The sequence below is a fragment of the Erpetoichthys calabaricus genome, chromosome 14 (assembly GCF_900747795.2).
Source record: "Erpetoichthys calabaricus chromosome 14, fErpCal1.3, whole genome shotgun sequence".
NCBI classification, from domain to species: Eukaryota; Metazoa; Chordata; class Cladistia; order Polypteriformes; family Polypteridae; genus Erpetoichthys; species Erpetoichthys calabaricus.
Window position 1 is genome coordinate 90,551,773 of NC_041407.2, and position 288,358 is coordinate 90,840,130.

The 288,358-nt window shown below is 44.7% G+C and overlaps 1 protein-coding gene across 1 annotated transcript in view; it reads left to right on the forward strand.

Annotated features, from left to right (window-relative positions):
- LOC114664491 (forkhead box protein O6-like) overlaps positions 1-7,805 on the forward strand; it is a 133,030-nt gene extending 125,225 nt beyond the window's left edge. The window contains exon 2 of the mRNA XM_028818608.2: positions 2,571-7,805. Within this exon, the coding sequence (XP_028674441.1) occupies positions 2,571-4,166 (1,596 nt within the window). The 3' untranslated portion in view covers positions 4,167-7,805. The remainder of the gene's footprint in view (positions 1-2,570) is intronic.
- Positions 7,806-288,358: the final 280,553 nt, after the last annotated feature.

The window sequence follows — 288,358 nt, forward strand, 5'->3', positions numbered from 1 at the left end:
TCAGGTTGGAGATTGTCCGATAATGGAAGAGGGGGCATTGATAGGTCATATTAATGAAGTAATGACAAGGTGGTGCTTATCACTTGACGTTGCATTGCATGGATCTCAGCTTAGGACTCGACGAGGAACAGAGGATTCTGAATTTGCTCCTTACACTGTAGAAGTGACAGAGGGTTCACTTTCTTTTTCACGTGTCTCTCTCATCTCCGTCGATGCTGAAACGCACCGTGATGACCTGCTGCACTATCTTGTGTTGCTCCTCTGGGCCTCCCAAATTTTGTCAACAAGGGTGACAGCACCAGGCCACTGTCACCTGCTTTCAACTGTTATGTCAAGATGACCGCACAGTTCCCCCAAAGCCCATCATGTTGACAATGCTCAGACTCAATGGTCTGTTCATCGAAATGAGGGATTCCTGAAGTAATGCAATTGCCACTGTGATCCAATTCTATCCATTCATTGTCTGGTGGTCTTGATGTGCAGCCCTCTAGCGTTGGCCAAAAGCGGAATTGATTTATAACTTGTTCCGCTTGTCCTGGACTGCATATCCAGTCAGCAAGCCCCTCTGATTTGTCCTGACACCTGGTCAGCGTCGCAGTTTCTAAAGTCGGACTCGGTCCTCCTAACATGGGGCTGCTTGGTGGGGTGGCTGAGGGGATCTCAGCTGTCATTCGTTTATTCACTGAATGATTTGGTCCAAAAGTGACTTCCAAATCACAGGACAGTTGCTTGAGTTTTTCCACAGTATGACTACCGCCCCGTAAAGGGAGTTACGTGACATGCCAACAGTTTGGTTTACTGCGCATAGGCTTACCCACTAGGGGGCGCACTGCCTCACAGTTCTCAAGCAATGGTTTCCATCTTTCTGTAAAGTAAACACTATTAGGGTCCCAACCTTACTTAGTGATTGATGTCTTGAACCTGCAGCCGTGGGCTGTCCAGTCTGATACTTTAGCTACTGGGGGGAGGCTTACGGTTACCTTGGCACGTACAGGACATTTGTCTTCAGATTTATAAAAGGTGAGAACTAGTAAGTGATGCGATGAGGTCACGCCATGAATCAGCACTCGGGGCTGACCCTGAAACCATGTGGCCTCTTTGCTTTATCCACTAGGGGGGCACACTGCCTACAACATTTATGAGTATGTTGAATCCCACAGACTACGGTGTCTGACATTTAGTCCAGTGCCTTGTCCTCTAGGGGGCAGCCTGCCTGATTTATGATTGCTGTCCTTTGTTTTCTCCACTAGGGGGCGCGACCCACCCACCCATGACACCACCCTGCTCAGCCCTATCCTGTATGGCTGTTTGTTCATGAGGATGGTGAATTGCATAGATTTGAATGTCTGGAATTTAGTCTTGTAGAGTACAGTCCAGTGCCTCGTCCTCTAGCAGGAGTACTGCTTGATTTGCTATTGCGGCCCTTTGCTTGTCCACTAGGGGGCACACTGCCTATATGTTTGTATCTATGATGAAATTCATAGACTTTAATGGCTGATATTTACCCTTGTAAAGTAGTTTAGTACCTTGTCCTCTAGGGGGCACACTATCTGATTTATAATTGCTGTTCTTTACTTTGTCCACTAGGGGCTGCAGTGCCTATATATGTGTAAATATAATGAATTGTATAAACTATAGTGTGTAATATTCAGCCTTGTAGAGTACTGACCAGTGCCTTGTCCTCTATGGGGCACCCTAACTGATTTACATTTGTGGTCCTTTGCTTTGTCCACTAGGGGGCACACTGCCTATATTTCTGTGCATATGTTGAAATTCATAGACTTTAATGTCTGAAATTTACCCTTCTACAGTTTAGTACCTTGTCCTCTAGGGCCCCCACTATCTGATTTACAATTGCTGTTCTGTCCTTTGTCCACTAGGGAGCACACTGCCTGATTTACAATTTCTGCCTTTTGCTTCATCTGCTAGGGGGTGCGCTGTGTAAATATAATGAATTGTATAAACTATAGTGTGTAATATTCAGCCTTGTAGAGTACTGACCAGTGCCTTGTCCTCTATGGGGCACCCTAACTGATTTACAGTACATTTGCTGTCATTAGCTTTGTCCACTAGGGTGCCCACCAACCTAATTTACATTTACTGCCTGTCCATTACTTTGTCCTCTATGGGGCGCACTGCCCAATTTACAATTCCTGTTCTTTGCTCTGTCCTCTAGGGGGCTCCAGCGACTGATTTCTACTGGATATGATTATTAATATGTCTACAGTATGAATATTGGCGGGTGGGGGTTGAACCCGTAGCCTTGTACTTTACACTCTTTGCCACTAGGGGCGCCGAGCCTAATGCTAAAGTGTGTTGTAAATCCAAAGGATGAAGTCGTCTTCACGTTTACGGGCCGAGGGTTTCCTACCAGATGCATGACAGCTCCACAGGAAGTGGACAGGATGGTGCGGCCCACCCTACCTCAGGGAGGCTCAGGGAGTGTTAAGCTTCACTTCACTTTTCTAGAATGTGCTTGTCGTATGGAGTTCTCTGACAGATGTGCTGTAGATTTGTGTCATTCACGCTGCTTTTCTTTCTCTCTCTCTCTGCTTCCTCCTCCACTGCAGAACTCCATTCGACACAACCTCTCCCTTCACACCCGCTTCATCCGGGTCCAGAATGAGGGCACAGGAAAGAGCTCCTGGTGGATGTTGAATCCTGATGGGGGAAAGTCGGGCAAGGCCCCCCGCCGCAGGGCGGTCTCCATGGATAACAACAGCAAGTATCTGAAGAGCAAAGGCCGGGCGAGCAAGAAAAAAGCAGCGGCTGCCGTCGCTGCCATGCAGGCCGCACAAGACCCCTCTGAGGGCAGCTCTCCGGGAAGTAAGTGGAGCCCCAGTGGGAGTGGGAGTGGAGGCGGCGGGGAAGAGTTTGACAACTGGACAGACATCCGCTCGCGGGCCAACTCCTCAGCGTCCACCCTGAGTAACCGGCTGTCCCCCATCATCGCCAACGACGAGCTGGATGAGATGGAACCCGAGGAGGGTCCGTCGTGCTCCACGTCCCCCCGGATGTACCCGAGTCCTTCCAACACCCTGTCGCCGGCCGTTAGCATAGGCGGCCATTGCTCCGTGGAGCTTCCGCAACTCACTGACCTTACGGGGGCCATCAATTTAAATGAGAGCCTCAGCAACGGTCTCCTGGAGGAAATGCAACAGCAGCAGCAGCAGCATCATCAGGATGGCTACCACTCGCCTCATCAGCAGATTCCCCCAATCAAGGCACGAAATGCCGGGTTCTCGTTCAGCTCCAAGTGTTCCGTGGCCCCTCCGGCCTCAGCGGGCAATTACTGCAGCACCATCTACAGCCAGTCCAGCCACGGGAGCCTCCGTCACCACTCGCCCATGCAGACCATCCAAGAGAACAAGCCCACCACCTTCCAAACGACTCCGGCCAGAATCCCCGTCAGCCATTATTCCAACCCTGCTTCCCTGCAGGACCTCCTGACCTCCACCTCCACATACAGGTCGTCCAAAGATCTCCTGTTGAGCCAGGAAGCAGACTCCATGATGGTGCGACCTAACCAGGTGGTGGCGACGTCGCTCTCTCACTCTCACTCTCTGCCCCTTCCGCATCGTCAAAGCTGCAGTAGTGGCGCAAGGGGGGTCAACAGTGTGGGACTCATGCCAGCCTATGGAAATTCTCTCAAGGTGGATAGCTTGTACCATCCCTCTCACCCATCCAGCCACGGACACCTTCCGGCTTCAACCGCTCTGCCACCGAACCCCGCCGGTCTGCTGGGTGCCCCGCCAGACACATGCCATGTGGCCGCCGCACCCCACCCGCGACACCACCCTGCTCAGCCCTATCCTAATCACGGGCATCATCAGGCCTTGCCAGATTCCATGCACGGGCCTTACCACCCGCACCCTCACAATCATCACCTTCACCCGCATCACGGGAGCTACCACTACCACAACCACCTCCACCACCACTACTCGTACGAGCGCCTGCCAGCAGACTTGGACCTCGACATGTTCCACGGCAGCCTGGACTGTGATGTCGAATCCATCATCCTCAACGATTTCATGGACTCCTCAGAGGAACTTGACTTCAATTTTGACTGCGCGCTGCCACAGGGGAATATGGCAGCCGTGCTGGGCATGGGGAGCCTCCCGGGGCCACCACAAACCCACAACAACCAGAGCTGGGTGCCAGGATGAAGAGGTCCAAGAGGCAGTGCCATCCCATCCCCAAACCCCCCGACCACCCCCCTCCCCCATCTCCAACAGCACAACTCGCCAAGGCCACCCGATGACCAGCTCATGCCTAGACGTGGGGTGATTGACCGACTGGGCAGGACGTGCCAGCCTGAACATATTTATTCTGTGTGAAAGACTCATAGGTGGAAATGTCGACTTTTGTTGGGTTTTGTTTCCAGTCCATATCTCGGTCTCGACTGAGACTTTCTCGAACTGTGTTGATCCAGAGTGTGTATCCAAAGTCCTCGGATGTTGATTATTCTTTTTGGTTTTTTCTTATTTTTTTTGTTTTTTTTCTTCTCATGAGTACCCGTATCCTCTTTTTAAAAGCCCACTAGACTGCCATGACTTACCGGGCAGTGTCTTCTGCTGCTAAGGAACAACAGTTTGGGGGGGGGTTCCCCCCATTCCTTCTCTGAAAATACAATGTCTGAATGTGAGACCCCCCACCATGTGCTGATGGGTTTCATCCGATTTTCGTTGTGCTCTTGTGAAACCTAAGGTGTGCCAATGTCTTCTATGGGTTCTGTCTGTTGGTTCTTTGCCCCTGAGCTGAATGCTCCTCTTGCTTAGCGATGCCCACCTTAGGTCATGCTGCCCTAACTACGCATTTGGAGGAAACGATTCGAACGAACGCACAAGTGTGGATTCCAATGCTGGGCATGTGATGCGTTTGAGCTCAAGGTTTTCTATGCGAGGGGCACAAAGCAAAGTGTCGTGAAAGTCCTTCCATGCATCCACAACCTTGCCAGACCATCAGACGGTTTTCAGATTGCTTGGAAGCCAAAGCCCATGTCAGCAGCATCGACCACAACATCCTGAACTCACGATGGCACAAAGACGGGGGTCTTGGGCTGAGTGAGCACAGGTGGGGCTGCTGGCATAGACTCTGGCCACCCGCCACCCTTGAGTGGACCAAGCAGGTTGGAGATGGATGGATGGACAGGCAGAGAGAGATAGGGAGGCAAGTCAAGGAAGAAATGTTGGAGTGTTGCTATCAGAAGTAAACTGAGTGACCCTCCCGCTGCTTTTGTATGCCCTCACTTTGACCCGCTGATGCTCATGGAGTGAATGCCCACCCGGAGCCATCGTCATCACACACACACACATTTATGAGGTCGATGACAATCACGCTGTGCCTACGCTATCCACTACAGTTCAAGTCGATTAGGGGTCTTCACTCAGTGCCCAGATCAGAATGAAGGGTGGGCCAAGGCTCATTCCGAAGTTCTGAGGTGTTGGAGTTTATGCCTGGCACATACATGGGCCACATCCAAGGAGGGTGAGCAATGTGGTGCAATGCACTCCACCCATTGGACCACAGACTTGCTTTGGGATTATATGGCAGGACCCAGCCCTGGACACGGGGGGGTCGGTGGGCACACTTACACTAACACTCACTCACTTACTCATACATGGAGTGACCAGTTACCATGAAGTGCACATCTTTGAGACTTGGGGGGCTACCATAAGTGAAGAAGCTGGCGAGAACACGTCAGCAGCACACAGATGTTGAGTGGAACTTTAATGATAAGAAGGACATTGGGAAATCATTCAGATTGACGCTGTCAACAAACACCCACCCATCTTCAGGTCATGTAGCGCCTTACACAGTGCGCTCCATGGATAGCAACCTTACAAAGCAGAACAAATACAAAAGGCTAAGAGCGCAAGACAGAAAGTCAGTGGGGGTCTAAACACCCCCAAGACTTGGAGGGAGTGAAGTGTTCATAAAGGTAAAGCTGAATAGCCCCCTAGACAGATCAGAAGGGTGAAAATGTCTCATGTGTCAACACTAGGGGGTGCCATTGGCTGCCGTGTATGTTTATAAGGGGAAGTGGACAAATTTATATAAATATCTGAAAAGAAAAGAAAATTATTGAGGGCTCTGTAAAAGAATCTGGCGGCGTGAGCCGTGACATCGGGGGTCTCCCTGACTCAGACAGAGGAGCTCCTTGCTGCCCTCTAGTGGCTGACAATGGCATTTTCTATTACATTGACTTGGGCCCCAGTGGTCACTCAAGATGAGTTTAGAATTCAGCAAGAGAAACAGTGGACACCTAAAGACCCCCCCCCACCCCCAAATCCTGGCAATGTTACCCACAATTAGCCGCTAGCGACGTGGCCCCCCTCCAGAAGGTGTGTGTGTTTCTTCTGGAAGTCAAGCAGGTAGTCTGGTGACCAGCCAAGGTCACAATTCCTGGCCGAAGGGATCAAGTGTGTGGATAGGAGGCCCCCTTAGAGAATCAGCGAGACACTACTTCTGTCCATTTTCACCCCTCGCTCATGTATGGCTGCCTGTCTCTTCCAAATAAACAGGACGTACAGTAGATGTGGCCTGGGCTCGTATTACAGCAGGTTAACGGGCTTCTCACTCATTGGCCTGACGTCGACAGGGGAGAAGGACTCTTTGAAGCTTTCATATTTGAAAGACAAACACCACAAATCACGACTTGAGGAACACATGGATGGCACATTTCATCATTCGACGCTGGCACTTTAGACGACAAGGCAGGACCAACAGCTGCCCTGATAGTGACGCACATCCCCTGCTCTCATAGGTAAAGCTGAGGACATCTGCTTCTGGGTAAAAAGAACATAACCTGCGCATTTGTGCAGCATCTTCCTTGGTGTCTTACAATCAGTGTACACACTGAGCAGGTGAGACCACTGGAGTTGAGCAGCAGGACTCTAGCGTGAGATAAGCCGGTGACGTGGTGACAATTAGGCCTTCTTTATCCTCCTCCTCCTCCTCAGCCAGCTGGTCCCACAGCACAGTTCATGCTATACAAACACGTACGTACAGTATATCACGTCCTCCTGTCGCCGAGACAGAACGTCCTCAGCTTTACTGTTCCAAGTGTGGGAGGGAGTCATGGATGCAGTACTGTGAGAGCGTAACTAACGTCAGAGGCGAGGCAGGCCCAGTGTGGGCCCTCAGAAGGGATGGACAGAACTCCGGATGAAAGGGACTGCATAACGACAGAATTGAAATAATATAACTAAAATACTAGAACTGCAGAGAAACAGACACGGACTCAGGGAGAACACGCAGAGGGCACAGACCTGGCATTTGTACCCAGGGAGCTGCGAGGCAAGAGTGATAAACACAATCAAAGTACCCCTCAAAAAAAGAGAATAATCAGCTTGATTTGAATAATTATATACTAGATACTGTAACTACAGAAAGGGACCTGACTTTGGGAGGGCAGCAGTCAGAAGGGGCTGAAGAAAAACTTAAAGCACCCAACCTTACTGGCCTTACTGAAAAAACGGGGGGATATGGGGGTCTGTGTAAACAATAGAAACAAAATCCTGCTGCAGGACAGACTGTAAATTATGAAGCCTATTAATGTAAGCATTTACAACATCCATAAAAAAAAAAAATACAAAAATGGATATGTATGTCGAAGGCACACGCTGCCAGGCACTGCGGGTAGAGGGCGGGGGGCACACAGGAGCTTGTGCTCAATACTTGAAATGTCATAATGGTGCTCTTAGTGAACAGTAAATTACAGGTTTTTTTACATTTAATTAATCATATTATCTTCCCTGGCATATTTATCTCAATTTATATTATATATACATATATATTTATATATATATATATATATATATATATATATATATATATATATATATATATATATATATATATATATATCTTACTCTGTAGTCATTATTTGCATACATATAGTGCATATACACCATTTACTGTATATATATATTTCAAAATACAGTGCATATATATATACTGTATATATATATACTGTATACGCGTATATATATATGTACTGTATATCAAATTTTTTATATATATATATATATATATATATATATATATATATATATATATATATGTATATACAATATAAATAGGTTAACTTTTCCATTCCAAGAGAGGACCAACCTGTGGCAGGCGCAGTACGTACCTCTGTTCATATGTGTATATACATAGCATGTATCTGAATGTGTAAATATATCTGTATAGGTGTGTACTTTATAAAACTGAACAATCTGCTGGTTAGAGTCAGACTTAAATGTCTATCTATCTATCTATCTATCTATCTATCTATCTATCTATCTATCTATCTATCTATCTATCTATCTATCTATCTATCTATCTATCATAGCACTTTTCAGATCTATCTATCTATCTATCTATCTATCTATCTATCTATCTATCTATCTATCTATCTATCTATCTATCTATCTATCTATCTATCTATCTATCTATCTATCTATCTATTATAGCACGTTTCAGATCTATCTATCTATCTATCTATCTATCTATCTATCTATCTATCTATCTATCTATCTATCTATCTATCTATCTATCTATCTATCTGTATATAGTGTGTGTAAATATGTATATATAGGATGATTATAAAGTAAGATATATAAAAAATATTTAGGTGTACTAGAAAGGTCCAAAAAATAGAATTATGTTGAATAATAAATAAATAAATGTTTTCCTATAATTTGTCAAATGTATAATAACTATAAACATTGAACATTGCTATATTTTATTCTAATTTATCACTATATTTTAAGCATATTTGTCAAACTTTAATAAGAAATTGAATTGTATATTGTTAATAAGAAAGCTTGTTATTATAAAGGACTAGTTAGTTGTAAATTCCTTGTTTAAAAGGAATTCCCGGTCATTCTGGATCAGATTCTATTCTTGTTCAAGCATTTTTTTTTTTTTATCTTTATTGGTTATGAAATCTTAAGACAAGAAGAATCTAACTTTTCAGAGTGGTAGGATTAAAACAAGAAATTAAACAAACACCATATCCATAAATCAAAAACTGGTTAAACAGTCAGTGATGACTGGTCAGCCACCCAAAGCATTTTGTCCAAAGGCAGAGCTGCCAGAAGGCCGATTCACACGTCCCCATCTGGACCCCCATTAACACTCGCTGACTCACGGCCATCAGACTTGTCAAGACCCAGCCGGTCCGGTGGTACTGTGAAGGCAGCCGTCATGCAGAATGCTCTTCTTGAAAAACCTGTGCCCGCTCCTGGGGTTTGCATTCTTATGGCACGGAGGATGCATTGAGGTGACAGTTCAGTTCAACTGCTGGCTGTTCTACGCTTGAGAGCCAAGTTTTGCTTTTTCTTTTCGATGTTCACAAGGCACCTTAAAACTTTAGAAGAAAAATGACCCAATATACATTTTTTTATAGATTTACTATACAATACATCTCATGTTGTTATGTTATAAAATATTGAAAAGACTCGATCATTTTTAATTAATTCAATCAAGCACATTTTGCTTAATCCATAAGGCATAAATCAATATGCTGAATGAGCCTTTTGCATAATTTCAGGAAAGCACATTTAGAAATGCCACTCATTCATCCAAATGCTTAGTTCCATGTCCTGTAGGGTCACAGTGTGACTGGATGCCAACCTAACGCTGGAAACACTCATACTTGGTGCATACTACAGTATAATCAGTCAGCCTAGTGCTTTAAAGTGTAGGCAGTAAGACTTCATGAACGCAGGGAGGGCACGCAAAGCTCACACCCTGGCGAGGGACCGATGTGCACTTCGAGGGCCGTAAGGCCACAAAGGGTGGGAAAAAATGGGTGGATACAAAAAAAAAAAAATGACAGTTCAGACCACACACTCCTCTTCAGTGGAAATTGTAAATAAGATTATTTTTTTCTAAATAAACACATAAATTGTGTGCATTCAGTATGGCATTTATATATATATATATATATATATATATATATATATATATATATATATATATATATAAAATCCCGAAAATATGAACTCTGTGTCAACCAACTATGTAACCATCCATGTCAATTTAAAGGTGAAATATTACAAAATTGCATTCTGTGTTTTGGAAAGAAAGTCTTGATGTCAACATTCAGAAGAAACATTGGCCACCAGTCTACTTTCAAAAGATTAAAAAAATGTTTGTGTCCTTTTTTAATGACCTTTTCATATCATATTTTGTCTGTTACTGGGTTGGACATTTTGTTATTTCTTGTTCTCTTTTGTACAAATTCTATATTATGAAGAATATGTATAATAGTTTAAAAATACACAATGGAAATCCCTGTTTTTCTGTTTTTTAAGAGAATGTATTTAATCACATGGTGACTGTTAAATAAAAAAAAATATCTAAAAAAAAATGTGAAGGCAATCTGTGCAGATTGATTGGGAATGTGCGCCTGTGAGGTGTGTTAGAATTGGACTGAAACGTGAGGGGTCGTGAGTGTGTGTGTATGTGTGTGCGTGTGTAGTGCTCGAGTGAGAAAGAACAGCGACATCAAACAAGCCATGGTCATAGACAGATAGTTAGGGTAGGCACAGTGTAGCGGACTTAAAGACCAGCTAAAATTCACACTGTCAATATGACGGTGATTTATTTATTTTTTCGGTGGGGATCCCAGGAACGCACCCAGCCTTAGCCCAACTCACACACACTCCCTCACAGAGACAAAAATAAAACGGTAATTAAATAGAAATTGAAGAATGTATTAAACAATAATAAGCAAAATATAACTAGGCAAACTACAACAATCCCACCCTAGCTCCCTTTAAGGCGATATCCAATTAACACAAATTCTACAATAACAAACAACTAACAAAACCCACACACAATGAAGTCCATAAAAAACAGTAACTGAGGTAATGAAATGATGGAGATAGAGAGTCCAGAGATCGGCTCGCTGTATGTGAATGTAAAGATCAGTCCTACCGGTATTTCCTGATGAAATGATGACGTGTGATGGGATCAGGAGCACTCCTTTCTTTGCAGGTCGACGACAAATCCTCAGACAGTCCACATGCAGCAGGAAGACACCAGTCGGTCCAAACACCGAACAAGAGATGGTCCGGGACAAAACAAGAATGCACAGGTAGCAAAACGAGAAGACTGCAAACAGACAGGCAACACCAGACACAAAACAACAAAAAACTCTCCTTCTCTGTATAACTGGCCTCCTTTTGAATCTCATGCCGGCCTCCTTGTGCCCAGCAGCCCCTGAACCCTCAGCAGATGACCAATCAGAGCCATTGCAGGGCCTGCTGAGAGTTGAAGTTTTCACTCCCCAGTAGTGCTGCTACAAGTAAATGATAGATTGATAGATTTGAAAGGCACTATATGATAGATAGATAGATATGAAAGGCACTATATAATAGATAGATGGCACCTGTCAAGCGGTGGGATATCTTAGGAAGTAAGTGAACAGTCAGTTCTTGAAGGTGACACGTTAGAGAGGCAGGAGAACTGGGCAAGCGTAAGGATCTGAGTGACTCAGACCTGAGAAGGACCACACTGTGATGGATTGATGACAGGGTCAGAGCTTCTCCAAAATGGCAGCTCTTGTGCAGTGTTCCCAGCATGCATTGGTTACTACCTACCAAAAGTGGTGCCAGGAAGGACGGCTGGTGAACTGGTGACAGGGTCATGGGTGTCCAAGGCTCATTAATATACGTGTAAAGTGCAGGCTGGCCTGTCTGATCCAATCCCACAGAAGAGCACAAATAGATGCAAAATGTAATAATGGCCATGAGAGGAAGGTGTCCGAACACACAGTGCATTGCAGCTTGCTGTAAATGGGGCTGAGTAGCCACAGACTGGTCAGAGTGTCAATGCTGACCCTGGAGCAATGGAAGAAGGTGGCCTGGTCTGGTGAATGACATTTTCTTTTAGACCATGTGGTCGGCCAGGTTGTTTACCTGGGGAAGAGATGGCAGCAGGATGCATTATGGGAAGATGACAAACCAGTGGACGCGGTGTGATGCTCCGGGCATCATTCCTCTGGGAAGCCTTGTGTCCTGGCACTCATGTGGATGCTTATTTGACACGTACCACCTGCCTAAAGTTTGTTGCAGATCACGTACATCCCTTTCATGGCAACGATATTCCCTGATGTTGGTGGCCTCTTTCAGCTGAGTAATGCACCCTGTCACACTGCTTAGATTGTTCGGGAATGATTTGAGGAACGTGAACATGACAAAGTGTTTCAAGGTGTTGACTTAGCCTCCAAATTCCACAGATCTCAATCCAATCAAGCATCTGTGGGATGTGCTGGACATGCCCAGAGTGACGTTGAATATATGCCATCATAAAAAAGCGGTCAAAACGACCTCAAAATAATAAACAATTCCAAATATCAACAGAAAGTATCTGAAAATTACTAGAAGTGAGAATATTCTTATCAGTGTGGAAAAATGTAATAAATCACAAGAGTTGCTCAGCTACAGGTGTGTCTTGATGATAAAGAAAATTTGCCATCAATGGACTCCCATCAGGTCACACTGAGTTACGTCTGTACCCGTCTCTGACTTTCAGTATACCTGACACCGATCAGATATTCCCTCTCAGTAAGCGGCAGAAGGCAAGTCCTTAAATTGAGTTGTGATCCCATCACTTCTCTTACTTATCACTGATGGTGCGATTATTCGTTTTGTCATGTTGTGCCATCTCAAACCTAACAAAAAGGGCGTGAGGCCACTTAAGAGGACCATGAAGTCAGGCCTGTCACCTCACCAGCCTGCCCAGGGAGACTCACTCCAAATCCAGCTACTCCTCAGTATTAACTGCTGACTTCGGCCTAGCAGGCCCAAAACATGGGGAGCTGGCAAAAATCACAGGAAGTGTCACCAAATACAGCAAAAGGCCTACAGGAGAAAGGATGTCCGTAAACCCCTGGCTTATATACAAAATGGCCAAACCAAGAAATCCTTATAAATAAAGGATTTATTGACAAAAATTGAAAAATACAAGTGGAAAAATAGGTTTGGTCAGAATTCACACAAATGTTAGAAAGCTTTTATTCACATAAAGAAAAGCAGACACCTGGAATAAATGACCAAGTAGAGTGGTGGAGAGCAGGCCTTTTGAGGACCTTCAGATCTCAACTTGATGTTAAGCTCATTGGCCTGAATGGCTCCTTGTCGTCACAACTATTCTAATATTTTAATAACGTCATGAAAATCAAAATAGGGTTCAAGTACATAAAACCCCAATTCATGACAACAGGTCAACAGTAGGTGCCCTCTTTGTTGAATCATTCCCCATAAACCTTGTAGAATGTATGGACAACAGCCAGGCCAAATTTTTGGATCCAAAAGAAAAGGAATATTTGATTTATTACTGCGATGCAAACACACACAAAATCAACAACAAGAATGGTGGGCACAAGCTGGTACCCCATTCTGTGTGTTATTACCTGGATGGCCTTTAACTTCCCTAAGGGGGAAGCAAGACCAATGGAAGTAAGTTGACCCTCCCAAGTGTGAAGCAGATTTATTAAGCCCCCACCCCAAAGAGCATTTCTGATCGCTCATTAAGATCCATACCATCTGTACCCAACACTCAAGTCTGGCCTCACCGCTGGGCAGTGCCAACTCCGCCGCACACACGGTCCTTTCAAGGCTCACTCTCGGTGTTTGTCAGATTTTCATGCCCCAGGTCAGACTTCACAAACAAGGCGTGACACGCATCAGCACATTCAGATTCCTGCCTCTGCAGATCGGAATGTGATAAAAAAAATCCTTGAAAAACAAGGAATTCTTGGAATTGGTTGTCAATCAAGAAAAAAAAAAAGGTATCACCACAAACAGCAACAACGACCAGGTGCAGGTACCAGGGCACCTGAGAGGGCAGCTGGAGAGGGGTCTGGCATTGTGTGTGTGTGGATTAAAGGCCACATGTTCATACGGCCCAATGTGCTGTGAACCTGAGAGCTCCTAAAGCACAAAATCCCCCCAAAAACTCCCAATAATGCCCACTAGTGGGCGAAAACCATCAAACCAGGCTAGTGCCAAGGGCAGACACAGAATCTTTATATCTTCACAAAATTGCTCTGAATTAACAAAAGGCTCCGAGAGTACAAAAGGCAAAAAAAGGGAGTGCTCTCCCCTAGACTTCCTCGTGTACTCAGATATGGGGATGGAGTAAACTGCAAGGCAATGATTATAGTACAGTATGTACATTAAGGAACCATCAACAGCAAATCAAATTAATAACATATTGAACAATTATTAAAAAGTAAAGTTGAATAAATCGGACCCTGAAGCTGCATGAATAAAAAAGCATCACTTCCAGTTAACGGAAATAGCTGAAAAGCTGATATTAATCTACGTTTTGTACCTAATACTTGTATGCAAAATTCAGTTGACCGAAGTCAAAGCGTACTCAAGTTATCGTGTTTACACACACACACACACACACACACATAATTCTAAAAATGGTATTTTCGGACTCAGGGAGGTCTAAAACATCGAGATTCATTAAAATCTCGAGGTTGAATTTTTGGACGATTACAATACGTTCCCTATACTTCGCATACAAGAAAGTAAAAAAAGGAAATGCCTGAAAATGTAAAGGCAATCCAAAGTGAACAAGTCCAAATCACAAATCTAAAGAACAGTCAAAAATATAAAACAAAGGGGTCAAACATCCAGTAACTCACAAAGCACAAGAAGCAATCGCAGCAATCGCAGATCCAAAGCACATTCAAATGAACCACAAGGAACTGTGGGTTGTCCCCGCCTTTAGAGCGGGGCTGGGGGCAGTTCCTTACAGTGACTGACAGGTGGCCCCGCCTCTTAGGGAACCACCCACAAAACACAAGCAGTATTAAAATAAACCAAAGAATCACAATTCAAACAGAAAGACCCCCAGCCTGAACCCTGGCTGAAACGTAGCCCAGTGGTGCTGTCAGAAATGGCAAACCACTGCAAAGCACCCAGAGCCTGAATGGAAATAAAAATTCTGACATTTAAATTGATTTTGAATTACACACTTATAGCGCCTTTCGCTGTGAACATGGCACTTTATTAATCCTCCGGGTTTATTTCTTTAGTTAATGCGTCGATCTAAGGGGTCGCACCTCCAGATTAACAGCCTTAGCCAGCACAGAGCTCTCCGCTTCTCACTTCTGGGCCTGCAGCAGCACCAGGTTACGTGACAGGAAACGTACTTTTCATTTGTGGATGAAACATCCTTATGTTATAAAAAACAACAAACACATGCGGAGCCTTCAGGTGGCAGCTGTCACCAGAAATTCTTCACAGTCGCCATGGAGTGGCCACCAAAAGTCAAATGAGAGCTAAGTGACCATCGAATGGCCATCACCCAGGCTGACATGACCGTGTGACAAAGGGGGATGCTGGGAAGCCAGAAACGGTAGGTGAGTGAGTGGGGGGGGGGCGTGATGGTCGCCAGTCTCTCCTTCTGTGAAGTCCGACTGTGAATTTGTCACATCGCGTCCCGCAGTCCCAAAATGACAAATCTAAATTACAGGGACGTGAGGAGGGACGACGTGCAGGGCTGCACCTGCCTGCCGTCACCATACCGAGACCAGGTGGGCAAACACCTGGGGGGGGGGGGTAGTCAGAGGGTTACCATGGCAACACCTGGGGTGGGAGGTATGGAAGCACCTGGGCTGGCTTCTTTCTCATTCATTGATTCCATTTCACTGATGGAGTTTCATTCACTGATCCTCTGTGATCTCCTCATCGGCTTCTTCTCCTCCTCCTCACACACTGATGGAGCAGAAGGTCCACTGTCGTTGGACCCCCAGCCGCTATCTTCAGCGGTCAAGCAGATATGGGACGCTCGTCTCTTTTCTAATTAGCTGTGGTCCTCATGCAGCCTTACACAGTGGATTCAGAGCATGCTGAGAGCCCCCCTCACTTTATGTCCACTTTATTGTAATTCTAATGGGTACATTTGCCATTTTTGCCCATCACTCAATAACTCATCTTGACAAAGTAAAAACAGAAGTCTTCAGAAAAGTTTTCAGATTTTTCCAAAATCAAATCTCTCATTCATAGATGCATTCGGACCCTTCATTCAGTACTTTATGGAGGTCCTGTTGGCAGCGATTACAGCTTTTTGCTTTCCTGGTAAGTCTCTCCAAGCTGGCAGATCCTCTGAAGTTCCAATAAATCAGACGGGCAGCGTCTGCTAACCTTCATCTATTGTTCTATGGGCTTTGAGTTTAGGCTTTATGTTTGCTCCTCAAGGACCCCCAGGGACGTGCCCTGCGACGTTGCCTTGGCTGTGTGCCTTGGGTCACTGTCAACGTACTGAAATGTGGACCAGTCTGAGGTGACGTGCATTCTGGGACAGGTTTTCTTTAAGGACCCCTCTCAGTATTGGGCTGCACTTGTCCATCCCTCAATTCTGACCCTGCCTCTGATGCTGCCCCTGCTGTGCTTCACCACTGGAATGGCATTAGGCGGGTGATGGGCAGTGCCAGGCCTTCACCAGACATCACACTTGTAGTTCTGCTCAAAGAGTTCATCTTTGGTCTCATCAGATTAAAGTCCTTTATTTGCCATTTGGCCAACTCCAATATGTCCTTTGCTCAAGAATGGCTGCCGTTTAGCCACTCGTACCATGAACACTTGACTGCTGCTGAGATGGTCCTCCTTGCCACAGGTTCTCCCATTCAGTAGCAGACTTCCAGAGCTCTGTCAGATTGGCCATTTGGTACTTGGCCACCGTGCTGACTAAGGCCCGTGTTATGCAGTGTGGCCACCAGGGGGTGCACCAGCTCCCCAAACCCAGTCGGGATGCAAGGCACAAGTCCAGTGACACCCACAGATTTTAATCAGTGGGAAATGCTTCAAAAATTGTTTTCCACCAGTGCCCAGTACAAAAGCACCAATCAGCACAGATAATCAAGGGTACAGCTCTTTGCCTTCGGTCTTCTCTCTTCCTCTGACTCTCAGTTTGACCAGACGGCCAACTCCCGGTGATTCTAAATTTCTTCCATTTCACAATTCTGGAGGCTACTGTGCTCGTGGGGGGCACTCAGAGCTTTAGAAATGGTTTCATCCCCTTGCCCTGATCTGTGTCATTTTATCACAGAGGTCTACTGAGAGTTCCTTGGACTTCATGGCTGGGTGTATCATTAAAGAAGTCAAAGGAATGGAAAAGGCCCACATTATGCCACCTCAAATTTTAGATAGTTTGCCAGTCGAGAATGTTATCTGTAATGTAAGGTCATCTCCATTTGCAAGTTATGTGGTTATCACCTTCATGGGAAAAGCTTGTCACATCATGAAAGACAAGATCATGCCAGCCAGTCCAGGCTACTTGAGACTGGCATTACAATGGACACAATTAGTGATTGGTCAACAGGTGGTGTCAGAATGGGCACTTTCAGTAGAGTCACATTTCTGGATTGCGGTACAAGGTATTGGGTGCCACATCTCGGCCCTTGCATGATTCAATGTATGTTCCTTTGAACCTTCCAGATCTTTCTCATTGGTGAGCCATCATTGGCAGTCATGATTCACATGTGCCACACTCTAAGCCGTGCTCATCGCTTGACCTCATGAAGGCAGACCCCTCCTGGCCAATCTGATCTGGCACTGCCTTGATAGTCTATGCCCTCTAGTGGCCATCAGGAGTATTGTGGCAATAGTGATTTGCCACGCTGTCCCCCAAGGCTGCTGATCACACAGATTAACCATCATTGAGAAATGTTTTTTTTTTTTAAGTGCTCTGTGGAAGATGAAATGTGCAAAAATACAATAAATAAAAGATTTCTTACCAAAAAGACAATTAGGTAGTGAGTAGCTCTGGTGCTGATCAAACACGTCGAACTTTCTACTGGCTGAAGACTGGTGAGCAGGGAAAAAAATGGAACTGCTTTGGCATTGTGAGTAAGTAAAGTAGCGTAGTAGGCATGAAACTGGGCACACTGTGAGGCACTCAGCAAGCCACACAAGCAACCCCTGTGCTTATGGGGAGTACATGCTGCCAATTGGAATGGGCAGTGGCATTAGAAAGTTCATTATGAGTGAGAATACCAGGTGGGTGAACCTGCCCACCTAACAAGCGCAGAGCTTGCCCACTTCATAGACCTCCCTCAGCTCCTACCCTTTCTTTTTCTATCATTTTTTATGCTTTTTGTAAAACTACAAGAAGGGTCTTTAGACCCCACCCTACAGTTACCCTCCAATCGATGTCAATCTGTGGTACCACTGCAAAGGTGAAATTCCATGTCTTCCTAACCAGAGGTCCCTCTAGTGGCTCCTGGATAAACTACAACTCTGAAATGGCAGTACAGCTCCCTCTGGTGGGCCTAGATATCCTCACAGCCTTGTTCTTTCTTCTGGAGGGTCAGATGATTCTGTTAGCTGTTGAGCCCCCTTCATTCCATGAGGTCCTAACTGTGCAAGACATGGCTACTCTGCTGCTCTTTAACAGACTGGGGAAATCCCACTGGCTTCCTGCTTGTGCCCCACAATGCCCTCTCTCACTCTAATGCCCTCTCTTTAGAGCCCAGTTATGAAATAGTGCTTAGACCCCTATCAGGTTTCCCTCACTAACCTATCATAGTATTGACAGCAACTTTTTAGTCACTAGTGTGGGCACCTTGTCAGTGCCACTCTCGTGCCATCATCATTAATATGCATAAATTCATATATGGAGGTTACGGTTTGCTCCAGTCTTCAATTTCATTTAGACGTCTAATGCATGTAAATGTGAATTTCATTTAAGACCAACTGGCCACAGAAGAGAAGAAAATGAAACAAAGAGGGTTAAACACCAAGACCCCTCAGCCCAGCTCCAAGTTGGCACCGAATTATTTTATATTCTCTTTTTCCATTTGCCTCCAGACTTTACATTTTATAATCTCTCTGTTCTTCTTCCCAGATTGACTTTTGAGGGGCATTTGACCGCGGACCTGGCCGAGCATCCATCATGCTAGCTGGCCCTTACCTCAGTGCAGACAATGGAGTCACGATTAGGAGCACCTGTCAGAGCGAATCGCGTGCCACTTAGATTTCTCCTTGAGGCCTCTTAATTGAGGGTGCAGGTGCTCTGCTCTCTGGCTGTTTTTTTTTTTTTTTTAATCAGGCGCAGGTGTGAGATCTCAGAGCCTCCGACAGGTGCCCCCAGGTGTGGCACGCAGTCAGCGGGGAGGTGCCACACAATAGCAACCTGTTCTGTCTGCAGCCCCCAGGGCTGGTGCAGCAGCAGCAGCAGCAGTGAGGTGTGTGCCAGCTCCGGCACCAGTCATCCAGTGTGCCACTTCTCAGAATAACAATGCGGCCTTTAAGGAACAAACACTCGCGCTCAATGTGTAAAGCACCATCTGCAGATGACTGCGGCAGAGGAGACGACACCAGCTAAAGGGTCCGTGGACCACCATGGCCATATCTGGATTCAGAAAGCGTTTAGAACCCCCCAAATATCTGTACACTTTATTCTGTTCTATGTATTATATCCATCCATCCATTATCCAACCCGCTATATCCTAACTACTGGGTCACAGGGGTCTGCTGGAGCCAATCCCAGCCAGCACAGGGGGCAAGGCAGGAACAAACCCCGGGCAGGGCGCCAGCCCACCACAGTATCTATTATATAGTGCCTTTAATATCTATCTATCTATCTATCTATCTATCTATCTATCTATCTATCTATCTATCTATCTATCTATCTATCTATCTATCTATCTATCATATAGTGCCTTTCATATCTATCTATCTATCTATCTATCTATCTATCTATCTATCTATCTATCTATCTATCTATCTATCTATCTATCATATAGTGCCTTTCATATCTATCTATCTATCTATCTATCTATCTATCTATCTATCTATCTATCTATCTATCTATCTATCTATCTATCTATCTATCATATAGTGCCTTTCATATCTATCTATCTATCTATCTATCTATCTATCTATCTATCTATCATATAGTGCCTTTCAGATCTATCTATCTATCTATCTATCTATCTATCTATCTATCTATCTATCTATCTATCTATCTATCTATCTATCTATCTATCTATCTATCTATCTATCTATCTATCATGTTCCAAGTTTTAGTCCCTCCATCAGCTCATTTATCCACTACCAAATCATGAAGACTTGCAGCTTATGTAAGCACCAATTCAAGCAAAGCATCTGCTCTGGACACACACGAGACCCCCATAGAGACCACCACATATATGCCTGCACTCTCTGCCAAGTTCAATTGAGTGTTTTCTGGCTGTGTCTTATGTCTAAGTACTTATAATTTCATTCTTTCATTTTCTAACCTGTACATCCAGTTTGGGGTTGAGCAGATGGATGCCGTCAGTAGTCTGCAATCAAACTCTGTATGTGTAACAGTGAGTGTATAAAAGGTTAAAGAAAAGAGGAAACAGAGAAATATTGCAGGACCCCCAGACTGTAGTGAACAGAGACCCTCATTCATCTGAGGAAGGCAAAGCAGCTGCACTTCTCCTGTGTTTTCAATCATTTGTAGCCTTGGCAAAGTGGCCAGAATTAACAGCTCTAAATCAAATGTCACACTCCTGATCCCAATGTCACATGTCATTTCAACAGCTCGTTTCATTCTGTCATCTGCATTGCAAAGTATTGAAAATTCAAAAGTGTAAATAAGAAGAAATCAGCACATTAAAGCCTCAATGATACGTTCGCAAAGGCAAAGCAATTCTTGCTCTGAAGTCCTTCTGCTAGCGCACATCACAGAGGGTCGTCCATTTCTTAATTTCGGCGATAAACAGCACGCCGGGGCGGTTGGCGAGCTCACACACAGCACGTGCCGCAGGACTTGGCGTTAATGACGTCGGGTCGAGAATGTTCTACCCTGTGAAAGGTTTTATTACTCCGTCGGTACGCCAGGTCATCGGGAGTGAAAGCGACGGTGAGCCAGTAAAAACGGCTCGAGCCTCGTTAGTGTGCCCCGCGCTATGTCGGTTTTTGTCCGGCAGGCTAACGCCGTAGGTGACAACAGCAAAGCACACGACGTGACGTAACTCTGAAACTCGAACCTGCAAACGGGTGGGTTAACTGGCAGGAAACTGAGCGCGTCCGCATTACCATGAGGGTCCGCTAGGAGGGGCACAACATCAATGGCATTGCGTGTGGACCCTCCAGCAGTTTGTAACCGGGCGGTCCCGTGTGCGCCTCTGCATGTCGATTGCACGTATGATTGACAAGAGAACATGGCCTCGGTTGAGGAGCCGTTGCGGGAAGTGAATAAGAGCGCACCTCACCACCCTCATGATTGAGCGGGAAGATTTTTCTAATAAAAGACGTGCAAACGCTGGAGCGACTCCTCCACTCTGGTAACTCTCCTCACCTCCATACAGGTAACTCTCCATCCATCCATCCATCCATTATCCAACCCGCTGAACAGGTAACTCTCCGGTCCCTCAATTCACTCACAGGTTTCTTTCCCTCACCTTGACCCTCACAGCTGTGAGACAACACTGGGACAATCAATAGCGTAGTGTGGGTGTCCGCTGCCCCCTTATTTAGGTATGGTTCAAATCTTTACAAGATATTATTATTATTTATTGTGAAATTTTGCCGCCCCCTAAAAGTGCCGCCTGGGGCGGGCTCCCACCCGGCTCCCGCCCGGGCTCCCACCCGGCTCCCACCCTGACCCCCCCGCCGCCCCCACTATGCTACGCCACTGGGGACAATGGCCCCTCCGCTTTCTCCAGGCAGCCACCCGGACCCCCGCTTGAGTTTGTGTTTTCCCAGAATGCACCTTCTTGCCAGTAGCAGTTTTTACTTACAGGCATCTTGCACTGAACCCCCTCATATCATTCAGTTAAGTTCATTTAAATCAAGGAAGGTAAATCTCTATATAGTTTTAAACTGGGCCTCGTGACACAGCCTTTCACAGCGGGTTTACGGCCATCCCTCCTCTTGTGGATTTTGTTTTTTTTTGGGGGAGGGGGCATTTAAGTTTTTCCTTTTGGGGACCTCACACCCCGTTCACTTTGTGGATAGTCTCACTAAGGCTATATGTCTGGAGACCACCAAGAGGGAAACGTGCTTAAAAGTGGGTGGCTCACTGAGCGTCACATTTCTCAACCAATCCAACGCCTCACAAAGAGACTCTCATTCATCTGGTCCGACAGACAGCAAGGTGGTCTCCGTATCATCTGTCTCCACTGTCGCAGCACTCATTACGTCGTGTAAACGAATGATTAAGCTTCAGTTACCTCTGAATGGATGACAGGACTTTTAACCTCTTAAAGCCTTTTGTTTTGTCTCGTTTGCTCTCCCTTTCTGACTGAAACCCCGGCGCTGGTTTAAAACGCACAGACTGGAGGAATTGGGGGGGAGGTGGCGTTTTAGGAAGAAGCCCTGTGGGTGTGGCCTCTGCAGTGCATTTATTGCACACTTCTTTAACGGGTGGCCCCCAGTCATGAAAGGCACATCTGGCCCTGTAGCAGTTAGGAATTCATGGGTATGGGGCCCACTAGGGGGCCACCTCATATAGCAGCACTCACACGAGCCCTAATGAGAGTATTAAACCCACCGTCAGCTGACCTCTGATTTAGCCCCCTCATTATCAATTTTTTGGTTTAATCGCCAGCTTGCCGCTTCCCTTCCTTGCGTGAATATCTTCCATGATATCTGGGGGGCTGACCTAAAGAGTGATGCACCTAAAAACTCTGAAGCAAAATGTCTTCTGCTCCCTCAAGTGACCCCGGCTTAATCCTTTCCAGACGATTTGGGACCACCTGCCACAAACCTCAGGGATCTGCAACTTCCCGAGCCCCCACATTGAATGCGCACTTTATTAAAAGACTCTAATTTCTCGATCAGCCATGACCGGGGTCAGACCATCCATGGGCAGATGGATGGCTGTGAAGCAGACATCTGAATAAGGATGAGCCAAAGGGAACTTCCACTAAAAAGCTCTCCGATGGTGTGACTTCAGCCTCCCGCACATCATATGGAGCACAGAATGTCAGCGGTGACGTGGAGTTCACTTTCCACCACGCTTCAGACGCCGAGGCCCCTGCCAAGACTTCCCACTGAGAGAAACCCTAGATTCTCCGAATCTCTGCAGAGCGGATCACACATTTGAAAAACACGCCAGAAGTGCTGCCATCCGTCACGGCAGACCCGTGGAAGAAGTGGCAGAGGCGTCCGGGCTTGAGGGTCTGCCACTTACAGGGTGACTTGACTATCCTGGTGGAACTCTGCACGGAATAGTCCAGGTGAAGGTGGCATCTGGAAACAAAGACCTCAGGGTGCCATCCATCTGAAGGTCCTCGGGAATCAGACTTGGAATTGAATCTCTCATTGTGTCTCCATGGACTTTCCACGTTTTCCAGGGTCTCAACTTTCTTTCTGTTTTTAAAAGGAATGAGAGTTAAGTTCATTGCTGGGTCCTGGACTGGTATATAAACTGAGCTCCCTGTGGCTGTGAGCTGGCAGGGCTAAGCACTGCGCCATCAACATCTCTTAAGAGGCTGCCAAAAGAGAGAAAATACAAGATCAGGGGGGGGATGTGGGGGGCCCAAAAACGTGGCACATGAGGCAGCTTAGCAGTGACAATGAAAGGCTGCAGCCATTTGTATGCTGGGTGCCCACTCATATAATGGGACTCCAGTTTGCACTGGTGACACGTTGTATTCCTGCCATACCCTACTGCCCTAGGTGGGCCTGGTCAGGGGGTCTTTATGGTGTTCACAAGTTCTCCCTGTGCATTCTGGGTCATCTGGTTTATCTCCTACATAACAAAGACACACAGGTCAGGCGGACCGCCAACTCCAAACTGGTGTGGTATCAGCGAGTGAGTCAGTGTTGCCACTTGGTTGTCCTCCCACATCCCAATGGCGTGTTTTTTAGGTTAACTGGTGGGTGTGTTTGTGTGTCTCATTGGTTAATATCATGAAGCGACCTGATTGGTTCTTAACATACATTTCAGCCCGTTGTGATTGGCTGTTCCTCCTTGCAAGGCTGGGAAGGAAAAGCAGATTTGCAAGACAGATGGATGGATTACAGCTTTGTATTTCTTCTGTGCCCTTGCATTACAGCCAGGGTTGGTTCTTGCTTTGTGTCCAGCACTTTCAGGATTGGATCTGACTTTCCGCAACCCTGGATAAGTATAAAAGATTTAAAAAATAAAAAAATAAGGAGTGATTCAATGAATATTTGGTAAGCTTATCCCAAAAGTAACATTAAATACAATAAGGAGGCCCTGCTTTTCCCCCCAACTGTGCAGCACATTTATGCCCAAAGGGATGCCCCTTTGGATGCCTCTGAATCACTTTAAATTAATTACATTTGGAGTGTTGCAGTTGTTTAATGGGGGCGCATTGGCAGCTGTTTCATGACTCCAGGGATTGGAGTTTATCCTCTATGGTCTGGCCACTGTCTGGATGGAGTCTGCACTTTGTCCCTTTGTCCCGGTGGGTTTCCCTCCCACATTCCAAAGACAACCCTAGTCAGACTGACAGTCTTCTGTGAGGGAGTGTGCCCTGCAATGGCCTGGCATCCTAGCTGGGGTTAGTTCCTGAAGCCAGACCCCCCCAACCACTTGAGACCCTGTAATGGAAAAAGTTAAACGAAACAGTCCACAGTGCATCACTTGGTGGTCGCCGATTTCAATATAAATTCAATAAATCATTTTATTATTTGCATGTGATGGTGTTGTGCCAGGCGGTGAAGCCAGAAACGGTTGACATGGCAAACAAAGAAGACCTCGTGACAGAACTCAATAGGCAACCCAAACTCAAACTCAACACAAAGAGTAAAGTTTGTGCAGTTTTTCAATGAGAAATCCACAACCTTGGACAATCAAGTGACCTTTACAGGGGATTCAGCACATCTTCAGACTCCTTCACGTTTTACTTTCTTGTATACGAAGTTTAGGGAAAATATTAAAATCGTCCATAAATTTGATCTTGAGATCTTGATGAACCTCAACGTCTTAGACCTCCCTGAGTCCGACTTACTTTCTTGTAGGGAAAGTATTGTAATCATCCAAAATTTCAATGTCGAGAATTTGATGAATCTCTGAGTTTTAGACCTCCTTGACTTTCTCATATACAAAGTATAGGGAAATTTTTGGAATCCTCCAAATATTAAATGTTGAGATTTTGATAAATCTCGATGTTTTAGATCTGCCTGACTTTCTTGTATACAGAGTATAGGGAAAGTATTCTAATCATCCATAAATCTGATGTTGAGAATTTGATGAATTTCAGCATTTTAGACCTCCCTCAGTTCGATTTACTCTCTCGTATTGAAAATACTGTAATCATCCAAAAATTCAATGTCGAGATTTTGATGAATCTCGATGTTTTAGACCTGCCTGACTTTCTTGTATGCAGAGCATAGGGAAAGTATTCTAATCATCCATACATCTGATGTTGAGAATTTGATGAATCTTGACATTTTAGACTTCCTTGAGTCTGATGTACTTTCTTATAGGGAAAGTATTGTAATCGTCCAAAAATTCAATTTCGAGATTTTGATGAATTTCGCTGTTTTAGACCTCCCTGCCTTTCTCGTATACAGAGTATAGGAAAATTTTTGGAATCCTCCAAAAATTCTATTTTAAAATTCTGATGAATCTCAATGTTTTAGACCTCCTTGACTTTCTTGTATACAGTGTATAAGGAAAGTATTGTAATCATCCATGAATTTGATGTCAAGATTTTGATGAATCTCAGTGTTTTAGACCTCCTTGAGTCCGATGTACTTTCTTATAGGGAAACTATTGTAATCGTCCAAAAATTCAATATCGTGATTTTGATGAATCTCGATGTTTTAGACCTGCCAGACTTTCTTGTATACGGAATATAGGGAAAGTATTCTAATCATCCATACATTTGATGTTGAGAATTTGATGAATCTCAGTGTTTTAGACTTCCTTGAGTCCGATGTACTTTCTTATAGGGAAAGTATTGTAATCATCCAAAAATTCAATGTTGAGATTTTGATAATCATTGTCTTGCGGTTTACTCCTCAGGTATCCACCCCCATATCTGAGTATATGAGAAAGTCTAGTGGAGAGCACTCCTGATTTTTCACATTTGGTGATGTGGCAGCCTTGTGCTAAAATCCTTTAAATTTATTTTTTCTTTCATCAAGTGACACTCAACACCCAAGAAGACAAAGAAAAAGCAGGAGTTTAGGAATTTTCATAAATGTACTAAAAATTCAAAAGCAGAAATATCACATTTACTCGAGTGTTCAGACCCTCTGCTACAACACTTGAAATCTGGCTCAAGTCATCCCATTCTACTGATCGTCACAGAGATGTTTCTTAGTCTCCTTTGGGGGGTCCCACCTGTGATCAGTTCAGTTGATTGGACTGATTAGGACAGACACACACACACAGAGCTGTCCATAGAAGGGCCCACCGTTGAGCAGACACCAAGCTATGGGGTCCATCTGCAGACAGGATTGTATTGAGACCCAGCTCTGGGAAAGGCTACAAAAAACAATCTGAAGCATCAAAGGGTCTTTAATGCACAGTGGCCTCCATAATTGTGAAATGGAACAACCGTGACTCCTACTAGAGAGAAATGGAGGCAGAAGAGCCGTGGTGAGACAGGTGACCAGGAGCCCAATGGTCACTCTTACAGAGCTCCATGTGGAGACGGGAGAAATAACCAGAAGAGCGACCACCAATGCAACACTCTGCTAATTCTCAGCATTATGGCACAAGAAAGCCCACCTGGAGGCACCTAAAGGACTCTCAGACTGCGAGAAACAAGATGCTGAGGTCTGAGGAAACCAACATTGAACTGTTTGGTGTCAACTCTGTGTGTCACGTCTGAAGGAGACCAGGCGGCGCTCATCATTTGCTCAATTGCATTCCAAGTGTGAAGCCTGGCGGTGGCACCATCAGGCAGTGGGACACCCGTCAGGGTCGAGGGAAAGTGTTGAAGCAGACCAAGCAGCACGGGCACCCTCAGCACCAAAGAAGGCACTCGGAGTCTCAGGACAGGCAGCAGAATCAAGATGTATTGTACGGCACACATACTGACTCAGCCCTGAGCCACAGGCATCTCTTACATTGATTACAATTCTTATCAAACAAGCCGTTATTCATCTTGTCTCTAATTAATTCTACCAATATTTCTTAGCTGAGGGGCTGTCAAACCTCTCTCTGTCCATCATTTCAGAATACAGCAAAATGCGGCAGAGCACTCTGGACCTCCGACTGGGCCAAAGGGGTCCACACCAACATCACGATGCAGAGGCAACACGCAGGGGTCTTAGGGACAATGAATGTGAATGTCTTTGAGTTGGACAGCCAGAGTCTGGACGTGAACCCAGTCGGATGTTTCTGGCAAGACCTGACGTTGCTGTCCAGCAAAGGTCTCCATCCAACCCGACAGATCTTGAGAGGGTCAGCAGAAAAGACGAAGAAGAAGAAGAAGAACGGAAGAACAAATCCCCACATCCAGGTGTGCAAAGGAGCTTCACCGAAGTACTGAGCGAAGGGTCTGAGAGCTTGTGTCACGGGGAGATTTCCGTTGTTCATTTTTAAGCAATTTGCAAACATGTCTACAATCCTGTTTTTGCCTTGTCATTCTGGGGGTTGAGTTTTGCGTGATTAGGGGAAAAACAAATGAAATTAAATGATTTTAGCACCAGGCTGTGTGAAAGAATCAGTCTCAGCACATGAAAAAGGTTTGGGGCAGCCACCCTTATATTGTCCCTGGCTGCAGTTCCAAAACTGAACTGCTTGAATATTGAAAAGATGGTGGCTTTAAAAGCCAAAACTGGAAGGGACGTCAGTCTGGGTGCCGGACCCGGAAGTGACGTCAGTCTGGTCACCGGAACCGGAAGTGACATCAGTCTGGCCGCCGACACCGGAAGTGACATCAGTCTGGCTGCCGACACCGGACATGATGTTGTTGATGTTGAATCAGGCAGGTTTTTCCATATTTGGCCTGCAGAGACAACAGAAGTAGGTTTAGCGCGCCCTGCCACCCCCTGGCCTAGTGGGCAATTACCACCACTTGGTCCATTCAGCTTCCTCCTAATCGAACGTGCGTGACAGCTGCAACTTAACAAAATGGGTAACAAGTGAAGGGGTCTGAAGACTTTCTCAAGGCGCTATATACCCAATGACCCCCTAATGTCACTTTGTTCATACCCCATGGTGTTGCCGTTAGCAACAACCAAGCAACCGATAAACAAAAGGATACAAACATGTCGACTCCTGTGCCAGAACATTCCCAAGAGAATGAAAATAAGAAATGAATACTTAAATAACCGCAAATATCATGAATTAATTAAATTACCTCAGAAACGTGCAATGAGAAAAAGAAAATTCTGTGCACAAATGAAAAAAGGACAGAAACAAACAGGACAGGTGGCCACCTTGGTGAGGCTAACCGATTAGGATGACAGAACGGGGCCATTCAGATAGATGATAGATAGATAGATAGATAGATAGATAGATAGATAGATAGATAGATAGATAGATAGATAGATAGATAGATAGATAGATAGATAGATAGATAGATAGATACTTTATTAATCCCAAGGGGAAATTCACTTACTCCAGCAGCACCTTACTGATACAAAAACAATATTAAATTAAAGAGTGATAACAATGTAGGTAAAAACAGATAATAACTTTGTATAATGTTAACGTTTACCACCCCGGGTGGAATTGAAGAGTCGCATAGTTTGGGGGAGGAACGATCTCCTCAATCTGTCAGTGGAGCAGGACATTGACAGCAGTCTGTCGCTGAAGCTGCTCTTCTGTCTCATTCAGCCCACCAAATGTTTCGTGATGCCCACCCCCACTGTCTGTCCATTTTCTAGAAAACAGACAAGCTTTGAATGTAGCGCCTTTCACCTCTAGCAGGACTACCAGCCTTGGCACTTTTTTTATTTTTTGTTTTAGCCCGTTGTCTCATGACAATTTCTTTTGTGCATCCAGGGATGACCCAACATACTGTAAATGTCGGTTATCTGGGTGGAATTCATAATAACCTGAAACTTACTTAAACTTATTCTGTGGGGAAAATAAATACATCAAAAAATAGGAGCAGACAAGACATAATGAGAAATCCTCTTTAATGCGATGAGGCATGTGGAAGGACTACAGCTGCTGCTGTCATCACCAGCACACACTAACTGGCAAACAAGCAGGCTGGAAACAAAAGGGGTGAGCAGGACCACCTCAAAGTGCAACGTGTGGGAAACGGAGCCTGCAGAACGCCTGCATAGCACTGAGTCACCCAGCAGCGCACCGCGGAGCCCAACTCCAGCTGAAATGCTGCCAGTCTTCTTCATCCTCCTCCTCCTCCTCCCCCTCCTGCTGCAGCTCCTTCTCCAGTTCTGAAGTACTGTGCAGACCTGCCAGGAGCCCCCTGTGTGAGGCCACATGCTGTCAACTGCCTGAGGCATCCCCTTTAAATAGGTGACCTCATATTGCTTGTCACTTCAGTGGCCATGTAGCCTGAAAGTTTGAGCTTGTGGTTATGGCTGATGCCTTCAGTTTGTGAATATCAGCAGTAAATGAAGAGGCCTTCAGGTTTCCAAAGTGCGTCTCCTGCACTTTAACCCGTGTCTGAAACTGGAGCAGAGCAGGGACGGCCATTCCCAGATGCGTCCACTCAGTTCCATTGTGCTCCTTGAACACTCATCTGGTGGACCAGGCATGGACAGTTGGCCTTCAGGATAGATAGATAGATAGATAGATAGATAGATAGATAGATAGATAGATAGATAGATAGATAGATAGATCTGAAAGGTACTATATAATTGAATGCATGGGGCCCCTATGTTTGTGCCTAGCGTGCCAATGTGTTAAGATGGCCCTGACCCTGTTGACTTTCTAGTATGAATCAGAAAGCTGGAGAACGTCAGAAAGTGGTGTGAACAAACTGTCCACGTTCCACACCAAGAATATGAGAAGAATGAGATGAGCTGCCTGTCTGATGCCAACAAGATAGTGTGGGTACAACTCTGGGTTGGATTGGACACGTCATCATAAATGAGGAAACCATCACCAAGACTGAACATCACTAGAGACCCAGAAGGAAAATGCAAATGAGGCCCACCCAGAAAAAGATGGAGCAGAACTGTCAGAGAAGAGCTGAGGACCCTAAACCACAGCTGGGGAACCATAGGGCAGCTAGCCCCAGACAGACAGCAGAGGGGGACCTTTGTTGCTGCCCGATATGAAAGCTGGCATAACAGGCGTAAGAGATCATTTAGAAGAAAAAACAAAAATATTTAGCTTTAAACAATGAGGTTGTGGGGTTCACATCCCACCACTGACACTGTGTGACACTTCACCTGCCTGTGCTCCAAATTGAAAAACAAAAGAAATGTCACCAATTGTATCTCAAATTTGTAAGTTGCTTTGGATAAAAATAAGTAAAAGTATCTATGTACTTTGTGTAATTTTTGGGAGTTGGGATAAAATGTGGCTGTGATGACCCAGGGGTTGTAAGAAGAGAGTTGGTGGGCAGTTTTAGAGAGACTGGTTTCCTTAAATAGTTGAGGACAGCGATGAGATGATTTTTATGGCCATTAGTCTCCAGACTCTTTCTGCTGACCACCATCTTCAAGTCATGCAACCGCTGTGACACACGTCACAGCTAAAGGACTCAAATGATGGTAATCCCATGCTGGACCAGGGGGTGGGAGACCACCCTAGGAAAATTCCGCCTGAGCCTGTCAACATCGCTTCCGGTTCCGAGGCCCGATGATGTCACTTCTGGTTCCGGGTCCAAACTCCATCACTTCTGGTTCTGGACCTGATCACATCACTTCCAGTTCCGGACCCAACTCCACCACTTCCTGTTTCAGGCCCTATGATGTCACTTCCGATTCCAGGCCAGACTCTGTCACTTCCTAGTTTCAGGCCCCAATGACATCACTTCCAGCTTCAGACCCAATGGTGTTACTTCCAGTTCTGGGCCCCCACTATCACTTCCTTTTTTGGGCCCCATGACATCACTTCCGGTTCTGGGCCCCCTCTATCACTTCCTGTTTCAGGCCCGATGATGTCCCTTCTGGTTCCGAGCCCAACTCACAGCCCAGCCTACCTGGAAAGGGGTCTCTCTTTGAGCTGCCTTTCCCAAGGTTTCTTCTATTTTTCCCTACAAGGTTTTTTTGGGAGTTTTTTCTTGTCTTCTTAGAGAGTCAAGGCTGGGGGGCTGTCAAGAGGCAGGGCCTGTTAAAGCCCATTGCGGCACTTCCTGTGTGATTTTGGGCTATACAAAAATAAACTGTATTGTATTGTATTGTAACTCCATCACTTCCAGTTCTGGCCCCAATGACGTCACTTCCTCCACTCGACTTTAAAACCGCCATCTTGTTAGCCATGAATCAGTTCTGTTTTGGAGTCAAGACCGATTGATGATTTTTGCTCTCTTTTTTCGGGCCAAATCTTCAAGTATACAGGGTGGCTCCCCCAAACCAAACCTTTTTCTGTGTTCTTCTCTTTTAATTTCCACCACTTAGGCCCATGCAGGTGCTAAACTGGTGTCTGTCCAGTAACAGAGAGCAGGGTGAGGTGTGATCAGCATGACAGGTCAGCCAGTGGTCAGCCTCTGATGGCTCGGATGGCCAAGCCTTTCTAATTGAGATTATTTAATAAATAAAAATAAAGCAAACTAGCAAGTGGGGCAAAATAGATGAGGGGGGAGTAGTGGGGAGGGGTTCTGAAATGCCTACATGCCCTCCTCAGTTCTAGTTAGAAGACCACCACCACCACCCCCCCCTTCCCCCTTACTGTTTGATGGACAGTCAGAGATCATTTCCACTAATCTGCTCACAGACTATCAAAGGCTGAGATGTGCGGGAAGTGGGAAATAATTAGCCTGCCTTTTAGACCTCCCTGCCTTTGAAAGGAGCGGTGGGAGGGATGAGCCGCACGAGCCGGGGGAAGGAAATGAAGGCAGGCATGGATTTCACGAGCGCTGCCTTGCTTCCTCTGGAATTATTTTTTGGGTTTTGATCTGCACTTGTTTCATTTGCCGGAACTTGAAGCTGAAAATTCAGATGAAGAAAAATAATTAAGGGGTTCAGAGGTTATTACAAAGGGAATGAGACGGCAACTGCTTTGTGCCTTCTCTGAATGACGTCTTTTAATGGTAACAAATGCATGGATATATACAGTCCTTATATAAATATTATACATACAGTACCAGTCAGCCCCAACATTAAAACCCCAGACAGGTGAAGTGAATCACATTGGTGGTCTTGTTACAATGGCACCTGTTAAGCGGTGGGATATCTTAGGCAGTAAGTGAACAGTCAGTTCTTGAAGGTGGCACGTTAGAGAGGCAGGAGAACTGGGCATGCGTAAGGATCTGAGTGACTCTGACGTGACAAGGACCACACTGTGATGGCTTGATGACAGGGTCAGAGCTTCTCCAAAATGGCAGTTCATGTGTGGTGTTCCCAGCATGATGTGGTTACTACCTAGCAAAAATGATCCAAGGATGGACAACTGGTGACAGGGACATGAGCACCCAAGGCTCATTAATGTACATGTAGACTGAAGGCTGGCCTGTCTGGTCCGATCTCACAGAAGAGCACAAATAGATGCAAAACGTAATGTCTGCCATGACAGAAAGGTGTCCGAACACACAGTGCATTGCAGCTTTCACAGACCGGTCAGAGTGCCCATGCTGAAAGCACCTGCAGTGGGCATGTGAGTGTCAGAACTGGACCATGGAGCAATGGAAGAAGGTAACTCGATGTAATATATTAGAGTTTCTTTTAGATTACAGTATGTGGATAGCCGGGTGTATGTGTGTTGTTTACCTGGGGAAGAGAGGACAGTAGGAATGCGTTATGGGAAGAAGGCAAGACAGCAGACCAGACAGAGTGCCCATGGTGACCACTGCCTATCATCAGGGTGCATGTGAGTATCAGAACTGGACCATGGAGTCATGGAAGAAGGTGGCCTAGTCTGATATGTCATAGTTTCTTTTAGATAATGTGGATAGCCGGGTGTATGCATGTTGTTTAGGATGCAGGATGCGAAGAAGACAAGATGGCAGACCAGTCAGAGTGCCCATGCTGACCTCTGCCTATCACCAGGGAGGGGGGCATGTGAGTGTCAGAACTGTACCATGGAGCAATGGAAGAACATGGCCTGTTCTGATGAATCACATTCTCTTTTAGATCACATGGATGGCCAGATGTGTGCAAGTTCCTTACCAGGGGGAAGAATCGACAGCAGGATGCATTATGGGAAGAAGGCGAGCCGGAGGAGGAGGCGGTGTGATGCTCTGGGCGATGTCCTGCTGGGAAATCTTGGGTCCTGGCATTCAGGTGGATGCTACTTTGATACGTACCACCTACCTAAAGATTGTTACAGACCCAGTATACCCCTTCATGGCAATGATTACCTCTTTCAGCTGGATAATACCCCCTGCACAAATTTTTCAGGAATGGTTTGAGGAACACGATGAAGAGTTCAAGGTGTTGACTTAGCCTTCCAATTCCCCAGATCTCAATACAATCAACCATCTGTGGGATGTGCTGGAAAAACAAGTCCAATCCATGGAGGCCTCACCAGGCATCTTCCAGGACTTAAAGGATCTGCAGCTAACATCGTGGTGCAGAAACCACAGGACACCTTCAGAGGTCTTCTGGAGTCCATGCCTCGATGAGTCAGAGCTAATTTGACAGCATAACTACACACTAACAGGCAATTAGTTTTAATGTTGTGACCAATGGGTGTGTATAGATATATATAGTCACACACATGCGCTTGGGAGACGGTTTATGGGCCAAAATAAATGTGATTACCCTCCAGAGCAGGGGCTGGTGCTGTCAGCTAAGAAGACCAGCAGAAGGAAATCCTGCCTGATGACATCACTTCCTGTCCCGGCTCTATATAACGTTCTTCTTGTTTGTTACAATTCAGTTCTGTATTGAGCTTGGTCTGAAAAGATGTTTTCTTATTTTTCATTGAATTTCAAGTATACGGGGGGCTACCTCAACCCTTCATCTTGGTCTTTGATCTTCACTCTCTCTCTTATTATATATATATAGTGAAAGATGCCACAGACAGACAGACATGACACCTGATGTTTACAAACAAACATGTTTACTTACAGTTCTTTTCTTAAGCACAGCACACACAGTACACTAATCACCACAACGATAGCTCAGTCCTTTTCTTCCTCCTTCTGTTACTCTTCTCTTTACTGCTGCCCTCACTCCTCCAGTCGCAAGCTCCTTCCTCTGTCTCCCGACTCCGGCTCTTGAATGCAGTGAGGCGTCCCCTTTTATGGTGCACACCGATGAACCTCCCGCAGCACTTCCTGGTGTCGCCGAAGTGCTGCATGGGTACACAGAAGCACTCCAGGTGCACTCGGTTCCTCTTCCAGCAGCACTTTCTGGTGCTGCCACCCAGGGGTCTGGGATCGTCCAGGCGGCCCATGGCAGTGGCTATGGACCCCGACAGGGTTGAGCTTCCTAACTCTCCATCCGTGACCCTTATGTAATCCAGGGGGGCTGCCCTCTTGTGCCCCTGGGAAGATATTGCCCCTCTCCCGGTCCTTCCCTTCTCCAGTTGTCCCGGTGGTGCAAGGTCCCTGGTAGTCTGCCGTAATATGTATATAGTGTAGTAAGAAAAGTCAGACCCATTTGCCAGCTTATATCCTTTATCTTTCATATCACACAGTTTTAACTGTTTGATGCCATGATATAATGTGGTACAACTGACAGTCAGTATCTCCACAAGCTGGAAAAGACAATGTCACACTAGAATTGTGGAGTCACTTCTTCTTTCGTGCAGAACCTCCCAGATGAAACATTTCTTTTCCATCAAAGAAAACAAAATCATACAATATATTAATATAGAAAGACACTGTTAAATATCACACAAGCGCTCATTGTCATTGAACAGCCAATTTCGATGTTTATTTTCCTTTACTTGTTCCTTGTGTTATTTTTCACATTTCTTTGTGATTTCTGTCATATTAGTTTATTATCCTGTATCTTGAAGTGTTCTCTCAATCCTTGTGTTTTGTGGGTGGGTGGGTGGAGCCCCAAGAGGCGTGGCCACCCTGACATCACTCCCGAAGCCCCGCCCTCCACTTTATATTCTGAGGCTCAGGAGTTGGGGCTTCATGATGTCTGAAGAGTGCGGTTTAGTAAACATTGTGATAATTCTTATAGTTTGCTTTGTCCTTGAATTCTTAGTATTCCACAATGGGTTGGATTTGTTAGATTTGGGTTGCCCTTTAAGAAAAACTTATTGCTTCCTTTTGCCTCTTTCTTGCTATATTTCCAATAAATTCCTTCATTTCTTTTTATGGGTCGTCTCCATGGTGGGTCATTGTGGTGTATATTTTGGAATCTAGTTTGAAACCTGGGCCTGTTTTTTAGACAGGCTAGACAGTGTGATGTGGTGTGGGGTCAGGCTGCCTGGGATGAGGCCTAGTATGTGGCTCTGTTGGAGACCTTCATCATTCTTAACACTAATCACTAAAATCTACTGTTGACATTCACTTAATATCAGTCGTTTTTCAATTTACTCCCACATCCCAAATAAGTATAGTTAGTGTCACTGGTAATTTTAAAATGTGAATGTGCATAGGGGAGGCCCCAGGTTTGGCCCAGGGCTGCTCTTGCTTTGTGTCTAAGTCTGTAGGGACAGGCTCCTAACACTGAAGTAAGTAAATCTGAGAAGGTTATTGTGACCGGCGAAGCTGAGTGTAAAAAAAAAAATCAAAGCGTAACATTAGTTTATGTTTCTGATTGAATAAATCTGGAAATAACAAAACCAACAGCACGACCCTTTGAGTCCATCAAGGAATCATGATGGAGCCAAACAAGAGCTGTGTGCTTCAGCCTTAAACCGCCGGGAATGTCTGGGTGATGTCATCAAAGTCATGACAAAAAGATCATAAAACATAAATAAAACTAAAATAAAATAATAAAATGGAGAACTTGGAAAATATTCCGAAATGACAGGAGATCGTGACAGCAGTTTCTCGGTGTTAGGCGGAGTGCTGTTTGTCACATTATGCCACATTGTGTTACATTCCTTTACATTAGGTTTCTTGAGGGTCACGCAGAGTTCCTAGGATTATTGTGAGACACCCAAAGACCAGAAGATAATTTTTTAGCAAAAAAAATTATAGGCAGAGACAGAAACGGGAGAAAACCGAGAGACTGAAAACCATCAGGCAACTAAGAATCAAAGGGAAAGACGTTAGTCAGAAGGTGAAGGCAACCCGAGGCAACAAACCTAACGCTGAGAAAAATAAGCTGACTGCACTAAGGGCCGAGATGTGGGACATCCACCGAGGGATAACACACTGCAGAGTCATCGCACTTTGATATCCGTGACGTCATTAATGTGGCAGATGAGGTCATGATGATGGGGGCTCCCGATGACATCATGTAAAAGAAGAAAAGTGAATACAAATAAAAAATAAAGCACAAAAATGGAAAACAAAAGGCTGATGAGTGTGAAAGAACGAACGACGGGGGAGCGGGACAGAGTATTAATGCCTTTTCTCTCATCAACAGAAAAACAGAAGAACAACAGCCGTAAAATACCTTGGATCAATGCAACCTCAGTACTTCTGGCTCTCCATGATCTCTTCACTTCCGGGTTCCACTATCAAAGACGTCACCTCCATCCCGTAGCGATCTCCTCAGATCCGGTCCCACGTCGATGACTTCATTTCCGGAATCCTTTGATGACGTCGCCACCCGTCCACCCAAGAAGACGTCACTTCCACCTTTTCACTTCCTGCCAACTCAGTTCTGTTTCCTGTTTATCCAACTTCCTAATTACTTCTGTAAAACGCCTCCTGAAACTCCATGCCTCTGTCGAATGTGTTCTTCTGCCATTTATGACCCGATTACAACATTGACGACCAACAACGGAGCCAGATATTAGATAGATAGATAGATACTTTATTAATCCCAAGGGGAAATTCACAAATTTACATTATATGGGGAATTCCTCAGACCCTTGATGGTGTTCTCTGTGCTATGAGGGTTTGTCAAGAGTTCCCTCCTTGACTTCAGTTTCTTTTAGCATCCTTTATACGTGTTTAGTTCTGTAGTTGTTTTTTTAAGCAATTCAATATCAAAGAAGAAAAATTAATTAAAACATTTATATTACCAAATATTATGTAAGTTGTTTTGGAACATTTTTTTGTCTTTGCTATTGAATCATTTACTTTTCTTTTTCAGTCATTTTCTAATTTTCTTTTGTCTTTTTATATTGTCAATGTTATTAATTAAATGCCATGTCCTTTGTGAGTTAAGCCCAGGGGGGCAGGCCCTCCCGACCCTGCTAACAATGGGCCTGCCTCCACATTCTTAAAAACTGTTTGAAACGGCAACTATTGTCAGCAATGGATTTCTTGTTAGATTGGACTATTTCCTCGTGATTGAGCTCTTTTCAGATTCTTTACGAACGTTTGCTCTGTGATTTGGATTTTGTTCTCAGGATAGTGGACTTGACTTTGTTCACCTTTTTGCTTGCCTATTTTTGTTTTATACACACACGTGTCTCTAACTGAGATCACAGTTAAACCTAAGCTCTTAATTGAGAGGAGACACTTTGGTCCACACCAGGAAAGGATTCATTTACCTCAGGGGTTAAGCTCTTTAGAGGAAAGGCGGCCATTAACTCTTAAACATGATAGCATGTAATGAGAGCCCAACGCTACGCAGCCCTAAATGGTCTCCTCCTGCTGTTGCATCGAAACTGCCAGACACATATCTTGAGGTTCCCTTTAATGCAGGAATGACGAGCTTCAAAATGAAACCAAACTTGTCATCCCGGTGTTTTGTGGGCCCTTCCAGCCTCCGTAAAATAGCAATTGAGACGTGCGTTTCAAGTGTTTCTTTCCATCGTTAAGTGTTGCTAGGGGCGTGGCTTCTGAGGTTGGCACCCATGTGTAACCGAGGCGACGGGATAAAAGGATGGCTGGGACTGCAAATCTTAACCAAATCTCTGAAGTAATCCAAGTTTATCTTTGTGCTCTTTTCTCGCATGTACTTTCGGCTTTGACCCTCTTGTTGTCGTGACCACGATTATGGCGTCTCACATTGGGCTTCAGTTTCATTTCACTTTATATCTGCTTTGTTTTGTTTTTTTACACGCATCTCCTGTTTTTTTATTTTTTTTTTTGCTCAGATGTTTATTTGCCAGTTTCATCCTCATTATTTTTAATCCTTGGTTTTGAATTCTTGTTTAAGAGAACTAGCTGTACCCCGTGGCTCCACCCACATAGAAATGAAACAGGACAAACTTTAAAAATCAATAGACGTTGGCACTGTATCTGATCATGTTCAGCTCTGATGGGAGAGCGTTCCCCACATGGGGAGAAGAGCACATGGCTGTGATCTCTGCCAATCACCAGCCACCCTCTAAAACTCAAGTAGCTCTGATCTCTCTCTCAAAAATGTCAAACGTTACTCCTTCATAATCTGTAGGTGATAATGTCTGCTGATCAAATGGGTATCGCTAACTAAGCAGAGGCCCTCCAACACGTGGCGAGACGTAGAACAACTCGAACAGATGTTGGCGAGGGAGGCCCTGCCCCCCTGCTCTCAGCCCACAGCCACTCTCTTGCATTTGCATGAATAAATTGGTACTGCAAGCGAGCTATGGTACTTAGCGCGATGACAGGAGTCACAAAATCAACCGGAATGTTCAAGAAAATTGTAGAAAACAACCAAATCCGTTAAGTAGTTCTCTCATGAAAAGCGGACAGACATACAGACAGAATGCTCTTGGACCACGAAAATTTTTAAAACCGTTTCTTAGTGAGCACCTATAGGCCAAGGGTAACCAACATCCCAAATTTCAAGTCCCAAGTCCTCGTGGTTCGGGAGATTTCGTGATGAGTGAGTCGGTGGTATTTGGCTTTTATTTATATAGATTATTGTTTCTGTTATTGTGGGCCTGGGGTTTCTTGGTTCCTCTCTTTCAGTTGTGAGTATTTTGATATTAAATTCTTTTCCTCTTTTTTTTTTGGGGGGGGGGGGGCTGCTTTTTGATTTTGGTGCCAGTCTGATGGGTGCAGCTGGGGCCTGCCCAGTGTGTTTATACAGGTCTGACTTCCAGTTCACTGTTCAGAGTTTTTTTTGCGAGACAGCAGTTTATAACATCCATCCATCCATTATCCAACCCGCTGAATCCGAACACAGGGTCACGGGGGTCTGCTGGAGCCAATCCCAGCCAACACAGGGCACAAGGCAGGAACCAATCCCGGGCAGGGTGCCAACCCACTGCAGAGTTCATAACACGAGTTGTGTATTTTTGATAGAATCTGCGCCTTTAAGATCAATTGTTTGTTTTACTTATGAGATGATTTATTTTTATTTTTATGGCTTTAAGGTAGAGTGGTGCCTCTGAAGCTAGGGATCTGCACTGGCAATCAGAAGGTTTGAATCCAGTGTGACACACGTGCGCATGGGAGGCAGCTAAAGGACTCGAAAGAAGGTAATTCCCAGTCAGACCAGGGGGTGGCAGATGTCCACTGACCCTTTCTCTTTTTTCCCCGTTGACCAAATGAGGGAAATTCCGCCTGGACCCTCGAACGTCACTTCTGGTTCCACCCCTGAAGACATCATTTCCTCCCTCCATCTTTTAAACCCACCCTGTCTTTACCAAACCTCAGTTCTGTTTTGGACTCTTGTCTGTAAAGACCATTTTTTTCCTACAACCTTTTCTCTTTAGCAGCCATTCTCAAGAATAAAGGAGGCTGCTCCAAACTTCTTTTGGTGTCAAGGCTCAATTATTTATCACACGTGTAAAATGCCAGAAGTGACTCTACTCCGCTGGACCCTTAGAGCAATGCCCTTCACCTGCAACTGCTCCATCCTGGCCCTGCAAGTGGTCCTCCAACTTACTGGGAAAACTTGGGGGTTGGCAGCAGGTTTGGCACTGTAGCCACTATAAAAAAAATAAAAACAAAACTCACCATGTTCCAGTGTGGTACCGAGGGGTCACTCGCTGCACTCGGGTCATCGTGTGGTGGGCCAGCAATGCCCCCAACCTCTCTCTCTCTTTCTTTAAGACTTTGAATTTGTAATGCTGCCATGCTTCGGTTTTGCTTCTTTATCATCATCACCATTTTGGGCAGATCCTTCTATCTTTGCTATGCCTGATGCCAGTTGCATGACATGTTATGTCATCACTCTTCACCCCCCCATTACTCAACGTCCAAGCAATGAATTCATTTGATTAAAAACAGAATGCCTTTTAGTTGCACTTAGGGACAAATAAAAAAGTTAATTTCATGGTTTTGGCAAGCGGTTCTGGTTTTGGTGGTTTGTTTCTTGCATCCCTCTATGGCTTTTCGGACCCCCAAGGGGCCTGTTTAACAATTATGATCTGGTGTCTCTTTTAGGGAACTCTCGCTTTTGCTTTTTTTTGTTTTTTTTGAGATCACAACAATGTTACGTTTTGTTCAAAATCGTCCCAGTGTGGCCAGGTGCAGGAATGACAAAGAGAAACGTTGGGAAGCCAATCGGGTCGCCACATTTACCGTATATACTCGCATATAAGTCGGGTCTTGAAACCTAAAAAAATCGATCATAAAATCAGACCTGACTTATACGCCCGATCAAAAATATAACACATTTTTTTTCTTTTAATATTTTCTTGACTCAGCGCAGTTACCAATTTCTTTCGCCACTTTTCATATTTTCTTCTGACTGAACGCTCCATCGTAGATAAGGGATGCTCTGATGATAAAGGTGTATGAGGGTGTGAGATACAAAAAACACAAGACAGTGCAAACGTCGCTTCGGAATATTTTGGGTATTACTGTGTGGTCACATAGGCACAATACATAGAAAACAAGGCCGTGTGCTCCGTGGTGACTCTCTCAGGTGGGGGTTAGCATATCATTTCTTCCATTTTTTTCCCTATTAGGGTTGTTTTTGGGAGTTTTTCCTCATCTTCTTTGAGAGTCAAGGCTGGGGAGCTGTCAAAGGCAGGGCCTGTTCAAGCCCATTTCTTGTGTGATTTTGGGCTATGCAAAAATAAATTGTCTTGTATAATATCTTGGGCCAATAGCGTGAGTTTTCCACATGCGACTTATACGACCGACATTATAAAATGCTGGAAATCATACAGTAAAATCAAGCCACTACTTACTGTATATGCAGGACAACTTAAACACGATTATATATAGTAATCAACAAAAAAATAAAGTCCAACAAAAGAAGTGCCTCTCTGTTTTACACTGCCAGCCCTACGGCAAGAAATACAAACCAATAGATTTGTCTCTCGGCCGCAGAATCAACGCTTTCAGGGCGGATGTCAACTTTTGTTGAAATTCGGGGGTAGAGGATGGTAATCAGCTGTAAACTAGGACAAAACTCGCCCTTACGTTTTTTGCTAGAAGAAATGTTAGTTTTGTGGATTTGACCTCGTCTCCATGCACGCGAGTCAGAAACCACTAAAACAATGGTTCTCAATCTGTGGGGAGGGCCCCCCTAGGGGGGCGCGAAGATGTGAAAAAAAGAAAACAAGAATCAAAAATATGAAAAATACATCTACTGAAACCAAAACAAATTAACTTAAACCACATTCTGATACTAGAAAAATAAATATAGAGTTGGATAAATGTCGATAAAAGTTAAGTAGGTATGATAACATATGCATCTATGATATATTATTAATTTAAAAAGAACAAATTGGTATTAGGGGGCGGCACGGTGGCGCAGTGGGTAGCGCTGCTGCCTCACAGTTGGGAGATCTGGGGACCTGGGTTCGATTCCCGGGTCCTCCCTGCGTGGAGTTTGCATGTTCTCCCCGTGTCTGCGTGGGTTTCCTCCGGGCGCTCCGGTTTCCTCCCACATTCCAAAGACATGCAGGTTAGGTGGATTGGCGATTCTCATTTGGCCCTAGTGTGTGCTTGGTGTGTGGGTGTATTTGTGTGTGTCCTGCGGTGGGTTGGCACCCTGCCCAGGATTGTTTCCTGCCTTGTGCCCTGTGTTGGCTGGGATTGGCTCCAGCAGACCCCCGTGACCCTGTGTTCGGATTCAGCGGGTTGGTAAATGGATGGATGGATGGAAATTGGTATTAGTGGGCTCCTTTCAAAAAAACGTTAGGGGGGTGCGATTAAAACTGTTATGAAAACTCAGGTCACAAATACTTAAAGGTTGAGAAATGCTGCACTAAAAAGTCATCGACATCTGGGCTGAGACCAAAGTGAACACACAAAGCGAAATACTCTGTGGAGGACATTTTGCGTATTATCATTGAATCAGACTCGGACTTGTCGGACTCCGATTTTGCTGCAAGTGATCTGGAGATGGAGATTGAAAATGACAGAGTGGTACCAACATCAGCTGATCGATGCCCAGCTGATCGCGGTGCTGAATGCATTCATGTAGCCGATGAGCCTACCGCTTGGGTGGACTGCCACTTACGATGACAACAGGTACAGACCAGATTGTGTCACACTGCAAAAACAGCCAGGCAGCAGGCCCACCATGTATTCCTGCTGGCCATCGAGCTGCCCACACAGCTGCTGCTGCCAGAGACACCAAACAGGTGCCAACAGCAGCAACAGACATTTTATATGTGAAACCATCGCTTTGTGCGCTTTTCAGAAAACTGAGTTTTTTGGCAAAAAATATTCAGCCCTGAAAGAGTTAATAAGGGTCATTCACAGGAGCTCCATCCTGGGGGCTGCTGTGGTCCTAGAAGACGCCTCCTTATGGGCAGCCGGGTTTCTTATAGCGAATGATCTGGAAGGGGTGGGGCTAATTGCCCTCACTGGGTGGTTTCTCAGTGCTGCTGGAGAGTGTTAGTGACACTGCCCCCTCTCGCCCCAGCGGGTTATTACATACCTTGATCAAGGTATCCTCGATCCTGAGATGTGCATGCGTGACACAAGGTACAGTACATTAAAAATGTTGTGGGCTATGAAGTGAATGAAAGAATAACGTCAAACTGCTAAATGCTTCCTTTTAACCACAAAGTGTGTACCTCATGCACACAAGGCGATTAAATTATAAAAAGAAATTATAACGCACAGGCACGTGAGATAATGAGGTAGCAGGGCGTGAAATGAGAGAATAATTTGAGGGGTGAAGAGTGTAATTTGTGGGAAGATGATAACAATACACGGGAATGCGCAGGAAAGAATAACAGCTTGACAAGAAGACAGTGAAGTCATAAATAATGTGAACGAGGTTTCAAAACCGGAACTTGGACGGGTGGAGAGCTGAGGACAAAAGAGCTAATATGTGGCGTCACCCACATGCGCATGGGAGGCGGCTAAAGGCAGGGCCGTCTTAACGCATGGGCACGCTGGGCTGTTGCGGGGGCCCCCATGCTAATCTATGGATGTTGTGACTTGCGGTCAATAAATAAATTGTATACTATACTAAACTATAAATATTTGATATTGTGTTGGACATTGGCATTCACCTCTGATTTAGTATCACGGTCACCTCTGCAACCTCACGTGCATGTATGTGTACGGATCTCACGCACTTGTGATAAGCCAAGTTCAGAGGCCGTAAATAATGCAAATAAAGGGGCAGCCAATCGGCTTATCAGGGACATTTGAAAAAAAAATGTAAAAGAAATAAAGTTTTCATTTACCTGTTTTAGCGCCCCTACACAGATTAACACGGCAGCAGTACAAAGTTTGAGCGCCGGAATATTCGGAGGGCTGCCTGGAGACCTACTGGTGCCGCGGGGCTCAAACTTGCAGACTCCGTGGCACGCGTCTGAGGCCGTATTTTTTCGAGCGCGCTCACGGTTTCTGATGGCCAAGTGCGAAGGCGCGCTTTCGTAACCGCAGGTGAAGAGAGGGCGAAAGTGGTATACTGTATTTAAAATCAAAGGAACAGGTCTGGACGATTGAAAAAAGTATATAAAGTTTTAAAATCGCTGGCAAAAAGGGAATTCACACGTATGGCAAAGTTTAGGAGTGAAGGCGGAAGAAAGTTAAACAGTACTTACTTAACAGAGGCTGAACGTGGAGCGGGCAAGTCACCAAGACAGACGGGTGCGCGCGCACGCAACAGAGAGAACATTTAAATAGAGTGGCGTGTACCCGAGCAGATGTCGTTGAATGGTGCGCGGCCCGACAAGTCCGCGGGAAACGTAAAGGCAGATTGGATGGTCAAAAAGGATCGCGAGATTTTGACGAGGTCTTCAAGCTTTAATATAGATCTGTGCTACTTATATTTAACTCAGTACTGTAGATACGTACTGTTCTATGCGTATATAGTAGGTGCTTAGTTTATTCATTTTGTTTTGATTATTTTTTTTTGCCTGTCCTTCTCGATCCCTTTTATAGCTGGACGAAGGAGGTGGAAGAGTTGTTTTCCGTTTTGTTCTTTTCTTCACTTTTGATTTGCAAACCACTGTAAATATTATAACACCTGCACTGATTTTTCTTTTTGGAAGTGTCTTTGCATTTGACTTTGTAAATATTTTTTGCAAGACATTTCTTTGTAAAATAGTATAAGGCACTGCGAGAATAAAACATTTCCTGATTTTGAATAGCTTTTTTTTTAGTCCGAGTCTCTCTTACTCCATTCATTGGATGTTCGGTCTCGTCTAGCTGACACTTCAAGTCGTGAGTTGTACAACTGGGTCCTAATACCCGGGGTGACACAGCACGACATTACGTAATAGCGTATATGTTAACGTCACTTCAACTCAATTCTCTGCAAAAAAAAGTTTTGTGTTGAACACTTGAGTAATAATAAATAATTCATAGTCATTTTATACTGTGCCATCTCCGTCTGTATGGTTTACCAAATGAGTATCTATCTACAGTGCATCCGGAAAGTATTCACAGCGCATCACTTTTTCCACATTTTGTTGTTACAGCCTTATTCCAAAATGGATTAAATTCATTTTTTTTTCCTCAGAATTCTACACACAACACCCCATAATGACAATGTGCAAAAAGTTTATTTGAGGTTTTTGCAAATTTATTAAAAATAAAAAAACAGAGAAATCACATATACAGAAGTATTCACAGTCTTTGCTCAATACTTTGTCGATGCACCTTTGGCAGCAATTACAGCCTCAAGTCTTTTTGAATATGATGCCACAAGCTTGGCACACCTATCCTTGGCCAGTTTCGCCCATTCCTCTTTGCAGCACCTCTCAAGCTCCTTCAGGTTAGATGGGAAGCATCGCTGCACAGCCATTTTAAGATCTCTCCAGAGATGTTCAATCAGATTCAAGTCTGGGCTCTGGCTGGGCCACTCAAAGACATTCACAGAGTTGTCCTGAAGCCACTCCTTTGATATTTTGGCTGTGTGCTTAGGGTCGTTGTCCTGCTGAAAGATGAACCGTCGCCTCAGTCTGAGGTCAAGAGCGCTCTGGAGCAGGTTTTCATCCAGGATGTCTCTGTACATTGCTGCAGTCATCTTTCCCTTTATCCTGACTAGTCTCCCAGTCCCTGCCGCTGAAAAACATCCCCACAGCATGATGCTGCCACCACCATGCTTCACTGTAGGGATGGCGTTGGCCTGGTGATGAGTGGTGTCTGGTTTCCTCCAAACGTGACGCCTGGCATTCACACCAAAGAGTTCAATCTTTATCTCATCAGACCAGAGAATTTTCTTTCTCATGGTCTGAGAGTCCTTCAGGTGCCTTTTGGCAAACTCCAGGCAGGCTGCCATGTGCCTTTTACTAAGGAGTGGCTTCCGTCTGGCCACTCTACCATATAGGCCTGATTGGGAGATTGCTGCAGAGATGGTTGTCCTTCTGGAAGGTTCTTCTCTCTCCACAGAGGACCTCTGGAGCTTTGACAGAGTGACCATCGGGTTCTTGGTCACCTCCCTGACTAAGGCCCTTTTCCCCTGATCGCTCAGTTTAGATGGCTGGCCAGCTCTAGGAAGAGTCCTGGTGGTTTCAAACTTCTTCCACTTATGGATGATGGAGGTCACTGTGCTCATTGGGACCTTCAAAGCAGCAGAAATTTTTCTGTAACCTTCCCCAGATTTGTGCCTCGAGACAATCCTGTCTCGGAGGTCTACAGACAATTCCTTTGACTTCATGCTTGGTTTGTGCTCTGACATGAACTGTCAACTGTGGGACCTTATATAGACAGGTGTGTGCCTTTCCAAATCATGTCCAGTCAACTGAATTTACCACAGGTGGACTCCAATGAAGCTGCAGAAACATCTCAAGGATGATCAGGGGAAACAAGATGCACCTGAGCTCGATTTTGAGCTTCATGGCAAAGGCTGTGAATACTTATGTACATGTGCTTTCTCAGTTTTTTTATTTTTAATAAATTTGCAAAAACCATAAGTAAACTTTTTTTTCACGTTGTCATTGTGGGGTGTTGTGTGTAGAATTCTGAGGAAAAAAAATGAATTTAATCCATTTTGGAATAAGGCTGTAACATAACAAAATGTGGAAAAAGTGATGCGCTGTGAATACTTTCTGGATGCACTGTAGATATATAAAAGCCAAATACCACTGGCTCACTCGTCACGAAATCTCCATATGGACTTGGGACTTGAAATTTGCAAAGTAGGTTACCCTTGGCCCATAGGTGTTCTCTAAGAAACGGTTTCGTGGTCCAAGCGCGAAATTTCTTATAGTTTTTTAGACACGTTTGTATGTCTGTCCGCTTTTCACAAGAGAACTACTTAACGGATTTAGATCGGGGTTTTTTCTATAACTTGCTGGAACATTCCGGTTGATTTTGCGACTTTCTAATCGCGCTAAGAATCATAGTTCGCTTGCAGTACCGATTTATTAGCGGTAACCCGAGAGAGACCCTTCGGGCTGCGGGGACGGGAGCGGGCCCTCCTCACTCACGTGTCTGCCTCGGGGCGTAATCTTAACTCCTCTTAGTTAGCGAACGAGAGAACTACTTAATGGATTTAAATCTTTTTTTCTATAATTTGCTTGAACATTCCGGTTGATTTTGCGACTTAACTCATGGCGCTAAGAATCATAGTTCGCTTGCAGGCGCGATATATTCAGGCTAATCTGAGATCGAGGCTGGGGGCCGGGTTGAGAGAAGAGTGACGTCAGGAGTAGACAGCTCCTCACTGTCCTGTTTCACTAATACGCGGAGGATGGCTAGTCATTTATATGTTGAAATTTTGGTGTTTTTGTGCCTGTGCGCAGACGCAACGGGACTCACAAATCCCAATTATCAATGGGTCATTTCACAATTTTGATTACAGCTAACTAAGCCCCCGAATGTACCTGAACGTCACACTGTGTACATTTTCAAACGTGTTTTTACTTAAATCTTTAAATGTCCTAATGTGGCTCTATAGGCGAACCGTAACCTGAAAAAAAGATCTTTCCAGAACCCTATTTAAATTTCAGAGCCCACATGATCTAGAAGGGGAACACGCTGGTGAAGCACAGCGCCATCCACTGGGCAGGCAGTGTCAATGCAAGAGAACGGAGAGGTGGGGGAGTCGGAACAGCTTGGGCAAGCAATATGGTGGAGGTAGGGCCACATTATTAGGCACACTGATGGAGCGTCTCCTGTCTTGTCACCCCTTGGTCTAAAATGCGACTCGATCCCTGCGTGTTTTAGCGGGTGCGAAGGTGCAGGTTAGCTGAGAATGACTAAAATGGCACTTCATTAAAAGAGAGAATTCTATTACTCCCGCTTTGCAAAGGAACAGTCAGCCTGCAGCATTCAAGGAGCAGAAGCAGGGCAATTATTCTATTAGCAGCCCCCCTCCGCTCCCGGGACCCCCCGCAGGTGCTGAGTGAGACCTTTCGTGTTGCTAAGCTGACAGAGAGGCATTGAAATGATTTTAAAAGACGTCGAGCCGTTTGGCCGCGTTTATAATTATAGACGAAAAGAAAAATGATTAGTTTCATCACACGCTCGATTCATCCAAAGTGTGAAAAAGAAAGAGTTATGGGGGGATAAAAAAAAGAAAAAAAAGAATGGCGGAGATGCAGAATCAGGCTGCCTTTACAGGGTCAGAGCTGAGTGGCGGAAAGGCACCAACAATTGGGGTGACGGATCTTTTTTTTTTTTGTACGTTAATATTTTTATTAAAACCAAAAGATATTAAAATCCGTCGAATTTCTCCTTTTCAGAAGTTCAGCGTGTTCTCCGCCGACTTTCACAAAGGCAACGTGGCAGCAATCACACTTCCCCACTCCCACACATGTACACTCTCACCTTCCCTGTCTTTATTAGAAGCTCTTTACTTCCAGAAGACGCTGAGCCACCCACGAGGAAATTTTTATCCTGCTCTTCACGGCAGACATCTGTGGGATGAGACTGGTGAGTGCCAACCAGGGTTTTCCGGGTAGGCAGAGATCTGACATGCCAGGGCTCTTCTCAGATCGAGTTTCTAGGTCAGCGTTAAAGTGGCACACTGGTTGGAGATGCCATCTTCCGGCTTTTGGGGACTTGGGTTCGACTCACACTTTATGTGAATGTGGTTATGTGAATGACAGTTTTCCCAGGTGCCCCTTCTGCATGGCACTAAGTGACCTCCCTTAGCTATGGAGTGGCTACAGAGCACATGGCAGGATTGGATTTGTCACACCGGGTCACACTTACTCTGTGGCTGCCATCTTATCTGTTCAGGCAGAGGCAGCTTCTCACCAGGAGTACAACCGTGCCAACATTACCAACTGGCGTAACTCATATTCAGAATCCTGGGGTAAAAACATGTAATAAAATACTGATAACGAATTGCTAAGGCGTGCATGCTGTCAGACACGTGTGTTTAGGAGGCAGTCAACAAACATGGAGGTGAGTGAAATATCATGAGACAGGGGGTTGATCTATGGTACTAACGCCTCTCTCTCTCTTTCATCAGACCCAAGGGAGAAAAATAACGCACCTACCATGCTTCCAAGATGGCCACCAAACATCACATCCGGTACCCTCCGATGACGTCAATTCTGGTCACCAGAAAAAGACGTCACTTCCTCCGCCACATCATTTCCGGGTTCCTTTTGATGACGTCATATCCGTCTGCCAGTTTTGATGTCATTACCTGCCAGCTCATTTCTGTATTGTATAAAAATGCCATCTTTTACATACACATTGTCATCTGCTGTGAAAAGGGTTCTTGACCTGCTATTTTTGACTTAGCGTTTTCTTTTGACCATTGGTTATTATAATCTTTCCAGTTGTGGAAGTGGTTTTTTGCTTATTACAGTGTGAAACATCCATCCATCAGCCAGCATCCCAGCCAGGAATGTCCAAGTCTCTAGTCTTTGTGAAATCGGACCATGAAACAGCAGTGAGTGTAATATTCATGTTTAACGATCCCACCCGCCGTTCAGAAGTTAGCAATGCATTAGTGTTATTATCACTGTGCCCAGGAGGGGGTGGCGCAGTGGTTAGCGCTGCAGCATTAAAGTGCCAGATTCCTGCTTTACACGGTTCTTTGATGGCATTTGACTGGGTCGGGTGGTCTCTGTTTAAACCACCGCTTCACAAAGAATCGTCTCATTTTGGGGAAGGGTTATCTGCGTATGAAACTCGATTCTTTGGAACTTGAATAGGTTTCCCGTTAGGCAGGCACTGTGGTTATGGCTGTGGGTTCACATTGTGCTGCTGACACTGGGTGACCTTGAACAAGTCACTACCTACTCGTGCTCCAACTGGAGAAAGGCGTCAGCAAGATAAGAATAATAAAAAGAAGAAGAATACATTTTTAATGGATAGTGCAGGATACAGCAGGCCATGGGAATCTGAACGTATCCTCTGCTATTCCCATTTTAAAATTGTGATTCCATTTATATTAGACAAATCTATCACCATCTAAAGGTTCCGCTTTACAACAAGGCCAGAGTTGACTAAGGGTGTTGTCACACTAGGCATGTTCATTCTGTACCAAGGTCCCCTCCCTACCCCCCCACTGGCCCCTTACCCTACCCCCCCCACTGGCACCCTCCCTACCCCCCCATTGACCACCCCCATCCCACCCCACTGGCCACCCCCCCCACTGGCCCCTTCCCTAACCCCCCCACGGGCCACCTCCATACCCCCCCACCAGCCATCCCCCCACTGGCCACCTCCCAGTGGCCCCCTCCCTACCCCCCCCCACTGGCTCTCACCCTACCCCCCCATTGGCCCCCTCCCTACCCCCCCCCCCACTGGCCACCTCCCACTGGTCCCCTCCCTACCCCCCACTGGCCTGCACTCACACCACATTCCGTGCCCGGGCACACCTTCGTCATCATCATGCAATTTCATGTAAGGCCAACACAAGATCCAAACACGGAGTGATGGCACGCATGTCAAAGCGATTTTCTTCATTTAGTGTTTTTTGGGAGTCGTGTAGGGCAGGATCACTCGCTGCCCTCTTACACATTTAGCTGTTAATCGCACTGAATGCACGAGAAGACTTTTACGGAGACAAATGATGACAAGGGAGGAATCTGCAGCTTTTCTTGCCAACTACAATTCACGTTTGTCTTTAAGGTGAGAATAAAAACCCGCTCTTATAACTCAAATGGCATCGAATGAAATGACATTGCATCATTGGCATCATGTCTTTGTTCCCGAATCCTACTGAACTGTGCCCGGGCACACCTCTTCCATGCAGGCCTGGGCACAATACGGTTGGCCTGGCATGGAGCGATCACACTAGTCAAACGAACTAGACTTTGGGGGGTTACATGCGGACAAACGTGCTCGGGCACGGAATAGATTGCTAGTGTGAGTGTGCCCCAAAACTCCTCAAGGCTTATGCCCATACATCCATTTTATGAAGCTCAAGGTTGGGCTCACATCTAGCCAGCCAGCAGCAGCTGGCAGAAATGGATTGGAGCCATCTGAATAGGGGATGCCAGCTTACTTAAATCGGTCAATTATACAATTCAGAAGCATTTTTAATTGGCTGGCTGGTAGTGGAGGATAAGTCTTTTCTTTTTATTTGGCCCCTGTAAGCCAGGTTCTAATTTTTGTGCCCATTTTCTGTGGCATGGTATCTTATACTAAGGTTCCTGCTATTGGGTCGCAAGCTACCATCGTATTTAATGGTGATAAGTCACAGAGTGGGTCACGTGGGGTCATCGCTGCACCGACAACAAGCTCTCAATTACACCCACCCACCCGATGATTGTCCATGACACCCCACCCCAACCTCTATGAGAACTGCCCGGGCATTTAAAAAAAGGAAGGGGTCTAAACTCTAAAAAAACAACAAAGGGCACAGTCCATTAAACCCTGATGTACGGAGCATCTCGCTGCCTAATTCAAGTCGTTCTTCTTCTGTTCCTGGTTTGCTTTTCGAGATCGGGTTCTGCACTGGGTGGGGTGCCAGGACACATTCATTCTCACTGGGCCAACTTGAAGTCATCAAAACAACTTTGGAATGTTGCAGGAAAACGCACATTTCCAGGGTCCACCCCAGCCATACCCAGAGTGGGTATACTGGCAACTCCGCCTTATGTCTTGTGGTGGCATAGGGCTGGCATCCTGTCCATGCGTGTTGTCCCATCACTTTGTAAGTCTCTTTGGATAAAAGCATTTGCTAAATAATTAAGTGTAACTGCAAGGTGCACTTATGCTAATGTAATGTGAAGCTGATCCTAATTGTGCTACACACGTACCTCAGTGGGCACTTAAGTGGTTGTCGTCAAATTTATGTTCATTCCCTTTAACTTTTAAGTCACTTTGGATAATAGCATTTGCTAAATAATTAACTGTAATGTAAGAGGCACTTGTAATAATTTATTATGGCACCTTTGGATAACCCTCGCGTGGCTGCCTTGTAATTTGCCATCATACACTTCAGATCTGTAAGTCACTTTGGATATTAAAGTATCTGGAGAATTTTTAAGAGTGAATGTGAATTTTAATTCTAACATACATGTGGAGTCATGTGAAAAAGTAAGTACACCCCATAATGTGTTTTTTCTTTCTTTTTTTGGACACATCAAGATTTGCTCTTTGTTTAAACTGTCTCTTTACTGTATGTAAAGGTGACATCATATAAGAAACGTCAGGACATGTTTACCTGTTGTGGTCCATTGTGGTCCATTGTTTAATTTAAATAAACATAAATGCTAATTTCATATGTAGAAAAAGTAAGCCCACCCCTCCATTTCTCACAACCTGAATGAGGTGCCATTGATCAGAGTCTGAAACCGACTCATTTAGTTTTGTCGTCCAAGTGGGTGTTGCCACCATGTTGAGGCTCTCTGAAGCCTTTCAGAATGAGAGAGAGATGTGTAGAAGGGATTTTAAAAGACTGGAAATGAACTATTCCAATGTCTGGAAGATCATCCACAAGTAGAGAAGATCTGGAACAGCTAGAACAGGCCCTGCAGGCCACTGGAGAAGGTTCAGCCTAAGAGTAGAACACAAGACGCTGAGAGAAGAACTTCACCACAGGATATCCCAGGTAGCTCTGGCCACTGTGGAGGCCAACATTAGGAAGAGGGGTGCACAAATGAGATCAGCACGGGAGGTGTACCAGGAGGAAACCACAAACAACATCAGGACACGACTACCGTCTGCCCATGAACACCTACTGTAACGTAAAGATGCAAACCTTTGGGACAACGTGCTCCAGACAGACAAGGTAAAGACACCACAGTACCAGAAAAACCAAAGACTGGATTGGACCAGAAGAGCCTGATAGCAACGGTAAAGCACGGGGGTCCAAATGTTCTGGAATGGGGCTGTCATAAACTCCACTAGGAATTCTTCATTATACGCCAGGGTGCCAAGGAGTAATGCAAGACCACCTGTCAGAAGACTGAAGTTCATTGTGATGACAATGACTCTAAACATACCACTAAACCCACCAAGTAATGGCTGCAGAGAAAGAAATTGGGGGTTCTGGAATAGCCAAGTCAAAGCCCAGATCTGAATCCCATCGAGGTGCTGTGGTGGGGGGGATTTGGAACGGGTTGTGCTCCCAAGATGCCCCCTCAAACCTCACACACCTCTAAGAATTCTGCACGAAGGACTAATGGGGGAAAACTTTCAACCAGTTGACATCAGAGACTGTAGTTAGTTAGGGGATGACCACAGCTCTTAGAGGAAAGGGGGGCTTACTCTAGATGGAAATGGTATATCTGTTAATTTTTCATTGAATTCAGTATTGCAAAGTCCAATCTTCTCCTTGATCTATTATAATGAAGATCAAATCTTGAAATGTCCCAGGACTTCAGCTCCACAGCTACTACAGACCCAGTCCTTTTATTTACAACAAGCGTGCCTTTCACAGTTTTCTTCCGTACACTGCCATAAGGGTTCCCAACAAACTCTCCATTCCTTCGTTTATTTGCTCTGTTATTCTCCACTCAGCCCAGGCCGCGGTGCTGTCCATCTCCTCTCCTGTCTCCAGCTCCCCGGAGCCAAGTAGAAGGCTCTCTTTGAACTCCGAACCCAGGAATACTTCATCTTGGTTCCACCAGACCAGAGAATCTTGCTTCTTGTAGGCTGAGAGTCCTGTTGGTACCTTTTTATGTTTTTTGGTTGTCTAGCAAACTCTTCTCTAAAGCCCTAATTCGTGTAGTAGTGCAGTGGTGGTTGTCCTTCTAGAAGTTTCTCCCCATCTCCACACAGGATTTCTGGAGCTCAGGCAGAGTGAAAATTGGATTCCTGTTCTCCTCTCCTACCAAGAGGCCCTTCTTCTTGTGATTGCTCAGTTTGGTGTGCAGACAACCCAAGGAAGAATCATGGTTGACTAAACTCCTTCCATTGATGAATTATGGAGGCCACTGTGCTCTTGAGGACCCACAGTGCTGCAGGATTGTGTTCTGTGGTCTCCTCCAGATCTGTGTCCTGTCTCTGAGCTGTGCGGGTGATTCCTTGGACCTCATGGCTTGGATTTTGCTCAACAGTGAGACCTTCTATGGCCAGAAGTGTGTGAGAGTGTCCTAATCAGTCCAATTGTCTGAATTGACCACAGGTCGACTCCAATCAAGGTGTAGAAACATCTCAGTGATGATCAATAGAATGGGATTGACCTGAGCCCCAGTTCAGGTGCCAGAGCGCAGGGTCTGAATGCTTTGTTCATGTTTTATACTTTTTCAAAAATTTAAAAAATCTTCTTGTTTGTCATTCTGGGGTGTTGAGTGTTGCTTGATGAAGGAAAAGATGAATTTAAAGGATTTGAGCAGAAGGCTGCAACACCTGAATGTGTAAAAGGTGAAGGCACGGTAGGCACACCACTGCCCAGCTCTTATGAAGCCGGCTAGCCGATGTGATGGTTTAGCAGAATTCTGACTCGCTCCGTCTCTTCACCGCTGTCCTTGGCTGACTCTTGCAGGTTTAGTCTTGTTTCTCAGGATGAAAAAAAGCTAAAAGAAATGCTTTCGCAATGAAGACAACACCAAATGTTTTCCTCTTTATCAAGCTGAAATAGACGAAGAAGAAGGAAAAAAAAAAGATACCCCACTGTGCAGTGAGGCCTCAATTATCAGCGGGCTTACAGCTGACGTCAAGCCGGAGTGTGCAGTGTGCCGCTTGGTCACCGCCACGTTATTATGGCAACAAAGCAGGCAGGAACACGTGCGCTGGCACATGAGACATAACAAGCACATTACGGGGGGCTTCACAAAAGGAAGGTAATGCAACTCGCACAATGGTGGCGACTCTCAGAATGGAAACAGCAGGATTCCGTGGCTCGGGAGTTCACCGTCTTCTTTTTTTTTTTTCCTCCCCCTGTTGCTGGTACCAACAAAAAGGAAAGAGAAAAACAGGCCCTGTTGGCCATGGTTGGCATGGCTGAAGATATTTGTACAACTATTAGAGAGTCTTGGATTGGCCAGTTTTATTGTGGTGTGTTGGGTTTTAGGACAGAAGCTAGCAGAGAAAGAGAGGAAAAGATAAAAAAATGAGCTTTTGGAAGATCTTGTCTGCAGGTGACACCCAGTGAAGCAGGCTTGTGGCCCGAATGTCATCTGAACCAAAAACATCTAAGTTACTCCTCCATAAAGAGGCACCATAGGCCAGCTTGGCCGTCTCTACACGAATCAAAGTAGCGAGGGGACAAGTCATGAGGTGAGGGGTTGGGGTGGCTGCTTGTAGGGTGAGTGGAACTCACTGAGTTCGTTTTTGGGTTGGTCTACCCAATACACACACACACACACACACACACACACACACACACACACACGCAAACACACCACACTCACACAGACAGACAGACAGACACACACAGAAACACACACACACAGACAGACAGACACACACACACACAGACAGACAGACAGACAGGCAGACAGACAGACACCCACAGACAGACAGACACACACACACACAGACAGACAGACAGGCAGACAGACAGACACCCACAGACAGACAGACAGACACACACACAGACAGACAGACACACACACACAGACAGACAGACACACACACACAGACAGACAGACACAGACAGGTGCACACACACACGCATACAGACAGACAGGGTCACACTCACACACACGCATACAGACAGACAGACAGACACACATAAACACATCACACTCACACAGACACACAGAAACACAGACAGACAGACACAGACTCAGACACAAACATATACACATGCAGACAGACAGACAGACAGACACCCACACAGAGACAGACAGACAGACAGACAGACACAGACAGACACACATGTGCACACGCACACACACATGCATACAGACAGACACACACACACACACGCAAACAGACAGACAGACACTCAGACAGACACAAACACACACACGTGCATACAGACAGACAGACGCACACAGACAGACAGACACTCAGACAGATACAAACACACACACATGCACACAGACAGACAGACACACACACACACGCACACAGACAGACAGACAGACACTCAGACAGACACAAACACACACACATGCAGACAGACACACACACACACACAGACAGACGCACACATGCACACGCACACACACACACATACAGACAGACAGACAGACAGACACCCCATCCAATTAAGCACTCTTTATGAGTGGGAACTCCACCTGGGGACTCACTAGCTGTCATGATCACCTTCTGGGTGACACATTATTGATTACGTTTTCTTTGAACATCTTCGTCGTTAGCGCCACGTCCTGTGTTTTTTTCTAGGGGGTGTGGCTTTCCAGCTTGTGACCTGTGGGATGCAAGGTCAGCTGGAATTTCTCGCCGATCTGCCGAATAAACAAAAACCTTCTAAAAGTAATTCCAATTATTAGTTTTACATTTCATGAGTTTCGTTTGGTTTAACCTCTTCCTCTGTCCCTGACTTCAGTTCTTGTCTCTCTTTTGGAGTTCATTGCTGGTTTTTTTAAATTTTGTTTTGGTTTAATTTTTTTCAGGGCGGCTGATGGAATGGTCCTTATGGATGACACTGCAGTTGTGACCCGCTGGACTGGCTACTTTGAGCAGCTGTTCAAAGCTGATCCTCCGGCTAGGACGTTGGATATCTCTGGTCCACGGTTCTTGAGGCTGATCCTCCAATTAGCTGTGAACCACCCAGTCTCACTGAGATTGCACAGGTGGTGAACCAGCTGAGGGGGGAAAGGCTGGAGGGATCTGTGGTATCTGTGGGGGTGAACTTCTCCAGGCTGGTTGTAAGGCTGTCCTCCTGGCATTTCAAGCAATCTTTGCTTCCATTTGAGAGACTGGCATCATCCCAACTGACTGGAAAACAGGACTTGTCATTCCTATCTGGAAAGGGAAGGGTGATCGCCTGGATTGCAACAACTACAGAGGGATAACACTGCTCTTGGTACCAGGTAAGGTCCTTGCTAGGGTTGTCCTCAATGGGATTCGTGATCACTTGCTCAACTACCAGTGACCGGAACAGTCTGGTTTTACGCCTAAGAAGTCTACCATCGATCGCATCCTGGCACCGAGGGTCCTCATGGAGCGCAAACGTGACTATCGGCAGAGTTTCTTTGCAGCCTTTGTTGATTTTCGCAAAGCGTTCAACTCAGTTGATAGAGCTGCCCTGTGGAACATCCTGAGGGTTTGTGGGATCCCCCCAAAGTTGTTGGATATCATGGTACTGTGAGTGCTGTGCAGAGTGGAGGCAGAACATCTGCATTTTTCCCAGTTGATTCTGGGGTTTGTCAGTGGTGAGTTTTTGCTTCTCCTCTGTTCAGTGCTTGTATGGACGGGGTGTTGGGCAAGGTCGTGTGGTCCAGCGGCTGTGGGGTATCTGTTGGTGAAGAAAGATTAACGGATCTTGAATTTACTGACAATGCTGTGACCTTTGAGGATTCAATGGAGGCTCTGATCGGGGCACTCGAGAGACTGAGCAAGGAGTCTGAGTGTCTGGGCTTGCGAGTGTCCTGGATAAAAACCAAGATCCAGGCCTTTAATGACCTCTTGGGCACAGCCATCAGCAGTGTGTCTGTCTGCGGAGAGAATGTCAACCTCATCGAGAGGTTTATTTACCTCGGCAGTGACATTCATGTCTATGGTGACTCTTCCTATTTCCTCAGGTAAAATGTTACCTCCCCTCGCCTTGGCAGGACACTAGCTTTGGCATGAGTGACACTCAGGTGTCCCCAGATATAACCCGGGCCTGATGGCTGACATACCTTGGTCTGTGAGAATACCTTAGATACCTGGAGGCTGATACACCTTGGTGAACACCTCTTACCATCCCATGATGCCTTAATCCCACTGTGTGGTCCTCTGTTCGGACATCTCCTTCATCCTGCTAAATCTATTGGAAAGAATTTGTCAAATTTCCCCATTTCCCCTACTTTATGACTTCAGTGACTCAAGATATGTAAGGAATCTAACAGCAAAGTAGCCTTTATTAAAAACAGAGTAATGGCAGCAAAAGAAAATATTATTAAAAGACATAAATGGTGTAGGAGACAATCAACAACCCTTTTTGGGGCATTTGGCTGTACCCCTTTTAATGTAGCATCCTCGCTGAGGGCAGGGCCCACAGTGACAACTGACTTCTGGTCACATCTCTTCTTTTATTGGTCCCAAGGTAGAAGATGTGTGGCCAGAGTCACAGGGCTGGAATTTCACTTCACTTTTCGTCATCCACTCTGAAGGAAACCACACGGGGTTCGCTCAGGACGGTGAAACACTCTTATACTTCCCTGGATGTTCCGTTTTAGAGCTTGGCAGCCCATGTGGAATGTGGCCAGCTTGTTCAAGTCACCATCTGTCATCCTCCAGTACGCAGATCCACATAGTAGGGTTGACGAGACACAGTTCTGGCACTGTGAGGATTTCCACACATTATTGAGAGTCCAGAAAGTTGCCCTTGCTTTGCACACTTTCTGCCTGTACCTTCATCTGGGCTCACTTTGCTACCTAAATAGGTGAAGATGACCGTCCTGGGTAGGTCTTCTCCATTTATCTTCACAGACGCTTGGTGCCACGGCCCACCTGCCAAGTTGTTTTGCCTGCCTAAGGTAAAGTCATCCCTGATGGAGGATCGCAGGAATCGTGGGAAAGAGGGGTCCTTTCATCGGATTGGCTGTCCCAACACTGTTTCAGCCGTGGAATGGCCAAATGGGGGAGGCAGCTTGATGGATGAGGTCTCCAGGACTCTAAACAAATCCAAATCTTCTTATCTGATATCATCTACTGTTAAATTTTGCTCTTTACTTCTAAAATTTTTATTTCTATACTGTATTGAGGATTTGTTCTGTTCTGTGTATTGTATTGTATTCACCCCATTCTTTTGACACCCACTGCACACCCAACCTACCTGGAAAGGGGTCTCTTTTTGAACTGGCTTTCCCAAGGTTTCTTCCATTTATTCCCTACAAGGTTTTTTTTTTATTTGGGAGTTTTTCCTTCTCTTCTTAGAGAGTCAAGGCTGGGGGGCTGTCAAGAGGCAGGGCCTGTTAAAGCCAATTGCGGCACTTGTGTGATTTTGGGCTATACAAAAATAAATTGTATTGTATTGTACAGACGTTGGCCTGTCTACATTGAGTGTCATAACCTCTGCCTGTTCTGGGTGATCTGTAATCACACCTTTGCAAATGTGTTGGGATGAATCACTGCCTTCACATGGTCAGATGGCTTGTGTATCTCAGTGACCCCCTGGCTATACTGGCTAAAGCTTCAGCTACTGGTAGGGTCACCCATGCTGGAGACGTCAAAAGGTAGAAGCCAGACATGACTGGTCTTTGGTCCTCCAGGCTGGGGTTTGGGCGCAGAGCTAACATCTCTGTCCTGTAAAAGTACATTATGTTACGGAAAGAGCAACCAAGATGGAGTACTGGCAGGAAGACCCAAGAGGACATAGAAAGAATGGGCAAACTCCACACAGTCAAGGACCAAACGGGCGATTCAGCCCTAGGAGAGGACTAACCACTATGCTGCTCCTCCTGTGTGCTAAGGCTGCAAGTATATTTTGAAAAGTGAATTGGATAATAATGTACCTTCTTTTGTATATTTTTTACTGTTTTCTCGTCATCCTGCTTAACGTTGGGTTTGACAAATCCAAATTTACCACTGGTTTTTGCTTTTGAAAAGAATCTAAAGTGGCAAAAATTATTTTGTGCTGTGTTTGACACCATGGGCATCACCATTCTGTGAGTACTGTAGGTAGGACGTGAGTCCCGGTTGTCAATGGGGCGTGGCCACAGAAGTTCGGCATGTGATGTCAGTAATGTGAAGGGGTCAAAGGTCAGTTATGGCGTCTCGTCCCTGTTCGGAATTGCAGATTGTCAAAACGAATCAAATCTCTATCTCAGTGAACTATTTTCTTTACTCTTCTGCTTATGAATTTTTAGGCACAATGATTTGACTTGGGCTTTCGTTTCATGTATTCGGCTTTGGCATTTCTTGACAAGACGTTTTATTTGCTCAGCAGGCACTTTTATTCAAAACAACTTACTAAAGACTTCAACATAATTGAGTTAGGGAGACTGTTTGGAAACAAGTGTTACAGGACAAGGTGACACAATTGACCATCACAAGTGAAGAGCTTAAAAGAAGATGCAAGCGAGTTACAATTCCTAGGTGACAAAAACCAAACAGTTCAGTTAGACGGCAATCCATCAAACAAGAGAGCCTTCAAATGCTTCTTAAACGCTCTGAGGGAATCAGAATTTCAGATTGAGGTGGGCAGCTTGTTCCACCAGGTGGAAGCCACACATGAAAAGAGTCTGGATGGAGGTTTCATCACACACCTTTCATCAGCAGACCTCAGGAGGCAAGAAGGAGCAGAGGAGCTCCATATACACAGGTCCTGATCCATTGTCTGTTCTGTAAGGAATCATCTAATATGTCCTACTACAGGGAGCCAATGTAGTGCTCCAAAAAGTGGAGTGACATGTGCTCTCCTTGGCTGGTTGAACACCAGACGTGCCCTGCGTTTTGACTCATCTGCAGCAGCTTGGTGATACCCGCCAGGAGTCCAGAAGTGACAGGACCAAAGCCTGAACCATCCGTTTTGTGACATACTCAGTCAGATATGGTCTGATCTTGCAGATGGTGTACAGAGTGACTACCAAGAGACCATTGCAACATGGTCAGTGAAGAAGAGTTGGTCATCATGGTTGGCAGGTGTTAGCAATAGTGGGCAAAACTGAACAGAGGTGGGGTGCTGAAGAGGTGAATGACCTGGGAAAAGAAGAAGATCCATCTTTGCCAGGATGAGCTGGAGACGGTGCTCCTTCATCCAGGTTGCAATATCAGTGAGACAAACAGAGACTCCAGCTGATACCATGTGGTCCTCTGGAAGGAATGGCAGGTACAGCTGACTGTCATCCACATATCACTGATATGAGCACTGGAGGGTGGGCCTAGTGAGGGGGTGTAAAGAGAGAAGATAAGATAGCCCAGCACCAACTTTTGGGACAGCTGGCCTGATGTACCCATTACATCTGTCCTCACCAGGACACGCAGGGGTCCTGTCCAATAGGTGGGAAGATGACTTTCGATCTTAGCTTTGTATTCGACAGTCCCTTCGCTAGTTACCACCTGTGGACACTTGGGGGCGCTGTTGCCCCGTGAAATCCAACTGACAGATTCTCTGGACACAAGCTTAAACGCACTAAGCAGATTTTTTTAATTCTTTCTTTGCAATAGTGCCTCCAAAGCACCACACCTACCAAACGTTCAATAAATCAATAGAATGCACAAAGTAGTTCTCCTCTCCTCTCCTCCCAGCAGCTCTGTCACACTCCCTCCCAACTCCGGCTCCTCTGCTGGGTTCCAATCTGTCCTTTATATAATCCTTGACCCGGAAGTGCTTCCATCCTTCCGTCCATGTGGCTCGTCAGAGAATTGCCTTCTCTTCAGCCCAGAAGCACCTCTGTCCCTTCATCCCCATGACTTGGGAGCACTTCCGGGTTATTGGGAAATTAGACATCCCCTTGTCTCCCTGCAGCGTCACCTGGCAGCACCCACGGCACCCAGCAGGGCTGGAAAGCTGAGCTCCATCCCCACCGCTATACTGCAGGGGAGTCTGCACCTAGCGTCCTGGATGTGTCAGCCGGCCGCCTGCCCATCATACACCTCTTAGCAGTACAAAAATATTGGTGGGGACCTCTGTGCTGTTTTTTTTTCTTTTGGTGAGCTTCAAGTCAAAGACTGAAAAAAAAAATGGATGCGGTTTTATGTTGATTAGTGATGTCCACATTATTGGGTCATTATTATTATTACACATTGTGGCCACCTAGGGGGTGCTCCAGCTTCCCAAACACCTAACACAACAGGCACAGACACAAGTTAAAACAGTAAAGAGTCTTTTATTTGTGGGAAACTCTTCCTGATAATCTCTTCCCACCCCTATAGCCACACGTATACACATTAAGCACTAGCACAGCACAAGCACAACTCTTTTCTTCCTTCTTTCCCTGTTCACTGCCTCCTCCACTCCTCCTCCTCCTCCTACTCCTTCCAACTCTGGCTCATCCTTATGTGGTGGGCAGCACCTTTTATTCTACCTGCCCCGGAAGTACTTCCGATCTTCAGCACACATGGTCCATCAGCATGGAATGGAAAATGGAGACCCCATACCACAGGGCTCCTCAGTCCTTGCAGCACCCCCCTGGTGGCACCCATGGCTCCCAACAGGGCTGAGGTAAAGAACTCCAAGTCCCATGATGCTCTGTGTGAATCTGGGTCACCGCTGCAACCCAAGGGACCCGCTGTCTAACATTCAGTGCCCTAAAGATGCTGCCTTCCCCCCTTCCTTCCATGTCTTGGGCGACCGGCCATCCCTTACAACATTTTAAAAACTAATTCAGAAAGGGGACATGGGGCATGTTCACACCTTTGCAGCCATGGTGGGAATGCACCTCTGGTGTCCCCAGTGACAAATTCTGCTCGAGATAGAAGGACAGCAATGCTAGGAGGCACATTTGGAATTCTTGACAACCTCCGACTGTTTTTCTGGCTGGATGCAAACACTTTCACATTGGAGCGTTTGAGTTTGTGGGAAAATCATTGGAGGAGTGAAGCTAGGATTTGTGACAAGTCCCTCCCCGGGGACAGCCTCTCCATGATTGGATTGTGTTTGCGAGCCTCAGCGTCTGCTTCAGCAAATTAATTGCACGTTGTTAACTGGTGATCATACAGTGCAGACCAACAGGCAGCTTAAAGAAGGCCACAACTAAAACGCAGTTCAAACAGAAGAGGAGCGCATGCTAATAATCTCATCGGCCAGCTGGTGTTCTCACAGGGTCAGCAGGTAAGACGAGTGCTCGGGGGGCACACATGGCTTTTTTTTTTTCTCCTTTTTCAAGACAGAGAAGGTCTTGCCTATGGCACATACTCCTTCACCACAGTAAACATTCGGACAAAGAAAGCCGTTCATTATGACTCATCACATGCTATCACCGACTGGTGGTTATGGTGGGATTTGAGAACTTCAAGTTGTGCATTGAAATGACAGGAAGTTTTACACTCCAAGGTGTTAGTCTGAGCTGGATGGATGGATGGATTGGTCCAAGAAACACTAGAGATGACTTCCTAAGTTGAAAAGTATAGGGAAAAGCACAGGGGGTGGGGGCGGGGGGGACGGGAGGGGGGTTTGGTCTGTCCAAGTCAAAAACAAAAGTGGACCCTTAAGCCAGAAGTTGATTTTTTGAGGTTGGGAGGGAACATGAAAGGCCCTTCAAATTCAGGACCTTCCAGACAGACATCACATACAGAAGCAGAAAAGTAACATGAGGACACCAAACCCTCCAGACATTTCACAACAGCACAGCAACTGCTCTGCTGACTTGACGTCACACATGGCCTGGCTGTTTTATCACAGACAAATTTTGCACTGACCCCCTAGGACCCCTAAAATAGAGATTCTTTTGTTTCCAGGTTCTTTGTCACATTGACCCACACTTATAGTCACACGAAAAAGTAAGTACACCACATGAAATGCTTTTCTTTATCAACACATGTAGGAGGAGTAGGAGGAGAGCAGGCGACAATATACTACCTGGACGGGAGGCCACAGTGATGACAAATTAATGAAATAACTTTGTGCCCGGCTGGCAGGAGAGCTGAGAATTAAGAAAGGTTTCATCCCCTACACACAAGGTGGCAGAGGTTGTCAAATGGGAACACAGCTGGGACACCCACAGGGGTGCTTGGGATATGGAGTCTGGAGGTTGATAGCGTTGAGTCCACTGCGACTCCTACATCCTTCTCCTAAGGCGTACTTTGGATTTTCAGACCTTCAGACCTCTTGATAGGATTTTGATCTCCCGGTTTTGACCCTTTTCTCTTCCTTACTATGACTTTGTCTAAAGAATCATCTCCTGTGCGAATCTTTAGGCACACTGTGTGTCTTTTAGCGCCCATCACAATCACGGTGTGACCACATTTTGTGCTCCTAAGAACAACTTATGAATGCTTGGACGTCACTTCAGGTTTGTGTTGTTGCCTGTTGCATCCTGACTCTGCATTACGAGAAAACCCCGACATATGATCTACAATACAATGTGTCTAGACGTCTAGTTATGCAAGACTCTGAGCTTTTTGGTGCCCCCCCCACCGCCACATAGACCCAAACAACTCTAATTTTTAGGCCAATTGTGAACCATGCTTTGTGCAGGATATGACACCCTTATGAAGCAGGTGCCTTGAGCAATAATGATCTGAAGGACTTGAAGCTACGCGTGCCACACTAACCGACCCTCTAATGGGGTACAAGGGGTCAAAGTTACACCTTGTTGCAAAATTTCAAACATTTCGTTATAGACATGTGGAGAGTCATTTTATAATATTTTGAGGTTGATAGTCATGAATATGATCATGTTTATGATAATTAATTGGTTTACTGGTGGTCCTAGCCCACTAAGTGCCCCTCTCAGAAGATGCAATTTCAAGCAGAAGCATGTGGGCTATTGTTTAAGACTTTTTCTAGGTCAGTTATTATGAATGTGGTGTTATTTTTCATTTTGGATCCTTTACTAGGGGTCTAGCCCTCGGCGGACCTCTATCAGAGGGTGAAACATTACACATTTCTATTACAATTGAGAATATTTAGACTAGGGGTTCTTAACCTGAGGTGCCCCCTGGATGGGTTTCAGGGGATGTGTGAGGGTCAGATAAAAATGAACATTCATATTCACTGTACAGCCCGGTACTGTTGATTTATAGTAGATGTAGTAGTAGTGGGTGGCACGGTGGCGCAGTGGTAGCGCTGCTGCCTCGCAGTATGGACACCTGATTTCGCTTCCCAGGTCCTCTCTGCGTGGAGTTTGCATGTTCTCCCCATGTCTGCGTGGGTTTCCTCCCACAGTCCAAAGACATGCAGGTTAGGTACATTGGTGATCCTAAATTGTCCCTGGTGTGTGCTCGGTGTGTGTGTGTGTGTGTGTGTGTCCTGCGGTGAGCTGGCGCCCTGCCCGGGGGTTTGTTCCTGCCTTGCGCCCTGTGTTGGCTGGGATTGGCTCCAGCAGACCCCCGTGACCCTGTAGTTAAGATATAGCGGGTTGGAGACTGACTGATGACTGTAGTAGTAGTAGTAGTAATGGTAGTAGAACATGTAGTAGTAGATCTGTTTTAATTTGCACAAGAGGATTGTGTTTCATAACTAGAATGAGTGGGCATTACTTTACTACAAAAAAAAGGAAAGTTTTTTTTAGATTGTGTAACAGATGAAGCGTTTGTCCACCTCTCGAACCCTCAGGTACCACTCTGATGACCAGGTGAAAGTATAATAATAATTCTTTTTATTATAATACAGTAGTGCACCAAGCACTCTCCTCCACACACTCATAAACACAATAAACAATTCTCTCAAGTAACAAACACAATCCTCCTCGCCCAGACACTTAGCCCACCTTCCTCCCAGCTCAGCTCAAATGTCTGGGCTTACCCAGAGTCCTTTTATAGCCCCTGACCCGGAAGTGGTTCCAAACCAAACCCACAAGTCCATTTCCTTCCGGGTCAGGGCAAACAGTCCTCCTCTTCATCCCGGGAGCACGTCACTTCCTCAAGTCACGTGACTGACATGCACTCCCGGGTTATAGGGCATACAAGAGTCCATGAGGCCCTTCACAGCGACTCCTGGCGGCCCCCAAGGTATCCAGCAGGGCTGTGTATAGAAACTACAAAGTCCATGAGGCCCTGCTGGAACTCGGGGCACCAATATGCTGTCCGGAGGGCTCCTCCTAGCGGCCTGGGGGTGGCGACCGGAGTCCATAGCCGGTCGTCCATCACAATTGTTAACTTTAAAGTTTAATAATACTTTGTGTATGTCATATATGTATGAGACAATCAAATCTCGATAAATAAAGTACATTATATTCATTGCATGCAAAGGTATGTTTATGTGAATATTTCTGGGGAGTCCACAGCTTTCCATACATATTTTCTCCACTGTACTTCACGAGGTAGAAGATCATAATAAACAACAATAGGTGTGTCATATATGTGAAATGTTAACATGTTTGCCCCAAATTAAATGTTTACAGTCCAAATCAGTGATTCGTAACCTTTTTTACCTCACGGACCCCTTTAAGAATCTGATGAAAGCCGTGGACCCCCTTCCCCAGCAACACATGCGACTCGTTTCTCCATACAAGAGGCGTCTTGAAGCTGTCGTTACCAACTAAGGCTTTTCTACTAACTACTAAGTAAATTCCAGTGAGCGTGTTCAATACTTATTCCTCATGTCATTCCACTTTATTACACATAACTTCATTTCTGGACGTATTTGTTTTGATTTCTTTGTATGTGTGGATTACTTGGGTTGTTGCCGACATCTGGTGAACATTTCATGTTGATAGCCCCATTAGAAATATATTTACTGAGATCAATACTTATTTTCCCCACTGTAAGTCCTAACATTACCTATGAACACCCCGGATTAGGGGGGCCGAGGTTAATTCAGACTTTTGTTGGACCAACGGCAAAGCCCATGTGAAATCTGGTGAAAGCAGTCTGAGCTGTAACAAGAAAACGAGGAGATCTGGTGCACCACCAGGTGGTCCCTGTATAACTGAAGATACTGTAGTGGTCCGGTGCCGCTAAGATTCACAGAGACGGTGATTTATTTATTATTTTTGGTGGAGATTCTAGGGACGCACCCAGCCTTGGCCCGACCCGCACACACTCACAAGCAGAGACAAAAAACACCAGGTAATAAACCAATTAAAGAATGTACTAAACACTAATAAACAAAATATAACAACATGCTAAATAATCCCACCCCAGTCCCCTTACAGCAATGTACAATAAACACTGAAGACAATGTCCTTGTACAGTCCAATACAGCAAAAGCAGGTGAAATGGTTTGGTGTGAAGATGAGAATCCCGAGAACAGCTTCTGTAGAAAATGAGTGAACAGTCCTACTGGTAGTCCTGATGGGTGAGATTTCCAGGAGCGCTCCTTTTGAAGACACACGATGATTAATCCACCACTATAACATGACAGGCAGGTACGAGACGGTCCATTCATCTAACATGAAACGATCCCGGGCACAATTGACTTTTTTAGACGACACGTTGGACAGGATACACAGAAACACCAATCTCCTGTTGCTCCGTCAGGCCCCCCTTTTTAATCTTTCCCGCTGGCCTCTTTCGTCTCGTCATCCTATGCAGGTAACCGCCTTGGGCTGCTGGGAAGTGAAGTTCTCCCCATGGTAGCACTGCCACAATGCTGCATCTAAAAGGAGAGCAACTAAACTCGCAACGACTGTGGAGAGGTCCTTCCAGATGCAAGTCATCGATTAAAGCGTCCAAAGATGGCGGTGGAGTCGGTTAACAGGCAAGGCAGGCAGAAGAGGCGGGTTCAGGACGCCAGCAGCAGGAAGTGACATCATCGATCTTTGTCTGTCAGTCTTCCACTCTGCAGAGAGAGGGGGAGCAGCGGCATTGAGAGACAGCGCCCACACCTGATTTGGGGTGGAATTGCCATTTGATGAGCCCTGATGTTGCCTGACTCATGATTGGCTAGTAGACGAAATAGAGAAACAAGCAGACACACGGGTTATGATTTTATGGATGTAGAATATTTGGAGACAAACAAGACGATGGTTACATGACTTTATTAAGCATTGACAGACAAGCAGATTAAGCTCAGTGATGTAATGTGAGTCAGTGGTGGGATTGCACTCGCCACCTTCTGCTTCACTAGTCACTACACGTATGGCATATTCAGTACGGCAGGTGCACACAGCAACACTCGACAACAACAACAAAAAAACGTCCAAGGAGCCAAATGTAATTTTCCATTGAAGCAAATATTCGACTACATTTAATATTAAAGGTTTGATGACAGGAGTTACGGCTAGAACCTAAAATTACAGAACACAACTGTGTCCAGGAAAAGCAGCACGCCATCTCTCAATGGCTGCCCTCCCTCTGGTCGGTGGCACACTTTGGTGGCAAATGCCGATTCCATTGGCAGCGCCCGCTCTCTGTCGCCTGGACCTCTGTGGTGCTGCAGGTCTGTGAAGCTGATGCCATTCCTCTCCCAGCCTTTGAATGAAGCCTGTGGTCTCCCCGAGGCTACGGAGTACAGACAGATGAGTGGAGGGAGACACAAAAAGTTCTTCTGTAGATTGCCAAGGTCAGAAGACCCCGAGGGTGCGCTGCAGTGAAATTAGAGGATTGCCGCCTGTTCCTTTGAAATAGTTGGGCACGGAGCCAAGTTCACTGAAGCTTTTTTGCTTTTTCGGGGAAATACATCTTCTTATAATAAAGGACGAGCGTGAAAGGAGAGAATTATATGAACCCATGGGGGGCAAATGATGAAATGACAGGTCAAAATAAAGGCTAGCCGCATATGTTTAGGCCACTTCTGTTACTGTTACAGACTTTGGTTGATTGTGTCTAACGCAAAGCGGACCATTCGTCTTCATGGTTCGACAGTGCATGGCGTGGTCTGCACTGTATGGCATAGATGAATAGTTCAATACATAAGTTGAAGTTGAGTTTTAATGCTGCGTTAGTCTGGCAAGGAACTAGACTACGGACCACCACTGTCTGCCTCAGACTCTCCGAGTGAACCAAGGTACTCACAAGTCTAATGTGGACATGTGCTGGGGTGGTGTGGGGCAGACTGGCATCACCCATTTTGCTTTGCTTCAGAAGCAGCTGTTAGACCCTCCTAACTTCAGCTCAAGTGTCTCCTCACAGGGTCTCTCACTCTTTGGGTCTCGTCTGGTAATCACAGGCACCGCGACATCCACAAATGTCTCCCATGATGCCACCTTCAAACACTTGATCAGTGAATACAGAGCCGTAACTCAACACTTAGCAACATCGATGGACAGAACTTCGCACCAATTGTTGGACAAAATGTCGGGCTTTATGGTCACCCAAGAACGTCCACTGCTTCCTTTATAATCCGTTGCAAGCTCAAGATCTGTGCTCTCTACGTGCTCAGAGCACCCGGCCTAGCTGTGACTTCTGCTTCCTGTCAGGACCCCTTTTGCCAGGGTGTGGCCATAACAAAGGCAAAGTGCTGCACTAGAAGTGTGGAAGGCAGTCTGGAGTCAGACGGGTCCAACATTGGTAAGGTAAGGTAAGGGGTCTGTCAAGCCATGCGTTTGTCTTGCTAAAGACGGGAGTCGAAGGATCACCAACCACCTGGCAGATGTGAATTTTATGCTAGTATATGAGGATCACTGCATGGGAAACTGCAGGCCCGACCACAAGCACAAGGTGCGACCAAAGCTTTACAACTCTTTCAGGGCGGATGTCGACTTTTGTCGAAATTCAGGGGTAGAGGACGGTAATCAGCTGTAAACTTGCACCAAACTCACCGTTACGTTTTAGTTTCGACTCTTTTTGCTAGAAGGAGAGTTAGCTTCATTGACGTGACCTGGATTCCTTGCGCGTGTAGGAGTAACACAGAGCAAACAACCTTTAAAATGGCATTGACATTTGATGAGAGACCAACGCGAATGCACAAAGCAAAATACCCCGTGGACGACGTTTTTTTGTCTTATCACTGAATCCGACTCTGATTTTGATGCAAGTGATTTGGAGATGGAGAACGAAAACAAAAGTGAGGTACCCAACATCAGCTGATTGGTCCACAGCTGTTTGTGGTGCTGGACACGTTCATGTAGCTGACGCACCTGCAGCAACGTTCACCTAGGAGGACCGCCACTTACAATGACAAGAGGTGCAAACCAGATTGTGTCGCACTGCGACTGCCACCGCCACCAGACTTCCATATGAAAACAGCCAGGCAGCGCATTTCTGCTGGCCATCAAGCCACCCCTGCCTGAGACCACCATACAGTCGCCAACAGCAGTCACAGCAACAGACGTTTCATGTTGATTTACGTATGAAACCATTGCTTTGTGTGCTTTTCAGGAAACTGAGTTTTACAAAGCATGAATACCTGTGCTGACCATCCTTCCTTGTAAGCAAGCCGACCCAGAAGGATTGAGACAAAGAAAGGACCAAACCATAAAACAGGCCTTCTGAGAACTGCTGACGGTGACTTAGTAGTTGGGATAAAGTCAGCTAATGAATTCTGGGTATTGGCATCACTGTCACTGAAAGGACAGATTTGTAGCGGGTAGTTTCTTTTCATAAATTCAGTTGGAAAGTTCAGAGCAGCATCACACACACATACACACACACACATACAGAGGGGCTGTGTGTGAAGGGGTAAACCAGTGCAGACTCGCTGGGAGCAAATCAACACCACCATCATGGTGTAGAAGCTACAAACTTAACTGGCTAAGGACTAGTCCATCTTGACCACATTCACAGAAAGATCAGAATTCATAAGTTATGTGCCTCTTTCTGTAGGAGAGAAAAGATCAAACTAAGCTAAGGCTGATTGATGTTTTGTGAAAAAGAGAATGCAGGTAGGGTGGAGTGGCTGAAGAAGAGTGTCAGGAGTGATTTGTGACAGATGGGTATCAGTAAGAGTAGTGAGACCAGCTATGTTATATGGACTAGAGACGGTGGCACTGACCAGATTGCAGGAGACAGCTGGAGGTAGCAGAGTTAAAGATGCTAAGATTTGCACTGAGTGTGACGAGGATGGACAGGTTTAGAAATGAGGACATTATAAGGTCAGCTCAGGTGGGACGGTTGGGAGACAAAGTCAGAGAGGCGAGATTTCGTTGTGCAGAAGAGAGATGCTGGGTATAATGAGAGAAGGGTGCTAAGGATAGAGCTGCCAGGCAAGAGGAGAAGAGGAAGACCAAAGAGAAGGTTTATGGATGTGGTGAAGGTGATGGGTGTAACAGAGCAAGATGCAGAGGACAGGAAGATATGGAACTAGATGATCGACTGTGACGACCCCTAACAGGAGCAGCCTGACAGAAGAAGAAGTTACTTGTTACTGTCTTTCATCTGTATAGACTTGCATATATCCATCTTCTGTTATCCTACTGTCATTAATAAATTGTGCTATTTGTATTTTTCAGCAATTGTGTTTGGATTTTTTGCTGAGAAATAATCGATCACCACATATCGAACCACAAGCAGAGAAAGTGAAAGTAATTTCATTATTCACTGTATTCATAAACTGTGAAGATCTCTTCATAGTTCTGGTGTCCCGGATGGAAGGTGAAATAGCGATAAACAGGAAAAGCACCCACAAGCAAACGTCAAGTTCGTCTGTCTGTCCATACAGAATAACACGGCTGCAAGTGGACCGGTTTTGTTCAATATTTGGTACGTTTATTCCTCAAGGAAATTTGTCAGGACAGTTCGATGTTTGTGGAGATCTCTTAAATACAACTCATGTTTGACATTTTGAAAAGGTTTAGCGAACTGGCACACTCGCCCAACTTAAAAGAGGGAAACGTTCTGCATAACTTCAACTACAAGTTAGTTAGCTGCTTCAAATTTACCTTCCGTGCAGTTACTTTAGGTGGCGTGTTTTTTAATACATTTTTTCTTTTACTCGTTTAGGTAAAATATGCATTTATTTATTCTGTTTACTAATCCTGATATTCAATATGGTGGTAATGATATTATTTATTTATTCATCACTGTACAAAGTACATACCGCCCCTTTAGCACAATGCTCTTGTTGTATACTAAAGCTAATGTCACGTTACGTGACTTCCAGTTGTAGGACATGTCATCCCTGACGACTGTCTTGGCTTGAAAAACAGACGTATTTGGTACATTTTAATGCTTTTCCTCCATGCCTTCATTGTAATTGTAATTACAATTGTAATTAATTAATTGTAATTGTAATTGTAATTCATTCAATCCCTTCATTGTAAAGTTGCAGAATGGGCAAGATATATATATATTGTGACGGATGGCTTGGGCCTTTATGGAAGGACCAGGAGAGAGAGGGCAGCCCCCTGGTTTGTATCAGGGATTTGAGCTTAGAAGCTCAACCCTGCTGGGGCCCGTGGCCACCACCAGGGTGTGCCTGGTCAGTGGACTGCAGCACTTATAGCACACCTGGAAGTGCAGCCAGGAGAGGATCCAGGTGCACAGGGATTACTTCCAGGTGCCCATGCAGCTCTTCCTCCACACCAGGAAGTGCTGCTGAATGATCATCAGAGGGCACCTGAAGCACTTCTGGGGACAACATTAAAAGGGGCCTCACTCCATTCAGGGTCGGGATGTCAGGATTTGGAAGACAGAGCTTGGTGGAGGAGTGGAGGTGGTCACAGTATGACGTTTCCTTAAGTCCCATGATGCACTTGGTTGCTCTCCTCTACACACCTTCATGTGCTGCTATGTCTTTCTTGTACTGCGGTTACCAGAACTGCACACAGGACTCCAGATGTGGTCTCACCACTGTATTATGTAGTCTGAGTATAACCTTCTTTGATTTATATTTAACAGTTTTTACGATAAAATCTCACATTTTATTTGCCTCTTTCATAGCTTCTGCACATTGCTTAGATGATGAAAATGTTGACAGCATAAACCCCCAAGTCCTTTTCAGAGGTTGCTTCCTGTCTCCATCTTGGTATTTATAACTGACGCTCCTTTGACCCATGTGTAGCACTTTGCACTTTTCTACATTATGACTCCATTTTCCGAGTGCTCACCCAGTCCTGAAGCTGGTCCAAGTCTCTCTGAATCATTCTTGCTGTCTCCTCGCTGTCTTCCATTTCTCCAAGAGGAGTCAAAGTTTTTCTCATTATATAGAAATCAATGTCATCAGTGTAAATCAAAAAAGTAACAGACACAGGACATGCCCCCTGAGGGACCCCACTGATGACCCCACTCCACATGAAGCGTTCGCCTTTTCTCTTTGTCACCTACTGGTTAACCAAACTGAGTTCCAGTTCTGAAGGATTTGTAGAAGGAACTGCAAATGGCTCTCCAGTTCAGTTTGAGTGAGTTGATTGTGTGGGTCAATGTGAAACATTCCCATCCATCCATCATCCATCCATCCATCCATCCATCCATCCAAACATCCAAATATCCATCCATCCGTCTGTCCATCCAAATATCCATCCAGATATCCATCCATTCATCCAAATATCTGTCCATCCGTCCATGCAAATATCCATCCATCCATCCATTCATCCATCCATCTGTCCATCCCAATATCATTCCATCCAAACATCCAGATATCCATCCATCCATCCAAATATCTGTCCATCCATCCATCCAAATATCCATCCATCCATTCATCCAAATATCCATCCATCCATCCATCCATCCAAATATCCATCCATCTATCCATCCATCCATCCATCCAAATATCTATCCATCCCAATATCCAACCATCCATCCATCCAAATATCCATCCATCCATTTGTTCATCCATCTGTCCATCCCAATATCCATCCATACAAACATCCAAATACCCATCCATCCAAGTATTCATCCAATCATCAAAATATTCATCCATCCATCCAAATATCCTTCTATCTAAACATCCAAATATCCAAATATCCATCCATTCATCCATCTGTCCATCCCAATATCCATCCATATAAACATCCAAATACCCATCCATCCATCCATCCATCCATCCATCTGTCCATCCCAATATCCATCCATCCAAACATCCAAATATCCATTCAAATATCCATCCATCCATCCATCCATCTGTCCGTCCATCCAAATATCCATCCAGATATCCATCCATCTAAATATCCATCCATTCATCCATCCATCTGTCCATCCCAATATCCATCCATTCAAACATCCAAATATCCATCCATCCATCCAAACATCCATCAAAATATCCATCTCTCGATCCGTCCATCCGTCCATCTATCCAAATATCCATCCAGATATCCATCCATCCATCTAAATATCCATCTAAATATCCATCCATCCATCCATCCATCCAAATATCTGTCCAGCCATCCATCCAAATATCCATCTATCCATCCATCTAAAAATATCCCATATGATTTAAAGTTCTGTATCATTCATTTGCTTCAGTGTCACTGGGTGGCAATGCGTATCCTGACAGCGCTAAGCACCAAGCAGGAGCCACCCCGTCTAGGGTCACATGACAAACTGTTACTCGAAGGTCTCAATTAATGCACACCTCGTTAGCGAAGTGGTAGACACCCAAGAATACCCGCGATGAGAACTTGCAAACTCCACAGCGTGAGCAGGCTTGAATGTGAAACCAGTCTCCCCCAGGGGGCTGCGTCCCACCTACACTGGTATTGTGCAGCGGCGCGTGTGCCGCCATGAAAGGCAATGAGGTGCGCCTGTGTGAGGAGAGCGCGGAGAGGCTCGGCGTCGGCAGAAAGAGTTAAGCGAGCGCTGTAAGCGGGAGTCTCCCCAGGCCAGCTTTGACTGAAATCCGATTTCAGTGCCTGTGAGCCTGAACCGACAGAGGAGAGGAGTTAAGCCATCGCTAACGAAGCGTGGCATTCGGCTCCTCCGGCCAGGAGCCATGAATGATTTTTTTTAATATGCTATTATCTGTGGCCCAGTCACACACTTGAGTTTTGTGTTTAGGTCACCTGGAACCAATTTCCTTGAAGAGGTGGAAAATGAAGGAGAAGGTCAGGAAGCAGCGTCTGTTTAATAAACGGTTACAGGACTAACCCTAAAGTCTCTGCGGCATAGAAATCGGGGGATTTGTAGCTGCCAGAGGAATCAATGTCACGTCTTTCATATTGCTGACAGTCTGACTGCAGTTTTTCTTATCTATCGTGGAGCGCTGTCAGTTGTGCTCAGGTGCACGTCAAAACAAACCCAAATGACGCTTTCCTGGTCCTTTGAAAATTGATGCTTGTTATAAAACATAAAACCGCCAAACACATGACACAAAAATGAAATCAAATGCACAACAGCGACTCATGTGTCACAACATATCTGGAAAAAATAAATAAATAAATAAATAAAAAGGTCAGGGGCTGGTGAAGACAACAGATAAAGGAAAAAAAAAAGACTTGTACCACCATCGCGAACAAGCAGACCCCCTGTGGGCATCCACACCCAATACAATGGGCCTTAAAACAGGGACCTCCAAATGTGGCACTTGACATACTCACTGTTCATTCAGTTATTACAGTAATGCACTGTGGCCACAAGGGGGTGCCAGTGAGCACTGCTCTGGTCACTCTCATCATACCTGAGGGCAGCATTGTCACTTATTTTGTGACGGTGGGGGTGAGAGGGTCACTCACATAAAAACCTGGACCTCAGTTTTTTACCCTCAATCCCAGTTTCCTGGTTTCCTGGTCACACCAAGAATGCCAGTGGGAAATGCTAACATTTGAATTCCTGGGACAATGCCATCCATGGGCAGGGGTATGTGTTTGGAGTTGCTGGGCACAGCTTGATTAGTGCAGCCAGTTCAGAACATGGGCACATGATTAGACAACAGCTTGGTGACAAGCGGGAGCAAGGGCCGAAGCGGGGAACAGAAATGTCCCCTGGATGAAAAAATCATTAAGGAAGCAGATACGTCAGGGAGAGAAGGGCAAAGGGCAAAAATAATCAATATTAAACACAAATCAGGTCTGAAGAAAGGGTGCCAGAGTAGAAAACCCACCCGCATGCTTTTCTGCAAAGTTTTAAGAGCTTTGGCACCACCACCATCATTTGAGCTGGTTTGGGTTTGGGGATCACACAGAATCCGTTTAGATATGCATCTTGGACATGAACCACACAGAACAGCAAGAGTGGGCACTCGGCACCTGGGGGGACAAGGTTTGGTGGGTGGGCATCAAGACCTAAAATCCTTCTGGCAAGCAAGAAGCAGTTAGAGCTGTTAATTACTTTTACTCACTCAAACATGGCGTCCTCAGTCATTTGTTTCTGGGGCTTCAATCTGCTATTGCTGTGAAGGAAATCGTCTCCATCTCCCTCTCTGTCTGTATCAATAAATATATACACTGCTAAAAAAATAAAGGAACACGAGTAGAACATCAAGTCAATGAAACTTCTGGGCTATTGATTTGGTCAGCTAAGTAGCAGAGGGGCTTGTTAATCAGTTTTAGCTGCTTTGGTGCACTAGATGGGCAACAATGAGATGACCACTAAAACAGGAATGGTTTAACAGGTGGAGGCCACTGACATTTTTCCTTCCTCATCTGTTTTTTCACTCATTTTCCATTTGGCTATGGTCAGTGTCACTACTGGTAACATGAGGTGATACCTGGACCCCACAGAGCTGGCACAGGTAGTCCAACTTCTCCAGGATGGCACATCAATACCTACCATTGCCAGGTTTGCTGTGTCTCCCAGCACAGTCTCAAGGGCATGGAGGAGATTCCAGGAGACAGGCAGTTACTCCAGGAGAGCTGGACAGGGCAGTAGAAGGTCCTTAACCCATTAGCATGACAGGGATCTGCTCCTTTTGGTTAGGAGGAACAGGATGAGCACCGCCAGAGCCTACAAAATGACCTCCAGCAGGCCACTGGTGTGAATGTCTCTGACCAAACAATCAGAAACAGACTTCATGAGGGTGGCCTGAGGGCCCGACGTCCTCTAGTGGGCCCTGTGCTCACTGCCCGGCCAACACCATGGAGCACAATTGCCATAGAATAGCAGAATTGGCAGGTCCACCACTGGTGCCCTGTGCTTTTCACAGATGAGGGCAGGTTCACCCTGAGCGCACATGACAGACGTGAAAGGGTCTGGAGAAGTCGTGGGGAATGTAATGCTGCCTGTAACATCGTTCAGCATGACCGGTTTGGTGGTGGGTCAGTGATGGTCTGTGGAGGCATATCCATGGAGGGACACACAGACCTCTACAGGCTAGACAACGGCACCTTGACGGCCATTAGGTATCGGGATGAAATCCTCTGACCCATTGTCAGACCCTATGCTGGAGCAGTGGCTCCTGGGTTCCTCCTGGTGCACGACAATGCCCGGCCTTATGTGGTGAGAGTATGCAGGCAGTTTATGGAGGATGAAGGAATTGATACCATTGACTGGCCCCCACGCTCACTCGCCTGACCTCAATGCAATAGAACACCTCTGGGTGGGACATTATGTGTCGGTCCATCTGACACCTTAGACTGTCCAGGAGCTCAGTGATGCCCTGGTCCAGATCTGGGAGGAGATCCCCCAGGACACCATCCATCATCTCATTAGGATCATGCCCCCCCCCCCGACATTGTCAGGCATGCATACAAGCACGTGGGGACCATACAAACTACTGAGTACGATTTGGAGTTGCTGCAATGAAACTTTGGCAAAGTGGACTCGCCTGCTGCTTCATTTTTTCCCTTTGATTTTCAGGGTCTCTGAATTCTGCCCTCTGTCGGTTGATCATTTTCATTTCCATCAAATGCTGTGCCATCCTTTCATTCCTAACACATTACCATATCAGTCCATATCAGTAGAGATAGCCAGCATCCCATTGAGATCTGATGTGTTTTCAAAATGTTCCTTTAATTTTTTTGAGCAGCCAAATATAATAGATGGCAGGGCTCAGCTGGCGTGGACCCAGTAGGGATGCCACCACCTCCATCACCATCACAAAAAGCAACAGAGTCAGAGCAGACCCCTGGTACAGCCACACCTTGACCTCCAAACCCCCATTTCCCAGAGATGCACTGCAGGTTTTTTTTTTTTTTTTGTGCCATCTGGGAGCTGGTCAGGACCACCGCCTGCACAGGACATGGAGCAGCAATCCAGGAACTGGAGATCCTGTCCAGGATGGAGTAGTGAAGTTAAACTAAAGGATAACTAGAGACCACCTATTAGTTCTTCTGGCCAAGAGAGGGCAGTAGGAATCCATTCCAAGGTTGCAGCCACATGTAGGAGTGCCAGCAGGGCTGACGCCACCATTAAGGTGAAATAGGGCGCAGATCATGGTGGAGGGACCAAGCCGCATGGGTTAGCTACTGAACAGTTGGTTGGCGCACTAATAAGCTTGGCCTTGGGCACAAAATAACCTAGCACTAGCTCAGAGTGCCAGACCCTTTAAGGAGACAGTGGTATACTTCCCAAAGGGTCCGGAATGACCCGGAACAATTTACTGAGCCATTGGCCATGACCATGGAAGTAGGCAAGGACTCCATTTGAAGTGAAGCCTTCCTCCCTCGGCCAGTTGAGCTCAGAGTAGGGAGTGAAGTGAAGGCAACAAAGGGGGGAAAAACCCACCAGCACCATCGGTGAGACAGGAGAGAGGAGGAGAAAGGGAAGGCTTGAGCGCCTCCATGGGACAGCTGTAACTGGACTGTGTGGTGTCCGAGGGTCATTCTAGGTGGGGGGGGTTTGACTTGACTCTTGCCCCAAACCCCCCCCCCCCCACCAGGCACACCCCGTTTACTGTTCATGCTACTGCTGGTGCACCTTCCTTCCTGGACCTAACCACACATTTCTCTAAGACTCGATTCGGTTTGAAGCTGATGAAGTTATTGACCTGCTTTATCCAGTTTAGGATGCAGGTCAGGTCAGGTTTAGGGGGCATGCACTGTTCCAGCATGTTGAAGCAACCAACATACAACTACACAGCTCAGGATCCTGGTTGGCAACCCCCCAGAGCCCCCCTGGCAAACACGCGGTCCAGTCCCAGCCAGGTATTACGTGGGGGTCCCATTGGCCTGGTCCAGCCTCTTGGGTCCTCAACAATGAGGATGCTGCAAACTTCAGGAATGGCACCATATAGCTGTTTATGACACCATTGGGTAAAACAGTGGTTCTCAATCTGTGGGTTAGAGTTGGATAAATGTCGATAAAAGTTAAGTAGGTATAATAAAATATGCATCTATGATATATCATTAATTAAAAAAGAACAAATTGGTATTAGTGGGCTCCTTTCAAAAAAACGTTAAGGGGGGGGCACGATTAAAACTGTTATGAAAACTCGGGTCGCAAATACTTAAAGGCTGAGAAACGCTGGGGTAAAAGATGGGAAACCAACCCTGGATGGCACGCCAGTCCATTGGCACAATGACACAGCCATCCACTCTCCTCACACGCATTACTGGGAAGTGGGAAGTGAAATAAAGAGCCTTCTTCTTCTTATTATTATTATTGTTATTATTTTATTTTAATTCTTGGAAATCATTTGTTTATTTCATAGTAAAACAAGAAGCACACCGGAGGTTTTAAGCACACGCTGCTTTACCTTTGGCAGCCTGGCACTGACTGCTCATTTTCATATCCCACAATCCCTCCTCTTAAAAGTCATATTATCTCTCATTCTGACCCCCCCCCACCCCCCCACTTTACATGAATTACCGTCATTGTGATCTTACTCTCCTGAAATGTGGCAGTCAAATTGTTCTCCCCTCGGCACAAGCAGCTTTCAAACAAGCCCCAAATTGGATTTTGCTTTTTGATCTCGGTTACACAGCCAGCCCGAGATGCCCCAGAGTCGTGCAGACTGCCTCGGGAGTCCATAATACTCTTATTCACTTCTTAAATATTATCGCTGTTTTTTTGTTTTTTTTTTAAGTTCTTCTGCATAGACTTTGGTGCCTTCGATTACGGCGTGTGAGTGTGTGAGTGTGTGTGTGTAGTTATGCAGACTTTGCGCCTTTTATTTATTTTTTTTACTTAGCCACAGGCCTCTTTGGTTATAAATTGGATAAAAGTGGGTTAGCAAATGGATAGGTGAATGAATACACAGACATGTGGGGGCTGACGGACTCTGGCAGACCTCATAAATGGCCTTCTCGAAGAAGTCAGACCTAGTGGAGACAGAGAAATGACTGGCTCTTAAACTTAGTTGGGGGGCACTGGTAACCGTCTCTAAGGAGTCACACCTATCTATCTATCTATCTATCTATCTATCTATCTATCTATCTATCTATCTATCTATCTATCTATCTATCTATCTTAATGTTTGTGAAGCACCATCTGTTGGAATGACAAATGTTATTGCAAAATTTGCCCTTGGGGAAAATAAAATTCTATCTATCTGTCTATCTCTCTATCTATCTATATGCAATTTGGTATGGGATTTGTTAAAGGTGTGTTAATGTTTGTGATGTGCCATCTGTTAGAATGACAAATGCAATGCATATGCCTCTGCTATGTGCCAATTGGTATGGCATTCATAAAAGCCGTGTTAATGTTTGTGACTGCCTGACAATACAGATTTTGAAAATGGATTCCCATTTAGTAAATGTGTGTCTCTTACGTATAACTCAAGGATTAGCACAAAGGTACCTGTGGCTGTCTCTAACTTGATATGCTTAACAGACGGCTTAAGCCACCCCACCAGGGTCTGTTCAACATGACAGATTTTTATTAATAAGTGAAACCCGCTGAACCCCTGCTAACCTTTGGGAGGCCGCCATATTGGTGAGTGGCTTCTTCACTTGCTGGTCACATTTTCGGAGGGTGACAGGATGTTACGCTTTGGCCAGATGTGTAAGTTAGAATTTCCCCTTCCTCTTGAGTGACAACTTGGACTCTGCCAGACACCCATGGCTCTTTCTGTCCCCGTCACATTGTACTGGAGTTTCTCATTATCCGTTGCTTTTATGTGCTAAATTGGTGTTCACCTGTTGCTCGCTGTCCTTAAAGTTTGATATTCTGAGTTAACAGATCCTGATGGCTCCATTTAAATTCTCTAATAGATGACCGAACAGATGCCCGAGGCTGTCTTTGTGAGATGGCCACTCCTGACAGATACACAGATACCTGTGCCAGCTGCTAGCTGCGTGGCAGCCCCTTAATTCTGAGGGCATCTCTTTCTCCCACCATACATGCTGCAAGTAGGTAAGTGGTCCAATTACTCTGAAAGACAGCGATGCCCAGGCTCTCAGCCACTTTCCTCAGACGCCCTGCTGCTTTAAGTGGTCTCTTACAATTTATTTCCCCAGTAATTACTGGATATGCCCAATAAAAAACAACAATTACCTGTTAAATACCATGTAATTAGAATCCAGCACTATCAAGCATTCTGGACTTATTAATGTGAGACAGATCTGGAAATGAATTCTCTTGTGAGCAAATATTGAAATATTAAAAGTCCTATGATAGCCATCATAGGTGTGCTTACAAAAGAAAAGTGACGTGAGACCTTGAAGTCAGCACCATCAGATGGTGCAGGGGTCACAGGAGACGGGGGACTCCATTCTGCCCCCTTAACGTATCTACTAGTCAGGTGGATCCAATAGCCACTTCAATGACAAGACTTTAACTCTCCTTCTCTGGACCATTGCCATGGGATGGCCGCTGGTGTTCTTATTATCAGAGCGAGTCTCCAATCTGGCCATGGTGGTCCACTTTACACACTTTCTGCTGTTTTTTTCATTCTGGGAATGTTTTGATGAGAAACTGAGGTGCAGATGTGCAGTGAAAATCAGCGTCTTCAGGGGCTTCAGTGATGTGCAGCAGGAAAGCAAAAAAGAAGTCAAACCAGGCAACGAGTTGCGCAGCCCCAAATAAAGGCACCTTCAGCAATTCAATACAGTTTTACGTCTTAGCAGTCAAATATTTTATACTGTCATTTGGCATCACATATAAGGACCTTTGCTATCACTTTATTATCCATCCATCCATCCATCCATCCATCCATCCATCCATCCATCCTCTTCCGCTTATCCGAGGTCGGGTCGCGGGGGCAGCAGCTTGAGCAGAGATGCCCAGACTTCCCTCTCCCCGGCCACTTCTTCTAGAATCCCAAGGCGTTCCCAGGCCAGCCGAGAGACATAGTCCCTCCAGCGTGTCCTGGGTCTTCCCCGGGGCCTACTCCCGGTTAGACGTGCCTGGAACACCTCATCTGACTCCTCTCGATGCGGAGGAGCAGCGGCTCTACTCTGAGCCCCTCCCGGATGACTGAGCTTCTCACCCTATCTTTAAGGGATAATCATCACTTTATTAACTATGGCTAAAACTGCATTGACCCAAAGCAAAATATGAATACTTTGAAATAAGAAAGCAAAGTCACTGAAGACAACGCTGAAGGATAAGAATATAAGATTTCAATGGCTACAGCATTTAGGACAAAATGAAATACGTGAATACAGACAGACATGATATGTCAACAGAGATAATCAACTGTAATATGAAATATGTGTTTTGTTGCTTATTTATTTAAGTATTTATTTAATGACTAGTGTGCTACTCATCTCTGACAGGCTGAAATCTAAATAATCAACCTAGACCTTGGCACTAGCTTTAGAAAGGCACCGTGCAATGCCAGTATATGTCTCTGTTATAAATATGGTATGGGATTGGTAAGAAACAGTTTTAATGTTTGTGATGCGCCATCAGTTGAAATGACTAATGCAATGCATATGTCTTTGTTATATTCAATTTGGTATGGGATTCGAAAAGGTGTGTTAATGTTTGTACTGCTCCATCTGTTGGAATGACAAACGCAATGCATATGCCTCTGTTATACTCCGCAGGATTTATAAAAGCAGTGTTAATGTTTAAGTGTAATGCTTATGTCTCTGTTATTTGCCTTTTGGTATGAGACTCCTAAAAGGCATGTCATTGTTTCTGATGTGCCATCTGTTGGAATGACAAAAGCAATGATATGTCTTTATTATATCCCATTTGGTATGGGATTTGTAAAAGGTGTGCTAATATTTGTGATGTGCCTTTTGTTGGAATGACAGAAAAACAGCATTTAAGTACTTACTCAATGATTAGCATGCTACTTATCTAAGACAGAGAAGAGGAGGAGAGGTTGGGAGTACCCACTGATGCAGAAGTGACTCTGCTTCATTGGGCCCTTGAACAAGGCCCTTGACCTGTAATTGCTCCATCCTGGGTATGATGTTAACCTGCATCCTGCCCTGCAAGCAGGTCCTCCAACTTTCAGGGAAGACTCATGGGTTGTTGGCAGGATTGGCACTCCAGCCACTATAAAAAAACTTCACAGTGTTCCACTCCATTCAAGCTAGTGTGGTGCTGAGGTGTCTCCCGTTGCACAACTGCACTTGGGTCCTAGTGGTTCATCATGTGGTGAGCAGGCTGAACTCTAAATAATCAACGTACACGTTGGTGTTAAGCTCTTGCACTGCATTGTGCAGTGCACATGTCTCAATTCAATGCAAGTTGGTATGGGGTTCCTAAAAGTAGTTTTAATGTTTGCACTGCTCCATTTGTTGGAATAACAAATGTAATGCATATGCCTCTGTTATATACCATTTGGTATATGATTCGTAAAAGCTGTGTTAATGCTTAAGTGCAATGCTTATGTCTCTCTTAGTTGCCATTTGGTATGGGACTCCTAAAAGGCATGTCAATGTTTCTGATGTGCCATCTGTTGGAATTAAAGACATTGCAACTGAATGTAAACACAAACACACAAACACACAGACAGACAGACAGACAGACAGACACTTGTCCTTTTGTTATGGTGGATTTCCATGTTTATTTATTTCAGTGACACTGCATGCAAATATAGAGCAATAGTTCTGACAAAATGAAAATAACTGTGAAAAAATAAAAGTACTCTGAAATGTGACAATAAATAAATAATAATAATATAAAATGAGAGTATCCATCCATCCATCCATTTTCCAACCCGCTGAATCCGAACACAGGGTCACGGGGGTCTGCTGGAGCCAATCCCAGCCAACACAGGGCACAAGGCAGGAACCAATCCCAGGCAGGGTGCCAACCCACCGCAGGACACACACAAACACACCCACACACCAAGCACACACTAGGGCCAATTTAGAATCGCCAATCCACCTAACCTGCATATCATTGGACTGTGGGAGGAAACCGGAGCGCCCGGAAGAAACCCACGCAGACATGGGGAGAACATGCAAACTCCACGCAGTGAGGACCCGGGAAGCGAACCCGGGTCCCCAGGTCTCCCAACTGCGAGGCAGCAGCGCTACCCACTGCGCCACCGTGCCGCCCGAAATGAGAGTATAAATAAGTAAATGCTTCACTAAATACATTTGGATTCTTTATTTATTTCAGTATTTCTTCATTTATTTATTTATTTCAGTGACACACAACATGAAATGAAAACTGTCACTTTCACTCATCAAAGCTGAGAGGGCGGGCTCTAGCAAGTACTGTTTTTGATTGGTGAATCGTCAAGAGAGCCGTAAACCTTCAGCCATCAAGTGTCATATTTACAGCAGACCCTTCAAACGCAGACACCTGTTGTGGTTTGGAATTCCAAACATGTAAGACGGTGTGAGGCCTCCAAAAAGCTCCAGAGAAGGCAAGCCAGGAACTTCATATGCCCGCCCAGAAAAGGCTCACTTCAGATCAGCTTGCCCCAGAAATTTACCTGCAGGCCACAGCCTGAACAGGCCCCAACATGGGCAGATGACCTTGAAAGCTAAAAAAGAGAGAAATATATAAAAATGTCTTAGAAGGGCAAGAAAGTCATGAAAAGACTTGGGCTTGTAAAGACAAACCCAAACTGTAATCTTTATACATTGAAGTAGTATTTATAGAAATAGTAGAATTAACAAAAATGCTCCAAAACAGAAAAAAGCAAACAAGCCTGAATATGTAATTTAATCGCAGAATACCAAAGAATAAACCTGAAAGCCACAGAAGCCACACCAGAATGCGCTGCTACTGACTCCGTTCCTCTGGGCTATTTATCAGGCAGAGGGAGGAGCCAGCAACAGTGACATTGGGTGGCCCGCCTCCTGTGGCTCCACCCACAAGGAGCGTCAGTATATTTAAATGGACAGGACACGCTAACAAAATCACATAAGAAACCAACACACAATAACAATTAAACATCTAAACATAGAGTATTTTTTTAATTCTTAATGATACATTTCGCGATTCTTGAATTAAGGTGAAGTAAAACGCATAAGCCCCTCTGCGGACAATACACCAATCCAACACCACCGCTTGCTAGAAGACGTGACAGCTGTCATTTCAGGGTTTATTCCATGTGTGCACATCACTGTAATAGATAGCGGAAGAAAGAATTAAATAAGCGTATAAAGAAATAACAAAAACATTTCGTGACACATAAATTATTTATACTCACATTTCATGTTGATAATATGTATTTTTGTCACATTTGACAGTCCTTTTATTTATTAGCTTATTTATTTATTTTTGTCAGAAATATTCCTACATATAAGCAACTGCTATACTTTTTTACGTTATTACAGTATTAATATATGAATGAGTATATGCACAGTGAACTCTCCCCTACGTCATAACGACTTTTCTTTACTTCCTCCAGATTTTAAGGCTTCACGTTTTTCAGGTCTTAATGTTATTGTGCGCCTTGCCCTACCGGTTGCTCTCGAGGTTTCAGAACTTTCTTCAAGCCGCAGTCGAAGTCCACTCGGGAGCGCCGAAGTCCAGCCTGGGCGGCTCCAGTGTCGCGTCGGGGCCAACAGAGCGGAGCGCAACGCGGCGTATCCGCAGCCTCCGGGCGACTCTCTGGGAGCGACTGCCACAGCTGGAGAGCCCTGGCTGGAGACAAAGGAGCCCGCAGCTTCTTAGGAAGCGCTCGTTCGGCATCTTCTGTCAGAGTGCACATGAAGCTGACAAGCGCGCGAAACGCCGAGTCCTCCCTGCAGAAGGACGGGACACTCCGCGACCGGCCGGGGACATAAGGACAGTTCAAGTGACACGTTTACACTACGGGTGTGGCAAATGCCATTAGCTTTCCGGTCTTGTCTTGTAGTTTATGTGGACTGCCGGTGTTTGTGAGTTAATTAATAAATAGTTAAATTGATAAAAATATGAATCGATCCGCAATCTCACTGTCTAAATTCATTACAGATGAATTAAGAAGGTACTGTATTTAATTCAAATATAGTCACATATGTGAAAATTGAGCCAGCTTCCCATGTAATATTATTATTATTATTATTATTATTATTATTATTATTATTATTAAGAAGAAGAAGAAGAAGAAGCTGTAGAGCAAACCAAGGAACAGCTTGAGACTTTCAGAGCATCAAACAGTCTCTACGCCAGGTCAGTAGTTGAGAACTCCTAGAATTATATGGGGGTCCGTATTGCAATGACAGTTTTTGGCTGGTGTCATAACACAGACGAGCTATAAATGAAAGGACAGAGCAGACTCTTTTCTGTTAAGGGACTGCACTCCTTTAATGAGATTAATGACATCCTTCACATTTTCTATAAACTCTGTGATGGCCAGTTTGATTTTCTATGTTGAGGTGTGCTGGGCTGGTAACATCACTTCTGGTTGAGAGGTTGGGAGCAGACACTGATACAGCACACGCCACAGCCACCAATAGACGAACAGCCAGGTAAAAGGGTAGGATCAGTTATGGGACACACTCGGGACCCCCTGGAGGTCGTAGTGGAGGACACAACTGAGTGCCATTATGAACAATGCAGCTCATCTTCTCTCTGTGACACAACAACACTGTGGACTTTCAGGCAATGAATCATTCAGTAGAAGTGGGTCAAGAAAACTGGGGGTCCTTTATACCACCTGCAAAACTCCTACATAATGCAGCACTGGGACGGCTCTGTTATCATTAGCCAAGTTTTTTCCTTTTAATAGTTCTAGTTCTGTATATTAGACTGAGTTGTTATTGTTAAAAATAACAGTTAATGAGCTTCTATAGAAAGCTATCTATCTATCTATCTATCTATCTATCTATCTATCTATCTATCTATCTATCTATCTATCTATCTATCTATCTATCTATCTATCTATCTATCTATCTATCTATTGTATAGTGCCTTTCAGATCTATCTATCTATTATATAGTGCCTTTCATATATCTATCTATTATATAGTGACTTTCAGATCTATCTATTGTGGAGGCTGGCCCGGACACAGACAGGCGGACAGCGATGGTTCACCCAACACATGTTAATTCATATTTTCTATTATTTACAGCAAGTGCACACAACCCCAAAACTCCCCCAAAGTCCAGGCCTTTTCAATGATGCCTCTCTCTCAGCTCCACCTCCACTCCTCTCCTCCAAGACTTTGTCTCTCCTCCTCCCGACTCCAGCCATTGCACGGAGGGAGGCGGCCCCTTTTATAATCACCCGGATATGCTCCAGGTGCCTCCCGATAATCCTCTGCCAGCACTCCCCAGTGTGGCGGAAGTACTGGCTGTGCACCCGGAAGCACTCCGGGTGTCCCTGGTCTTCTTCCCCCCAGCACTTCCGGGTGTGGTGGAAGTGCTGAGGGCCAGGGCTCCGTGGCTGGCGGTGCCCATGGGCCCCTATAGGGTTGAGCTTCCAAGCTCAGTTCCTGTGGTCCCCAAAGCCACCAGGGTGGTCACCCCCTCATGGTCTGGAGGAGGCATAAGCCCTCCTCCGGTCCTCCTGGGTGTCCCGGCTGGGTACTACCCTCAGCCACTCGCCACATTATCTATCTATCTATCTATCTATCTATCTATCTATCTATCTATCTATCTATCTATCTATCTATCTATCTATCTATCTATCTATCTATCTATCTATCTATCTATCTATCTATCTATCTATTATATAGTGCCTTTCATCCATCTATCTGTCTTTTATTGCTCTCATTTTTTGTCCTTTTTTTTCATCTGCCGGACTTGTTACTTGCTCACAGAAGTCTTTGGGCACTCTCATGTACCGTATTAAGGTTTTGTTACACACATCCTTTACTGTAAGTATCTGAGATCAAATAAACTCCGTGTGGGTTTGCGATTCTGTAGTGTTGCTGTTAAGAGGAGTGGGAGTGAGGGCTCTGATAAAACCATAAAGTTAGTCAGGAGTTTCACTTTCTTGCTCACCCCAAGGGGACACATTTCCTCCAAACGGCTCCTTGTAGGCCGCAGCCTGCACAGGCCTAATAATAGGGAGCCGAAGTTCCAAGCATCACTCAAACACTCTTCACAAAGGAGAGAAAGCGTCAAACTCTGGCCTGTGAAACCAATCCAAAGGAAGAATCTTTCTAAATGAAAACACGTATTAAATAGCAGCACAACAATGGCATAAGGTTCACAAGTCCTAATACATCACCTGGAATCAGAAATCCAAGGAGAAGTCACATAAACGAGACAAGGAAGGCATCACTCACAGACTCCAAACCCAAACTCCATGACCTGAAGATGGGTGTCACTGCTAAAGCCAGAAGGCGGAGCCAGCAGGAGTGATGTCAGAGTGGCTCAGCCTCACGAGGCTCCACCCACAAAGTACATGGAATGGAGGCACATTTTAAATTACAGGACACATACAGTAAATATAAACATAACAGAAATATGTTAAAAATAATTCAAAAACATAAAATACACAAAAACGAGCAAAATGAGATGACTGATCCTGGCTGTCAGTACTTTATACATTTGTATTACCATTTTGTTTATTTTGGAAAAACAACATAATTGCTGACAAAGACATCATTAAACATCAATTATAACGAATGAAAATTATTTGTTTTATAAAAAATAAATACTCCCTTTCAGGTAAGCTTATGATTCTAATGACTTTTTGATAAAAACTAGTAGGCTAATGCCCTGGTGCCCACCTTTGATAGGTAAAGACAAAACGGTTGTGGTTGGGCGGTCGGAGGCAAATCTGGAAGAAAGGGTCTACTGTCAGTGTCATCAGGATAGGCTTGGTGACCCCATATGGAAAAAATAATTAAACTGATTACTGTACACGTAATAAAATCTATGAGTCACAATATTTTAATCATAAAGCGTAAACGCAGGTCGGATTACATTGCTCTTCTCGTGTCTAGTTATTCTTTAGCTGGTGGCATCCGTGCTGGCAGCTGTTCCTGGCACCGTGCTGAGCTCGCCCTTCTCATTCATTGTGGTTTGCTTTTCTTTTTTGTCTTTTAAGATCATTTGGGTTCTTTCTCTCTTGTTCTTTTTTTGGTTATGATTTAATCACTAAGCACGAGACGTCTGCCCCGTTTAATCAGCCCCAGTTTGGTGAGCTGCATCGGCCGATAGTCAGGCGGCGCCGACTAACGTGCTGCCTTTTCTGAATGCAATTAGCGCAAATTTCCATCTTTAGCTTCCGATAATTTTGGCTAATGAAGCAATTATCCGTTTTTCCGTTCAGGCATCTTTGATTCGCGGGTTTTTTGAACAGCATGGCCAGCCTTCGGGAAGACGGCTACCCTTAGCTGGCATGCGTGGCGTGGAATGGGGGGCTTCGCCGATGCCAGCTCGCTGTCTTTCCCTCGGTCCTTGTCGACTCTCTCTCTTCATGTTTGTCAAAGATTGTTTGCACAGCACCCAGAAGAAATGGGATGTAGAGGATTGAAAAATACTCCAGTTGATGGAGGTGGGTGAACTGGGACCTAGGAATGGCTTGTGGTGGGCCGCTGCCCCACAGTTCCTGGTGGTCCATCTTGAAAGTTCTAGGAAGTTATCGCCTTACGCTACGTTAATTCGTTTTGCATTTACCTGTGGGGACTTTGGTTGCATTGGATTGCTTTATTGCACTTTGTGCTCCGTGGAGCTTCAATGTTATGTGTCAAAAATAAAACTTGTATTTTAGGAAGATTCTGCATGGCTCTTTTTGTGTCTGGTGTCACGCATGTGCGTCCTTGAGGGCTCATTCGAGGTAAATAGTAACCCACCAGGGCGAGAGGGGGGTGCTGTCACTAAACTTGTTCCCTTTTTCCCCCACAGCTCCCAGAAACCTCCCAGTGAAGGAAATTAGCTCCGCTCCTTCCGGCCCTTCCATTATAAATTATTATGCCTCCACTAAGGGGTCTTGACTTGATGAGAGTGAAAGTTCTGGGAAAGCCTTCCGTTGTTCTGTTTGCTGAAACTCAACGCTGTAGTAGTTTTTGTTTTGTTCTTGCTTGCCTTATGTTGAGTGTTACAAGATGGCACCTGTTTACGTTTGAGAAATATGAAAGAATTTAAAGGGACTACCTGGCTGGTAGGTTTGAACCTGTGTTTGGCCACCCCACACTAGCCAGGGCTTTTTGTGGGGGTTTCCCCTCTAGTGGACATTTTCTGGAAGGGCTTTAGTGCTCTGGACACCCACACAGGTTGAACTGCATCGCCTCTAGGATTATGGGACTAGTATTGTGCCCCCTAGTGGACTGTACAGCATGCGATGGCAGATTCAGTCCCCAGTCTTATGTCAGTCTGGGGGTCTCCCCCGGCTGGGGTGACAACGTTTCTTGTGTTTTTTTTTTGTTCATTTCAGGGCCATTTACCAATGTTAGTGCTACTTTTAGTTTATTTTCTGCTTTGCTGTCAATGCCTGTGTGATGGTCCTTGTGTTTTTTGTGGGTGGTTCCCCAAGAGACAGGACCACCTGCCAATCACCAACAGGACCCGCCCTAAAAATACAGAGGGTCTCCCAGAGTTCCTGGTGGTTCCTTTCAAACGCGTGAGGGAGTGGAGGGTCTACTTGTGTTTGGCACTTTTGGTGCGATTTTTGAACCCATGTTCTGTTTTTTGACTCCAGGTTGGTTCTGTGTTTGCCTTGCCGTCTCAGGCAATTCCTTTTTGTCATCATGTGCTACCCAATGTTTTTGTTAAAAATAAATATTTTATTATATAAAGATCCCTTTTGAATCTTGCCAGGGTTTTGATGGTAAATTCCCCCTCTAGTGGCCAATTTTGGATATATTTATGGGACTCGTGCGCTTTTTGGACTTCCTATTCATAACAGTGACGAGGTTTGAGTGCTAATACCAAATGGTGTGTTGTTGTACTGTACACTTATATACAGAATATGAGAGGAAATCACAAAATTAGGAAATTGCATGATGGGAAACTGTAAAGGTGATATGTGTGATCTGCAGGCCATAATCAATAACATAACACCCAGAAATGCTCAGGGAGCAAAGTCTTTGTTGTCCAGAGGAAGAAGCTCACTCTGTGACTCTGTGTGTGAATTCAAACACCAGGCAGTGTGCCCCCCAGTGGTGAAGGCTTGTAACTGCAATGCATGAGGTCACAGATTCAGCCCCCATTATTCACTCCGCCTGTGGTTCTGAGTGAGTTCTATGATCAGGCAGAGCCCCCCAACTGTGTCTAAGTGAGAAAACGACAGCCAGGATAACCCCTCGTGGTGAAGTATTTATAAAGTAATTATAAAGGAGTCGGTGAGCTCTCCTACCAGAAAGAGTGTGCCCCCCAGTGGCTAAGGTGTTATACTACACTGCTCAAAAAAATGAAAGGAACACTTTGAAAACACATCAGATCTCAGTGGGATGCTGGCTATCACTACTGATATGGACTGATATGGTAATGTGTTAGGAACGAGAGGATGACACAACGTTTGATGGATATGAAAATGGTCAACCGACAGAGGGCAGAATTCAAAGACATCCCGAAAATCCAAGGGAAAAAATGATGCAGCAGGCGAGTCCATTTTGTCGAAAATTTCATTGCAGCAACTCCAAAGGTGGGGGCAGTGGGGGGTGCATGCTCCTAATAAGACGTTGGATGGTGTCCTGGGGGGTTCTCCTCCCAGATCTGGACCAGGGCATCACTGAGCTCCTGGACAGTCTAAGGTATCAGATGGACCGACACATAATGTCCCACCCAGAGGTGTTCTATTGGATTGAGGTCAGGCGAGTGAGTGTGGGGGCCAGTCAATGGTATCAATTCCTTCTTCCTCCATGAACTGCCTGCATACTCTTGCCACATAAGGCTGGGTATAGTCGTGCACCAGGAGGAACCCAGGAGCCACTGCTCCAGCAATGGGTCCAAGGATTTCATCCTGATACCTAATGGCCGTCAAGGTGCCGTTGTCTAGCCTGTAGAGGTCTGTGTGTCCCTTCATGGATATGCCTCCCCAGACCATCACTGACCCACCACCAAACTGGTCATATGCTGAATGATGTTACAGGCAGCATTACGTTCTCCACGACTTCTCCAGACCCTTTCACATCTGTCACATGTGCTCAGAGTGAATCTGCTCTCATCTGGCACAGGGCGCCAGTGATGGAGCTGCCAATTCTGGTATTCTATGGCAAATGCCAATCGAGCTCCACGGTGCCGGGCAGTAAGCACAGGACCCACTGGAGGATGTTAGGCCCTCAGGCCACCCTCATGAAGTCTGTTTCTGATTGTTTGGTCAGAGACATTCACACCAGTGGCCTGCTGGAGGTCATTTTGTAGGCTCTGGCAGTGCTCATCCTGTTCATCTTTGCCCAAAGGAGCAGATCCCAGTCCTGCTGATGGGTTAAGGACCTTCTACTGCCCTGTCCAGCTCTCCTCGAGTAACTGCCTGTCCCCTGGAATCTCCTCCATACCCTTGAGACTGTGCTGGGAGACACAGCAAACCTGGCAATGGTAGGTATTGATGTGCCATCCTGGAGAAGTTGGACTACCTGTGCCAGCTCTGTAGGGTCCAGGTATCGCCTCATGTTACCAGTAGTGACACTGACCGTAGCCAAATGGAAAACAAGTGAAAAAACAGATGAGGAGGGAAAAATGTCAGTGGCCTCCACCTGTTAAACCATTCCTGTTTTGGTGGGCGTCTCATTGTTGCCCCTCTAGTGCACCAAAGCAACTGAAATTGATCAACAAGCCCCTCTGCTACTTAGCTGACCAGATCAATAACCCACAAGTTTCATTGACTTGATGCTCTACTCGTGTTCCTTTATTTTATTTGAGCAGTTTCTTTAATGCATGAGATTAGAAGTTTAGCCCACACTTGACTGAGTAACAATACATTTCATTTGTAGTAAGTAAGTAACTGGGCGAGTGAATGACCTGGCAGACTGCCCCCCTAGTAATAAGGGGTTAGACCATAAAAGATGAGACTGCTGGGTCACCAAGCTATAAGTTTAGCCCCCTGGTGGTGAATGAGATTATTACAACATAAAAGCTTAAAGGTTCAGGGCTCCCCAGTGACAGTCATTGAGGTCTTCAGTGAATCTTAATATGTCGCAGTGTGGCCTCTTGATGGTACCTAAAAGCACAAGCCGGCTGCATCATTCTCCCTATTGGTTAGTGTTGCCCCCTGGTGGTGAAATCATTTAACTGCAAGGCTTGAGATGGCAGATTCAGTCCCTACTTTTGACTCTCACAGTTGTGACTCTGGTTGAGCCCCAGCACTGGTTAGTGCAGCCCCCTAGTGCTGAAGTGAAAAGTTAAGGTGGAAGGTTAGCTCCTTGTCCCTCAGACCCTGTGTGCGTCCCTTCGCCCCCCCCCCCCCCCCCCCCCCCCACTGCCTATGCTACAGAAAGCCTGAAATCTGGAATTTGGACAACAGCATATTGTGCTTTCAGTTTGGTTTATCAGGTCCAGTCTGCTTATCGTGGAGGTGATGGCTGTCCTAATAATTCTCTGTGAAGATGCCAGTCTGTCACACCCTTCACCCGGCCAGATTAAAGCAGCAACGTCTGTCTGGATGTGGTAAGGAAGAGGGGACCAAAGACCTGAAGAAAACCCACGTGGGCACCTCAGTGGGGGCATGCAAATGGATGGCAGTACAGAAGTCTTTTTGTGGGTGTGTGTGTAAGATGACCTACCAAAGTGCCCTGGGATGGCACACTATAACATACAAGCCCATCTCTGCCAGTCTGTTTGTTGGCATCAATACACATCCATGTGTTAGGTGTGACTGGCAGGCTGCATTTCTGGTAGCCTGGCTACAGCTAAGAAAAACATAGGAGCTAAAAAATAAAAGAAAAGAGACGAGTGAGTCCAAGCAGCAGACGTTCAAATGGTGCTCAGGACAGGCTTTACACAACACGGCCCGAAACAGTGTTGGGCTTCTTCATTTCAGCCACCCACTAGGGTGCCATTCCTTCTGAGATCGAGTCCCCAATGGTGTTCCAAATCAAGGCTACCACTACAGTCAACTTCTTCTGCTCATTTGGCTGGAAACTGGGCAGTCAGGAGACTGCAGGCTTGAGTGGGACGGCGATGATGTCTGGGGGTGGGACGGCGATGATGTCTGAGTTGGGATGGTGATGACGTCTGAGGTGGGATATCAATAAAGTCTGGGGAGGGATGGCGATGACATCTGGGGCGGAATGACGATGACATCTGGAGAGAGATGGCGATGACGTCTGGGGAGGGATGGCGATAACATCTGGAGAGAGATGGCGATGACGTCTGGGGAGGGATGGCGATGACATCTGAGGTGGGAATGTGCGCTGCTTCTCCGAGCCTGGCCATTTCTCCTCTGTGCTGAATGCTCCTGCTCTTCTCCTTAAGTCAGTTTCTGTAGCCACTCCACTGCAGTGCCTGTGACCCTAGGTGTTCTCGGTGACAGTACCCAGCTAACGTGCCCACCCCTTATTTCGATTTTCACTACTGCCTACATTACCCCCCCCCCCCCCCCCCCCCCGGCGTACAGAGCGTCATGTCTTTGTTGGATTTGCAGATTTCTGGTAATCTTTGCTCTTGGTGACATATCACAGGCAGTGAACGGCGCCACAAAACGTGAAGATATTCAGACAATTACACGTCCCTTTTTTATTTTTTTATTTATTTTTTAATACAGCGGCACTTCTTTAGTTTGCTGAGAAATCTCACATCACAGAGCTGAGCGGGGCTGCACTTGACAACCGAGCGCCATGCACAAAGGGAGAAAACGTAGTCATTAAAAATGCCCGCCGACTATAAAGAGGAGCAGGCAGCTTAATGTATAGGCTGTTGCCATGGCAATAGTGATACCGTTGGCACCCGCCATCTTCACCATTGTCATTTCCCTGGAGTGATGTTCTCAGCTCTCGCCACTCGTCTGGGTGTTGGGCAGCTCACTCTTTTAGGAGGTCCACACTGAAGCACACCACGTCTGCACACCAAGCCTGCTATTTGAGAAGCAGCCTGAGCAGATTTTAGAGCTGATATAAGTTGGAGTGGTGTGACCAGACACAGAAGACAGCCATTCACACTTGGCCACCTTGTCGGTGCTCCCAGTCTCCTGCCTTGTACCTGCTGGTGCCAGGTTAGGCTCTGTCCATTGGGTCCTATGCACCACCAGAAAAGAGTTAGGGGTCACATAATGGCTCAATTAATTTTTTTTCCCTTGAAAGGCACTATATACTGTAAAATAATGATGGCTTATTGATGCACCGAGAAGTCAAGTAAAATGACTTGATTGTATTGCATTGTATTGCATTGCATTGTATTGTAATGCCAAGGGTAGGCTGGAGTTGTGTAAAGCCCACCACCATTACACTCTGGAGCAGTGGAACTGTATCCGTTGGAGTGATGAGTCAAGCTTCACTATCTGGCAGACTGATGGACAATTCTGGATTTGGTGAATGCCAGGAGAATGTGACCTTCTGGACTGCACAGTGCCTACCATAAAAGCTGGCAGAAGAGGGACAGTGGCAGAGTTTGGGCTGGACCCCCTGGTTCCAGTGAAAGGTCCTACCAATGCTGTAGCAAACAAAGACAAATTAGATGAGTGTGTGATGCCAACTTTGTGGTGACAGTTTGGTGAAGTCCCAGTGTGACTGTGCCCCCGAGTGCAAAGCCAGATCCATAACAACATGGAGGAACTCGAGTGGCCTGCACTGAGCCCTGACCTCAACCCTACTGAATCCCTTTGGGATGAATTTGGTGAGCCAGACTTTCTAGTCCATCTCTACCTGACCTCACAAATGCTCTTTTGGCTGAATGGTCACACATTTCCACAGACACACACTTAAAATGCCTCCTAAGAAGAGTGGGGACTGTTACAACTGCATATTGGGGCCCATGATTTTGGAATGGAACATCCAAGAAATTCATGTAGATGTGATGGTCAGGTGTTCACAAACCTTTGGAAATATAATGTACTTTCTTACTGTCCTGGCTGATTCATTATAGAGGAAATTATTAGGGATTGGCTCCCTGGCCAAAGGGTGTTCCTGTTTTGTGCTCTGTGCTTGCTGGGATAGGCTGCGGCTCAGGTGACCCTGCTCAGAATGAAGCGAGTAGAGAAAATGAATGGATGGATGGATGGATATTTGGATGGATGGATGGATATTTGGGTGCATGGATGGATGGATTGATGGATGGATGGACAGATGGATATTTGGATGGATGGATGGATAGATGGATATATGGGTGGATGGATGGATGGATGGATGGGTGGATGGATTGATATTTGGATGCATGGATGGATATTTGGATGGATAGATGGATATTTGGGTGGATGGACGGGCAGATGGATGGATGGATGGATGGATGGATAGATGGATATTTTGATGGATGGATGGATGGATGGATGGATGTTTGGTTGGATAGATGGATATTTTGATGGATGAATGGATGGATGGATGGATGGATGGAGGGGTGGATTTTCTCACTCTCCCCTTCCCTCCCCAACCCCCTGGAAATTCCTGTCTGTGCTGCTGACCTGAAGTCTCCTGCCGTGCGGTCCAACACTTAAGTCACTGAGCTCTTTGCATGGCATACAATGCCACCAGACTGATAGACAAGTCATTGGGCTGTTGGGAGGACTGGCACGAGGTGGTACGATCAGTACAGTACAGGTTCATTAAAGTCAGTTATCTTCCATCCATTCATCAATCCATCTCTCCATTTTTTTAATCCAATTGTCCAGTGTTGCGGAAGCTTTTTGTGCAATGGAGACCCCATCAGATGGTTCAGGCATTCTTTAAGGGTCGTTCCTCCATCTCCTCGTGATCCACATGGTCCATGTGTGTGATAACCCAAAATCAGACGCCTATACTGGAGGGGTGCGCAACTCCTAAGGCCCACTCGGCCTTTCATCTTCTCCCCCATTCCGCCATCAACCACACATCGAGAAAGACAGGAGCGGAGAACAGCACAAAGCAACAGTCAGTTTGGATTGTGTAGGGTTAATTTCAAGGTACAAAGGCAGGTAAACATTATTAAAATCTCTTCCCACGCTCACTGGAGTGTGGCAGGCGGGCCTGCGGACGGTGTTGGCAGTGTGTGTGTGTGTGTGTGTGTGTGTGTGTGTGTGTGTTTGTGTGGGGAGTAGGGGGGGCTTCATTAAAGTTGCTTATTAAAACAGAAGCCCTGTCAAGTGAGCGCTCGTCTGCATTGTGCGCCAGGCAGTGGACAACGTCATTTGCAGAAAAGCCCTCTTAATGAACGGCGCCGGAATGATCCGAAACTGCGGAGCAATTAAACCTGATCATCGTTCCACTTTATTTAACCGTTCGCCAAGCAGCGCTTGATGTTTTTCGATTTCTCCAGCAGTCAGCACGCAGTGACAAGCATTTAGAAGCCAAGCGCATCCTGTTGCTTTAGACCACCCACCCACCCACCCGTTCCCCCCAAGCCGGCTTTGTCTTTTGTTAGTCTGCAGCTGAAAAACTCCTCAGTCCCGTTATTATTATTCAATTCAAAGTGCAACGACTGGGAAGGCAGGCGATGCCAGACGTAGCAAAGGGACCCCATTCATTTCATAGAAATCATTTTTAATTAAATCATCTTGTCACGCATTTCTCATCTTGTTGGCGCTCAACGCGCCCTCCTCCGTGAAAGGTGCCATATGATATAAAGGTGAAGTAACACGGCACAAAATCCTCCATCTTGGCACTGCCAGGCCATCGCAGGGTCCTTACACGCTCACGGGGAGCCACTAATCAGAACACATGCCAGGCCCTCACCAGGTCTTCAGGCCCTCACTTTCTTCACATTTAGTTATGCTGCAGATATTTCAAGTTCATTTTCTTCCCTCATCAAGCAGCACACCCAATACTCCAGAATGACAAAGCGAAAGCGGGATTTTAGAAACTAAATAAAATCTGGAAATACTGTATCCCCCTTGACACAAGTATCTAGACCCTTTACTCAGTACTACCACAATGAAGCCCCTTTGGCAGCCATTCCAGCCTGGGAGTCTTCTTGGGTTTGACGTAACAAGATGCACAAACACCGAGATTTGGGGAATCTTCTCTTCTCAATCTCTGACAGGTTGGGTAGAGACCACTGGTGGGCATCGATTATCATGGAGGTAAGATTGGGTTCAAGTCAGGACCACTTACAATACAATATCATTTATTTTTGTATAGCCCAAAATCACACAAGAAGTGCCGCAACGGGCTTTAACAGGACCTGCCTCTTGACAGCCCCCTAGCCTTGACTCTCTAAGAAGACAATGAAAAATGGAAGAAACCTCAGGAAAGGCAGTTCAAAAAGAGACCCCTTTCCAGGTAGGTTGGGCGTGCAGTGGGTGTCAAAAAGAAGGGGGTCAATACAATACAATACAATACACAGAACAGAACAAATCCTCAATACAGTATAAAAATAAACGGAGCAGAATTTAACAGTAGATGATATCACATGATAGGATTTGATTTTTAGCCATTTCCTGAGTTGACCCCTGAGCCACCCCTTACGCTCACTAACCTGCGGCCCAGTCTGAGCTCCAGAGCACCAGAATTGCATTCAAGAGATCTTGGGACTTTTGCTCCATCCCATCTCGTCTTCCAGTCCCTGATGTGGAAAAAGACGACTGGCATGATACTCCCACCACTGGAATGGTGCAGTGCAGGTGATGAGCGCTGCCTGGAATTCTCCACGTGTGTGACGCTTAGAATTCATGCGAAACTGTTCCAACTTTGACTTATCAGGGCAAAGAGTCAGAACTTCAGTCCTTTAGGTACCTTTATTTGGTAAATTCTAAGCCATAAAGCCCAGGTTAGTGGATGGTGGCAGTGGTGGTCATCCTTCTGGTAGTTTCTGTCATCTCCACAGAGGTCCTTCAGAGCTCAGCCATTGGGTTCTTGGTCACTGTGGCCCTTCTCCCACAGTTCGGTGTTGTAGCGCATTATGAGGAGCCCGACACACACACAGGCACGTGTGGACGAGGACGCAACCCCAGGCCTAATCTGATCCCCTTTGAGGATGGTGTCCTTTATAAACAGAAAAAATAACCACCAGGCCACATGAGCCCAGTTACACAAACAGGGTATATACTGTATTATGAAATATATTTGGAAAATCATACACAAAAAGAATGAACAAATTAGCAAACACTGATTTATATGATCATACCCGTGAAGCCACCCCACTTTTACAATCAAACTGCGCAGAAAAACAACAAACAGAAAAGGAAAAAGAGTTAAAAAAAACAAATAAACGCCTGCTTACAGACAGCACATACATACATACATACATACATACATACATACATACATACATACATACGTACATAACTGTATATATAAAACTAGCTGACCCCGCGCCATAGTAGTGAAACAGCACAAAATTTAAAAACCAATACAAAATGTAAAACAATGTAATCCTGGGTCACCAACACCTAGTTCCAACATTTCCCTAATAAATAAAATAAAGTAAAAAAATATCCTAACAAAAAGTATCCACAAGCTTGTCTCAAAAGGGAAGTCTTAAGCTGGGCTTTCAAATGTTCAGCCAACTGCACCAACTGTATCACAATCTGGTGGTGGGCAACAGATTGAAATGCGCGATCGCCAGCCGTCATCTTCAGCCTGGAGTAGGGGACAGAAAGAAGGCCTTGCTGGTCCGATCTAAGAGCTCAACTAGTGGTGAAGCGGGGCAGGAGATCCACGAGGTATTGAAGAGCCTGACCCTGCAGGACGGGGATTTTATAATGGGTCCTAAATGCTACTGGAAGCCAATGCAAAGAGAATAAGACAGGGGTAACAGGAGTCCACTTATGGGTGTGTGTTAAGAGCCTGGCAGCTGCGACTGACTCAGGAAGTGAAATTTATGACATGTAAAGTACCTAAAATCAGTTTGGCCAGGGGGATTCTCTGCGGGACATTCTCTACTCAATCAACCCCCCACCACAGGAAAGGCAAACTACCTGGCTGGCAAGCTTCATGGCCTTCACTCAACAAATGGTTTATGGGGGCCGGTGCGAAAATAAGCCATTAACTGGGGGGTGTGGTGCCCCAGAATTCTATTGATGTGAAGGTATGGCTGTTTGGGATTGGTTTTGAATCAGAAGCCATTCTGTACCATGACGCCCTATTGGCTGTAGAATCTGAACAGAGAATCTATGAATTGCTTTACCCCTCCCTCTCCCTCTCTCACACCATTACCATGAAAGGGACAGAAGAGCACAGCAGCCATTTTGAGGCAGGCAGGCATCCCATCCTGAAGAAAGCTGACTAGAAATGATGACTTAACCAGAGACACTTAACTCACTACACGCCTGTGTGCCGCCTGAATCCACACAGATAGCATTTATCAGGTTGTATGGTTGCCAGTATTCACTTGTACTTTGCTTATTGTTATTATTTTATGAGTATTATCAATAGTACATTATTGAAAGTTGTAGCTTAACTCCTTCGTCTTTCACTCTATTTAATTCCCTGGAGTTATAGGTGTAGAAGGGGAGGTGAGGAGAAGTTATAAAGTACAATACCTTATAAAGAGGGGAAAGTCTGTGGGATTTGAGGCATTCTGATAAAGTCTACACAATAAAGAATACAAAAAGGGAAAGTGAGTACAGTAATCCCTCCTCCATCGCGGGGGTTGCGTTCCAGAGCCACCCGCGAAATAAGAAAATCCGCAAAGTAGAAACCATATGTTTATATGGCTATTTTTATATATTTTAAGTCCTTATAAACTCTCCCACATGGTTTATAAATATTCCCTGTACAGTTATACAGCATAAACCCTTTATATTCTCTTAGTTATTAGGTAAGATTCGTTGAAATTATGTATGTAAACACAGTTTATATACTACTCACAAACATACGTATCGTATATCATTGAGGAGTTTTATTTAATACGTAATACAGTTTTAAACATATTGTAATTGAGTAGGTAATATAAAAATACGTGAAAAATCTATAACATGTAAATGCTGTACATAAAACCAAAATATTATTTTAAAGATACTGTAGAGCGTCTCCGATATCACATTTGTTACAGCCATTACGATAGACAGGCCACCGGCAATAAATACCAACAATGCAAGGAAAAAATTGTAGAAAATATGTGCACAGTTACGATAAACGTACATACATGTACTAAGTACGTAGAAAAATAGTTTTGGGTACTCACCAACTTGTCAGATAACGATGACATTTACTGCACTGTCACAGCTGTTCTAAAGGAGCCTCTTCAGGTGACTGTGTAGCACCGCCATCGTCTTATTCCACTGAAGGTGTACTAGGCAGTGTTTTGCGTGTAAGGAACATCGTGATGGGCAGTTGCTGGCTCTGCTTTTTTATTTGTGTAAAGAGGTTCCTATACACTTCCATGGCGCCTTCAAGAGCATTTTTAAATTGCAAAGAATGAATCATTTGCGGGTTCCATTCTTCAACTGATGTCTGGAGATCTTTTGCCATTCGTAGAATGGTCGCGAGATGCTCGAGAGTTAGCACAGCACCCAGGAGCTTAACTGCGTGCTCTGATTGGGTAGCTCCTCAGCCATCCGCCAACAGTGTCCCTTATTTGAATTCAAATGGGCAAATCAACTGAGGAAGCACACGTACTGTAGACCGCAGACATCCGCGAAGCAGTGAAAAATCTGCGATATATATTCACATATGCTTACATTTAAAATCCGCGATGGAGTGAAGCTGTGAAAGACGAAGCGCGATATAGCAAGGGATCACTGTAATAGAGAACTCAACCAAGACCAAAGAGCTGTTCTCCTCACTAATCATGGCGACGTGTTACCTGTTGATGAGCTGATGCACAGAGGTGTAAACCGACTTTATGGCAGAGGAGCTCTGATCTGTTGCCTCTGTCCTCGATGAGCTCCCATTCCAGCCTTCTCAAACCTCGGCTCTATCTGCTCTGCGGAAATCACCAGGGTTTGTGGCAGTCAGAGATCTCTAAACAGATCACCTATCTGCGTCCTTTCAGCTATGAAGCTCCAAATGTAATCTTCCAGTGACACACACCTTTTTTTCTGTTTACAAATAAGAAACTTCATCCCTGCTTCCCTCAAATCTCATCTATAGAAGCTACTGAGGTGACACTGGCTGGGCTGGAGGAAAATGCAGGCAGCATCTCCAGAGTATAGCAGCAAATGTCTGGGAAGCCACGCTTTGATAATCTCAAAGAACCGTGGGAACAGGAACTTAAAATTGAAATTTCAGGAAAGGAAAGAAATTCAGCAATTCCATAAAATACGCACTTGTTCAATACGCTCCAATAATACCATAGGCCAGTCGTTTCTTGTGCTCTAAAGTAATCTAAAATGGACCCGATCTGTGTGTGACGTCACCAAGCAACTGCGTCATTTTGGGAATGTCCCACACTCCAGCCATTTTGGGCAACAATTTCATTTTATCTCTCAGAGAGCTTTTGATCTGAAATCCCCCCTCTAATGTCATAACAGCAGTATCTGGAGCAAGACCACTTAGGATGTCATTCTGATGTGAAATGTCAGTCACAATTTAATATCTATCAGTGAAATCAGCTCTAAATTGATCAAAAATCACCCGGAATGTTACAACAGCAACATCTGGAGTGACACCAGTTGGGAGAGCATTCTGCTCTGAAGTATGGCTGCCAGTTATAATCTGATCTCGGACCACTTCTAATATTGGCTGTAAATTAATCTAAAATCACATCTAATGCTGAAACAGCAACATCTAAAGTGATACCACCTGAAATGTTATTCTGCTGTGAAATATCTTCTTCTATAACACGCTACTGTGGCTCTCCGTTTGTCTGTCCAGGATTTTAAATCACCTGTAGCTCACAAACCATTTGACCTACTGACCTGAAATTTGGTATACATATACTATGTGACGTCTACTGTCCTCTTCCGGGGTGATGATTGACCTCCAAGGTGAAAGGTCAACCTAGGAAGGTCAAGGTCAAAACGGGTGCTGTTCTCATCCCTGCCACCTTTGCCGTCACTTCCCCTACCTCTTTACATCTTAAATCATTGTACACGTATATGGTCAATGAGGTCAAGGGTCAACAGAGTATGGTCAAGTTAAGTGTATTCACTGCACGTTATCGTGCACTGCGCCCTTACTGTCTAGTCTGTTATAATTTGATCTAAAGCCACTCCTAATATCGGTTGTAAGTTGATCTAAAATCGCTCCTAATATTGGTTGTAAGTTGATTTCTTCCATTTATATCTATTGTAATTTGATCTAAAATCACTCCTAATAAATTATATATGTTCTAAGTTGATCTGAAATCACTCCTAATATCGGTTATAATTTGATCTAAAATAATTACGAATATCTATTGTAATTTAATCTAAAATCACTCCTAATATTGGGTGTAACTTGATTTCTTCCCCATTTATATCTGTTGTAGTTTGATCTATAATAACTCCTAATTTTGTTTGTACGTTGATCTGAAATCATTCCTAATATCCATTATAATTTGATCGATAAAAACTCCTACTATTGGTTGCAATTTGATGTAAAATCACTCTTAATATCGGTTGTTATTTGATATCTAACAGTTATAATGTTGCATTTGATCTAAAATCACCCCTCATGTTGAAGCAGCACTATCTGGAGTGATTCCGATAGCTGCTCTAAAATTCATCGGCTGTCATTTCCGCTGCTGCACCACTTGTTAAGACGTTAATTCTGCTCAGCTGAAAGACTCCCAGCACACCTTCTATAACTCGTTGGGGAGCCAATGTCATGTTTACCCTAAATTGGAAAAAATCTCATTCAAAATATTTTTCTGAATTTGTCAAGAATTTATAAATGTAATCCTAGAGTAAGCACACCGGGCCTTTACTGAACTGTGGAATTTTATTTCTTGCTTTACTCTCTGTGAACAATCACCATTTTAGCTTTCTATATGGCTCTATGATTTGGCTGTGGGACTCAGTGCGGAGTGTCACAGATTGTCTTCAGTGTCTTCTTTGTTTTCTGACTGTATTAGATTTTGCTTTTGTGTTTGTTGTATTTTTGTACGATCTGCACAGGCAAACAAGAAAAGGTTGAAAAGACCAGAAAATGGACAGGAAATATGAGATTGGAAGAGCGATAAGAAAGGACAAAATGAGAAGATCAAGGGGACTGACTAACAGTGCCAAAGTGCAACCCAAAGGACTACTGAGAAAAGGTGTTAAACTTCAGCAACTGATAATAATTCATCTTTTCTTTTCAAAGCCTGGGTATCTGACAACACTGAGAGACCAGTTTAAATACTAGCACACCGGACCAGACATTATATGAACGCCTAAGGGAGCCGACATTGAGTCGTGACAATCAAAGCCAAAATGGTGGTGCATTTACCAAGACAAAGATAATGTGATGTCATAATGATCATTGATAATACATTGAAAAAGATAGATAGATAGATAGATAGATAGATAGATAGATAGATAGATAGATAGATAGATAGATAGATAGATAGATAGATAGATAGATAGATAGATAGATAGATAGATAGATAGATAGATAGATAGAATCACACACATGCACATGGGGGCTCCTTAATGGCTCTGAGAAGGGAAGAACTACTACTCAGGGATAAGAGGGGCAGTCAGACAATGCCTGACCACGCCCCCACATAACCCAAACCACACCCCTTCTGGGTCCATATATATATATATTTCGAAGGGCAGATTCTTTACCATACCCACTGTATATATATATATATATATATATATATATATATATATATATATATATATATATATATATTATATATATATTATATACAGTATATATGGAAAAGAGTCCGCCCTTCGAAATATTCACATGTTTTTTGCTTTACAGCCTTAAATGAAAACACACATAAAAATATTTCTTCCCAGCTTTACATACTCAATGCAACCAATAACATCCAAGTGAAAGATATCACAGCTACAGTTCAGAAGAATTTAAAAAAATAAAAAATAAGAAATACTGAGATTAATAAAGGATCACACCCCAATGTCAATGTCATTTTGTTGAACCACTTTTTGCTTTATTGACAGCCTTGAGTCTGTTGGGATATTTCTCTATCAACTTTGCACATCTAGATTGAACAATATATAAAATGTCCTGAATGAGTCTGGATTATTTAGTTTAACCCTTGTAAGAGCACAACAGAAGGAAAGAAGAGAGGTTCCTCTCTGGCTACATTAGTTTATTTATTGTTACTGGCAGAGTACAATATTTTTGTTGTATCAATATTTCCATTTAATTTGCTTCATTTAAATGGGTTTATCAAGATGATTCCCGAAATCTTGAACCCATTTCTGACCAGTCTGTCCATAATAGATAGATAGATAGATAGATAGATAGATAGATAGATAGATAGATAGATAGATAGACATGAAAGGCACTATATAATAGATAGATAGATAGATAGATAGATAGATAGATAGATAGATAGATAGATAGATAGATAGATAGATAGATAGATAGATAGATAGATAGATAGATAGATAGATATGAAAGGCACTATATGATATATCTGAGGTGACAGTAATTAGGGAGCACACATTGTGTTCTGCCCTCACGTGGCCCACCCTGACCATTGAGGTGCTACTCACACCAGTGTCCCAGGATCTTTTCTCTTCTCTTCTTCTCTTCTACTCATTTTCCACATGAGGGGTCTGCCTGTACAGGAACAAACAATCCATCAGCTCCTCTGCACGTGCTGAAAGTGGTCCACATGTGGAGAACAGCTGTGCACCACGCAGTAGCCCCTAAGGAAATCTCCAGAGGCCTCCTGGGAATTCCTCTCATTTTCTTCATCAGCGACTTCAGCCACGCTTTCCCAGAAGAGCCAATATAATGTGGCTTATTTGTTCAGTCTTTTACTCACAGCCTACTCACACTGTCCTGCTGGATACGATTGCTCTAAACATCAGGACTCTGTCATGTGAGAGGAGGCCGGTCCTCCTCAGAATCCAGAAGAAGACAATAGGGAAGCCAGGCCAAGCACATCAGCAGTCAATTACAGACCCATTTCTCATCAGTTCGGACATTTTGTTTTAATTTCATTCATTTGCACATTCGTTCATCCATTTCCTGAACTGACCTGCTTCTGGTCAGGCTTGTGGATGGCCTGAGCCCTTCTTTGCAGCATCTGGGGTAATGCAGGAATCAACCAAGGAATGGACGCACTCACATCGGTTAAAATTACATATTAATAATAATAATAATAATATTAATAATAATAATAATAGTTATATAGTGCCTGGACGATGCAACAGCAGCCATTCTTACACCAGTATGCTCACCGCACATGAGCTGTTAGTTGGTGAAGTGGTGAGAGAGAGACAGTTAGAGAAAGGTAATGATTAGGGGGGGCAGAATGGACAAGGCCATGGTGGGCAAAACATTGGGATTCGCCGTACTTTTTTACAAAGGATGCCCAGGACCCTTTAATGACCACAAAGAGTGAGCACCTCGGTTTTATGTCTCATGTGCCAAGTGTTTAGAGCGTAGTGTCACCGTCACAGCACTGAGGACCTCAGACCACAGGGTAAGCAAAATGGTCTCCCCAACACCTTCTCGGGCAGTAAGCCAAGTTTTCCCTACATGGTCTCTCATCCAAGTCCTGGCTGGGCACGAGCTTCAGGTGGATGACCTGTCCTGAAATGCCAGTGGTGTGGATGCAGGATCTTAGCAAATGGAGAAGCAGTGGTGCATCTGCAGAGACGTCAGTCTCTCCTCTGTCTGACTTCCTGTATTGATGCTGCAGACAGCTTACCAGATCCCCGGATCTCAGCATCAAGACCCTCCAGAAAGTTCCCATTTTGTGCACTTGGTGATTTGCTAAGTCAATCTACAGATCTTCTCCTCATCCCACTTCTGACACCAATGCAGTGGCACGTTGGTGCTTGGCGCACTTTCACGTTTTACGTCACTCTTTCCGGTAGCTCGCTGTATTTAGAAGGGCTGTCTGTTACATGTGCAGTAGCTGGAATTCTTTATGCAACCTTGGTGGGCTTTATAGGCTCACCTGCAGCTGGTGCTGAAGCTGCTCCTTCAAATGATGGAATGCTTGTTCATAGTGATGGGGGCTCATTCCAAGGATGATGAAATTTGTCAGCATGGGGAAAATACTAAATCATAAATAAATATAACAGTATTAACAAGACCTACCTAATAACAAAAGCGGCATGATAAAGGCAGGGAATGAACCCTGACAGAAATATAAGAGCCAGTGCCAGTGTTGGGTGACTGTGACAGCAACCGCGGCCATGGCATTGCCCCATCCTCAGCAAATCAATGATTGACCAGTAAGATTTAGCTCTTCCCATGATGCTCCTTTGTGGCCTAACGCACTTGTTTAATGAGGCTTGGGCAGTCCGGGCCCCCCCTCCCCGTGTCCTACCCCAGATCCCCCCCACCGGCTCTGGGCCTCTCACAACACTCGCTTATGAAGGCTTAGAAGTGCTGTTAACTACATTTCAAAGCGGGGAATAACAGAGTCTCTCGTCGTCATGTCCTTGTTTTAGAAAGTGGCGGGCTTGAAATATGCTAGAGGCGAGAACGTTCAGATGTAAAGTGAGGTCGGAAGGGAGTTACAAAGAAGAAGAAGGAGAATGAGAAGGAAGAGGAGGAGGAGGCCCGGCCCAGTGTTCCTTTGCATTCTGTCGCCCGTGTTTCTGCTGTAGTGGCATTTGTTCCTCGTCTGCCTACAGCACCAAGAACAGCAACACGGAATAGCGCTTTGAGTACTGAGAAAAGTGCTATATAAATGTAATGAATTTATTTATTTATTTATTTTATTTATTTGGCACATAATGGATTCTCTTAAATAAATTATTCATCTGATAAAAAAAAAAAAAGTGCTTCCTTGTCCTGCTCGTCTTCACATGGGAGGCGAGTGGATTCACTGTGGAGACTCCTCAAGGAAAGTCAGGAGGCGATCCGAAAGAGTAACCTCACCCTGCTCCATGTTGCCCAGTGACACTGTTCCCCCCAGGGATGGTGGCTGGGGAGACATTCGGATCATGACTACCAGCATGTGGGGCTGTCACAAATGGCACAGCGGCGAGGGCTTGACAGGTTACTTCTGAGGCTGTTGACCCAACCATCAGTCACTACACATGTGTGTGCTTACACTGCAGGAAGATGGCAACCACTGCCATAAACTAGACCTGTAAAGTGGGCACAGCGCCCTCTAGTGGTGAAGGTGCTGAACTGTAACACACACAAGGCTGTCGATTCGATTCTCACCACAAAACAAGCTACCTATCCTGCAAGCACTCACAGTACGGAAATAACTGAGCAGTGTAGCGGTCAGGGGCCGCTAAGATTCACACCTTCAAAAATGACGGTGATTTATTTATTTTAATAGAGGACACCCCAGGAACGCCCCCAGCCTTGGATCGACCCACACACACTCACAACAGAGACCAAATGAAGCGCACTGGGAACATTAAACAATTAAGAATATAATGAAATTAAATGAACTAAATGAAAACAATAATACCACCCCTGACCCCTTCGGCGATATTACATTTAACAAATAAACACAAATACCACACAGCAAAGTACATGTAAACCAAACCGGATGAAATGAGAGGTGATGAAGTTAAGTCCAGCGATTTGTATGTTGAAAGGGTGAAAGAAAACAGTTCTTCCGGTAGTTACTGAAAGGATGAAGTCGGATGGATGGTTCAGGAGCGCTCCACTCTTCCGGAAAACCAATGAATCCCAACACAGTTCTCAGTGCGCAGGTAGACAGACCCCAACAAAGAAATACAGTCCAGGACACAATGATTAATTAAGGTTCAAATAACAGCAGGCAGCACGACAGATAAGCACAACACACAACGCACCAAACAAAACAAACTTTTTTTTTCCTTTTTGGCCCCCTGTCCTCCTTTTAACCTTCTTGGACCACCTTTGACCCCAGCAGCCCCTGCAAGGACTGATGGGAGATGCAGTTCTTACAAAGTAGCACTGCTACAGCAGGACTTGTAAATAAAGCAGGCGGTGCGCCCCCTGCTGGTGAAGGTGCTCCACAATTAAACACAAGGCCCGCCGATTTCATCCTCACCAAAATGGGTTTGACCCTGAGGTGCCAACTTACCCTTCCAGTGTGCATACTCAATAAATACGAGAACAACTGAGCATGACTTGTAAGGCAGTTAGTGTGCCCCCTACTGGTGAAAGTTCTGAACTGTAAAACACAAGGCTGCCGAATCAGTGGTGTGACCCCAAATGAGCCAGTTACCCTGCCAGTGCTAACGCTGAAAAAATATGGAAATAACAGAACAAGATTTGAAAAGCAGGCAGTGTGCCCCCTACTGGTGAAGGTGTTAAACTGTAAAACCCAAGGCTGCCAATTCAATCCCGATCCCGAGTGAGTGAGCCAGTTGCCCAGCCAGTGATCACAGTTTAGACAAAGGGAAACAGCCACACCAGGGCCTGTAAGGCACACAGTGTGCCCTCTAGTGGCTAAGGTGATAACTGTAAACCACAAGGCCACTGCTACAGTCTTCACCACCGGCGGTGTGACCCTGAGCAAGCCACCTACACTGCCAGTGATCTCAATGAATGACATATGGAAATAACAGAGCAAGACTTGAGAAGCAGGCAGTGCGCCCCCTATTGGTGATGCTGCTGGACTACAAACCACAAGGCAGCAGATTCAGTCTGCACCAGAATGGGTGTGACCCTGAATGAGCTACTTACCCTTCCAGTGGGCACACTCTAGAAATATGGGAACAGCTGAGCAAGACTTGTAAAGCAGGCAGTGTGCCCCCTACTGGTGAAGGTTCTCAACAGTAAAACACAAGGATGCCGAATCAGTGGTGTGACCCCGAACGAGCCACCTATCCTGCCAGTGCTAATGTTGGAAAAATCTGGAAATAACAGAACAAGATTTGAGAAGCAGGCAGTGTGCCCCCTACTGGCGAAGGTGCTAAACAGTAAAGCACAAGGATGCAGATTCAGTCCTCACCAAAGTGGGGGTGACCCTGAGTGAGCTACTGATCCTTCCAGTGGGCGCACCGAAGAATTATGGAAAGAAATGAGCAAGACTTATAAATCAGGCAGTGTGCCTCCTGACACAAAGCGACACAAAACAGTAATTCAATCCCAGCCACAAAGATTTTGTCCCCAGAATGAGCTAGTCACCTTGCCATTGGTCACGGCTTTGACGAATGGAAAGGTAAAACTCAAGCATAAATGGTGGGGGGCACCAGAGGTAAACCCCGTTTGATTGGCAGAGTCAAATGCCAATCAAAATAAAAACAAGCTGAAGATTTTCAAAATGAAGTTTAGGCCGAACGTCTTTGCAGACGTGAGTCTCGTAGTGGCCGACTCCTTCTGGTGTGGTTGGCTCTTGTGTGAGTCGCAGGGCAGAAGAAGCAGCACGTCAGGTAGAGAGGCATAAATGACATCAGAGCTCTCAGATGTGAGGGCAGAAGGGGATGAGGCATAAGCGATAGCACCAGCCTGGGTGCAGATGCCCTTCTCACATGTGAAAGACTTTCACTTTACCTGTAAAACACAGAGAGTGCCCCCTAGTGGGTAAGGTGATAACTGTAAGCCACCAGGCTGCTGATTCCACCACAAAGGGTCTGACCCTGAGTGCTCCCATTGTAACCACTAGCCAAAGCTGTGCCCTAACCCTAACCCTAACCCTAATTTTTTTTATTCTCTTCTTAAACAGTTTGTTGGGATGTCTTGGTGGCCACTGTGTTTCTTAGGCTGAGAAGTTTGATTAAGGCGCTTATTTCATCCTATCTTGGTTCCTGACTAAACTTCAATTTATTAGCTTCTTATCGCAGAGTCATTTTGAATATTGATCAGCGGCGGCATTTTGTGACTTGCCATTGCCGAAGCAACAGCCCAGAAGTCCCCAGTGTCATCCTTTAAAAAGGTCATTTATGTGCCATTTGAGATAACACTAGAAGATGTCCACTGCTGGGTGTTTTCATTCTCATTTTTCTGACTTACTTTCTTGGTTTACGACTCTGATTCTTGTCTCGTGTTTTCTAGGTGAACGCTTGGTTTAGTTTTGACGCCATCACGTATTCCGCTTTCTTTTCATTTCATCTTCTGATCCCGAATTAAAATTCATTTTGCTTCAACAGGACAACTGGCCTGTAATGACAAGGCTGCAGGTCAAGCCCCACCAAAGAGTGTCAACGTGACCCTGAATGGAGCACAAAACCCACCGATGTTCACAGAGTCGGGATGTGGAGATTACTTGACTCCGGTAGAAACTCCTAATGGTCAACCCCAAGGGTGCCGGCGCAGTCTTTAGTTATGGACACAGCGGCTGGCGCTCAGACTGTAGGAATATGGAAAGACCCTGGCATGCTGCTGTGCCCCCTACTGGCCGAGGCAAATCACAAGGCTGTCAGTTCAGCCAAAACAAGCAATACGTCATTTAAGAAAATGAACTTTAAATATATACGTTTTAAATGACTATACACAATAAAAAAATTCAAAACTTTGGCATTTAAGACACCACTAGAGGGACAGTGCACTTTATGGTTTTGGTTTATCATCAGACTTCACTTGACGAAATGATTGAGTATCCAGGGGGCAGAAATCATCAAGGGGACCCTCACCCTTTGAGTGTCCACAGGATGAGCTCAGCAAGGGGAGCCCTCTCTCACATAACTATGGTCTGAAATCACCCCAACTTTCACCCCACTTGAAGCAATGGTCAAGTCTCCATACACCATTAACAGTGGCTGGTTGTCCACGTGCTGTATGATCAGCTCCCTGTTAAGGAGCTCACGTTTGCATCATCACCCAGGGGCCTGTGGGGGTCTTAATTCAGCCATGGTTACCGTATTTGGTGGTGCCAACTCTGGTGATGCCACTGAGCCCCTGTAGTTACTACCAGGTTTACCACATTCCCTGTGTTTGACACTCTTGATGCCGGAGCTGCCGTTGTTCTTCTATCTATCACATAATTGGCTTCTGCAGTTTGCTTCACACTCAACAGAGGGCGCTGCACTGCGTTTTCTTTCTGCCATGTCACCTTCCCGATCAGTCTCCATAGGCAGTTTTCCGTAGGAAGCACACAAATCCCAATAACTTTGCATTGGCTGCCAGTAGCCACATCTTTTTGCTTTGCTAGCACGTGTCACGTCATTTGGTTTCAATTAAGACCACGATCAAGGTTATAACCCCAGATTAATAAAGTATCTATCTATCTATCTATCTATCTATCTATCTATCTATCTATCTATCTATCTATCTATCTATCTATCTATCTATCTATCTATCTATCTATCTATCTATCTATCTAATCATGTGACAGACGGACACAACTCTTAGCATTTGAAAAATACGGGTGGGGTCAAAAATTCCCAGAATTGTAAAAAAAAAAAAAAAAAACTGCAACTAACTTCAAGTCTGTTCTTCTTAAACATGTCAGATTATGCTGGTTTACCAAGGAGGTACCCCAGATCTTTGTCTGTGTTCTTTGTGTCATTTTACGCGTGGTTTATTTATTTGGAGGCATCACGTGACCACGATTGTTGTGTTGATGGCGTCATGGATGTGAAGGTGTAGATCTGCGGTGGTCACGGCATCCGTCATTTTGACTCACCTTAGCTAAACAAACAAGCATGATGGTCTCCTCTTGTTTGTAACAATTCTTATGTTCTTGTGTTCTTCTGACATTCTCCTAACAGTCCTCAGACGTGTGTCGTGTTACCACACGTACACTGATGCTGCCCTCTAGGATATCCCAGGTGCCTTCTATGGGCTAAATGCAGCAGTGCGCCACCACACACCTCTAAAACTGTTACCCCTCGAGACGTCTCTTTTCTTCTCTAGTGATTCCAAACTCAGGTGGGACCCCAGGGTTAGCCTGAGATATCCGTCCTCTAAGCCCTCAAGCTCTCACCTACTTGCCTTTGGAATGGGATAGGATTAGATCTGCTAGATCCCATTCTCAACTGGCCATATCTCAAAAATTGTTATCATTGGATGTTGTAACGGAAAGCCAGGGCCATTACCCGGCAGAAAAGCCAGACTGAGGGAGAGAACATGTTTGGGATATTCATTACCCGAGAACGAGTCACACAATTCTCATTCAATTGACTCTCAGATGAGTCACACAAATCTTGTTCATTTGATTCATGAACAAATCATTACCCGCGAATGAGTCTCACGATCCTTGTTTATTGTAATCAGAATATAAGTTTAAAATGTCACTGTGCTCTGTGTAAATATTTTAAATTTACTTTTCCTTTCTAATCACATGTACAGCTAACACAAAGCTAGATTTAGCATATAAGAGTTCACCATATAAGAACTGCTAGGTAAGCTTTTTAAGACAAGACAAGTTAAGGACAACTGCGAAATGGGCATTGTACTATTTCTGTGTGTCAGAGTCAGCATGACATTGGATCTTCTTTGCCTTGTTTGGAATGGCATGATTTACCTAAGTCGGGGCCTGCACATGAAGAAAGAGTATAAAGTCTTGGAACATTGCCAAGCACACCTTTGAAGCCGACGGACAGATGGGAGATAACGTCATCTGATCCTGAAAATCCTTCCAATGCAGTGACTAAAATGGCAGACTCTATACATCGGGCCCCCACTCCCGAACTGGGTTCTTGTTATAGCTTCCTTCGTCTGTTATGCTGCGTAAACCATTATTAAAGAAAGCTAAGTTATTTCTCCTATGTGATTTCTTACCACCGTATCACTAAGGGAGGGGTATCGACTTTCTATATTATATCTATATAGTTTCGGGTTATGTAACATGCCGCAATTACAAAAGAATTTATTCCAACCAGGGAGCTAGCGACCCCTGCTGGATACATTCATTTCATTCGTAAACGAATAATTACACAAGACAAGTCACGTGTTGCTCATTCATTGGACTTATGATTGAGTAACATGACTCATGTTCTTTTAACTTACAAATAAGTCATGTTCGTTTGACTTGTGAACGAATCATTACCCCAGACATTATCTCCCCCGAGACTCTAGAGGGCGGCACCCCCCCAGGGTTGCTACAGTAACACGGATCCCCTCAGGGCATGCTGGGAGTTGTAGTTTGGAGAAGCCCTGTTGGGTTCTGTGGGCACCACCAGGGGGTGCTGCACCCGGAGGCAAAAGTGGCATTTGGGGGTGGCAAGTAGGGCAACTGCCCCAGGCCCTGCACCTAAGGGGGCCTCATTGAAGAGGATCTGTCAAGTTATATTCTTCAGTTATATATTGATAAAGTCCACATGTTTTCTTGCAAAAATGTAGCTGAATACCGTAATGGGAAAATCCGGGGTATGTTAACATCATTTTTATTAAATTCGCGCAGAAGTTTATACAGTCCACACATACCGGTAACAGCGTTTGACGTAACCGGCCCCGCGTGGGCTTTGTCACCCCTGGGCCCCGCACACCCCTAAGGCCGCCTCTGCCCGGAGGTGCTGCCAGAAGAAAGTTGAGAAACACCTGGAGCACTTCTGGGCCCCCTATAAAAGGAGCTGCCTCACCCCCCCAATTTGAGGAGCCAGAGTCGGGAGGAGGAAGAGGAGGAGTGGAAACAGAGACAGAGAGAAAAAGCGAGGAAGAAGGAAGAACTGTGCTTGTTTGTCCAGTTGCTGCTTGTAGTGGGGAGCAATGGCAAAGCGCTTCCCCACTTAAGTAAAGGTGTATTGTTTGGTAAGCCTGTCTGTGTCAGGGTTGGGGGAGCGGTACGCCCCCTGGTGGTCCACAGTGTACAGCGGATTGTTACGTTACATTTTGTGTTTATCCAAATCTGGAGCTTCGCATGTGCACTTGATGTGTATAATTCAGATTGTACCCGTAAACTTTATAGCACTCCGAACCTGCACTCAGTGAACAACCCAATACAAAAAGACATTGAATGCCATTAAATTTGGTATTTGGTACGCTGTTTCAAACCCCGATGGGGAAAATTGTCTTTTCACTTGACCTCTGGGGGTCAGAGCACAGGGTCAGCCATTGTCCAGCAGGCCCGGAACAATTTTCTGATTAAGGGCTTTACTCAAGGGCCCAGCGGAGTAGGATCCCTTCTGGCAGTAACGGGATTAGAACCAACAAATTGAGCTATAGCATCTAATATATAACTACATGGCAGGTTAGAAGACCCGTTTTTTAAAGATGAAGTACTTAGATGTTGGGTTAGCTGCACAGTGACAAGGTGATCAAGGGCATCAACACAAAGAACAAAGGTGGGAAGCAGCAGGAGCCAACCAGTCTGAAGGCCATTACAAGCTGCGTGGATGACAATCCGGCACGACTTGTTATTTCCTACTCACCTAACATTTCCAATCGACATTTGAAAGTCCCCAAGGGGCCACTTTCAGCTACACTTCGAGGTCATTTGTTCCATGTAGCTTACAGATCTCTGTGTGATGAAGTGCTGCCTAACATTTGTGTGAAATTTACCCTTAACCAGCTTCCATCTGTGTCCTCGCATTCTTGGGGAACAACTCATTTGAATATAACAGCAGGCGCCCACCTTTGAGGGACGAGCGCACGTCTGTCACACGTGGTCTGATCCTCAAAGAAGTTCTAATCATCAAGAAAGAGAGTAATAATAATGCACGCAAATTGCTCTTTTCACGTCTCCATTGAACAACCTGATCCAACATCCACTTTGCTGGAAAAAGAAAGTGAGCCCCGTGGATTATCAGCTGAATTGGGGGGGGGGGTTGCGATCATGTGACTCGCATCCCCCAGTCATCGAGGTTATAACCAGGCGTGAGGGCGGCAGTGGCCGTCACCATCAGCATCGTCGTGACCCAGACGGTGGGAGTGGATCACAAAATCCTTAAAGCCATTCACAGAATCTGCTCTAGGAATCTTGATCTGTCATTATATTCACGTACGATGAAATTTGGTGTGACGTCTCTCATAAAAGCAGCTATACATCAAAGGTAGATAACTGACATTTACAGAAAGAGCAGTAAAATAATAGAAATATGAGAACTCGGTCACTGATCACACTCTTCTTCAGCATACGAGTACAATACAGTAACAACACATTGCTGTCAGAATGCATTGTTAATTGTTTTGTACCATTTGTTATATATAAACTGAATATATAAACATCAAATTAAACTAATACATTTATGTCCCTTTGTGCAGTCAACAAACTAGTCACAAATAAAGTGAACCTTATAAAAATGTTATTCTCATTTCTAACAAATGTTTACTTTCTACTTTACCTCAGCACACACATTGATGGCTCATTGGCTCATTCGCTGATTCTGTTGAGTTGCGACTGATTCATTACCCGAGAACGAGGCACACGATTCTTAATTATTTGATTCGTGAACAAATCATTACTCACGAATGAATCTCACGATCCTCGAACGAATCGTTACCCCAGACAAGTCACACATTTCTCGTTCATTGGACTTATGATTGATGTCACGGGATTCTCATTCTTTCGACTCACAAACGAGTCTTGCTAGTCTGATTCTTGAACAAATCATTATCCGTGAAAGAATCTCACGATTCTCATTTATTTGATTGGTGAACAAATCGTTACCCCAGACAAGTAACACAATTTCCATTTATTGGACTGGCAAACGAGTCACATGTTCCTTGTTACCCGTGAATGAGTCTCATGACTCTCATTGACTTGATACATGAGATGAGTCACGTGATTCTCGCTTACCTGACTTGCAAATACATCACACGAATCTTGTCAGCCTGATTCACGATCGAATCATTACCAGCCGTCACACATGTGGATTGGATGACAGCTTGAGGGCTCATCCAGTTGTAATTCCACCCCGAGCCGAGGGTTGGCACTTTTTTTTTTCAGACAGATTGGATGACCGCCAGTCCCCGTGATGCCACTTCCAGGTTGTCGTCTTTTGGCTCCGCCCCTTACAGTCTTAAGTGTCAGTCCACAATCTGACTTCAGTCTGTAAAGAACTTCAAAACATTTTGCCTCTTGTCCTTGATCTGTCATCAAATCTACAAGGTTCGCCATCGAGGTGCCCCAACTCCTTTTATCTGTCCTTTGCTTTAACGAGTCTCCTGATTCTCGTTCATTTGACTGTCAAACGAGATCTTGTTTATTTCATTTGTGAACAAATCATTACCCATGAATGAGTCTAGTGAGCAAATCATTAGCCAATAATAGACTGCATTTTTCACTCCAACAGATGGTGCATCACAAACATTACACTAGTTTTATGAAGCCCATACCAAATGTCATTTAACGGAGACATAGCTACTGTAAGGACACACAGATACACAGACACTTGTCCTTTTATTAAGTTGGACATAAAGCACTCAGTTTAAGAAGGCAGTGTGCTATACGGTGGACTTAAACAGACGACCTTGTGTAGTTTGTAGTGTGCAAAACGCTACACCCAGCCCTTAGTCATCTGGCGGCATGAAGTCAATTAATTACTAGTAAAGTTAAAGCTGTTTTCCTGTCTCCATGCTCTTGGCTTTGACACTGCGGTATCATCTACCAAGCCATATTATGGCCGTATTGTGGCTCCCTCTTTGGACTGGTGTGTTAATGTTAGGGCCCAGCAAAAAACTAGGAACCTCTTCGGAGATAAGTGGGATCTGGCAGGTGTTGGGGTGGGGGAGTAGGGGGGGCTGTACATGCCTGGCAGACCAGACCCATAATGCAGTGGGCCGCTCCCATTTCACTTCTTTCCATCCTGGGCCTGTTAAGACCACAACCAGATCTCTTGACTCCTCTACTTGAAGGCTAACCCTTCCATTCCTGGTGACTTTGACCGGAATGAAAAGCGGGTCAGCGTGTTAAAAACATCTTAACAGATAATCCCAGGATTCTTTTCTAGTCCTTCGTCCCTCTTCCTAGCCTGTCCTTACACATTCGATGAGGGCAACATTGGCTGGCAGATGGAAACCACCCGTAGAGGGGGCAGCAGTCCAGGCCAACTTGAAATTGCCAATTTGCCAGACCTGCACAAAACGTATCATAGACTCAGCATTTGAAATGTGCGGCTTCCTAAATATTATTCATTTTTTAAAAACCACTGAGAGAATCAGCCATGTTGCGTATCCCTGGATATTTCATTTTGCCACACACATGTGCAGGGGAGGCAGCTGAAGGCCTCGATTGACGGTAATTCCATGCCAGACCACTGGGCTGGGTGGCGGAGTGTACTAACCCTTTAACTCTTTCCTCTGCAGACCAGTGACAGGAAATTCCACCTGGCCCTGATGACCTCACTTCCTCTGCCCGACCTTAAAGCCGCCATTTTGTATCCTGTAAATCCATTCTGTCTTGAACTCAGTGTGGAAAACTCTTCTTGAACCCAACATACATTATACAGGGTGGCTACCCCTAACCATTTTGTCCTTTCCTTTGACAATTTACATGCGGAGCTTTCATTAAATTCATGCTTGGGCTGTTCCATAACTGATCAGAAGAGTATAAGACAAATGAGACCTACGGGGGGCGCTGTAACAAGGCTATTTCAGATACAAGGTATTTCAGCCCCCATTTCTCTTCCTGTAATGATCGGCAGCCTTCGCAGTTTACTTTTAGTCTCCCCGCGTTGCACTCAACTTGAAATGCATCTCAAAGAAACTGTCATGCCTAGCAGCGGACCTCCTACAGCTTCTTCTTTAAAGGCTCCCCCCCTGTCCCAGCTTGTATCATAAAAGCAGAGATTTGATAAATACCCACGGCCTACTAGAGGGGTAACACTGATGACGCTATTCCAGCAACCTTCCGCAAACCCCAAGAGGTCCATCTGCGGTTCTTGTTAGGCACTCGGTTGACATTTCCAGCTGCCAGCTCCCTTTCATTCTTGCAGGCGTAGCGGTTAGAAAGCCATCTCTGCCGCGCTGAAGCCCCCTCTCTGGCTTGGCCTCCATTAGCATCTCCCATGACGCTCCGAAGAAGAAACGGCATTTGCTAGTTTAATATTCATAATCTGACACACTGAAAACATTCAACGTGGTTACTTAAAACAGAGGCAGACGCTGAAAAAGTTCAAGTGCTTACCCAGCTGGGTGCTATGGAACAAAATAGATACATATTTAATGTGGCACAACAGCTCCAGGAAAAAACGACTGAGCTGGAGAGGTGGCGTGGAGACCATCAGAGACCTCCACGATGGTGAAAGGTTGAAGGCAGCAGCTTCCTAGGACGTTGGACTTGATCTCCTGGTCGTGGTGACGTTAAAGAGGATAGTCCGAAGTTGGCACCGTGCACGTGCAGGTCAATGCAAAAACTCCATTGCAATAAGCTACCAGGAAAAGAAGGAACGTTTAATGACTTCAGCATGTGAATTAAAGGTGGCAATCGCATGGTTAATGAAGAAGAGCTGCATATGGGCGACTTGATGAAGGTGCAAATAATGCAAACAAAAGTCGCTCACTTTGAGCCCACCCACTCAGAGGACGCCAAAGCCTTTCCAAGTACAAATACGGTCAAGGCAGGAATGATGGGAAAGCAGGCCATCGCAGAAAATGTGCACTCAAACACTTAAACGTGTGACGTGACTCTGTGGCACTCCATTGTGACAGTGACAGTTAGATAATTCAGACAGGTATCGGAGGGGGGCACGCCTGCCACATATATATCTCTAATATTCTTCTATCGTGGGAAAAGGAAAGTATGACAGGCTGTAAAGGTTGTGGTGGAAGTGGGCCGTCAGCGAGCCCCAAACCCCAACACAAACACATAAGCACAGTCCCAGGTTCAAATAAAGGGTGATTTTTTATTAAACACAATACCTCCAAAAGTAGCAAAAGCACAAGTTATCTCTCTCAGGATCACCTCTCCTCTGCCCACCGCACTGCCCTCCTAGAGTCGAATGTTGCTCTGTGCCCTCCCAGCTCCGACTCGCCTGGGTAAGGAAGTGCAGCCCCTTTTATTGAGGAGGCCAGGGCCACTGCTCGATGGACATACGGAAGTCTGTCTAACTGAAAGGGAACTGTCAAAGCTCTGGCTAGAAAGATGAGTCTTTAGAAATAAAGGAATGTATTTGAATAAACAAAAGAGAAGCACAAAAATGGGAGAGAGGCAAAATTGATGCAAAGGGTTAGCCTACAAAATCAAACCACGGCAAACAAATCCCAAGAGGAGTTCCAATAATTGGAAATCAAAACAAGAGAATTCAGGACAATAAGGCACTAAATGAAAGTCCATCGATGACCCCACTGAGGGACCGACTCCCACTGTGAAATATGAAAGCTGAGGGCAGCCTCTCAGTAGTGACGTGATGGTGGCCCCACCTCCTGGGGCTCCACCCACAGAAAACAAGGAACACAACACACAGCATTTAAATACTAAATGACACATAAGTGGAACAAGATTAACAAAGGGTAAAGTGAACACGGGAAAAATAATAAACAAAAATACAAAAAATAAAGAAAAATAAACAAACTAGAGAACACTCCTTGACTGTACATAAAAGTGGTGCCCGTGTTAAAACAAAATGGTGTCACGGCAAATATTACATTTGATAAAATCGATGATCAGTGCACTCATAACTGTGTTTGAAATTGATGAGCATAGAGTCCTTGAAGATCGGCAGGCTCACAACGCCAAGTTAAATCTACAGGTGGGATCTCCCCTCGTTGAAGATCAGCAGGTTCACAACCCCAAGTTAAATCAACAGGTGGGATCCCCCATCCTTGAAGATTGGTGGGCTCATGACCCCAAGTTAAATCTACAGGTGGGATCTCCCCTTGTTGAAGATCGGTAGGCTCATGACCCCAAGTTAAATTGACAGGTGGGATCTCCCCTCGATTAAGATCGGCGGGCTCACGACCCCAACTTAAATCTACAGGTGGGATCTCTCACTGTTGAAGATCAGTGGGCTCATGACCCCAAGTTAGATCTACAGGTGGGATCTCCCCTTGTTGAAGATCGGTGGGCTCACGACCCCAAGTTAAATCGACAGGTGGGATCTCCCCTCGTTGAAGATCGGCGGGCTCACGATCCCAAGTTAAATCGATAGGTGGGGTCTCCCCTCGTTGAAGATCAGCGGGTTTATGACCCCAAGTTAAATCGACAGGTGGTATCTCCCCTCGTTGAAGATCGGTGGGCTCACGATCCCAAGTTAAATCGACAGGTAGTACCTCCCCTCGTTGAAGATCAGCAGGTTCACGACCCCAAGTTAAATCGACAGGTGGGATCTCCCCTCGTTAAACATCAGTGGGCTCACCACCCCAAGTTAAATCTACAGGTGGGATCTCCCCTCGTTGAAGATCGGCAGGTTCACGACCCCAAGTTAAATCTACAGGTGGGATCTCCCCTCGTTGAAGATCGGTAGGCTCATGACCCCAAGTTAAATTGACAGGTGGGATCTCCCCTCGATTAAGATCGGCGGGCTCACGACCCCAACTTAAATCTACAGGTGGGATCTCTCACTGTTGAAGATCAGTGGGCTCATGACCCCAAGTTAGATCTACAGGTGGGATCTCCCCTTGTTGAAGATCGGTGGGCTCACGACCCCAAGTTAAATCGACAGGTGGGATCTCCCCTCGTTGAAGATCGGCGGGTTCACGATCCCAAGTTAAATCGATAGGTGGGGTCTCCCCTCGTTGAAGATCAGCGGGTTTATGACCCCAAGTTAAATCGACAGGTGGTATCTCCCCTCGTTGAAGATCGGTGGGCTCACGATCCCAAGTTAAATCGACAGGTGGTACCTCCCCTCGTTGAAGATCAGCAGGTTCACGACCCCAAGTTAAATCGACAGGTGGGATCTCCCCTCGTTAAACATCAGTGGGCTCACCACCCCAAGTTAAATCTACAGGTGGGATCTCCCCTCGTTGAAGATCGGCAGGTTCACGACCCCAAGTTAAATCTACAGGTGGGATCTCCCCTCGTTGAAGATCGGTGGGCTCATGATCCCAAGTTAAATCGACAGGTGGGATCTCCCCTCGTTAAACATCGGTGGGCTCACCACCCCAAGTTAAATCGACAGGTGGGATCTCCCCTTGTTGAAGATCGGCGGGGTCACGACCCCAAGTTAAATCAATAGGTGGGGTCTCCCCTCCTTGAAGATCGGCGGGCTCAAGGCCGCATGGGATATTGACGAACAGGTAGGTGTGAAGGGCCACTCTTTGCTTAGAGCCTACCCTGCGTGCAGCTTAAGGTGTATTACAAGAAGTTAAAGAAAAATATAGCAAGATAAAAAGAAGGAAACAACAGATTCTAAATAAATAAGCATAAAGAATGAATGAATGAATGAAATACCAAAAATTATAAATAAGAATAAATCAATACACACTTTAATAATAGGTCCAGTATACAAGTAGTTGATAAAGTAAAGTCGTTAAGGATGAATTTGTTATTAACCCTTTGAACCTGAAAGGCCGGTTTACCAGCCTCCCCCTCTAGCGTCATTACCCAGCGGGTCACTAGTCACTATACCGCCCAGTGCCATATTATTCACTACGTTGCGCACACCACTGACTTCACTTGGTTTTGCCAATCCAAAAATAGAATCACTTTTGGTTTTGCATGTGGGTTTATAAGGCTAAAGTGAAAATGTTTTGTCTGTAAATTCATTTGCTTTTTCATCCCGAAAAATAAAAATCAGTCCAGAGAAGCAAAAAAGGCAGTAGGTACAGGTGGCAAGAAGTGGTAAACTGAGCAGTCAGCTACTCCAAAATCTAGTTATAGTAAAACAAGTATCGGAGATTTACAGCTGAACGAGCCAAACAGTTGAATCTGACTCCCAGGATATTGTAGCCAGTGACTACTTTTCAACAGTTTCAATGACGTTTCAAAAATCAGTGAGAATTGTTGGGGAGCCCAGGGTTATGGGTGGGAAAGAATGGGGAGGTCAGGGTTCAAAGGGTGAAGTCCCTCATGATTATAACGAGAACTCTGATGCTGTGGTCAGATGGCCAGGGAGGACAGAAAAATAAAAAACTCCAGTCTGGAGAAAAAGGCCACGAGACTCGTCCAGTCCCCACTAGGCACCAACAAAGAAGTTCTTATGGCGTTCCTTATTATTTTTAAGCTTCTCCCTAGTATGTTCGATGCAGTGGCTCTCTTCAACAGTTGGCGCATCCGCACTCATTCCAACCTCACAGGCGGCAGGCGAGTTCTTTGATACCAGAATACCGGAAAAGACAACAGAAAATGGGAGAGGTTCATAATGATTGAAAAAATCCAAGAAGTAGATGATATTTCATAAAATCGATTAGAAGTGGAATTAAAATGCAGTTATAACAAAAGACAAATTCAAACAGTGTTTTGTTTTTTTTTTAGAATTTAAAAATGTTCCACGGTATTTGTTTGGCACATCTCTGTTGGTAAAGTATTCCAGATTTTTGGTGCATAACAGCAAAAGGGGGCATCAGCGCTGCTTTTATTCTTAGTTCTTGAAATGATAAGTAAACTGGTGTTTGAGGATCTCAGATTTTATCTCCATTATTACCCATAACACACCACTGATTGGAAACATTTTCACTGAATCCATGCAATACAGCAGCATAGGTAAAGAGTTTAAAAACAACTCCATTACTGATATTCTTCCCTAACATTTGGAGTTGAAGTAGATGCCTCGGATGTGAAATTTGGAGTGGTTGTATTACAGTGTTTGAGTGTTTCTTTAACATTTTGGAAAGCCACAAGCAGAGTAAGCCTGTCTTGTATTTCATTGATCGTTTGATAAAGAGAGGCTGTGACTGAACAAGGCTTGGCCCAGCATAATATGTCTAACCATACAGCCTACTGCATAAAGAGCTGCAGATTGCATACTGTATGTATGAGGCTGATTGACATACTCCATACATGGTTGGCAGTCTAGTAGTATCTGAGGCAGGCTCACGTGCACACACTTACAAGACGATTGTGATTTATAAACGTAGATTGCATACAAATATTCATACACCACGTTTTTAATAATCTTTGCCTTTCACCTTTTCCTGATGTATGGCGTCACACACGTGCACCTGGGAGGCAGCTGAAGGGCTCACAAAAGGATAATTCCATGCCAGACCAGGGAGTAGCAGAATGCACTGATCCTCTGTTTCATTGGCAGACAAGCCATGGGAAATTTCGCCTGAACTCAATGTTGTCACGTCTGGTCCCTGGCTCGATGATGCCACTTCTGGTTCCGGGCCAGATGATGTCACTTCTGGTTCCTATCCCGATGACATCACTTCCTCTGCCCGACTTTGAAACTGTTCTGTGTTGGACTGTAAGACTTGCACCATTTTTGAACCACAAACCTCTGTTTGGCAGCCCATCTCAAGTATACGGGCGGCTGCCCCCAAACCTATTTCTACAGTATGTTGTGTGGAATCCTTTCATGATGGCTATTGCTTATTTTCATTCTTGAATCCACACAAACCTTTATACATGAAACCCCAGATGAGCTTCTTACCAAAGAACTTTGTTGTATATAGCGTCATCGCCCGAGGGAACACACAAGTCCAAAAAAAGAAATGATGGGGTGCCACTTGGGTAACGCTTTAAAAAAAACAACGTTGTCAGGCAAAACAAACAGGCCCAGAATGGCGCTAAACACAAACAAAACCGATGGTAGACCAAAGCGCCTCCAAAATAAGCACGAGTCAGGCTCTGTAGGGTGGTCACGACTTTAGGTCACAGCTCCGGCCTGCTCTTCCCTTCCCGGAGTGTCTTGGCTTTATAGTCCTAGCACCAGAAGGGGCAGAGTCACTCGCTCTCATTGGGCATCTGTTCAGTGCCATGGATGGAAAAAAGAGACAATGCCATCAATGAGAGCGCCCCCTTCTGTTCTGGATGAGCCCAGAAAGTGACCCTCTGATATGTGTATTTGACAAGAGTCGAGGGCAGAGGGTGTCTCGTCCTTTATGGTACAATTTGATTGGCCACAAGAGGGTGACACTGCCAGCCGGGTGCTTTACAAAGCTGTCTTATTAAAGGAACTTTTTCTTTCTTTCTTTCTTTCTTTCTTTCTTTCTTTCTTTCTTTTTTTTGTTTTTTTATTTCTTTATTTCTTTCTTTCTTACTTTCTTTCTTTCTTTCTCTTTCTTTCTTTCTTTCTTTCTTTCTTTAATCAAGTCATGCAATATGGTCTCCCTGTGTGCTCTGATTTCTTGAATCCTGGCGTGATTCCCTGCTCATTTATTTATGACTCCAATTTCATATTTATATGCTGGCCCTGACTGAGGGTCCTGCCTCAGCACTATGCCTCCAGGCAGCATGTCACTTATGTGTGTGTGTGTGTGTGTTTGGGTGTGTGTGTACGCCTCTCTGTTAGGGGCTCAGGCAGACAGTGAGTCGATAACTGGGTTTCCGCATCTCAGGGGGTCTTCAGACCCTTCTTTCAATGGAGTGAGTTTTGCACGCGAGAGGTCTGTGCCGAACGCAAGAAAATGAAGCGAGTGATCGGTAAGTGTTGAGGGGAGCAAAGTGCAGCGCTTCAACTACCCATTTAAAGGGGAATTAAAGGAAAGTGAGCCATGTGGCACTCAACTTTTCGGGAGTGACACCTACAGAGTGCGAACGAGAGAGTGGGAAAAGGGTTATTTTTAGCCCCAATATTATTAACCACAGAGAAAAGTCGAAAACATCGCACCCCGAGTTTGACACCCCCGCTGTTCCTCAGACAGAACACGCGTCTCCTTGGTAAGTAACACATCTGAGCAGCACAACCTGCATGCCGGCAGGCTGGAGATCCATGAAAAGCTTGGTGGGCCCACCGCCCAATCGAGTCGATGCCCCACCATCCTGTCCCTCCACCTCTGAGCTCAGGCAGGAATCCCAGCCTGGGGGATTAGTGAATGGCAAGGGCTCTGCACTTCTGGCATGACCCCCTGCTCGGCGAAAGCGCAAGAGGCTTGTTTTCTTAAAAGCAGGATGATTTATTTATCGCTTTATTAAAGTTGCAAGGCCTTCCACACAATGATCAAGCGTGTAATGCGTCTGTCATCTGCTTCTCTTATTGTCAATTGATCAAGCGGCTGCTGTCGTTACTTGGATGTGGCCTGCGCTTCCACAGCTCACTCCAGCTAACTGCATGAGGCAGGTCTGCCCTTGTTGATCTCGGGAGGCTGGCTGTTGGCTGATGCCCTGTCTGGCAGCTGCTGCCATTGTGGGTGAAGTGTGCTAGGTTTGTTTTTTTTTTTTGTCATGTGCCATTCCCTTCAGTTGGAAATGAACTGTGGTGGCAAAGATGAAGCTGTGGGGACACCAAACTCCTTCCCAGTAGACAACTGGTCCACAGAGAATGACAGTGGGATTGAGCATCTGCACGCTCTGTGAACCCGTCCATGGTGGGTTCCACCTGATGCTGAAGAAAGAGGCTTTGACCTGCTAAAACCCTGAACTGGACTGAGCTGATTTTGATAAGAGATGAATATTTATTAATTGGCACGCCCATTCCATAATAGGTTGTGGATTGCTGGTGGAGTGTTTCCAAGTGCAGAAGTGTCACCTAATTCAAATAAATTCAACAGAAGTGACACTGCAGTCCTCAGTCCATCAAAGACGTCATTCTCAGCCCGCCCACGCCAAGGTGTTAGTTGGGTGTACTAATAAAAATGCATTGAATGCTTCATTCCAACAGATGGCGCATACAACCAACACTATGACCAAATAAAGAAAAATTTAAATTGCAAGACAATAGGAAAAAGGGAGCTAACAGAGGAAGTACTAATCCCAATTGAGCCTGCTGACTGTCACACAGAGGAAAGGAGGAGCTGATGGTCTGACCGCGAGGGTCTCAAAGTCAGGTCTGGTCTTTATAGTTGTTAATGGAATTTTTTATTTATTTACATGATTCATTCCTGCTCTCATAATGGGGAATCACCAGAAAGTTTAATGGTCTCCAATGCAATTAGCACTCTCTCTATTATTCTTTTTATTTTCTACATTTTTTAAATTTAAACTTTTCCTTGTTTTTAGTTACAGCATCGGGCTTTCTGGTGCCTCAGTTATACGCAATTTGGTGTTGGATTCTGAACAGCAGAGCGTCTGTTTGTGATGTGCCATCTGTCTGAATGAAACTTGCGATGCGCCTTATTACCAGATGCAAATATTAACACTGAATGTGCTCAGCGGAGCAAGCTACCCCTCACCGTTAGACCACCACCTGGTCTGGTGACTGATGTGGGCGGAGTTGGATGTTAGGACACTCCCGAATTCAGCAATCTTTCCTCTTGGTGCAGGACATGGGATGGGGAGGGGTCTGCTGTGGGATGCAGGATGGGGCTGGGACTGATGTGGGTGGGGCTGGATGTCAGACTGCTCCCTTATTTGTCGCTTCTCTCCTGACTGAGGGATATCTGAGTGTTTGTAGTAGTTGCATGACTCTCAGGTTCACACTGTTGATAAATGGTGATTTGTTTATTTCATTTTGGGGACGCCAGGAACAAATCCAGCTTTGACCTGACACACTCATAGAGACACACAACACAGCAGCTCAAAATGAATTGTTAATTAAGAAAATATCTAACGGAGTGGGCAAAAAAACAATTAACAAACAACCTATAGACACATCTCACTCCATTTACCCTGACAATGATAATTATTTAACTAACACAACGAAACACTGAGCAGAAAATGATCAACAATAAACACTCACAACAAAAGTCCAAAGACCGTCCAGTACAATAAATTCAGATGATGATGGTGAGTGGAATGAAACTCCCTGAGAAGAGCCGTCTGAATGAAAGGTAGGGTTTTGTCCTACCAGGTTAAGATTTGAAGAGGTTGGAAGCGCTCCGCAGACGCAGAAAATGAAACCAGCAGGTACACAGAAAAGATTCTAATCCGAGGTGGCTGAATTTGTAATCCAACTGAAGGTCAAGCGTTTTAAAGGTAACTCCTAATTATAACCGCGCAAATCCAAAGCCGCCCAAAGGCGTGGCACTCCCAGGATTTCTGGGATTTGCAGTCCACCTAAGGAGCACTTCTACGTGTTATCACATACAGTATAAGATGCGATGTTAGATGTGTCTTTACTTAATCAGTTCTCTAGCAAGGATATTCTTTCTTTATTTCTTTCCCTAGTAGTGATTTTCTTCATCATCATACAAGATGATAGCAGCAGTGTCCTCAAGTGCATGCCTTTCATAGCATTAAGTATATCGAGGGCCTAAGGGTGCCACTGATCCCGCACAGGCCTTCTGAAAAGTGCGCTTCTTCTTATTGAAATACCATTTAACAGAGTTTCTGCATGCAGCTGCTGAGGATGAACAGCAGGAATGAGCAGCATCTGCCATTTCGGTCACAATATATATGATGGGGGGGTCCAAAAATTCCCGGAATCAATCAATAGCCTGGGAATAGGATGTAGTTCTCAATTATGTCACTCGGAATCACATGGCAGCAGCCTGGTTAATCAGTCTGCCAAGTGGCATTGCACTGAGTTGGCATTTATACTAGAGTCGTGTTCATCCAAAATTTCGACCTCTGGTTTTCGACGGATCTCAGTGTTTTAGAGTACCCTGATACCAAAACCATCGTTATCTCGATGATGGGTCTGTGTGTCTGTCTGACAGTGTGTCACAGTTTCTTCAGGATGGAAAAATACCAAACTCTATACTTAAGCCTGTTACGAGGTGACGATGTGCTGATTAATTTTTGAGCCAAGTGGTGCGAGAGAAAGAGGAGCTCTAGTGGAACCCTCAGATACTGCAATTCTGCCATTGCGCCTCTATGATGATCAGAAAGATCAGCACCAGAGCGGTAAATAATTCCTGACATGTTCTAGAATAGTTTGAGTAACTTGGTTCCTGGGGCGCAAAGCCTACTGACGCTCACATCCAAATCTTTTAATTTTGCATTGCCAACTGTGCACATTCACAGGCTTACGCTATGAGCAGCAGAGAAAAAAATGAGAGGTGCAATGCACACAAGTTTGAGGAGAGGCGAATATCCTGCTAGTTGTTCACCCTTCACCGTTGTAAGAAAACAGCTCCACACATGCGACACATTTGTCGCATATTTTCATTTTTTTGCTTGAAGTTTTGTGTTGCAGTTCTGCCCCCAAAGTGTAGTGCAAGTCCTTCCAGCTCAGGGATGTGGCTTAGTGAGAAAATGAAGGCATTTGATAAACCTGAATGTCGGTCGTGAGTTTGGAAAAATACCAAAGTTGAAACTTCAGCCTGTTATGAGATGTCGATGTGCCGATTCGTTTTTGTGCCAAATGGTCCAAGAGACAGAGGTACTCTAGAGGGACCCTCAAATCCTGTAATTCTGCCATTAATTAGGAATTCTTCTTGTCAATTGCTATCGTAATGACCTGTTTGACGATCAGAAAGATCAGAGCGGTAAATAATTCCTGATATTTATAGAATTGTTCAGGTAACTCGGTTCATAGGACGCAAAGCCTACTGACGCTCACATCCAAATGTTTTTATTCTTCATGCAGATTGAAAACTGTTTTTGTTAATAAAGAGTTGTCCCGTAAACAGACTGTTTATCAGCCACATTTCACTGAAGTGCTCAGATGTTTGTGAGAAAGAATTAAGAAACAAGCAGAGGCGCACATAAAACCGCACTTTACAGCTGGAGTGTACACACCATATTCACAGTCGAGGAGATTCTGACCAAAACCAATGAGGTTCTTTGTTTACATCCCCCAAATCTGTCACATTTACCTCCCATGACTTCTTTGTTTTCACCAAAATTAAAGCTGCGGCTGAACGCAAGGTGATTTTGCAACTGTGTAATGAAATCCAGAAGAAAATTCTGAACATGGTAACAAAAGAGGAGTGCCAGGAATATAAGCACTGCTGGGATGAGTGGATTACATCTCAAAGGGGGTATTTTGACGGCGACTTAAATGGAATTGCTGTACTGCATTGTGTAGTACATTTTTTTACAGTTCCAGAAATTGTTGAGTCCCACTTGTGAGTAAATGTTGGAAGATAAAGAAAACGAGTTTGAAAACTACAAGGAGTTGGGCTGTCAAATGATGACCCCATTTAATAGAGGTTGGGCGGAAAAAGGAAAAAGTGAGGCATCTGAGGGTGCCCAAATGAGAGAAGGACGGTCCTAGTGGTCTAGAGAGTCTTGTGGTTATTAATGATCGTCGACTTCCAGTCGGGAAGACAGGAAGGGGCTGAGTCGGCAGGACGAAGTGGAAGTGATCTGATGGCTCCTCCAGTCGGGAAGTCTCTGGCCTGTGGAGAGACGGGGAGATAGCATTAATGATGGCATCCCCTCTCAGTTCAGGGTGGTATTGTCCACCTTTTACTGACTGTATATTGTCACACATGGGTATCTGAAGATCTCCTTACAGGCTCAGAACATAAATGCAATACCCCTGCCGGGACAGGAGGGGGTGCCAATGCTAACAATACCCATCTCTTTTCTCTTCTGTAGCTCAGAGAAACCGCCCAGTGAGGGCAATTCAGCCACACCCCCGCTCGACTAAGCCACACCTCTTCCGGTCAGAGTCACATAAATCGAGTGGTTCCTGGAAGATGGAGGCCAAAGTCCAAAACGCAGACCTGCTTGAGAGAGCTGAGAATTGGGAGAAGACACAGACATTGCATGTGACTTTTTTCATTTTTATTCTTTGTTTTGGACAATGGCAATAAAAGGAGTGACTGGGCTGGCACCCCAAATTATCTTCTGCTCCACCTTTCCCTCATTTGCTCCTCACAATATATATTTATTGTATTTTTGCTTTTTTTTTTTGTTTGGAATGAACTGCTAATTTAATTGGGAGTACAGAAACAGGAATAAGGAGTCCACCAGGTAAGCTAATTTGTGTTTTCTATTAATTACAATGCAGTTCTCCATTTTACTACGTGCATACATATCCCAGTGCTGGAGATTGGCGATGTGTTACACATCGGTCTGACAGGTGTGGGACAAAGAAATCACAATAAACGGATAAAGAGTTGGGGTGTCCCAGCCTGGAATGTCTCGTTTAATAAAGTAAACTAAGGAAAAGGAAAAGGATGACGAAGGTGAAGGTGTTTCCAGGAGATTGTAGCTTTGTCTCCTTCAGAACTTAATGGTCAAATTACACGAATCGGCCTCAACACACTGAAATGGGCCAATGGCTACGGCGCACCTTCATAACTGGAAGGTAACTGATGAATAGGACAGGCCAATACTGCACCCTGCGGTATTAGCATCTCACAATTCTCAGCTTTCTCAAGCAGGTCTGGGTTTTGGACTTTGGCCTCCATCTTCCAGGAACCACTCGATTTATGTGACTCTGACCGGAAGAGGCGTGGCTTAGTCGAGCGGGGGCGTGGCTTGGTTGCCCACACTGGGCGGTTTCTCTGAGCTACAGAAGAGAAAAGAGATGGGTATTGTTAGCATTGGCACCCCCTCCTGTCCTGGCAGGTGTATTGCATTTATGTTCTGAGCCTGTAAGGAGATCTTCAGATACCCATGCGTGACAATATACAGACATTAAAAGGTGGACAATACTGCACCCTGCAGCATACTGCCATACGTCCCCTTCTGCAATATTCAGTTCAAACAGCTGAATTAAATATATTCAGTATAAAAAATAAAAAACAGCCATAAAGCAACATCTGTATACGCACATGTGAAATATATTGTTACATGCAGGCAGTGTTTTCTAACCTTGTCTGAGGGAAAGGGGAGGGCTGAAAGGAGAGATTTCTAATTGTACGGGGCGGACACACACCTTGGAGGAAGGTGGGTGAAAGATCCCCGGAATTGAGGAGTCAACGAGAGTACTCCATTTTTATATAAGACCCAGTAAATAAATAAAATAAACTCAAAGAGGCCCTGAACAGCTGTGAGTGCTCCTGTTCTTATTTACCCAGATCGTCACAATATTATACAAAAAAGAAGGCCAAGAAGACAAGAAGATGGAAAAGAGCCACAATCTCTTTCCTGCCCGCTACCAACACAAAAATCCCTCCTATACTTGCAAATGAAAAATATATATATACAATAGAAAAAGCACACCCCCAGTCCCCTTGCGAAATTGACCCACAAGTCCAAAGTTCCTGGAAACTGTTAACAGCAGTTAACAGTCTACGCATAATGCGTAGAATTCACACTAAAACATGGTTTACGGTCAAAAGTGGAAATGTGCATACGCACAAAAAAATCCAAATGCATAAATCTGTGTGTAGGCCAAGCTCCACGCACTTCATTTAACGCACGTGCACGTGCCTACAGCCCCATCCCGACTCCTCCCCAAATTTCACATATTTTAATATGCAAATCAATATAAATAGCCCCTTTTCTTCAGTGCTTTGTTAAAAGACAATGGCAAAAGCACATGGAAGAAAAGGAATTCCAGCGAATATGAAGTGGAGCCAAGGAAAAACGTGCTATTTGTTGGCTTAAGCAGTGGTATAAACAACAAACGAATATTGATGGAGTGGAGAAGACCCTCCAAAGTTCAAGTTCAGAACGTCACAAAGTGCCCGAAATAAAAAAGAAGTAGTCAGATATCAAAGACGACATGAAAAGCGACTCGGTTTATTCTGTTTCAGACAATAGCTGACAACCCCTGTGCTGATCCATGCGTTGATGGGTCTGCTGCACACACACCTCTGCCTTGGAAACCGCCAGGAGACTTTCTGGCTGTGTGCTTACCAACGTTGTTCTGAAGTTGTAAAATGCAATAATGGATGCTATAAGAGATGTGGCCAATTAACTTAGAATATAAGGGCTGTCCTATGTGATATTGGCCACAAATTAAATGAATTGTTTAAAAAATAAAAGCTGCATCTGATTACCTGTTCTTACAATCTGCTAATTACATTCAAACGAAGTTGTAATGCTGCCCGATGCACAATGCGACACACTTTCTGTGCTCTATAGAGCAGCACATTAATTGAGTTAAAATGCTTTCTATTTACATAACCAAATTCATTCCCTGAAGGCGCCTATACAGTGTAGCGTTGGGGCCGAGCGCCACAACACATCGATTCTCTGCTATTTAAATGGCTCTTTTCTGGGGTCTCGCTATCCTTAAAAGGACTGGTTACCGTTTGCGCACTAGTTGGGAAAAGCACCTGCGACTATGAGGAGCTGCTGTTTTTATAGGCTCTCCAGCTATAGATGATGCAATGCCAGCTCATTCTTTTGGTGATTTCATTCCTAGTTGATGTAACTTGTCCAGCGCCGTTAAAATAGCGATGTGCGTGCGGCTGACCGCTCCGATAACATTTGGTAAACCGGACATTGATGCGAATTGCTCTTCGACCGCAATGTAAGGAAATCTATCTGGATGAGAAGCGGATAATACCATCCTATACAGCTGGCATGGCGCGACTCAGTGATGACTAAGAAATGCCCGAGCGGTCAGCAAGTTCACGTTGAAAAGCTCCAGTAGCTAAAAACCCGAGAGTGGACAGAACTTGCAAAAGAGCAGATAGGGCACAATTCCTCAAAGTCTGCCTTTGTAAAGCCGGCGCTAATTCAACACACAGCTCCATGAGGGATAGCGCTTGGAAATCTAAAATGACTAAGAAGCCAGTCATCATCAAGTGCCAAGAAATCAGTATGATCTCTGAAGACGCGTTCTCCTCTGACACTTCCATTCGCGGTGTCTTCTAACTACACTAAAGCAGCCAGGGCAGTGGAACAGTTTGGTCATTCTGTGCATCATCATATGGTTACAGGTTATTACAAGCAGGTGCTTTAAACTAAAAAACGATAATTCAGCGTATTTGATAAAGCCGCGTCAGGGATGTGAATCTAAAAAAGAAAGTGAAACCACCCGGAGACAGAAGCACTGCTTTGACAAGAGTGCAAAACCGAGCCGCAGACTTGCGTATGTAATGGATTGAGCTGGCGTGAGAATGTGCTTAGCTTTACGCCAAGTTTAGTTTTTATACATTGCGATGTGAGCGTGGAAATGGGCGTACGTAACATTTTTATTTATACATGAGGTCCCAGGTGAATAAAGAGCAGAATGTCTGCCGACCCGGAATAGTTGAAGTCTTAACTGGAAAATGTTTTACAGTCAGTCTGCACTACTGTAAAAAAAAAAAAAAAAAAAAAAAAAAAAGGTCTTTGTGAGCCCCCCGAATCCGCTAGTGATCACGGAATGCAACTTTCGTGCCGCAAGAGTGAATCGCTGTCCTCCTCCTAACAGACAGTCCTTTTGCCATGGCCCGGGCAGATACTGATCTGTTTAGTTAGATCTTTTCTGCATTATATCTCCTCGATAGTTGTCCGCCCTCCTTTATGAGACACCGCCAGAAAAGAGAAACCGGATGTCCCGCCTTCCGGGGCGCCGCTGTCAATCACAGTCTGTAGGGGCTATCCTAATACAGTACCAGACAGACCTAAGAAAACACACAACGTCCTTTATAATTCTGAAACAGGAAGGATGGGAGCCTGGCAGGTGCAGAAGTGACACGCTCGGCCCTCCTCGGGAGCGGACATGTTAATATTGTGACCAGGGCCGGGACAAGGGTGAGGCAAAAAAACGAGGCACTTGCCTCGGGTGTACAATGGGAAAGAGCACCAAATTGATGAAAAATGAAAATTAATAAATTGCAAAATTAAAAAAAAAAAAACAAATGTATGCTGCAATGTTCGTCAAATACCTTAAGCAAACTGACGATTTGCATCGGACGCTCTCGTTCGATACACTCGTTTCCTCGTATGATATCGTCCTATTAAGTATTTTTATTTAATACTTATTAGTAGTAAAGAAAAACGATATACATAGGGGCGCAAAATTATCCTTCCTGCCTCAGGTGAAAATACCTCTAGGCCCGGCTCTGATTGTGACGTTCCGTCGAATAAAACACACTCAGGATCCGCTTATCCGGGGAGTCTTCCAAATGCCGACTGGCTTTTTATTGGATACTAGACATTAAGCCCGTTACAATAACGGGCGCTAGAACAGTAGTGCATAAACATTAGTAGGAAGTCTACATTAAATGGCAAGGGACCGTCTATTTTCTGTTACAGTAATCCTGGCTTGTATGTGGCTGTAATATGCGTCACTGTATTGTGTGCCTTTAATTTTGTCTCGCAGTAATATGTGTCCTGCAAGTACTGTGCAGTTCCCAGGCAAGTATTTTAATCTGTGCTGGCGTGCAGCTGATTATTGTATGTGTGGCATCTCCCCAGCAACGGAATTTATGTGCATGAAAATAAATCTACTTTTAAAAGTCATCCTATTGTAATATCATGAAAATTCGTATATTAAGGAAAACCCCTTCAACGACTGTCACTTTACACTTTACAGGGCCAAGTTTGTTAATCGCAGATCTGACATTCTCAGAATGAACACACAAACACTAATCCCACCTCTTTGGGGAAGCTGGTTTCTGCGTCTCAGTACCCGATTGGATTTTTTGTGCCTTATGTTTTAGGTCTTACCTCATTTACCGAAATCCGATTGGATCGGCAACGCGATATTTTATAGGTCCCGCCCTCTCTGTCTTGTGTGACGCGTCAGGTGGCCTTTGAAGCATCTGCTTTGAAGCATCACACCGTGCCCCGTGCACTTGCACTTCACCAGAAGACACACACACACGGACACATGGACGCACACAGGGGTTTTATTAAAGAGGATAGATACCGCGATATAAACGGTGCCTTACCGCCGCACGTTGTGTGGGTCACGGGGACACCTCCAAAATACCAAAAAAGATTTGCCTTTGTCCTCTCTACCCTTTGCCTTCTATTTAACTGTTCGCTCCCTTCTCAACCTGACTCACTACTTCGGACCACCCCCTCCCCTTTTCTCCACACACCTTTAATTCATCCTGATCCCTGTCACTCAGCTCTCTCTCTCTCTAGAGAGGTACCCCGAGTCCTTACAAAGGGTGTTTCCCCCAAGACTCCACCCCAACTCTTCTTACCACTCCCTACAGCCACGTCACAATATGGAGTCATACGTTCATTACAGGGGGACTTGGACTTGGACAGCATACAGGATGGGCAGATTTGTGGCAGATGAAACTTAACATCAGTAAATGTAAAGTGTTACACAATAGGAAGTAAAAATGCGAGGTTTGAATACACAATGGGAGGTCTGAGAGTACACCTTATGAGGAGGACTTAGGAGTCGTAGTGGACTCATCACTATCAACTGCCAGACAGTGTTCAGAAGCCATTAAGAAGGCTAACAGAATGTCAGGTTATACATGTGTGGAGTACAAGTCCAAGGAGGTTCTGCTCAACCTTTATAACTCACTGGTGAGGCCTCATCTTGAGTCCTGTGTGCAGTTTGGGTCTCCAGGCTACAAAAAGGACATAACAGCACTAGAAAAGGTCCAGAGAAGAGCAACTAGGCTGATTCCAGGGCTACAGGGGATGAGTTATGAGGAAAGATTCAAAGAGCTGAGCCTTTACAGTTTAAGCAAAAGAAGATTAAGAGGTGACCTGACTGAAGTGTTTAAAATTATGAAGGGAATCAGTACAGTGGATCGAGACAGTGACTTTAAAATGAGTTCACGGGGACACAGTTAGAAACTTGTTAAGGGTAAACTTCACACAAACATTAGGAAGTTTTTCTTTACACAAAGAACCACAGACATTTGAAATAAGTGACCAAGTAGTGTGGTAGACAGTAGGACTTTAGGGGCTTTCAAAATGTGACTTGATGTGATTTTACAAGAATTATGTGGATAGGACTGGCCAGCTCTGATGGGCCGAATGGCCTCTTCTGGTCTGGATTATCCTAATGTTCTAATGTGTCAGTGCAACCATCTTTTCTTTCTTTCTTTCTTTCTTTCTTTCTTTCTTTCTTTCTTTCTTTCTTTCTTTCTTTCTTTCTTTCTTTCTTTCTTTCTTTCTTTCTTTCTTTCGTCTTCTCCTATATGATGACAATAAGAACCTCACTGCCCACGTGATCACATTCATCCTGCCACATGTGCTCCCACTTGTTACTTTCTCTTCTGTATTTGAGTGACCCTGGCACTCCTGTAAGGTTCCTGAGCCCCATTTTTAATTCTCCACATGTAATCATTGCATTATTTTACAAGTCTGGTTTGATCAAAACTAGCCATTACTTTTGCAAGCAGGTTTTATATATACGTATAATTGTTTGGAGCATTTTGTACCTGCAATCCAAAACAAAAACGAATAAAAAGGAACGCAGCTAATGTGCAACAATAAATGAATGTTTTAGTTTACCAGGACGCTTTTGGCAGCTCTGACAGCCGCCATACGTTTCTCAGAGTTTCTAATCAGCCTCTCACTGCTTTGCAAATTTTTTTGCATGTTCATTTTTACAAAATTGCTTTCGGTGCTCCGTTTTTATTGGCCCTCTTCAAATCCTGGCACAGTTTAGCACTGGGATGTGATCAGCGGTCCCAAAATGCTGTCGCTGCCTTATGAAACGTTATTGGCCTCCACCAGCACTCGACCGAAATGATGCCGATTATTTTTAGAATGAAGTCAATTATTCCCATAAAGCACACTACAGTGGACGACTGGAAAGGTGAAAATAAAAAATAAAAATAAATAAATAAATACGTGGTGTTTGTTCAGGCGATGAAACGGCTATGTGAAAATCACAATCCAGCCACGGTCAACGTGCCCAAATAAGAAAACTCACAAATCAAAGTCTAAAAACGAGGAAAGATTCCTGACTACTGAAGATGTGTGAAAATCTTTTCTTTAGAATTTGTTCACCAACTTGGATACTTCGTTATCGTCATTCACCATCTCAAATATCGACTAAGAAGACGACATCAAAATGCCCACGTCAGGAGGTGGCGCATATACGAGCAACAGTTAACATCTCAAGATGTGGAAAAGAAAATGCCAGCCTGCCAAAAACAAACTGATAAAGTGAAGAATATCTAACAATACAAAAGGAAGTGACAAACAAAGGGAAATTAAATCTGCAAGGTAATCTCATTTTGGAAAGGCATAGAAAGAGAATGAATACGAAAAGCCTTAAATACCCCTTATGAAACCGTCAAGGTCATCATTAAGTAGAAGGAGGAGTGTAAAACCTGGGCACACTCTCTCCATTTGGAGTTTCACACACGTGGGCATGCTAAAGGGCTCCAGGAAGGACAATCCCACACCGGGCCAGGGGATGGCAGAGCGTACGGATCCTTTCTCTTTCTCCTCTCCGCCTAGGCTCGATGACGTAACTTCTGGTTTCCAGGCCAACAACATCACTTCCGGTCCCTGTCCGGATGACATCACTTCCGGTTCTGGCCAGAATGAAGTCACTTCCACTTCCTTCCCAAACAATGGCATTTCCCCAGCCCAGCTTTTGTCTACCTACCAGTTCTGTTTTGGACTGACGTCTGTAAAGTCTTGTACCACCAAACCTTCTCTTTTTTGACAGCCACAATCAGGTGGCTCTCTCTTTCGTCTCATGCCATATGGCTCCTCAACTTTCACAGCACCCCCTGGTGGCACCCACAATACCCAACAGGGCTGAGATAGCCTGTAGAACTCCAAGTCCCATGGTGCCCTGTGGGAATCCGGGGCACCGCTGCACCTAACATTCTGGGGGATTCAGTATCCTAAAGAAGCCATCTCTTGAGGTGCCATCCAGGTTGTGCTGCTGTCCGTCTCTTACAACAGTTAAGTTGTAACATCTAAAGACATATGATATAGAAAGCACCATGGGAGAATCAGCCTTGTGTTGAGGGGCGGACTGGCCATTAGGGCATTTGGGCAATGCAGTGGTCCACGGACTCTGGTCTGGTCATGGGCCTGCCGTTTCATGAAATAAATTTTCTGTACTGGTTACAGTTTGACATTAAAATTAATTTTCTAAACTACTAAACATTATCTGTACTGCGAGTTATATAGTCCTATCTAATATACCGTATTACGTCATCACATTGTTTTAGTTGTCAGTACGCAACACTGCAGCGAAAAATTTGGTCAAAACTGCCTTCTGCCGATTTCTGTTTCCATACCGCTACATTTTGGGTTAGCACATACCTTATTGCAATTTATTTTATCTCGTATCTCATATTTAAATTCTTCAATACCAATAATTAGTTTAGATTATGTATTATGCATTTTATTGTTCTCTGGTCGTCGGTGTGAGTGATAGTGGTTTTCAGCTGCAATTATTAGTATAATGAAATAAAGTTATAAACCACAGGATAGAAATTTTTTATATTAGAACGGAACATTTATAGTTCAACATTTCAATCATGCACTACAGCGCTGTCCAAGTATCTACAAACTGTGCAGCTAGATCGCCGACTGTGCGCCGTATGGTGGATGAATTGCTGAAGAACATGCGCATGCTGCGGAAAGACTTCCAACCTTGTCATGATGTAGCTATGAAGTTTGTTCAGTGGGCTAATGACCCGCTGAATGAACTGGATCTGGGTGAGGATCTTGTTGTGGAAGAGTCTCTTCCTGTGAAACGGAAAATACAGCGAAAACGCATGGATGGCGAATAATGCACAGATGAGGGTACATCAGCTTCTGATCCAAAGAACAAATATCGAATTCAAGTGTACTACCAGATAGTGGGCACTATTGTGAGCAGTACTGAGCGACAATTTGACACAACAACAACATCTACGTTCTGTGCCCATTTGTCGCTTCTTCACCCGAGGAACTTCGGTGAAGTTCCAATTGGGAGTTATGGAAGAGCTGCATAGACATTTGCTCAGATTTGATGATGGTGTAACACTGCTGAACATCCACGAATAGAACTGCAAAGCTTTGGACAGCAGTGGTCAACACTTAAACAATCAGTAGCAGATGCGTCTACTGTGAAGGATGACAATGACAGTGACCGTGAAGAAGATGGGACGACTGTGTCACCTTGCCAGTCTTGTAAAGAACTGTCCTCTCTGCTGCTACAAGGTGCTACTCCGCTTGAACCTCTTAACTGATGCTCTCAAGAGCATTGGGTTTTCCTACAAGCTACTGCTAACGTTGCCTGTGTCGCAAGTGCAGTGTGAACGATGATTCTCTGCGTTGAAGTGGATCAAACGCCGCCTGAGAAGCACAACGACACAAGAACATCTTGAGGCGTCCATGTTTGATGTCAATGGAGAAAAGTATCCCAGCCAAACTTGACACTAGCAGTATTGTGGCTGCAAAAAGCAGTGAACTGCGTAAGCTACTAGCCTACTAGGGTACTGGCACTTGACATTGACATGTACTCTAATAACGTGTAAGACGTGTTACCACATTTTTATTTTTTGTTAAATTTTATTTCTAAGCATATCGTCAGATTTTAAGTTGTGTCTAAATAGCAGCTGTGATAATAAATGAGTCCAGACATCATAAATCGGTTTGGGGCCGCCACCCACATAATATTCCTGGCTGCAAAAGGCTTTTTAGTAACAGAGATGTTCACTAGACTGAGAGTCCAAAACAGAACTGATTACATGTGGCAGAAATGGCAGCTTAAAAGGCCCATATAGGAAGTGACGTCATCAAAGGACCCCGAACCACAAGTGGCGTCATCAAAGGAGCCAAGACCTGAACTGACGTTGTCTGGACCGGAAGTGGTGTCATCAAAGGAGCCGGGACCTGAAGTGACGTTGTCTGGACCGGAAGTGGTGTCATCAAAGGAGCTGGGACCTGAAGTGACGTTGTCTGGACCAGAAGTGGTGTCATCAAAGGAGCCGGGACCTGAACTGACATTGTCTGGACCGGAAGTGGTGTCATCAAAGGAGCCGGGACCTGAAGTGACGTTGTCTGGACCGGAAGTGGTGTCATCAAAGGAGCCGGGACCTGAAGTGACGTTGTCTGAACCAGAAGTGGTGTCATCAAAGGAGCTGAGACCTGAAGTGACGTTGTCTGGACCAGAAGTAGTGTCATCAAAGGAGCCGGGACCTGAACTGACGTTGTCTGGACCGGAAGTGGTGTCATCAAGGAGCCGGGACCTGAAGTGACGTTGTCTGGACCGGAAGTGGGTGTCATCAAAGGAGCCGGGACCTGAAGTGACGTTGTCTGAAACGTTGGAGGCACTGGAACCTTGCAGGATTTCCCTGGAAAGGTCTGCAGGGAACTGAGAAAGACAGTCAGTGCACCCCGCCGCCCCCTAGTCGGATGTTTTATTACAATTATGTAAGCCCTGTAGCTGCCTCCTACTCGCACGTGTGTGACACAGTGTACAGATTAAGTTTGGCAACAGTTTAGATAGAGTTCATATCATAGGCCCATAGCAGGTAAAATTGATAATGGGGACCTCGTCACCTCACTCGTTGAAGGAATACCCAGGCCAGTTTCGAGACCCTGTCTGCTCCTGCCCAACAGCCAGCGTCTCTCTCCACCTCCGACAAACACCACTCAGGTAAAGCTGACTATTTGCTTCTGCTTGACAATGACAGGCCACCCGTTTGTTGTCTGATGTTCTTCTCTGAGCCAGTTCTCTGTGTATGAAGGAGCTGAAACGGAAACAGTGCATCCTTTTAAATCCGGGTGGGTGTACATCAGGGGTCTTGTCTCAGTCCGTTACTCTTCATTGCCAGACATCGATGCAGTCATTGATTTCTCTGATGATAAGCTCCATCCAGAACACTAGATGGCAGTTTCCCTGGATTGTAGGGAGACCCTGGCCGACGGGTCCAGCACGTTCAACACAAGGCTGATTCTTCCATGGTGCTTTCAGTGGACATTTCTGTGTCACCTGTCTTTAGATGTTACAACATAACTGTTGTAAGAGACGGACAGCAGCACAACCTGGACAGGACCTCAAGAGATGGAAGGGTGAGGGAAGACAGCTTCTTTAGAACTCTGCCTCCCCCAGATCGCTAGTTGGCAGTGGTTGCCCCGGATTCCCACAGGGCACCATGGGACTTGGAGTTCTCCATCTCAACCCTGTGATGTGCCATTTGCTTACGATCAGACTGTAGTGGAAGACTCGGCCCCCAGTCTGCAACCAATAGGAAAAGACATTAGAAAAATGCCAGGATGGTCAAAAACAGATGAGACCCCTAAGAATCATGGACCGCAGCTGAAGCAGAAGCCTTGACAACCTTCAAGAAGAATCTGGAGGAGATGCTGGGGCAACTGAGCTGTTAGCTAAACAAAACAAGCTCGATGGGCTGAATGGTCGCCTCTTGTTTGTCAGATTTCTTATGTTCTTATGGCTGGCGAGGAAATACAATGAAACAAGTGGAAACGTTTAAAAATCTGGGGTCCATGCTTAGTGCTAAAGGAGGGAATGAGACACAGAATTGATGCGTTCTGTCAGAAGTGGAAACATCTCATATGTGATGAGATTGGAGTTAAAGGGCAGCGCTCAGACCTGCATTGACTGATGCAGTAGAAACATGGACACGGAGAAGAGCAGATGCGCCTGTGATGGATTCTAGGAGACTCGGCGAAGGTTATGAAAAGGAAAGATGTTGCTGGTGCTACAGAAGAGCTGCATGAAGCCCACGGGAGGTGACTTGGTCAGGTGCAGCACAAAGAGGAACATGACATAAGGTCAGCACAGTTATGGCAGATGGACAGATATGGTAACCCAAGATCTGAAGGTGCTCCGTCTTACAGCTGACACAAGTGAATGGAGGAGGAGAACCCATGTGGCTGACCCCCTACATATAGTGAAAAAAGCACAAATGTAAAGATTTGGGGGGTCCACAACAAAACAAGACTAAATAAGAGGACTAAAGCTTCTGGTTATACAGCGAGGAGACAGGAAGGGGTGGGACCACGACAGGAAGTGAGATCTTGCAGGAGGAAGTAGGTGGAGCCTTAGGCAGGCTTTCCTTCTGTTGGTCTGTGGAAGAGGGAGGAAAGGCATTAGCTCCGCCCACCCCAGTCTCTGTGTCTTAGACGGCCTCCCAAGTGCGCGCACACACATGTGTGTGTGTGTGTGTGTGACAGTACCTAGTAAGGTGCTTAGCAGCCTAGACGAGACGGGTCTTCTCTCATGAGGGCCCACCTACTTGTAAAAACTGTGGACAATACACACGTGGAGTTACCACCCGTTTCCTGAACTGCTTATTTTTCCCACTTGGCACTCTGTTGCTCGACTAAATGAATAATTTAATAAATTCCTCCAAAAGAAATAACATCCCAATATGTAAACCCAACCTCCATGGCCGCTTTTTATTTTTCAGGAGGAAACGCAATTAACAAGTGCACATCTCGCAGATCTGTCGAAGTAGGTCAAAGTTGGCCGCGTATTCTCGCTGGGACATTTCCAAGGCTTCGCTCCGTCTTTGGATCCGCGCTGTCTGCTTCTCTTAAGTCGTCCAACATTTCAATAACGTCTCAATGGCTTCTCTGCACTGCTGGGATTATTTAAATGAGACATCAACTGCTATCTCTTGATCTTTCTCGAAATACATCTGTTCTTGCTCATCTCTCTTTCTTTAATGTGCGCTTCTTCTGTTTTTGCTTTAAAAGACATTATTTGAATTTTTGCTCTGACATTGAATCTTCTGACACGGAGTGTGTGGTCTGACTTTTTTTCTTTTTTTTTTTTTTTATATCCACAACCTGATCCCCCGGCCGCGCTGCACGCCGCTAACAGCTCTCTTTTTGTGGTGGGTTTCTTTTTTTTCTGTTTCTAGCGTATAGTTTAACCCCTTGATTACAGTTAGGATTGGAGTCAGGGGGGGCTGCCAGCATCCCAGGTCCCTACAAATCTTTGTGGTTTCTCCATTAATGTCATCTGTTATGTTGCTCTCCAACAGGGTGGCGCAGTGGTCATCACAGGCCCGGTGTCTTTGGGTTCAAGTCCCTCGCCCAAAGTCAGTGTGCATGTTCTCCTTGTGTTGCAGTGGCTCTCTTTCCGGATTCACTTTTGCTTGGTTCGCAGACACTTTTATCCCGAGCGATAATCTCTGTTAACCCTAACCTGACTCCTAGGAGAGCGAGGAGGCTGCCACCAGATTTGCATTGAATGAGAATCACGCCAACACCCAAGCCTTCCACCCGAATATTAACAACACACAAGGAAAAAATGTCCAAGTAGATCCACCAACAAATATACTGTATATATTTATTCCTTATTTCCTATAATAACTACTGTAAATGCCACAGGGGTTGGATGGGCATCCCGACCAGAGAAGGAGATGGTTCCCTACCCAGACAGGAGGCTCCAAGTAGACAGCTGGGCGTCTCGACCAGGAGAAAGGAAGGAGCCAGGCCTGGAAGCCTGGAAGTGATGGCTGGAGGCAGAAAATCTTGGGCCACTGACAATTATGCCCCCTAAGGGCTCCATACTACGATAATTTTGCGTCCCCAAGCTGATCGAGTGATCGAGTGCCTGTGCTACACTCAAGCTTAACGCCAATCACATTGAAATGTTGCGCTAACCGTAATTAAATCTCTATAATATCGTATCACATGTCATGTCTCATGATGTGTGGAGAGTCCGGTAGCTCTGAATGAAAATTACTAACTGAGTTAACGGATTGTGGAAAGCATACCCCCTGACACAGACAGACCGACACCAGAATGTCCAAAACACAGTTCTTTATTTTCCTACAGCACCACAATGCCTCCAACACTCTTTCTTCTCTTTATCTCTTCTTCTTCTTCTTCTTCTTTCTCTTTCTCTTTCGACCTCCTCTCGCCCTCCTCACAAGCTTCGTCTTCTTCCTCCCAACTCTGGCTCAGCTTCTGGAGGGAGGCGGTCCCTCTTATACTGACCCGGACGAGCTCCAGGTGCTCCCCCTGATGGCACTTCCTGGTGTGGCGGAAGTGCTGCCATCCAGGACTTCATAACTGTCTGGGCGCCCCCAGGCGGTGGCCACGTCCTCCGAGAGGGATAAGTGTCCCAGCTCCGGTCCAGTGGCCCATAAGCAGACCCGGGCGGCTGCCCCCTCATGACCCAGGGGAGGTATTGTCCATCACGGGGACCATCCAGGCGTCCTGGCTGGGTAGGGTCCCCATCCATCCGGGACAGTATCTTTTTACGACATCTTGTATTTCTGTATGAGTATCTCATGATATGATATCAACGATCACAGTGCCCACCTTCAGACCCTAACATTTGCGTCACACACGTTCTTCATGTGAATCACCTCATCTTTCAAATGATGTGACAGATCCTTTGAATATTTTGCATCTAAATTTGCCCAAGAGGCTGAGATCTCCTCGGTGCTCAAGCTCCTAAATTTTAAAATTGGACAAGAAAAGGTGACATTTGTTATTTAGGCTTTCAAAACACCCAGACAATCCTGAAATTAAGGAATCCATCATAATGTGAAACGTGTCTCTTCTGAATTTTATTTCCGGATCTTGGGATTCCTGATCATCTGCTTCTGCGTCAGATCAATAAGACATCTTGGTCTTCTGCGACGCCAACCTGATTTGAACACTGCAGGGATTTCCATTTCATTTGCCGCAGCTTTAGCCTCCCGCTGCTCTGGGCCCCCGACAGGTGTGATGGTTGCCTCCCCCTGGAGTGGATGGATGGACAGCCCACCAGAAGACGCTGCAGGGGATGTGCTATTCCCTCAGAATGCTAGATATCGGAAACCAGCAGGGAATGCTGGGAGATGTAGTTCAGCAACACGGCCCTGCTGGGGACCATGGGTGCTGCAAAGGGGTGTTGCAGGAAGATGAGCTCCCTAATTAAGTGGGACTTCTGTATGACCCGGAAGTAAATCCATCGGGCAGAGGCCCAGGCACTGGAAGTACTCCCGGGTCCTTAATAAAAGGGGTGAGATGGAGCTGGGAGGACAGTGCGGTGGGGAGGGGAATTGGGAGATAAGCCGTCTTTGTGCTTGTGTTACTTTATGGAGGAACTGGTAAATAGACCATCCTTTATTTGCACCTGGGGGACTCTTTGTCATCGTGTTCGGGGTTTAGGGGATCACTGAAGCCCCCAGTTCTATTACACTAGTTACAAACATAACAAAGAAAGGTAGAAAACAAACCCCCCAATGGTGTTTAGAGTCAATGTCAGTTTATTTATAGACCATATCAGTAGCCAAAGTGCTTTACAATAAAATATACAATAAACATAAATAAAATGAATAGAATAAAACACAATCCAAACCAGCAGCAAACTGAAAACAAACAAATGACTATGAAGAAGGAGCCATCAGTATCACTGAAGATCATAGAAAGCAAAAGAATAGAAATGCGTCTTCAGTCTTGAGGGGGTCTCCTTCATTTAATTAGATAATGAGTTCCACAGATGAGGTGCAGCAGCTGCCAAAGCCCTGGCTTCCTTAGTTTTGCATTTAGTACAAGGGACACGGTAGACGATGAAGGTAGATCTTGAAGTGCAATCACAGGTTAAAGATAGAAAGATGTGGCGGAATACTCCCCTTTAGTAAACTGTCCTGCCACCAGAGTCCAGGAGAGAAATGGTCTTCTGAGTTGCACCTCTTCACAAAGAGCATCGGTGTGCTGAACTGGGGAACCCACCGCCATCCCTCGGTCTGCTGGCCGTGCGCAATCCTTCTCCATTGCAGGCGTCCAGTTGATAAAGGGGCTTAGGTGCTGCTGAAGATGAAGTCGATCAGAAAAGAAACAAATCAAAATGTCCCGCCACTTCCTTCTCTACCGGTTTTTATATGTACAGTGCCGACAAATCCCACAAGCCCCTCCGCATCTGTGCATAACCTATTTAAAGACGCAGACCCCCTATTTACAAATCTGTGCAGCCAATACTGTTATTAACATACCTATAAATAAATGAATAAATAAATAAATAAATGAAACTCCCTATGTGGCACCACTACAAAGGGGTCATCATAATGAATCACCATCACTCTGGTGGACTGTTTGGTGACAAGTGTTACTGAACAAGGGTACAAAAGTTGATGAGAGCAAAATGATAGCTGGTTACATTTGGTAGGTCCCAAAAACTTATCAGTTAGAAAGAAATCCACCAAACAAGCTTCTTAAACACTTTGAAGGTGTCTGGAGTTCAAATGGAGGTGGACGGCCCTTTTCACCAACTAGCAGGTGCACATGAAAGGAGTCTGGCTTGAGATTTGATGTCACACAGAGATGTTGTTTATTAGCAGACCTGAGTGGTCGAGAAGTACCACAGGACCTCCATATATGTAGGTGCTGCCCCACTTACTACCTTGTAGGCAGTCATGAGGGACTTGAACTTAATGCCTGCAGCTACAAGGAGCCCATGTTGGGGTCTGAAAAGAGGAGCGACAAGTGCCCACCTCTTCTGTATTTTGAATCATCTGCACTGGTTTGGTAGAACGTGCAGGTACACCAGCCAGCAGAGAGTTGCAGTGGTATACATGTGACGAGACCAAAGCCTGGGCCAGGAGTTTTGCTGCCTGCTTCATCAGCTATGGTCTGATGTTGCAGAAGTTACTTTGAATGAATGTGTATGTCCAAGAGACCTTTTCAACATGGCCATGGGAAAGACAGCTGGTCATTGATCAGCGCCCCAAGGTTCTAGACAGACTTGGCAAGCGTTAGCAATAGTAAGCCAAGATGAACAGAGATGGGGTGTTGAAGAGACAATAGAGCTGGGACAGCAAGAAGGCCCACCTTTGTCAGGCTGAACTGGAGTGTTCCTTCATCCCAGGTTGCGGAGATTCTAACTGCTACTCTGTGGTCCTCTGGAGGAAACAGTTGATAGGACCTGGTGAGGAGATGTACAGAGAGATAAGGAGAGGGAGCAGCACCAACCTTTGGGCCACCCCTGACGTCTCTCCTCACCAGGGTACACAGTAGGATCTTCTCAAGAGGTGGGACTCAAAGCACCTGACAGGACTCCCGATGTTATCCATGCATGGCACTTTCTACCCAGTCAAATTATATGATGTGATGTGAGATAACTTATCTTTATCTTGATTGGTGTAAAATTGGTGTTACACACCTCTATTATACAAATGTTCCTAGTCGATATAAACACAGCTCTTCCAATTAATGATTGCTATTTGTCACAGTGACCTGTGGTGTTCATATGCCGGTGCTTCTTCACATATGTTGAATAAAGGATGTCCATTGCCGGAGTGATCTTGGTTATTATTTTAAAGGCAAATCCTCAACAGGAATGTACAGTATAATATTTTAGTGTGGTGACCCACCCCCCCAACCAGCCCCCCACACCCCCGTTCTTCTATTACACCCACCCTTAGAATTATTCAGCAAACTCTCCAGCCTGTGTCTTCCTCTGGCATCTCTACCAGGGTAAGTAAGGATTGGCCTCATGTCCAGGATGTCATCTAACTCTGACTACAGTTACTTTTACAATACATACAGAAACATATGGTATTTTGGTTGGGGGGTGGCGGCAAACATGACTGGATGTGGCTGGTCCTCCCACTGCCATCGCTCAGATAAATATAAAGTGCAGTTCTTTAAAAATGAACCAATGAATAAAACACTAAGTTCTGTGTGTGTGTGCATGTCCTGTCCCTCAGAGCAATTAGATTGGTCAGTTCAAATTTGGTGTGATTGGTCAGTTCAGGTTTGGTTTGATTGGGCAGCTTAGCTTTAGTGTGATTGGTCAACTTGGGTCGGTTCAGCTTTGTTGTGATTGGTCATCTTGGGTTGGTTCAGCTTTTGTGTCATTGGTCAGTTCTGCTTTGGTGTGATTGGTCAGCTTGGGTCAGTTCAGATTCGGTGTGATTGATCAGTTCAGCTTTGGTGATGTAATCTAAAGGGGACATTTGAGTTTTAAGGCTCATTTATACTTCTGCATTGAAAGCAGATTACACTTCTACAGGGCTGTTTTCTGCCTTGTGCCCGATGACCAAACCCCATGCAATCCTGTGGTCTGTGAATGTCACGCTGTGATATTAAAACCGTGATAAACCCAGATTGTGTCTTTTGTTTCCAGGAAAGAGTGAAACAGGAGTCTCCTCCTCACAAATGAATTGTGTCCCAAGAAGGAAACACAGAAGAACAAGAATGAAGTCTCTAAGTCAGAGGACTCATCCTCTCACTCTGGTTGCTCAGTTTTCGACTACAGAAGCCCGTAGCGAGCTATGCACAGGGTACCATTGCAGAGGGGATGCCACTCACGCACACACATCCACGTTCACACTTAGCTGGGCAGCCAGCAACAGTTACCTGCATATGTGAGAAGGAAACTGGAGAACACCCCAGAGGGGGAGAATAAATCAACCAGAATCTGAACTGGGATCACTGGCACTGTGACACTGACAACTGCATCATCACGCTGCCATACACCAAATAAAAGTTTGTTTTTGCGAGTTGAAAAGTGTGTAGAAGTACCAGCGTAACGTGGTTTATGTTCCAAAGAGACACACAGCTGCTGGTCCCTGGAAATCTGGGAGAGCGCCTGGTGATGAGGCTTGTTTTTCACAGTCCCACAGTCAGGATGGGACCCAACATCCTAGTGGTGGAGCGACTGGCAGTCCTGCCGATGCCCAAATCTCAGACTGCAGAAACAGAGCTGTGGCCACAACTGGCAGAATGAAACGCTCACTTGAGCCAGAAATGAATTTGGAGTCGCGGTAATAAAGTTTATTGTGCAACGCAGGCGTAGGCTGACATTCTGAAATTTGTTTCACGTTGTTATTCATGGAAGGGTGGCATGGTGGTCTGGTGGCATCTTGCCTGGGCTACCCTGGACTCCCCCCCCCCCCCCCCCCCCATTCTTCCGACGTACTGGGTATGCTGCCATTGTAGGAGTGAATGTGGGTGTGCCCCCTGATAGACTGACTGGCATCTTGTCAGTTCTTCCTGTGGTGGGCTGCGGCGGATAAGCTGCTTCTGAAAATGTGCCCATTAATCTCTTGGTTACTGTAATGGAGGACCAGGCTGCAAGGGCAACACATTGACTGCCAAATGTGAAAATCTGTGAGTATGTTTTGGGCCCATGATTACTGAACATTTTAAGTTTATCACGAGATGCATAGAGAAGTGAGACAGAATGACCACTGCGCATTCAAATCCCTTGTGCGAGACTGAAATGTGTGGCGTCCTCCAGGCAAAGTGCGTACTTCAGCAGTTCGTTAGGTAAGTTTTTATAAAATTTAAAATGATAATAAATAAGAAGCAGACATGGCACAAGACCATAAATCCGTAATCTGGTGGGTGTCGTTGTAATCCAATTGTGCAGTGAAGCGTGGAAACAAAAAGTCATCACGGACCACCATCCTTCAGGCTTGTCATGGCTCATATTTAAACCTAACGGCCTTTCACCCAGCAGCCCTTGTGGCAACCTAGCAAAGCTGTCCAGTGGCACAGTACAGTACTGCTGAGCATGCTGGGATTTGCAGTCCATTTAAGTAGGGGCTACAGCGTCGTCTGCAGTTTCACGTTAGCAGGTTGTAAAACTCACAAAATAATTCCCAGTTAACTACTGATGACTTGAATAATTGTAAGGGCCGCCCTGTATTAGGACACCTAGTGGGGGAAGACTGCAGCTTTCTTGCCCACAAGGTCATCAAGGGCTGAGGGGTCGCCCCTCAATATTTAAAACAAGCATGGTCAAAGTAAGCCACTGTTTGGTAGACGGTGGTCCTACAATCAAAGTGATTGAGCCTTCGAGCGTCACGAGGACACCTGCGTGTTTCTTAGCGCTGCTGGTAGCGAGTCCTTATGTAGAGTACTACAGAAGAGTGGCAGCCATTTGGCATCACTCTTACGTGAAGCGGGTCCTGTGTGGAATATTGCGGGGTGACTGGCAAGACTTTGTCTCAATAGGATCTCTACAGTATGTGTGTGTGTGTGTGTTCATCTTAAAGTGCGGGAGTAGACCAAGCTAAAAACGTACCTGGCGAGTCTCACAGGTTCCACAATAATACGATTCAAGAAGTGTGAGAACTGGGTGAAGGCTTGGAAATTGCAGTCTAACGCAGAAAAGTGCAAAGTGCTACACGTTAGAACATTAATTATAAACACAAGACGGGAAACACTGTCCTCAAGGAAGCAACGTCCGAAAAGAACTTAGAGGTTTATGTGGGCACAACATTCTGATCATCTGAGCAATGCGTAGAAGTGACTAAAAAGGCAAATAAAACGTCAGTGTCACGATTTAGTATGATTTTGGGCCCCCAGAGCCCACCAGTGTTTATTTCCAGCATTAAGTGTTGCTAGGGCCATGGCGTTTGGCGTCAGGACACCCACGTAATCGATAAAAGGGCGGCTCTGAGTGCAAATCCTCATCTGGTCTGCGGATACCAAAACTGTGAAGTATTCAAAGTTTATCTTTGTGCTCTTTCCTCACGAGTATTTTCATGTCTTGTTCTCTCTTATCGTCTCTCGTATTGGGCTTTGGTTTCGTTTCACTTTTTATATATATATTTTTTTTTGTTTTGTTTTATTTTTTATGTGCTGTGATAGAAAGCAGGGCATCAGCGAGCCCCCAAACCCCAACACGAGCACACTAGGAGTCTCGGGTTCAAATAACAGTGTGTTTATTACACACACTCCTCAAGACAATTAACAAAATGTAACAAAGTTTACACAAGCATGAGATTCTCTTTTTCTCTCTCCAAAATACTTCTCACCACCACTGTACTGCCCTCACATCCACCCAGCTCCGACTCGCCTGGGTAAGGGAGTGCAGTCCCTTTTATTAAGGACTTCCGGTGCCAGGGCCGCTGCCCAATGGAAGCACTTCCTGGTCATGTGAAAGTCCTTTAAAACATTTAGCTTGTCTCCCTGCAGCGCCCTCTTGTGGCACCCAGTGATCCCAGCAGTGCTGCTCTGCCGGACTACATCTCCATATCCTGCTGGCTTCCTACTGGGCACTGATATCTGAGGCTGCTGCCATCTAGTGTGCTGGGGGAGTATAAAGCCTCCCAGTGACATCTTCCATTTTCAGTGGGCTGTCCGTCCATCCCTTCAGGTCTGACTCGCTTCTCTTCTCCTCTCTGCCTGTTAGGAGGCTCCCATCCGGGTAAGGATCCATCCCCTCTTCTGGCTGGGATGCCCGTCCAGCCCATGTGGCATGCATAGTACATCTCTTGCTTTTTTTTTCCCTAGTAAGTTTATCTGGCAATTTGCTGACAGAACACTATCTGTTGGAATGACAACTGCAATGCATTTTAATTCAACGTGCATTACAAAACACATTCCAACAGACGGTGCACTGCAAATATTGATTATTTCTATTTGAGCTCCTTTTAGACAGGCAGCACAACAGTAATAGGTATCATCAGAGTTATGGGGGGCTCCCCCACCTTGGTGTGCAGTTAAGTAATAGGATGCGCATTGACCCCATTTTGGCTGCTTTCTGCCTTGCTTGTGCCCGATGGCCCATCCCCATGCCATGCTGAATTGGATGAAGTTAGTCTTTGAATGTCATGCTTTGATATTGAAACTGGGATCAAACCACGACTACGTTTATTTATTATATTTTATTTTATTTTTTTTTGTGACACAGGAGTCTCCTCCTCACAAATTAATTCTGTGCCAAGAAAGGAGACTTGGAAGAACGAGGACGAAGCCTCCTAGTAATCTTCTCCTAATCTCTCTAAAGCGTAGCTTGCGAAATGTCAGCGATGCTCGGTTTCCGTGGGCCTGACAGTCTGCCAGCTCCGAGGTCAGAAGTCGCCAGTCTCTGTCCCTTTTGGTGGCTAAGATCAGCAAGGCAAGCAGAAGAGCACCCGAGTTCCTCTAATGAGCCGCCCGTCCCTCGATTTCTCTTCAGCTTGCCGCCGGCCCTAACGATTCACTTAATGAGGCCTTTTTAGAAGAGACTGGGATTCAGCAAGCAGTGGTGACCCAAGGTGTTAATTACAACATTAGAGGGGGCAGCAGAAAGCTTGGCGGGGGCACCGGGTTTTGGTCTTAGCTTAGCAGTGTGGCAGCTGTTACCCTTCACACCGCTCCTCCCCACACTTTCACCTTTGCACTTTGGCCAACACGAGACATCTGGGAAGACAAACCCCAAAGTCAGAAGACACCGAACAGGCCGAGCTCTGACATGAGCCTGCATTTCTATTCGTTCATTCATTCATTTCCATTAGAAAAAGTTTGGGTTTTTTTAGTGCCGTCCGCCAATTTGTCGAACTTTTCTGTCAAAAAAAAAAATTCTCATTTTATGCCTGGCAACTTTTGTATCTTCTTCTGGGGTGTGTGAGTGTGGTGGTGGTGGGGGGGGGGGGGAGGATAGGGGGGGGGGGGTTTGCAGGAGCTGTAATTTAATTTGGTGATAATCTAATTTGCTTTGATTAAAAATTTATGCAAATCCCGCTTAGCCCAGGGATCAACAGAGAGCTGCATTTTTTAATTCTTTTTTTTTTTTCTCCAACCAAATTAAAATCGTGCCGCTGTGAAAAGTGCATTCATTAACAGGCTGCTGCAGAGGGAGGCGCTGCTGTCGGCGGACCTGCCGGCTCTTGGGTGGACTTTGCAACTTGAGCTGAGGCGTTGATTGGTTCACCTCTGGATCTGTAGACCGTTTAGTAAAGTTTTAAAGTGTGTGGGGGGGGGGGGGGGTTGGGGGTGTGTGCGCCCAATAAGGGGCTTTTAACAGCGACGACAAAAAATCGTGAAGTTTTACGCAATTAGCCGTTAAAAGAAGCCAATGAAAGGCCACAGGTTCCCTGCTTGCACTAAAAGGAATGGAGACACGTGACTCGTCTTGCCGGAGTGTTCTAGAGTTTATCCACCTTGGAGGCATTTGGAGGTGGGGGGGGGGGGGGGGGGGGGTCAAGCACGTTCATGCTGATGAATACAAAATGGTGTCGCTTTGCTGAATTTATATCATTCACATTAAGTTCAGAGAAATAATTGGCTCCAAACAAACTAAACTGGTATTAAGTGGAACACTTCGGAACGGCCTCACTATCGGTACCACCCTGAAGTAGTGTGAGATGGTGGGGCTGCAGGTAGCTTGGGGTCTGAACTGCTCAACTTCCAGGGTAGGGGGCCTCCGAGTTTGCCCGTTCCCCACATGTCTATGTGGATCTCATGGTTGGTTAACCGTCAGGAGACAAACAGTAGAGATAAGATGAGAGTGGGGTCATCCGTGGAGCCCCTCTGGCGGGTCTGTCCTTGGCCTGTAACTCTCTTGATTTATTTAAATAAGATTTCATTATTATTATTAAATTAGTGAAATTTGTAGATGAGAGTAAAATTTGTGGGACAGCAGACTCTGAGGAGGCAGCAAAAACAATTCAGAAACAAGTTTAGATCTGTGCGGCACGATGGCTGCCTCGCAGTTGGGAGACCTGCATGGAGTTTGCATGTTCTCCCCGTGTCTGCGTGGGTTTCCTCCTTGTGCTCCGGTTTTCTCCCAGCATCCAAAGACATGCAGATTAGGTGCATTGGCGATTTTAAATTGGCTCTAGTGTGTGCTTGGTGTGTGTGTGTGCGTGTGTGTGTGCGTGTGCGTGTGTGTGTGTGTGTGTGTGTATGTGTGTGTGTGTGAGTGTCCTGCGGTGGGTTGGCGCCCTGCCTGGGATTTGTTCCTGCCTTGCGCCCTGTGTTGGCTGGGATTGGCTCCAGCAGACCCCCATGACCCTGTGTTCGGATTCAGCGGGTTGGAAAATGGATGGATGGATGGATGTAAGCTTAGACCTGCGAGAGCTGCCATTTAACGCAGAACTGTGCAAAGTGCTACACGCGGGGGCAGCAGGAACATCAATTACAAATATACAAATTCAAGATGGCAGACACTGTCCTGGAGGAAGCAACTTCTGAAAAGGATTCAGGGGTTTATGCTGACATAATGAGCGATGTGTAGAAATGATTACAAAATGTTAGGTCATGTCGTTAAAGCTTGAATTTAAATCGCAGGACGTTATGCTCAAACTGTATAATATGTTGGTGAGAGAACATCTGGAGTCCAGTTCTGGTCACCACACCAGAGGAGAGCGAGCACCCGGTTCAGTCAGAGTGCCTGCTCCACTGTAAACGTGGCACTCAGTGACTTATGTCCACGCTACAGATGACTGACCAATGAAAACATAGCACTCACTAGAGCCCGCCCTCTCGTCTTTCACAGCTTGTGAGTGGTGTCACTGAAGTAAATAAATGAATAAAATAACTAAATACATTCATCAAGAAATAGGCTACAAAACATGACTCACGTTTCATATATTATTATTATTCACTGTCACCATATATGTATTCATGTATTTTATTTTATTTTGTCTAAATTATTCCCTGATAATCGCACTTCCTCTTTCAATAGTGGCACCAGAACCAAACTGACCAATCAGAATGCTTTGATGGACGGGAACCACACACACACAGACACACAGATCTTAGCATTTTTTAATGTTACATCAAAGACAGCTCATATAATAAAAGAAAACATATTTGCAGTCTCTTGTTTTACATGCACCCCCAGCACCTTTTCTCTGTATTTGCGTGTGTGAACATCTCTTCACTGTAAAGCCTGCTTCTCAGAGTCTCTCATTATTTTTGAGGTGCCTTTCTCGCCTCCTCACTGCTTTAATACTTTCCATCATTAAAGGCGACACTCTCAGAGTGCACACTCACTCCTCCTCAAGCGTCTCACACTCGCACTTCTTCTGTCGTCCTGTCACTGAAGCCAAACTGACCAATCACACCAAAACCAAATTGACCAATCAGATTGCTCCGAGGGACTGGACACACAGACCTTAGTGTTTTATTATATAGTAGTGTAGTAGATATTATATCATATCATATCATATCATATCACGTTATATTATATTATATTATATTATATTATATTATATTATATTATATTATATTATATTATATTATATTATATACTGTAGTTACAGAAAAACATTTATGCTATAACGATCATCAGTGAAATATTGTGTCTTTAGATAAAATGAAGAGACTAATACCTGGAGTGTCACCCATTGGGCTGTACGGCGGCGTAGCACTTTGGCTCTGCAGTCTCACACATCCGTCATCCTGGTTTTGAGTTCCACACCCGGCAGTTGTGTGGAGTCTCCAGGTTCTCCTCGTGTCTGTGTGGGTTTTCTTCTCACCTCTCCCAAGATGTATGTGTTAAGCTAACTGGTGGGCAGTCCAGGTCGATACTCCTGCCTTGTCACCAATGTTGATAGAATAGGATCCAATGTGACCCTGAATGCTATCTTATATTATCTCTTGTCTACCTTCAATGTATGCATGTGAGTTTGTTCTGTTTCAGTTGCTTTTTTTGGTCACATTTTTTTTCATCGTTTCCCTTTAAACGTTAACTTCGGTAAAGCAGTTGGGCCTGTTGCTTTGTTAATTAATTCAGTTGCTGGCATTGGTTCTGAAATGAGCTGGTATCGTTCAGCATTTGCTTGTTAAATAAAAATTTGATCATAAAAGAAAGTGTCAAAATTAGACAACTCAAATCATGAAAAGCACTTGGCTTGGTCTTAGTGTTTGTTATGTTTCTTATTTTAGTCGATGCTGGCACCAGACAGTTGGTGGGATTTTTTTTTCTCTCAGCCCTTCAGCTCCATTAAGTGCGCATTTTTTTGTCTGAGCCCAGTCGATGTGCGTGTCTACTGGGATTGTTAAGATGACACTAGACAACACACAGTGAAACTTCAGCAGAATTCTTTTGATTAAATAGTGAATCACATCATCAGGGACACCTCTTGAAATTAAGTGCAAGTGAATTTAAGGCCGAAGGAAGGAAGGACTTCTTCATACCAACTGTTGTGGGAACCTGAAACAAACCACTGAGCCATGGAGATGAAGCGGAAACTTCATGTCAAACATACAAGCGCCAGGGATGTTTTATGAGCCCCCCCACCAGGTAAGACTCAGTGGGACGAGAAAAGGGGCAACACAGTTCAAACGCACCCTGACATCACCCAGGGAAGCCCCGCCCCTTTTTAAGCATCCTCACTGCTGCACATCAGAGTTCATTCATCGACCTGCTTCAATGCACAATGGACCCCCACAGTTATAAAATGCATTGCATTTGTCATTTCAACAGATGATGCATCACAGACATTAACACTGATTTTATAAAGCTCAATATCATGGCCAGGGTACCCCAAATGTCTAATTTATGGGGAGTGTTAGCATGAATCACAGCATAAGTTGTCGACTAAAATGAAGGCTCAAGGCCCAGGGGTTTGTAAGATTTTGTATGACAGACAGAGAACCCTTAGCATTTATATTCGGTATATATCTATCTACCTCTATATATATATATATATATATATATATATATATATATATATATATATATATATATATATATATATATATATATATATATATATATATATATATATATATATATACACCTTAATGAAAGAATAAGTGTCTTTGTGTCTGCCTGTATGTCTGCCAAAAGATGATGCATCACAATCATGTGCAGGTTTAAAATGCATTGCATTTTGTCATTCCAAAAGATGGCGCGCCCTTAGCCTTTATATACTATATACTATATCTGTCTATCTTAATATATATATGACCTTAAAAAGTTCATGCTAGAAAACCCTCAAATAAAGCTGAATTACAACAATTTTGCAAAGATGAGTAGGCCAAAATTCCTCCAGAGCGCTGTAAAAGACTCATTGCAAGTTATCGCAAACGCTTGATTGCAGTTATTGCTGCTAAGGGTGGCCCAACCAGTTATTAGGTTCAGGGGGCAATTACTTTTTCACACAGGGCCATGTAGGTTTGGATTTTTTTTCTCCCTAAATAATAAAAACCATCATTTAAAAACTGCATTTTGTGTTTACTTGTGTTATATTTGACTAATGGTTAAATGTGTTTGATGATCAGAAACATTTTGTGTGACAAACATGCAAAAGAATAAGAAATCAGGAAGGGGGCAAATAGTTTTTCACACCACTGTATATATATATATATATATATATATACACACACACCTTAATGAAAAAGTAAGCGTCTTTGTGTCTGCATGTGTGTCCACCAAAAGATGGCGCATCACAGTCATGTGCAGGTATAAAATGCATTGCATTTATCATTCCAACAGATGGTGCAGTAATGCATTTTACCACTACATGCATTACAAAGTACATTCTAGCAGATGGTGCACTGCATACGTTAATGCTGAGATTTACGTTGATTATTTAGATTTAAACCCAAGATGGGTAGCACATCAAGATTTTGAAAGCAGATATTTCTGTGTTTTTAAAATGTTAACCCTTTTGTCATGACTGGTTGTCCCATCCTTCATCTACACCACCTTTCTATCAATGTCTCTGCTCTCATGAGTCAAGTAGATGTTCTTTTTGTCTTTTTGATCGGATTCCATAATTGAGGTAACTCCTCGCTTGGCTGGAACCACAAATACACTGCGGCTTCACAAACGGATGTTTAATTCCACATTTAAAAACGGGAAGGCCTGTTGAATAACTGAGTGCACGGACTGTAGAAAGCATTCACAGCCGCCACGGCAGGTGTCCGTATTGTTACAGCTCCGGGGCGGGTGTTCGATGATGATGTTGTAAAGACAATTCAAGGGTTGATTCATTCAACATCGATTTAAATTGCTACAAATCACGATGGTGTTGAGGCATCAAAGCCTGCACTTCTAAGTGCCTCATCATAAAATGGACTTGAATAAATGTAAATGTCCACTGTCAAGAAACCGTAAAAGTTAGTAACGTCGGTCCTTGCTTTTCTCCACCATGGTGTGATAGGTGACTCGTCACGTGTTGAAATGTCATCTGTCGTTCTGTTTCGTCGAGCACGCTTACCATCGACACGCAGGGGTCCGAGAGCGTTGGCTTCTTCCAAAATTGTGCTTTCGTTAAAATGCCGCGTCGTCGGTTGATTTAAGAGCAGCACTGGACCGACACGGAGGAGGCCACCACTGTCCTTCTCTGGTGACCTGAATGTCGCTTCTTTCGCTACGCACGATGCTCATCCATCCACCCATTTTCTAAACACGTTTATCATTTAACATCACAGAAGGTGAAAGAGCCGCATGTTCTCGTGTGTAGCTTTGCGCGGCTGTTCCTAAACTTTGTTCTGTGAAGCTCACTTCAGGGGTCTTTTCGAGGTTACATGTTGCCCACCAACTAGGACGGTTTTCTGTTCCATGCGTGTGTTAACTCAGGTGGGATTTTTTAGTGTTAGTTTTACTAAATGACAAAATGCATGTAATTATTACATTAAAATAACCTCCTGATTCTGTAATGGAGTCAGAAACGAATGTACCTATTGGCCCTGCATCAGTCAACTGTTCAGTGTGTTTTGAGGGGCGTTCAAAGAAAGTAACGTCACTCCTGAAGGGTCCGGCGACACTTTACACCCCCTTTTGGACCCCCATATTACTCTGAAAATGAACATGGCTGAACACAAACTCTTAGACAGAGGCTGCTGTCCGGCGAGGAAATGAAATGGTTATCTAAATTAGCGGAGAAGAAAATGCTGTGCCTGTGGTCTCAGCGGAGACCCCACTTTGGCTTTGTGTGCGCTGGTAACACCGTCCTCCCTTCTGCCCCACATTTCTGACCCAACTTGAGCACCCACCTTGCTAACTCCCAAAGCCCCCGCCTTTATCTTAACTCGGAATTTTCATGAAAATCAGTTTGGCTGTTTTGGATGATTGGCGAACAAATACAAAGAAAGAAAGAAAGAAAGAAAGAAAGAAAGAAAGAAAGAAAGAAAGAAAGAAAGAAAGAAAGAAAGAAAGAAAGAAAGAAAGAAAGATTTTATTTATATAAATGAATTATTCAAATCAAACAAACTGCTCCACCATTAACATCTGTTTCACGGACGTGATTTTTGATGTGTTGTTACCCACCTGCCTGGCTGTTGTACTGACTGGAGTGCAGTAATGGTGGTCCCCGCCTGTCCCACGTGAATACGTCCAGAGGGTTAATTAGAAGGGGGAATGATTATTCCCTGTCGGTGAAGGTCACAGATGTTCACACAAGCTCTCTAACGAGGAAGACCACAGTGTGATCTTTTCAAAAGGAAAGTGTCTGTGGTCAGAAAGCCATTAAGAGTCTAAAGTTTGGGAAGGACTAAAAAAAAAAAAGCACAATATACAAATGAAAGGCCATAAATAGTCAACAAAAAATCCTGTTATTGTACCACGGGCTCATTTTACAAAGCTGTGCCACTGGGAATGTGCGACATTGGCAAGTACCAGACTGTATGATGCCATCCTCCCGTGGTGCCATCTTCACCTCGTCTCGCACTTACGTTATCGTGTGAAATGAACCTTAACTGTGAGACCTTCTGTGGGGTGAGCAGAACCTCCTTTGGGCATCAATCAAGTCCTATCTATCTATCTATCTATCTATCTATCTATCTATCTATCTATCTATCTATCTATCTATCTATCTATCTATCTATCTATCTATCTATCTATTTATCTATCTATCTATCTATCTATTATATTGTGCTTTTCCTATCTATCTATCTATCTATCTATCTATCTATCTATCTATCTATCTATCTATCTATCTATCTATCTATCTATCCATTATATTGTGCTTTTCCTATCTATCTATCTATCTATCTATCTATCTATCTATCTATCTATCTATCTATCTATCTATCTATCTATCTATCTATCTATCTATCTATCTATCTATCTATTATATTGTGCCTTTCCTATCTATCTATCTATCTATCTATCTATCTATCTATCTATCTATCTATCTATCTATCTATCTATCTATCTATCTATCTATCTATCTGTCTATCATATAGTGCCTTTCATATCTATCTATCTATCTATCTATCTATCTATCTATCTATCTATCTATCTATCTATCTATCTATCTATCTATCTATCTTAATGCCATTTGGTATGGGTTTTGTAAAAGGCATGTTAATGCTTGTGATGCACCATCTGTTGGAATGACAAATGCAGTCTGTATGCCTCCATTAAATGCCATTTGGTATGAGATTTCTTAAAGTAGTGATAATGTTTGTGATGTGCCATCTGTTGGAATGACATATACAATGCACATGTCTCTGCTATTGCCAAATTTGCCCTTGGGGGACAATTAAAGGTCTATCTATCTGTCTATCTATCTATCTATCTATCTATCTATCTATCTATCTATCTATCTATTATATAGTGCCTTTCACATCAATCTGTCTATTGACTTTCATTTTTTAAAAATGACAGGGAAAAACTATTAACTATTCTTCTTCTTCTTCTTCTTCTTCTTCTTCTTCTTCTTCTTCTTCTTCTTCTTCTTCTTCTTCTTCCTTAGCTGTTCCCCTTTTGTATTTATTTCACTAGCCTTTGAAGTACTATTCATGATTTTTGTGAACTTTGAGTAGTTTGAAGTCGATCAAAGCCAAGGCGCACACACACACACACGGAGGTAGCACAGCACAGCAGGGGGCGCTGCCTGAAGTCATCACAGCGTCAGGGTCCGGGGGTATAGGTCTCAATCCCGGTGGAGTTTGTTTGTTCTCCACCAGCTTTTCTCTCCTATTCCGATTTTTCCTCCCATATCCCAAAGGCTGGAAACAAGAGGACGTTTTTCTTTATCTTAAGCTAAGTTTGCCTATCCTTTAACATACAGAGTGATCTGAAATTGGTGGTCACCATGATATCTCATGCCATGCAGTATGTCGCTCACATGCCAAGCATCTACCATTCCAGAGTGGCAGAGCACAATGTAGCAACCAAAATCAAAAATGAATCTAATCCTAAATACCGTAATCCCTTCTTCTGTCCGGGGTTACGGGTTTATGGAGGTAAAGTGAGTTTATGTGTTGTTACAAGGTGACTGATGAGACAAAACAAAATCTCAAAGCTTGGGGTGCCAACCTGGTAACACCACATTAAATTTGAACAAAAATTCAAGCAAATAACTGGTATGATTTTCTCGCAGGCGTTTTCTGCGAAGGACAATCCCCTTTAGTCAGTTGCGCTTTGTTTCTTGACATGCTGGTTATCACGGTCAGGTGTGCAGTGACAGCGCCTTCCTTTTATACTGGAGGGGCGGGGCTTCCTTTGCTCTGTTGCCCTTCAGGGGGGGCAGTTTCTTGAGGCTGTGACAGAAAAAGGAGACAAGACTGTTAGCGACAGCCCCCCTATTGTCCCGGGGTGGTACCCCTTACCTTAGATGATGCCTGGAAGGCAACTCCCTGGCACGAATGCTTGATGGTGTATAAAGCAATTAGGCTGACTGGTGGCAGCGGTGGGATGAAGTCTTATTTCATATTGCTTATTACACATGTGACAGGACTCTGAACGTGACCGTGACCTTGAACTAATTATTCTTCAGCTCTGAATTGAACTTGACTACCATGTAGTGTTTAAATAAGTATGGGGGGGGGGGTCAGTTTGGAGTGTGTGCCTTATTTTGGGGAGCTGAAAATGATGGCTTCTGCATTTACATCTTCAAAGTGCAGATTTAACCTTTGAGTGGTGTCCACTCTAATTTCAAAAAGTCACCCAACTTTCTATACTTTTTCAATACTAATAATAATAACAGTGACAGTTCATTTCACTATCCCACCCCCCACCCCCCAAACAATGTGTGCTCCTACCATCCATTCAGGCAGTAAGCTTATAGGTGGCCACACTGCTGAATTCCCAGCCATTAGGACTTCACAAATCCTGCATTTTCTGACAATCCTGGCAGACGTTTGAGTGGACTTGTAAAGCATCTCTCCGACGGCTGTCGAGGTGACCTCCTTCACGCCTTCCCTTCCGTTCCGTTTCCGTCTGCCTGTCTCTGACATTCCACTCTCCTAAAGGTTATCATGTGTGAGTGACATGTGTGGCACTCCAGCACTGGCTTAACGTCTCTGTGTTCCATTAGTCACGAGTGCCTGCCATCATTGTCGACTGTCGTCTGTGCCCGCTTGCTGCCACCGGGAGCAGCATGGCGCGAGTGCGCGGTCTGTCATCTTCGATGGCAGTGGCCATGTACTTCTCACTCGAGACGTGGGCTGCACAGTGAGCTCCGTGACATGCGTCTCTTCCCGTTTGTCTTGTCGAAACACAGGAACTTGCTGTCCCAGACTGGTTGCTCAGATTTGCCAGATTTGGAAAGATGATTTTTGTTTCGGAGAAACATACATGGCAGGGGTTAGGCCTGCTTCATTTACAAAGGAAAGAGAATGGGCATGTTTCAAATCAAAAAAACGAACAGAATGTTTGAAACACAGCATTTAGGTGTCGGTGGGTGTGCTGTGTGTGAGCGTCGTCCAGAAAGCTTGGCAGCACGATGTTTGATTGCTAATAATTTAATACATGATACTTAGAAGTTATTCTTAAGATAAATCAATGTATGTTCAGCTCCCCTCATTTATACACATGGTCAAAGTTGGCTTAATGCTAGCAATAAACGGCCGTGTGTACCCCCTGTGTTTCTCAGATTTGAACATTTGAAATGTCCATGAGTGACCATTAGGGGGCATAACAGAGCGGCCAACACGCCAGACACGACACAAGTCTATCTATCTATCTATCTATCTATCTATCTATCTATCTATCTATCTATCTATCTATCTATCTATCTATCTATCTATTACTGTATATAGTGCCTTTCATATCTATCTATCTATCTATCTATCTATCTATCTATCTATCTATCTATCTATCTATCTATCTATATGCCATTTGGTATGGGATTCATAAAAGGCATGTTAATGTTTGTGATGCACCATCTGTTGGAAAAAAAATGCAATGCACATGTCTCCGTTACATTTAAAGTAGTGTTAATGTTTGTGATATCTGTTGGAATGACAAATACAATGTACATGTCTCTGTTATTGCCAAATTTGCCCCTGGGAAAAAATAAAGTCCTCCCCATGTCCCACAGGCCCCACACAGTCCCAAAACATACAACCAATGAAAAACACCCACAAAAATCACTCTCTTCTTCCTCCACTCCTCTCAGGCATCTTTGTCATCCTCCTCCTCCTGACTCTGGCGCCTCGAGTGGTGGCTGCAGGCTCTTCTTATAGCCCACCTGGAAGTGCTTCAGGTGATAAATAACCTAATTCAGGCTGCACTTCCAGGTGTGGCTGCATTCCAGCCCGCACTGGTTCATTAAGCTGTGCCGCTCTTCTTGGTGGTGGCCACGGAGCCCAACAGGACTTTGCCCTGAAGTCCCACGCCTGTGGCCCCGATGTAACCCAGGAGAGCTGCCACTATGCGTTCCTTCTGGGGGACGTAGTGTGCATCCCATGGCTGGTCCCCCGGACCCAGTATCAAAGGGGCGTCCCAGCCGGGCATGGGTCCCAGCTGTCCGCCACACTATCTATCTATCTATCTATCTATCTATCTATCTATCTATCTATCTATCTATCTATCTATCTATCTATCTTTATGCCATTTGGTATGAGATTCGTAAAAGGCATGTTACTGTTTGTGATGTGCCATCTGTTGGAATGACAAATACAATGCACATGTCTCTGTTATTGCCAATTTTGTCCTTGGGGAAAAATAAAGTTCTATCTATCTATCTATCTATCTATCTATCTATCTATCTATCTATCTATCTATCTATCTATCTATCTATTATTTAGTGCCGTTCATATCTATCTACCGTACGTCCCACGTAGGATAGCAGGACCCCCGTTTATTTTTAAATGGTCCCCTGAAGCTTTTCCTGTAATCATGCCTCCATTTTCTTGTACTGGTTGTGTTTTGAGCCTCACACAATCTGTTTTCTTTATCTGGCCCACTGACACAGTCCAGTTGTTTTCTGATTCACTTCACTGGGTGTTCTTTACCAGTTTTGAAAATCGAGTGAAATGAGTGGAAGCCACGGGATCAAAGAGCGTAAAAGCACACATGGTGGTGCCATAGGAGCACTCATCAGGCGGGGATCATTGGGAAATGGACACACAGGGAGTTGATGAGTCAAAATCATGGAGCAGCCAAACCGGAGTCAGTCGTTGTTTCTCCAGTGAGATTCCTGAATATTTTACATTTTTGTGAATCAAATTGTGCAATGAAAGGGTCACCGTGGCAAGTGGGACCAACTTGAGAAGTCTATGACCACCTGGCACGTTCAGCCAAGCTAGTAGAATGATTGGCTCGGCCTCAACCTGAGGCCCAGCAACACTATCTGGTCCGGGGGGACCCCATGTGGTGCAGGTTTTTGTTCCCACCAGTCAATCTACCTTAAAGTGATCTCATTGTTTAATTTGCTGCTCGTTGTCTTCTTTTGTTCTGCAATTGGAAAACAGCCGTAGTGTGAGATTTACAATTATAAGAAATGTAGAATTATTCCTGTGCTTGCCATAGTTTTAAACACTTAACTCTCTTTTGTTGTTTTCCTGCTGTTTAACCCTTTTTCTGTAGAAGTTGCTCCCTTAATTGGAATCTAACAATGACAATTAACAATGAAAAGAGCAGACTCTGGGAAAAAGACACAGAATGATGACAGGCTTGACATCAGAAATGTCAAAACTAGGTTTACTCAATTTTATTTGAATGTAGTGATCATGTTTATGTATTATCCATCTCAATAAAACTGTCTGTGTGTCCATTCTAATAGATGGTGCATCCCAAACATTTTTAGTAATAAAATGCATTGCATTTGACATCCTAAAAGATGGCCCATCACAAACAATAACGATGCTTTTACAATTGCCACACCCAATGGCATGTCACAGACAAATGCATTGTATTTGTCATTTCAGCAGATGGCACATCACAAAATTTTTTAGTAATGAAATGAATTGCATTTGTCATTGTAACAGAGGGCGCATCAGAAACAGTAGCAATACCTTTACAATTGCCATACCAAAAGACATATAACAGAGACATATGCATTACATTTGTCATTTCAACAGATGCTGCGGTGGGTTGGCGCCCTGCCTGGGATTGGTTCCCTGCCTTGCGCCCTGTGTTGGCTGGGATTGGCTCCAGCAGACCCCCGTGACCCTGTGTTTGGATTCAGCGGGTTGGAAAATGGATGGATGGCACATCACAAACATTTTTAATAATGAAATGTATTACATTTGTCACTCTAACAGAGGGTGCATCAGAAACAGTAGCAATACCTTTACAATTGCCATACCAAAAGACATATAACAGAGACATATGCATTACATTTGTCATTTCAACAAATGCAGCAGTGGATTGGCACCCTGCCCGGGATTGGTTCCCTGCCTTGTGCCCTGTGTTGGCTGGGATTGGCTCCAGCAGACCCCCGTGACCCTGTGTTTGGATTCAGCGGGTTGGAAAATGGATGGATGGATGGATTTCAACAGATGGCACATCACAAACATTTTTAATAATGAAATGTATTTCATTTGTCATTCTAACAGAGGGTGCATCAGAAACAGTAGCAATACCTTTACAATTGCCATACCAAAAGACATATAACAGAGACATATGCATTACATTTGTCATTTCAACAGATGGCACATCACAAACATTTTCAATAATGAAATGTATTACATTTGTCATTCTAACAGAGGGCACTCACAAACAGTAGCAATACCTTTACAATTGCCATACCAAAAGACATACAACAGAGACATATGCATTACATTTGTCATTTCAACAGGTGGCACATCACAGACATTTTTAATAATGAAATGTATTGCATTTGTCATTCTAACAGAGGGCGCATCAGAAACAGTAGCAATACCTTTACAATTGCCATACCAAAAGACATATAACAGAGACATATGCATTACATTTGTCATTTCAACAGATGGCACATCACAAACATTTTCAATAATGAAATGTATTACATTTATCATTCTAACAGAGGGCACTCACAAACAGTAGCAATACTTTAACAATTGCCTTACCGAAAGGCATATAACAGAGACATATGCATCACATTTGCCATTCCAACAGATGGCACATTACAAACATTTGAATCAATGCCTTTTATTGCTACAAATGTTTGCGATGCACCATCTGTCATGATTTGGTATGATTTTGGATCCTCACAAGTCACCAGTGTTTATTTCCATCGTTAGGTCTGCCCCCAGGGTTGCTAGGGTTGTGGTCTCTAAGGTAATCAATGCCACGGGATGAAAGGACAACGATGAGTGCAAATCCTTATCTGATATGATGGTACTAAATCTCTGAAGTATTCAAAGTTTTTACTTGTGTGTATTTTCGCCTATGACCCTTTAGTTCTCTTGACCATGATTATTCTCTGTCATGTTAGGCTTTGGTTTCATTTTGCTTTATATCTTTCTTTTTTTTTTGTTTTGTTTTTTATAAACATTGCCCAGTTTTTGCTAAGATAAGATTGTCTGCCAGTTCACTGACAGAGTACCATCTGTTGGAATGAAACCTGCTATGCATTTTGTTACTAAATGCATTACAGAACACATTCCACTGCAAACATTAAACTCTACGTTGATTACTTGGATTTCAGCGTGTCTTAGACGGGGAGCACAACAAGTATGGAGATAAGTTAGTGTTTTGTTAACTTGGTTTTTAAGATGTTCATCCTCATTTTGATTTCCATTCTGCTTTTCTTGGTGTTCTGTTTATACTAATAAACATGTTAGTGGGTCTGACATTGACACGGTATTGTTTGCCCAGGTATCTGCTCCCCTCGCTTTTGATTGTCAGCATTAGGATGAAGATAATGGAGAAAACAACATAGCAAGAAATTAAAACTGCGGCAGAAATATTGTAACAATGCTAATAGGTTGGAGCAGACACCAAGAATATGAGCAGCTTCAGAACCAACTGCAGGGGAGCCTAATAACCATGACAAGCCTGTAAAGTCACAGAGAGAATTCCAGCGGGTGTGGCAAAGGTGAGCAGTCCGGCTGATGGAGAGCCACCTAAAAGAGCAGAGAAGGCACTCGGCAATACAATGGGAATACATTTACATTTTCTGTGATGGTGAATCTCACACTCCTGCTCTTCTCTAAGCACAGAATGACCAAAAGTAGGCCAGCTAATTAAGGAATGAGATCAATTTCAGGGAAGGCAATTGGTGGGAATCTCTGGGACTAGGATTGGACACCACTTGCCTTAGGCCTCATCCTCACTCATCATCTCACGAGGCCAGACGTGATTCTCGAACAGGGACAGACGTCTGTGGACAACTCGCTAAAATGTCAGGAGTGAACAGAGTGGGAAAAACAAATTAGGCAGCAGACAGAAAGACAGGTTTGGTGATATCAGCAAGTGAAAAGAAACACGGCGTTCACAACTGAACTGACTAATGGGTGGAGTCTGCTCTATAGATATGGCGGGTGGGAGGAAGAGGCGGAGTCAGGGCGGCTGGAACAGGAACTGATGTGGCAGGAAGGGGAATTCTGGGTAGCGGAAATGATTCCATCAGGGTTGGCCGGAAAGAGATGTCAAGAGTGGGTGGGCCGGTGGTGATGTCATTGAGAGGCACAGACTGCAGAGGAGCAATAGAAGAGAGAGAGGATCAGGTGAGAGCGCCAACCTCTGGCCTGGCTGACGAATCACACTATCTGAGCCTGTAAAGTGTCCCCCAGGCTCACGTACGGGACAATAGTTATAGGAATTTCTCCTGTGCCCAGTGACGTGCGTCAAGAGTTTACATGTATTCTCGCTAACCTGCTTAAGCGCTCAATGATTAATGTTATCTGGTCTTTCTTAGACTGCAGTCTGTTTAATCCTAATAACGCTTCTCTCTCTACAGATTCCAAGTCCTGTAAGTCCCTCCTCAGCAGTCGCTGTCACTTTTTCACACATATCAAAGTTCAAAGCATTTGCTATGTGGCAGTCCTGTTGGTTTAGCTATCTGCTCGTTTGTATTTTCGTGTTCTTTATGAGGGACGCTATATCAGGAGGTGGAGCTGATTTGCATTTCTTTCAACACATTCTTGGTTGTCGTAAAGCCGGAGAGTGGAGTTGGTCAGACACGACTCTTGCTGGACTCCGCATGCGCTTTTCTCAATCACACCTCCAGCTTTTTCCTCAAAAGTTCTCAAGGTCTTCTCTACCACTGGATCTTTCATGCCCTCTTTGTGCAACACACATATCCCACTGTCGCTTACTTAAACTTGAACTTAAATGCTTACTTAACTAAACTTAATTGGGTTCGGGATTATGGAGGGACTGGGGTGCCATAGTAGCAGGAAAGCAGGATGTAGCCCTGATGTGCCAGTCCGGAGTCCCAATTTAGAATCACCAAACCTCACACCTTTAGGAAAAGCGGACTACATGGAGAAAAACGTGGGGAGAAAAGGTGAAGTCCACACGGGTTGTACATCTGAGATGTATTGTGGTCAGCTTCGGTTGATTGGCCAGGATGCCAGTGGGAGGGAAGGACATGGGGAGAGAGCACCTGTGAGACGTTACCTTCCCTGGGTGTCACCACGGGTTCATCCAGCACAGATTGGGAGTAAAGCTTCCATGCAGCCCTGTCGGTTCCCCTGGTGGCCGCCATGGGGAGCTGAGGAGTCCGGCGGTGTGGGACTAATTCCAAGTGATGCTGATGACTCACCTGGGACGTTCCCAGGACCTGTTAAAGGGGCACTAGGCCTACTGATGGGGAGTGAGATTCGGGAGGCAGAAGACGCAGCTTACCTGAAAGGGAGTGGAGGCGAAAGCCAGAAGAATAAGTCGACCTGGTGGTGTTTTGAACTGTAAAAACAGAACTGTACTGTCACGCCGGGAACACAGTGGAGTGGTGCCAACGGAGAAAAAGTAATAAAACCAGTGTCTTGTGCTTGAAGCGTCTGCCTTTGCCCGTCTGTGTCAGGTTAGGGTGGCTGTTTACGCCCGTATGCTTCACAGATGACATCGTCAACTGAAAAGCGACCCTGGATTGGTGATGCAGCCGTGCCAACTGCTGCGCCAATCTTTTCCTAATGGTGCCCTCCCCCAGTACAGGGTTCACTTTTTTGCCATCGATACCTCTTGACAATTTCAAGCACCTGCATCAGGTCCCCCTGAAGGTTGGGATGTTGAATGGCGTGTGCTCTCGATATAAATGGCCTGATTAAAAACGATCAGCCAGTGGCACCTCTCGTCGTCTGACACTGATGGAGGACGTCAGCGCACAACTTAACAGCTAAGTGTCAGGTGCCTTCTGGTTCTCCTCTTCCAGGGGTCCTTTGAAGTGTTAAGACATAGACAGGCCGTCCAAATGGCCTCCCCCAGCCCACTCGGACCGCTCTCAGACCGCTTTTTCCCGCCTTGTCATTTGCTTCTTCCACCTGAGAAGAGGCCAGTGCCACAATGACTGCCATTCCTTTTTTTTAATTTCGTCGCTGGCAAGAGTTAGGATGCCTGCCAACTTGTTCCACAGGCCGAGCCGCTAGACGACTACTCTCCAATGGCTTTGCTGAGTGGCTCTTTGTCGGGCGGCGTACTCACATGCGGCGCCGCTCGACGGAAAGCGAGCTTGACTCAGCGTGACAACCACTGACAGCTCTGAACTAAGTGGGTCTGCGGAGTCTGGCCTTGTCTTGAGCTGACGTGCGGAGCTGGCGCTGGCTGACTGCTGCCTGCAAAACGCTGGCTCTGCTGCCAGTCATCATGCCAATGTCGATGGCGTGCAGCCTGCAGCAAGGGAGAGGGTTGGCGGGGGGAGGGGGGGTCTTCGTAGCTCACAGCGGTGGCAGGGTACACAAGTTGCCCGCTCCACTGGTTATGGATCAGTACAACTTCTCGTTTTCTTTTTTTTTTCTTTTACACATCATTATTTCAAATGCAGGTCCTCCAGACCTGTCAGGATGTGTGAAAATAGAAAAGCGACCCTGTGTGCTCGTCCATTCCTCTGCCAGCTGCTTATTTCTCCATGCTGAAGAGCAGGACCAAGTGCTTAACTGTCAGCCGGCAACAGAAATGCCCTGTCGGTGGGGAACAAGCGGAGCGAGCGTTTAGAGTGCATATAGAAAAGGTACACCAACGTCCGCCAGGGCGCGACAAATAAATCACACCACGCTGGCCACTCAGAGAATCAGGGAGGATCACAACTTGGGCAATGAGCATTCAGTTCAGTTCAGCTCAGTGGTTTATGAAAAAGCAAAAAGTGTGCTCTTTCAGGTTCTCTTTCCATTTAAGTAAGCAAGTAACTCCTCTAGCTAGTCGTGATGGAATACAGGGGAAGGTCTGTGAAAAGGGACAGCGAAGCCTACGTACCAAGAAGCCTCCCTGGACACTGTGCCACTTTATATGATGAGTAAGACCATCCGGACCAAAACGTATGTGAAGTGCACAAATGACATGTCACAAAGCCTTTGGGTACCAGGGCTCTAACTCTGTTTAATGCACATTTGGTGAGGGCTGAAAAGAGTAATGTGCACAGAGCACATAAAACGTATTCAGCCCTGGACAATTTTCACATTTTATTGTTATACTAGGTGTGCTACCCATATAAGATGATATGAAATCTGAATAATAAAAACAGATTGTTTGCAGTGCACCATGTAATACATATCTCTCTGTTATATGCCATTTGGTAGGGGTTAGTAAATGTCTAAATGTTAGTGATGTTCTATAATTTGGATTGACAAATGTAATGCATTTTATTAGTAAAAATGTTTGTGGTGCTCCATCTGTTGGAATGACAAATGCAGTGAATTTTATTATTAAAAACATTTGCGATGTGCCATCTGTTGGAATGACAAATGTGATGCATATGTTTTTGTTATATGTCATTTGGTGTTGGATTTGTAAAAATAGTGTTAATGTTTGTGATGCACCACCTGTTAGAATGACAAATGCAGTGCAAATGTCTCTGTTATATCCCATTTGGTACTGGATTTGTAAAAGCAGTGTTAATATTTGTGATGCCCTTTCTATTGCAATGACCAATGCAATGAATTTTGTTACTAAAAAATGTTTGTGATGCACCATGTGTTGGAATGCCAAATGCAATACATATGTCTCTGTTATATGCCATTTGGTATAGGATGCTTAAAAGCAATCTTAGTGTTTGTGATGTTCTGTAATTTTGATTGATAAATGTAATGCATTTTGATTACTAAAAATGTTTGCGATGTGCCATCTGTTGGAATGATAAATTCAATGCTTATGTTTTTGCCATATGGTTTTTGGTATGGGATTCATAAAAGCAGTCTTAATGTTTGTGATGCACCACCTATTTGAATGACAAATACAATGCATTTTATTATTAAAAATGTTTGTGATGCGCCATCCGTTGAAATGAAAAACGTAATACTGTAATGCATTTGTTTTTGTTATATGTTGTTTGGTATGGGACTTGTGAAACCAGTGTTAATGTTTGTGTTGTGCCATCCATTGGAATGAGAATTGTAATGCATTTTATTATTAAAAATGTTTGTGATGTGCCATCAGTTGGAATGTCAGATGCAATGCATATGTCTCTGTTATATCCCACTTGGTATTGGATTTGTAAAAGCAGTGTTAATGTTTGTGAGGCCCCTTCTATTGGAAAAACCAATGCAATGCATTTTGTTACTAAAAATGTTTGCGATGCTCCATGTGTTGAAATGCCAAATGCAATGCACCAGTCTCTGTTATATGCCATTTGGTATGGGAATCATAAAAGCAGTCTTAATGTTAGTGATGTTCTATAGCTTGGATTGACAAATGTAAGGCATTTTATTACTAGAAATGTTTGTGATGGGTCATCTATTGGAATGATAAATTTAATGCTTATCTCTTTGTCATATGCCTTTTGGTATGGGATTTATAAAAGCAGTCTTAATGTTTGTGATGTTCTATAATTTGGATTGGCAAATGTGATGCATTTAATTACTAAAATGTTTGTAGTGCTCCATCTGTTGGAATGACAACTGTAATGCTACAATGTATATGTGTCTGTTATATGTAATTTGGTGTGGGATTCGTTAAAGCAGTGTTAGTGTTTGTGATGCGCCATCTGTTGGGAGGTCGGAGATGTAGCATCTGGATGAACACACAGATAAACAGACACACAGACACTTGTATTAAGGTGGACAACAGAGATTTTTTTTCCCTTTGATATTAAAGTGTCCTTTTTTGTTGATCAGTGTCAATGAAGCCAAATTCAAGTCACCGTGATGCAATGTTGTATAAGTGTACAGTTACACAGATCCTCGTGTTAAATCCAATATGCCACCTCAGAGATTCCCTAACAGTGCACATTTGCGCCTATTCTTACTCCACTCATCATGATGATGGCGGCTCTTGCAACATGTCATTGAGGCCATCAAGTGGGAGGCTTCCATCCATGTCGTTTCACTCTGGCGATGGACGGATGGACAGAAGGAGGCCCAGTGTAGATGTTGCCAGGCTGTTCTCGGAGTACACAAGTCGGTGTTAATGCCAGTTTGAGAGCACTGGCGCAGCTTAAAGCAAAGCGTAGCAGTGAGTGACTATCCTGATTGGAGTATACAAGAAAAGAGCGCAGGAGGATCAAGTAGGCTCTTGCACATGCGTGTGTGTGTGTGTGTGTCTGTGTGTGTTTCTTCCAGAGTCCCACAAATCTTTGTGGCTTCAGTCCTAAATGCAATTCCCTCTGAGGTCCTCAAGTATCTGATTCACCCTTAGCAGATGTTACCAGTGACACATTTTGTTAGGCCAGAGAGAGAGAAACATAGTTAGGTATCCATCTTTATTATTATTATTATTTTTATTATTATTATTATTGAACATCATGGGAGTGCGGTGGGTAGGACTGCTGCGTGTGGTTTCCTCCGAGTACTCTAGTTGTCTTCCCACATCCCCAAAGACAAGCAGGTCAGGTTAACTGGCCACTCTGATAAAACTGGCCGTGGTATACATATGGGTGCAGCAGTGTGCCCGGGTGGACTGGCACTTTGTTCACGGTCTCATCCTGCCTTGCCTCCCATGACCCCTGAGTTGTATTAGGCAGGCTTGAGAACAGATTACTTATTTTGTAGAAGACTTTTATCCAAAGTGTCTTACAAAGCTACGGTCAGCAAAAGAACCTGAGATAAAACACACAGAGAGACTAAACTGTGAGAGGAGAACAATGGGGCACTTGATCAGGCTGGCAAAAAGCTAGATCAGTCTTGGGAATGGATGGCACAAATGTGCCAGAAGGTAATGGAGGGGTTTGCTAATAAAAGATTCAACAAGCCAAACCTAGAAGAGAAAGGGAAGGGTGAAGGGATGAGGGTCTGGGCACCAGGTGGGCATCTCTCACTTGTTGTTACATTTAGGGAATGTAAAATGCTGCTTCTTTCTTTCTTTCTTTCTTTCCTTCTTTCTTTCTTTCTTTCTTTCTTTCTTTCTTTCTTTCTTTCTTTCTTTCTTTCCCTCTCTCTCCAGCTCTTCTCTATGCGCTGATATCAAATTACTAATTTAAATTGGATCAGCCTCAGAGTCTCATTAGCAGTAATTACATTTCAGTGAAGCCACACTCAGTCCCACGCGCTGTCAAGAAGGGTAAGGCCTAAATTGTCAGACTCTGGGGGATTTCATACTTGGAGGTGGGGAGGGGGGGGTTGCTGTTTGGAGGGGGGGGGGGCGTCATGGCAACACCCACAGAGTCGCAATTCAACAGAAAAAGAAAGAAAAAGTGATAAGAATTTCATCTTCAAGTCAGGGGGATCAATGGGAGGCGGATTAAAATTAAAACTCTCTTCATTAGAAGCATATTCTCTCGATGGAAGCTCCGTGTTTGACCGACTGAAATAAGCCGAGCTCCTTCTGGGTTGTTTTTTTTTTTTTGTCGTTTTTATTTTTAACGCCTGTTTTGAATGATAATTGTCGTTTAAGGTGTTTGCTGTAAACTATGCAATGCACATCTTTGGCACCTCGTGGTATCCACAGAGGGGTGCCGACTAATGGGGGTCATCCGATGTGTGGCACATTCACACTTGTCACACTCCGATACTGACTCAGAAAATGACGACCAAAATGCGTATTCCTCATTCGAAAAAAAGATTTTGGGGACATGCCTTTCTTTCTGCAGCCACTCTTGGTGACAACGCAGGATGTTTTTACACAGTCAGCGTGTTTTATTAATTCATCGAGCCATTAGCAGTGTGAAACGATTTCCAGGATGTCACTATTGTATTGCCGGCTCTTTCAGTGATCACTCCGAATATTATCAGTTTATTATCTTATATTAACTCTAAAAGTTGTTACAAAAGTTTATTTTAATCAATTAAAAGTGAAATTTGAATATGTGAATTGGTTATCAATAGACCCCCTGAAACATCTCAGTATTTCGTGATGCTACACCTTCACAATCTACTGTCACCTGCCACTTCAGTTACTGCTGGCAATTCAGAGAATCTTACAACATCTTCACGTTCAGGGCTATTAGACTTTAACATCTGCATATCTAAACCTGAGAAATGAATTGTGAGACATCAGATATGTGTTTGTGACACAGCAGCATCATCTAATGAAGGACAGGACTTCGGTCTTCATACGTTTATACTGCACTTTCAAAAGAGGCGAGCTTTAGGGCGAGGTTAGCGTTGGTAAATACATGCACTTTGTTTAATTACTCTAAGAACGGCAGCTGAAAAATAACACATCCCTTACTGAGTGTGATGGCCTTTAGGGTACCTGAGAAAATGGGACCACCTGCTGCCCTGCAATTCTCTGGGACTTTGAGGTGGCAGATTCTGTCCCTCACAGTCACCCCTGAGGGGTGGCAGGGCACAGGGACCTGAGAGTGTCTGTCTACATTTGGGTAGATAGATAGATAGATAGATAGATAGATAGATAGATAGATAGATAGATAGATAGATAGATAGATAGATAGATAGATAGGGCGGCACGGTGGCGCAGTGGGTAGCTTCTGCCTCGCAGTTAGGAGACCTGGGTTCACTTCCCATCTGTCTGCGTGGGTTTCCTCTGGGTACTCTGATTTCCTCCCACAGTCCAAAGACATGCAGGTTAGGTGCATTGGTCATTTTAAATTGTCCTTGGTGTGTGTGTGTGTGTGTGTGCGTGTGCACCCTGTGGTGGGCTGGCGCCTTGCCCGGGATTTGTTTCCTGCCTTGCGCCCTATGTTGGCTGGGATTGGCTCCAGCAGACCCCCGTGACCCTGTAGTTAGGATATAGCGGGTTGGAAAATGGATAGATAGATAGATAGATAGATAGATAGATAGATAGATAGATAGATAGATAGATAGATAGATAGATAGATAGATAGATAGATGTGAAAGGCACTATATAATAGATAGATAGATAGATAGATAGATAGATAGATAGATAGATAGATAGATAGATAGATAGATAGATAGATAGATAGATAGATAGATAGATGTGAAAGGCACTATATAATAGATAGATAGATAGATAGATAGATAGATAGATAGATAGATAGATAGATAGATAGATAGATAGATAGATAGATAGATAGATAGATAGATGTGAAAGGCACTATATAATAGATAGATAGATAGATAGATAGATAGATAGATAGATAGATAGATAGATAGATAGATAGATAGATAGATAGATAGATAGATAGATAGATAGATAGATAGATAGATAGATAGATAGATATGAAAGGCACTATATAATGGACGCTCTCCCACTCTGTTATGGTGCTGTCATGGTCTCATCTCCTGACCTTTTTGTCCTTTCTGTTTATTTGTTTGTTTTTTGTTTTTTTTATTTTATTTGTTTATTTATTTATTTATTTTTGTATATTCCTCTGTAAATGTAAATTTCTGTAGCTGTTCTTGTCTCTCCACTTTTTGTATTTTGTTATTCCCTAACAAGTATTTAGTGTATTCATGTTTTTGGTATTTATTATGGATTTCCATTTACTTTTCTATTATGTTTTGAAGCGGGATGAGACAATTCATTAGTGGTCCCCCCTCTTTATTGCTGTGTTGCTGCAATCGATTGCAGACGTTGATTCAGTGGGGTCGGAGATGGAGGTTGCTGGCTGTTTGTGGAGGTTGATTTGGAGGCGGAGGGAGTGAGGGTGTCTGGTTATGTCAGATGGTTCCTGGACGTTAGTGAGGGCAGTTTGGTGGCAGAGGTTGGTTTCAGGCATGGTAACCAGTTGAGGATGATGTTTTCCCCTGAATGTTGAGTGGGGCAGGGTGGTCCATCTACTGGTTGTAATAAACGGTTTGTGCTTGTTATTAGTTGATTGGTTGCAGTGGATGATTTTGTCATTTGGGGTGGATGGGGCTCTGGATATCTTCCCCCATGCCCCCCAATCCCCCCCCAACCCCAAGGTCTACACTTATGTTTTTTCATCTTTAATCTGGATTTAGATTTTTGACTTTTGGAACTTTGCAAGTGCTCTTGTTTTAGATTCTCTGGTCATGATTTGTGCTTTTGTTATTCAGATATCCTGTGGACTGTGGGCTTGAATTCGTTAACGTTTCATTTACCTGTCAGACAAGTAATTCTGCTTTAATTTCCTTTCACTTTGTTTTACTGTTTGCAATACATTTTTAAAAGATATTATTTTTTTTTGTCATTGGGGCCAGGGGTTTTCATGGTTCCTCTCTCTTTTCTTTGTATTGAATTCAAGTTTGGCTCCTTTTCGGGTAGTGCAGGCCACAAAGCCTGCTTCTCAAGTTTTATGGCCAAGCTTGTTTCTGTTTCTAGGCTTCACACAGTAACTCCTGATCTAAACCTCTTTGAGCTCCTAATTTGTACCTCACTCTTTTTCTCTCTCTCTCTCACACACACACACACTCAGACTCCATCTAGCACCAGAGCACCAATTTACCTGGTGACATATCTGTTAGATTCACCCAGAGACTCCTCAAGTCTCCATCACAACCACATGCAATATTTTTTACCTTCCAGCTGAGCAGTAACATAAACTTTGCTCTTCCACATATTTCACAATTTTTAAAATAATAAAATAAAGGCTGCATGGCTGACTCTGATGATTGGGGTCTAGAGTCATACAGCAAGAACGGAGGATACCAAATGGCATTACACTCTCAAATGGCTGTCTGCCCTCTTGGTGGCTCTGAGGACCATGAGCAGGCAGATGAACATCGGACCACCAGTACTTTGTCACGAGAAGCCCCTAGCCCTGCTTTCATCCCAAGAGCACTCCATTTCCACACGTCAAGCTTCACTCTGTATTCCTGCGCCGTCATCAATGCCCCATCAGCCATTCGGAGTTTGTCTGGCATGTTCCTTCCATTCTGGTATGTGAAGAAGATGAGTGTGAAATTGCCTCGTAGGACCCTGTGTGGGCCTTCGAGTTACTGGTGAAAGCGATGGACAGATTGTGTTTGCCGTGCTCATCTGTTTGCACTCTGCCTTTGTAAGATTCCTTTAGGGATTTTTGGGAGTGGGCTTCAATGAACAACTTCTGTGGAGGTCTGCCATTTGAAGTTTGAAACTCTTTCTTACATAGGAAAAGTGAAACATTTTCTACTGAGGTTTCAGGCCCTGCAACAAACATTTGGTTAACCCTCAAGAGGAGTAGAAGACAACACGGTGGGGGAGACAATCACACAATCTAAAGTGACGATTCACTTCTTGTTAGCCTGAACACCACAAGCACGTAACGCTACAAATGCACTATGCTGCCACCTACAGTCACTTAAAATAATGACATGATGAAATATGAGCTGTAGGGAAAATAAGGGGGGAAGATAATAATAATAATAACAGTACTAACAATAATAATAATTCTTTACATTTATATGGTGCTTTTCTCACTCACTGCTCAAAGTGCTCTCCACGCAGGGAGGACCCAGGAAGCAAACCCACAATCTTCTTACTGCACGGGGCTTATAAATCTGAGGTGAGGGATCAACAGCAAGTCCACACTGATGGCTTGCAAGAGGGCAGACAAGAAAGATCCCTTAAAACCGGCGTCCTTTAGGATTCACACTGTCGTGGATTTGTGTTCAAATATCACTATGTGAAATGCATGCCAATAACACCCACGCAGAACTGTTCCACTAATTCTATTGTCATGCAGGCGCGCCCCTTGTGTGACAAGGTGCAGTGTGATATTTTTAGGGACTCATAACACGAATAAAGATGGTGCAGGCGCCTCTCACGAAACACCACACCCCAGGTCACCCTGCCAAGGTTGCTGCCATGTCTTTCTCTGCCATCTGGTATCGCCGAGGCACCTCTCCTGATGGACCCTTTCTGTCAGGTGTTTGCAATGAATACAATCAGCTGCCTGTACAATGTAATTCGCTGTCACCAGAGCTCTTTTCCTGTGTCACACACGTGTGCTTAGGAGGCAACCAAAAGGTCCAAATGAGAGTGAAAGTACAACAGATAGAAGAGTGCAGACGAATATTAATGCCTTGTTCTCTTTCCCAAGACACCTACAGAAGAATAGCCAATTGTCTTCATCTCAGCCAGTTGACAACAATTCCCTTACCAATCTGATGACATCACCTCCGGCCTGAACAATAACTTCACTTCGGGACCCCATCTGATGACATCACTTCCGTCCTCTTCCGATGACGTCACTTCTGGTCCTCATATGATGACAACACTTCTGTCACCTCATTGAAGACATCGCTTCCAGTTCCTGCACTCATGTCATTTCTTGCTCCTCTGTTTGTTGTAAATTGACTTCCTCTTTCATGATATAAAAGAACATTACCGATTGTACCCTGTGGTCAACTGTAAATCTTACATCTGACCAGAAGATCAGTCGCTATTGACTACTCTTCATCCGGAGATCACACGGCGAAGCTTCCTCAGCACTTTATGCTTGTTTTTGTGTTCTTATTTTGTGACACCTGTCAGGCGCCGCTGTAGTTTTACTGCCAGCCATGGAGCGCATCTGTGCCACTGCTTGCCGTGAGGCATGCAGACACATAATAGCCTGACGTGAGAAGGACCCAAAGCCCCATTTTGTGGCCGAGGTACCCTGCACATACAATTCATGGGTACTATTAATGTGTGTCATTTGAAACCAAGATCAGGGCTCAAGGCCCAGGGGTGATTTTGCGTGACAGACAGATAACCCATAGCATTGTATATGTCTATTGTAGCATAAAACACTAAGGTCTGTGTGTCCAGTCCATCTGAACAATCTGATGGGTCTATTTGGCTTCGGTGACGCAACGGAAGAGGAAGTGCGAGTGTGAGACGCATGTGAAAGAATAAAGACGTATGAGACACTTGATGCCTTCAAAGACAGCAAATGGGAGGTAAGACAGGTCCTTAGAAATCAATGAATGATTCAAATTGTGAATTTCCCCTTGGGATTAATAAAGTATCTATCTATCTATCTATCTATCTATCTATCTATCTATCTATCTATCTATCTATCTATCTATCTATCTATCTATCTATCTATCTATCTATCTATCTATCTATCTATCTATCTATCTATCTATTTTATGGTGCCTTTCATATCTATCTATCTATCTATCTATCTATCTATCTATCTATCTATCTATCTATCTATCTATCTATCTATCTATCTATCTATCTATCTATCTATCTATCTATTTTATGGTGCCTTTCATATCTATCTATCTATCTATCTATCTATCTATCTATCTATCTATCTATCTATCTATCTATCTATCTATCTATCTATCTATCTATCTATCTATCTATCTATCTATCAATGAGAGAGCCTGACAAGCGGGCTTTACGGGAATGTGTTTGAGAGACGGAGCGCCAGTTAAAAGAGGTTCACACACACACACAAATACCGAGGAAAGGTGCTGAAGGTACACGTAGGGCAAGAGATAGCAAAAAATTTTGAATTATTCGATTATCTGTCTTCAAAAGGTAGCATGCCTAATTTATATATTGTCACACACGTGTGTTTAGGAGGCAGTCAACAAGCCACGAGGTGAGTGAAATATCGCGAGACGAAGGATTGATTTGCTGTACTAACGTCTCTCTCTCTTTATCATCAAACCCAAAGAAGAAAAATAACTCACCTGCTATACTTCCAGATTCACAAAATGGCCACATCATGTCACTTCCGCTTCCAGTTGATGACATCTCTTCCAGATCCTTTCCAATGATGTCACTTCCGGCTCCTGATGATGACATCACTTCCGTCTCACCCATGATGACATCACTTCCATTTCCTTTCCAATGATGTCACTTCCGGCCAACAGCTTTGACATCATTTCCTGCCACAGCATTTCCAACCACAATTTTTTTCTGTATAACTGTTTGTTATCAAATGCTTTGGTATTTGATCGCTTTCATTATTTTTCTATAACAGCTGGACATTATACAGGGTCATTCCCCAACTGTTTTTGATTTTGTGGACCTGATTTCTTTCTTATTACAATATATATACTGTATATATATATATATATATATATATATATATATATATATATATATATATATATATATATATACAGTATGTATATATAGTCATGTCTGTGCATCAGAGGGTCTTCCTCCAGGCTCATCTAAGGTATGTAATACTTCTTCAGGGACAAGTAGGGACGCTATCACTAATCATGTCCTCTTCCCTTCCCTCTGCAGTGCTAAGAAGACGACCAGTGAGGGCAGCGACTCCATCAACCTTAAGTTTCGAGGCTGCTCCATCCCACGTTGACCCACATTCAAAGACTTCTTCATTTAAGCTCTGAAAGGCAACTTGTTTTTGTTTTGTTTGCATCAGCACCTGTTTTTTGGAATTTAAACAAAGAAGGCGAGAAATAAACTGGGACCACCAGATTTGCATACCAACATTTGTTCCTCACTTGACCACTGTCCGTTACAATGAGTACAGTATATCAAAAATATAACCACTATATATATATATAGTGGACGCTAGGGGTCGCAGTTGCCCCATCAAACCCATCAGACAGACGTCCAAGACACACTTGGCAAAAGCACCAAGAAGAATTCTTTAATATTTTCTTCAAATACAGTGCACCAAGCACCGCACACTCCACAATTCTTCAATACTCCATAATCAATAACAATAATCAATAATCACAGTACAAATAACAATCCTCCACTCCCAGCAGCTTCGTTACCCAACCTCCCAATCTCCGGCTCTCCTTGCTGGGTCTTCAACAGTCCTTTAAATAGTCCATGACCCGGAAGTGTTCCTCCCAGGTCAAACGCCACATCATCTGTCCTCAAGTAGCCTGGAAGTACTGCGGGCTTCCGTCTCGTGACTCCAAAGTACTTCCGGGTTGTAGTAACAGTAGGAGTCCCCAGGTTCTTTGTGAGCTCCCCCTGGCGGCACCCACGGCACCCAACAGGGCTGAGGAAACAAACTCCATGTCCCAGGATGCCCTGAGGGAATCCGGGGAAACGTTGCCGTCCAGTGGAGCTGCCACCTAGCATCCCTTTTGCGGTGTCCTGAAAAGGCTGCCTTCTTCCATTCTTTTCTTTCAGGAACGTCCCGGTTAGACTGAACTGCCTGCCGTCCATTACAATACAGTATATATATATATATATATATATATATATATATATATATATGTATATATAAAAGCTGATTGATTCATTCACTCACTTTTTCCTGTTTAGGTATAAAGCTGAAATTTCGCAGAATGCTACGTCTAGGGTATTAGGTATTGGCTAAGACAGAACATTTCAATATATCAATATTTAGGAATAAAATCCCCCACCAATAGAAACACTCAATACCCAAAATTCTATTTGTTGATGTTAATTAATATTACGCTGGAGTACAAGTTGTGCTGAGAGAGAGCGCTTTATGCAAATGAAGCACGGAGCAGAAACGATTAATGGGCCAGACACCAGCACTGACCAACTGGGTGGATCAGTGACTGAGAGGATGGTGGCCTGGACAGGAGAAAAGAGACATGATCATATGTGCTCCAATTGATTTGAGATGCAGACCTCCATACGCCAGCAATATTACACAAGGAATGGTAAGTCAAGCAAACCAATTACCATAAATGTGCAATCCAATTGGCTGTTCAGTTGAGGTCCTGAACTGTGATGCTGCCAGCTGGACCCATATCTTTTGCTCACCTAGTAGTTGCACTGCTATTCTTGCTGGTAAGTACTATTTACACTCAATTCTTCTTCTTCTTCTTCTTCTAAAACTTTCCCCCTTTAATGTGGGGTCACTATATTCAACCAGCCTCCTTCATTCTCATGTGTTGAACCCTTTCTCACCTGACATTCTCTCTTCAGTTTTCATTCACACAGCCCATCCACTTTGTATTTGGTTGCCCTCTTCTCCATCCTGACACTTCCATATCCATGATACCCTTTACACTCCCGGTTCTCATATTAATTTCAGTTAGTATGGAGTCACAGCCTTTTTTCATCATCTCATAGCTCCACAGAATTTATTTCTCCTAGCTATTACTCTTAAATATAGCTGCATGCTTTTCTCACTGTAAAGTACTGTTTACATGCCCCTCTTCTTCTTCTTGTTCTTCTTCTTCTTCTAAAACTTTCCCCCTTTAATGTGGGGACACTATGTTCCACCAGCCTCCTCCATTCTCTTGTGTTGTACTCTTCCTCTCCTGACGCCTCCGTCTCTCTTAGATCTTAGATTCACACAGCCCATCCACTTTGTATTTGGTTGCCCTCTTCTCCATCCTGACACTTCCATATCCATGATACCATTTACACTCCCTATTCTCATATTAATATCAGTTAGTATGGTGTCACAACCTTTTTTCATCACCTCATAGCTTCACAGAATTTATTTCTCCTAGCTATTATTACCATTGCTTTTCTCACTGTAAAGTACTGTTTACATCCCTTTCTTCTTCTTCTTCTTCTTCTTCTTCTTCTTCTTCTTCTTCTTCTTCTTCTTCTTCTTCTTCTTCTTCTTCTTCTTCTTCTTCTTCTTCTTCTTCTTCTTCTTCTAAGGCTTTCCCCCCTTTAATGTGGGGTCACTATATTCGACCAGCCTCCTCCTTACCCTTGTGTCGTACTCTTCCTCTCCTAACATCCCCCCTTCTCTCTTAGATCTCTGTTCACACAGCCCATCCACTTTGTCTGTGGTTGCCCTCTTCTCCATCCTGACACTTCCATATCCATGATACCCTTTACACTTCCTACTCTCATATTAATTTCAATAGGTTTTGAGACACCGCCTTTTCCTGCCTCTCATGCCCCAAGAAAGAAATGGTCAGTTATTCCCCGGATGTTTACTTTCGGATATAAAATGTCGATAAACTCCATTCTTCACATCGATTCTGTTTCCGATTAGTACACTTGAGTGACAATTTTCAATATGCCTTTTTTTTTCCTGGCTGTCTCTCCTAAGGATGTGCTCAATGGCTAACGGGCACAAATTCCTCGCTGTAGGCAAATCATGAAATGTGACATGTCGAATAATTTTCCGAGTGAAATGAGTGGCAGGTGGAGGTCTTAGTCATGGAGGTAATGAGAGAGATGGACTCGTTCACTTTGGTGGACTTCAGTCTCCACTGATACCGAAGGACGGAGACGAGAGTGGACAGATGAAGGAGGAGTCGGCTCTTCTCTGCGTGTCTCACACAAAGGCGCACATTGTGAAGGAGCACACAAGGTGATGCAGGATTGAAAGCGTCCTGATTTCCTCGCATTAAGCTCTTCATTTTTTTTTCTTATTTCTCAGTGCGCCTATACTTTGTCATGCATTTAGAAGTGGGATTTCAGAGAGTGAGAGAGCTAGCATTGCCGGGCATGGAGCCAAGCCTGGCGCGGCAGAGACTCTCTCATCTGTCTGCCTCTAACAGAGACAAATGGAAATGAGAGAATCAATTAACACAGAGCATTAGCAAAATGTCAGAGCCTTTCGGAGGCGCAGTAACCCTTTGACTGCCAGAACAGCAGCCACTGGGAAGATATAATGAGGGCCAGGCTGGACCAAGACCCCTCCATCCTGTACAACAATAAGGATGTCGGCCTTATACTCGACCCTCTCAGTTTTGAGCCACATTAAGGCGTTAGGCCCAATGTGGTTGGATTACCTCTGATACGAAATAAATCCCGGACAATAAATCCAAGGAACATCGGCATCATTCCCTGAAGTCCGTGGCCAGTGCGGAGCTCCCTGTAGGCTGCCACTAACACGTGGCCACAACTTGATCTTCAGATGTGCCCAATCTGAGCACCTCGCGAGTGTCTAATCCCCCCCCCCCACAATGTCCCCTGATAGACTGACAGAGCCGCATCATTGGTGTCACTCGTTGTGTGGCTCCGTTAGCTCACCAAAGCCCGTCGCTGACTTTTACCTTTCAAGGTTACCACAATACGGTGAGGGACATCCATCATTTTATTAATCTCGAGTATTAATCACAGAGCGGCGAGTGTATCGCTTACTACATTACGATCCCACATTCATCAAGACCTGTTGGGTTTTTGTGCATCAATTTGTAAATCTCCATTACGGGATACTGACTGCCAGGTTTATCAATTTATTAATGAAGTCCAATTTTCATCACAGACTCTTGGATCCATTAATCCATTTATTAATCTATAGTTTGCATTCGATGAATGAAACACTTTCAGCCATTTTAACATTTTCATCCAAAAGTGCCTGACTTTCAGCATTAATCCGGCTGCCCTCGGTTTATGAATCAGTTTATAAATCTTCAGTATTAATTACAGGCCGCCACATTTATCAATCAATTTTTCAGTTTTAATCACAGAGCATTGCATTCATCCATCAATTTATTATCTGTTTTATTCACTGATTGTGGGATTCATCAGCTTATTCATTTTTAATTTTAATCGCCGACTCTCGCATTCATCAATCAATTTCTTCTTGTTACTTGCAGTCCTTCAGATTAACCAGTTAATTGATTAATTTCCAGTTTTCATTAACGATTGTGGGGTTAATCAAATATTTGATCAGTTTTAAATTCTGATAATAAATTGTTGGATTTATCAGCCACTTTATTTAATTCTACTATTCATCATCGTCTACCGGGTGTTACAAATGCATTCGTAAATCAGTAATATTAATTAAAAAGACTGCAAAGTTTATCAATCAGTTTATTAATTACCAATCTTAATTGTGTGAAGAATGTTGGATTCATCAATCAGCAAATTAATTTCAAAATTTAATTGCAGACCAATGGATTAATCGTGCCGGTCCTACGTTCTAATTTTAATCAATGGCTGCCGGGCTAATCCGCCACTTTATTAATCCTGCCCTGCCAGGTTTATGAATTCATTCATTTACAGGTTTTCACATTTATCAATCAATTACACGCTGATTGATTATTAACATCCAGTTGTGATCACAAAGGTCTGGTTAATCCGATTGCCTTGTTCATTGTGTTCTGGAGAGTAAATCCCTCAGTTTCTTAGTTGATTTGCAATGGCTAAGCCATTCAGTTATGTATTCCTCTTTCAGTTTGAAAACGTTTTCAGAAGATAATATCACGACGGTAGGAAGAGAAACAAGAGAGCAGCAGACATGAAAATCACTCGTCTTCTTCTGAAGCTTTTCTCACTGGAAAGAACCGTTTACATTCCCTTCTTCTTCTTCTTCATCTTCATCTTCTTCTTCTTCTAAAGATTTTCTCATTCTAAAGTTCCATATCCATCCCCTTCTTCTTCTTCTTCATCATCATCTTCTTCTTCTTCATCATCATCTTCTTATTCATCTGAAGCTTTTCTCGCTATAAAGTACCATTTTCATCCCCTTCTTCTTCTTCTTCATCATCATTTTCTTCTTCTTCACCTGAAGCTTTTCTCGCTATAAAGTACCATTTGCATCCCCTTCTTCTTCTTCATCATCTTCTTCTTCTTCTTCTAAAGCTTTTCTCATTCTAAACTACCATTTGCATCCCCTTCTTCTTCATCTTCTTCTTCTTCTAAAGCTTTTCTCGCTCTAAGGTACCATTTGCATTCCCTTCTTCTTCTTCTTCTTTTTCTTCATCTTCTTCTACTTCTTCTTCTAAATCTTTTCCTACTTTCATGTGTACCCACTATATTTGACCAGCCATCTCCACTCTCACATCACTCTCACTTCCATATCCATGGTACCCTTTGCACTCCCTGCTTTCATATTAATTTTAGTTAGTATAGAGTCACAGCCTTTTTCATCATCTCACACCTTCCCAGAATTTATATCTCATGGCTGTTGCTTGGACATCAGGAAGATATCATTCCCACAATGTTGTGTGTTTGAATTGAAGACCTGCCTGTGCCCCTCATAAATTGGTGAAGAAATCAAATGCTCAGCACTGTGGCGCATGACACCTTCCTTGTTCATGTTAAGTTTAGAGTTTTCAAGAAGTAACTTCTTCTTCTTCTTTCGGCTGCTCCCGTTAGGGGTCGCCACAGCGGATCACCTTCTTCCATATCTTTCTGTCCTCGTCATCTTGTTCTGTTACACCCATCACCTGCATGTCCTCTCTCACCACATCCATAAACCTTCACTTAGACCTTTCTCTTTTCCTCTTCCCTGGCAGTTCTATCCTTAGCATCCTTCTCCCAATATACTCAGCATCTCTCCTCTGCACATGTCCAAACCAACGCAAACTCGCCTCTCTGACTTTGTCTTCCAACCGTCCCACCTGAGCTGACCCTCTAATGTCCTCATTTCTAATCCTGTCCATCCTCATCACACCCAATGCAAATCTTAGCATCTTTAACTCTGCTACCTCCAGCTCTGTCTCCTGCTTTCTGGTCAGTGCCACCGTCTCCAACCCATATAACATACAGTAGCTGGTCTCACTACTGTCCTGTAGACCTTCCCTTTCACTCTTGCTGATACCCGTCTGTCACAAATCACTCCTGACACTCTTCACCCATTCCACCCTGCCTGCACTCTCTTCTTCACCTCTGTTCCACAATTCCCATTACTCTGTACTGTTGATCTAAAGTATTTAAACTCATCCACCTTCTCCAACTCTACTCCCTGCATCCTCACCATTCCACTGACCTCCCTCTCATTCACACACATGTATTCTGTCTTATTCCTACTGACCTTCATTCCTCTCCTCTCTAGAGAATATCTCCACCTCTCCAGGGTCTCCTCAACCTGCTCCCTACTCTCGCTACAGATCACAATGTCATCAGCAAACATCATAGTCCACAGGGACTCCTGTCTAATCTTGTCTGTTAACCTGTCCATCACCATTGCAAATAAGAAAGGGCTCAGAGCCGATCCCTGATATGATCCCACCTCCACCTTGAATGCATCCATCACTCCTACCGCAGACCTCACCACGGTCACACTTCCCTCGTACATATCCTGTACAACTCTTACGTACTTCTCTGCCACTCCCGACTTCCTCATACAATACCACAGCTCCTCTATCCTCACCCTGTCATATGCTTTCTCCAGGTCCACAAAGACACAATGCAACTCCTTCTGGCCTTCCAAAACTTCTCCATCAACACCCTCAGAGCAAATATCGCATCTGTGGTGCTCTTTCTTGGCATGAAACCATACTGCTGCTCACTAATCATCACCTCACTTCTTAACCTAGCTTCCACTACTCTTTCCCAAAACGTTATGCTGTGGCTCATCAATTTGATCCCCCTGTAGTTACTACAGTCCTGCACATCCCCCTTATTCTTAAATATTGGCACCAGTAGACTTTTTCTCCACTCCTCAGGGATCCTCTCACATTCCAAGATTCCATTAAACAATCTGGTTAAAAACTCCACTGCCATCTCTCCTAAACACCTCGATGCTTCCATAGGTATGTCATCTGGACCAACAGCCTTTCCATTTTTCATCCTCTTCATAGCTGTCCTTACTTCTTCCTTGCTAATCCATTGCACTTCCTGATTCACTATCTCCACATCATCCAACCTTTTCTCTCTCTCATTCTCTTCATTCATCAGCCTCTCAAAGTACTCCTTCTATCTGCTCAACACACTCTCCTCGCTTGTGAGTACGTTTCCATCTTTACCATTTATCACCTTAACCTGATGCACATCTTTCCCAGCTCGGTCCCTCTGTCCAGGCCACCGGTCCTTTTCTCCCTTCTTAGTGTCCAACCTCTCATACAACTCATCATAAGCCTTTTCTTTATTCTTCGCCACCTCTCTCTTTACCTTGCGCCTTATCTCCTTGTACTCTTGTCTACTTTCTGCATTTCTCTGACTATCCCACTTCTTCTTTGCCATCCTCTTCCTCTGTATACTCTCCTGTATTTCCCCATTCCACCACCAGGTTTCCTTTTCCTCCTTCCTCTTTCCAGATGTCACGCTGAGCACCCTTCTTGCTGTTACCCTTACTAATTCTGCTGTACTTTCCCAGCTGTCTGGTAACTCTTCACTGCTATAGCATTCAACGAGAAGGTCGACAACAGCATACAATTCATCGTGAGCCATCGAGATGAGGGTTGATGGTAACAAGACATTGAACGTTGACGCCACTGCATTGACTGTGAAACTGCTGTTTTAGTTAAATTACTCAGAATTGTTTTTTAAATCTATACTGCCCTGAGTGCCCCCCCCCCACCCCCAAGATGGTGTGCCCTTGTATGCACAATCCATTGCTACGCCATGGTGGGTGATACACCCAGTCCTCCAAGTTCAATGCGCTGTATTCTCAGACTGAAGGTGAGGAAACAGATGGATGGACGGAGGGACCCCCGAGTTTTTTATCCCAAGCTGATCTTCCCAGCGCCTCCCGATCCCTTCAGGTAGGTGACCACGAAAAACAGGAGTAACAAAGGATGCCATTCCCAGAATGCACAAACCTACAGTGCTCAAGACGCTACACTCAGAGAGCCCCTCTACCTTTTGGGGGTTGCAGCCTTGTGCTAAACTCATTTAAATTTTTTTTTTCCCTTCATCAACCAACACTCGACTTCCCAGGATGACAAAGTGAAGACAGGATTTTAGAATTGTATTCAAAACATAAAACTGAAACCTCTGACTGACCCAAGGACTCAGACCCCATGCTTTGGCTCACTCTGCTGCTCCTCGTTGAGATGTTTTTGCACCTTGTTTGGGGTCCACCTGCGGTCAACTCAGTTGTTTGGACCGATTAGGACAGGTGTACACAGAGAGCTGTCTATAGAAGGGACCACCGTTGAGCAAACACTACACCATGAGGTCCAAGGAATCACCTGCAGAGCTTAAAGATGGTGTCAGGGCCCAGATCTGAGGAAGACTACAACAAAAAAATATTCTGCAGCATTGAAGGTTCCCAAGAGAACAGTGGCCTCCATAATTCTTAAATGGAAGAAGTTTGGAACAACCATGACTCTTCTTAGGGATGGCCACCCAGCCAATGTGAGCAATCAGGTGACTGCAGGAGCCTGATGATCTCTCTAGCTTAGCTCCACTGAACATCTGTGAAGACGAGAGAAACCTCAGAATGACAACAACTATGACAACTACAACAACTGCAACTACTGGGTCTGGGCGTTATGACAGAATGGCCAGACAGAAGGCCAAATAACACAATAAGGCCCGCCTGGAGTTTGTGTGAAAAATCCCCCCATGCAGGACCATCTTAAAGCATGGCCACACTGGGCAGTTGCCCAGTGAGTATAGGGGCCCCATGCTAATCTATGCATGTTGTGATTTATTGAGTGGTTGAGCAGGACAGCCCTAATCAACCCCCCCCCCCCCCCCCCCCCCCCCCAAGTCAGACTGAGAGTAAACAAGACTTTCTGGTTAGACCAAAAAACGAGATTAGCATCAAGAATGGTAGAAGCTAGGCATTGCTCGTCAACTGCATAGTGCCATTCCAGCAGTGGAGAGTGGGAGGCTAGTCAGGGTCAAGGGAAAGCCGAAGAGAGCAAAGTGCAGGGATGTCAGGTCAGGCCAGGTTGGGGAGCCTGCACTGGTACACCCACCACATGAAGAAACTGCTGAGGATCCTGGTTGGCAGCCCCCCAGGCAGACACGTGGTCCAGTCCCACCCTCCAGAAATGGCCCTCTATCTACCGCAGCCAGATGTTACGTGGGCGTTCCCTTGGCCTGGTCCAGAAACAATGAGGTTCTTGTTATTCGGATCTACCTCAGGTAATCGCGTCGCATGCCCATAGTGCAGTAACTGACACTCCCTCACAATGCAGGTCATGTGCCTCATTCGGGACTCCGTGAGCATCACAAAGTCAAACCAGACAGAGATGTCCTTGATGAAAACCTGCTGAAGAACGCTCAGGACATCAGACTGGGCCAATGGGTCACAAAGGTAACACATGAGTGGCTTAGTGACAACTCTGGGAATGTCCTTGAGCGGCCCAGCCAGAGCAGCGGACTTGAACCTGATTGAACATTTCAGTCCACCAATGGTCTCCACCTAACCTGACACAGCTTGAGAGGATCTGCAGAGAAGAAGAATGGCAGAAGATCCCCAAATCCAAGTGTGTGGAAAGAAGACTCCCAGCTGGAATGCCTGCCAAAGGGGGCTTCAATGTAGTACTGAGAAAAGGGTCTGAATGTGTGAGATACATCTTCTAGATGTTCTGGGACGCATCTCCAGTGATGTTCCTGGGGTTCTGGGGTCAACCTCAGACATCCTCACCCAGGTGACCCAGATGGGGTTGATTGAGCCCCAGTATTTGCCACGGATCGTCCTTCTTCATTCAAAACCACCCGGTGGCTTCCTCTGTGGCTTCACTCGCGGATTTCACAGCCCTCCTCCTTGCCTGTCTTGTAATGCCCAGTTGCTTGAGGACTTTGCAGAGTAAACATCATGGAAACCCACTACAGCCAACTTCGGTGGGCTCCAGAGTCGACTGTCCTTATCTCCTTTGGCTGTGGCTCTCATAATGTCAGTCACAACCCTGTCATACAGCAGCCATGCATTGCCATTGCAGTCTGGAGGCCACTTAAAGCGTTGCAGTCGAATGATTCTGCAATGAAATGGAGTCTCTGGTGCATGGAGGGCCTGGGGCATTTGGCTTGCTCCCTGGGTGGGCTCCTCCTGCATCTCTCCAGGCTCGGGGTCCGTGTGCTGCCCCTCGCTCTCCAGTTCCATGCATTTCATTCTGGCCTGATGGATTTTTTTACGCCACGTTGGTCCTTACACAACTTTCTGCAGTTACATCTCTTAGTCACTTCGTGGGTCAATAACTTTGTTTCTTTTCTATTGGAGATCTCATCCTCCCCACCTCTCGGGACCTCTGGTGGGGATGGGGGAGGTGTTTGCTTTGGTTATTCTCTTGAAGGCTTTTCTGCAGCTTCCTCACAAAAGAAAAAAGCCTAGAGAGCTGCCCCTGCTATTAACTGCCTTTCCAGTTGTCACCAATCTGTTCTAGGTTGTCACCCAGTCCATTCCTAGGTGTCACCGGCTATAAGATACATCTTCTGCAGCACACCAACATGAGACACACTCACCCAGGTGACCCTGCCAGGTCGCTCCGGGACCCATTGGCAGCCACCCATGGATCAGCCCCCTTTATTTATTTTATTTTTAATAAATGTGCAACTCTTGTTTTTGGTTTGTCATTCTGGGGTTTTGAGTGTCGCTTGACAAGGGAAAATAATTTAAAGGATTTTAGCACAAGGCTGCAGCATGACAGATGTGCAGGACGTGAAGGCGCTATATATCCCTATGCCACCTTTATTGCTGATTTCAGTTAGCAGCACATAGACGATTAGCCCAGCTCTGACTGGTCGTATGCCTCCCCCCCCCCCCCCCCACCCCAAATCACTGTGGTGGTCTTACCACAGAACTGACCAGCAGTCCCCAACTTCCCTGGCGGGCCCACTTGCTCCTTGATGCCAAGGATGGTGGGTCACTTTACATGTCAGGGGTCTGCTGTATTGAGCAGCCATCACAAGCTGAGGGCACTGCCAACAGGATGGACGATTCCTTTACATTTTTCACTGGCCTCATTAAGGTAACCTGGCCTGTAGAGAACAAAGGAGGAAAAGAAAGAAGAAGTCTGACGCTTACCATAGAAGCAAAAAAAAAAAACCCTTTCCTCCATTTTAATTCCTTATTTTGTTTGTTCCTGTCAGGCAGGTTGGATCCTTGCGGGCATAATTTTCAGCTTGTTCTCGCAGACTCAACAGTGCTCCCCTCAGACCTCCCCTCAATGTCACACTGGAGTCACACCGCTGCCAGGCACAAGGCCGGCCCCGGGACACAGCTGGCAGAGCAGCCGCCTGACACACAGCAGCTGGGAAGGCAGCAGCTGGCAGCACCCAGAGACTGGCAGGAGAATGTGCCCCCAGCCTTGCATTCACTCATGTTTTTAAAATGAAAGACGCCTCCATTGTGTGAGTCCCTGAGCAGCCGCAGCCCCCGACACACTGACTTTATTAAGTGCTGATTCAGTGACAGAGTGCATCACCCTTGTAATAAAGTGTACTGCATGCCACGGGGTCCCCTGGGATGGGCAGCACCAAGATGAGGCTCATAATGAAAGGCACTATATAATGTGTGGAAAAAGACTATAGCACCTTCGAATTCAACCTTAGCACCCCATTGCTTAGCGGCGACTGCTCAATTCAATGATAAACTAGCGAAGCATTAAGGAATGGAGATAAACATGGCAAGAAGGCGCCAGGAACCCAGAGAAACACCTGGGCAGACAGCCTTTCACATAGCGCTATGGGGCATCAGGAGCATCAGCCCCTCCGCAGCCACATCATCCCCCCGCCCAGATAAGCAAAGCATTTCACTCCCAATTAACCTCCAATCTTGATGAATTATTTCTCATAACAAGAACGGCAACTGAGTTTCTGACCCGTGTGTGCTGTGGGAGACAATTAAAATAAGTCTTCATTAGGAAGAACAGCAACATGAGGCGGTCCTGAAGTGAAATCGGACCACCATGAAGCAGCAGAGCACACATCATCGAGAACAATCAACTCTGCCTAAAAGTAATTTGAACTGCGGACAGCCACTCGGTCAAAGTACTCGAGTCCAGTCCAGTCGCATGCAGTCGGCGTCACCTACTGAGGTGATTTATAAAAATCTGATAGATGTGTGCGTCAGTACTCGGTCAGGGACACCGGGGCTATCACCGCCTTCGCTGAACTCACTCCTATTCTTGGAATTTGTGTCTCTAGGAAAAATACAAAAGGAAAGGTTGCTGGACGGTTTTTTGGTAAGAAATGGACAAATCACGGACACTTTATTAACATTTAAGGTGATCGTTCACAGTAGTTTGAAAGTTGGATACTGTAAACTAACCAATAAAAGAGAGATATTGGGTATAAATAAAGTTATGTTCTGTGGAAAATAAAGGTCTGGTGGTGAAATGTGAAGAGAAAGACTGAAAATTGTAAATGTTTATCTATCTATCTATCTATCTATCTATCTATCTATCTATCTATCTATCTATCTATCTATCTATCTATCTATCTATCTATCTATCTATCTATCTATCTATCTATCTATCTATCTATACTAGCTGTGTATCATATAGCACCTTTCCCATCTTCCTTTCTATGTCACCATATATCATACAAGGATGTGTGCCAGAGCTTCACTTTTTCATTATTTATTGGTTTGTTAGGGGCTCATGGGATGTGTCCTTTTGTAGTCTTGTGCGCCCAGGTTAATTCCTGCATTGTGCCAACTGATTCCAAAATGTGGAATTTTGGAACATAACATCCTCAAACTTAATTCACTTAGTGCCAGGTCATTGAGAGCTGGAGCCTGTCCTGGCAGCATCAGGCACAAGGCAGGAATGAGCCCTAGGCAGGGTGCCAGCCTATCACAGGGCCTACTCACTCAAATGCACTGGTAATCACTGACAGAAACAGGCTGATGGATGTGGCGTGGCATTCAGGATGGCATGATGGTGCAGAGTTAGCAAAGCTACCTCAACATTTGTGTGGCGTTTCTCTGCTCCTCTAGTGTCCCAAGTGTGTGTTTTTGTCTAGAATTGCAGCTTCTTCTAACATCCCGTACTTGTTTGGTTAATTTGCCCATCTGTCCTGGCCTGCTAGGACTCAGAATGTGTATGTGTGTGTGTGTGTGTGTGTACCCTGCAATGGACTGGCTGAGCTTATCTTGTGCCTGATGTCATTCTGGGATCTGCCCATCCCCAGTGATTCTGTACTAAAAATTGATGGATGGAAGGACAAACAAATAGCGAGGTGAGCTGGCACCTGGGGTTGTTAGTCGTAGCCTCTGGCACTGGTGAGTGCCAGGTGGGCATTTTCATAAAGTAGGGAGGCTTTCTGCCAGGTAGTCTGTGTTTCCTCTGAATAACAAGACATTGATTGACACAAGTTCACACCAATCAGCATTCACCTCCCATCTGGAGGGCTGGGGCACGCAGGTGGTGTTTCATTTTCCTGTCACTTGACTGTGGGTCCCTTTGATAGTTCCATCCTGGCATTCTGAAGTGCCTTCTAATGGAGAAGAGGCCATTTGTAAAAGTCGGTCAAGTGCAGATGAGGGCAGGGAAGAGGGTGACAGGGATGAGGCGTGAAGAAGATGACAACAAAAGTTAAAGCCATCCGGCCGAGTCCTTTCTGCCAGCAGCTTGAAGGGGATGCCTGCTTTAAGAGTTGGAATCCTGGTTGGAGGGTTGTGGGGGCCGGACGACCTGCTTGACACCATGTCACATGATGGAGCCCGCTCTAATGGAACAGCACGCCGCCACTTATCACACGTCCTACGTTCTTGACTGCTTGTCATCTTGCCAAGATCATCTCCAGGTCTATTTATATCATCTCTGTGAGAGTGAGCCCGCTGCTCCGCACCACCATGCTGCTTCACCAAGTGATGCGCATCACCGCTGCCTCCATGCTGTGGCCTTGTGATGAGCGATGGCGGCGCGTTCTGCTCTTCTCGGTAGCGCCCATCACAGTCTTACCTGAAAGGTGCAAATCTGCCCAAAGAGAGAACCAGCGATGTCCGTGGGCAAACAGAAAAGCATCAAATGCCAAGGTCTGTCCAGCTCTCAGAGAGGCACACGCAGATAACCACAGTGGCTTGAATCCACTGGGGGGGGGGGGGTTTCTCCAGTGGGCAATTAGGCTTCTGGCTATCAGAGTTGTAGAAGATGGGAAGGATGTCACTGGCCCACGTTCATGCAATGCAATCTCCTTAGAAATTGGAGTCTGCTCTGCCTTTTCTTCTACAGCTAGTCTGTGTTATGAGACCAGTCCAGCGTGTCACTTATGTGGACCCCCGAGTACAACACCACGTCCACAGCCACTAGTTGAATGATGACTGGCCATAGAAGCTCTTTGGAAGTCAATAAGCAATTCCTTGGTTTTGCTGACGTCAAGTTTCAGACAATTCTCAAAGTCCTCCACCCGGCGCCAGTCCTCTGCTCGTTCCCCTATATCGATGCTCCCCACCCAAGTGCAGAATTCCTTCAAATAGCATGACCAGGTGTTGTATTTATACTATGAGGTATACAGGACAGTCCATGAGCCTCAGAAACGGTTGTCTGCCATCATCCCGGACATCAAAGGCTCATCCACCTTCAAATCCATGGTCTTAGCCCCCTTCACAGGGTGGATGGTGTTGTGGGCACCTAAGAAGTAAACACACACAATCATCTTCTCAGGGCGGCCAGTCTGGTCCAGTCATGTGAAGCAGACAGAAAATGACATCTTCCACTGCAGTGTCTGTCTGACTGGGAGAGGGTCCAAGTGGTCTTTCACAAGAGGACTCATATAGGTCTTCGTGATGTAAGGGTGACTGATCTGTAGTCATTAGGAGCAGAGGTGCATGTCATCTTGTCGTCCAGACTCCAGTCCTCTGCTCATTCCCCCATATCAACACCCCCAACCCAAATACAGAATTTCATCAAACGAATGACCCGGTGTTGTATTTATACTGTGAGGTGTATGGGACAGGACAGTTCTTTGTGTTGTCCACACAGTTCTTGAGCCTCACAAATGGTGGTCTGGCAGAAAAGATCATCCAGGACACCAAAGGCCCATCCCCACCTTCAAATCCATGGTCTTAGCCCCCTCACAGGGTGGTTGGTGTTGTAGGCACCTGACAAATCAACACACACAATCACCTCCAGAGGGCGGCCAGCTTCGAGCAGTCATTTGGAACAGACAGATAATTGCATCTTCTAGGACAGTGTCTGTCTGATTGGCAGAGGGTCCAAGTGGGGCTTCATGATATAAGGGCCACTGGTCTGTAGTCATTAGGTGTAGAGGTGCATGTCATCTTGACATCCTGACTCCAGTCCTCTGCTCGTTCCCCCATATTGATGCCCCCAGAAAGTGCAGAATTTCTTCAAATGACATGACCGGGTGTTGTATTTACTGTGAGGTGTACGGGACAGTCCTTGAGCCTCATAAATGGTGGTCTGCCATCCAAACAATGCCCTCTGCTCATTCCCCCATATCGACACCCCCCCACCCAAGTGCAGAATTTCTTCAAATGACATGACCTGGTGTTGTATTTATACTGTGAGGTGTACCGGACAGGACAGTTCTTTGTGTTGTTCACACAGTTTTTGAGCCTCACAAATGGTGGTATGCCGGACAGATCATCCAGGACACCAAAGGCTCATCCCCACCTGCATATCCCTGGTCTTAGCCCTTCACAGGGTGGATGGTGTTGAAGACACCTGAGTAGTCATTGGGTGAAGAGGTGCATGTCGTCTTGGATTTAGAGCAACACTGGACCTGACTCCAGTCCTCTGCTCGTTCCCCCAAATCGACCGCTCCCATTTCTTCAACTGACATGACCTGGTGTTGAGGTGTTGAGGCCCATCCCTACCTGCAAATTCCTGGTCTTAGCCCCTCACAGGGTGGATGGATGGCATTTGACAAGTCAACCCACACAATCATCTCCACAGGGCGGCCAGCTTGGTCCAGTCATGTGGGTCCAAGTGGTCTTTCACAAGAGGACTCATGTAAGTCTTCATGATGTAAAGGCCACTGGTCTGTAGTCATTAGGTGTAGAGGTGCCTGTTGTCTTAGTTTTAGAGAAACACCTTCTGGAGCAGACTGAAGAGGCAGACTGTAGGTTTATGGCGTCGTTATTCTTCTATGCATGACGCTCAGAGGAAGTCTTCCTTGAATTCGCTCTTCAGCAGGTAAAACATCGCCACTCTCTCCAGTGCCATGCTCACCTTGGAACCTCAGCCCTCCTTTCTGAAAACCTCAGAACACAGAGCTAGGGACTTGAACCTAGGTCCATAAAGCTGTAAGGCAACAGGCATGACATCCATTTTACAAAACTACACATGTCCAAGGTCTGTTCTGGTAGAACTGGGCACAGTACAGAAAGCGGACCGGATTACTGCAGGAGTTGCTCACCTGTGCAACCATCCCGGGGAAATTTAGGGTCTAAAATGAACAAGTCGTCTTGTGGGATGTGAGAGAAAACAACTCATGCAGACTCAGGGATGCCATGCAAACTGCACAGAGTGAAGTCCCTCGCGCCGAGCCCCTTTTATTTTTTCAGTGTGTGACTTTGAGAGAGGAGACTGAATGCCGGGAACTGTAGATGTGACGGAGGGCCTCCTCCTCCTCAGGGGTAGCCCACCAGGCTTTTCAAGTAGATCCAGTCAGGAGCGTGCAAGCTGGCTGATTCACGGCTGTGCCCCAGACCGTGCCAAAGTAACAGGGTGCAGTAAAACTGGCCAACATCCTCATAAAGAGAGTGTGGACTGTTAAGAGTGCAGTGTGCCAGGCAAGCCACTGTGCAGGCCAGGAGCCCAGAACAAGTGGCGCCAGGCCACCGCCACCGAGGCCAAAAGCAGCCTTGTTATTTTCCTTCTTGTAAGCGTGAATGGCTGACGCACACAAGCACCGCCTGGGGTGGGCTAACGGAGGGAGACGCTGCATGAAGCCTCCCGAGGTGCCAGGATGTCTCTCACAGCTGGATGGCCTTCGGCTCCCACCAGTCACCTGTCCCTCTGTCCCCTCTTCCTTACCGTGAAGTAAATGTTTAAACCCATGTGGGGTGAGACACTGGGACTAAACGCTGTTAACAATGACCGGATATTTGGGAGCTCTGCCAGCCCTGAGACGTTCACCAATTGGGATCCTCGATCTTATACTAATGAGCTGAAATGAATGCCCACCAGTGTGTAAAATACAATACAATACAATACAGTTTATTTTTGTATAGCCCAAAATCACACAGGAAGTGCCGCAATGGGCTTTAACAGGCCCTGCCTCGTGACAGCCCCCCAGCCTTGACTCTCTAAGAAGACAAGAAAAAACTCCCAAAAAAACCTTGTAGGGAAAAAATGGAAGAAACCTTGGGAAAGGCAGTTCACAGAGAGACCCCTTTCCAGGTAGGCTGGGCGTGCAGTGGGTGTCAAAAGAAGGGGGTCAATACAATGCAGTACACAGAACAGAACAATTTCTCAATATAGTAAGAAATAAAAAATATAAATTTTAGAAGTACAGAGCAGAATTTAACAGTAGATGATATATCCCATAATAAGATTTGGATTTGTGTAGAGTCCTGGAGACCTCATCCTTCAAGCTGCCTCCCCCATTTGGCCATTCCACGGCTGAAACAGCGCTGGGCCAGCCAATCCGATGAAAGGACCCCTCTTTCCCACGATTCCTGCGATCCTCCATCTGGGATGACTTTTCCTTAGGCAGGCAAAACAACTTGGCAGGTGGGCCATGGCACCAAATGGCACATTTGAGCACCGAGAAGAAAAACAGAATAAGTGAGGGTTATTATACAATTATAACTGTCATGTTACTTATGTTTAAGTGCTAATGACTAACAACAGAGATGCAGTCTGTACAGTTAATCAGCAGCTCTAGTCAGGATAAACTAAAAAATGGAAAGATTGACAGAAGAGCGTGCGAAATTGGACCTTCCAGTCCATGGAGCTCATGTGTTTAGCTAATAGCAAAGCTGTTATGAATACGGGGGGTGATGATGGGCCATGATTCTCCACGGGGGACCCCCTCTGCCCTGATGATCATCTGGGTGTTCAACAAGCAAAGGGTCTCAAAGACACTGAAAAGGTCTAAGAAACCCTGGTTCAGCTCACAGCTCAGGCGTCCCAATACCTCATCCAGATTCTTCTTAAATGTTGTCGAGATTTCGGCTCCAACTCCAGGACTCGGTAGTTTGTTTCAGAGTCCCACAACGCTTTGCATAAAGAAGGGATTCTTGGTTTCAGTCCTAAATGTCCTTCCTTTTAATTCCCAGTGGTGTCCTCAAAGAACACGAATCATCCTGAAGCTGAAAGAATTCTGCTGGATTAACTTTATCAATATCTCTGAGGATTTGGAAGAGCTGGATGAGGTCCTCACTCTGTCTCCTCTGCTCGACACTAAACGGGTTTCACTCTCGGAGTCTGTCACAGTAAGACATGTCCTTCAGTCCCATGATGCACTTGGTTGCTCTCCTCTGCACCGCTTCAGGTGCTGCATTGTCTTTCTTGTAGTGTGATGACCAGAATGGCACACAACACTCCAGATGTGGTCTCACCACTGCATTATGTAATATGAGCATAACAAGACCTAACATTTTATTTGCCTTTTATTTCATGCCGGTCCCAAGCCGGGATAAATGGGGAGAGTTACGTCAGGAAGGACATCTGGTGTACAATTTTGCCAAATCAATATGTGGATGATCCGCTGTGGCAACCCTTAACGGGAGCAGCCAAAAGAAGAAGAAGAAGTTTTCTTAGATGATAAAAACATCATGTTGAGATAAACCCCTAAATCCTCTTCAGAGGTCACCTCCTTTAGGATAGCGCCTCCCACCTTGATGCTCCTTTTGCCCATTAGTAGCACTTTGCGTTTTTCTTCTCTGTAAGAGCCATTTGCTAATTATTTAGGTTACGTCAAGTAGATAGGAGCAGGGACGCGCAGAGCCTCACCTGTCATCATGAGAAGTAAAAAAAAACGATAATGATAACAGAAAATACATTTGTCCACTGGTCTGTTCTATAAATTTGTTTTCTGTATGATTACAATTGCTTTAATAATTTTTATAGTTAAAATCGCTGAATTTGTACATTTCCTGTACAGATACAGGGGAGAAACGTGAGGTGCGGCAGCGATGAGGACTGCGCTCTCCGTCACACACTGATGGGGTTGATGCAGGCAATTGTCGCGTGCCTGTTGCTATCTCTCTATAAGGTTTGCAGACACGTTTATTATACACCCTGACTTTCCACAATCTGGCTAATATCTTTAATGAATGTGTGTGACATATTTAGTCCTGCTGATCGGACATAAAACAGCAGTGAAAAGGCACAAGGTGAGGCAGACAGTACTGTGCCACCCTGAAGGGGACGCATGTGAGCCCAGCAGGTGCTCATTGCTGCTGTTTTTCTACGCCACGGGTGTCAAACTCTGGGTCTGGAAGGCTGCAATGGCTGCAGGTTTTCATTCCAACCATCTTCTTCATTAGTGACCAGTTTTTGTTGCTAATTAACTTCTTTTTTCTTTAGTTTTAATTAACTTGACTCAGGCCCCTTAGTTGTTTCTTTTTCCTTAATCAGCAGTCAAACAATAATGAGACACAAAACAAGCCGCCACATGACCAGCTCAACTGTGCCCATCACACAATATATAAAAATAAAGGAAAGTGAAGGTCTCGGTAAGTTTGATCTCTCAGCTCACCAAAACATTTTGATGGTGTTCTTAGAAAAACAGAAAAATCAACAGTTTTGGAAATGTCTGCTGTGACAGAATGAGAGCAGCAACAAGCCATGGAATTTAATAACGGGCTTAATTAACAACAAGAATCGGCTTCACATTAAGAGACTGGTTGGAGTGAAATTGGTTAGAGTTTGAAATCCCAGTTTAGCTGGCCATCTGTTGGCTCGTTTCACGTCTCATTTCTGTTTGGCTGTTACTTAATGAAGAAAAGAATCAATTCAGAGGACTGGCTCCTTCAAAACAGGGCTATTAAAATGAAGGAAAAAGAAGTTAATTAGCAGTGAAAACTGGGCACTGATTAGGAAAAGGGTTCGAATGAAAACCTGCAGCCACTGCGGCCCTCCAGGCCCGGAGTTCGACACCCCTGTTCTACACAGAGGCGCCAATATGTCAGCAATATCAGAAAGTCGAGTGCGCTGAATTTTTATTTTTTGTTCCGACTGACTGCCAAAATGGAAGATTAAGATTTTTAAAACTAAAGGAAAATAAGGAGGACTTAGAGATTTTCGTGGAGAAGGATAGGCGCATGGACTTCATTTAAAAATAAGGTAAGACCATAAACAGTTTTCAATTTTATACAAAATGGGATCAGACTAAGAAAACAAAATAATCCAATATTTAAAAACTAAATTTGGCCTTAAATAAAATATTCTTTTGTTTTCTTGTTATCCTTTTGTTGAACAGTCAGTCAGCCAGCCAGTCAGTCATCGTCCAACCCGCTATATCCTTACACGGGGTCACAGGGGTCTGCTGGAGCCAATCCCAGTCAGCACAGGGCACAAGGCAGGAATAAACCCCGGGCAGGGTGCCAGCCCAGCCTTTTGTTGAACAGTCGGTATTAAAATTGATTAAAGCATCAGAATTAAACGCTTTTAAAAACAACTAAATATTTCCAAATTTAAATCCGTTTTTTTTTGTAAACTGCTCTATACTTTCATTTGGATTGAATGAGTATGAATTGTGGAATTGCAACGGCAAATGTAGAACACATGGAGGGTGCCGAGCAAACGCGCTCTCTCCGCTCTCTCTCGCCGCTATAAAGGTGACGTTCCTTCTTAGTCAAATACGTACCTTCCCAGTCTATGTGTGCGTTAAGAATGCTGATGAGATGTGAAACATAACCAGTAGTCAATGTGCAGGCTGACAATTGAATAATGAATAAGCTCCTCTTCTAGGTTCATCCATCCATCCATTTTCCAACCCGCTGAATCCGAACACAGGGTCACGGGGGTCTGCTGGAGCCAATCCCAGCCAACACAGGGCACAAGGCAGGGAACCAATCCCGGGCAGGGTGCCAACCCACCGCAGGACACACACAAACACACCCACACACCAAGCACACACTAGGGACAATTTAGAAGTCTCCAGCCATGAATCTCACCGCACGTCACTGATAAGGACTTTTATCATTATGGACTATACCAGGGGTCCTCAATCGCAGTCCTGGAGGGCCGCAGTGGCTGCAGGTTTTTGTTCTAACCCGGTTGCTTAATTAGAAAGTAATTCTTGCCAATAATTTAATTTCATGGCTTGTTAGTGCTTTAACTCTGCTATGTCAGGTAATTCTTATATCCTAGATTTTCGTTCCCTTTCTAAGGATATCATCCAAATGATTTCAAGGCTAAAATGAATGAGTTATTCTCAGTCCTTCACTTTTTCCTCTTTACTTTCCTTCCAAGTATTTAATTAAACCCAATAGTGCCTGATAAACACACACAGGGGTAAATGGTAACAAGCTAAATGGAGAGATGCTGGTCTCTTTTGTCATTTGCATGTTATTGCTAATTAGAAGCAATTAAAAGCCAAGAATATGGCTGTTTAAGACTAAAATAAGCAATAAGGGTTCAAAATCTTAATGAGCGAGACAACTAAAGTGAAACAGAAGTGTTACTTGAGCAATAAGTTCTTCTTATTAAGCAATTGGGTTGGAGCAAAAACCTGCAGCTACCGCGGCCCTCCAGGACTGTGATTGAGGACCCCTGGACTATACCCTCAACATCATAAAATGATTGTGCCCATGATGTTGCCAGCATTGATGTGACCTTTGAATGTCTATGGCACTGGAGAACTCCTACGCTGACTGCCAAAATGGAACATTATATATGTAAGCTCAAACGTTTCTCAAAACTGGACTTTCAGTCAAAACAGGAAGTGATAATTAACAGAAGACCAACATCGGAGCTAAAAGGTTTGCTTCAAACTAAGGGACAAAAGACAACTTGCTCTTTTCAAATGGAGTGGTACACCCGAAAAGACTGGCTGTGTGGCTGTCCTACAAGAAACCGCCTTTACTGTTCCCGTGCATTTAGTTCTCGACTAACGACAATGTCTCGGTTATTGTGGCATGAAAAAAGAATACCAAGAAGCACAGTTAGTGAATAAGCTACTCTTTGGGGTTCATAGACTTGTAAATCGGACTCTGAAGGAATCACCAGCCATGAACCTCTCCGCACGTCACTGAGATAGGAGTGTCTGCTATACAGTGTATGCTAAACGTTTGCCAATGGGGTCAGGCCTGTTGGGGATCAGGACTGGTGTGGTGCCGAGGCGTCGCCCGCTGCACAGTAGCACTCGGGTCCCAGGATTGTGCGCTGTCCCAGTGTATGCTCCCCGACCCGTCCTGACAGTCTAAGAGAGGTTCTAACAGTTTCTTGTCTCTCTGACTGCAGATTAGTCTCAGTTAGTGACCTGCCTTGCCGTGTGTAAGGCGTGGAGGGCCCACAGTTTTAAATAGAATGTAACGCAACGTACTCTGTTGAACATGCAGTGCCAAGTAAAGCATCTTTGAAAGAAATGAGGTTTGACCAGAAAACCCAAGTGTAGAGAAGAGACATTTTTTCCCATTCTACGTGTGTAACCTTTTTCTTTTATTCTTGTATGGACTGTTTGCTTTGAATGTTCACTAACATTAGATAGATAGATAGATAGATAGATAGATAGATAGATAGATAGATAGATAGATAGATAGATAGATAGATAGATAGATAGATAGATAGATAGATAGATAGATAGATAGATAGATAGATAGATAGATAGATAGATAGATAGATAGATAGATAGATAGATAGATAGATACTTTATTAATCCCAATGGGAAATTCACATTCTTCAGCAGCAGCATATCGATACAATAAATAATATTAAATTAAAGAATGATAATAATACAGGTGAAAAACAGACAATAACTATGTATAATGTTGAATGTTAACGTTTACCCCCCCGGGTGGAATTAAAGAGTCGCATAGTTTGGGGGAGAAACGATCTCCTCAATCTGTCAGTGGAGCAGGACAGTGACAGAAGTCTGTCACTGAAGCTGCTCTTCTGTCTGGAGATGATACTATTTAGTGGATGCAGTGGATTCTCCATAATTGATAGGAGCCTGCTGAGCGCCCTTCGCTCTGCCACAGATGTTAAACTGTCCAGCTCCATGCCAACAATAGAGCTTGCCTTCCTCACCAGTTTGTCCAGGCGTGAGGCGTCTTTCCTCTTAATGCTGCCTCCCCAGCACACCACTGCGTAGAAGAGGGCGCTCGCCACAACTGTCTGATAGAACGGAGAGATTTCTTTCAGTGCACATTTGATCCTGCCTTACTCACCCATACATTCATTAAAACGTATTTTCCAAGTCGTCGTCCAGTTCTGAAGCTTCTCCAGGTCTTTCTGAAATGTTTTTTGCTGCCTCCTCACTGACTGTCGTTCCTCCAATTTTAGCATCATCTGCGGATTTGACGAGTTTTTATAAATTAGAAAAAGTACAGGACCCTGCCAGCCCAGCGAGTCACAACTGCAGTGTCATCCGTAAGGACCGTTCCATCAGCCACCATGACTGCGACTCTCCGAGGAACAGATTCAGTTGTGCGTAATGCTTGGATCCCTCGGTAAGCAGGACGTGGGTCACTGGACCATAGATGGTGTGTCACTCGCTCACAGATTCCTCTATCAAACACCTCCTTATCCGCCCTCACAGCTATCCTTCTCAGTTTTCGAGAAGTCGGGTGCTGTGACGTCTCTCGATGATATTCACGTAACGATAGTCTACGGCAGATAGAGGGGGTGAGATGGAACTGTGTGTCTGCTTGGGGGGATCCTCATTGTCAAGGACTTGAGTGGCTGGACCAGGCCAAGAGGACACCCACGTAACACCTGTCTGCGGAAGACAGATGTTCATTTCCTTCGGGAGGTGAGACTGGGGAGTGTTGCCAACCGAGCTGTTGTATTTTTATTGATTTTAACTAGAAACGGATAACATTCCCATACAGTCGAGTCAAATTCAACAAATCCAAGCAAAATTCGACTCCCACCCAAGAGAAAAAAAAGAGAGGAGCCAACAACCGCAGCTACTCCATACTGTAAAAGGAGCAAGACAAGAAGGGCATCCTTTTCCCCGAAATGAAAGCTTATTCTAAAATGTTCTTGATAAGGTCCTGTCATATTTTTAAAAAGTTTTGCACAGAACCTCAAAGTGAGAATTAGCTTTTTTCCAATTTCAAGTAATACGAGGAACATTCAAAAAGTTCCCACACTTTTTATAAACTCTATTTATTAAGAGCTTCAAAAACAAATGACCTCACTTTTCTATGTAGTCACCTTCCTTTGTGATGCAATTTGCCCAGCGTCGTACCAACTTTTTAAGGCCCAATTACCACTCCTCCCGCCTTCACCGTTTCCAATGAAAATATAAAAGTGCAGAAACTTTTTGAACATCCCTATATAACATCAGTTACCCCCTGACTTAACAGCGGTGGGGTGGGATTCTTCCAGTTGAGCAAGATAAGTCTACATGCTAATAGTGAAGTAAAGGCAATTGCAGTTTGTGTGTCCTTCTCGACTTTAAGGCCCTCTGTGAGCCCACCAAACACAGATGTTAGTGAATTAGGAGGGACTGTGACACCGAGGCTGTCTGATAGGCATGCAAAAGATTTTGGTCCAGAATGATGTTCATTTGGTGCACATCCAGAACACGTGGCCCTGTGAGGCTGGAGCTCGATTGCAACGTTCGCAGGTTGGATCTCACCCTGGAAACATTTTGGACAATTTCAGATTAGACAGATGTGCTCAATAAAAGATTTTAAGTTGAATGACTGAATGCTTTGTGCATATGGAGCTCGCATGTATTCTGCACATGGCTGCCTTCCAATTCATTTTCTGAAATGTTAAGTGAAAGATCCTCTCTCCATTGTGACCCTTGATCTTTGAAAGGAAGGAACTTTAAAACGTTTTTATGAATTGTATAGAGGTGTTATTCGAGTGTTCAAGACTGATCAGTATTTCTTCTGGAACAGAACAAGGCAGCAGGTGAGGAAAATTAGGCAGGTTCAGTTTTGCAAAGATTCAGGAATTGTCATATTTCAAGCTTAATTGCTCATAGGATACAAGGACATTAACGAAGTACAACTCTCTAAATGTTTTAATCCCAGACATTTTCCAGAGGGTGGTGCAGTGGTAGCGCTGCTGCCTTACAGTTAGGAGACCTGGGTTTGCTTCCCAGGTCCTCCGTGCATGGAGTTTGCCTGTTGTCCCCGTGTCTGCGTCAGTTTGCTCCGGGTGCTCCGGTGTCCTCCCACAGTCCAAAGACATGCAGGTTAGGTGCATTAGTGATTCTAAATTTGGTGTGTGCCCTGCGGTGGGCTGGCGCCCTGCCCGGGCTTTGTTCCCTGCCTTGCGCCCTGGGATTGGCTCCAGCAGACCCCCGTAACCCTGTGTTTGGATATAGCAGGTTGGAAAAAGACTGACTGACTGACATTTTCCAGACATTAAATACTTTGTATGTTTGAAAGGTTGGAAAAGAGTGGTTGTCATGTAGAGGTGCAACACATAAGAGCTTTTCTGTCTTAAAGTGTCTTCTTACTTACTTTTACATATTCTGAGTGAATGAAAGGTAATTGGATTTTCAGCATACTGCATGATGGCAGTTTGTATTAACTGGGCCACAGAGCAGGGAATATAAAGAAGCAGAGCAAGATTTTATTTCTATTCCAGACCAGACTTGTGGATATTCATCGATTTGTGTCAATGTCCAGGTCTTTTTACCTTGTGTAATTGCTGCCCAGTAATAAAATTGAAAGTTGTGTACTGCCATGCCACCTTCTGCTTTAGGTTACTGTAGGGTTGTCCTTTGGATTTGTGGATGTTTCAGATTCCAAATAACTGAAGTTATGATTGAGTCTAATTTCTTAAAAAATGATTTGTTAATGTATATGGGGATGCTTTGAAATAGGAAGAGCAGCTTGGGAAGGATGGTCATCTTAACAATGCTGATTCTCCCTGCGAACACAGCTGCTTCATCAAGCTGTGGGTGTGGCAAAGTGCTGTATTGGCACATGTGCCCCAACCTGACCTGACTCGACTAGACCCTGGACAGACCCCTGAGGGACTCCACTGATGATCTCACTCCACGTGAAGCATTCTCCTCTTATCTGTACTCTTTGTCTGCTGTTGGTTCACCAACTGGAGTTCTGGATTTGGAGTTCCAAACCAATAAAAACAGCAGGAATCTTCTGATTTCCTCTCAGTCTACACAACAACTTAATGGACAACTTACCCACCTTATTCAAGGCTCATTGACAAGCAAGGCAACATAGGCCAAGTGAGGGTGGGTAATGGACCTCCACTCCACTCAGACAGAAGAAATATACTGTTATAGAAGACATGGACTGGTTAATGTCAAGGCCAGATTGGATGATTCCTTAGCCAGTCCAGAGGTCTCTATAATGGATGATCTCTACAGACAGTTGGGCATCCCTGCTGGGAAGGTTGGTGTTCCTTTTCCTGGAGGGGATAAAAATATATTGGATGGTCAGATGGATGGATGGAAGGATGGATGGATGGATGGAAGCAGCCTCTCAGGTCCATGTGTTCCACCAACAGGTGGTGGCACCCTTCTGGTAGACTTTGTAGCATCACCTCACTTCTTAACGTAGCTTCCACTACTCTTTCCCATAACTTCATGCTGTGGCTCATCAATTTTATCCCCCTGTAGTTACTACAGTCTTGCACATCCCCTTGTTCTTAAATATCGGCACCAGTACACTTGTTCTCCACTCCTCAGGGATCCTCTCACTTTCCAAGATTCCATTAAACAATCTGGTTAAAAACTCCACTGCCATCTCTCCTAAACACCTCAATGCTTCCATAGTTATGTCATCTGGACCAACGGCCTTTCCATTCTTCATCCTCTCCATAGCTGTCTTTTCTTCATCCTTGCTAATCCGTTGCACTTCCTGATTCACTATCTCCACATCATCCAACCTCTTCTCTCTCTCTCATTCTCTTCATTCATCAGCCTCTCAAAGTACTCTTTCTATCTGCTCAACACACCCTCCTCATTTGTGAGTACGTTTCCATCTTTATCCTTTATCACCCTAACCTGCTGTACATCTTTCCCAGCTCGGTCCCTCTGTCTAGGCCACTGGTCCTTTTCTCCCTCCTTAGTGTCCAACCTCTCATACAACTCATCATACACGTTTTCTTTAGCCTTCACCACCTCTCTCTTCACCTTGCGCCATATCTCCTTGTACTCTTATCTACTTTCTGCAACTCTCTGACTATCCCACTTCTTCTTTGCCATCCTCTTCCTCTGTATACTCTCCTGTATTTCCCCATTCCACCACCAGGTTTCCTTTTCCTCCTTCCTCTTTCCAGATGTCACGCCAAGCATCCTTCTTGCTGTAACCCTTACTAATTCTGCTGTAGTTTCCCAGCTGTCAGGTAACTCTTCACTGCCACCCAGTGCCTGTCTCACCTTCTCCCTAAACTCAACCTTGCAGTCTTCCTTTTTCAACTTCCACCATTTGATCCTTGGCTCTGCCCTCACTCTCCTCCTCTTCTTCATCTCCAATGTCATCCTACAGACCACCATCCTATGCTGCCTGACTACATTTTCCCCTGCCACCACATTGCAGTCTTCAATCTCCTTCAGGTTGACTCTTCTGCATAGGATGTCATCTACCTGTGTGCATCTTCCTCCACTCTTGTACGTCACCCTATGTTCCTCCCTCTTCTTAACATACGTATTCACCATAGCCATGTCCATCCTTTTGGCAAAATCTACTATCCTCTGACCTTCTTCATTCCTCTTCTTGACACCATACCTACCCATCACATCCTCATCTCCACTGTTCCCTTCAACAACATGTCCATTGAAATCCGCTCCAATCACCACTCCCTATCCCTTGGGTATACTGTTCATCACTTCATCCAACTCACCCCAAAAATCTTCTTTCTCAGAAGAAGGCATTCATTCTGGACCAGGACCTTAATGAAGACAGAGTTCCCGCTGGGGTGCCACACGATGGGCAGGAAGGCCTCGCAAATCGAGTGCAGAGAGCACAAATCTTTTTTATTTTTCTTTCATTTGCATTTAAAATGGTTGCCCAGTTGGTGCCCCAGCCTTTCTTTGGGCATCCTCAGTCTGTTCACCCAGACACACAAGCTTTTGCACTTTTTCAAGTAAGTCAGGGAAAGGATATTCGATTAAGTTTGGTTTTGACATTTGACTTCACTCTTTTGGCATCCCCACCCCTGCCTGTTTCCATGCTTGCCCCATCTCAGGGCCGTTTTTTATTTTTTTCTGGACAGTCACCTCTTTTGCGTCTCCATAGCAGTGCCTGAACAACAGACGTAGAGTGCCAAACACATCTGTGGCTTTGGAAAACTTGGAAAGCCTGCTAATGGCCTGTTAATGATGGCACACTTCCAGACTCTCTAGACACATGTATCAAATTAACAGGTCACTTGGATGATGCCATCTGTCTGGCCCTACTCATTGCATCCCACTGAGTGGCACAGCAACGTTACACTGCTGTTTTTTGTCTACACTTCCACCTTCAGTGCAAGCGGTCCCTGTGTTCTGATCCACAAACATTCAAATCCCAGCCCACTTGGTTCTACCTGTGGCTGGATGCACGATTGTCCATGTGAGGGAAAAATGGGCTGGCTGTAAAAACCGGTAGTCCTTAAAACATCTGACTCCAGATTTTCTGATGTCCCCACAGTGATGGGGCACCCCAACAACAATGAAATGACTACACATCACAATCAGGATACTGATCCCTCTGAGCGATGCTGCAAAGTCAACCTGATCAATAGAAGTGATTAGTAGCTTCATGATCCCTTCAGTTAGAAATCTTGAATCACCTGAGCTAGAGGCACATCCCTGAGGCCATAATGGAAAAGGCACCAGCTCAGAGATGATCCAGTTAGCATCATGGAAAAGTGTTCTTAGCCTCAAGATTCTTCCATCACTAGGGGTTTGGTCAAAACCTGAGGCACAAGGAAGAGCACCTCCACCTTCTGGGAAAGGGCCAGTTCAGCATCAGTGGAAAGTGTTAGTGGATTCTAGATGACTTAGTGAGTTATGGGAGTTCAAAAATCCAAGGCCACAATGCTTTATTGTCTGCGACTCAATACGCTTTATGAGGAGCAACCTGTGTGATCAATAAACTGTTGGCAACATCAAGAGACCTCAAGTGAAACATCACCCAGGGTTTGATGGCAACCTGAGGTCTTAATGTAATGACACAAGAACACATGTCCACCTTCTGGTCAGCATCAATGGATACTGCTTGTGAATTGTAGACCACGCCAGTTTGTGAGTTAGTGAGTCCAAAACTCTGAAGCCATCATATTTAAAGTCTGAGACTCCCTACACTTTGTGAAGTGCAACCTGTCTGAATCATGCAGATTCCTCAAGTCACACATCACCCAGGGTTTGACCACCACCTGAAGTCTTAATGTAATGACACAAGAACATGTGTCCACCTTCTGAGAGACATGGCCTGGTCAGCATCAATGGAAAGTGTTAGTAGATTCTAGATGGCTTAGTGAGTTATGGGAGTTCAAAAATCCAAGGCCACAATGCTTTATTGTCTGCGACTCAATACGCTTTATGAGGGGCAACCTGTGTGATCAATAAACTGTTGGCAACATCAAGAGACCTCAAGTGAAACATCACCCAGGGTTTGACGGCAACCTGAGGTCTTAATGTAATGACACAAGAACACATGTCCACCTTCTGGTCAGCATCAATGGATTCTGTTTGTGAATTGTAGACCACGCAAGTTTGTGAGTTAGTGAGTCCAAAACTCTGAAGCCATCATATTTAAAGTCTGAGACTCCCTACACTTTGTGAAGTGCAACCTGTCTGAATCATGCAGATTCCTCAAGTCACACATCACCCAGGGTTTGACCACCACCTGAAGTCTTAATGTAATGACACAAGAACACGTGTCCACTTTCTGAGAGACATGGCCTGGTCAGCATCAATGGAAAGTGTTAGTAGATTCTAGATGGCTTAGTGAATTATGGGAGTTCAAAAATCCGAGGCCAGAATGCTTTATTGTCTGCGACTCAATACACTTTGTGAGGGGCAAGCTGTCTGATCAATTAACTGTTGGCAACATCAAGAGACCTCAAGTGAAACATCACCCAGGGTTTGATGGCAAGGTGAGGACTTAACATAATGACACAAGAAAACATGTCCACCTTCTGAGAGATGGCCTGGTCGGTATCAATAGAAAGTGTTAAAGGATTCTAGATGGCTTAGTGAGTTATGGAGTTCAAAACTCCGAGGCCACAATGTTTTATTGTCCATGACTAAATATGCTTTGTGAGGGGCAATTAACTTTTGGCAACATCAAGAGACCTCAAGTGAAACATCACCCAGGGTTTGACCACAAGCTAAGGGCTTAATATAATGGCACGAGAATGTGTCCACCTTCTGGTCAGCATCAATGGATAATGTTTGTGAATTGTAGACCACTCAAGTTTGTGAGTTTGTGAGTCCAAAACTCTGAAGCCATCATGTTTAAAGTCTGAGACTCCCTACACATTGTGAAGGGCAGCCTGTCAGAATCATGCAGATTCCTCAAGTCACACATCACTCAGGGTTTGACCACAACCTGAGTTTTAATGTAATGACACAAGAACACGTGTCCACCTTCTGAGAGACATGGCCTGGTCAGCATCAATGGAAACTGTTAGTGATTTCTAGATGGCTTAGTGAATTATGGGAGCTCAAAACTCCAAGGCTGCAATGTTTAATTGTCTGCGACTCAATACGCTTTGTGAGGGGCAACCTGTCTGATCAATAAACTGTTAGCAACATCACGAAACCACAAGTGAAACATCACCCAGGGTTTGACCACAATCTGAGGACTTAATGTAATGACACGAGAACACATGTCCACCTTCTTAGAGACACGGACTGGAATCGTCAATGGAAGGTGTCAGGCACGGCCTTTAGAAAGTAATCCAACTTCGCTTTTTTCACATTTTGTGATGCTGCAGGCTTGTGCTAAAATCATTTCAATTCATCTAATAAACACTCAACATCCCATAATAACAATTTTAAGAATAAAACAACTGAAAAATCACAACTTTTTTGTAGGCCGCAACCTTTATGAATTGCAGTCATCAGTGCATTGATTAGATTGGTCTCTGAAAACAAAAAAAAGCAGAAATGCTTCTTTTTGGGGGGGGGGGGGGGGGGGGGGGGGGGGGGGTTGGTGGACAATGCAGACCACAACAGTATACAGTCCCTATTTAAATCAGTTGGGATCACCATTAGTTTACTGAATCAGCATAAAGTTTAGGTGTCATCTTTCGAACTACCCTGTTATTTAAAACACACACTATAAAACTATTCAAAACGTGTTTATTCCATCTTAAAAATGTTGGAAAATTAAGACATATTCTACATATGCAGGATACTGAAAATCCAGTTCTTTTGTTTATTTCTAGTAGGATTGACTTTTGCCAGGAGTCAGCTGTTCAAATGGTTCTTTACGCAGCTTTCAGTTATATCAAAATGCTGCTGCAAGAATCATTACAAGAAATCTTGAAAACATAACCCCAGTCCTCAAGTCATTACACTGGCTTCCAGGTAAGTTTAGAGCTGATTTCAAAATCCTCCTTTGAACATATAAAGCATAAATGGCTTATCTGAACTTATCATTACTTACAGACTATTGAGATCTCAAGATGACACTCTAGTTACAATTCCATGGATTAATAAAATAACAGTGAGAGGCCGAGCTTTTAGTTGAAGGGCCCTGAAGCTGAGGAATGACCTGAATGCCACTATAAGAGACGCCCTTTCAGTCTCAGATTTTAATGACTTTAGTCTGTTATGTTTCAGCCAGAGTTCCTCTCCTGCCTGGGGTACAAATTCTTCTTTAAATGTCTGTTTTGATTCTTTTGTTTATATTGATAATGTTATTTACTCATTTTCTGTGTATCTCTGTATCTTGTGTTGTGTTCCATATGTTTTAGTAAGTGGGTCCCCAAGAGGCAGAACCCAATGCCCGTTACTGCCACCCTTGTAAATGTGATGGTGTTCCTGACGGTTCCCCTGCATGCTCTCATGGTGTGGTGAGTTTTTGGATTTTGTGATTATTTTCTTGTACTTTGTGATCCTCTGGATTTTGAACCTGTGCTCTGTTTGTTGACTTAGGGTTGGCTCTCTTTGCCTTGGATTGCCTTTGTCTTTTTGCTCTATGTGAGCTTCATGATACAGTGGTACCTCTGGTCACGACCGTAATTCGTTCCAAAACTCTGGACGCGACCCAATTTGGTCGCGACACGAACGTGATTTCCCCATAAGATTGTATGTAAATACAATTAATCCATTCCAGACCGTATGAACTGTATGTAAATATATATTTTTTTTTGAGCACAAAAATAGTTAATTATACCATAGAATGCACAGTGTAATAGTAAACTAATTGTAAAAACATTGAATAACACTGAGAAAACCTTGAACAACTGTGGTGGGTTGGCACCCTGCCCGGGATTGGTTCCTGCCTTGTGCCCTGTGTTGGCTGGGATTGGCTCCAGCAGACCCCCGTGACCCTGTGTTCGGATTCAGCGGGTTGGAAAATGGATGGATGGAAACCTTGAACAACCAAGAAAACTAACATTGTAAGAGTTTGCCCTAGACCCTTACGCACCGCTCGCTGTAAACTTTTTTTATGAGTTTTAAGCACAGGGAATAAAAATAAAATGCCACGTCTCTTGCAAATCTTTTCAAACCATCCTCTACTGGCTTTAAATTCCTCACCTTCGCCACTCGAAGAAGGATTTTTTTTCAGCAAATCGCCTTGAATCTTCCTGGCTTTCACTCATATGATCGGCTCGCTTACGCCATCCCCTGCAAGTTGCTTCTCGTTCAGCCACACTAGCAACAGTTTTTCCACCTCTTCCAGCACTTGAGGCCTCTGCTTGGTTAACGCTGTAACTCCTTTTGCAACATCAGCTGCTTTGTTAGGCCCTGAATACGCAAACAAAAGAAAATGGGAAACGGAGAATGGAAAATCATTGGCGCCCACGAACGTGCGTAGGGAAACTGACCACCAGTGTTTTTGTTCGCCAGAGCGTGTGGTCGTGAACAGATGCAAAATTTTGGGAAACTTTTTGATCGTAACCCGATTTGTACGTGTTCGGACACATTTGTGATCAGAGGTTCTATTCATCCATCCATTTTCCAACCCGCTGAATCCGAACACAGGGTCACGGGGGTCTGCTGGAGCCAATCCCAGCCAACACAGGGCACAAGGCAGGGAACCAATCCTAGGCAGGGTGCCAACCCACCGCAGGACACACACAAACACACCCACACACCAAGCACACACTAGGGCCAATGTAGAATCGCCAATCCACCTAACCTGCATGTCTTTGGACTGTGGGAGGAAACCGGAGCGCACGGAGGAAACCCACGCAGACACGGGGAGAACATGCAAACTCCACGCAGGGAGGACCCGGGAAGCGAACCCGGGTCCCCAGGTCTCCCAACTGCGAGGCAGCAGCGCTACCCACTGCGCCACCGTGCCGCCCAGAGGTTCTACTGTACATTTTTTATTTTATGAAGCTGTGCTGCTAGCTGGGGTTTTTTGGTGGGATTTCCCCTTGTACTGGAACTGTGCTTGTGCACTCTCAAGTGGCATAACACAGTCTGGCATACCCTGACTAGAGCTGCTGATTAGCTGTTAATACTGCATCTCTGTCTCATAGTCATATAAGTAACACAATGTTTATAAACTGTTACTACTAACACTTCTTCTGTGTCTGTTCTCAGTATCTCAACATGGTACTTGGTGCCACTGCTCAACTGCCAGGCCACTCTACTGCATATGGAAAGGTCATCTCAGAAACATCGGATGGAAAGATTCGGTCATCAGATCAGATCACTATAGAGTGACCAGCAGTGGGTGGGAGGCCAGCTGGTTGGGGTCACCAGGACTGGGACTTTGCTGACTTTGTCTTTGACTTTCTCTCTTGCAATTTTCATCTCCTCCATTGTCAACTGGCCGCAGTTATTCAGTTAATTCGTTGCTCAGATATTGCTGGTTTCCATGATCATTAGTTTTCTGTGTGTTTTAACACGTCCATGTCTACTAATTCTATTCTTCCATTTTAGCTGCCTGCCTGTTATGTTGGGACATCCTGACTTCATTTGTACAGCCCACGGCACACTAGAAAATGAGACCATAAATAACATTTTACGTTGTGCTTTGTTCTCTGAAAGCAGTTGACATGTCGCACTCTGCAAACCAAATGTTTAGACGGGGCTTTCAAGGATGAACTATTTTGAGATCTTTGGATGTTATTTAGTGGCCGAGTGGTGTTGCTAGAATGTGCCTTTCATCTGAGTGGGATTGAAATGTTTACCAGCGACTATATGTAAGTGAACCTCATAATGTTAGGGACAATTGCCCATTTCTCCCTGATTTACCTCCCTGTTCCACAGTTTAAAATTATATATCCGGCAATTCAGACACCTTGATTAAAGTGCACATCGCAGACTTTCATCTAAGGGTATCTGCGGACATTTCACTCACACAACACTTTTTCTACATGGTCTACCCATTTCAGGGCACCATGATGTTTGGACACAACAAATGGCAGGTCTAATAAAGCCGTCATATTTAGGACTTTGTCGCATATCCCTCACATGCAATGACTGCTTGAAGTCTGAGATTCATGGACATCACCAAGTGCTGAGGGCTTCTCTGGTGCTGCTCTGCCAAGCCTGTCATGCAGCCATCTTTAGGTTTTGGGGGCCTTGTCCTGTTAAGTTTTCTCTTCAGCATATGGAAGGCCTGCTCAATTGGATTGAAATCAGGTGACTGCCTTGGCCATTCTAGAATGTTCTGTTTTTTAGCTCTGATAAACTCCTGTGTTGCCTCAGCAGTGTGTCTGGAATCATCATCTTGTGGTAGGATGAAGCGCTGTCCAGTGAGTTTGAAGGCATTGACTGGACCTTGAGCAAATCAGATGTTTCTGCACACCTCAGAATTTATCAAGTGACTGCCGTCAGCAGTTCCATCATCAATAAAGAGACGTGTGTCAGGACCTGTGGCAGCCATAACACCCCCACCACCATGTTTAACAGATGAGGTGGTCTGTTTTGCATCTCGGGCAGTTCCTTTTCATCTCCACACTTTGCTATTGCCATCACTCTGTTGCAGGTTCATCTTTGTCTCTTCCCTCCACAAGACCTTTTCCCAGAATTCTCTAGGCTCTTTAAGTCCTTCTTCATAAACTGTAATCCGGTCATCATGTTTTTGTGTCTAACAAGTGGTCTGTATCTTGCAGTGTGGCCTCTGTGTTTCTGTTCATGAAGTCTTCTGCTGATAGTCGTCTCTGACACGTCCACATCGGCCCCCTGAGGACTGTGTCTGGTCTGTCAGACAGGCTTTTGAAGCTTTTTCTTTACCACAGTGAGGATTTTTCTGTCATCAGCAGTGGTGGTCTTCCTTGGCCTAGCAGCCCCTTTGCGATTACTGAGCTCGCCAGTGTGTTCTTTCTTCTTATTGATCATTTTGGTCATCCTGAGGTCTTACTGAGGTCTCTAATAGTTTCATTCTTGCTTTTCATCCTCAGCATGGCTTCTTTGACTTTCACTGTCACAGCTCTTGTCCTCATGTTGAACAATGACAACTACATACTCCAAAGGGTCGAAGCAAGCCGAGGTATCTGATGAAGCAATGAAACCCACCTGAGGAATCACAAACACCTGAGACGCCAATTGTCCCAGATATTATGGTGCCCTGAAATGGGAGGACTGTGTATAAAAAGTGTGACTGAAATGTATGCAAACCCCCTTAAAGTCTGTGAGGTGCTCTTTAATCATAATGTCTGAATTGTTTGATTTGTCATTTAAAACTGTGGAGCAGAGGGGGAAATCAATCAAAAATGGGTCTTTGTCCCAAACATCATGGAGGACACTGTAACTGCTAAGAGGAGCTGTTCTCTTACGACTAAGCAGACTTGTTATGGAGAGCTTTGCCACTCCACCAGAGCCTTGCCTCCATCAGTTGTTGTAAATTAAAGACGTCTTTGGATTTCATTTCTAGCGATGATTTGAGACTTTTTTCCACAGCAGTAGCAATTGGAGATGACGGGTGGCCCAACTCCTGCATTACAGCAGACACGTTAAGCAGAACGCTCCAAACTGCACTAGTCAGACCGGGAGACCGTAAACTGAGCTGTGAACGGGGGGACTCCAGCGTGGCCACTGAGTTGGAGGCTGATGGCAGAACAGGTGACACCGTGAGACCCCAACGCTGAATGACGGAGACTGCAATCCAAGATCCCGGGGTGGCCAGATACAGCTGCAGAACCGCACGAGTAAACGGCAGCAGAAGATCAGCGGACTGCTGAGGCAAAAGACATGGCAATGCCATCCAAATCCTGGGGCAGCTGCTGAATTTACAGAGCGTCTATTAATTCCACATGACAGACGCAAAAATCTAGTTATATAAATATAAAACCAAAAAAAAAAGTCATCAAATGGGGGAATATGAAGGAAAACCACCCAAAAAATAAAATAAAATAAAAATAAAGCTTTCCATGACCAGGAGAATCAAGGAAAAATAAAAAACAGCAGAGCCCTAAATGAACGAGTCGCGTGCGTCACTTTCTGATTGGATTCCCTGATACGCAGCAGGACTGGCTTTGGAGGTCTTTAACTGTTCAGCTGGATTTGGTTTACATTTTACGAGGGCGAGGGGGACTCCGTTATTTTATTTTTTTCAACTTTGTTTCCAAATTCTGCGTATTCTTTTGGGGTTTGGAGGTCGTTTGGGGCGTTTGAACGTGAAATCCTTTTTTATTTTTTCCTTTGCATATATTTGGAGTTGTGTTTTTCTTCTCAATTCACATTGAGGAGGGCGGTATGACAGAGCAGAGGGCGCACTGGGTTTTGATCTTTCCCTTCATTTTTACTTCTGCCATGTTTTTTGAATTGTATTCCAGCACATTCAACACTAGTTATGAAGACTCTGTGTTTGCCCTTATTACTAGCCAGATTTTGATGGTGAAATCCCCCTCTAGTGGGCATTTTTGGGTCTTCTAGATCAGGGGTCCCCAGCTCCGGTCCTGGAGGGCCGCAGTGGCTGCAGGTTTTCATTTGAACCCTTTTCTTAATTAGTGACCCATAATTCACTTCTTTTGAATTCATTTTAATTGACTTGCTCTTGGAGACTCAGACCCCTTAATTGTTTCTTTTTCCTTAATTTGCAGCCAAACAATAATGAAAATAAAGAATGGTGAAGGTCTCAGGAATGTTGACCTGCTCAGGTCCCCAAAACATTTTACAAAAGAGAAACTCAACAATGTCTGCTATTGCATAATGAGAGCAGCAACAAGCCATGGAATTAAAGAGCGGGTTTAATTAACGACAAGACTCGGCACCTAATGAAGGAACTGGTTGGAGGTTGAGGCCCTGACTTAGGTGGTCTTCTGTTGGCTCACTCAGTTCACATTGCATTTCTGTTTAAGGAAAGAAATGAAGCAATTGAGAGGAACGATGAAGAAATTCAGGGGAAACAAATCTTATGAAAACAAGTCAATTAAAATGAAAGGAAAAGGAGTTAATTAGCAGCAAAAACTGGTCACTGTTTGGTCTTGGTGGAGTTCTCTATTGCTCTCCTTTCCCTTTTTGTGTCATTAATGTGTAGACTTTGTCACAATGCCTCAAATCTCACAGGCTTACCATTCTTTATAAGGTATTGTACTTTATAACTTCTCCTCACCTCCCCTTCTACATTTATAACCTCAGGAAATTAGGTGTAGTAAAAGACAAGCAGGAGTTACATTACACTTTAAACAATGTATTATTGATAATATTCATAAATAATAACAATAAGCAAAGTACAAGTGAATATTTACAGCCATACAACCTGATAGATGCTGATGTGTAGTTTCAGGCGGCACACAGACTTGTTAGTTATTTAAAATGTCTCCGGTTAAGTCCTCATTTTATGGCTTTCTTCAGGGCAGGCCGCTTGCCTGTCTCAATATGGCTACCGAGTTGTGCTTCTCAGTGTGGTCTTCATTTCAGCTCATGGTCTGTGAGATGCTCCTTCATCATGATGGAAGAAGAGAGAGAGAGATGGAGGGGGAAAGCAAGCAAATGTATAGACTCTCTGTCCAAACTCTACAGCCAATAGGGCGCAGTGGCACTTAATGGCTTCAGGTAACTTTAGACCAATAGAATTCTGGTGCGACTCAATGGTTTCACATCTGCACCCCGTGCCATTTCTTAAGGTGAAGCTTGCCAGCTGGGTAGTTGGCCTCCATGTGAGGGCTGATTGAGAGAGTCCTGCAGAGAATCAATCGCTTGGCAGACCGGTTTTTAGGCACTTCACCTGACCCTGCTATAACATTACAAAGGGGGGGGGGTTCTTAACCATCAAACCATTGCTGTTCTTATCAATGTTATAACACTAATGTCTAACTTACAAATAAAGACATACAAAATATTTATCAACTTTTATATAAAATTTCACACCACAACAGGTCACTAATTAAGCAAAGGGTTAGAATGAAAACCTGCAGCCACTGGGGCCCTCCGGGATGGGAGTTGGGGACCCCTGCTCTACATCATAACAGATTCGGCGGGTCTCCCTGAAAGTTCAAGCACCCACATCCCAATGACAGCTGCAGAGAGCTTTGACCAGGTGACACTGGGCCAGCGTGCCACAACAGAGTCCACATCAGGATGATCTTGTGTGGCTTTGTGTAGCCGGTGAGACAACTGGAAGCAATGCAGACGAATAGGGAAGTCATAGGCTAAGGCGCAGAACAAAGACTTTCGTCATCATGTTGGTGGCACAGTGGATAACGGCATTTCCTAAGATCACTGGGAGTCCATTTTGTGGAGTGCTTCTCTTATTCTGCAGGCTCTCCAGTTTGCCTTCCACAACCCAAGGATGGACACATTGGGTCGAGTGGCAGCTCTAAACTGATAAAGCTGCTTAAGAGTGAATCACATTCTTGAGGACACCAAGGGACAAAAAGGGGAAGTGTGTTTAGGAGCCAGGAGACTCTTCTTTATGCGAAAAGTTATGGGAATCTGTCATGGAGTTGAAGCTGAAACCTTGACAACCTTTAAGAAGAATCTGGATATTAGGACACGACCCAATGACGTTTGTCACGACCCAATCTTGACCCTTTTCAGGATCTTTGACACCCCTGGCTTGCTGAATGCCCAGATGATCATCAGAACAGAGGGAATTACACTGTTTGGAGAGTCACGGACGATCCTCATCATCTCCCATATTGCCAGTCATTAGAGTGGGGGAATCCCCTTGTAGATTTCTTGATGAGGGGAAGGTCACTGAGGGGGACTGTCAGGCTGCTTGATCAACCCGCACCGCCCCACTGTCCCAAATCCCACTATCATTAAATGCAATATTCACTTGTGACACTGTGTCCAGCAGGGGGCACTCGCTCCCTGGGAATGTGGTGTGTTACATAATAATCTTTATAGATATAAAATAAAAGGCGATACCCCTCCCTAGTGAGACGGCAGTAAGAAATCACGCCAGAGAAATAACTTATGGATGCCTGACCATCTGTCTGCTCTTCTCTTCTCTTCACCGCAGCTGGCTATAGTCGGTTTCCAATGCAATTTTCCAGCACGCTGGAGCTGATCAGTCCATGCCATCCATTCGTTGAGCAGCCAGCTCGTGACCACTGCGGCCCCCTAGCGAATCAGCATCACTGTCCCTGGGATTCAGCCGCTGCACTAGACTAGCCTGCCAGCATCAGCGCTGGCCTCTGGGTGCCTTGCGTGCAGCCAGTTCAAGTGCAGTTGATTTGCTGAATTTCATCAATGGCGTCAGTGGCACCTTGTACATTGTCACACCCGCGCGTTTGGGAAGCAGCCAACAAGTCCTAAGGTGAATGATATTTCGTGACATAAAGGGTTGCTTATATGTACTAATGTCTCTCTCTCTTTCTCTCCATCTACAGAAACAAAGAAGAAAAACAATAATTCACTGACCATACTTCCGGGTTCTCAAAATGGCCACGCTCCCATAATCCAATCCACAGATAACATCTGTGGCAAGTGGCCGGGTGTGGTCATCAGCCGCCTGCCTATTTAAGGAGCCGCCTACCCTCATTAAGGGCTGGAGTCGGGTGAGGAGGTGGACGAGGTCTAAGAAGAGGCGGCAAGGAGAGGCCTGAAGAGAGAGAGAAAGAGAGGTGGCTGTATGAGAAGCTTGGACTTTGGGAGACTGTTGGGGTTTGTGGTGGTGCACTTATAGACATTGTAAATATAGTGTAAATAAACGTGTGGTGGTGACCTTAAACATGTCTGCCTGTCTGTGTCCGGGGCCCTCCATTCACACATCATTTCCTGCCACCATTTTCTGCTATAAAAACGATTACACCCAACATGTTTTTGTCTAATGCCTCATATTTTGATTATTTTCATATTTTCCGTCGGACATTATACGGGGGCGGCACGGTGGCGCAGTGGTAGTGCTGCTGCCTTGCAGTTAGGAGACCTGGGTTCGCTTCCCGGGTCCTCCCTGCGTGGAGTTTGCATGTTCTGCGTGGCTTTCCTCCCACAGTCCAAAGACATGCAGGTTAGGTGCATTGGTGATCCGAAATTGTCCCTGGTGTGTGCTTGGTGTGTGTGTGTGTGCGCACCCTGTGGTGGGCTGGCGCCCTGCCCGGGGTTTGTTTCCTGCCTTGCTCCCTGTGTTGGCTGGGATTGGCTCCAGCAGACCCCCGTGACCCTGTAGTTAGGATATAGCGGGTTGGATAATGGGTAGATGGACATTATACGGGGTAATTCCCCAACTCTTTTTGAGTATTCTAGCGTTTTCTTTCTTTAGCACAACATATAATAATAGATTGTTGCAGTAGTTTATTTTTTATAGTTTTTACAGTTCATTGGCAGTGTATAAAATGATCAGTGTTGCAGTAATTGTGATGCTCTTTGCATGAAAAAAACAGGTGTTCCATTAAAATTTCACTTTTTCTTAGTGATTTTTTTCCTTGAAAAGTGCAGCAAAAAACTATTTGGCATCCAGGGGTGCATTGACCCCCACCCCACCCCAAATATGTGACAGTTGAAGGGTTAATGTTGGCTTACACTGCATAACAGACGAAGGAAGCCAATGACAATACGCCGTCCGGGAGTGGGGGGCCCGAGGTGTTGAGTCGGGCAATGTTCGTCGGTGCAGTTCAAAGTCATTTTCGGGATCGGATGACAATATCTCCCATCCGTTCCATCAGCTCCGAAAGGTGTGCCGGGCAACGTCCCAAGGCTTTTATACCCTGCCTTCACTTCCAAACAAGGCAACGGTGCTTAAACAAGAATACAGTTCCATGCTGACTTAAACAGGCAGAAAGCGTCCACAGCATCTGCCCACTTTCCATTTGCTCCAATCTGTCTTATGTCATACTGCACTTCTATGTGGTGAACCCCTGTGCTTGATCTGGCTCAGCATCAGCTGTGCATGTGAGTAGATAAAAAGCAGATTTATAAGATATATCTGCACCGAGCACAGCGACCTATGAAACTTGCTCTTATTACAGACCCAACGGGGACATCCTGAGGCTCGACACACAGGTTAAGAAACCTCAATGTCCTGAATGGTCTCCTCTCGTTTGTCAGATTTCATATTTATTGCCCAAGAGGGATGCTGGGGTGAGTGTGCCCACTGATGGACAGTTCCTAGATGGCTCCCAGTGGGATGAACCCATCAGAAGGACTGATGGACCGACAGCGTGAAGCCAGACAGTAAGGCCGAAGACGGCCATTGAAGAGTGACCAGAAGAGAAGATGGGGCGGCAAGTGCCGAAATAGAGCAGGCTGAGGTCAGATCCACAGGGAAAGTCAGGAGGCCTCCGTTAAGGAAAGAGGGTACTGTCCTCAGACCCCTTCCATCCGTTGAACCCATGTGCAGATCCCTTGCTTTGACAGGTTGTGGGTTACTTCACTCTCAGCTCCCCTACTGATACACCTTCAGAAATCACATCGTTGGGCCGCCAGGCGTCAATTCCTCTATTTTTTTTTTTTTTTTTTTGCCTGTGTAATTTTTTTTTTCTGAAACGGATATTTTGGAGCTATTTCTAGAGAATTAATTTAACATACTGGGCTAACAAGCATATAATTTGCAGTCATGAAGGCCAGAGCAAACAGACGATTTGCACCTCTGAATGAAGGGTAATTGGTCTGTGGTGGGGGGGGGCATTCTGCATGAGTTACGTCGGACATGACTGTCAGAAGAAAAGACGAGGGAGCTGAAGGGGGTCCCTGAAGAGAAGGCCTCGGTGAGGCTAAATGTCTCAAGGGTGGAGCACAATAAGGGAAGCAAAGGGTTACTGACACTCGCGCGTTTGGCCAGTCAAGGCTTTACTCTTAGAAGTCTAAGATTACTGACACCTTCGTTATTAGTTAATAATTTATAGAGTCGTTTGGATAGTCCTTTGTAATTAGGCTAAACCAGAATGTGGCTTATACAGTATATCTAATAAAGTGAGTTTGATCTGTCTGCTCCTGTTTGACCTGACAGCTCCAAAGTAGCCCAAGGTTTCCATGGTCTCACCATTTGGCCAATACTGGACTGCACCCACATTTCTGTGAGGAAACTAAATGGTGGACCATCTGGGATGTGACTTTCATCTGCTCTACAATCGTCCTCATCACCCAGGAGGTCGGATGAAAATATTGACCTCAGAGGAGATGCCTGAATGGGCTTTAGGGATGTGAAGGTGACTGTAGACCAAGAAGAGAAGAGAAAACAAGACAAGACAAGAGAAGAAGCCAAAACAAGACAAGAGAGGAGAACAGAAGACAAGACAAGAGAAGAAAAGAGAAGACAAGAGAAGAGAAAAGAAGACAAAACAAGGGAAGAGAAGAAAAGAGAAGACAAGAAAAGAAGAGATTAGAAGACAAGAGAAGAGAAGAAAGGACAAGAGAAGACATGAAAAGAAGAGAAGACAAGAGAATAGAAGACAAGAAAAGAAGACAAGACAAGAGAAGAAGACAAAACAAGACAAGACAAGAGAAGAAGAGTAGACAAAACAAGAGAATAGAAGACAAGAGAAGAGAAGAAGACAAAACAAGAGAAAACAAGACGAGAGAAGAGAACAGAGGACAAGACAAGAGAAGACAAGAGAAAAGAAGAGAAGACAAGAGAAGAAGACAAAACAAGAGACTATAAGACAAGACAAAAGAAGAGAAGTGAAGAGAAGATGATAAAACAAGAGAAGAGAAGAAGACAAAACAAGAGAATAGAAGACAAGACAATAGAAGAGAAGACAAGAGAAGAAGAGAAGACAAGGGAAGACAAGAGAAGAGAAGAAGAGAAGAGAGGACAAGAGAAGTGAAGAGAAAATGATAAAACAAGAGAAGAGAAGAGAAGAAGACAAAACAAGACAAGAGAAGAAGAGAAGACAAAACAAGAGAATAGAAGAAGAGAAGACAAGAGAGAGGAAAAGAAAAGGCACAACAAGAGAAGACAAGACAAGAGAAGAAGAGAAGACAAGACAAGAGAATAGAAGACAAGACGAGACAAGAGAACAGAACAGAAGACAAGACAAGACAAAAGAAGAGAAGAAAACAAGACAAAACAAGAGAAAACAAGACGAGAGAAGAGAACAGAGGACAAGACAAGAGAAGACAAGAGAAAAGAAGAGAAGACAAGAGAAGAAGACAAGACAAGAGACTATAAGACAAGACAAGAGAAGACAAGACAAGACAAAAGAAGAGAAGTGAAGAGAAGATGATAAAACAAGAGAAGAGAAGAAGACAAAACAAGACAATAGAAGACAAGACAATAGAAGAGAAGACAAGAGAAGAAGAGAAGACAAGGGAAGACAAGAGAAGAGAGGAAGAGAAGAGAGGACAAGAGAAGTGAAGAGAAAATGATAAAACAAGAGAAGAGAAGAAACAAAACAAGACAAGAGAAAAGAAGACAAGACAAGAGAAAAGACAAGACGTGACAAGAGAAGAAAAGACAAGACAAAAGAAGAGAAGACAAGACAAGAGAAAAGAAGAGAAGACAAAACAAGAGAATAGAAGACAAGACAATAGAAGAGAAGAAGACAAAAGAAGAGAAGACCAGAGAAGAGAAGACAAGACAAGAGAAAAGAAGAGAAGAGATGAAAAGAGAAGACAAGATAAGAGAAAAGAAGAGAAGAAGACAAGACAAGAAAAGAGAAGACAAAATAAGAGAATAGAAGACAAGACAAGAGAAGAGAAGAAGAGAAGATAAAACAAGAGAAGACAGGACAAGAGAAAAGAAGAGAAATGAAGAGAAGATGATAAAACAAGAGAAGAGAGAAAGAAATAACAAGACAAAACAAGACAAGACAAGAGAAGAAGAGAAGAGAAGACAAAACAAGAGAACAGAAGACAAGACAAGACCAAGGAAGAGAAGAGAAGCAGCCATGCCACATGCACTTCAGAAGATGTCTTCAACCTGAAGCTAAGCATGCTCAGGCCTGGCCAGTAGTTGGATGGAAGACCATCTAGGAAGAGCTTGGGTTGCTGCTGGAAGAGGTGTTGGTGATGCCAGCAGGGGGCGCCTACCCTATGGTCTGAGTGTGGGTCCCAGTGCAGTGACAGAGGGACACTGTGCTGTAGGAATGAGACAATAAACCAAGGTCCTGACATTCTGTGGTCATATAAGATCCCTGGGCATCCTTCATAAAGAGTAGGGTGTTTCCTGATGTCCAGGCCTAATTGCCCACCACGGCCTGGTCATTCTGGCCCCCTAATCATTCCCTGTCTCTAATTGGCTATCTCTCTCACCCCTTCACCACCTAAAAGCTCGTGTGTTCCACCATGACTGTCCCCCTGAGCACAAAGCCAGGTCCTTAATGACATGGAGGCCTGCGCAGAGCCCTGACCTCATGCCAACTGAACAGAGGTAGCAGACATCTTGTATTCTTTAGTAAAATTTTAAACAATAAAGATTTAACATGAAAAGTTCAACAATCCTTAAAACATGGAGCCTGGCTGAGCTCAGTTGTGTGGTTCAAGCCTACCCAAAACATTTGGGGTGCACTGGAAGGCCGATTGTCAGCCAGGTCTTTGACCACCTAAAAGCTCTTTAGGCTGAACGGACACAGACCCTCCTAAATCTTGTGGAAAGCCGCAGAGTGGGGCCAACTCCATTTTAATGCCCACGGCTTTGGAACTGGATGGGCAACAAGCTCATAGAAGTGAGAAAGCCAGGCCTCAGTATACATTCGCCTGTGTAGTCTTCCTCAAAATAATATGCAAAAATAATCCATAAAAGTGATAGGGAAAAAGAATATATTCAATGAATATGCTAAAAAGAATCCATTAAAATGTTAAAACTATTAGAAAATGGAAAAGTACAAAAAAATTATTTAAATGATATGCAAAAGTCAGTCATCATCCAACCTGCTATATCCTAACTACAAGGTCACGGGGGTCTGCTGGAGCCAATCCCAGCCAGCACAGGGCATAAGGCAGGAACAAACCCCGGGCAGGGTACCAGCCCACTGCAGGGCACACACACACACACCAAGCACACAGTAGGGATAATTTAGGATCGCCAATGCACCTAACCTGCATGTCTTTGGACTGTGGGACGAAACCCATGCAGACACGGGGAGAACATGCAAACTCCACGCAGGGAGGACCCGGGAAGCGAACCCGGGTCTCCTTACTGTGAGGCAGCAGCACTACCACTGCGCTGCCCCTGATACACAAAAGTAATTTGCTAAAATGTTACATGAAAATACATTAAATTGGTACATAGAATAAAACTTTATACTAACATGAAAAGATAACATGAAAAAGTGATACATTAAAATGATATACAAAAATAACACATTATACAATGTGTCACATGTGTATGTCAAAGGGTCCGCTTTGGTAAGCACTACCAGCCCAGGACACCAGGCGGCGCCATCACTAAGCACCTGCTCTCCTTTAACACCCACAGCTCAGAGAAGCCTCCCAGTGAGGGCAACTAACTCCGCCCCTTCTGGTCCAGCACCTGTAGAAACAGGGCATTCCGGGAAAGGGGCGGCTCATTTGGAAGACGACCAACCTGAGAGAGGGAAGTCTGATGACTTTAATTTATTTCACATTTATTTCTGGTGTATTCGGCGCCATTGCGCACTTGTTATTTTGTTTCAAATGTTATTAAAGTAAACGGGATGGCCCAGTTGGCACCCCAACATTTTGTCCGAGTTCCTGTCCTTACTAACGGTCGATGACAAATGACATGTAAAAAGAACACCTAAAGACAAAATTTACGATTGTCATTTGAAATGAATACATTATAATAAAATGGATATTTAAGGTAAGGAGGACAGAAGGTTCCAGGTAATGTACCATAATCCTGCCACTGGACAGTGGTGACACGTTGTATGTTAGTTAGCACATGCAAGTAAGAATTTCACTGTGCTCTGTGCACATGACAGCAAACTCCCTATAAACTTATAAACCTTTAACCCTAAAAACTATAAAATACAATTGAACAGCATGTACTGTATATTTAAGGTACAGAAGATTGTACTTTCAAGTTAAGGTAGCTCTACTCACTAATTGTGGCACCAGAGGGTGATGATGTATTGAAAGTTGTTTAGCACATATTTAAGGCAGAATTTTATTGTCCTCTGGTATACGTGACAGTAATAACTGTTGTGAAATGAACAGCCTCGACACACACAAAAAGGTTTGGGGCAGTCACCCATATATTGTCCCTGGCTGCAATTGGGTTTAGAAACGGCACTCATGTGCATGGTATTGAGCCCTGAACTGAACTAGCTGGATGATGAAATGATGGCGACTTTAAAGGACAAAACCCGGAAATGACATCGTCCATGGCAGAAGAACCGGAAGTGACGTCGTCCGTGGTACAGGAACTGGAAGTGGCATCATTGATGGTGCGTCTGGTAGGTTTTCCCATATCTGGCCTGCAGAGATAACAGAAGTGGGATTAGTGCACCCTACCAACCCCTGGCCTGGCGAGTTATTACCTCCGCTTGGTCCACTCAGCTTCCTCCTACTCACATAAACTTAAACCTATAATAATTAAAATGATATGTGAAAATAACACATAAAAAGTAGTTACTTAAATCAGTGCATCAAACTGGTCCATAAGCTTAACACATTACAGTTTAAATAATAACAGTAGAAAATAATAATACAAAAAAAATTGTTAAGTGTGAACCATAGCAATTATTGTCATTAAAAAGTCTGAGAAACATTTTCATTGTAATAGTTTCAAATTGCGCATAATACAGTTCACACCTGTTATGACCTAAAGAGTTTCAAAACACAAAAGTCCCAAGAGGGGCAATTACTGTCAAACTTTGGCTAGTCACACAGAAAGGACAATGAAGAATCTTTAGAAATGAAAGGTTTATTTTAACAAAAAAAGGAATATAAAAGTATAGAAGGTAATGCATTCAAAAAGCAATCCCAAAAACGAATAAAATCCCAATCTGAAATCCAGTAAACAAAGTAAAAAAAAAATAGAGTACAGGATCAAAAAATCTACAATATCACAAAAGCAGACTTAAGAGAACTCAGCATAACAACGAGAGCATTCACAATGAACCGCAAGGGACTGTGGGTTGTCCCCACCTTTATAGGCCTGAGGGGAGTCCTTTGACGGTGATGGGCAAGGGGCTCCGCCTCTTGGGGAACCACCCACAAGTCACAAGAACATAAAGGAAATTACACAGATACATAGAAACTTAATGACCAACAATATTAATATAAAGAAAGAACTCAAAAATGAATAAAAAGACAAAGAAATTATATTTGAAACCCAGCCAGAGGAGGAATCCTGACTGAAATATTAAAGTAATTTTTACAAATTGTACTGTGCATGTTTTGATTTCCTGATTTTGTAAAAAAATGTGTCAATTGAGGCAATGTTATTAGGTGTCAGTCACAGGCTGTTAAATGTCCAGTAAGTTCAGACGCTCATGTTTAGAAAGGGCAGGCACCTTAATGCGAGTTTAGCAGAGCTTATGCCAATAAAATATACTGATCTTAGCACTCTGACACCGCTGACGCTTAAAAACCCCGCTGGGAATTCATGATCGAGCCACTCTGTCTCCATTTTCGGCGGCTCTGCAACGCCGTTTCGATGATCTGCTGGGGAGGTTGCCTCGCTCCGGAGCCATTACCCGTGCACGCTGCCACCTCCGCCTAACACCCTTCACCTGGGATCAGCGGCAACGTCATCTGCCACAGCCGAAGATCGCCGGCATCCGCGCACTCCGGCAGATGAGGCGCGTCCTTAAGCGTTTCTGTCTGTGCACGCGCTTTCCGCGCTCGCGACATATAGGCGGCTTCTCAAGGTAGCCCCGCCCCTTCTGACAGTTTTTGGGCACCTGAGGAACGCATCCCGCGCAGTTTCAGACCAATGATGTTACAGTATTGAATGTGGATTATGTTTATGATTTAATGTCCAGTTAAGTACATATTTTGTTTTTTAAAGAAGCGGTCGGGCTGAAGAAATGTGCCTTATTTGACCTGACGCGCCCCATTTCTTGTATTTCTAGTACTTGCGTAAAGCGTGTGGATGAGCCGCCTGACTGGGAGAGAGAGAGAGAGGGAGAGACAGAGAGAGAGAGAGAGAGAGAGAGAGAGAGAGAGAGAGAGAGAGAGAGAGAGAGAGAGAGACGGTCGAGTGACTGACCTGAAAGGACCCCGGCTCTGCCACTCGGTAATGAACGATCGCCGCCACCACGCTGACTGCCTGGCTGGCTGGCTCCGGCACTGCGGGCCATAAATCAGGCAGCGAGGGCACAGATTTACAAGGCTTGCCTTTAATTACACCGCAAAACGCTGTGGAATGGGAGAGGCTCCTCGCTGTAAATGATTTGGTCAGCAGCCGAGACTGCGCCGCTTGATGGAAACACCCAGCCCGAGCACTCCGAGTGCACCTCCACACACACACACACACACACACACGCACGCACGCACCCTGGGCAGGCAGGCTTTGGGGGTTCTTTTGTTATTCTTTCGCAAGAGGCCAAGAAGTCCACAATGGGACACCAGACCAGCAGACCGCCTTGAAGGCTGGCACATGGCCAATTATAACTTTACTGACAGGATAGAAGCGGAGTGGACTTGGGCGTCGGCCATGATAAGTGAGTGGTCAGCCAAAGATAACGGTTTGTCACATATACTGGGGTGACAGATCTGTGTTGGGGAGTGCTGCAGAGCGGGGATCAGCCCCCCCTGTCGTTTCTTCTTCTTATTATTATTATTATTATTATTATTATGAATTGTGTCTTACATTACAAAGCATAAAAACAACACACCTAATGCTAAACCTTGGGAAATAACATGAAACAGCTTACAAGTATCATAGAAAATAACAGGAAAAAGAAAAGCAAGTTTAAATAAAATACATTGCAAGTTGCCTTTTAAAACAATCAAATTAAGTCTGAAGACCCAGGGAAGTGAATACCAAAGGACTGGGTTCCACACAAGCTAAAGCTCGACATTTCCATTGTGGAAAGTCAGAAAGGAGGGCCATCGTGAAAACCAGCATCAGGGGAATGAAGTGAACAAGAAGATATAAAATCCTTTAAGAAAAACCCGTAGACTGGGGTCAAGTTATGGGGGGTTGTTTATATAAGTAACAACTTCTTAAAACAGATCCGATATTTAAACGGCAGCCAGTGGAGTTTGCAAAGAAAATGGGAAATGTCGCAGGGCCGTCTTAACATATGGGCACAATGGGCACTGGCCAGAGGCCCCAGGAGTATAGGGGCCCGCCATGTTTCTGATGCCCATATATGTTTCTGTTTAGCTATCAGAAGAGGGGCCCCAGTGCACTACTTTGCCCAGGGGCCTATGATGCTGGTAAGATGGCCCTGGCAAATGTGATTGTAGGTTTTATGATAACTAAAGCTGATGTCACTTTACACGGACTTCTAGTCTGAGGGGGTGTCAAACTTGACACCTGCAGCTGCCGATCTGTCCACAAAGGATGTCAGATTACACAACTAGGGATCAGATTGGAGGGTATGTCAGCTTTAGAGCACTGTTTCACACCTCCAAACTACTGCAAGTTCATCACTGCAGATACACCAAGGTGCTAATACCAGCTGCCAAGTTCCAAAGGTTTTCAGGTCATCCCATGAAAGACAGGACTGTCTGAACCAGCAAAAAGAAGAATGAAAAAGGGAAGTTTCAGTCATCAGACAAGGATCCTCAAATGCAGGTACCCAGGACATCTCGGACCACGACCCAGAGAAATGCCTCAGTACCCTGCATGGAGCAGCGCTAATGCACCCTGTAACTCACTGCAGCATCCCTGATGTTGGCAAGAAAGGCTGTCAGAGCAGAGCTGAGATAATAATAATAATAATAATAATAATAATAATAATAATAATACATTTTATTTATTTGTAGACACCATTTTAAACACTCAAGGACACCGAACAATAGAAAAAAACACAGATTATAAGCAAAAGTAAAATACAAAAGTTAAAATCAGACGGAGCAATTGTAATCAAAGAGAAAAAGCAGACTTAAACAAATGAGTTTTAACTTTAGATCTGAAAAGTGAAAATGATTCAATATTTCTAAGCTCAGGTGGTAGTGAGTCCCAAAGCTGGGGAGCAGACCAACTGAATGCGGGGGGGAATGGCAACATGGAGGAGGTCAGACAGATATGAAGGGGCAAGGTTGTGGAGAGCCTTAAAAGTTAGTAGGAGAATTTTGAATTGAATGCAGAACTTAACTGGAAGCCAATGAAGCTGCTACAAAATGGGAGTGATATGGTGAACAGAGTAATGATGCGGGCAGCTGAGTTCTGGACCAGTTGAAGCTTATAAAGAGATTTGCGAGAAAGACCAAAGAAATGGGAATTGCAATAATCCAGACGAGAAGTGACAAGACTATGAACAAGGACAGCAGTGGTGTGGTGAGTTATGGGGGAGCGAATACGATTAATGTTACGCAAGTGGGAAATATGCAGACCGGGAGATGTTATTGATGTGGGGACTGAAAGGATACGAGCACTGTCAAGGATGACATCTGTGGGGAAGGAGAGACAGAGGAATTATCAATAACAAATGAAAAATTCTCAGTTTTGGATAATGTTGATTTTGTACCAAGATGAACACATGTACCACGGGAATCATCCACAACAAGTGCCCTCTAGACAAAAGAACTCACGTCTATAGACCGACGACTCGACTGAACAGGCAGTGGAGAATGGCGGCACTGGAATCTTCATCAGGTACCCAGGAGGCAGAGAAGAAAGTTTTTTCCCTCATTACCAACCTTTTCTCCACCAATTTCAATCAGCGGCTATTCAGACTAGTGCAGATCATGTCAGAAACGGTTATGAGACCTCTAACAACGTCATGTTCTTTACAGATGTTCCTGCAGTCTGCTTGGGACAAAGATCTGAACGCTGTGTCCACTGTTCAAATTTCCCCATGCAGAGTCCACATTGTCGATCGACGGTGGATTCTTTCCCACTGCAAACACATGGGCAATGAAGTTGTTTGACAGACTGGCAAAAGAGGGGTCTACAAAAGAACAGGAAGACGGGTGTAGCACTTACCACAAAGCTAGAGCCATCATCAAGGCCAATCATCTAATAGGAATGACTCATATCACCTGTTTACAAAGAACGGAGCAGGTGTCCATCTTCACACCCTGGACAGCCCACAACCACCTAAACCATCGACTCTGTGCCGAGTTCTGGACAGGTCAGATGCCAGATGTGGAAGAAGGAGGCACCAGAGATACAGAAGTGGCATGGAGGACCTACAATGTACAGCAACATTCATCCCAGAGACTGGCGTGTCCATTTGAGTAAACGACAAGAAGAACACTCTTATCACTTACCTCATGTACCTCAAACTGGAGTCAGGCCCAAGTGATCAGAATGCCATTATAGATGATCTCGTCTGAACACGCCTTATTTAAAACATCAAACATTTCATTTGGTTTGCCCTTTGTTGTCAAAGTGACTGTAACAGCTCAATATAGAGGCCTTCAGAAAGGAGGATAGAGATACCTAGGAATCAGAGAAGGGATTGGAAAAAATCTTGAAGTGATTAAAAATCAACTATTCCCAGGTCCAAAAGATTAACTACAAACGTAAAAGTGTTCAAGCAACCCTCAACTTGTCCAAACCAGGGCGCCCCGGCAAGTTCAGCCCCAACAACAAAAGACAAGATGCCAGCAGAATACTCTGACCCCAGAATTTCATCACAGGAAAATCTTGTCATTGCTGGTGTTAAAGTCTATGAGTCTACCATTAGAAAGAGGCTGCACAAATGTGTGGCATGAGGAAAACCTTTGCTTTCCAGAAAGAACATCGGAGCAAGACAAACATTTGCCCATGAACACCTACGCCAAGACCAGGACATCTGGAACGACATGCTCTGGGCAGACAAGGCAAGGACAAAGGTATTTGGCCACAGCACCAGAAGTCAAGTTCGTCAAAAACTCAAGACAGCATTTGACCAGAAGAGCTCGATACCAACTGGAAAGCGTGGCGGTAGAAATGTTCTGGTTTGGGGCTGCTTTGCTGCATCAGGGCCTGGGCATCTCACCATCACAGAGTCCACTAGGAATCCTTCATTGTACCAGAGGGAGCTTGAGGAGACCATCTGTCACAAGATTGAAGCTCGGCATGAAAATGATCCAAATTATATACCAGTAAATCCATCAAGAAATGGCTAAACAAAAAAGAGAAATGGAAGGTTCTGGAATGGCCAAGATGTGAAACATGCTGTGGGGGATTTCAAACGGGTTGTGCAAGTGAGGCAAACCCTCAAACATCAACTCTGCATGGAGAAACTTTCAACCAGTCAACATCAGAGACTGCTAGACAGTGAGAGGAAAAACTTGAGGGGACAACGCCAGCTGTTGAAGCTAAGGAGTTAAGGGGGGGGGGGGGGGGGGGTTGAGTGGTTAGGTCTTAGTCTTTCAACAGACAGAAATGGCATATCTGTTCATTACTCATTGAACAGATTACTGCAAGGTCAAACTTTCGTTTTTTTTCCTTTTTAATTACATTGCCTTTCTCTAAAAGGAAGATCAAGCCCTGATATGTCCACGTCTGTTCAAAAGGAAAAAAGACTTCATGGAGTGTACTTCCTTTTTGTCACACGTACTGTATATGTGTATTATTTGCATAGCTGCACTCAGGTCCCAGTCTGGGTGGTTCATCGTGTAGTGGGTGTAGCAGTGAGTTGTATCAGCGCATGTGTTATGACCACAAGGGGGCATCACTGAGTCTCAAAGCCAAGACCAGAACAGCAATACATTTACAAATTTGACTGACGCCTTTATCTAAGGTGACTTGCAACATTTGTGATCCAATTGGTTTCATTTCTTTTGCTTTTCCAATTGGAGCACAGACAGGTCAAGTGACTTGCTCAGGGTCACACAGTTTCACTAGCAGGATTTGAACCCACAACCTCAGGGTTTGAAGTCCAAACCACACCACACATTACTGCAATAAAATAAAGGATTTTTATTCCTACAAGGCACTTCCTCACAGAAATCAGCCACAATCATACAAAACAATTCTTCCTGCTTCTCTACCTCTGCTAAGTGTTGCCTGCTGCCTCCCGACTCTGACTCTGCGATAAGAAGTCGGACTCAGGAATGCTTCCAGTGTCACACCGTGTCCTCAAGGAAGCACTTCTGGGACATAGAAAAAGTAGGGTGGTCTTCCCCTGACAGCGCCCTCTATTGATTTCTGAGGACCCAGACAAGGCTACACTCCTGGATTCCAACTCCCAAGCATCCCTGCAGGAATCTTGAGTGGGCTATCATACGAGGACCACTGCTACCTAATGTATGGGAGGATGGAACTATTAATCCTTCCCGGCTGGACTTGTCCTGCCGACCAATTTGCTTGCATCATTGCACTGGCCTCCCATCTGGGTAAGGAAATATTCCGCCTGGGATGCCCGTTCTCCTCCTACAGTGTATATAGTGCCTTTCAGAGTAGGCTTTGTACTCTGTAGCTGCAGGCAGTGCACCCCCTACTTTTTAACAGAAGGTCACCAGTTCAATCCCAACGTGTGACCCCCTTGAGTGAGAAACGTCACCTGCCAGAGCTGACGTCCTCATAATATGGAAGAATTATAAAGAAACTAAGGAGAGGCGCTCAATAAAATACGTGTCGTCGGCCCTCTGCATGTCTTGTTCACAGAATACCGTGGACTTTTTCCGATTTTATAGCTCCTTTCACAAAGCACTTGATCATGTGAGATTGCAGCCCACCCAGGAGCAGCACGGCCTTGTAAATAGCTTTTGCAGCACCCGTGACAGCATTCAGCGCCTAGTATTACACCAGTCAAGGAAATCGGGGGAGACGCTATATGAAATAATGAAGGCCTCCCCGGTGCGGCAGAGATCAATAGTGTGCTTTGTGGGGTGTGCAATCAATTTGATGAAATATTTCCAGAAGAAAAGATTTCCCGTGTGGCTCGTAGCGCATGAAGTATCTGCAATTTGCACCATTATACAATCATTATGTTGGCTTCGGCAGGACTCAGAATTGCCGTGCTTATTTTGTAATCACCCTGTATAATAAATTGATTTCCAACTTCCAGTCTAATCACTTCCCTGGTGCACGTTTTCTTTTTTTTTTTTTTTTTTAATTTGCATGTAATAAGCAATCATTTGTGTCTCTCAGCGATGCTGTGCCTCGTCGGTATTTTAAGACTCCCTATGAAGGGTGGGCAGCTGGAACAGGAAAAGCTGAACTCCAGACCCAAACTGGCTTCAACATCATTTTCTTCTTCTTCTTTTTTTTTTAAATAAAACCGATAAAGTGTAGACAGCGAGCTTCCTCCCTGTTGTTTTCCAGTGTCGTGCATCTTAGGTGCCTTCTTGCTTTCTCATTTCATGCTTTTGCTTGGTGGTTAAGCTGCTGGGCTGGCACACAAAAAGATGCAGGTGCAGGTTCCTACCCCCCGGTGGTCTCCAGGAAGTCTTTATTCTGTTTTTTTTTTTTTACAAATATTTCTGGTTGTGGATATTGTGCTTTGCCATATGCAGCACCTGTAAGAAGTGATTGAAACCTTTGGCTATTTATTTCACAATATACAGTATGTATATACACTGTGACAATAATTGAGTCCAGACATCATAAAAAAGGTTTGGGGCAGCCACCCATATAATATCCCTGGCTGCAAAAGGCTTTTAAAGTAACAGAGATGTTCACCCGACTGAGTCCAAAACAGAACTGATTCATTATAAGTAAGATGGCGGTTTTAAAGGCCCGCATAGGAAGTGATGTCATCAAAGGGGCCAGAACCGGAACTGACGCTGTCTGGACCGGAAGTGACATCATCAAATGGCCCCGGAACCAGACGTGCCATCATCAAAGGGTCCAGGACCGGAGGTGATGTGGTCAGAGCCTCCAAAAAACAGAATACACCCCCACCTAAAAAAAAAAAATCGGAAGTGATGCCGTCAGGGCCGGGAGTGAGGTCTTCGGAGGCGCCAGATCTTTGCAGGATTTCCCGGGAAAGGTCTTTAGGGGACTGAGAAAGACAGTCAGTGCACCCCGCCGCCGCCTGGTTGGACGTGTTATTACAATTATTTAAGCCCTTTAGCTGCCTCCTACTGGCACGTGTGTGACAACACACACACACACACACACACACACACACAGTATATCATCACATTTGCACATCTTTGGATCACCTTATCACCTCAGATCAGGTATGCAATACCACTCCAGGACAAGAGGGGTCGCTCTCACTAATAGTCTGCACTCATCCCTTCTCAGCTCTGAAAAGATTCCAGATGAAGATGACTGACCAACTGACCCAACACTCCCACCCCCCGCTTCATTGCCCCTTCTGGTCCAAACCATTTAAAGACGGCCATTCCCAGTCTTCTCCAGGATGGAGCCCCACGCTGTTCTTTTGTTCACTTTGTCCCTTGCTTGTGCCATTGAGCGCCTATTTGGTTTGTTACTGAAACCCTCTTGTTTGTGGTTTTGTTATTAAGCAGGGTGGCTGGATGAGCACCCCAGCATTTCTTTGGACTCTGTCAGTCACCTGTGTCTGACAGTATATATAATAATATACATCTGCTGTATTTGTCACTCCTTGTGTGTGTGTGTGTGTGTGCACATGTGAGTGGGTGCATGTGTGTGTGGGTGTGTGTGTGTGTGCTTGTGTGTGTGTGTGAGTGTCTGTGTTTGTATATCACTGATACTGATGTATTGCCAGCTGCTCAGGGGAGTAACTCCAGAGCTAGGAGAAGGTGGATGAGCACTCATCTGAAAGGAGGTGAAGAGCCCGGGGTCCAGAAACAATGGCGTAAGGTAAGAAAGAGAGCCTCGTGGGGTGGGTGGTACTGTAGAAGGCAACTGGGTGAGCCTCCCACCCGACAGACTAAGGTCCAAGAGCAGGTCAGTGTTGATTTGCACTTTGTCTTCTCCCTGTGGTGTTTGCCTTCCTGAGTGTCACTGTGTTCATAAAGGCAGTGATTGCGTCCATTCAGCACCTACAAGACATCTATCTAAAATCTAAAATCCCCCCAATCCCCTCCATCCCCTCCAGGAGGCACTCTCTTGGACAGTGGCGTAGCTGGGGGGGGGGGGAGCGTAGCTTGCAAGGGGGGACATCTGTCCCCGGACGCAGCATCCAGGGGGCGCCAAATTTCCCTTCCCCATTGCATTTTGGCAAACAGGAGGGGGCGCGAAATCTTCAATTGTCCCGAGGTGGGCGCTGAAAACCTTAGCTACGCCTCTGCTCTTGGAGCACTCATAGCCACGGGCTCATTCCACCACAGTGTGCTAAGAAGTAAGTCTGGGGGTCTTTTCTGCCCACTGCTATCACCCAATGCACTCATTGAGTTTATTTCTATATATTGATTGATTGATTGATTGGCTTTATCATCAGTCCGGTGAGTTTTTCTTCTTATTCTTCTTCTTCTTCCACAGGTTTGAAGATTAATAAGGTTTATCTAATGTAACGTAAAGATGTGATCTATACTGAAGAAGGTGTTCTGCGACGGGGGGGCCGCTCACTCTCATGTGGCCGCACCTCACAGCCTCATCTTTTGAGGCACTCGATTCTTGCCCCCCCCCCCCATTATCTCCTCAACTCTTCTCCTAAGTAGGACGCCTCTCAACCACTCACTCCTGAAAGATTTTACTTAATGAAAATATATATATATATATGGGCAACCCAATCTTAGAACCGAATTCATAAATATTCAAACAAAAAACATTAAATAAAAAAACGGTTTAATATTTAATGATCTGGCTGGTGCAGAGATGTCATGAAATGTGGCAAAGTTAATTTTTTTTAGTTCAAAATGTTGGATATTTCTCAGAAGAAAGGAAAACACGCAAAAAAAAGAAAGATGAAAGCAGGAGCAGATATTGCCAGTGTGTGTGTGTGTGTGTGTGTGTGTGTGTGTGTGTGTGTGTGTGTGTGTGAGAGACCCCTTAGGAGCCATCAGACTGGCCTGGGACCAAGTTGACTGCTAGTGAATTGTGGGAAATGCCGCTGGCAAAAGCAGCATAGCAAAGGGCAAGAGGGCAAACCTCGCTGAGGTGCCAACTGCTCACTCATCACCAGTCACCTCGAGTGGGCGGTCAGTGACAGTGACACGGCCAAAACTCTCGCTGGCAGGCTTTTGAGGGGCTGATTACCCGACTCCATCAGCGTGCCAGCACTTCAAGCAAAGCCAGCAGCTGTAAATAATTAATATAATGCAAGCAATTTTACATCAAGAAAAAAATAACTTTGTGTATTAAGCGATTAACGTTTCCAGCCTGAATGGCCTCCAACATGCACAGTGAGAAGAGTCCTTGAAATGGCCGCCATGCTGGAGTGATGCCCACTACGGCTTTGTCTCTCGCACGCAGGCGCGCCACACTTTAAGAAAAGGACAAGGACTTGCTACAAGTAATCATCCACTTTCCACAAGTTAGGACGCATGTCAACATGGCTGCACCTATTCCTGGGGGTTCTTTTTTTGCTATGTGCCCCCCCCCCCCACTATAACAGGAATGAGCAGCATCTGTCATTTTGGTCACAATATATAATGATGAGGGGGCCCAAAAATTCCCAGAATCAGTCAATAGCCTGGAAATAGGATGCGGTTCTCGACTGAGAACTAGACTTGAGTTTAAATACTTGGGGTCAACAGTTCAGGGTAATGGGGATTGTGGAAGAGAAGTGAAGAAGAGAGTGCAGGCAGGGTGGAATGGGTGAAGAAGAGTGTCAGGAGTGATTTGTGACAGACAGGTATCAGCAAGAGTGAAAGGGAAGGTCTACAGGACAGTAGTGAGACCAGCTATGTTATATGGTTGGAGACGGTGGCACTGACCAGAAAGAAGGAGACATAGCTGGAGGCGGCAGAGTTAAAGATGCTAAGATTTGCATTGTGTGATGAGGATGGACAGGATTAGAAATGAGGACATTAGAGTGTCAGCTCAGGTTGGACAGTTGGGAGACAAAGTCAGAGAAGTAAGACTGCGTTGGTTTGGACATGTGCAGAGGAGAGATGCTGGGTATATTGGGAGAAGAATGCTAAGGATAGAGCTGCCAGGCAAGAGGAGAAGACGAAGGTCTAAGAGAAGGTTTATGGAGATGGTGAGAGAGGACATGCAGGTGATGAGTGTGACAGAACAAGATGATGAGGACAGAAAGATATGGAAGAAGATGATCCACTGTGGCGACCCCTAACTGGAGCAGCCAAAAGAAGAAGAAGAAGGATGTAGTTCTCAACTATGCCGCTCGGAATCACATGCCAGCAGCCTGGTTAATCAGTCTGCCAAGTGGCATCGCACTGAATTGGCATTTATTCTACAGTCGTGTGTGTGACTTTGATGATTGTTTGCTTTGCACCCACAACCTGTCGTCTATGTGGGGAGGAGTGAAAGCTGTAGATGTGGCAAAAAAAATTATCTCCAGTTGTCAATGGATCTCAGTGTTTTAGGGTTCCCTGATACCGAAAATATTGATATCGCTGTGTGTGTCTGTCTGTCTGTGTGTCACAGCTTCTGGAGCTAAAATGGCTGGACATGAAAATACCAAATTTAAGCCTGTTATGAGATGACGATGTGCTGATTAGTTTTTGAGCCAAGAAAAAGAGGCCTTCTGGAGCAGGGGTCCCCAACTCCAGTCCTGGAGGGCCACACTGGCTGCAGGTTTTCATTCGAACCCTTTTCTTGATTAGTGACCTGTTTTTACTGCTAATTCACTTCTTTTGAATTCATTTTCATTGACTTGTTTTTTCATTGATTTGTTCCCCAGAATTGGTTCATTTCTTTCCTTAAGCAGAAATGAAATGTGAAGTGAGTGAGGCAACAGAAGACCACTTAAGTCCAACCAGTAGCTTCATCAGGCGGTGAGTCTTGTCGTTAATTAAACCCATTCTTTAATTCCATGGCTTGTTGCTGCTCTCAGTGTGTGAAAGCAAACATTTTCAAAATTTTTGAGTTTTGGGGGCCTGAGCAGACCAGCATTCCTGAGACCCTTCATCTTTCTTTATTTTCAGATATTGTATGACTGACACAGTTTGCTGGTCGTGTTTTAGCTCATTTTATATCTCATTACTGTTTAGCTGCTGTAAGAGACGCCCCTGAGATGGAAGGATGGGGGAAGGCAGCCTTTCAAGAACACTGCCTCCCCCAAAACTCTAGGTGGCAGCTCCCCTGGACTGCAGCGGTGCCCTGGATTCCTGCAGGGCACTATGGGACATGGAGTTCGATAACACAGCCTTGCTGGGTACCATGGGTGCTGCCAGGGGACGCTGCAGGAAGATCGTGGGAGACTAAGTTCTCACCTAGCCCGGAAGTACTAGCGGATCACAAGGACGGAAACCCCAAAGTACTTCCGGGCTGATTAAAAACTTAAATTCTCCATCTGACCCAGAAGTGCTGGCAGGTCACATGGACGGAAGAGCAGAAGCACTTCTGGGTCAAGAACTATATAAATGACTGCTGAAGACCCAGCAGGAGAGCCAGAGTCGGGTGGAAGTGGACAAAGCATGCTGGGAGGTATGGAGGAGAAGAAAGAGAATACTGCGATTATTGTGGTGTTACTTACTGTGTTATTGTGGCTGTGGTGCTTAGAGGGCACTGTTGAAGAAGAAAAGAAAAGAAGTTACTTCTTGGTGCTTTTACCCAGTGTCCTGTGTGTCTGTCTGTTGAGTCTAAGGGGCAACAATGACCCCTATGGTCCACACTGCTAAATAAGGAAAAAAGAAACAATTAAGGGGTCTGAGCCTTTAAGAGCAAGTCAAAGAAAATGAATTCAAAATCAGCAGCAAAAACAGGTCACTAATTAAGAAAAGGGTAAGAATGAAAACCTGCAGCCAGTGCGGACCTCCGGAGACCCCTGGTGTAGAGGAACCCTCAAGTACCGTAACCCTGCAATTACTTATGAATTCTTCTCATCGATTGCTATCGTAATGACCTGTTTTATAATCGGAAAGATTAGCATCACAGTAGCAAATGTTATAGAATAGTTCGGGTAACTTGGCTCCTACACCTACTGACGCTCACATGTGATTTTTTTTTTCTTATTCTTCCAGACTTCTCATTGTTTTAACCCACTAACAAGCAAAATTGACAGAAAAAAAACAAAGATATGAAAGATAAAAAATTCAAGGGCAATAAAAACTGCGATAAAACACGTAAACAGATGTCAATGCGCGACGCAACAAAAAGGGCAGCCAAAGCCAAAATGTTACATCCAAAATGTAAAAACTACCCCTTGACACAAAGCCAAGAATCTAAAAGCTGAAAAATCACCAATTTAACAAACAAGGAACACCAAGAGAGCCGAATGGCACAAGCAGGTTTAGTTAACGGCTCAGCAGTGTACCTGGGCCCATAAAGCAGAGGAGGAAGGAGGCGCCACCCCCTTAGGCTCAACTTATAAGTGAATTTAACAAAATGTACAGAATGAACAGCTACAAAGTAAAAACTATAAAGACAAAACACGTCAAACAAGAGAACTTAACATAGGAAAGCGTCCAACAAACCAACTAAAACAAAGGAAGCTGAGGCCAGGGACGACGGAACAGAAGAACTGCTCTTGAGCAAATAACATATGAGATAACACACACAACATACATATACCGTATATACTCGCGGATAAGTTCTACTGCGGATAAGTCGGGGGCTTGATTTTCCGGTAATTTACGGTATTTTATAATATCGGCCGTATAAGTTGAATGCTGAAAACTCACGCTATTGGTCCAAGAGATTATAATATGCTACTGCCCACCTGAGAGAGTCACCACGGGGCACACGGCCTTGTTTTTCTATGTATTATACCTACATGTCCACACGGTAATACCCGAACTATTCTGAAGCGATGTTTGCACTGTTTTGTGTTTTTTGTATCTCACACCCTCATACACCTTTATCGTAAGAGCATCCCTTATCTACGATGGAGCGTTCGATCAGAAGAAAATATGAAGCTGGTTTGAAGTATGAAGTCGTTGAAGTGGCGAAAGAAATTGTGTAACTGCGCTGCTGCAACAAAATTCGATGTGTCTGGGAAACTGATGCGAGATTGGAGGAGGCAAGAATGATGTAAAAAAAAAATTAAGTGTCGTATTTTTGAACGGGCGTATAAGTCGGGGTCTGCTTTTATGATCGTTTTTTCAGGTTTCAAGACCCGACTTATACACGAGTGTATACGGTATGTTGTAATGAACGGCGCACATGGGCGCTCATCCCGGCCAGGACTGAACACTGATCTTTACCTGTCCGGGTGGCCAGTGCAATGGAAGAACCCGGGGAGATGATAACAGGCGAATATTTTTACCTGCAATACATCCCTGGGTTAGGATTTCCACATGGACACCCGCAGGGCATAATGGGGCCATCAGGGCAGCCCTGTTGTGTTCTGCTGGAGCTGCCCAGGGGGACAGAACTCCCCACATTTGACCCAGAAGTGCTGCCTGTGGGCTATGCTTTAGAAGTGCTCCCGGGTCAGAGAATATAGAAGCCGCTTGATCTCATCCAGGTGGGTTGGATTCGGGAGAAGAGTTGGGTAACAGCACCACTTGGAGGAGTCGATGAGGAGGAGGAAGAGAAAGAGTTTGCTGTGCTGTGCTGTCTTTGAACAGAAGAAGCTTCTTAAAGGTACTTTGTAAAAAGTACTTATTTCAACCCTGGACTGTGTGTCTGTGAGGTTGTTTTTGGGGTTTAGGGTGGAGACTGCTGTTACGCCCTCTACTGGTCACAACGTAAACAGAACATCTTGGCAATCTGTGGATTCTGTTCCTGCAGATTCGCTTCTCTGCTGTTATAGAAGTGTAATCCACTTCACGACACCCCTGATCTAATGGGGCCGTCAGCACTAGGGAGTCACATGACCGTTCCATTTAAAGATTATGGAGGCCACTGTGCTCTTTGGGAATCATTTGTGCTGCAGGAATATTTTGTAAGCTTCTTCAGATCTGAGCCTCGGCTGTGACAATGCTGTCTCTGAGGTCTGCAGGCAACTCCTCTCAAACTCACAGCCTGGTGTTGGCCCAACTATGGACCTTCTGTGGACAGCTGTGTGTGTGTGTGTGTGTGTGTGTGTGTGCGCGTATGTGTGCGTGTGTGTGTGTGCATGTGTGGATGTGTGTGTGTGTGTGTGTGAGTGTGTGTGTGTGTGTCTGTCCTAATTGGCCCAGTCGACTGAAGTGAACACAAGAAACACCTCAACGATGAGTGCTGCAATAGGATATGCCTGAGCCAGATTTCAAATGTCATAGCAAAGGGTTGGAATGCTTGGGTCAGTTGGATATTTCGTTTTTTTATTTTATAGAAATCTGCAAAAATTTGGGTTTTGCTTTCTCATTCTGAGGTACTGAGTATTACATGATGAGGAAAAATAAATTTAAACAATTTTAGCACAAGGCTGGAACAAAATGTGAAAAACATGAAGGTGTCCGAATACTTTCTGAAGGCACCGTATATGAAACAATGACGATAGAAGAGCAGAGGAACGTCAGATCAGCACATCTGCAGAAAAAAGGAGGAAGAGGAGGAGGTGCAATTCTTTCATTTTTTGCAAGAAAAATATTAATTAAAAAAAATCTCAAATACTAAGAGTGACTAAAAAAATTACAGTTATAGAAAATTTAAGAAACGCTGTCTTAATAGTGCATTTTATTTGAGCAACTCCTAGTAATGACAAGATAGCTATGAAAGGCACTAGATAGATAGATAGATAGATAGATAGATAGATAGATAGATAGATAGATAGATAGATAGATAGATAGATAGATAGATAGATAGATAGATAGATAGATAGATAGATAGATAGATAGATAGATAGATAGATAGATATGAAAGGCACTATATGATAGATAGACAGCTCCCCAAACACCTGACACAACACAGACTCTGGACACAAGCCTGCCTACAACTCTTCTAGGAATTGTTTCCCACACCACAACCACAATACATTTACAATAAGCACACTAATGTTTTGTATTCTTTTCTCTCTCTGTCTGTCACTGCCTCTTCCGCTCCTTTCTGTGAGTTTGTCCACCTCCTCCTTACTCCCAAAGCAGTGGCAGACGGCTCCTTGTATATGAAATACTGTATGGGAGTACTTTCGATGTCCCATTATCATGGCCCAGGACCACTTTTGAGTTAGGCTGGAGCCCGACAGGATAGGGCTCATTAGTCCCCACAGTGCCCCATGGCAGCACCCACAGAACCCAACAGGGCTGAGCTAAAGAACTCCAGTTCCGATAAGGCCCTGTAGGAATCCATGGAGCTGCCCCAACCCAGGGGAGCTGTCATCTAGTGATCTGGGGGATAAAATGCCCTGTGCATGCAATCTCCTCCGGTCCTTACTTTCTAAGGGCATCCTAACCTGCCAACAGTCCCGGCTGTCCCTCACAATAGATAGATATGAAAGGCACTATACGATAGATAGATAGATAGATAGATAGATAGATAGATAGATAGATAGATAGATAGATAGATAGATAGATAGATAGATAGATAGATAGATAGATAGATAGATAGATAGATAGATAGATAGATAGATAGGCACGTATCCTTATCCATCTAAGTGAATAATCAAGACAGTGTGACCTTCATTTGGAATTTTGTCAGTTTGAAATTTTCAGTCCGGAGAAAAAAAAAATGATTTTGCACTTAAGTTCGACTAGAACTGTCTGGAACCAACCCTGGACGTAAATGCTCATTTTGTTTATTTCTTTAAGTATTTATTTATTTCTAATAAGGCAGGAATGGCCACACAATCAATCCCGTTAACATGGACTTGTGAAGAAATGCGCTCAGACATCCATGTGGAGCTTAATGAGATGCCGCGTGTGCGCGCACGTGTTTATAAAGGTGCAAGCGCGTGTGAGAAAAATAAATAAAATACAAAGCGCTAAACGTGACATTTTCAATCCCAAAACACTCTTTAAATCTGTATGGCCTTTCTCACTGACCGACTTTTTTCCCAGCATTTTCTAAATCTTATGCAAATCATATTTGGCAAGGCAGTTGGTGATGCTTGCCAGATGGTGCTCTGACATTAAAGACATCAGAAAAGTGATTAGTGGCATAACTTGATCTCTGCCTGGAAATATGAACACCTCTTGTAGTTTTTACAATTATATTTATTACAAACATACCATATGCACTTTCTATGAAAGCGATCCCTCTTGTACATTTTACAAATCCATTTAGTTCATAGATGCCACCTCTTTTTTGCTTCTGTGCATGAGATCTGACGGCTTTGTCCCCGAGGTCTGAGCAGCCCGTCCCTTTATCGACATTTGTACCGAGCAGAACGTGCATTCCTGAGGTCCCCCCAAGGTCTGTGCCTGGGTCGCTGGTACCAGCTGGCTAAGCGATGGCTGCTTAGTGGCACGCAGCTGCTGAAGTCTTGGCTCGCCTTCCGAGGTCAGGTAATAACAGGTTTAGCAGACAGGTTGGTGCCTGCCTCGGGGTGCTGATTATGGAGTCCTGTTAATCCGCACTAACTACAGGATTGAGCAATTTCTTGGTGGGATCTTTATCCCGTAAGCATCACCATCACAACAAGCCAGACTGGCACGGCAGGGTGTTGTCGCGGTTTGATCGAGCTCAATTACAGGGCAGCCTCATTACACGCTCACCAACACCTGACACTGCGGATGTGCAGGGTGAGCTGGGACAGTCCTGCTCTTCTCGGAAACACGAGGAGCACCCGTGGGGTTCAAATGGTCAAAGGTCGCACGCACAAGAAGATGAGGCTGACACAACGAAACATGTTAAAATAAGGGGTCTCTCTCCGGCCAGGGGCACATCGGGCGCAACGCACAGACTCCACTCTTTCTGGGCATGACAGAATCGGGAACTGTAGTGCGAGTCGGGAGGGAGAAAGGAATTATTTGGAGCAGCTAGGGTGCCATCTAGAGGTGAGCAGAGGTGAGTCTGGGAGGAGCCTGAAGAAAAGAATCAAAGCGTGAGCGCAGGCGACAGGCGCCTGTCTGTCTATCGGATGGCCTCCTGTCTGTCCTTCTGTCTGCCCATTGCATTGTGCCATACATACCCATCTACAGTATCTGTCTGACTGCCCGTCTATTAGATAGACAGACACGACATATATAAGGCACGATAGATAGATAGATAGATAGATAGATAGATAGATAGATAGATAGATAGATAGATAGATAGATAGATAGATAGATAGATAGATAGATAGATAGAAGATTTTTCGTGTAAAGCACAATATATTAGATAGACAGAAAGTCAGACAAATAGAGAGATATGTATGGCATTATGTAATAGGCAGATAGACCAGCCAGATAGATACATGTAAGACACTATACACTAGACAATCAGATACTGTAGATAGATATGCAAGGCACTCTACAGTACTACTGTCAGTCTAATGTACAGTGTCTTCCATACAGTATCTATCTATCTAACTGCCTGTCTGTTATATAGTTCCCTTCATATCTATCTATTTCAGGGCATTTTCATCTACCTATTCTAGTGTCTTACACATAGATCTATCAATCTGTGTATCCATTTATATATCTGACTTCCTATCTATTGTATAGAGCCTTACATGTTTATCTATCTGACTGATTGTCTGTCTGTTTATTATGTAGTGCCTTACATAGAGTATCTATCTATCTATCTATCTATCTATCTATCTATCTATCTATCTATCTATCTATCTATCTATCTATCTATCTATCTATCTATCATTTAGTGCCTTTCACATCTATCTATCTATCTATCTATCTATCTATCTATCTATCTATCTATCTATCTATCTATCTATCTATCTATCTATCTATCTATCTATCTATCTATCTATCTATCTATCTATCTAATTCCAAGGAATGGCCCTGGAGTAAAGAGGCTGATTCCAGTGGTAGGTCAGGGCTGCGTCTTCTCCCCTCTCCCCTGCAGGACCCATTTCCATGACCCTCTGAGCCTTGATTTAAGATGTTTGACACTGCATACAGAGACAGCAATCATTTATTTTATTATTTTTTTAAATATCTGTCTTTCCTTGTTACATGGATGACAATTATTAGAAGCTCTTATTAGATGATTTTGCAATTCTTCATTTGGAACTCCATGCATGTTAATTGCTTTCAGGCACGCACACACTGAGACACACGCTGCTTTAATCCGCACGCTCTCTCATATAAATTAGTTGTCTGAAAGGCAAGAGCAGTCATTCTGGCTGACAGGTTGGCAAGCAGGGTCAGTACCTGCTGTTGGGCTCACTTACCACTTTGCTGCTGGTGCTGGAGCCTGGTATACAATTTGGTCCTGTGCCAATAAGCTCACTCAGGCTTTAAAATTGTAAGGTGCCAGGCAGAGACAGGTGTTGGTTCGACATGGCAGTGCCACACGGTGTGCCATTTCTGGGTTCACCGCAGATGGACATGCCACGTTATCTCGTGTTTGATTCTGAAAAGTTGGAGGATAATTAGTTCCGGATTTCAGATTTGATTTTTTTTCTTACATCAAGTAAGGTGTCACAGACATACAATTAAAGGGCTAATTAAGTGCCATCATCAAATGGCACTCAGACTTGGAGGTGGAAAAACACTGCCATGGAACCCTGATGATTGTGAGAAGGGCCTGAGCGCTTCTGAGAGGCAAAAGAGGGGATCTGAGTTATAAGAACAAGAGAAGGATAAATCATAGCCATGGAGTCTCTGCCAGTCCTTACACATGCCAAGCAGAAGGTCATGAGAGCATAACTAAGAGAGGTCAGCGATGACCCAAAGGAATTCCCTTTGAAGAAGCAGGACAGTTGAATTGGACCACATTCTCAGCTCATAGGACAGGCAAGGAGTCCATCGGCCCAATCAGCTGTCCTTGGACAGAGCCCAGCCCAGTGTGTGCCTTCTAAGGCCAATCTGTCTGGGCACATGGGGGCATCTGCAAAAGGACCTGCATTTTAAGGATCCCCTCGCCTCTCAGTCTTATTGGCACTCACCTAAGCCTGAAAGCAAAGCTGGCAGCTTCCTTCACCACTGGAGGGGTGGCAAGAATAGTTTCCACCTTTCAGTCTTCATTTAAAAGTGACTTTGGACTTCTTTAACTGTTTGAAGGTGCTACACTACCTGGCCAGACGTATGTGGACAGCTCTTTAAGTGACTGAGTGCAGGTGGGTCATTGTCAACAGCACACAGCCCTGGCAGTAGAATGAGTCGTACTGAAGAGCTCAGCAACTTTAAATGTGGCACTGTCCTAGGGTGCCACCATTGCCAAAAGTCAGTACGTGAAATGTCTGCTCTGTTATGATCTGCCCCTCTCAATCATAAGTGCTCTTATTGTAAAGTGGAAAGAGCTGAGGAGCAACAACAGCACAGCTACAAAGTGGCAGACCACTGAAACTCACAGAGCGGCTCAGCCAAGTACTGAACTATATAGCGTGTATAAATGTCCTGTCCTCTCTGGCATCCCTCACAGCGACTAGTTCTGCTCTGCTTGACCACAAGTGCTAGAGTATAGAAGTGGAGGAGTTCAGGGGCAGCAATGGATCATCCAAGAAGTGGTAGACCACTCAAACTCACAGAGTGGGTCAGCCGAGTGCTGAAGTACATAGCATGTAAAAATGTCCCATCTTCTGTGGCCTATCTATCATATAGTGCCTTTCACGGGGACTAGATCAACCATAAGTGCTACTGTATAGAAGTGAAAGAGTTAACAAGCAATAATGGATCAGCCCTTGTGGCAGATGGCTGGGTAAAGGGTCCAGGCTGGGATGCCTTCATAAAGCAAGGACCGGGAAAGAGAGAAAAAGAGAGAGCATGCACAGGGCATTATCTCCTCCAGATCACAAGCCCCCCTGGGTTGTATCAGTGCCTCAGATTGCCACAGGGCATGCTGGGAGTTGGAGTTTGTCAGCTCAGCCCTGTTGGCTTCCCGGAGTGCCACCAGGGGGCACTGCAGGGACTGCAGAGCCCTACATCGTTGGGCTTCCACCTCACCCAGAAGTGCTTCTGGACCATGCTAACGGGCCACCAGAAGTATTCCCGGGTGCAACACAAAAGAAGCCAGCTCCCTTCGTTCAGAGAGCCAGAGTTGGGAGGAAGAAGGATGAAGCTTGCTGGAGGAACAAGGAGGTAGAGAGAGAAGACAAAGTGCTGTGCTTCTGTACTGCGCTGTGGGAAATGCTTTGGGAAGAGTTTCCACATAATAAAATGCCTGTGTTGTGCTGGACTTGTGCCTGATGTCTGTCTGTGTCAGGTTTAGGGAGCTGGAGTGCCCCCTTTAAGCCACACCCTGCAAACTCAAAGAGCGGGATCTCCATGTGCTGGAGTGTATAGTGCGTAAAATTCTCTTCTTCTCTCATAATTGAAGTGCAAACACATCTCCAGAAAGAACATCAGCACAAGAATTGTGTATGGGGAGCCTTCATGAGATGGGTTTCCACGGCTGAGCAGCTGCACACAAGTCTAAGACCACAATCTGTAAGTCCAGTCACTGGATAGTGTAGAATAAAGCACTTTACTGTGTAGCTGTGGTTTTCTGGAGTGAACCATCTGGCGGTTTGATGGACCAATCAAGATTTGGTGAATGTCAGGAGAACCCCAACATCAGGATTGCATCGTTCCTCCTGTTAAGTTTTCTAGGGGTGGAATGATGGAAGGGTTTGGGATGGGCCCCCAGTTCTAGAGAAAGGTGCCGGGTCACACGTGTTTGTCAGAGGATCAGATAGATAGATAGATCACCTGATGTATGTAATACCCTACCAGGATGATAGGGGGTGCCGGCGTGAATCATGTCCTCTCCATCTCCCTGCACGGTGCCGAGTTGATGCTCAGTGAAGGCAACTGACCCCATCCCTTCCAGTTGCCAGCCCATAAATTAAGAGCCGGTTGGAAAGAGGCGTCATTCTGCTGACCAAGCAACCCACACAGCCTGACAAAGAAAGTGGGAGAGGCGCCATGTTGTTGTGAATCCAGGAGAAGCTACTTTGTTAATTTGTTTATGTTAACTGCGCCATCAAGCGCCCTCCTTGTTTAGCCATAAAGAACATTCGAAGTAAAGGTGGGATTGGCACCCCAATATTTATTTTCTGGAATTGTCATTCCTCATATGACCACAATGGCTAATGCTGCAGCATACAAAGTAATTTTAGACAATTGTGGAACTCCAACACTGTGGCAGAAGACCCTCTTCTGTTCCAGCATGACCAACCAGGTCCATAAAGACATGGAGGAGCGGCCTGTGAGAAGTCTTACGGAGAGCTTCAGGAATCGCTTGCTTGCAGTGATGGCCTCTGAAGGTTGGGCGACCAAATATTGGGTTAAGGGTCCCGCCATGTTTGTCCATGCCCCTCTCATTTGTGTTATTCTTTGAACTCTCAAGCAAATCCTGATTTTTGGTAAATACGTAATAAATAATGAAAGGTGCCAATGACTTTGGTCAGTTTCAAGTTCTTTCAGAGAAAATTGTGGGATCTCTTTTTTTTTTGTGGTGGGTTACCAACACATCTATCCACATCTGTATCTCATTGTGAGTTATGGCAAGTTCAGCTATTGTAATATTGTTGGTACTACAGCCTACAACCTCTGAGGGACATCCAGGACACCCTCAGTTGAGAAAGATCAGGGAAGACAGCATACACAGGACATTATCTACCTTGGACCGCCAGATGGCAGCCCCTCCGGGTTGTGGCATCGCCATGGCTTCTCACAGGGCATCATTTGAACTGGAGTGCTTGGACACAGCCCTGTTGGGTTCTCTGGGAGCCACCAGGGGGTGCTGTGGGGACTAACGAGCCCTACCTTGTCGGGCTCCAGCCTAAACTGGAAGTACTCCTGGACCACAATTATGGGACACCGGAAGTACCCCCACATTTCACACAAAAGGAGCTGCCGGCCACTGCTCAAGGATCCAGAGTCGGAAGGAATGAGGACAACACTTGTGTGGTGGAGTGGAAGCAGAGAGAGTGACAGAGGGAGAGAAGAAAATAAGAGTGGCAGAGTACTGTATTGCTGTGTGCTTCATCACTGTGCTCTGTAGTTGTGTTGGTGGTGGCAAATGCTTACTGGAAGAGTTTCCCACAATGAAAAGCTCTTTGTGCTTTTATACTTGTGTCCAAGCCTTTGTGTCGGGTGTTTGGCAGGCTGGTGGCCACATCACCTTGCTGCCTTACGTTATTTTAATGGAAAAAGCAGGAGGAGGACCGGAAATTTTTATGAATGTGAAATAGTGGAAAAGGGAGCCCAGCACAATTAAAACTAAAGTGTGTGATCCAGACATTGAAACACGGACTGAAGTCGTCCATGTCATTCTCCCAGTAAAGACAGTTACAACATCCTGGAGGGATCAGCGAGAGAAATGATTCACTCTGTACCAACATCTTAGTGATGAATCATTCTAGCTATGAATAATTGAATGCAATTCACTTTATAAGTAAAGTATAAATGTTTTTATATAGTGCCTTTCACAGACAAAAGTCACTATGTGCTGAATAATAAAACATAGAATAAAATGAAATATTAAAACAAAATACAGAGCAATGACAATACAAAAAATACCCACAGATGACAGTGCTACTCAAACTCCAGTCTGGACAGATGTGTCCCAAGTTGACCCCCGAGCAGTTCCACTCATTCTGCTTAATCTCCAAGCCAGTGGCCAGCTGTTCCTTAATTTTGGAATATGAAGACTGCAGAGACCGCTAGGAAACAGCATGGCGATGATCCGATCCACACTCAGCCAAAACACATCCATCCCAGAAAACAAAGCCAGATGTGATCCAATCTTCGCCTACAAAACCACTGCACTTTCCCCATGTCTGGGGTCATCTCTGTCTCCTCCGAGGCAGACAAAGCGGAGTGCGCCAGAGGTGAGCAGGTAATTCCGATAGAAGCGGTGGGACGGACCTTTTCTGTTCAGCCTGGTCATACCCCATCAGTTCATCGTCCACAAATCAAATGTCAAAGAGTGCCTGGCGATCGCAACAAAGCAATAAACGATCCATTCATCAATGAGCAACAAAAGGAAAAGAGTCGAGAGCGACAAACGGCAAGCCAAACACAGGTGCCATCTTGTCCAAGTTAAAAAAAAGGATACAGAGATGAATGGCACATCACATGAAAGGTAGGAACCAACCCTGGTCCATGGCAGGAGCAAATACACCCACACATTGACACGGATACAGCTTTGACTTGTCAGATAGCCTAAAAGTGTTTGGGATGTGATAGGAAATCCACATCTTCGACTTTAACATGGGGAGAACATGCAGGCTCCACACAGACCTGTGAATCGACAGCAACAATCTCTGTGCCACCTATCATAAAAATAACCAATAAGCGACTTTCGCTCTCGTACACACTTAGCCATGTCGGCTGCTATTTGTACGTCGGAGCCGAGATTCAGTAAACCGCAGGCTATCTACAGTACGCCTGTGGACTAAGGACACCGTCTCCCTGAAGAAGCATTCCCAGGAACGACTCGCTGACTTTCCAGTACAGCCATGGAGTTTACAACACAGTAGCTGCTGCTGCTGCATTTATAAAACCGGGTCACTAGAACTCTGGTGTAGGGGGACACCGGCTCATGGAGGGGAATCCCTGAGGGACACTGACCCTGCCTATAAGTGTCCCAGACTGGAATTGATGGATGGACCCTTGCTGAGTCAGCTTAACGGTACCAAAAGATGGATGAGCCTGCAGACAAGTGGAGGTCCACAAATCTTCACAGTCCTCCCTAACCAGGGTTAGTAGAGAGGACTCCGCTTCAGCTTGTGTCCCCAGGGCGCCGAGTCAAGTCTTTGTTTGTCAGCACTCTTGTACACTCAAACGTTTGTGGGAAATGGGAGTACAGGGAATGTCTCCATTTTTATGCTTACGAGGTGTGATCAAAAAATATGGTGAATGTTTAAATTATATATATATATAAACTGCTCAAAAAAATTAAAGGAACACTTTGAAAACTCATCAGATCTCAGTGGGATGCTGGCTATCTCTACTGATATGGACTGATATGGTAATGTGTTATGAATGAAAAGATGGCACAGCATTTGATGGAAATGAAAATGATCAACGTACAGAGGGCAGAATTCAGAGACCCTGAAAATCAAAAGGAAAAAGTGATGTGTCAGGCAGGCAACTCCAAATCGTACTCAGTAGTTTGTATTGCCCCCACGTGCTTGTATGCATGACTGACAACGTCGGGGGGGGGGGGGGGGGGTGGGGGGGGGCATGTTCCTAATAAGATGTCGGATGGTGTCCTGGGGGATCTCCTCCCAGATCTGGACAAGGGCATCACTGAGCTCCTGGACAGTCTAAGGTGTCAGATGGACCGACATATAATGTCCCACCCAGAGGTGTTCTATTGGATTGAGGTCAGGCGAGTGAGCGTGGGGGCCAGTCAATGGTATCAGTTCTTTCTTCCTCCTGGACCTGCCTGCATACTCTCGCCACATGAGGCCAGGCATTGTCGTGCAACAGGATGACCCTAGGACCCACTGCACCAACATAGGGTCTGACAATGGGTCCAAGGATTTCATCCCGATACCTAATGGCAGTCAAGGTGCCGTTGTCTAGCCTGTAGAGGTCTGTGTGTCCCTCCATGGATATGCCTCCCCAGACCATCACTGACCCACCACCAAATTGGTCATGCTGAACGATGTTACAGGCAGCATAACGTTCTCCACGACTTCTCCGGACCCTTTCATGTCTGTCAAATGTGCTCAGGGTGAACCTCCTCTCATCTATGAAAAGCACAGGGCGCCAGTGGTGGACCTGCCAATTGTGGTATTCTATGGCAATTGGCAATCAAGGTGAGCACAGTGAGCACAGGACCCACTAGAGGACGTTTGATCTTCAGGTCACCCTGATGAAGTCTGTTTCTGATTACTTGGTCAGAGACATTCACACCAGTGGCCTGCTGGAGGTCATTTTGTAAGTTCTGCAGGTGCTCATCCTGTTCCTCTTTGCCCAAAGGAGCAGATCCCAGTCCTGCTGATGGGTTAAGGACCTTCTACTGCCCTGTCCAGCTCTCCTTGAGTAACTGCCTGTCTCCTGGAATCTCATCCATGCCCTTGAGACTGTGCTGGGAGACACAGCAAACCTGGCAATGGTAGGTATTGATGTGGCATCCTGGAGAGGTTGGACTACCTGTGCCAGCTCTGTAGGGTCCAGGTATCGCCTCATGTTACCAGTAGTGACACTGACCATAGCCAAATGGAAAACGAGTGAAAAAACAGATAAGGAGGGAAAAATGTCAGTGGCCTCCACCTGTTAAACCATTCATTCCTGTTTTGGGGGTCATCTCATTGTTGCCCCTCTAGTGCACCAAAGCAACTGAAATTGATCAACAAGCCCCTCTGCTACTTAACTGACCAGATCAATAGCCCAGAAGTTTCATTGACTTGATGTTATACTCTCATTAAAAGTGTTCCTTTAATTTTTTTGAGCAGTATATATTACAATTAAAAACGCATTGCCATTAGTTCCCTTCAAATACCCCCTCGCTTTGAACACACTTATCCCATCGTTGTTGCCAGCACTTTCTGAAGCAGTTCTTGAAGTTCTCTTCCGTGAGTGTCTTGCGCTGCGCTGTCGCGGCTGCCTCGATGTCCTGCGCGTCAATCAAGATCCAACATCAAGGTGAGGATGATAATTGTGTTTTTTGAACTTGATGGAATTGTGTGAGCTGAATTAGTGCCCAGGAACACTACGGTGAACTGTCGAATATTATAAGTGCTTATTAGAGCCTTTAAGAAACAATGACGACCTGAGAAATGGGCAAAAGCTTTCATCCTCCATTATGACGGCGCTCCGCGTCACACATCGCTCCTGGTACGGCGATTCGTGTCAAAGTAAAACATTACGGTGCGTCCTCATCCACCTTATTCACCGGATCTGGCACCGTGAGACTTCTTGGTCCTCCCCAAAGTCAAAATGACCACAAAAGGTAAACGTTTTAAATCAAATCAACAACAACAACAACAACATTTATTTATATAGCACATTTTCATACAAAAAGTAGCTCAAAGTGCTTTACATAATGAAGAAAAGAAGAATAAAAGACAAATAAGAAATTAAAATAAGACAACCTTAGTTAACATAAAAAGGAGTAAGGTCCGATGGCCAGGGTGGACAGAAAAAACAAAAAAAAACTCCAGAAGGCTGGAGAAAAAAATAAAATCTGTAGGGGTTCCAGGCCACGAGACCGCCCAGTACCCTTTGGGCATTCTACCTAACATAAATGAAATAGTCCTCTTTGTAGTTAGGGTTCTCACGGAGTCACTTTATGCTGATGGTTATACAGACTTCTGGCTTTTAATCCATCCATCATTGTTGGAACATCATGGTGCTTTGGGTAGATGGTGGTGGCACAAGCCACCACCAATAGGACACCGGAAAAGGAAACAGAAGAGAGAGTAGGGGTTAGTACAAATTTTGAATGAATAGTTATTATAATGAATTGGATATACAGAGTGTCAGGATTAAATTACAGTGAAGTTATGAGAAGGCCATGTTAAAGTAATGTGTTTTCACCAGCAACGACAACGCAACTAAAACACTCCATCTAGAACTGCTTCAGAAAGTGGCAAAAACGACGGGATAAGTCGATGAGAGGGTGAGCGGGGTTAATGGTAATGAGTCTTTAACTGTAATCATTTTTTTATTTAAACATTCACTGTATTATTTGATCACGCCTCGTATTTCCCCTTTTTAATATGTCATAAGTATAAAAATGTTTTTAAAGGTTTTTTTTTTCAATTCAGTGTTATAGGTTGGTGGAGAGGTTCACAAGGTTTCTTCCATTTTTTTCCCAACAAGGGTTTTTTCGGGAGTTTTTCCTTGTCTTCTTAGAGAGTCAAGGCTGGGGGGCTGTCAAGAAGCAGGGCCTGTTAAGGCCCATTGCGACACTCCTTGTGTGATTTTGGGCTATACAAAAATAAATTGTATTGCACCAGTACTGAGCCCGGGTGGGCCTCCACTTTCCTCATTGGCCCACCTTATAGCAAAGGCTTTTAAAAATTCTCCTCAAATAAAAACTAGCCAATACTGCATACATACATTTTAATACCTAATCCTTTGATTAAAATATCAGTTGATCATACATTTCCACAGAATACTCGCCAGTGGTAACTTTATCACTAGAGAAGGTCATTTAACTTATAAAAAGTCTTACGGAAAGCGCATCCATATCGATGGGTTTGCAAAATAAAAGTGATTTACAATGTTGGTTGCCACAGCTCCTCAGAACACGTGACGTTAGCTGGGAGCTCTCAGCTGGTCACTTACTGACGTTACTTCAGCACTCCCGTTAGGCGCCGCCGAATCGATTCGTGTGACTCACTGAAAAGTGTCGTTCAGAAACAACGAATCGCTCGCGACGCTCCAGTCACTAGACTTACAGTTGGGGGGGTTGACGTCAATGATGCCTCGACAAGCAACTGCTTTAGGGTTTATTAGCGAAACATATAGAAGTGAAAAACTTGTCAAAGTCTGATGCCCCCTTGTGAAGTTCAAAGTGTTTTAGTTTCGTTTTGTGAACTCTACAAAACCGACATTTTTCTACAAATGCAATAGCGATTGTTTACAGGTGAAGAATGAGAGGAAAGCGGACGTTTACTTCCGGTATTAAAAAAAAACCCAAATGCTGGTACCGTACCGTTTTAAAATGTGGGGGTTTCCTTATTTTTCCTGTACCGGTATACCGTGCAGCCCTGCTCTCCACCACACCTCTTGGTGTTTTATTCCATCATGTGCACAAAAACTTTCTAACATCTGCCCTTAGCAAGTTTCCGATGGTGCCCCGTGTTCTTGTTGCACTGTAACATTGTCAGCAGAAATTCCCTTTCCACTCCAGAGCTAGAGGGGCTCTGCTAAGCCGATGTTACATAATGCTAGTACCTGCTTTGAAAGACTTAATTAATTAGAAAAGGCAAAAAAAAAATAAAAACATAACAAATCAAATTATCACTACACGTCTTCCCCTGCTGCGACAGGCTCCTGTCGATGGGATGATTAAAGTTTTATTTGGCACCCATCCAGGGTTTCAAAGTTTCTAAATGAAAATGATATTGGATATATTCACATTTTGTCTAATCAGTAATTTTTTTACTTCCATCTGTATGCTCAAACTTTATTTTTTTTTAATGAAAAGGATCTGTGGGCAAGACAGAGGGACTGAGCTGGGAAAGATGTGCAGCAGGTTAGGGTGATAAAGGGTAAAGTGGGATAGTCAGAGAGAGGTGGAAAGTAGACAAGAGTACAAGGAGATAAGGCACAAGGTAAAGAGAGAGGTGGCGAAAGCAAAAGAAAAGGCGTATGATGAGTTTTATGAGAGGTTGGACACTAAGGAGGGAGAAAAGGACCGGTGGCCTAGACAGAGGGACCGAGCTGGGAAAGATGTGCAACAGGTTAGGGTGATAAAGAATAAAGATGGAAACATACTCACAAGCGAGGAGAGTGTGTTGAGCAGAGGAAAGAGTAGTTTGAGAGGCTGATGAATGAAGAGAATAAGAGAGAGAAGAGGTTGGATGATGTGAAGATAGTGAATCAGGAAGTGCAACGGATTAGCAAGGAGGAAGTAAGGACAGCTATGAAGAGGATGAAGAATGGAAAGGCCGTTGGTCCAGATGACATACCTGTGGAAGCATGGAGGTGTTTAGGAGAGATGGCAGTGGAGTTTTTAATCAGATTGTTTAATGGAATCTTGGAAAGTGAGAGGATGCCTGAGGAGTGGGGAAGAGGTGTACTGGTGCCGATATTTAAGAATAAGGGGGATGTGCAGGACTGTTGTAACTAAAGGGGGATAAAATTGATGAGCATTAGCATTACGTTATGGGAAAGAGTAGTGGAAGCTAGGTTTAGAAGTGAGGTGATGATTAGTGAGCAGCAGTATGGTTTCATGGCAGGAAAGAGCACCACAGATGTGATGTTTGCTCTGAGGGTATTGATGGAGAAGTATAGAGAAGGTCAGAAGGAGTTGCATTGTGTCTTTGTGGACCCTGAGAAAGCATATGACAGGGTGCCTCGAGAGGAGCTGTGGTATTGTATGAGTAACTCGGGAGTGGCAAAGAAGTACGTAAGAGTTGTACAGGATATGTACGAGGGAAGTGTGACAGTGGTGAGGTCTGCAGTAGGAGTGACGGATGCATTCAACGTGGAGATGGGATCACATCAGGGATCGGCTCTGAGTCCTTTCTTATTTGCAATGGTGATGGACAGGTTGACAGACGAGATTAGACAGGAGTCCCCGTGGACTATGATGTTTGCTGATGACATTGTGATCTGTAGCGAGAGTAGGGAGCACGTTGAGGAGACCCTGGAGAGGTGGAGATATGAGAGGAAAGGAGAGGAACGACGGTCAGTAGGAACAAGACAGAATACATGTGTGTGAAAGAGAGGGAGGTCAGTGGAATGGTGAGGATGCGGGAAGTAGAGATGGCGAAGGTGGATGAGTTTAAATACTTGGGAGCAACAGTACATAATAATGGGGATTGTGGAAGAGAAGTGAAAAAGAGAGTACAGGAAGGATGGAATGGGTGGAAAAGAGTGTCAGGAGTAATTTGTGACAGACGGGTATCAGCAAGAGTGAAAGGGAAGGTCTACAGGACGTAGTGAGACCAGCTATGTTATATGGGTTGGAGACAGTGGCACTGACCAGAAAGCAGGAGACAGAGCTGGAGGTAGCAGAGCTAAAGATGCTAAAATGCATTGAGTGTGACAAGGATGAACAGGATTAGAAATGAGGACATTATGGGACGGTTGGGAGACAAACCCAGAGAGGCGAGATTATGTTGGTTTGGACATGTGCAGAGGAGAGATGCTGGGTAAATTGGGAGAAGGATGCTAAGGATAGAGCTGCCAGGGAAGAGAAAAAGAGGAAGGTCTAAGCGAAGGTTTATGGATGTGGTGAGAGAGGCCATGCAGGTGATGGGTGTAACAGAACAAGATGACGAGGACAGAAAGATATGGAAGAAGATGATCCATTGTGGTGACCCCTAACGGGAGCAGCCAAAAAAAGAAGAAGAAATAAATATCAGTTATTAGTTCATCCATTTAGTAAATCTCATTCACCCGAGTGATGTTCTCTAGAATAATACTTTAACATGGCTTTCTCATAGCTTCATTTTAGTTTAATCCTGATGCTCTGTATATTCAATTAATTATCATTATTATTCATGATGGCTCCAAAATCCGTATAAACCCCTACTTTCTCTTCTGTTCTTTTTCCAGTTTTCTGTGTTGTTGTGATCTGCGCCACCACCACCACCTGATCAGAGCACCGTGATGTCCCTACATTGATGGATTAAAGGCCAGAAGTCCACATAACCGTCATCATCAAATTCTTCCATGAGAACCCTGAATACAATGAGGACTGATTGAGGTCATTTATGTTAGGTAGAATGCCTAGAGGTGTGCTGGGTGGTCTCGTGGCCTGGAACCCCTGCAGATTTTATTTTTTCTTCAGCCGTCTGGAGTATTTTTTTTTGTTTTTTTTGTCCTCCCTGGCCATCGCATCTTACTTTTATTCTATGTTAATTAGTGTTCCCTAATTTTATTTCTTATTTATTTTGTCTTTTTTCAGTTTCTTCATCATGTAAAGTACTTTGAGCTACATTGTTTGTATGAAAATGTGCTATAGAAATAAATGTTGTTGTTGTAGAGGTATTACAGGATGGAACCTATGCCAGCAAATGCTGTATCAGGAAGAAGATATTGGAACGTGCTGGAGCCTCCCCTCCAGGGGCTTTTCTTTCTTCCACCTTTGGGCTAATTGTCTCCCACCTTTGCCCACCTTTGTCGGTTCATTTTGCCTGTTCCTGCAGATTTCAAGTAGTGACAGGGGTTCTCAGTAGAGTTGAGGTCAAAGTTTTAACAGAGCTAGTCAAGGACATCCACTTCTTTACTATGGAGTCACCTTTTATGTCATTATGGCACAGAGTTATGAATTATAGTTGTCACGCATACGCATCTGAGGTTCGCCTTGAAGGGCTCATCAAAGATAAGCCCTACCACTCCGGGACATGAGAGGGTGCCGTCACTGTGTTCAGTATTCATTTTGTTAGATTATAGTGCAGCGTTTAACCCTCTTGACCATGTGCTTCTCTTGAACAGGATGCATCATTTTGTGGGCCTTTCAGGTTCAGCCTTGGCCTGGTTCTCATCATCATCAGAAGATTTTGCATCTGTGTGGGTGAATACACTTCTTCCAGTGCCTCACTGTCATGTGGTGTGCCTCGGAGATCTGCCCTTGGGCCCCTTTCTTTTTTTCACTATACATTTAACCCTTAGCTCAAATTATTAGTCCATTTAGTGGGATCTCCTATCACTTCTATGCTGATGACTTTCAGTGTTATTGTTCTTTCAAGCCTCAGCAATTTACACAAACTAGCAGCCCTGACTGATTGTCTGCTGGAATTGAAAAATTGGTTATTCACAGTTAAATCCACAGAAGAGTAAGGCCTGGATCTTTGCCCCTTTCTGATATGCGTCCTGTCCTTTGTCAAAGGATGGTGAGGGTATCTACTTCCACTCAAACATGTCTTCATATCTTAAGTGTCATTTTTTGACCAGTCTCTCACCTTTGATGCCCATGTCAGATCTCTTAGTCATTGTTGTTTCTTCCATTTGAGAAACCTTTTTAGGCTTGCGAATTACAGTCACTACGACGAAGATGGAAACGCTTGTCCATGCTTCTAGCTCGTCTCACCCAGACTATTGGACTTCATTGTTTGAGTAAATCTGCTGTGAACCATCATCAAATTGCAAAGTTAGTTAGTTAGTTAGTTAGTTAGTTAGTTAGTTAGTTAGTTAGTCACACTTCCGTCATCTTCGACGCTTCATCCCCACCTGTTATAACGCTTCCTCCTCTTCTCCCTATCCCGTGTCACTTCCTCCAGGTTTCTTCCTCTTGCTCCTCTGTCTCTTTGCTTTCTCCATCACCACACCTTTCCATCTTTTTCTTGCCATTGATCTTTCTGCTCTTTCTGCTGTCCTTGAGTCGCCCAATGCACCATACATGTCCATCTTGTTTGCAATTCATTCACCCATTTCACTCGGCTCTACCTGACCAGTCTTTTCTCTCAAATCTTCATTACTAATCGTTCTTGGCCATCTAATTCCCATAATACTGGACTTCCTCACCGGCAGAGCTCAGCAAGTGCGTATTGGTGGATAAACCTCCTCCATCATCACCATCAACACTGGCACCCCACAGGGTAGCGTGCTGAGCCCCCTGCTTTACTCTCTCTACACCCATAACTGCGTAGCTAAGGACAGCTCTAAAACCATCCTCAAGTTTGCTGACGATACCACTGTAATAGGTCTGATCAGCAAGGATGATGAGATGACCTACAGGGAGGAGGTCAGACTCCTGGCAGAATGGTGTCAGGACAACAACCTCACCCTCAACGTTAGCAAAACTAAGGAGATGATTGTGGATTTCTGCAAACAGGCAACAGAGCACAGCCCCATCTACATCGGAGGTGAGGCTGTTGAGCAGGTCAGCAGCTTTAGGTTTCTCGGAGTCACCCTCACTGATGACCTTAAATGGTCAAGTCACACTGCGGCAGTAGTTAAGAAAGCCCAACAACAAATCTACTTCCTCCGGAGTAAAGCCTGGATGTCCCCCACAACCCTGTGCAGATTCTACAGGTTTACTGTGGAATCCATCCTGACAGGATGCATCACATCTGGTACAGCAACCGCTGAGTTCAGGACTGCAGAGCTCCGCAGCGTGTGGTGAACACAGCACAGCAGATCACGGGCACACAGCTCCCTGTGATGCATGACATCCACACTACATACTGTCTCAGGAAAGTGAACTGTATCAGGCGGGACCCCTGCACTGTCACTTTTCACCCTCCTCTCATCTGGGAAGAGACTAAAGTCCATTCGGACACGCACCTCCAGGTTCAGGAACAGTTTCTAACCAACTGCAATCAGACTCATGAACAATCGGTAACCTTGTGTCACTTCCACTGCTACCTGTGCATATACTTCTACCACTGTCTCTATTTATTCCTAGGATTCTGGTTTTATTTATTTACATTCACTTCTTTATTGTGTGTTTTTTGTCTATGTTCATTGTCTGCGGGGGCACATGCAAGCAAGCATTTCATTGTACATGGCACTTGTACTTGTACACATGACAATAAAGAATTGAATTGAATTGAATTAATCTGTCTCAAGCATCTTCGGTCAAACATATCCAGTCTTCTCTTAATTGCTTGGCTAATTATCTACCATTCAACTCCATGCAGATGCGCGTCCATGCAGCCCATGTGCCATCTACACCATTTATTTGATTGTATTCCATTTTTTTCTGTGAATGTTTTAAATTGCTTCTGTAAGAGCCACTTGCTAGTTATTTAAGTTATATTAAATGTTTGCCTTTATATTTCTGTATAGTCTTTGGGTGGTTTTTACAACCCCCATACTGTAAGTTAAACTGAATTGGTATATTCTAATGTAAGAGTTGAATTTGAACCCTATTCCAGTGTGCACCTGTCATGTGTCTGAGTCTCATATCCTACTGAGCTGATGCTGTTATTTTATTATTCACTGTGATAAATGTATTTCTTGTTATGTCATATAACCCCAAGACAAATATGTTACATTTATGGCATAACCATTCTTCTATAGTACTAAGCTTCCTGTTTTTGTACCCAGCGGAATCATAATATATATATATATATATATATATATATATATATATATATATATATATATGTATATATATATATATATATAGGCCATTACTCTTTTCTTTTAAACTACTAGGGGGCTCAGCCCCCTGCTTGCTTTGCTCGCCCACCCCCGGGTTTGGTTAACCTGATATACACTTTTAAGAGATTGTTATTTTCATGGTGATTGTTACATCTGCATTATTTTCACTTTTACTTTAAAACTTTAGTAAAAACAATATTTGGAATTAATTTTTCTTCAAGATCGCATTGAATTTTGATTCTGTGTTTGGACTTACATCGTGACAACGCAACGTATGACTGGCTGTGAGTGATACCGTTTCTTTCTCTCTAATAAATAAAACGACTTTCTCGAATGTTTGTCCATGCTCTTTCTAATTCCCTAAGTCGTTGACGTGTCATCTAGAACGTATAGAATTATTGTCCTGATAAAATTTATAAGAGCTGAGAGCGCAGGAAATTTACCTGCCAAAAGCATTCACACAATGGAGGTTAGATGACCGTGGTCTTGTTTGAAAATACAGTAGTTGTAAGTAAAGCGTGACTCGAACGAATCTAATGGTAAACGTCACCGTCTCGCGGGACTTCATACCGCGCCAATGTTTTTTGGAATCTTTTCATTCTCGCTGGCAACACGAATTAGACGATCTACAAGTCTCTGACTTCCACCCATCCATTATTTAAACTGCTCTATCCGAACTACAGGGTCACGGGGTCTGCTGGAGCCAATCACAGCCAACACAGGGCGCAAGGCAGGAAACAAGTATCTGACTTAAAGTTTAAATCCAAACAATATATTCGATCTCTTTTCACTGTTCCGTTATTTCACCGAGTTACAATTTCAGTTTGTTTGCGCTAATGCGATCTTTCCCATCATTTTTTTAGATTTTCGAATTTTCCTACTTCCATTATCTCTAACCTGCTCTGCATGTGAACCGCGCCAACATTTTTGAATTCTTTACGATGTTCTACTTTGTCATCTACTCTTTGTCCTTTATTTCCGTCCCCGGACGTGGACTCGTCTCACGGGATGTCTCACCGAGAAAATCACGTCTTGTCTCCTTCCAAGATTTTTTTTTTATAATAGAGAGATGAGAAACAAGGTGTATGTGGAGAAACTCGCACATCACCTAAAATAAGAATAAAAATAATACATGTAAAATGTCATGTACATCCGAATCAAACAGGACTATCAATCAAATTGTAGCCATTTAAGGTATGAACATCTGCCATGTCTTGCTAGCAAGTAGGTGTAACCAATCATGTTAAAAATGTTCTGATTAGGAGTTAATGTCAGGAAGTTGTAATAAAGTTAATTGATGGATTATTTAAGGGAGGAGATATTTGGTGGGTAAAGAGAGAAAATAAGAGAAGTGTTCTTGGGTAGCTCCGTGCTGTATTATAAAAGCAATAAAATATAATTGGCAAATAGTCCACAAACTGGGGTAACCATCTGTGTGCCTTTCCACACATCGACATCTCAGTCTGCTACGCTACCGAGGTCGCCCGCAAGCCAAGAAGAACCGACACCGAATTCGGGTAAGGAGAGTAGCGGACTCTCAACACCCGCTCTTACATAATGAATTCCTTTTTTTTTTTTTGAGTAGTTACCTAATCGATGGATTTTATAAATACAGCGCAGACGATATTATTTTTCTTTGTAGCATGTGGCTAACATGTAATGCACTTGTTACCTCTTCGGAGATTTAGATAATGAATAACGTTTGACGCTTTCTCCTGCCTGTATTTTATTGCTGAAATTGGGGCATTCCAGTGAGGGGTGTCTGTATTCATAATTTTCATCCACACTAATTTCTTGTCTCTCTGACTATACATTATACTCAGTTAGTGACCTATAAGATGTGGAGGGCTCGCAGTTTTAAACCGCGCCTTACGTGCCCAATAATATGAAACACAACGTGCTCTGAATGTGCAGCGCCACACAGAAGAAAAAGTAAAGCATCTTTAAGTATAGAAACAACTAAAGTTTGACAAGAAAGGCTAAGTTTAGAGAAGATACACTTTTTCTAATTGTTTGCCTTTTATTCTACGTGTGTAACAGCCTTTCTTTTTCTTTATTCTCGTGTGGACAGTTTACTTTGAATTTTTACTAAATCTTTTAAAGCGAACTTTTGGACGGAGAGATTTCTTTCGGCATGCTTTTTACAACAGTTCCGTACACTGCCGTAGCTACAGCTTATACTGGACGGTGCTTTGTGGGCTATGCCTGTGACAGGCGCTTTACTAATATTTACTTTACGTTAACAACATTACCCTTTCACACTCAATTATTCCTTCACGGTGGCCTGAATTTGCTCCTCCGTTCTCAGCCACTATGTGGCCAGTTGTGACGCCTGCCTTTGAGCGGCTGAGCTCAGGCGCCGCGTCTGGACTGTTAAATCAGATCTGTGCATTTAGGCTGAAATAAAGAAACACAAAGGAAAAGCGAAGGGCACTTGAGCGACGACTGGCAGCGCCATGGGCACAGCAAGCAGTCGGTGACAACAAGGTGGATTTTGAAGAAGGCGGCCATCTACGCTGGGAAGGGCAGGCAATTGAACCCGCGATATTTCCTTTCATGTTGTTCTTTGTGAGCTCTGCGTGCGTGGCGCTCCTTCAACACCCACTGCCCGTTTTTCTTCTTCCGCTTTGATTGACGCTCGAGCACATAAATAAGGTCTGCGTCGCTCTGAAGTTCTCAGGTGGCGATGGCACGGCGCTCTCGCTGGCCACCTGGGGGAATCTTCATGTTTCAAGTTCCAGGTGCTCTCCAGAATTTATTCATATTTGTATGCTCAGTTGGCAAGCCTCTGGAATTCTGAAAGGGGACTGGCACACTGTTTACATACTGCAGCTGGGCACATCTTGGGCTTGAGCCCCCTCTCCACTCTTCGACTAATGCTTCTTTGAGATATTTTATGTGCAGGTAGTCCGTCCGAAATCACCAGACTGGCAACAGAGAGTGAAAGTGGCCGTGATGGGGCATGCAGTAAGAAACGCAGAGCTTTCAATGTCATTTAGTGTAAAGTGACCATTAGGGGGAGATGCAGCACCCCAAACCCCAGAGACAAGTCCTGGTAAAATAGGAAAGTTTATTTGGATGAATGCCTTATAAAGAAGACATTGAGATAAAAAAAAAAACACAATTCCAATGCAATTCTTCTCCTTCTCTTTTCCTCTCTTCCCTTCCACTCCTCCAGACAAGCTTTGTTCTTTCTTCACACCCGACTCCGACTTGTCTCGATGAGGTTGAGTGGCTTCTTTTATCTTGGACCAGGGAGTATGCCTGGTGATAGGGCAATGCCCGTTAGAAGCACTTCCGAGGTCAAACAGAAGCTCTAAAAGTAGGGGAGCCCCTGGTGTCCCCCACAGAACCGAACAGGCCTGCCCCACAGGACTACAGATCCCAGCATGCCTTGCAGGTGTCTGTGTGGGATTTTGTGGGACCCTGTCAAGACTACAGGCTATCTCCCCTCTGGCCTTCCATCATACCAGCCTTTTGTTCTTCATTCCAACCTTGCTGGGATGCCAGAGTGTCCACTCCTGCACTGGCATCTACTGCCATCCTCCTGACTAAGTCAGAGAACACCATAACACTCTTTTTACCTTCTGGGCCTTCCACCATGTAAGTGAAGGGAGTCCATCCTGGCAGAGATGCCAGTCCCTGTATGCCACCCATTACAGTAGACAAGGGTCTTGTCCATGTAGAGGATGCATGAAGAAATTCTTCAGAAGAGCCCTGTGGGCCATACAAGAATGACAGGAAGCAAAGGGAATCCTCCACAATAGGCACCCATCTGAGACCGATAGGACCCTGTGCCCAATAAAAAGAGGTGGCAATATGAAAAAGTTAAGTGCACCCCTTGAAATGTAATTTTCTTTTTTAACAAATGTGGAAATATCAAGATGTGATAGATGACTCTAGATAAAGAGTGATGAAACTGAGAAAAAAACTATGAAAATTTGACAATGCAGTGGTCTACCAAAAATGAACAAGATATGCCATTTCTGTCTGTGGGAAAAGTAAGTCCCCCCTAGGGACTCAGGGATTCAGATCTGGGTTGTGACTCGAACATTCTAGAACCCTCCGTTTCTTTCTTGTCGGTTATTCTTTGATGTGTTTAAGGTCATTGTCAAGCAAGGTTCACTTTGGGGCTGAGCTTCAATCTTTGACAGAGGGGTTCTTCTCAAACACGGGGTAAGACGTTGGGGTTGCTGTTGCTTCTTTAAACCCAACAGACAGACGCTCAGGACCACAAGGTAAAAGCACCGAGAAGTATTTTTATTGTTTTCCTTTCACTAATAGTGCCCTAAGCACCACAGCCACCAATTAACAAGCCAGTAATAAGCACAATAGCCATACAATTCTCTCTCTGTCCAGCAAGCTTTGTCCACCTCCACCCGACTCTGGCTCACTTTATATAGTCCTTGACCCGGAAGTTCTTCTGCTCTTCCTCCCACGTGACTTGTGGGTCAGCTGGAGAATTCAGTTTCTTTAATCAGTACTTCAGGGCTTCTGTCCTCGTCACTACCTCGTACATCTGGGCTATAAGGGAAAGCATGAGTCTCACGGTCCTTCGACAGCTCCCCCTGGTGGCACCCAACAGGGCTGAGAAACCGAACTCCAAGTCCCAGAATGCCCTGCGAGAATCTGGGGTACCGCCACACTCCAGGGAAGCTGCCACCTAGCGTTTTCTGGGGGGGTGGGGGGTGGGCAGTGTTGACAAGTAGCTGCCTTCCCCCATCCTTCCATTTTAGGGGCGTCCCGGCCAAGTTGAACTGCCGGCTGTCTCTCACAACAGGTTCTAGGATGGTAAGCTGACCAGGCCCTGATGCAGGAACACAGCACCAAGCCATAACATTTCCACTGCCATGCTTTCCAGTTGGTATGAGGCTCTTCGGATCAAATGCTGTCTTTGATTTACGACAAACATGTCTTCTGATACTGTGGACACAGAACTCTCTGTCTTTGCCTCATCTGCCTGGAGCACATTTTTCCCAAAATGCAGTGGGTGTTTATTAGTCTTGCAATGCTGTTCCTCCTGGCTAATCTTTGCAGTGTGGTCCACCAGGGGATGAACCGCTCCCCAAACCCCGAAGCAGATGGGCTAAGACACAAGTTCAACACAGCACGTTTTTACCCTTCAGTGGGGAGGCGTTTTTCTTTTGCCCCCCACTACACAACACAATACAAAGCACCAAATAACACAGAGTCCTTTCTTCTTCTTTCTTTCTCTCAGTCTCCACTCCTCCTCCTCCTTTGTCCTCTTTGTCCTCCACCACCCGACTCTTTGAGGCAGGCAAGTCCTTTTATAGTGTCCAACCCAAGAGTGCTTCTGTTCTTCCACCCACATGGTCTGTAAGCACTTCCAGGTTAGGCAGAAACCCCTTGCCACATGGCACCTCCATTTTTACAGCACCCCCTGGAGGCACCCACGGTACCCAACAGGGCTGAGATGAAGAACTCCAAGTCCCATAGTGCCCTGTGGGAATCCGGGGCAGGGAAGCTGCCATCTAGCATTCTGGGTGGACGTAGTGCCCTAAAGAAGCTGCCTTCTCCTATCTTTCCTCTTCTTGGGTGTCTCTTACAGCAGCCTCTCTCTAAAGGTAGACTCATGCATTTTGACATCGGTGTGGCAAGAGCTACCTGGTGGTCCGGGGATGAAGTGCTTGGCTTCTTAGAGACTTCTGTCAACATCTTGTATTCCGCTCTCCTAGTAGCCTGACCTGGATGAGTTGTTTGAAATCTTCTTCACTTGTAGATGATCTTCTGCACAGTGCAAAGGATGATCTTTTAAAATCTTTTCCCAGACTCCTATAACCTGAAGGCCTTAGAGAGCTCTCTTCATCTGGATATGGTGATAACACACACTCCAAGAACAAAGAGCAAACTAACTGTCTGAGGTTTTAATGAGACAGGGTCAAGCGAGACCCCCGGTCAGCAAGAATTATGTAATAAATACCAGACAAATAAAACTTGATGACGTACTGAGCACAAAATGGTGGATGGTAAACACAATGACAGTTCAGCAAATGCAGATGATGGTTGTGGCAGACGACCAGGGACCTTACCCCACCAGGACCCCTGGAGAGTGGAAAGACCGGGAGAGAAGCAATACCTTCCCAGGGACACGAACGGACTGGAGCTTGGAAACTCAATCCTGTTGGGGACTGTGGCCACCACCAGGGGGCACTTGGACAATCTCAGACCTTTGGACTGCAGCACTTCTGCCACACCTGGAAATGCTGCAGGAACAGCGTCAGGGAGCACATCTGGGTGAACTATAAAAGGTATAAAAGTCAGGAGGCAGAGGACAGAGCTTACAGGTCAGGAGTGAAGGTGGCAGTGAAGAAAGAGAGAAGGAAAGAAAAGCCTGGGCATTGTGGGTTTGTGCATTGTGTGGTGCTGTAGAAGAACAATAAACGTGTGAGATTTGGACATGGGTGTCCTGTGTCTGTCTGTGTCGAGGCTGACTCTTCCACACGGTGAAAATAAACTGATATCCCAAGTGAGCAGCTTCCTGAATGTTATGAAGAGCGTTGTTCTACTAAGCTCCAGTTGTTGCATACAGATTTGTAGTGACTGGGAGGGCTCCCCAGACCAAGACGCATTCCAGTCACGAACAAGTGGGCACATAAATTCAGGAATAACTGTAATCCCACGTGGTTGTGTTTATAATCCATCTGATTGTGAAGTGTAGAAACAAACAGACACAGTTGACTGTGATCAGCTCTTTCGGCTCGTTTTTTAAACTTAGCACATAATCATTTTTCTTCCCAGCAACGCTTGTAAATATCCAAAGCTGCCCAAAGGCAAAGTGCTAGCTATGTTCAGAAAGATCAATATCTGAGCAGTAAATAATTCCCAAAATGTTCTAGAATACTTCGGATAACTTGGTTCCTAGGGCGCAAAGCCTACTGACGCTCACGGCCGAATTCTTTAATTTTGCCTTGGAAACTGTGCACATTCACGAGCTTAAGCTCAGAAAAAAATCAGAAGGTCTCTCCCCTCGACATTCTCGACTACTCAGATATGGGGATGGATATTCGAGGATTAAACCGCAAGACAATGATCACATTTTTATATATCTCTATCAGCCGTACCCCGCGACTCCGCATGCGTATTAGTGAAACGGGACAGTGAGGCGGGACCCGCCCGGTTCCCCACTCCTGACGTCACGCTTTCCCCTCCTCTTGGCCCACAGTCTCTGTCTCGGTTAACGTGAATATATCGCTCCGGCAAGCAAACTGATTCTTAGCGCGATGAGAGAACTCGCAAAATCAACCGGAATGTTCAAGCAAATTAGAGAAAAACACCCGATCTAAATCCGTTAAGTAGTTCTCTTGTGAAAAGCGGACAGACATACAGACAGACGTTGGATTTTATATATAGAGAGAGAGGTGTACATTAAAGAACCACCAACAACAAATCAAATCAAATTAATAATACATTGAACAATTATTGTAAAAGTAAAGTTGAATAAATCGGACTCTGCAGCTGCATGAATAAAAAGGTAAAGTACCACATCTGGTTAGCGGAAATAGCTCAAAGGTTGTGTTTCACCTAATTCTGGTATACAATATTTGACCGAAGTGAAAGCGTACTCAAGTTATCGTGTTTACACACTCACATACACGCACACGCACGCGCACAGACACAGACACAATTCTAAGAATGGTATTTTCAGGTCTAAAATGTCGAGATTAAATCTCGACATCGAATTTTTGGACGATTCCAATACTTTCCCAATACCTCGTATACGAAGTAAAAAAAAAGTAAAAAGGTGGGTCTTTAATTTAGATTTAAACTCATCAATAGTACGGAAGAACTTAATGTTGAGTAGAAGACAATTCCAAAGTCTGGGGGCAGCGGCAGAGAACGTCCGGTCATCATGGGGTTTGAGACGTGAATGAGGACGTGTTGTGAGGATGACCTAAGTGACCGGGCTGGGGGGTTGAATACGGAAATGTACTACGGGGCTAATTCCAAAAGTAGTATTTTCGGACTCAGGGAGGTCTAAAACGTCGAGATTCATCAAAATCCCGAGATCGAATTTTTGGACGATTACAGTACTGTGCTTTGTATTCGAGAAAGTAAAAAATGAGAGGCGCGATGCACGCAAATTTGGGAAGCGGCGACTATCCTGCTAGGCGCTTCACCAGCCGTGTTCACCCATCACCATTGTAAGTACGCAGCTCCCCGTGCATTTGTCGCATATTTTTCATTTTTTCGTTTAAGTTTTGTTTTGTAGTTCTGCCCCCCAAAGTGTAATGCAAGCCCTTCCACCTCAGTGATGAAAATGAAGGCGTTCGATAAACTTGAATGTCGGTCGCGAGTTTGGTATTAACGAAACGACCGGCTGGCTTGAGACATCAAAGATGTGGAGCCCACCCTCAAAGGTTAAATATTAACTTTAAAATTAGGTTTTAGAGTTTTTTTTTTATGTGAATATATGAGACAGCGGGGGTCTAACCACGAGGGCATTCAGAGACTGCAGGAGGAAAGCTGAGGAGAAGTCCATCCATCCATCCATCCATCCATTGTCTCCCGCTTATCCGAGGTCGGGTCGCGGGGGCAGCAGCTTGAGCAGAGATGCCCAGACTTCCCTATCCCCAGCCACTTCTTCTAGCTCTTCCGGGAGAATCCCAAGTCGTTCTCAGGCCAGCCGGGAGACATAGTCCCTCCAGCGTATCCTGGGTCTTCCCCGGGGCCTCCTCCCGGTTGGACGTGCCCGGAACACCTCACCAGGGAGGCGTCCAGGAGGCATCCTGATCAGATGCCCGAGCCACCTCATCTGACTCTTTTCGATGCGGAGGAGCAGCGGCTCTACTCTGAGCCCCTCCCGGATGATTGAGCTTCTCACCCTATCTTTAAGGGAGAGCCCAGACACTAAGCGGAGAAAAATCATTTCAGCCGCTTCTATTCGCAATCTCATTTTTTCGGTTACTACCCATAGCTCATGACCATAGGTGAGGGTAGGAACATAGATCGACTGGTAAATTGAGAGCTTTGCCTTATGGCTCAGCTCCTTTTTCACCACGACAGACCGATGCAGAGCCCTCATTACTGTGGATGCCGCACCGATCAGCCTGTCGATCTCACGCTTCATTCTTCCCTCACTCATGAACAAGACCCCGAGATACTTGAACTCCTCCACTTGGGGCAGGATCTCGCTCCCAACCCTGAGAGGGCATTTCACCCTTTTCCGGCTAAGGACCATGGTCTCGGATTTGGAGGTGCTGATTCCCATCCCAGCCGCTTCACACTCAGCTGCAAACCAATCCAGAGAGAGCTGAAGATCATGGCCTGATGAAGCAAACAGGACAACATCATCTGCAAAAAGCAGTGACCCAATCCTGAGTCCACCAAGCCGGACCCCCTCAAAACTCTGGACAGAAGTCCATCCATTCTGCCATTTTCTGTACCTGCTTGTCCACTTGAGGGTCACCGGGTACCAATGTTGGGCACAAGGCAGGACAGGGTGCCAGTCCATCACAGGGCAGCTCTACCAAAATAGAAGAAGAACAAAGAAATATCTGCGGTGGGCTGGCGCCTTGCCTGGGGTTTGTTTCCTGCCTTGCACCCTGTGTTGGCTGGGATTGGATCCAGCAGACCCCCGTGACCCTGTAGATAGGATATAGCGGGTTGGATAATGGATGGATGGGCAAAGAAATATGGCAACATGTTAGCCTTAAGACAGCTGAGTGTTAATATATCATTGTCATTGGTGTTGTCTTGACATTACAAATGGATAATAAAGCTCTACAATAAATGGATAAGAAAAAAAGGAACTCTGTGGCATCACAGCAATCACTCCCAACCGAGTCTGCCCCGGTGGCATCACTTGGGGGGGTTGTGGCATGCGTGACATCTTCAGAGGAGGGTTGACACTCAAATGACTGTCTATAAAATTTTTGTGCAGTGTGTCAGGCTACACAAAATCACTAAGGGTGATGCCCAAAACGCACCACGGTAATGATGCAATCGAGTGTCCGCAGACTGAAATCACCATGGGGGGTCTCGGTGAAACACATGAAACTATGATCAGTTAAGGAGCTCTGCTCATCAAGTCGCCAAAGGGGCCTGTGGGAGCCTTGCTTACCACACTGGGTGGCACCAACCCCAGTGATGCCACTAACCATTTCCACTTGTCTCAGATGTCTGCACCCCTTTAATTAGTCAAAATCTAACCAGCTTAGTCCTGAACAGGGTCCCTTGGGGAGCGGGGGTGGGTTACTGGGGCCTATCCCAGCTAGCACAGGGCACAAGGCAGAAACAACCCCTGGGCCAGGGTGCCAGTCCATCACAGGGTCCCTTTCATTAGTCATTTCAGCTTATTTCAAACATATGCAACCCTTTTATTTGTCGTATTGTCATCTCTCAGCAGGAATCACAGCAAATCCTTCTACGATGGATGTGACCACCAACCACCGGGAACATCTGAATAGTGACGAGTTCGATTTTGCGTAGAGTTTTGCCAAATTCCCCCCACAAATTCAATAATGTCAAAGTTGCTAAAATTTGGTTTTAGGGTGGTTTTTTTTGGTGGGGGGGGGGGCTTTATGTTCTGTATAAAGCCAACAGGACATGACACTCGGTGGTCCAAAATCAGAGGCGTGTGGTTTTCAGACTGCAACGGTTATCTTTCTGTCTCCACAAGGAGAGAGGCAAGCCGAGAACGAGGCAGTCACTTTTTCAAGCCGTCTGCAATGTCATACCTGGCTGGCATCATCATCTGAGCAGAGAAAGGCAATCATGCAGTTAACTCGGGGAAGAAGAGACAATTAACCAAATGACAGATGGAAATTGCAGCATCTAAATGAAAGATCATGTCTGCCTGGTATCAAATGCAGAGACAGACGCGAGTAGACAAGCAGATCGGCTTTGACGGCCCGGTGACTTCTGTTATGCTCCAGAGGACCACAGATGAGCAGTCATATATCTGGGACAGGCCACATCCTGCCTTCCTCCGACTGCTTCGCGGCTGTCACAACGTGTTTGATGGCATCTCCTGTCACTTTGATCTGTGCGCAGAAAGGTTAGTGTTTACTCGTGTGTAAAGTCAATTGGCCTTTTCTGGCCTTTAAAAGCCAAGGATGGGCGGACCCTGTGCCCTTATGGCTTCATCTGAGTCTGCGGCTCTACCGGCGTTTACCCCAAGGCTTTTGTAAAGACTGCCGACAGAATCACGTCTGTGTGCTTAGGGACTCGGGCCCTTCACGGACTCGGGGACCCTGTCTGTGCTCGCTACCCCGCAGGCCGATTTGATTCAATCCCTGCAATTCCTTCCTTAAACTGAGATGAGTTTCAGGGGGCTACACTGATATACAGAATAATAAAGGTGTCATGGACATGTTAGTGGGCCACAGTGACGCATGTCTTGACATTGCAATTGGGCTATAAAACCCTAAAATCGAGTGGATGAGAAGAAAAGGAAGTCTGTGGCATCAAGAGGGCCAGTGGTGTCACCCACCATACCGGGTGACACCCAAATGACTGTCTATCAACTTTCTGTGCAGTGCTCCAGACTGCAAACACCAAGGGGGACCCCCCGAACTTGATCACTGAAACTGAATGTCTGTGTTGGGCTGAAATCACCAAGGCGGGCTCGGTTGGGTGTCCGTACACTTCATTCTTGAAAGAACGAACAACTCTGTGTTAAGTATTTCAATTCATCAAGTTACCGAGGGGACTGTGGGGGGTCTTAATCTGGCCTTGGTTACCGCACTGGGTGACACCAACCCGAGTGAGACCACCTAGCATTAAAGTTGTCACTCTGAACTCAAAGCTTATCTTGAATGGCTGCAACTCTTTAATTTGTCCATTTCTAACCTGCTTAGTCCTCAACTGATTGACGGTGGGGGTGTCCTGGAGTTTATCCCAGCTAGCATAGGGTGTAAGGCAGGCACAAACCCCGGACTAGGGTGCCAGTCCATTATAGGGACCCTTTGTCATCTTTCAGCTGGCCATTTCAGGAATCACTGCCAATTCTTCTTTGATGGATGTGACCACCGACTACAGGAACCTTCTGACTAGTGATGAGCGAAACAACAGAGTTTCACATGGCATACAGTTTTACGATATTGTGGCCCCCCCCCCCCCACCCCAATTTATTTTGCATATACACTTACCGGCCACTTTATTAGGTACACCTATTCAACTGCTCATTAATGTAAATATCTAATTAGCCAATCACATGGCAGCAACTCAATGCATTTTGGCCTGTAGACACTGTCAAGACCACCTGCTGAAGTTCAAATTGAGCATCAGAATGGTGAAGAAAGGTGACAGAAGTGACTTTGAATGTGGCCTGGTTGTTGGTGCCAGACAGGCTGGTCTGAGGATTTCAGAAACTGCTGATCTACTAGGATTTTCACGCACAAACATCTCTAGGGTTTACACAGAGTGGTCTAAAAAGGGAAAATATCCAGAGAGCGCCAGTATGCTGGACGAAAATGCATTGTTGATGCCCGAGTTCACATGACAATGGGCACTCGAGCTGATAGAATGGCAACAGCAACTCAAATAATCACTCGTTACAACTGAGGTATGCAGAAGAGCATCTCTGAACACACAACACGTCGAACCTTAAAGCAGATGGGCTACAGTAGCAGGAGAACACATGCAGTGCCACTCCTGTCAGTTATGAACAGGCAACAGAGGCTACAATTCGCACAGGCTCACCAAAAATGGACAACAGACGATTAGAAAAATGTCGCCTGGTCTGATGAGTCTCAATTTTTGCTGCGTCATGTGGATGGTAGGGTCAGAAATTTTAGTCAACCACATGAAAGCAGGATCCATCCTGCCTTGTATCAAAGGTTCAGACTGGTGGTGGTGGTGTAATGGTGTTGGGGATGTTTACTTGGCACACTTTAGGCCCATTACTACCAATTGAGCATTGTTTAAATGCCACAGCCTACCTATGTTTTGTTGCTGACCGTGTTCATCCCTTTATGACTGCAGTGCGCCCATCTTCTGATGGCTATTTCCAGCAGGATAACGCGCCATGTCACAAAGCTCAAATCATCTCCAACTGGCTTCTTGAATATGTCAGTGAGTTCACTGCACTCAAATGGCCTCCGCAGTCATCAGATCTCAATCCAGTAGAGCACCTTTGGGATGTGTTGGAATGGGACATTCACATCATGGATATGCAGCCAACAAATCTGCAGTGACTATGTGATGCTGTCATGTCAATATCAACCAAAATCCATGAGGAATGTTTCCAGCGCCTTGTTGAATCAACGCCACAAAGAATTACAGCATTTCTGAAGACAAAAGGGGGTCCACCTCGGTACTAGCAAGGTGTACCTAATAAAGTGTAATTTCACAATTGTGAAATGCAAAACTCACTAAAATTAGGTTTTATGTTTTTTTTTTTTTTAGATATATCAATCCCTAAGGGTTAATTCTGTAGCTGAAGCTGTGGTCTCCTTCCTCGGCTGCCCAGATCGTCCTCAGCCCCTTCCATACTATTATGTCTCATTCCTGGCTTAAGTGTATTTTCTTTTTTTCTTGCTATTTTTATCATCTTTTAAATATTTTTGCATTGATAAAAACGACTTATAAACGCTCCCGACTCACACGTGATATCCCATTCAACTCGTCTTGGGAGCCGTTGACTTTTTGGAGTTCTCCCCTTATGTTTTGTTTTTGCCTTTTGTCTTTGCCATGTGTTCCTGTTCTCTCTGCTCAGTTGACTAACATGAACAAAAAATCTCCAACAAAAAGAAACTTACACCCTAGCCACGGTTGAGACTCTGACTGAAACATAACGAAAAGTCTGAATTAGCGCGTTTGTAAGGAATGTGATGATTTACTTCATGAGGCAAAAGCTAATGAAGCTTAAACTTTAGGGCCCCTAATCCCGGAGGGGCATGAGAAGCGACTTTCATTTTCATCCCCTCATAGCTCGAAAACTATAAGGCACAGGACCTTTTGGGTCACATCAGTAACTTTAACGTGTGACGTAACCCAGTACCGCAATCTGAATCAAAATCTGAGGTGTAGTGGCTATAATTTTTAAAAAATTTGTGCTGATTTGTTGTGGAACAACCCCATTGAAGAAGATAACAATGGTTATCCAGCTCTCGTTGCTGGTTGTGAAGGGGACCCCATAACAGTTCAAGCATCAGGGCCCCAAAACTGAAGGTTCGCCTCCGGGTAGAAATACACAATAAACAAGAATAGTTGTGCCAAATATTTGAGATATTAAAGTGTGTAATTCAATTTAAATGTTTAATGTCTCTGCGGTGGGTTGGCACCCTGCCCAGGATTGGTGCCTGCCTTGTGCCCTGTGTTGGCTGGGATTGGCTCCAGCAGACCCCCGTGACCCTGTGTTCGGATTCAGCGGGTTGGTAAATGGATGGATGGATGGATGTTTAATGTCTAATGTGATAAGAAAGAGTCAAAGACATCATAAAGATTTGGGGCAGCCTCCTGTATATTGTTTTTCCCAGCTGCAAAATTTGATTTAAAGTAACACAATGTGCAGAGAACAGAGTCCAGAACAGAACTGATTGCATGGAGACAAGATGGCGGTTTTAACCGATAAAACAGGAAATTACGTCATCGGTGCCGGAACCGGAAGTGACGTCTTCATGACCAGAAGTGGCATCTTCCTGACTGGAAGTGAAGTCTGGAAGACTGAGAGAAGACAGCACACTCCGCCGCCCCCCTGGTCTGGCATATAATTACAATTTTGTAGGCCCTTTAGCTGTTTCCCATGTGCACGTGTGTGACACTAACTATTCTCAACTGTTATAGAAATTGGTCATTTTTCATTCACCCTCTGATAGAGGTCCATAGAGGTCTAGACCCCTAGTAAAGGATCAAAATTCTAAATTAACATCGTAATAGTTGTCACAAAAAGCAGAGACAAGAGTCATAAAAAGGTTTGGGGCAGCCACCCATATGATTTTCCCAGGCTGCATATGGGTAAATAGCTATCACTGATGTGCTCAGACCAGAGTCCAAAACAGAACTGATTAAGTTAGTCAAATATGGCGGCTTTAAAGGCCAGAAAAGGAAGTGAAGTCATCGAAGGTGGAAACGGAAGGGTCCTTCCATAGGCTCGGATCCGGACGTGACATCATCAAAAGGGGCTGGAAACCGGAAGTCTCTTTGGTCGTGGGTTCTTCACCAGAAGTGACATCATCCAAGGGTCCGGGACCGGAAGTGATGTTGTTCTGTCCGGACCTGGAAGTGACATCATCAAGGTCGGAAACGTGAGTGACATCGTCATTACTCTCATTTAGACCCTTTAGCTGCCTCCCATGTGCACATGTGTGACATAGTCTAAAATGATACCCCGACATACTTATGCTTGAAATTTATAATTTTTAAATTACTGGGAGTGACTCTTAGTGGGCTAGGACCCCCGGTAAAGAATGCAGTATCAAAGATATGATCATATTTGTGATCAGCAACATCAAAATAGCATAAAATGTCACTCCACATGCCTACATAGCTGATCCCGAAGTTTTGTGAAGTTATGGGTGGAGTGGTGGCTATAAGTCTAGGGATCTGTGCCGGCAATCGGAAGGTGGCAGGTTTGAATCCCATATACGCCAGAAGTGACTCTACTCCGTTGGGCCCTTAACCTGCAATGGCTCCATCCTGGGGATGATGTTAACCTGCAACTTACAGGAAGAACTTGGGGGTGGGTGGCAGGACTGGCACTCCAGCCACCATAAAAAACCTCACACTGTGTTCCACTCCATCTGAACTAGTGTGGTATGGCTGCACTCGGGTCCTAATCTGGGATCCCGAGGTGGTTTGTCATGTGGTGGGTGCAGCAAAGTGCCGTATCAGCTCATGCTCATAACCTCCTCCTTTGTGAAGTGGAGTAACCCCCTGGAATTGGTTAATGAGGCCTGCACAACTTCAAATTGTTACGATCGTTTTTGCAAAAACAACATTTAGTGCTTTACTTTTTAACATAAGGGTGTAATTTCTGAGGCAAGATATGCTCCATAATGGTCTAAAAATGAGAGTTTTTCTGAGCTAGAGGGCAAAAAAATAAGAAGGACCCCACAATACATAATTAAACACTGGTATGTCATATGTGAAGGTTTTCACATACTGTTGAGACAGGAGGTGCCGGATAAAAAAAAATAAAATAAAAAAAGTCATTCAATACATTCAAAGTAATTCTTATGAGCGCAGAAGTTGGTCGTGTTGGACCTGAGCGGGTATGAGGACCTGCCAGGCTGAGGGCACCTCCGACCTTGGCCATTTGTCACACTCACTCCTGGTTTTCAGTCGGTTATGAACTACAAAATGCCCAGAGTTTAAATCATGCCGGGGGGTCCTAGAGTGAAAGTGGGAAATCACAGGGCACAGGTCAGGTCAGGTTTGGTAGCATGCACTGGTACAGCGCTTTGCCGCACCCTCCACATGATAAAACAAACTCAGGATCCTGGTTGGCAACCTCCCCAGGTGAACATGCAGTCCAGTCCCACCCTTTGGAAATGACCCTCTATCTGCCGCAGCCAGGTGTCACGTGGGTGTCCCCTTGGCCTGGTCCAGCCAACAATGAGGATCCTGCAAGCTGGATCACCCTTGGGTAATCACACCGTAACTGACGCTCACTCACAATGCAGGTAATGTGCCTCATTTGGGACTCCATGAAAAGTCAAACCAAGGATTCTCCGAAGAGCCACAGTACAACTCACAGAAAACAGAGAGTCAAACCACAATTAAAGAAACAGTACATAATAAATAGACAATCTTCTTCTTCTTCTTTCCGCTGCTCCCATTAGGGATTGCCACAGTGGATCATCGTCTTCCATATCTTTCTGTCCTCTGCATCTTGCTCTGTTAAACCCATCACCTGCATGTCCTCTCTCAGCACATCCATAAACCTTCTCTTAGGCCTTCCTCTTTTCCTCTTCCCTGGCAGCTCTATCTTTAACATCCTTCTCCCAATATACCCAGCATCTCTCCTCTGCACATGTCCAAACCAACGCAATCTTGCCTCTCTAATTTTGTCTCCAAACCATCCAACTTGAGCTGACCCTCTAATGTCCTCATTTCTAATCCTATCCATCCTCGTCACACCCAATGCAAATCTTATCATCTTTAACTCTGCCACCTCCAGCTCTGTCTCCTGCTTTCTGGTCAGTGCCACCGTCTCCAACCCATATAACATAGCTGGTCTCACTACCGTCCTGTAGACCTTCCCTTTCACTCTTGCTGATACCCGTCTGTCATAAATCACTCCTGACACTCTTCTCCACCCATTCCACCCTGCCTGTACTCTCTTCTTCACTTCTCTTCCACAATCCCCATTACTCTGTACTGTTGATCCCAAGTATTTAAACTCATCCACCTTCGCCAGTTCTACTCCTTGCATCCCCACCATTCCTCTGACCTCCAATAAGAAAACCAAACAGAAATAACTTTAAAACCTGACCAATCAGAATTAAAAATTAATAAGACAACAAATAAATACGAGCAAGTGAAATTACCTGGGCTCATAACACAACTTTGTGGATGTGTGGCTGAGGGGGTGGGCAGGGACAAAGTGGGGAGATCTGGGGGGGTCAGCGTGGTGAGGGAGAGCCAGCTGCTGTGTGACAGACTTGAGGAGCTGCTGCGTAAAGCGCTCTGTCTTATGTAATCCAGAGGTCAAATCCCACTGCTGCCACCATCTCCCTGAGGGAACTGGTGAGCAGAGACCACTGACGCATCTGCTCAGAGCACGAGCCCACATATGTGTGTGTGTGTGTGTGTGTGTGCTATTACAGAGCAGACTAGTGAGGTGAGCCTCATGCCGAATTGCTTCGAGATTCCACCGACATCTAAAAAGTCAAACCAACCTGCCTTGGCAATTTGTTAAATTAGTTCAATAATGAAGTCTGCTAAATTATTTAAGATAAATACGAAAGGCTCAGGAGTCATTCACTTTTAATGCGACAGTAAACCTATATCAAATAAGCTTTATGTTCCCCAACTGAGTACTTCAAAGGCTTAATATTGGCCTCGGCATTCAAGAAGAACCACCGACGATATTTATTTCTGTCAAGTTGCAAACTCACTAGGGGTTTCAAACAGAAATAAGAAAAAAATGGAAAAAAAAAGTTTTCAGCAAATTGCGCTCAGCCCAGAGGAAAGTTTGTCTCGTGGCCGACGGAGCAGATGAACTCGCTGGTGTGTGGGGTGGCAGACCGCCTGGGGTAAGACGATGACCAAGGGGGAGCAATGACAGAACGGTCAGGTGGCAAGACGTGACAGGGTCTCTGTCTTTAGATTAGAGACGCACACGGATCGGAGGGTGCCAAGTAGCATCATTACACGGTCCCCCCCCCCAACCCCTCCCACCCGTCCCCCAGCTCATTAGTATTCAGCTTGTAATTCGCTTACTGTAAACAAGGTCGCCGGAGACTGAAGGTCACAAAGTGCATTGAGTAGAGAGAGCCGGCATATTAATATTCACAGACTCCAGCGCATTCTAAATATTTCATTACTTCCAGCTGTTTGATGTTAAGAAACCTCGCTAGAGACAGGCGGCTTTTTACTCCTCTCCATTTCACGATTTTTTTCCCTTTTTTTATTTTATTTTTTTTTTAAGGCTTTTTGCTCAGTTCAAGAAGAAAGGGAGAGAAGAGAGAGAAGGAGGACACAGAAGCAGAAAGGGTGGGGGAGAAATTCATCGCTTCATTAAAGACTTTCTTTAATGCCTCCTAATAAAGGCGATCGCTTTTAATGAATGTGAAGTTCAAAGGGAAAAAAGAAAAGGAATCGGGACGCCATCGAATATAAAGGTCTGCCTTCCTCTGTTGCTCAGCCCACTATCTGTCAGAGGGTTTGTCTGCCTGCCCATCTTTTCATCTGCACCTTTCAGCTTCTGTCGTTCATTTCCCAGTGTGCACCTGTCAGAATCTCCATGAAGGATGCAGGCTGACTCCTAAAGACCATCTGACGGCTGGTGGAGGATGTCCACATATGCTTCTGACCAATCAAGTAGACATCACATACATTTAGGGAGGTTGGGGAGGTCGGGGGTCCCCCTCTCTTCATCTTGTAGATGGGCAGGTCACCTGATTCTAAAGCTGACCAGACTGACAACACTGGGCCACCTGTTCTGAAATGGACACCACCTGGGGAAGCGCCAACAAGCCCGGCCTAAATTAACCTGGTAGAGAACTGAGATGAAGGGGACTGACAGAAGGAGACGGACCCAACAAGGGGAACGCGTAGCTCAGGACCAGGGCCATCTTAATGGGCACTAGAGGTCCATAATGTTTCTAATGCTCTGTGTATGTCTCTGTTTACCTATCACTACTTTGCCCCTATGTTGCTGTTAAGACGGCCCTGCTCAGGATAGGACCAGATGGAGACAAATCGTCAATACGCTATGCACCTTTCAGTATATAGAGGATTAATAATAAATAAAAATAGCTTTTACTGTTAAACTTTTGGGTGTGTCAAAATGATCATAAAAATCACCATTAAATGTTCTAATCATGTACCATTTTAACACAATCACCGATTTTTGTGATTTTCTATGTACACACTGTGAGGGACGGCCGACAGTTCAACCCGTCCGGAATGCCCCAAGAGTGGAAGGAGGGGTGAAAGCAACTACTTTGAAACCCCAAGATGATAGATGGCAGCGTCCCTATAGTATAATGGTACCCCGGACTCCTGCAGGGCATTATGGATTTTGGAGTTTGGAATTGGCACCTGGGCACTGCTAGGGGACGCTGCAGAAAAATACAAAGACCTCTATTTTCTATAAAGCCCAGAAGTACAATCAAGTCACGAGGACGGAAGCCCTGAAGTACTTCCAGACTGAAGAAGAAACCTGAGTTTTCCATTTGACCCAGAAGTGCGGATTTGTCACGTGATCAGAAGGACAGAAGCACTTCGGATCAAAGACTACTTAAAGGACTGTCGGGAACCCTGCAGGCGATTCAGAGTCAGGTGGGGGTGGACAAAGCTTGCTGGGAAGTGTGCAGGAGAAACAGTATTGCGCTTATGGTTGTATTTAGTGAATTATTTGCCTGTTATTGTGGCTGAGGTGCTTAGGGAGCACTGTTTATTAAGAAGAACAGAATTAAAGAAACTTCTTAGTGCTTTTACCTAGTGTCCTGCGTGTCTGTATACTGGGCAACAGTGCCACCTAGCGTCCACAACATACACAGTACAACTTCAACTGTAACATTTGTGCTGATCTAAAGCCTGCTTTATGCTTGACGTGTCTTTCCATTTTATACAGTGCTTTTCTCATTACTTTTTCATAGTTAGTGGAGAGCCACTTGAACCACAGCTAATGTGTACAATATACCAGGATGATGTGATGGCTGCCATTTTGTGCTACGTGAGCTATTAGGTGGTGAAGGGGTGCGAGACAGTTAGCCAATTAGAGACAGGGGTTGATTAGTGGGCCAGAATGACTAGGCCATGATGAGTAACTTAGCCTGAACATCAGGATACCCTCTGCTTTTTAAGAAGGATGCCCAGGGATCTTTAATGTTTTACACCTCATCCGAAGGACAACGTCATTTTTACAGCATGGTGTCACACTGTCACTGCACTTGGACATAGGGATTCACATTCAGACCACAGGGTAAGCGGCCCCCTGTATTCCTAGATGGTCTCCCATCCAAGAACTAGCTGGGCCCGTACACACTTAGCTTCAAGGTGGATGACCTCTTCTGAAGTGCAGGTGGCATGGCTGCTGATTAAGCATGCTGGTGGAGCATAGTAGCAGTCAGTCCTGGCCTCAGCATCAAGAATCAGAGAATGGAGCAGAGGTGGAGGGCGTACATGTGGCTCTACATAACAAAGATTTTGGACGTGAGAATAGAAGTATCTAATAATGTTTGAGGATAGGGTGACCTCAAAACCCCACCATGATAAAGGAGGTGGATAAACAGTATCAGGGCACATGAAACCCATCAATGCTGGCCAACTTTTGTTGAACTCTTGAAATGAGAAGCATTAGACGTGGAGTACATCAGCAATGTGCAACATGTGTCAACATCATTAAGCGAGTAAACACACCACATTTATTAAAAGTTCATTTCAAATTTCTCCGAATTCCTACATGATACCTTCAACCTGTAATTATATTTATTATATGATATATTGAGGATTACTTGTGTTCTGTTCTGTGTATTGTATTGTATTTATCCCATTTTGTTTTGACACCCACTGCACACCCAACCCACCTGGAAGGGGTCTCTCTTTGAACTGCCTTTACCAAGGTTTCTTCCAATTTTTGGGGGGGAGTTTTTCCTCATCTTCTTAGAGAGTCAAGGCTGGGGGTCTTTCAAAAGGAAGGGCCCGTTAAAGCCCATTGTGTCACTTCTTGTGTGATTTTGGGTGACACAAAAATAAATTGTTTTGTATTGTATTCTATATTTGTGTCTAGTTTGGAGCGGTCTAACTTCTTCTCTACCCTAAGAAGAACTGAGTCTTCTATGGAGAAGCCATCTATGTTCATAATGTGGTGATCTTGGTGGATTTTGGTCCCATTGTTTTCAGCTCCTTTTGGTCCTATTACTGTTATTATAATTTTTTTTTAAATTATCTTAATACTTCTAATGGTGATGTTATTTATCACCAATGTCATCTTTTTTGCTGTTTCAGGCCCAGGAGCAGCCATATAGTATTTAACTAAAATGCTCATCAAAAACTACAGGACCACTGATATTGCAATGTGTCACACCAGCACACAATCTTTATTTAAGACGGAGGTGCCCACCTCTCCATTTATTTGCTTTGAAACTCAGGTCAAAAAATTCAAATATTAGCAGTAGGGTGAAACCCAAGTTACCAGCGTTATGAACTAGGAGTTCCCAAATTTCCCCTTAAGGATTAACAAAGTATATCAAACCACATAAATCCCAAGAAGTTGGTAAAGCACTTCCAATAATGCCAACCAGAGGGGGATATACCGCCAAACAAAAAAAAGGGGCAAATACAAAAACTTTATAAAGATAAAAAGGTTTTATTTCCACAAAAGGAGGCGCCAAAGAGCACAATGGCATAAAACACAAAGCTATGCAAGCAAAGAAAGTTTGGTCGAAAAAACAGCAAAAAAAGATCAGGAATCCAGAAAAATCACAAAACCACAGTAAAGACGTACTGTAAGAACTCAGCCAGCTTCCCTAAAGCATTCTAAACGAGCTGTGAGAGACCCTCTAGATTTACAGGAGGGGGGGGGGGGGGAGTTCCTACCGGTGATTGGCAGGTGGAACACACCCCCCCCCCCCACAAAACACAGGGAACACAACCCAGTCAGCCTACATACGTAGACACAATCAAAAACAAGGAATAACACAATTAATCAACAAAATCAGCACAAACACAAATAAAATAACTCATAAATAAACAAAACAGACCTGCAATATGTATTTGAACTGCAGCTTGGGGAGAGGGGGGATTGGTTGGGGGGGTCCCTGGCTGAAACACAACAAGCGGTGGGTCTGTCAGGCTTTGAAAGGCTCTTTTGACTTCTTGACTTCAATTTTAGGTCTTGGAATAAAAATTTGTTTTGATTTTCTGGCTGTGTTTGGATCAGTCTGAGAAGAACCAGGAGATGAACAGGAGTAGAAGCCAAAGCAAAAATTAAGCAGGTCCGAAACCCAAAACGAAACCTAACTCAAAGTCAAAAGGCCAGAAAAATCAACGGGCAGTAGACATCTAAATCACACAAACGCACTTTTTTGGAAATTCTGGATAAGGAAGAGACCCCCAAGGGCTGATCTTTAAACCCCATGACCCTAGAAGTCACTCCAATTATGACCTCTGACCTTGTCACTACCAACAGCGTGGCAACCATCCAAAGAAGAGGTGGTAAGGCAACTCCTGTGCCTAAACAAAATGGTTTCTAGGATGGACCAAAATAAATATTATTAATAATATTAATAATACGTAGTAGTGAAACAGGACAAATTTTACAAATCAATAAAAAAGTTTTAAAAAAATCTAATTATGACCATGAGGAAGGTAGGTACACTCCACCATCAAACGTTGGCACTATATCTGATTGTGTTCAGCTCTGACAGGAGAATGTTCCCCGTGTGGGGAGGAAAGCACTTGGCCGTGATACCTCTGGCAATCAGCAGCTACCCTCTAAAACACACGGAGCTCTGATCTCTCTCTCAAAAACATCGAGCGTTACTCCTTAACAATCTGTAGGTGATAATGTCTGCTGAACAAACAGGTATCGCTAGCTAAGTGTAGGCAAGGTGCACTCCAACACGTGGCGAGATGTAGACTAACTCGAACGGAGGCTGATGAGTGAGTGAGGAGGGCTGCTTACAGCCCACAGCGTCTCTCTGAGATTCGGTGCCGCAAGTGAACTATGATATGAGAGGAGTATGAGAGGAGTCACAAAATCAACCAGAATATTCAAGCAAATTATAGAAAAAAAAACCTGTTAAGTAATAATAATAATAATTCATTACATTTATATAGCGCTTTTCTCAGTACTCAAAGCGCTATCCACACAGGGAGGAACCGGGAAGCGAACCCACAATCTTCCACAGTCTCCTTACTGCAAAGCAAGTAGTTCTGTCGTGAAAAGCAGACAGGCATACAGACAGGCAGACGTTGGGTTTTATACCTCATATATAAACGTCAATGCATGGAAGTGTATCTGTCTGTCTGTCCAGCCAGGAACAGAGAGGTGGAGTTGGGGTAAGGGCTCCGCCTCCAAGGAAACACAAGCAAGGGCAGCACGCTGGCAAAACGAAACCTCAGAGGAAACAGAAAACTTGCTTAGCCACTAATAACACAAGCGAGGCCAGCATGTCGGCAAAATGAAACCTCAGAAGAAAGACAAAGTCGCTTAGCCGCTAACATCGGCAAAACGGTATCCCTTTTACTTTACCTCCCGCCACTAATGCACAAGCGAGGTGAGCACATCGGCAAAACGAAACCTCCTAGGAGAGAGAGAAATGCCCAGAGTAGTTCCTCTCGATTACCAGACATCTCTACATTTCAGGTTTTTTTCTGACGATTTCAATAGTTTTTTACAGTATGGGCTTACACAGCTAGGATAGATAGATAGATAGATAGATAGATAGATAGATAGATAGATAGATAGATAGATAGATAGATAGATAGATAGATAGATAGATAGATAGATAGATAGATAGATAGATAGATAGATAGATAGATAGATAGATAGATAGATAGATAGATAGTAATAAAATAAGACCACCATCAGAATTTATTTTAACGACCCCAAAAAACATAAAAAGAACAGCAAAAATGAACAAATAATGTGGCAACAACAACATAAAATACCCAGTTGTTCTCACTGCGGTTTGTGCTCACTTCTTTGGATTCTCATCCTCCGGTCCCATTCTTCATTCTTCTTGTGACATATTCGTGGCTCAAAATCCTAAATGCAGTTTAAGTGAGGTTGACCTCCAGACTATGTAGCTGGCCAGTGAAGTGAAGAACTGAAGAACCAGCCAAAGATGTCCGTTCACCTGAGGGCAACTCAGAGCACTGCCTTCAAGTTGATGGGAGGATTCTGAAACAGGCTAGAATGGTGCATGCTGGTCTTTTTGTATAGAACCTCTTTGATTGAAGTTGTTCTTTTTTTACAAAGACAAAAGGGCACTCAGGATGATGGTGGACTCTTGATTCTGTCGACTACTAACCAGGCTGACGATGCACCTCATCAATTGCAGTGAAGAACGAAGTCTTCTTATCTTTGACAGGCCCCAAGTGTTTGGACGAAAGCCAAGCTGTAGACTCTCGCACGGAAGGAATCCTTCTGCGTCAATAAAGCAGATTGTCTCTTATTAAAATCATTCATGTGGAAAACGACAGAAAAGCCCTTAAGATAAAGCTGTGCTCTGGGCTCCACTAAACTCATAACCCTGAAAATGATCTCCAGGTCCGTAAGTAGCCCAGAGTGACGGATTCAGTTATTTTTTGTGGGGATGATCCAGATCTGCTTTATTAAATGTATTCACCTCATGTTGGCAAACTCTTGATTTTGTAGCTGACTCGTCTGGTGATGCACCTCATTAAATTCAAGGAAAAAGGAAAGTCTTCCTATCTTTAAAAGGCTTACAGCTGATGTTCAGGTTCTCAAGCCCAGCAGTGTAATGAAGCAGACCTTCTGACTAAACGGATTCTTCTGTAGAAAGACCGGAGATCCCTTAAGATGAGGCTGCCCTTGAGATTCCATTTAATTCAAACCTCCAGAGAATCTCCAGATTCTGAACCAGAGCTGTAGCTTGGCAAAACAACGCCTGGTTGCTGAAAGGGAAAATAAGCACCCTTCTTCAATCAAGATGGATAAAACAAATGTATTGTTTTCACAAAGACAACAAAAAAATATTATTTTTTTAAATTTTATTTATTTACATAAACAAATTATAATACTTTTGATAAAATTAAAACCACATATAAAAAAGAATGATAAAGATTCAGAACAAACTGATCCTGACTTCTTAGGACGGCATTTTCTGTCACGAATCAAATAGGAATAAGTATAATAGTTCCAAAATAAAAATAATTTGTTTTCTATTTTATTAAGAGTCAGTTCCACATTCACTATTAGAATAAATAAAAACTTTCTATCAAATTTCCAATTTTTTTGGCCAAATCTATAAAATGATATAAACTAATCTCTCTATTATATAAAAAAATTCTGGGACAAGACGAGACTTTTTTTCAAGAGATTTTTTCAAGTCCCGTGAGACCAGAATTTGGCCATGAGATTTTATCAAGTCGCACCCTCCTCTCAACCATAGAAAACCACGACACGGTCCTCTCATCTCTCTTTTGTGATAAGGCTTTTGACAGACACAGTTTCTGCACTCTCAGCTCTCATAAATTTTTACGTTTTCCTCACTTTAATTTCCCAATAAAAGAAGACTTATTATGTCCAAATCTAATTGAAGAATTTCATCCCGAAGGGTTATCAACAGTAAAAATGAGTATATGAGCAATCCTAGCACTGAGAAACGATGAAGTCAAAGAAATTAACGCCAAAAATGTGTATCAGTTACATGGCAAATTGATTAAATGTGTATCGGTTAGGCTATGCTGAAACAGTTGGTGGTGCTGAACATGAAAACATCAACTTACAATTTCCTGAAGAAT